This window comes from Cloeon dipterum, chromosome 4 (assembly GCF_949628265.1).
Source record: "Cloeon dipterum chromosome 4, ieCloDipt1.1, whole genome shotgun sequence".
Taxonomy (NCBI): domain Eukaryota; kingdom Metazoa; phylum Arthropoda; class Insecta; order Ephemeroptera; family Baetidae; genus Cloeon; species Cloeon dipterum.
This window is the reverse complement of record NC_088789.1, coordinates 28,167,357-28,370,642: the sequence shown is the minus strand read 5'-3', so window position 1 is coordinate 28,370,642 and position 203,286 is coordinate 28,167,357. Positions and strand designations below refer to the sequence as shown.

Genomic DNA, 203,286 nt, shown 5'->3' with positions numbered 1-203,286 from the left:
TACATAATTTCTAAGAAAAATCAACTTTTGGATTTATTCTCGAATTTGGATAAAATTTTGAGCAACCCGACCTTTCAGCGCTTTCAAAATAAACCTGTAAGGGCCGCAGGGAATCGAGCTAGAAAAATTTTGCTGTTTCAAGCTTTGGTTTATGTGATTATTCAATCTTGTGCAATTTCACTGACAATTTCGGCATTTAACGATAGCAAAAAAGCCGAAAGCGCTATGACGAAGGAAATGATCGAGGAAGCATTCGGAACATCAGCAGTGAAGGGTTACATGTTTTACTTTTCTGCAACGGCGAGCTGCCTAAATCCGTTTAAAGTCATGTCGCTGGACTCGTTGGTGTTCTTTTTCTATTTAATTATCAGCCAAGAAATATTGATCTTGAAAAATACCCTGGAATTCGTTATTTTGCCACGAAAGATGAAAATTATTCTGCCTGTAAAAAAGACGAATCCTGAGTTGAAACATTGGTTGGAACTACGTAAAAAAATCGTGGCGTAAGTTTTCTTGTAAAAAATGTATTTTTCATTAATTTTATTTTTCAGCCTTGCAGACCAAACAAACGACTTCTTTTCTCCAGTCATGGCACTCGTCATTTCGATGAGCACGATTTCAATCTGCTCACATACGTTCACAGCGGCAAATGTATCTGATTTTTTTAACTTTTATCTTTATACATATTTTATTTTTTGCAGTACGCGACCTCACTGACAATCGTTTCTGTTTTGTTCCTGTATATTTTCTGGGTTGGCACGCAAATATTTTGCTATTGCATGGTCGGACAAACACTGCGGAACTGTGTAAAATAATTTTCTCTAAACCTGGATTATTTTAAATTTAAAAAAATTCGCTTTTCTATTTATACAGAGTGATGCGCTGAACAAAGAGATTTACCGCCTACCTTGGATGGAAAACTTATTTCCAACCCACTGCTACGCGATGATTACCATTCTGCATATGATTTCCGTCGATTCCCAGCAATCGTTTGCTGTGAAAATTAGTTCCCTCTTAACTTTCAATTACGAATTTTTCGGATCCATTATTAGCTTTGTTTTAACTTATTTCTTTGTTTTGTACCAGTTTTCAGATTCAGAGTAGCTAAAATATTAATTAATATTTTAATTACCAAACCCACGCGTTCATGAAAAAATAGAATACAAAAATTCATTTGGTTTTCGGTTCTGATTAAAATTAGTAGCGGTGTTTTGCTGATGCCACCTCACAGCTTTTTCTTATTTTTTTATGTCGTGGCTCGTGACGCTCTTCATTTCAGCGCCTGATCTGCCTCAACGCGTGCCTGCAGACCCTAGGTGCGGCGCGCGGCCGTGAAACACAAGACAAGAACCCGTCATAAAAGCAGCGGCCGGCCGTCATGTGGTGGCGGAGGGCACTAATAATATATATTATTTTTGTTTAGCTGCGTTTCAAAAAGTTCGCAACATTTTGCAATATCTCGCTCCAGCGTTTTTGGCTCGAAATAGACATAGTTTTCAGTGTACCTCCAATAAAGCCTTTAAATTTTGTGATTGATCGTGCTTAATTGTGTCTGACATTCCAACTTAATTCATTATTTCTGTGTATTTTTTACATAATTAATTTTAGGCATGGTAGATTTTAAAATAATTCGTTTTTTCTATTTAATCAGAAAGCGCAGTTTGACAAACAATCTAATCCTGTATAATTAATCAAAAAAAGGACAAATTAATGCAGGCAAACAAATGAATACAAAACTGAAAATTAAATTAGGATAATCCCTTTCCAACTGTCTGGGGTTTTCTTGACGCAAAATTGCTTCAACGACTGTGTGAATTCGTGTTAAATTCAGTGCAAAACGTCACATCAATGCCTGTTGAGCTCATCTCAAAATTAATAGCAAAAGTTTTTGTATAAATATTTAGTGCACTGCATTTTTTATTCTGTAGATTTTGGAACCATTTTTTCCAACATTTAATCTTGCTTCAGTTTTTAACAATTTGTCAAATTCGCCTGCAAACAAATCATTAAGATTTTAAGAGGATCAACCAAAAAAATTCTCTATTTAGTACCAAAGTCTTTTCTTTTAATTTTATTTTACACACGAATTTACATTTATTTTTAGAATTAAGAGTACAGCTCCTGGGCGCGCTTGTAAATGTCTTCGATCATCTTGATGCTCTTGCCGTAACGCGTCTCGTTGTTAAATGCCGCCTGCACCCAGTCTCTCTTTACTTGGCGCCAGTGCTGTTTGTGCTCCTCGAGGAGGGATTCGTCGCAGTCCTCCTGAAGGCAAGTGTCAAGAAGCTGATCAATTGGGATTTGCAATCAATTCGATGTTCTAAAAAACGATAATTTACCTGCTTGACAATTGTGTCATTATTCGATTTGACCGGCAGCTTGTGGGGAACACGGTTGTGCGCCTCTGTCTTGGCTTCAGCGGGTGGCATTTTGCGGACAATGCTTCCCAACTCTTCACTGCCCAACTCGAGATAATCATACTCTTCATCGCTGTCTGGCGGAATTGGCCTGAAACAATTTTAAAATTAATATCTGGAAGCATTTTTTATTTATTTTTGTAAAACTTACTTGGGAACGTGTCTGGGCCTGTTGGCCATCCAGGCTCTGCAAACGGGGTAGAGGGCGGTTTTCTCGTTGAACTGCGCCAGGTCGACGCTGCGGTCGAACAGCTTCATCACGTACGAATGGTGCGGCCCTCCGGTTTCCAGCACCTCGCGCCGTCGCCGCTTCTTGCTCGGCACGGCCACAGATTCGCTCTTTATCTTGAAGCTAGGCGAATCGCGTCCATCACTGTAACATTTTATTATCAATTTTAATTAATTAGGAATTAAACGCTTACGCGTCGTCCCCGGCGTGAATGTCGGCGAGGGGACTGCTCCTGGCAGTCTCGTGGTCCGCTTCCTCGCGGTGAATCTTGCTAAGCAGGGTGGTGAGCCGAGAACGGGCCATCGACAGACTCGCCATCGATACCGGCTGAGCAGACGAAGCCACTTCCTCCACTGCTTCCTTCTCCGGCGTGAACAGCAAATGGTCTACGGCGGCCGCCACTTCGGCTTCGGCCTCGGCCTCCGTTTCTGTAAACAAATTGAAATTTCCTGATTGGTTTAAAAATTTTAAAGGACATGTCGTGTGTTCAAAAATTGTATTAATTGTGCAAAGCTATAAATTCTGAAAATCAGAGTGAAGTTGGAATTTTTAGAATCGCAGCCTTCTTGTTTGCAAACGAGGGCTCGACAAAGAGAACGGCCATTGTGTGACGTCACCACTGTCATGGCCACCGATCTTCAGTTGCACTCATTAGCAATCTAACATTCACATTCATTTTTGACAGTGCAAATAGATTCCTGAAGATTGAATTGGGTTAGCCAGTCGAATCACTCATCCGAAAATAGGTGGAAACGTAAAATCCGTTTTTTTTTGGCGGTTTTTGGTTTGAACCAAGTCAAAGAAACGCCAGCAACCAATCAGAGGAAGGAGCGGTTCTCTCTGATTGGTCAGTCCGATGTAAAAACCGGTCTCATAGCTTAATTGTGCTGACTGCCACTGTGGCGCTGCTGTCTCGATCCTTTCAGCCAATCAGAGACGCAGTAGCAATCGAAATTGAGGCAGCAAAAAGGCAATTTAAAAGAAAATATCTGCACAGTGGAGGAAATTTTGAGCACTCCGACCGAAATTTAAGATTTTTGTAGAAGAAAAATGGAATAAATTAATTTCTTGCGCAAGAAATTGGTAAAAATTGAGTGGTAAAAACCAGTGGTGAAAAAACTGGGTTGTCAGCAAATGCAACCTTGCTTAAATCCTCGTAAAATTAAATTATTTCATATTTTAAACAGGAAAACTCCCTTAAACCTTTTTTCATAGTGGATTGCAAACGTATAAACGCAAAAAATTATTGCAGTCAGTATTGGCTAATTAATTAGGACAGAAATGTGCATACGTGCATGCAATCCGCGGATCAAACCGTGAATTAACATTATTTGATCAGTTGCAACGAAGAGACTGAAAGCGGAGAAAAACTTTCATCGCTCTTGTGCCACTGGACTACTTTTCGAAACATTTTCTCGAGTGTGTAGTTGTAGTGTAGAATTTAAAATTTTATATAACGGTGTTCTCCGCCGAGCAAAATTTAAAACAAAAATAAAATTGCATCCGAGCATCGTGTTCTTCTTCGTTGAATGGTTAATTAACACGTAAAATTCGCAAATTCAGCGGCTGACAGTTTAATTAGAGTCACTTCCTATTGTCGGACGGCGTACGTAAGAAATGAAAAGTGGAAGGTTGGAAGAAGGAGTTGAGTGTGTCTCACCCCGGCCCAGCAGCCCCCCTCCCCTGAGCGATATATTTATATACAAGAGTCGGCGAGCAGTCGGCGGAAATAAGGAGCCGCACTCTTCCACCCGACGGCATGCGCTGCACTTGGATGCCGGCAAAAGGTCAGTAATTTTTTGTTTTGTTTTCGAATTATTTATAATATTTCCCGGCGACCGCGTCTGCCAAAGGATGAATTAAGCTTTCATTTATGACTGCATTTGATATGCCCGCGTTTAACCTTAAAACTGTTAATTAGCCGGCGAGCTATCAAGGAAATCCTATTATTTACGTCCGCTGTTTACGGTATAGATAAATACGCACATATCCATATTTGCTTCTAACAGCAGACGCGTAATATTTATCGGGTTCTCTTGCTTAAGCCGAGGACTAGAAGGTGTAAGAATAGAATTATAGGATGTTACACGCTTGAAGACATAATTTAATAATAGTAGCAAAATATTTACTTATTCTTACTTAATAAGAGAAGATTATTTGAGGAAAATCTTCTTTACCTTAACTTGAAAAATACTAAATATTAGGAAATAGCGGAAATAGCAAAAATTTTCCTAAATTGTACTTTATTTACTTTTTCTTTTTTTTTAATTGGCTCAACGATTTGGATGCTAATCAAATATTGTCTCCCTACTGTAAAATCACGATTTATTTCACAGTTTAGGGCATTTTTACTCAAAATTGGCGCCCCGTTGGATAGATCGCGATGAGAAGAATCGAAATGGAACGAAAAAATCATTTAATTTTTGAGAAATTTGGAAAAAATCGGACATTTTACTGCAAAATCCTGGAAAATGCTTGTGGCAAATGCCTGAACTGATCCCTTTGGATTCAGTTTAAGCCAAAATAGACCAAAGAAACATTGTACAATTTTTGAGAAAATTGGCTACAAAGTTACTGTCTCCTTATTCGAATTTTGTTTCACAACAAAGAGTTTCCCTAAAAGGTTTCATACGCCGTTGGACAGATCTCGACGAGAGGATTCGAAATCTGCCAAAATAATGTGCTCAAGCGCTGGAAATTAAAAAAAAAATGAACAAATTGTTTATCAATCAACTGCTATTGCATCCAGGGTTCGTAAAAATCCGCAATTTTTCTGTAAAAACCCACGACATTGCATACAAACATTTTTTGCGATTTTTTCCGAAACACGTGCATATTTATGGAAGGTCAAATATTCCCTTATAGATGACTAAAAATAAGGATTTTTAAAAAAATCAGTATAAAAGCCACTGGTTTCACCAAGAAACCAAAAATTTTAACTGTAATCTTCGCAATTTTCCAATACTTTTGACTTTTTTGGCACGATATTTGATTTTTTTTCGGGGTTAAATTCGGAAAAAATCGGCAATAAACCAGTGGCGCATTGTTGCGCGTTGCAAAATTGGTACATAAACCCTGATTGCATCCAACAATATTCAGAAAATAATTTTCAATTGTCGCCCTCTATCGATCCACTTTAAAGTGGAATGATACTGGGCAACGATTAAAAATTATTTGAATTGTTGGATGCCATAAGCAATTGATCGATAAACAATTTGCAATAATAAAAAGGACCTTCCTACAGTAAAAATTCAAATTTTGCCAATTTTCTCCAAAATGTACAGCGCTTGAACATATTTTCTTGGCATATTCCGATTCCTCTCGTCGAGATCTGTCCAATTGTGTATGCCACTTATTGGGGAAACTCTTGGTTTTGAAATAAAATCGGATTTCAAGCAAGGAGACAGCCATTTACCATTTGAAAAGCACGCTAACTTTGCAGCCAATTTTCTCAAAAAAATTACAGCGCTTCTTAGGTCAATTTAGGCTTCAACTGAATCCTAAGGGACGAGTTTATACATTGGCAACAAGCATTTTCCAGGCTTTTGCAGTATCATTCCTCTTTAAACTCAGGATGTTTTCAGAAATTAAAAAAAAATTACTCGATTCGTCTTGTCATTAATTTGCAATGATTTGATAAAAATTTCCTATTTTTCCTATTTCACAATTCGGAAAATGATATATTACAAGTAGTAATTTTCTTCTCATTTCGTTTTGTGTTTTAATAATTTTGCTAACAAATCGAAGATTTAACCACCGTCCGTTTTTAAATAAATTTAATTTGTCGATTTCCCTGATTGTTACAAGGTAGCAGGAAATGAGTGCATGCGTGAGCAATAAAAGCTGATCAAAGAGCTTCCTCCAGGAAAGAAACAATGCAAAGAAATGCGGCGATTAAAACGCTTTTCGGTACATCATCATCATCATCCTCCTCCGCATGCACGATGATTTGATACACTATTATTTTTGACAATAACATCACGATTTCGGCCACGAGCGAGCGAGCGCGAGTCATGATCTTCTTCAATGGCAAGGTTAAAAATTCACGTATAAATAAACTTGCTTTGCTAGCTGGCGAATGCAAATAAATTAAGTTTCGCCTTGCGAAACGTTTACTTTGCAACTAGTGCATTGAAAAAAAATAACAAATTGCATGCACGCTCGGCACTTCTTTCTGCTCTTCTGTCATCGTTACGTGTCCGTGTCTGCTTATATTATTTAAATTTTCGCAACACTTATTCAGATTCAGACATATTGCTTTAATCGATTTAGTCCATTTCGCAGGATTTTTATAAATAAACATTCAAGGATTTGACTCTATCACACAACTATATGTATTTTGACGGCAAATTTCTGAAATGTTTCCAGGTGGAAATAAATTTCTGAGAAAATCAGGCTTCCTTATTTATTTGTTACACAATTTAAGGAATTTTTCCTCCAAATACGCACACAAAACGTTGGATAAATTTCGCCGAGAGGAATCGAAATCAAGCCGAAAGTCATCGACAATCCGTTTAATTTTTTTGAGATTAAACTGCTAGCTACATAAAATTAAATTCAACATACCTCCATCAGGCAAAATCATTTCTGTAGGCTCTTCCTCGTCCTTAGATTTGGTCTTTACGCTCCTCCGTTTGGGAGGCATTTCGATTTATTAATTGAGCACCTGTGAAGAACAACCAACAAAACATAAAATCTTCATGAAATAAACGAACGAATTCGCCTTAAAGTTACTTTTTTACACGATTAACCAGTGCCAAATGACCCCAAGCAGTTTAATGGATGAAATTTCCAAGTTTCCAAACGTAAATTGAATCTCTGTGAGAAGATAATGAGAAAATCACCTGAGAACGCCGAAATTCAAACCAGCCCCTGCTCACTCATATGGCGCGAAAATGCGCCAGCTAAGAAGTTCTGCAGCCACACACAGGTGGCAGGTCGATAGCTTTTTAAGCCAATCAGAGGCCGTCTCGGAGTTTGTTGCCGGTTACGCCCACGGGCAGAGGGAGGCGAAGAGGGGCGTATGTGCGGAGTTTTTCGTGGGCGTAACAGGCAACAAACTCCGAGACGGCCTCTTATTGGCTTAAAAAGCTATCGACCTGCCACCTGTGTGTGGCTGCAGAACTTCTTAGCTGGCGCATTTTCGCGCCATATGAGTGAGCAGGGGCTGATTCAAACCGAGTTGTTTGTTTACAAATCCAACTGCTTGGCTCGCAGGCTTCAGCGCGCGCTGGGGTGTCGCGTTTGAATATATTTGGCGCGAAAGTGACGTGTAAACTTGTAAAGTTCGTACGCTCGCATGTATAATCGCGGCAAGGATAATTTAGGATTAAAATGAAACTTGATTAGTCAAACTGACTATTTTTCTCACTTTTCCTTGCAATTATTGTATTCCTGATTCCTTTGTTTACAGGAAAAGAATAAAATGAGCGTATTTTACACACAAAATCTGCAAATTTCTGGCCCGAACTCGGAGGATATCCTAGATGGATCAGCGAAAGGGGCGAAATTCTGGCAACAGCCCTCCTGTCAGCAGCAACGGAACACCTCTCCAGCCTCCAGTGAAGAGCAGTTGGTGAAGGAAACCAAGCCATCCTTGTGGCGAGGAGTAAGCAGATGATTTGTTTTAATTTATTAGCTTAACTTTTGGCCTGTATAACGCTCTACTTTATTAAGCGGAGTAAATTGCAATTGTCAGGTGATGGCTGCGGCTCTGGGAAGCTGGTCGTGTTTGGCGAGCGGTGCGAGTTTGGGCTTCATCACGCCGGCGCTGCCGCTGCTGAAAAGCCCGATGGAGGGTCTGGTCCTGACCGAAGACACACTCTCGTGGGTCGCTAGTCTGCTGATGCTGGGAGCCCTCTTCGGGGCAGCTCTCGCGGGGCCGTTGCTGTCCAAGGGCCGCAGGACCACCATCTGGCTCTCCTCGATTCCTCTCGCCCTTTCCTGGGCCATTCTCGCTACGGCAAACGCACCCTGGCCTATTTTACTGACCCACCTGGTGAGTACTTTTGTTTGGAAATTGTTTCGGTTTTATTAAAATAATTTTTGACAGCTCTTTGGCGTGTGTTTGGGAATTATCGGGGACTCGGTGCAGCTGTACGTCAGCGAGATCGCCCACCCTTCGCACAGAGGGGCTCTCGGCTGCGTGCCGGTCCTCATGTTCAACGTTGGCACCCTGGCCTGCTACGTTGCTAGTCTATTTCTCGATTCGTGGAGACACTTGGTATAAAATTTTTAATCAGCGCGAATTATTTTTAAATTTCATCAATATTTCTGCAGGCTTGGTTCGGAGTAGCCGTGACGCTTCCAGGCATCGTCCTGCCGTTCGCAGTGCCCGAGTCCCCGTGCTACCTGGCGTCCAAGAAAAAACTGCACGAGAGCCACGAAGCCCTGAAGCGGCTGAGAGGCGACAATTTCGACGTGCAGTCCGAGCTGTCTGAACTGCTCCACCTGCAGCCGACGGCCAGCAGCCTCAAGGGCAGGTTTCAAGCCCTGAAAGCGGCCGTGAAACCGATCCTCCTGGTGGGCATGGTGCGCACCAGCAGCCGTCTGTGCGGAATCCGGGCCATCGTGGCTTATTTGGAGCCAATCATGTCCGCGACGCACTCGACCGTCAGCGCCGAGGCAGCCACGGTGGTCGTCGGCACCGTGCAGTGGGTGGCAACCCTGGCCGCGTGCGGGCTGCTCGACTTTGTCGGACGGAGGCTGCTGCTCATCTCCTCGCAGGTAGATAATTAATTAAGGTTGATTTTTCGTCTGGAGCTTTTTGCGAAACCCTTCGGTACAATGTGGCAACACCGGGCGTAGCTCTACATTGACACCCCCTCCCACTGCAATGCATGATTTCTTATGGCGCGGCGTTGACACATCGTTCAAGGTGTGGCAACGCCGTTCTATAGAAGGGGGGGGGGATGTTGAGACTGATTGTGAGACTTGAGATCGATGGAAAACTGAACGACTAAAAGTTGCAACTTATTGGAAATTGGAGAAAACCTGATTCTCTCTGTGAAAAGCGACCACTTGAAAAGGGCGTAAACTCGCGGGAATTTAGAAAAGGGGGCGTGGTTCATCGTAGAATGCAGTGAGAGAATTCATAATAAATTCGCGGATATTTTTTAACAGGGCAAATTTACAGACAAGGCGTGGCATATGTGACAGAAAGCGCGGGAAAATTGAAAAATCCAGTATTGTTTTTTAGAAGATAAGGCAATTTTGAAATGGGGGTGTGGTTTACTGTAAAGCTTCATAAAGGAGGCGTGGCACCCGTTGCAAAGTGCAAGAAAATCGTTAAATTAGACATTTTTTACTGAAAACCCGCAGGATCGTTCAAATGGGGGCGTGGTCTCCTGTAAAAATCATAAGGCGTGGCATGTGATGCAATGCGCGGGAAAATCATAACATTTTACGCTTTCAATGAGATTTTTAAGCAACAATATGTTGTTTAATTGCTGGCCACTCTTAAAATTAAGTTTAAAAAAATTTAATAATGGCCATATCTCTCTCATCCCACAGGCTGTGATGGCGTTCGCCCTGCTGGGCATGGCCTTCGGGCCAGGCGGAGTGTGGCCGCTGCTGTTCCTCAGCCTGTTCATCGTGGCCAACTCGGTCGGACTGGGACCCGTGTCCGGGCTGCTCCTTGGGGAGCTAGTGGCCCAGCAACACCGGTCGGTGGCGACCTCGGCCACCGGCTCCTTCAGCTGGGTCGTCGCCTTCTTGGTCACCAAGACCTTTTTCGACCTGGAACACTTGCTGGGCGGCATGGAGGCCGTTCTCGCCCTCTACGCCGCGTTTTGCGCCCTCGGCTCTGTCACGTCAGGCCTCTGGATTCCGGAGACTAAAGGCGCCTCGCACATGCAGATCGAGCAGCTGTGCGAACAGCACGAAGAAAACCAGCCCCAGTTCCGGACTGTGTGATACAAATGTTGTGCAATTTGACTGAGAAAACAGACTTTTGTTATTAAGTGCCAATTCATATACTTTTTACTGCCATTAAATCTGATGTAAATTGATATACAGTAATTAATTTAAGCTTAAAATAAGTAAAATAAGTAAAATTAGGAAGAAAAGACCTGAGGTTTTTTTATAAATTTTGAAATTTTGTAATTTTGAACGTAAAAAACTAAAATTACGAATTAGAAGGAGAAGTAAAATTGCTATTTCTAACTATTCCAAATACTGATGTGAAAATTCCTGAGTTATTAAAAAAAAATCTAGTGAACCCTTTTACCATGCCAAGCGACAAAAATTTAAGATGGATGGAACTTGACATGGTTATCGAGCTGCTGTTTGCTTCGGAAGCTGGAAGGGCACAATTGGCACTTGTACGGCGTTTCTCCTGTGTGAATGCGCCTGTGGCTCTTCAACGAGCTCTGCTGCCGGAACTTCATGGGGCAGAAGTCGCAGAGGAAAGGCTTCAAGTCTTCGTGGATCCTCTTGTGCTGAGTTAGATTTTCGATGCGGGCGAACGCGTGCCCGCACACTTTGCAAACATGCTTCTTTTCTCCGGTGTGCATCATCATGTGCAATTTGAGGTGAGACACAACCGCAAATGCTTTTCCACAAACCTGAAAGATTAATTTAATGATCTTCAAGAAATAAAAATAAATTGAGAAATAAATTACCTGACAGAGGTGGGGTTTAAGTTTCTTGTGGATGTTGTCGACGTGAACCTGCATCATGGCTCTGGAACTCAATTTCTTGCCGCACTCTGGACAGTCAAACAGCTGCTTCTCTCTGGTCGACGGGTGCACCAGCTTCACGTGCTCCCTGCGCTCCTCTTTCGAGGCAAAGGCCTCCGGGCAGACGGAGCAGAGAATCTTGCCCTCGTGCTTTCGTTGTTTGTGTTTCATCAGGGAAAAGGTAGAGGAAAAACTCCGCTGACACTCGGAGCACCAAGTCTTGTAACTGGAAAAGAAAATCGCAAATTGTTAGGGCTGTGAATGAGAATTCAAAGGCCTACCTTTGGTCTTCACTCTGCTTTTTGATGTGAACCTTCTTGTAGTGAGTGCGCATGCTCAATTTGGTTGGGCATTTGGCTCCGCAGTCGTGGCAGAGAAACTCGTCTCCCGTGTGGAACCACCTGGTGTGACTCCTCAGGGCGCCGTTGGTCTTGAAATACCGAAATTCGCACTTGGTGCACTTGAAGGCGCACGCGTGCTCCCCTCGAGCGTTGACGAAATTCCTGTTGCACCACTTGCAGTGGTATGTGTGAGGTTTCTTCGAGTGATTTGTGTACGAGCCGTAGTTTTTGAACTTGATGTGGCACTGGGAACACGTGAAGTCGGCTCGCGCAGTTAGGGGGTTGTTGAATTCCTCGACGGTCACATTTTCTGGCGGGAGAGCTGGTTCTGCCGAGAAGTCTGGCAGTGAGCGCACGTCTATGACTTCAATTTTCATGAGATCATCGTCAGACTGTGGCTCGGGTTGTATAGGCTTCTTTTTGCGCCGACCGCAAGGGAGTTTTACACCTTTCCACGGCCACGTAAATCTGAAAAAATAGGAATTGTTACAAATAATAAGGTAAAATAATATCAAAACCCAAGAAGCCAAACTGGAATTATCAAAAACAAATTGCGAATTTTCAATTGATCTTTTTTATTCGATATCTCTGTCGACAGGATGGTATTTCAGGTGGTTTTTCAACAATCCATTGGAGATATATTTCTTTGGGCACAAGTGACAGTGATAGGGCGTTTCCCCTGTGTGAATCCTGCGATGGATCTTCAGAGATCCGGCTTGACGGAACTTTTGCGGACAGAAGTCGCACAAGAATGGCTTCACATTGTTGTGGATCCGCATGTGCTGCTTCAGGTTCTCGATTCGAGCGAACGCGTGTCCGCACACATTGCAAACATGCTTCTTCTCGCCGGTGTGCATCGTCATGTGGAATTGCAGAGACGATTTGCACGGGTACGACTTTCCACAAACCTGAAAAAATTATTATTAATGACTTGAAAAAGAAAATTTCCTGCAAAATTGAAAAGGGAGTATTTCTTCACCTGACAAAGGTGCGGTCGAAGTTTCCTGTGCACCATGTTGATGTGGATTTGGAGGTTGTGAATGTTGCTGATGATTTTCGGGCACTCGGGGCACTGCACCTCCTGCTTTTTCTGCGAGTGGTTCGCTTTGTAGTGGACCTTGCGCTCTTCTTTTGTGGCGAAACTGGTGTTGCAGCCGGTGCATTTAAAGACGCCCTGGTGCACCCGCTGGATGTGAAGCTTCAGGCTGTACATGGAGCGGTAGTCGTAGTTGCAAATACTGCAGTACGTGCCGATGAAACTGTAAAAATGGGTTTTAAAATCAAAGGGGCTGAAAATTAGCCATTTTGGGTGTTTCCTGAGCACCCCGTTGGCTTCAAAATGATGAGTTTGAAATATTCTGAAAGATCTTGACTTGGCCGTTGAAATTTGAATAATCACTGAGCCCGTCAGGCATTGTTAAAGTGGCCAATTATCGATATTGATCGCTTGAGGGTTACCCTGACGCCAGGGTTCGATTTTTTTATCTGTTGAAATGATTATCTGACCTCAGGAGTAACCCCCAGCATGCTCATAGGGTAAAATTCAACCGAGAATTTTGATTTTCTCGAAATTTACCTAGATAAAAAAATACCCCTTTTTCACCGCAGAATCTCAAAAACGGAAGGTTGCACCATCCTGAGAGTGTCTAGGCCTCTTACACGCACTAATTGTAAGAGCAACATTTCATCCTATATTTAAAAAAGTAATTAAAGGCCGTTTTTAGATACTCAAAACTCTAAAATTACCCAAATTAAAAAAATTCCAAAAATTGTGTGCAACTTCCAAGTTTTCTGCCGTCTAAATAGGCATCTTTTGGTTCAATTTTGTAAACTCCATGTCCAAGAGGCTGACTTTCCAAGATTTTCTCTTGGTTACTTTTCTATTTTATTATTTAAAGCACCGTAGTAAAATTAGTCATACCTGTGATCGATTCCGCTGGCGACAATGTGGCTGATGAGACTTCGTTTAGACAGAAATTTTTCTTTGCAAATATCGCACTCGAACTCAATCCCATTCTCGTGAATGTTCTCGATGTGCACTTGCAGTTTGGTGTGCGTCCTGAAATAAATTGGTCATTCAACCCTCCATGGGCATACAAAAAATAAATAATGCATTACTTCGCACTAAAATCACAATGGCGGCATTTGTAGAGGCACGAGTGTGCAATGCGGTCTCGAGCGGAGATAAAGTACCGTTTGCAGGTCTTGCAGAAGCTGTCGTGCGCTTTGGCAATGTGCTCGAGGTAGTTGGTCTCTTGGACGAACCCCTTGGCGCACTTGCTGCACTGGTATTTATATTTGGTAGAGGCGTCCGGGAGAGTCCCTTCGGGCTGGGGCGCCGGTCGGCACCCGTGGGCCAGTCGTTGTCTTTGCGTGGCGAAATAAATGTTGCAAACCTTGCAGTGGTGCGTGTGCGGCTCGGCGACGTGTCGCACGAAGTTGGCGTGAGACGAATACGTTTTCTTGCACTGCTCGCACGTCAGCACCTTCGACCGGGCCGTTCTCCGTCCTCTAGAGTTCTGAGAGTAATCTTCCTGGAAACTGGAGAAGCATTTGTGTATCCCTCGGTCTCGGCTGGACATGAACGGCACGTTGCACGCCACGCACAGGAATGTGTGCTCCATACTTTCGTGTTTCTGCAGCGTTAGCTCCTTGGAAAATTCCTTTTTGCAGATTTTGCACAGATATTTTGATTTGAGCCTCTTTCCTTCCAGGCTGGTAGCCGGGCTTTCATCTTTCATTACTTTCCTGTAGAAGGGGAAATATTTGTTTACTTTTAAGGAAAGATTGATTGATTATGGGGATTCCCAAAGAAGCCAAAACGTTTTAGATGAAAATAAGGTAATCACCCTTTGAGCAAAATCAAATTTTTGGTAAATTTATTTAAAATGTATTAACTAGGACTCTGAGTGAGAATTAAAGAATGCAGTTTTTCCGTACGTGAAATTAGGAAAAAATCAATTACGAGGCTGAACTTAAGTATCACGTCTCACGGGAATTTAAATTTTTAATTAGTTTTTGCCAAATCATGATGGAATTTGCAGACACCTTGACGAGACAACATCTTGTAATTTTTTAAATTCTCGTAAAATCATATTTATCAAGATTTTTTCTTCATGGGACAAGTTGTTGTCTGATAACTCAAATTCATTTTTTTTCCTTTTCTAGATGACACAAAGTTTGAAAGGGTCATTCAATTATTTATTACTAAATTGGGGTTGGAATTGATTATCCATCCCTCAGGGGGAAATGTTTTCAAGCTTAAGTTTACTTAATGATAAAATAAGCGTTTTTGGTGTAGATTCCCATGTTTTTCCCCACCAGAGCCTCAAATCTGAGAAACTTTACTGTCTATCTTGAGTCAGAAAATTTTGAAACTATCACACAGTCTGATCTGGGACTCTCCATAAGTCTTGTTTCTCAGAATATTTCTTAAAGCAACAATTTTCATCGCTCACAGGGAATTGTACCTAGGCGAGATTCCAATTAACGGACTTAGGGATTAGACGAAAGAGCGTGTTTGGCACTAAGCTCTCCAAGCTTGTGGTATCGCAGTTTGTGATTGAACATGGATCTCTCTTCGGTGTAACTTCGGCCGCACATGTCACAGCTGAAATAAAACCATCAAGAAAACAATTACGAAAAATATAGAAGAAGTATATTCACCTGTAGGACGGCACGAGTTCTTTGTGCTGCAGCATTTTGTGCCTGCGCAAATGGTCCGAGCGGAAGTAGGCAGCGCCGCAAAACTCGCACACTTGCGACTTGATCTTGAGGTGAGTCTCGATGTGCTTCTGCAAATCGTACTTGCAGGGGAAGCGTTTGGCGCAGATGGCGCACTCGAACGGCTTGATGTGCGTGTGTTTGCTGACCTGGTGCGAGTCGAGGGTGGCGCGCTTGAAGAAGCGCAAGCCGCACGCCAAACACTCGAAACGCCGGTTCTCCTCAAAGTGGCGCTTCCGGTGCGCCCGGCAACCCGTCTGCGTCGTGAACTGCATGTGACACAGGTCGCACTCGAACTTGTAGTCGGAAACGGTGTGCACCCGCAGATGGCTCTTCAGGAGAACCTGACAAACAACAACACAATGCCAGATTTTTTATTTATAATTCAGAAAAATGAAAATTTTGTATTTTTTTAAGCACTAGAACACTAAATTAAATTTAATTTTAAAAATAATATTGTATTGTAGATCGTAAAAATTAATTTTCATTTAAAACTAAATAACAGAATCATGAAATTAAGCAATTTTTGGACTATTATAATTTAAAATCGAAAAAATTGCTAAAGCAATCAGCTTCATGTCATGTTCTTTAATTATTTTAATTAATTAAAAAGGACTTCGCATCCTCGTTGATTTCATGACATGTACCACGCCTTCTTTTTAATTTCCTGCGAACTGCATCCCCATTTAAAATTTCCCTGGAATTACCAGTTGCGTAAGCTTAGTTTTCGAAATTCAAATCCACCAATAGATGGCGCCAGTGGTTTCTTTAGATTTTAATTAACTTCTGCTGTAATTTAAGACTCAATCTTGCTGCTGTGCATTCTGCATCTAGAATTATTTCTTTACACGTGCTGAAAACATAAATCAATCCAGCCATTCGCCGTAGAAACGTTGGAAAAATGTTTTTTTTCACGTTTCTATGGCGATTGGTCGAACCGATTTTGGTTTCCAGCACATCAAAGGAAATTATTTCAAGGGCTGAAAGCATAAGAGCAGAATTGAGTCTAAAATCACAGCGGAAGAACCTTTAAATCAAAAGAAACCGTTGGCGTCATCTATTGGCGGCAACGAACACCAAGGGCTTTCGCAAAAAAATGGCAAATTATGAGAAAAATCATCAAAATGTACGATTTTCCCGCTCTTTTTGACATGGGCCACGCATTCTTTTATCATTTCTCCTGGAAAAATACCCACAATTCCAAAATTCCTTCTAATTCTGAAAAAAATCGTTAAATTTTAAGATTTTCCCACTTTTTGCGACTGGTGTCACGCCTCATTACTTCATTTCCCCGGAAAACCACGCCCCAATTTCAAAATTCCCGCGAGTTTCGCCCACTCTCATTGTCAGTGGCCGCAGTTCACAGAAAAATCCGCTGGACCTGTTTTTCGATGTCAAATTGTGCGAAGAATTAATTCCAAAACCTTCAGTCATTTTTTCTACGATTAATTGGATTGTTTTAATTTAAGCACCTGGCAAAATATAAAAATTCAAAAATAAAGAAATCAATTTTTAGGTGAATCGATTGATTAAAAGGATTTTATCACCAGTTTAATTTTGGAGCACACCTAAACTGTTTGAAAGGTTTAAAAACGGATCTCACCTTGGAGTAGAACCCTTTTTCACAGGTGGTGCACTTGAAAGGCCTCTCGTTTCTATGCTTCCTTTCGTGGTCGACCAGGTACTGCTTTCGGGAAAAAGCCCGTCCGCAGTATTTGCACAGCAGACTCATTTCCTTGCGCTGCTGTCCGCCATGCACCCGCCTGGCGTGCGCGTTCATGGCGGTTCGGCTGGTGAACCGCTTCGGACACTTGGTGCAGACGACTGAAAAGCTGTGCAACTGCTCATTGGAGGCGTGAAGCTCTTGGACGTGCTTGTTTAGCGCTCGCTGCGAGTCACACACCTGAGGGCACTTGGGACAATTCAGCAGGTGGGCGTGCAGCTCTCGCTTATGTGCAACAATGTCAGGCACTTGCAGTCCGCACAAGCTGCACTCCCTGCAATCACGCCTCGCCGTCACAATTCCCTCACGTCTTTTAAAAACAGTTTTGGCTTCTTGGGTAATTCACACATATTTATATACTCATCAACTTAAGGGAACTTATTTCAAGAGGTCCTAATTTTTGGAATTTTTTAAAGTAAAAAAAGGTTCATACTCAGCAGTTATTTCTTCTTTTTCCAGGGCTGCTTTCTTGTTGTTAGTCTTCTTGCTGGCCCTGGTCGGCATAGATCTCCTTTCCTTCTTTTTCACAGGCTCTGCTATTTCCGAATCTTCGTCATCGTCGTCCCTGTAGTTGTCGTCGCAGTGAAAATCATCATCACTCTGTTGAGTGTCCTCTTCAGATTCCGAGTCGACAAAGTAGCGGCGCGTTTTCACGGATCTACGGCTTGATTGTCTCTTTAAATTCACCGTCTCAGTCGCTTCCTTCACTTCAGTCTGTTCCTCTACATCGGACGCCTGGTAATTTAAATGATTATTTAAATCATTGGTTAAAAAACCAAGCCTTACTTCATGTTTAATATCCTGCTTGAGAAGCACCATCAGGGCAGACTCGGTTTTTGCCGATTTTTCTCGGAACTCGCTGAGCAAGTCCAGTTTGTAAGCACACTCGCCGCACATTATTTTGGGCAAGGGATCCTCTTCAGCCACCTGATTGAATTTTAACGCATGAGGCTACGGGGAAAGAAGCAGTAATTTAGAATACGTACATTAACCGGCAAACAACTGCTGATCTTTTCAGCAAATTTCTTCAACTGGCCCTCGTCGTCGAAGATGTTGTGCCTCAAAATGCTCATGCTTAAAGTGTCGGTGCCGCAGAGCCGACACAAGTCCAAAATGTTGCCTGTCGCCATATTCTTATTTAATTCGTCTCCGTCTATATTTTGACCAAGAACGCGATCAAAACTTGGCCATTTCTGTCTTGGAGCTGCATCAAAAAAGGCGCAGGAATTATTAATTTTTGTCAACCGTGTTAAATCATAAACTGTTTACATACATTACGAAATTGTGTGGTTTCACAATTCAAACTTATCTAGTTGTTATGAAACACTTTCGGAAAAGCCTCCAGTTCCAGTACCAGCAAGAGAATACGCGACTAGAGATGGTTTTAGAGACAAAGTGTTGAAAATTAAATAGACAAATTCTTCGGCTAAAATTATTGGCTTGGATTTTGGAGCTATGGACCGTACAGTTGACAGGCTCCAGGCTCACTTTTAGAACAGTGTTGGAAACCTTTCAGAATGTGAAATAATATAGAGATAGATGAAAATTTAAAATTCATGCTGAAAACTTTAAAAAATGTGAAATAATATCTGACTAAATGTTTTATTTAAAATACTTATAAATAAATCAAAATGAAAAATGTGAAAATAATTTGAAATTATCCCACTCGCCTGCACAAATTCATTTTTATAGTACGATTTTGTTGGCAGCATTGTCTCAGCGCATTGGCCGCATTGTTTGGAGTCAATCAGCGTTTCATGTTGTTGTTGTTGTTCAGCGTCTGAAGACGGAATCATCACAAACGTCAACATGGGCAAGAAGAGTAAAGTACTAGAACCCGAAAATGGTGACGCCAGCATTGTCGAAGGCGAAGTTTCGTACACCGACAAGCTGAAATTCGTCAACAAAATCGCGAAGCCGATGGCGAGCAAAAAACTGACCAAGAAACTGCTGAAACTCGCAAAAAAAGGTGAGTTGTCGCTTGCCTGCGTCCACGTGCTCGCAGCGAAACAGTTGTTTTGAGATAAAATTAACTCGAATTTCATGTTATTAGCTTCAAAAGACAAGAAAGCCAACATGGTGTTTGGACTGAAAGCAGTTCAGAGAGGCCTCAGGAAAGACGAGAGAGGGTAAGATGTCGATAAAAATAATCAACTACATACATGTACTTACAATGGAACTCATATTAATTCCAGAATCGTGATTTTGGCTGGAGATGTGAATCCAATCGACATCATGTGCCACATTCCTGGAGTGTGCGAGCAAAAGGGTCTGCCCTATGTTTACGTTCCCTCTCGACAGGACCTTGGACAGAGCATTGGAACCCTGAGGTCAATTTTGCTGATGCTGATCAAGCCAAAACCAGACTACAAGTGAGTTCCGGCTTTCTCATTCGATTTCAGGGATTATATTTAATTTCATTTTAACTAGGGAACTGTATGACGAGTGCCAAGAAACGATAACGACCATGCCAGAGCCGATTTGGATAGAAGACGGACTCAAGATCAAACAGGAAATCAAAGAGGAGCCTGAATAAACACGGTACTGGCCTTGAAAATTATAGACATCTTATTTTTTAGAGATATCCCACGGAAAAATAATAAGAAAGCATTTTTATTAATAAAAAGACAATTTTATTGGTTCAATCAGCTACACGATAAAACTTAACAAATGACTGGTTACACATGTATAATAATTATAATTATCATAGATGTCGAATTACCGTAATACATTTCAATAAATTTTAATAATAGGAGCAGAGATCTTGTTTGTACACGTACGATGACTAAGTGGTGCCAGCTATGAGTGCGAGGGGAGGGGGTGGAAAAATAGCTCGTCGATCGATTATCACATCAGCATTCTTGGACCACTAGTCTGTGCACATTCGGTACACGTTGATGTTGACTTCGAGGAAATCAGTGCCCACCTTTGAGGCAGCAGCTTTGCACACGTCCTGAAACAATTACACACACGTCAATTTCCTCCGCATTAATTGTAACATTGGTTAATACAGAAATTAGATGAGAAAAGGAAGTTTTCATATCCATAGCGAGTCGGTTTTTTAATCGTTATCTTCCGGTTAATTTTTTAATGCCTGAGTAAATTGATAATTTGATCAGGATTTTAAATATCTAAGAAAAAACGATTTTCCCGCGTTAAGTTAAACGTGCCACGCCTTCTTTGTTAATTATCAGGGAACCACGCCCCTGTTTAAAAATCTGTGTTGGTTGAAAAACGTCTAATTTTACAATTTCCCCGCTCTTTGACATGTGCCACGCCTTCTAAATTAAATTTCCCGGAGGACCACGCCCCTATTTCAAAACTCCCGCGAGCTACGCCCTCTCCCAGTGGTCGCGTCGCAGTTTCAGATAATCTGGTGAAAGTGTTAATCGATATTCAAAAAATTCTTAGCCATTTTTGCAACAGTTAACTCGTGTTAATCGATTTTTTTTAGTGCTAGGAAACAATTTTGAATATTTCAAATCGGAAAACTCACGTATTGCAACGACGTGAGAGGCACCCTGAAGCGGTAATGTGCCGAAACGTAGCGCGAAATGTCCAGCACAAAGTGCTGCGACGACGGCGTGGGGCCTGGATTTTCGATTTGCAGCCCGGGACAGGCAGTTGGTTCGGTTGTTGATTCACACTCTTCGACAGGTTCCTGAAGGGACGGCGGGAGTCTGAAAATAAAAATTAAATTCTGTAATTTATATTTTGTAATTAGTGAATTTAACTCACGTGAAAGAGAGAGCGAGTTGTCCGTGAGTCAAGTGGGCGCTGATGGGCACCACGAGACTCGTGTTTGTCGCGATTCCTTGCAGGCATTTGTCCACCTCTGACGATTCGTGGTCGCAGTACGACGGACCTAGAGAGACGTTGAAATGCCGCCCGGACAGGTGTATGCCCAACACTCCTAATTCTGCGAAATTTTAATTTTTGCGTTTTAGAATTTATCTCAAATAGAAACTACGGATTTTTTTGCGAGAATCACAGTCAAAATTTTCATTTTTTCGGGTTTATAGGACATTTTGGTGAGTTTTGAGAATGCAAGAATTTATTTTTTGAGTCTAAGTAAGCGTTGAACTCCTCCTCAAGGTCACCAAGGCTCATTTTCGAAAATTTCCGGGTTGTTTTTGGGATTTTGAAACCCCGAAAAATCCGAAACACCCCTCTAAAGGGGTCTCAGGGTGCGTATGTGCAATTGTGTGAAAGTTTAAAGATGTTGTTTGGCTTCGTTTTCAAGAAAATCAATTTAGAATTTCGTAAATACAAATTTTTGGAATTTTTTCAAATGTTTTGAGCGCCCAATCTCGGGTTCTAAGGGTCAGAAATGCAAAAACTGCGCACTGTTCGACTTGGCTTGACTTCCCCGGGTGAGTTGAATAGTTTTTGGGGTGCTAAATCCTCACCCCTCAACCCCTATTGGTCATAACTTCATCCCCAAAGTCGAAAAGTGAATAATATTTTGAATCTCTGCGTTTTTTTTCTCTTTATCTGGAATTGGAAAATTTGACGCTCCTGTTTTGAACGTGTAATGCAGAATCCCTTTACAATCGTTCTACGACTCGTGATTTTATTTTTTAGTGATCTTCTGTTAAAAAAAAATATAATTTAATTCTGTGAAAGCAATTAGACGAGATATAAGCACCTGAAAAGCTGAGCCCGTTTGTGTCATGGCCGGTTTCCCTGCGCCGTCTCGGCACCTCATTGTTTATGCTCCGATGGCGCTGTGACAGAATTTTTCTGGTTAAACAAAAATATCAACTCTCAAAAATTAACAAACCTCTTTAACAGGAGGGGCACTGCTTGTGCCTTTAGCGTACTCATTATCGAGTTTATTACTTCCGGGCGTAACTTCTGCGTAGGGTCTCTCGTCGCCCAAATGCTCACTGTTGCTCGCGAGGCAGCAATAAACCTTAAATTTTATTCAGTTTTTAAATTCTCAAAAACGAGTTTTTTTTAAAAAAAATTAAATTACTGGACAAATTCCGTCAGTGCAATCGGGCGGTTCTCCGAGCGGCTGGCCGTGGTCCACCTCCATGTCCATCGTGGTCCGTGCAGTTGCTGTGGTTGTTTTCGACGGCGCTGTGAACCAGGCCGCTGTGCTGCTCGACGAGCTGGATGGCCGCGTCGGCCGTGTGGCTGGCCGCCGCGTTGCCGCAGCTATTTTGTGACTAAAGTACGGAGAGAGCCTTTCATATTAGTTTAGTTCCGATAAATCATTTAATTAGAGGGCAAATACCTGTAAGAGTGCCTCAAAAAGTCGGATTCGCTGCGCTTCTGGTACTCCAGGAAATACAGCGTGGCCATTGCAACGAGACTGCAATTTTATGAAAATTCATTTATTTATAATTGTAAAAAATAAAATTAAAAAATGGACATGGAAAAATTACTAGAGAGAACTCATCTAAATTCTGCTTGTAAAAAAGGAGATTTTTTTGTTCATTTTCTTATTTTTGTTAGCAACAAAGAAACATAATTTTTACCAATTTTTACATGCTAGAGGCCAATTTCACCATTATTCTATTAAAAAAACCGCTAAAATACGGAGGGAAACAATTTTTTCTTTTCAAATAATAAATTAAACTCTCTAGAACAGCAATAATTTCTTAAAAATCATGTTGAACTCACCAAAAGGCCATAATAAACACAAGCATCAGCAGGGCAACTTGGATGAGCCTGTTGGAGCACCAAAGTGATTCATCCGCCGGCCTTCTCCTCTTGTGTGTCACTGCAGAAAGTTTTCATTAAACCCAAATTAATTTTCTGACCTCAATCGAGATCTTCCAAAGCATGTTTTGTGTGTAAAAATCTACCGATCGTGCAATTTTGACCCGAAATATACCCTTTTCAACTTTAGTACCTTGAAAACCTTGAAAAAAGTTTAAGATGTGATTTTATAGATATTAAAATTAAAAAAAATTGCAAAATACAAAAAGGTTGCACAAAATTCCATTTTCTAGCTTAGTTAAAACTCGCGAGATATTTTTAATTGTTATCCAGATTTCCCGGAAAACAGCAACATAAAATTGCTGACGATATTAAATCTCCTCTGTTAAAAAATAAAAATACCTGATCCAGCGCTGCTCAGGGAGTCGACCCTCTTGGCCCTCATCTTCTCCAGCTGTCCAATCCTGGACTCGAGGTTGTCGGTGACTTTGCAGAGTTCCTTGACGGCACCTAGGTTCTCCATGAATATTCTGTCCTTGTTGACGACCAAAAAGTCTTCGATGCAGCGGCCGCTGGGCAACACGACAGGACCTGCCGAGCTCACGGCCTCCGGCAGGACCCTTTGCACCTGTTGAAATCTCCCAAAATGAGCCAAACAAATAATTTTTTTAACAAAAAACCGCCCCACCTCCTGTGCTATGACGCCGGTGTCCTCAGGTTGGCCCTGGACGCCTGCGTGTGCGCAGTAGTCCTTGGCGTAGCGGAACTGCACCAGGCGCAGCCGCTGCACGTTGCGCAGCTGCTGCCGCGTGTCCAGCTCGGAGACGACCTCCTTGGCGCGCAGGTCGCTCGGCTGAATCAGGTGGCCGGTGAGTTTCAGGTTGCCGTGCACCACCAGGGCCTCGTCCGGACGGTCTGTGTTTATTCCCACCCGGCCGGCGTGGAACACCGAGTCGGCCGTCTGCCCTTTCTGCCAGCCGAGCTCAACGTCGCTCTCGAATTGACCCGGATTTGAAGCCTGCAATGGATTTTTTTTTAATTAAATTAATTTAAATTAAAAATCGAGGAAGAAGTGTGAAAAGACAGAATGTCAAAATTCGATTGAATCAGGTCATGCAAATGGAAGGAATAAATTTATAAAAATTTAATTATTGATTTTCACGGGTTTTACAGCACAATTTTGGTAAACTCTTAACCCTCAGTATCTCATCTCCTCGTGGTGCAATTTCAAAAATAAAATGTGCTTTGGATTCCTCTTACCAAGCCCGATCTAACTAACACCAAATTGGAGGCCCTAGGTCAAGGTCAAAGGTCACTACTGCCAATTTTAGGTTTTAATTAATATTTTTCAAACGAGGGAAAAATTTTAGAAAATGGAAAAGTTGCTTAAAAGTTGTCCCATGACACGAGTAAACTGTGGTGAAAATTTCAGAGCGTTGTTATATTTATTTTTTGAGAAATTGCGCTCCAAAACTAGAAAAACACGATTTTTTCGATTTTTTTCCTACTTTTTCGTGTTTTTCCAATATTGGCAACTCCAAATCTCCGGTTCTTACAATCAGGATGGCCAAAACTACCCACCATTAGACTCGTCTCGACCTCCCCTGACCAGCTCAATGGTTTAGGGGGTGCATCCCCTCCACCCCTAAATATTACAACCCCTCAAAAAAGCTGGAATTTTTATCCCAAATATTTTTAATTTTGAAATGACGTGATTTTTAGCTATTTTTTTTATCAAATTGTTGAAATTGAAATTACCCTGACGATGATTCGCTCAGAAGCCTGTGCGACAATGGGATACTCGCAGTCGCCGGCGCAGTGTGCGTGCAGGCCGACCACCAGGTAAAAATAGCGCTGGTCCGGGTTGGGCTTGCCCTTTTTGCGCATGTTGTTGGAAGTGGTCTCGCTGAAGTGCAGACGGCCCACCGTGACCTTGGTCAGCTGCTCAGGGTGCAGGTCCACCCTGGAACGAACACTGCCGCTTTATTATTATGTATTTAAAACAAGTTGCGATTAATCGGGCTAATGGATAACGATACGATTTTTTTTTTAAATAAAAATAAAATAAAAATCCACTCACAGGACAGGATGGAATGGCTTTTTGCTGCGGTCGCTCTGGCTCTGCTCGACCTTGATGGTCTGCGTGGGCGACTCCACCTTGACCCCATAAAAGTGTAGGTGAAAACTGCTGATTTTTTTCAGACCCTCGGCCGTCTTTACAAAGTGCGCCTCCCCTTGCAATTGGACGTGGCACGTGATCTGCACAGAGAGAGAGGAAGGAATTGATCAAGCAATTTGCTTGCGTCGCCTGGCAACCGCGCGCATACCTGAAAATGATTTTTCTTCTGGCACACGAATGCGTCGTCAGCGTTGGAAAAGTTAAATCCCTTGTCCGCATCCACCCGGTAGTGAGGCACGGGCCTGAATTTTAATTCAATTTTAATTAAAAATAATTTAAAAATTAAAAAAACTCACAGCTCCTTTAATTCGTGGTCGCAAAGGGTGTGCCAGGAGGTCTGTTGAAAGGGTTGAAACCTGATGCACTGGTAAGCACCGTCCAGGTAGCTGGTGTCGCTGCTGGCCATGTCGAAGCTGTAGTCGTCCTGCGAGTCGAGGACGGTCGCCGTCACGCCAGTGTGGTTCGAGCTCGAGTCCGGCGACAGCTCCGGCGAGCACTTGACTATTTTTTGTTCAATTAGTAAAAATTAATGTCATTTCATGTCTGTATTTTTTACCTGGCTCCTGTTTGACCTGGACATTGTTGCCGCTGTCGGACAACTTGCGCTTTTTGGCCTGTTGCGACGGCTGCAGGGTGGTGTAGACGGGGCTGCCCTGCTGCTGGAGGGGCGCCTGCACCAGGGGGCTGGCCGCGGGCATCGGGGCGGCCGGCGGCGGAAATAAAGAGGCGGCCAGTTTGTACGAGTCGTGGATCAGCATGTCCGGCAGTGCCATCGTTTTGTTTTGCTCTTTACCAAACGAATTAATTTATTTTTTAATTCATTTTAATTTTGGGACTCACGAGGCGAGTGTCCTCCTGGTTCCTGAGGTGAATATGGCGGCTCTGAACCCGAGTCGGGGGGACTCTCTGGCAAATTGTGTCTGTTCGGGCCGAGCGAAAAATTTCTTTAATTAATTTTCTCGATTTGTTTTTCTCTTTCGTTCCAAATTAAAGGTACTCACGGGTGTGTGGCGAAGGGGGCTTCGAGGTGTGGTTTGTAAACTGGAGGTGGCGGGGGCGGAGGGGGCACCAACATGCGTGGCGCGACCACTTTCTCGTTGCTCGCCAGAGTGTCGGCGAAATAACTATGGTTTTTGTCAAAATGGATTGGAGGATTATTTATAATTTTTAATCTTACTTGTTTGAGGGATCATTTTCTCCATTGATGAAATCCTCCAACTGGCTGAAATCCAAGGCTTCGTTGTCTATGCCCCCAACAAAATCGGCTCGAGCTGAAACATTCAACGTCAACCAAGTTAAAATCAAAGGTGCATGTGCATCCGAAAATGTTAAATTGAAAGATATAGGAGAGACTGATAGAGTTAGCGGCTGAAAATCCTGTTAATTAAATTACGTGGGTGTTTTTTATATTGATCATCATTTTTATTTTTTAGGTGTCGAAATAATCAAGTTCGGGATGAAATTATAGGAAAATCCGCCTCTTAAAAAAACAGAGATTATCTCGAGTTCTAATGAAGTTCAAAAATAAAACTTTGTGCCAAAAAGATACCCATATGGAAGGCAAACAACTTCCGTATTAGCAAAAATGGTTAAAAAATCCCACAAATTTGAGTTTTTTTAAATTTTTATTAGGAAATTTTGAAATCTCAAAAACGGGCCTCTTTAGTTATTTTCTAAGCAGATGAAACCCTACCCTAGGATATGTTAAATGCTTAAAAATTTTCAGAAAGGTCCAAGAGCTCTCGGTTTCTGAGATCTAAAGGGTCGATGGTTGAAAATGGGTGTTTTTGAGTTCAGGTGAATGAGGAAAAATAAAAATGGCACGATCAGTTGACCTTGACCTGCTGAAACATGCTGGTAGTTCAACCCTGAGGTCTGACATGACCATTAAGCCAGGCAAAAAATCGAACCCTGGCGTCAGGGTAGCCCTCAAGCGATCGATATCACTCAATTCCTATTTGTTGACACTTTTACGACGCCTGACGGGCTCTGTATTGGTTCGGTTTGCAAGATTTGCCCACCGTTGGAACGGACAAATCGAGAGCTTTCAGAATATGTATGACTTGACCCTTTTGGAGCCGTCAGGTTGCTCAGGAACGATATTCAGAGCACTTCAGGATATTTCCTGAGTACCCTGATGACTTTCCGAGGGTCAAATTGCACATATTTTGAAAGCTCTCAACCTGGCCGTTCTAATGGTTGGCAAATCTTGCTAATCGAACGAATACAGTGCCCATCAGGTGTCGTTAAAGTGCCAACAAATGGGATTTTAATTATTTTACCGTTCGATAGCAACCTTGACGCCAGGGTTCGAATTCTTACCTCATCTAATGGTCTTTTTAGACCTCATGGGTGAAGTTCCAAGGGTAAAAATTAACCGATCGTCTTATTTTTCAGCTGAACTAAGAAATACCCCTTTTCAAGCTTTTGACCTAACGTAGAAAGTTAAGATTCCCGTTTTTAATTTCAATTTTAATCCAAAAATCACTAAAAAATCTTTTTAAGTGTCCACCATTTTGCAATAAATGAGAAAGAGTTCTAATTTATATCGTAGATAAACGCAACTGTCGCAAAAGGTGCAATATACGAGGTCGGAATGCGGCGTTTTCTATTCGAAATTTATTGAGCTTGTTATTTCAGTTGAAGCACACTTTTTATCGCAGTTTCCTCTTCATTCAACTTTTTCCTTATAAAAAGCAAATTGAAATTTATATAGCTTTGATTTGTTGTGTACAGTAGGAAAATATAATCTCAGTCCTCAATCCCCAAGAGAGAAATAAAAACACATTACAGAGTGCGCTTCATTAGAAAAAGGCGGTGAAAAATCAAATCACGCACGCAACGTTAACGCATGGGTTGCCCCTGGAGACGGGGCGACCGTTTTTCTTTCACCCCTGTCCCTTATTCCCTCGCGGCGGTGGCGAATAAACAAACATTGCGCCTTGCGGGGCTGCATAAGCGTCAGGGGCGCGCCATTGGTCACTCGGCCGGCCAATGGCGCGCGCTCGGCCGGCCTTTCGCATCGACCCAAGCCGGGCTGACCTCCATCTTTGCTGGTCACCCCTGACGAAAGCAATCGATTGACCTCTCTCTTTCTCTCGCTCTCGCTCGCTCGCTCGCCATGGAAAATTCTACACAATTTGCCGCACAGCCATTGCTTTTTGTGATCGTCACTCTATGCCGTTTCATGCAATAATATATTTGGTTGATGGCGCGTCTTTAAAGTTTGGTCAGATGTTTATTTAACCTTTATTGAGGTCAGGTCGAGCCTCACAACGTGCTAAAAGCTTTTTAATTATGTTTTGGCTTATTTAAAGGGGAGGGTTAAAATGGTGGGCCAAAGAGCAAAGACGTAAAAATTGAGTTGTTTTAATTTTTCTGTCTGAGATTTAAATTTAAAACGTTTATGGTATTGTTTTCGCTACCATACTATAAATGATGATTATTTCCAAAGGAATAGAGCTCCCGTTTTTTATAGTTCGCCAAATCAACGCCGAAGTTTTGATTTAACAAATTTTAAATCGCTGTAATTTCTTGAAAATTGGTCTGATTGCAAAAACTTGAAAAAGTTTGAATCTGTTAAACGAGACGAATCGAATGATCGATACGATTGTTATATTTTCTGACAGAAAAGTGCTCTGGGAAAATTTAATGCAGAAATGTATCAACTTAATTGTATTAAAGAGTTTTAAATTTTTTTCATAAGCTTTATTTTGACCAGTTCACATTTTTTTGCGTCCTGGTTCCTGGTATATTTTAATCAAGTTTTGAAACGGCATTTTCCGGGAAATTGGGCAAGGGAAAATATTCTTTCATCGTAATACAAAAAATTGCAAATTTCATCAGCTTTCCGAATTTGAGAAGAATTTTCCTCTGGCACTCATAGCCAAACGAGAAAACTTTTGTTTAAATGATTTTACTGGGGGCCTTTAAATTTAAATAAAAAATCTTAAACATAAATAAATAAAAAGCCAAAATATTTTAAGAAGATTGTTTGGTTTCGATTTGGCTTCCAAAGTTTCAATAATTTCCCGTGAGTTTTTTTCTTAATAGCTTGTGTGGTTGATGGTTGTTGGAGGTTATTCTGTATATTATAATAAATCTGTTTCCATCGCAATGCACTTTCCTAGTCCTGCATTTACTTTAAAGGCAATAAATCTAAACTGCACACAATCCACGATTAAAAGTTTTTCCGCGCGTTCCTCCGCGTGGGAAAAAGTAATCGCTTTATTTGGCATATACACATGCTCAAAATTGCTCTATTCAGGGATTAGTATGAAAAGTGTAACAAATGTATCATAATGATTCAATATACAATATATCCATCATAAGCGTGGCAAATTTTCAAATCGGAAGCTGGGCGCCGAGGTCAGAGTCGTGCCGAACACAATCAGGTTCAAAATTACGAAACGGCGGCGCGCGGCCAGTGAAATTGCGATTAGAGGGAGGAGATGCATTAGCATGGGAGAAAGCCCATCTCCTTATATTCTTTTTAATGCCTTTGTCACGCGCTATTTCGCCTTCGATTTCGGCGGCGACTTGCTTGCAGCCGCTGTCCTCAATGTCCTGATCCCGCTGCACATTGTCTCGGAGACAAAAGTCGGAGATGCGCCACACGGATCGCTCCACATCGGAATGAAGAGGCATTTCATTTCGGGTCTTAATACAAATCAAATCGAATGCCTGGGATTTAGAGAAATTAAATTTATTATGTAAAAAAGGTTGAAAAATAAACTAATTAAATAGGAATGAAGTGACAAAAATAATTTAATTCAATAAAATTGATTTTAAAATATTTCCAAAGTCCTAAACACTCCAAAATTTCAAGAAAATCCCTCTAAAAAAATAATACAGTCTGAATTATTCCATTTAATATTAAAATATTTCTGTTCCGGTCAAATTAATCCAATTAAAACATCCGTCAAGACCTTTGTTTTTTATTTTTGAGGAAAGTGAATGTTTAAAAATTGGATCAACAAAAAGCTCGATTATAAATAAAAGTGCGAAAGACGGAGAAAGAGAGTAAAGTGAGCGTTCTCCTGCACACAGAAGTGGTTTTGTGCTCTTTAAACTCGATCACTCGAGACAAAATGACTCCGATTTGCACAGCGAATAGAGGAAAAAGAAAGAGAAAAACAAGTGACACTGTTTTGGTTGATTTCACGCTGAAAAATCAATCTCGGGGGAAATGGGCCAGCGCCGCGCCGCGCGTTTTTAGCGACGCGCCGGTGAAAGAGAAACGGAGCATGGAGATTTCAACGACCGAACGAACACTCCACATCCAGCAATCCGCTTCGACCTGCACGTCTTTTCCTCGTCCACATAGCCGTATTGACCACATCAGGGACACTTATATTAACGTTTGAATTTTAAACATTTCGTGGAAAGGGGTGAAATTCTTAAAATTTTACTGTTGATTGATGAATGCGTGGCTGACAATGAGAAATCGGTTCGAGTTTAACAGTTATGCTGCGCTGAGCAAACACAAAAAGTGTCGTAGAAAATCGCGGCGGCCCACCAGCAAGCCAGCAGCAGCTTCCTTATTTTCAACGCGCTTCATCGAAAGATTGTTCGCCTAAATTTAGATCAATCGCCAACGCTTTCTTTCTAATTTTAGCTTTTTATGCGTTTTACAGACTCAAAAAAGAGATTGTACGGATTGATTGTGCTATTTAAATCACGTGCATTTGCAAAAATTAAATGCGTTTAGAATCAAAATAATTGTCTGATTGTTTTTAATTAAAATAAAATAGGGAAATAACTATCAAGATATGGATTAATTAATTTTTTTGAAGGTTTAACGGCAAATATTTAACTAATTAATAAATGAGCAGAGAAAAAACATTTAATAGAAGAATAAAATGCATCATCAAGAAGCATTTTATAATTTAAACTTAATAAAGTGAATAATTTCCCATTTGTTTGTACGACCAGAACGGGAAATTCAATCAATTTTACAAGGAGATCAATCGGAGCACTGGTTTTATAGCTATTTCGGCTAATCCCAAGCCTCACGGGCATACAGACTGTCCATGAAAACATATTTTCTAATTGTAAGGGGTGAGTAAATGGGTTATTCACACCCCCTATTAGCCTATTACCGATTGGCTCTGTTTTTTGTTTCTTTTTGCAGAAATTTTAATGAATATAAAATAAATATTCCTAATTTTTAATGTAAAAAATCTGCAAGAACAATTAAAAATCAAATATCTACGCGAATTGAATAAAAAAATTGGCTCCAGACCTGGACGGGGGCGTGTGTGGTGCTCGGGGGCGCGTCGCTGCTTCTCCTCGTCGGGGAGCTCGTCGAGGCTCCACACGTGGTACTCCATGCTCGCCTGCCGCAAGACTGACTGACTGCGAGCCTCCGGAGGCCGCGGGGGCGACGGCGCATGCCGCCCCCACCGCCGCCGCATCATTGGTGCCCCGCCCAGCCAACCATCTCTCGCGATGCTTCTTTCCTCATTTCATTTCTCCGCGGCAGTTTATTTTATTTATTGGCCTTTTTTGCGCTGCTTGTTGAGTACATTTCGCGACCGATGTTTCTGTCCCATTTGCATTTAAGTGCCTTGCTCATTACACTCTAATTGCGCCTCCATTTTCCACACAGGTGCACGCATTCGCACACGAAAGCAATTTTCCATTATGTCAAGCGCGCCGGAAAATATAACTTTTTTGTGCTGCTCGTGAAGTTGGGAAAATCTCATTTTTCATTCCTGTATACGGAATTAGAGACGAGAATCCGATATTCCGTGATGTGCCATTTTTTATTATTATTATTTCGCGCGCGCACTGAGCGCAAAAAGCGCTTTTTCAGCTTGGCCGCGTTTCTGGTCTATTGTTAAAAGGCGCCGCCGGACAAAGCAACCGATTATTCATCATTTAGCAGCGTCGGTTTGATTGACAGATTAATTAGATTCAGAAAATCACTTTATGAATCGAGGAAAATGGCGGCAGGGGTCAAATATATGCAAGCAGAGAGCTTCAAAACTTGAGATTTAATTTTTAAACAGAAATCTATAGCAAACAAACCTATTTAAAAGCAAAATTAAATTAGGTCCAGAGGAAAAATCAACTTTTATAATTATTCACCATTAAAGACCGTCTTTGACGAAGTTTCTGAGCACACCAATCGATTCTCGAGGGTCGAATTAGGTAGAGAGGATATTTTTTCCGACCAAAAAGTCCAGTGCGACTCGCGAACGTTTTTTCCCGCCAAAACAATATGAATGCGAGAACTGCGCATGCGTCAGAGCTGGCTGGATCTGACAAAGAAGTCATTGGTTCAGGAGGTCTCTCTGCATGTGCTCAAACCAGCTCTGACGCATGCGCAGTTCTGGAATACAGGTTCATATTGTTTTGGCGGGAAAAAAGTTCGCAAGTCGCGCTGGACTTTTTGGTCGGAAAAAACATCCACTTTACCTAATTCGACCCTCAGGAATCGATTGGTGTGTTCAGAAACTTCGTCAAAGACGGTTTTTAATTAAAAAAAATTAACAAATAAATATTTCTACATTTAAAAAAATTACAAATAAATATTAAATGTAATCTCAGATGAGATTAGAAGCAATTAGAGGCGAGGGACCTATAGCGAACTATTTAAATACCCCCTTTAGCAAATTTTCACCCCTTATATCGAAGAATTTCCTTGACAAAAATGATTAATTTATTAAAACCGCTATTCCTTTGCAGCAGAGCATTTAGCGGTCAAGCAATTTTCCTCGCAAAAAGGCCCCTCGCGACTCGCGAATAATAATAATAGTTGTCCAGGTGAACGCACGCGGCATTTTCGCCCCTATATAGCCGGCAATAAATTGGAAGGGCTGGTCATTCATTGAGCTTAAAATAAAACTGACGGCACACAACTGCTGATTATTCAAAAACGAGTGTGTTTACGACGCGTTTATGCGGCAAGGGTGGAAAAACAAAAGTGCTCGCTCCGTTGACTGCAATTTGGCCGGTAATGGAGAAGCGACCAAGGGATGGAGGGAGGGAGTGAGGGAGAACTCAAATTGGCAGGAGCACGCACCCTGCGCACCCCCGGCCGGCTCGGCGGTTCACGCAGTCACACCTGCCGACATGTGCCGCCGTTCCCAAGAAAAACTCGCCTGGACACGAGTTACTTTTCTCATTTCCGCGCCCATCGCCATCGCACACACGGAATAAGAAATAACACCACATGAAAATCGCTCCTTTTTCTTTGCTCCCCGCACTTGTGTGTTTGTTTAGAGAAAAGTTTTGATGCATAATTAGGGAACGTTAGTTATCCTGCCCGCTTAGTCGTGTTTGTGAAGGTGATTTTAAAATATAAAGAAAATTAAAAAGCATATCTTAATTTAAAAAATTAATTAATTTACAATTTTCTTACAATTTTCTCGCTAATGTTCAACTGTTTTTTAATACTGATGGTTTTTGCAGTTGAAAACATATGGTTTTAGCCGAGCTTAGCCAAAAAATTTAATTCCTATAATAATTTTGGTTTCTTAACATGATTTTTTAAACTTTGTAATGGCTTTAAAAATTTCACTCCTACAGCAATCCGTACTTTTGCTAGATCTTTGCTCCTCTTTGACCGGTGAAATCCCCCTGAAAATCCAATTTTTTGCTGTTTTTATGGGTGTCAATAGATCCAAATCCGGGAATTTTGGGTAATTCCTGACTTTGTACAAATTGGTTGTAGAAGGAAAATTCGAACACAAATCAACTCGTCTCGTCGAAATAAAAAAAAAACTTCGCTGTAGACCCCAAAGTTTGCGGTCACAAAAATCGAATTTTCGAAATTTAAATTTTTAATATCGATGTAGCCAGCTTTGTAGAGCGCAAAAAATTAGTTTTGCCTTAATTTTTTTATTAAAAAATAAAAACTACATGAAAAATTTCGTTCTTCTTCAAGTTTTCAAAAATGTTTGAACGCCCAAATCTCAGCTTCTACTCATCCGATTTTCAAAATCTGCACACCAATAGACTAGTCCTAACCTCCCCTAAACAACCAAAGTAGTCTAAGGGTACCAACCCTTCAACCCCCTTCATCATCCTCCCCAAAAGACTAAAACGTAAAATTTTATAATTTTTTATTGTCTGCACCACATTGAGCAATCACCGTGGAACAACTACTTGTATCATTTGGTTTTTTAAATTCGATCTAAAACTTTGAAAGCAAAGAAAATAAATTTTACAGCTTATTTTACGCTAGAAACAACCTATGATTCTTGGTGAGAAAATGTTCCAACTTTTATTATCCTCTTAAAAACTGACATTTATATAGTTCGTTCGTTGTTTTTTTTTCAGCTTATGCTAAATTTTGTGAAAAAGAGTTGCCGCAGCACCGCATTGTAGCGTGATCGGCAATTTGATGCGTATATTATAAAAGCATCCAGGGGATGGGGTAAAACAACGAAAGCAGGAACTGTTGCGGTCGTTATTGGCTTTCATGACAAGCGCACCCCGAAAAGAAAAAGCAAGAGGTTAAAATAAAGTTATTATGGGCTTGATAGACGTCCACCAAATATGTCCTCCCGCAAAAAGGAATGATAAATAACTACTGTCTTCATTTTCGTCAGCAAGAAATCTGACGTAAATGAAAGCTGCGGCTAATCGTGCGTTTCGCCACCCCTTTTTTCAATCTGCGCGACTCATCACGCGAGTGGCTCGTCATCCACCTGTCTCCGGGACAAACGAAAATAGAAAAGACAACCAGAGACAGCGATAATAACAGACGAAATTTTCTTTCTAGAAAGAGGTCAGAAAGGCGGAAATTAAAGTTTTTGCTCATCAAAAAAGCATTGTATTTTTTTTTAATTTGTGTCACATGTCACATCGAATTAACCAGATGAGGAAACAATTATATGAAATTATTTTAGAGGTTTAAGGATAAAATTGGCATTACGTCATTAAGAAGAAGATTCAAAAGATTACATTTTGGGCAAAATATTAAATTTTACTGGTTTTACGGGACAGTTTTGGGGAGCTTTTCGAGACCTCCGTATCTCACCTCGCCTTTGAAAAGTTATAAAAAAGGGCGTGCTTTGCATTCCTCTAATTTAGCCCAATTGAACTGACGTAAAATTTCATGTTCTGGGTCAAGGCCAAAGGATTTTGGTTTCTAATTAAAACATTGGAAATGGAAGGTACGATTTTGAAATTTTTTAAATTGTGCTTTTAAGTGATTTCATTACATGTAGAAACTTTTGTGAAAATTTCAGAGTGTTTTTACTTTTGGTTTTCGAGAAATTCCACTCGTAAAAACCAACTCGTAAAAACTAAATTTTTTTTTTCGAGTTTTTGGGATTTTTGCACCTCCAAATCTCGGTTTCTAACCATCAGAATTGCAAAAACTACCCACCATTAGACTCGTCTCAACCTCTTCTGAGCAGCTAAAGGGTTTAGGGGGTGAATACACCCATCCCTTTTCATCCCCATTGCTTCAATTTTGATAAAAAGCGATCACCGTCCTGGCGCCACTCACTGTTACATCTTTAAAGCTGTATGGCAACTTAGGGGTGGAGATCAAACACCCCTAAACACTTCAGCTACTCAGAGGAGGTCTAGACGAGTCCAACGGTGGGTAGTTTTTGCAATTGTGAAGCTTAGATCCCGAGATTTGGAGGTGCAAAGAACCCAAAAACACGAAAAAATGTAGGAATTTTTACAATATTTTTTAAACTTCAAATCTTTGGTTCTAAGCATCAGAATTGCAACAATTACCCACCGTTAGACTCATCTTGACCTCCCCTGACCAGCTAAAGGGTTTAGAGGGTGCTAACCCCCACCCCTTTCAACCCCCTGCTAAAATTTTTAGAAATAAAATCAAATGTTTCAAATGGTCGTAATTCCAGCAAACAAAAAAATCTATTTTTTAACTTTAAATTCAGTACATAATATATTTGTTGAATTTGATAATTAGGGCTTCTCATCCGGAGCTGCTTTATTTAAAAAACGTTTCAAATTAAACCGCTCTCCGCATGGATGGGATATTAAAATTAGTCGAATTTATTCATTGCCGGGTGGTATGGCGTAACAAATTGGCCGAGCGCGACCGTTGGCAGGTGCTGCTCCGCGGGGGCGGCCGGCCAGCCAGCGGCGAGGGTGCGTCGGGGGTTGGCCACGCGTGACGCCCAGCGGCGCTAATTGCCTGGATAATGCAACGATAATATCTACACGCGCAGTTGACAAAAGGTTAAACAGTCGTGCTTATCTTAAACGTGTTCAATTGACTGTGTGTGAGTGTGTTTGTTTATTTATTTAGTTCGCTCAATCTGCGTGTTCCGATTGTATCTCGCGATTCCTCTCAACAGGTCGCGCTAATTTATTGCCAACTGCGTGCCGTTCGCTCTTATTCCCTCTCGCCTCGCATCTCGTGAATGAAAGCTCTCTTTAAACGACACAATTCACGCAGAAAGTTTTACCTCGATTGATGCATTTCATTACCAGGTAGTGACATAAAATAAATACAAGACGCGCGTGTGTTTTCATTTTTGATGTTGCAAATGATTGCCACAGCAAACGAGAAAACATTTCCCTTTTGTAAAAGGATTATTTTGTGATAAAAATACAGATTTAAATTTTTAAAAAAGATCAAAGCTAAGTTTTAGACAAAATGTGTCCATACAGGAATTCTGGGCACATCAGGGCGTTTCCTGAGCACCCTGATCGGTTAAATTTCACATATTCTGAAAGATCTCGACTTGGTCGTTCCAGCGGTGTGCAGATCTTGCAAATCGAAGCAATACAAAGCCCACCAGGCGTCGTTAAAGTGGCTACAAAAAATGGGATTTGGGGGATTTCGATCGCTCTAGGGCTACCCTGACGCCAGGGTTTGATTTTTTACTGTCAAAATGGTATTTTCTGACCCCAGGGTTGACCCCAAGCAGGTTCCACCAGCAAAAATCGACCGATCGTGAATTTTCGAATTTTAACAAAATCCACCTGAACTCAAAAACATCCTTTTCTCAACCTTTCAACCCTCAATATCTCAAAAACTAAAAATTCATTGCTATTTTACACATCCTGTAGGCAAAATATTATCCAATAATTAGCAATAAATTAAAAAATCCCATTTTTAAAATATTCAAAACTCAAAAATTAAAATAAAAAATACTAAAATTTGAAAAAATAAGAAATATGGCTAAAATTTAAAATTTGTCACTTTTGGAACAAAGTTTAAAGATCTCGAAATATTTTAATTTTAGTAAACGCCGAGATTTCACCCCGATTGTTCTGAAAAAGTACATTAATTTAGACCCTTCTATAATTATACCACCCTAACAACATACCAAAAATCAGGTTGGCATTATAACAAAAAAAAAAAGAAAATGGCAGATTATAATAAAAAAAAATATCAAAAATTCCGTATACAGATTTTTTAAAAGACAAAAAAAATCATTTCTTATATTTTCTCATTCACTAATAAGAGAGATTTTTATTTTGTGCGTCTCTTTCTAATCCATATACAGATAAAAATTAAACGTTCGAAATCGACACCTGTGATGTGCAGATGAAGAATGGTGGAGCCGATTGGAAGCATCAATCTTGCGGCTGCCACCGGCCGGCGGCGAAACGGAAAAGATCGGTTCCCATGCCCCGGCCGGCAGAGCAAATTGAACCATCTCGCAATTTATCGTAAATAATGCGGAAGGTTGTGACACAACACACAACAAGCCGCAATAATAAGAGGACGAAATCATTAGTCAGTCCAACGCGGGTGATAAATTAATTTCGGCCGCGATCTGCACACACGAAGAGAAAGCTTTTGAATATTGAATTTTATCTTGCACGCGGTGCACTTTTAATTAATCAGGGAAATGTTCGTGAGGAAAAGAGGTGAATATAAATAAATGGACCGGCGGCGTGATCAGCGCGTCCACCGCGGCCAAATGCGTGACCCGCACCTTCTTTTATCCTCCTCGTCCATCTCACTGTACCTGTCTCCATTTTTATTTTCAATTGCTCGAACTCGGCTTCGATAATCTAGAGCGAACGACATGGCTAGGGATGTGCTAAAATAATTCTATCGAAATTGGAGAATGAATTTTTTATGTTCATCATTTTGTTTCTTTTTGCCAAGCCCCATCAGTGATATTAGTCTATTTTTTATTTTCCATATAAAACGTAAAATAATTCCAAGAATGTTCAGTTTAAAACGATAAAATTAAAAATAAACATGTCTCAAAGGATTATCTGTGTCCAGAGCAGTCCAGAGACCACTGGAAGAGGGCGTAACTCGCAGGAATTTTAAAATTGGGGCGTGATTCTCCGAAAATTTAAAAAGTAGGCGTGGCACAACAGTCACAAAGAGCGGGAACTCGTAAAATATGACATATGATGACGTCTCTTAGGATTATCTTTCTGTGTCCAGAGCTCCAGAGACCACTGGAAGAGGGCGTAACTCGCAGGAATTTCAAAATGGGGGCGTGATTCTCAGAAATTTTTAAAAAGTAGGCGTGGCACATGAGTTGCAAAGAGCGGGAACTCGTAAAATATGGCATTTCACTACGATTTTCAGGTAATATCCTGATTAAATGATCGATTTTATGGTTCATCAAACGTAAATTTTTTTAATGTGGCCTCTGAAAATAATAAACAATCCGTTTTGCACATCCCTTTTCATTGTTGCTGCTGGGCGTTGCATTTTTACGGCAAATATCAAGATCTGTAATAGAGCCGCCGCGTGTGTTGATGTTGAGCGGTATGTAAGTGAAGTGGGAAGGTCCTTTATTTCTGCTCTGCGAGCTGTGTCGTGTGTGCATCTGCGATATTCTAGTTTATGGCCGATGTTTTAGGGCTGAACGGTAGTTCATAATCGGCAATAATTCATTTGTGCATCGCACAATCGTGAGAGAGGAGAAATTTCCATATTTTATTAAAGCAACCGCAGTTGTTTTCCATCGAAACATATACATACCGCAGTTGAAAGGCACGCCGAGTTCGCTTCCTCTATATTTTTATTGCCATTTAACTGAATAAACTGCGCGCATTCATTTTTTCAAAACATTCTTCGGCTCCGAATATGCTATTTGCATTTCACTTATAGTTGGAGTTGTTGAAAAACACAAAATTAGTAAATTTAAAGAGGAATGATACTGCAAAAGCCTGGAAAATGCTTAAACTCATCCCTTAGGATTAAGTTAAAGCCTAAATTGACCTAAGAAGCGCTGTAATTTTTCGAGAAAATTGGCTGGAAAGTTACCGTGCTTTTCAAATGGTAAATGGCTGTCTCCTTGCTTGAAATCCGATTTTATTTCAAAACCAAGAGTTTCCCCAATAAGTGGCATACACTGTTGGACAGATCTCGACGAGAGGAATCGGAATATGCCGAGAAAATATGTTCAAGCACTGCAAATTTTGGAGAAAATTGGCAAAATTTGAATTTTTATTGTAGGAAGGTCCTTTTTTATTATTGCAAATTGTTTATCGATCAATTGTTTATGGCATCCAACAATTCAAATAATGTTCAATTGTTGCCCTGTATATCATTCCACTTTAACTGTTCCTCGCAGTCCTCTGACTTCATTATTGAATATTTATGGTAGAAGATAAACTGTTGCAATAAACTAAATGAACCACTTCTCCTAAAGCCACAAAATGTTCTTCATTGTTGGCCATTTTTTTTTTTGTCAACAAAACAACTTCAAACACGAGCGATCAATTTGCATTATTGCCTACATTTTGTGACGCAACTACGATGGACGTGCAACTGCAGAGCTTTGAAAAAGAGGTAAAACCGCACGGGAAAAAAATGTTAAATTTCGAATTAGCGATTTTCCGCAGAGAGTATATATGTGCATGGTGTGCTACTCGTTAAAACACACAAAGGAACAATTTTCCCACGGTGTGCGCACACTTTTCTCGCTGCGGCTCTGGCTTTTCACTTTCTCGCGAATGAGTCGTGGCGAACGTGTGCCTCACGTTTGCTTCGCCGGCCAATTACCACCAATGCAAACACACTCGATTAACTGTAACACCGCGCGCCGCCCTGCTTTTTCAAACTACTAAATTATGCCTTCTTGTTTTTTTTTTTTACTTGGAAATTGATAGGAGAAGATCAGAGAAGCAGCTCACGTAATCGATCTAACTCCATAGAGAAATAAAATATTGCGCGGCTTGGACATGTCGTGTCGAACTGAATAAAATCGCATCTGAATGCTGCTGCTGCGGAGAAATTCTTGCATGTATAAATACGTTTTAAATGGATGGAGCGCGCGCGGTACATGCATTTTGTGATTTATTTCTTATATCGCCGCAGCGCCATGGAGATGTTTTTTTGTTATCATTTCCATCTAGAATTGCTTTTTTGTGGAAATCTCGTTTGTCAGAGAGGTGCGCGTTCGATATTCCTGAAAGAAAGAATTTTGTCATGCAAACCTTTTTTATTTTCCCTCTCCACGAATCACTGTAACGAGAATTAACACTTGAAATATTTCAAATATGATTAGAAATCAGTTAATTCTCAAAAAACACGTCCACCAAATTCACTGTGAACAGCAACAAATGAATGGGGTGTGGCTTTCCCCCGAAAATTTATAAAAAGAGGTGTGGCAGTTACAAAAAGCGCGGGAAAATGGTTAAATTTGACGTTTTTGTTGAGTACTTATTGAGGGCGTAATTTGAAAGAGGGCGTAATTTCACGGTAAAATTTAAAAAGAAGGCGTGTTTCGTGTTGCAAAGCACGAGTAAATGATAAAATCTAACGATTTTTTCTGAGAACTCACGGGAATTTTGAAATGAGGCGTAGTTTTCTAGCAAAATTTCATAATAAAAGGCGTGGCACTTGTTGCGAAGCGCGGGAAAATCGTTTAACTGTACTTTTTAACGGAAATTTTCAGCAAATATCCTGATAAAGTTGTCGCTTTACTGGTTTTGCAGATAAAAAAATCGAAAATAATTGATTTTTAAAATGTGTCAAATTGCTGATTCGTGCAGATGTTGATGGTCACAGAAATGTAATCGATAATATTGGTTTTGCAGATCGCAATTCTGTAAAATGAACAAACTAAGAAGTAAAAAATTTTTTTAAATAATATAAAACACAAAAATCATATTCAAAAACATAAATTTGAACAAATCAAATGTTGATTTTTTTAATATTTGGTTTGAAAAATGATTTTCAACGAATTTTTTCCAGATATTTAGGCAATTCTGATCCAGATTTTGGTTACAAACAATTTATAGGGATTAAAATAATCAGTTCTGCCAAATTGCTTGCCAAAATGCACTTTTAGATTTATTTTAATTTTGATAATTTCTAACTCAAGGAGTTTTAGCATGAATTTCCGCCGGCCAATGCGTTCTCTTGGCATGGCAAAAAATTTTACGTCATAGAAACAAAAGGGGCGTGTCTTTTTCATCCCCAATGCACCCTTTCTATGCCCTCTCGTCAGTTTAAACGCCGCTAAAAGCCCATAAAAGTTGAAAAGTGGTTGTTATGGCGTCTTTAGCCGATTCTCTCAGTCGGATATAATTGAGTTTTTAAAATCCGAGATATAATGGGAGGCGAGGGTGGTGGGGGGCGAGGAAGCGGCCGCGTTTTGCCTGCGAATAAAACGATAATTTGCATGATGAGGCGATTTCATTACGGCGAAGACGACGACAACTATAGTTAATAATTCGGTCGCATGTCGTTTTATTTATGGCCCCGCTCGCCTGCCTGCCTGCCTTTTCTCTAGCTGCCCCCATAAATCCAGCAATTCGTAAATCGCGTGCCTTGGATTAGCAATTAAAAATTAAATGCTGAAATTTATTCGTGTGCGCTCATCTTTCTTGCCCCTTTCGCCGCGCGCGCCGCGTGCTCTGATTAGGCCAGCCAATCCTTTCTCCGTGACTTTTCGACAAATTAGAGCGTTTCGCTTCATTTTTTCCTTGTCCCCTTCAGCAGCGTTAAATAAAAAACAAAACAGTTGTCACCATTTGTTAAGGAGAGTGAAAATGGAAACCCCCGCTGCCTGCGATTTATGTTTGTTTATCCCATGTAAATTTCAGCTCATTAGGAAAATAGGCACGAGCAAAAAATTCGTTATCGCGCGCAGCCATCGATAAATTCTATACCTTTCCTCACGCAGATATTATATAATAGCGAAAATTCCAAATTTGCCATCAGGAAAAATTGTTTCTAGATTATATTTGAATTTTTGCAATATTTAATTCCTTTCGCAATGAAAATAATCGATAAAATTGGCACGAGATCAAGCAAACCTTAACTAAATGAACACCAGAAATCAATCATGAATCATCTTCAACAAAATATTCGCTTTTAAAGGGTGCAATTTAAAAAATAATGTGTGCTGTGAATTCCTCTCGACGAGCTCGATCGAATTGACACCAAATTTAATGTCGTAGGTCAAAGAAAAAACTGTTTTTTATTTAAAATATAAATCTTTAGCTCAAGGATTTTGGAATTTTAAAAATTTGAGCATACAATTTGTCCCAGTTGGAATTTGTGAACTTGTGAGAAAATTACAGAGTGGTTTTAGAATAACTTCAATTTAAAACGAGAAAAACCCCAAATTTTTTTTATTCCAAAGTTTGTAAATATTTAAAACTTGAAATCTCGGGTTCTAACCATCATAAATGCAAAAACTACCCTCCATTAGACTCATATCAACCTTCCCTGGCAAGCTGAAGGGTTAAAAGGGTGCTCAATTTCCATTTGAAATATTTAAAAGACCTACAAGTAAGCATGTTAAGAACATTTTTACTATAAAAATTTAAGCTAGGGGTTGAAAGGGGGGATGTTAAGCACCCCATAAACCCTTTAGCTGGTCAGGGGTGGTTGAGACGAGTCTAACGGTGGGTAGTTTTTGCAATTCTGATGGTTAGAACCAGAGATTTGGAGTTGCCAATATTTGAAAAACACAAAAAAGTTCAAAAAATCGATTTTCTTTTCACTTTTTAAATAATTATTTTTACATAAGGAAAGTTGACATCACTCTGAAATTTTCACACAAGTTCACACATATCATGATTAAAAAAAACCGTTAAATAATTGTACGCCTCATCTTCCTAGAGAAAGTTTTAATAAATGAATTTATAATTAACATCACAAAAGCGACGCGGTAATTCCTCAGCATCAGCAAATCGATATGATGAATATAAATACCTTTCTATTATTAAAATATATCGGAAGGCAATATTTCATCTGGCACTGTTACAATGGCTGAAAAGCTATTCGCGCGGCTTTCCGTAAAAGGCAGCGTTCGTCATTTGCACTATTTCAAGGCTTTCTTATTCACTAATGAGTGGAAATAAAATTAGTCGAACGTGGCGCAAAGAATTAATCAAAAGCGTGCGCTGAAAATGTCGCGTGTTAAAGTCTCTGTATGCGAGGGCGAAATAACTTTGAAAAGGGTGTGACTGGCGAGAATTTGTTTGCGGCAACTCGTCAATGACGCACATGCACCTTTTGTCCGCGACCCCCGACGTGTCAAAACAATGATTGATTCCACGAGCACGCAAATTAATTCATAAGCACCCTTTTAATTTCGCTAATTGCGTCAAACTTTGTGGATTTTGCTTCATGTCTGAGGTCTTGTTAATATTTTCCTGTTGCAGCTGAAAAAAAAATAAAATTTGGCTTCATTTTTCACTGAGGAAAAAATTACAGCGCTGGAAGTACACAAAAGAAAAGTGTGATATAACAAACATGAGCCTCTATTGTCGAGATCTCCTCTAGTGTCTTTTCATTGTTCGCGCGGCCTTTTTAAAAAAGCACATGTGTACTCGTTTACATTAGAATGACACACAATGCACAGAGTAATCAATCCCTCCAACCACCATCGACCTTTATAGTGATCCATTTTTAACAAACGCATATTTTAAATGAAAATTGGGCAGACCATTCATCAGTTTGTAACGTAAACAGATACATTTTTCAGGTTCCTTTGTTTTTAAATTAAGTTTAATTTTTAGCTATTGGAATTATATATTTTGAGGGACGTGTGTACTTTAATATTTTAAAAATATGCTCTCTACAAATTGGGAAATAGCTATTTAGTTGTCCCTAAATTATAAATTAAAATAGGGATTGAAATCAAGTGAAAAGACATTTAATTTTTTGAACAATTACGCAAATTCTGAAATTTAACTGTTCTTTTTGGTCATCCTCATTTGATTTTTGCACATTTCAGTTAAGATTAATTTTGTTTTTTAATTTAATGGTTCATGCATAATTTCCCTATAAAAATGCAATTTAACCCAACCTTGAAAATTAGAGATAAAATTTAGATAGCGTTTTTTTCTTTATTTCATAATTTTAATTTTAACGTTTTAGCACGTAGATGAGTGACAGCAACCGTTCTGGCATTGCGATAATGCGTGTAATGTGATAGCGGCCCAGATAAAATCGTGTAAGTGACCCGCACACAAATGAATAAAATTAAGATTGCCTGCTGTGTGTTGTTTATGCTATAAAACATTCCGTTCTTCAACGTTTTGATGAGTGTAAAATCCTTAAATTCATCTCATGTTAAAATTCCATGATTTAATTACCGATTAATCTTGTATAATTAAAGAAAAATGTCTTTTAAAAACGTTGGGTAGTAAAAATGAAGCCTTTTGTTATTGAATACCAAGTGCGCACGGATGTTTTGACCTTTGATAGGACATCTGCGCGTAAGGTGTGTTTTCCCGTGTCTCTCCCGATTTATTTAAAAAATTGGCATCAACCTTTCCGTGCATTTTCGAGTCCAATCGTTTAAAAACATCCCCTTGTCCGGCTCGCCACCCTCAAAGCGCGCAAGAAAGGTCACCACCAAGGGCCTCACTGCGGTCCACGCGAGTTTGTGGCCGCAGACAGCTTTGCGGGGGGTGATTTTCGCGCCCCTGAACGACCCCTCTACTCACCGATGACCTCCTGAAGAGTGGCGTCGGCACTCAGTTCCATTTCGGCATTTCGGGACTCGTGTTGGGCCGAATTCTCCGGACAGTGCACGGGCTTTTTGGAAGGGTCCGCCTCCAATTAGCGATTTTAACACTCGCCGGCAGAGGCAGCACCGTGGTGGCCCCTCCGAAGGTGCCGCAACACGTGACGTCCCGGCGCGCTAAAATGCGGCATGCAGCGAGAGCTTCTGTACAATTGATTTTCTTATTAAATGTGGATTAATTTCAAATTTTAAATAATAAAAAAGTTGAAACACGGACGAGCAGAGGAATTCAAAGGGCTGAGAAGAAAATCAGTAGGACACCATATAAATTATAGATAATACAAAATCGATTGGAAATGTGAAGGGATGCCAACCCAAGGGGGTGCAGGGGGTGGCTTCTCCCTTTGATCAAATATAAGATAACTTTATTTTTAGTGACTGTTTCGAAAAATCATGAAAATCATTCACGTGTGTGTACAATTAAAATTAAAATTATTTCTATGCTCAGGTTAAGAGTAAATTTTTAAGTTAAATTAATTTTTTTCTTTTTTTTCATCCCCAGGGGTGGCAAAAGATCATGTTTATTATGGAGAATTTTGCGGTACGCATTTATAGCTTGAGAAGAGCGCTGTAGGACCAATAGGAGCCGAGTTACGACTTTTTTAGTTAAAAAAAACGCGATTCTGGACATTTCGGAATTCCGTTTTTGGGGCCTTGGAAGGGCCCTATGGGCCCAGAGGGGCCTCGCTTGGTCTCAAACGATGCTTCTTGATGAGTTCTACTAGACCAGTTTTGGTTATTTAAAATCAGACTATTTTCCAAATTTTTAGCGATTTTTAAACAAAATATTGTTTGAAAAAAGTCAATTTTTTTGCCTCAATTTCCCCTATGACCTCTGGATATTTATTGAGTAACAATTAAGAATGGGCATTGCGTGGGTATCGACCTAGGGTGGGCGGCCAGGCTTCCAAATTTTTTCACTCTGTGCAAACTATTTTTAGAGATAATTTTCATTTTCCCCATTTTTTCGTTCGTTTTTTATATTTTCTTTTCATAGTGTGAAGTAGTAGACAGAGAAAGTGAGTGTTTGTGTGCATATTCATGTGCAGTGCATAGGCAATAAGGGCAAAATAGAGTCGCCATGACTACCGAAAAGCCAAACACTCTGAGGAAACAATCAATAAAAGTGGACGCGAATGTGGGATTACAAGTTTGCCAGAGAGACAACCCCATCTACTTTTCCCACTTATTTGTTGCGTACTCAAAGGTCAGTAACAATGTCTGTCCCCTTCGTTTTCCGGCTTTTTCACACTGTGCAAACTCTCCCTTTAAATGCAAGGTTGATTTTGTGTCGAAAAGTAAAAATCGGCAGTGAGAAGCCGCCTGTAATCTAATTTAACACGCAGCCGGGTCAAACTTACTACCACGTCATTTTATTTTCACAACGTAGTTTAGCTAGAGTTATCCGTCCTTAAACTGCAATTTAGGTTTTTTTATTATTTGTTACATGATTTTAGATTGAGACAAATATACAAATGATTCTTTTTTTGGTATTGGAATTTAAAAAATGTTATTTGCTGGACAAAAGGAGTTTTTTTTAATTATTTTTTATCAAAAAATTCTTTAAAATAATTTAGAAATTAGGAAATAATATTTTTACAATTTTTTTTACGTGTTTCTATGTGTAGAGATGCAGAAAAATTAATATGGATAATGGATTAGCAGGAAATGGTGCTGTCCGAAGAGGAGGCGAGCGCCAGGACGCGCGGCTTTCCACGGCTGAAGACCCAGGAGGAGGAGGAGCAGTTGGCGGCGCAGCGGCTGGCGGTGCCGTCGCCCCTGCCGCGCATCCTCAAGGAGTTCACGAAGGCGGCCATCAGGACGCAGCCGTACGACCTGCTGCGCTGGTCGGCCGCCTACTTCGCGGCGCTGGCCACCGGCCTCGAGCCGCCGGTCAAGGAGCGCCTCGAGTTTCCGCCGCTGGAGGCGCCCGGAGGCCTCACCCCCGGCTACCTGCGGGTGCTGCACCGCCAGCAGGGCGACGCGCCCTTCGTGCAGTACGAGCAGCTGTTGAAGCGCTGGAAGGGCCTGTGCCTGGGGGTCGAAGCCCTCGATACCATTTGGAGCCTCGTCGCCACTGAAGAGCAGCACGAGGTTCCGTGGCTGCACATCGTCTCGGCCGGCAGCGGACTCATTTCTCAGGTAAAATAATTCGTGCCGCGGAAAAGTCACACGCTTAGAAAAAAATTAAAGATGCATTTTTGATATACGAAATTAAAATAATAATAATAATTATTCAAATTTGAAAAAAATTGCAAATGCAAGAATCGTTAGCTGTCATTAGAACTTGAGATATTCTCACTGTCAGTTTAGTAAGCCCTGAGAGGCTGATTTTCACAGATTTCACCAGGTTTTCAGGAAATAAAAAATTCCTAGGTTAGGGGAAATGACTAAAAATTATAATCAGGTGGAAAAATTTCAACTGCAAACATCTTTTTCCAGTCTCCGCTGCAAACGATGGTGCTGGTGTGCGAAACCCTGACAACCGAGCCGGAAGGAGCCTCGGCGTGCGTTTCGATGACCACATTCGAGCCGCTCTACCTGCACGTGTCCCAGCTGGACCACCCTGGGCTGCCAGGGATTGGACCTGCAGTCGGCATTGACGTCACCGGGCCCCTCCTCGAGCACCTCAGGGCCGTGGCCGCCGAGCAGGGAGGAAACGTCACTCCGAGGAATCTGGCTCACTTCAACTGCCCGAAGCTGTACTAAAATTAGGAATTAGTCATCGATAGTTGCGGATGGGGTCCAATTCTATTTTAATCTAGGATTAATAAAGAGAAAGAAAAAGGCGATTGCGTATTTGTTTTTCTACACAGGGGTAGGCATTTTACTGTAAGGTTAATATACACATTCATTGGCGGCTTATCAGTTAGTTTGGCCTAAGTACAAAACAAAGGAGGTAGAAAAATAAAAAGAGACAACATGTGGGCTGCTGACAATGAGTGAGATCCAGGCACTGTTGGGCCTTGAGTAATTGACACTGTGTTGGTTGGTGTTTTCTACGCATCTTCCGGGGGCAAACTGCGCTCAAAAAGCGCCAACGCCCGGTGGATGAATTCGTATTGTTCGCCCGTTTGCACCATGCCGCCTCTGCAAATCACATTTTCCATCAAGAGACTAGAATGTAAAGACTGGGACTGGAGAGTAATTTTAAGACACTGGAAGAAGGGCGTGGTTTCCTGGAAATTTAGAAAAAATGAAGCTTATTGGCTCGTAAAAATTTAAATTTTCCCTGCGATTTTTTTTAATTTAATTAAAATGATTTAGATTCGCCAGCCAAAGGAATAATACTAAAACTGACCTATCTTGGCGCATGGCGCAAACAATGGCAAGGACGTCAACTGCATGCTCGACGCGCAGTTGCTGCATGCCGAGTGCGACGGCGATGAAGCAGCCGGTGCGGCCGATGCCGGCGCTGCAGTGGACCACCGCGGGTCCGCGGCCCCGCATCCGCGACTCCTCGGCCAGCTCCGCCATGGCCACCAGCGGCGCCGCGTCCTCGGGCGCCTTGTGGTCCGGCCAGTCGGTGAACCAAAAGTGCGGCAGACGCAGCCGCTGCGATCCGCGACGCACTTCCAGCTGGGTCACCATGAAGCCGCGGTGCTGCTCGCTTCCAAGCCATCGAACCTAAGGAAATAAAGAAATTAAAATTCACTAAAGGAGTCGTGTTTGAGGGAAATGAAAATGACTTCAAACTGCGGTTATTTGTTGAGAAGTGGCCTGATTTCAATAAACTTGACATTTTTGGAATCTGCTCAGCGAGACGAATCGAATGATGTGTTAATTGCATATTTTTGGAAAAATTCAGAATTTTCCGAAATTTTCCAACAGAAAATTGCGCTGGGAAATTCACGTACAGAAATTTAACGGCTTCTTGTAGCAGAGTTATCATTTTTTCAAGGCGGTTTTCATAAAATCACGCTTCATTTTTGTCATTTTAAAATTTTTCAACGGGTAGTTTTCCGGAAAATTGGGCAAAATTAAAAGCGTTTTTTGGTCAAATTTAAATAGATTTTATATTTTTGAAATCTACTCAGCGAGACGAATCGAATGATGTGCCATAGTTGCATATTTAAGTAAAAATTCTAGATTTTCCGAAATTTTCCAACAAAAAAAGCGCTCGGAAAATCTTGTCTAAAAATTTGACGGCTTTTACAATATGTTTTACATAAAATCAAGCTTTATTTTGGCCATTTTAAAATTTTCCATTAGAGTCGATTTTTCCAAAAGTAGTTTTCCAGGAAATTTGTCAAAGATAGAAATTCATTTTGGTCAAATTTCAATAAATTTTACATTTTTGGAATCTGCTCAGCAAGACGAATCGAATGATGTGCCAATTGCATATTTTTTGGAAAAAATTCAGGAATTTTCCGAAATTTTCCAACGGAAAATTGCGCTGGGAAATTCACGTATAGAAATTTAACGGCTTCTTGTAGCAGAGTTATCAATTAATCAAGGCGGTTTTCAGTTTTCATAAAATCACGCTTCATTTTGGTCATTTTAAAATTTTTCAACGAGTAGTTTTCCGGGAAATTAGGCAAAAATAAAAACGTTTCTTGGTCAAATTGAAATAAATTTAACATTTTTGAACTCTACTCAGCGAGACGAATCAAATGATGTTGCACATTTAAGGACAAATTCAGGATTTTCCGAAATTTTCCAACAGAAAATTGCGCTGGGGAAATCACGTTTAGAAATTTGACGACTTTTGGAAGATTTTTCATCTTTTACAAGATGTTTTACATCAATTCAAGCTTTATTTTGGCCATTTTAAAAAATTTTCATTAGAGTAGATTTTTCCAAAAGTAGTTTTCCGGGAAATTTGTCAAATATGAAAACGTTTCTGGTCGAATTTCAATAAATTTTACATTTTTGGAACCTGCTTAGCGAGACGAATCGATTGCCGTGCGATTTTTATACTTTTGCACAAGTTGATTTTTCCAAAATTTTCCCACAGAACGTTGCTCTAGGAAAATTGTGTGCAGAAATGAAATTATGGCTTGGTTTTTTTCTGAGACAGTGTTTACGTTTACATAATCAAGCTTTTTTGGATACTTGCTGGTTTCTAAAACAACTTTTCCAGGAAAATATTTATTCTCTGCCTTTTTTCCTGCCCAATTAGTGCGATTATGAAAATTAAAAAAGATTTCAATTCCTCAGAACTGTTATTTTTCCTCAGTAGATTTAAATCAATCCACCTGAATGTCGGCAACCTCCATCCTGGGATGTTGGTGGTCAGGCAAGTATTTTTCGCACTTGGTTCGGCCCTTTTCCCTGAGCTTTGTGATCATGACGAGGGCCGAGGCAGTCTCCTGCAACACCATTGTCCAGAAGTCGTGCAGCGTGTGCGGCAGCGGGCCCTGCGTGGCGACGAAGGCGCGCGCCTCGCCCGCGTTGCCGCGCACGTAGTTGGCGTTGATGTAGGCGGCGAGCGGGTCCGGCTCGTGCAGCAGCCGCACCCGCGAATGCTCGTTCGGCAGCACGCAGCGGTAGCGGTTCTTGGGCCCGCTGCCCGCCAGCCCCGGACGCTCGGGGATGTTGGACGGGATCTCCCAGAACTGCGCGTGCAGCGCGCGAACGTCGCTCAAACAGCCGCGCAGTCGGGCCCGCGTCAGTCGACACGAGGCTGACGCCAACAGAGCGCTGAAAACATTGGAAAAATATTAAAGAGGGTTCATACTGCAAAATCCTGGAAAATTTTTGTCGCCAATGCATGAACTTATCCCTTAGGATTAAATTAGAGCCAAAATTGGCCTAAGTAACACTGTAATTTTTTAATATATGCTTTTCAAATGGTGAGGACTGTCACCTTACTTGGAATCTGATTTTATTTCAAAACAAAGAGTGTTCCTAGTTCCTAAAAGGTTTCATACGCTGTTGGAAAGACCTCGACGAGAGGAATCGAAATCTGGCAAGAAAATGTGGTCAAACTCAGTAAATTTGAATTTTTACTGTGGCAAGGTTCATTTTTGATTATTGCAAGTTTTAGAGTAAATTGTTTGTCGATTAACAATAATTCCCTTTTACATCCAACAATTCGAATAATTTTCAAAGTTTTTAAAGAGGAATGATACTGGAAAAGCCTGGAAAATGCTTGTAGCCAATGCATAAACTCGTCCCTTAGGATTCAGTTAAAGCCTAAATTGACCTAAGGAGCGCTGTAATTTTTTGAAAAAATTGGCTGGAAAGTTACCGTGCTTTTCAAATGGTAATGGCTGTCTCCTTACTTCCGATTTAATTTCAAAACCAAGAGTTTCCCCAATAAGTGGCATACACCGTTGGACAGATCTCGACGAGAGGAATCGGAATATGCCAAGAAAATATGTTCGAGCACCGTAAATTTTGGAGAAAATTGGCAAAATTTGAATTTTTACTGTAGGAAGGTCCTTTTTTACTATTGCAAATTGTTGAACAAATTGTTTATCGGTCAATTGTTTAAGGCATCCAACAATTTAAATAATTTTCTATTGTTGCCCAGTATCATTCCACTTTAAAGAGACATATTTCTGTGAAGTTGGTCTTGTTTTTGAATCGAAGAATGTAAAATTTTCGAGCCGAAATGTCCAAAATTTCATGCACGCTTTCCCGGATTTAAGTTTAAAAAAAACATAAAATAACCATATCAAGTTGAACCAAAGTTAATTTGTAATGCCTTTTTAAGCCTAACAACTTTTGTGAAGAAATGATTTTTCCAGGTTAATTGTCAACGTCATTAATTTTCAGTTTCAAATAAAATTTCGAAAGGTATTTTTTTAGTGAAATGTAAAAAATGTTGCGCATTGTAATAATCATCTACCCTGAAGTTTTCGCCGCTCCGATATTTTTAGTTTTTGAGATATTTCAGGTCATATTTGAAATTTCAAAACCAAAATATCATCTGAACGCGAGATCTCGGCTTCTGATTGTCAGAAATTAAAAAAAACTGCATATTATTTAACTCGTCTTGATGCCCCCTGACGAGCCATAAATGTTCCAGTGTGGTAACCACCATCCCTTTTTTATCCATCCTCCACCCCTCGTTTTAAAGGAACAATTAATTCATTTTGTCGTCAGCTTTTTGTTTGAAATCAGCTTAAAAATGATTTTAAACACCCCTCCCTCCTCAACCCCTAACTAACTCATCCTATTTTTGGGTAATTATTTCTTTAAAAAATTTGAATCAAGTTAAAATAAAATTAACTGCGCAATTTTATCCAATTCAGGCCAAAAATAAAATACAAAAATTGCTTTTTGGCAAAAATTAACCTTGAAAAATTACCGATTTGGTTCCCATATAAATTGGATTTGTCTCATTTGCTCTTGTGGAAGGCAAAATAATCGAATTTGAATTTTTAAAAGTCTCGGAACGTACCCATGTCAGTTTGTCAATTCTTGCGGTTATCACATTAATGTCATTTTTTGCGTCTTGGTGAGTATCAGTTGCACTTTGCACTTGTTTTCTATTAATTAAGATAAAAATAAACGGATGATTTAATTTGTTTTGTTGATGATTTCAATCAATGAAAAGATAAAATATAAACAGACAAAAAATCTGATAATAAATAAAACTCAGGCTTATTTTGACAATTAATAAATTTAAAAAAGCAACCATGAATAATAATTCTGGATATTTAGCTAGATCACGCGGATGAGTCACACACTGGCGTTAAAAGCCCCTTATTTGCTTTTCCTAATGAAGACTTTCTTATCTGCATAACAGGAAATTCCTGGTAGAAATATGAAGCGCTACTACTTATCACCAAAGAAGCCGGATTTCGTTTAACAACAAGCCCCTCTCTATATTGCACAAACAACATCTTTCATAGAATCGCGTTAATTGATAATAATTTGGGAAATCTGATGAGCAAAGGTTCCATAATCGATGATTAGCTTAAATTAGGCAACTGTTTTCTCTTCTCGCGTCGAGGAAATTATAAAAATATATCTAATATTTTTAGCGAGGAGCTGAATATGACTTTATGATACTAATTAAAGAAGAATAATCGTAATAAATATTTCTCTTTGAATAAAACAGATACGATTTTTAATTTGGTGTGTCGTACCTTTGAGGAGGAGGCGCAGAGGACTGTGCAGGGTGGAGATCTATGGTGAGACTGGCGCTGGAGCCGCGCCGCTCCAACAGACCGCGCGCCCTGGAGGGCCGGGGGGCGGGCGCCAGGGGCGAGTCGGGGCACGACGAAGGCCGCTCCTTTGAGGGCAGCATGTGGGCTTCGGGCGGCCACGCCAACTGCCGCCCGGTCACCACGGCGCTGCCGGCCATGGCGGCCGCGGCCCCCACGACGACCTTCCCACACAAACAAATAATGAATCATCGGAAGCACGGAAAATTTTTAAATTAACAAATCTATTTCGAAATGTTTCCGATAGACAAACAATGGAAAATGAAGAATTGTTTCTAGGATTGGAAATCATTAAATAAATTACTAAATGTTTTCAAATAATCAATATTACTAAACAAATTTCTACATTTTAAAATTGCGTCAACATGCCTACGATTTTCTTGAAATAACTAAAAAAAAAATAATTTTATCGCTGTTATATTGACCATGTGGAGTTAATTAAAAGCAAAAAATGCGATGTAATTTTTACCGCTGAATGTTGTCGGGATGGGCTAGCCTTTGCAGTGAAAACCGAGCAGCAATGAATGGTAACAAGTGTCTTGATCCACGCAACTCACATGCCAACCTGGAAAAACAACCAAGCGCGTTGATCAGCATTATTTCCCCTGCCAGATTGTGGTCCCATTGATAAAAAAACATACATAATCCTGCAGGGCTTATCAATTTCTTTCTTATCAAAAAAGAATATAATGTCCTCAGCGCGGTGCAATCGTCCGCAAAGCATGAATGGCACGCAAATCGCCCATGTCAATGAAAAAGCATGAATTAAGAAAATTGCTCCGAGTTAACCATTGAAAAATCGGCTATTTTTTAATATTTCATAAAATTCTTTGATTCTTTGTGACCAATGACCACTGCAAGAGGGCGTAATTCTCGGTTAAATAAATTAAAAATGGGGGTGAAATTCATTGGAAATTCAAAAAAGAAGGCGTGGCACATGCCGCAAAAATATTAAATTTTAACGTTTCTACAGAGAATTTTTAAATAAGGGGGCGTGGTTTTAGGAAAATTAAGTAAAAAGGCGTTGCACGTTTTTTGCAAACCGCGGGAAAATCGAAAAATTTGACGTTTCAATCAGAACTGAGGAATTTCACTATAGGGGGCGTGGCTTATCAAGAGTAAGCGCGGGAAACCCGTAAAAATTGACCTCTTTCTAAGATTCAGGTAAAATTATAATTAAAATATTTAATTTAAAATTATTCACAATCGGTTCAAGCATAATTTCACAAAATCCCACTTATTTTTTTGAAGCTATTCAAAATTTAAAACTCGAATAACGCAGAGATCAAATTAAATATGATTGTGTGTTAATAAATATATATAATAGTAATGAATTGAATTTTGAGAAACCAAAAGTGCCAAACCCCTTCTCGTCTAAGAAATTCCTTTCTTCTCACAATCAGTGTGTCAGTCAAATCACCAGAATTAAAATAAAAGCACGGGAAATTTCAACCTGCAACACGAATATTTTCAAAGAAATGTTTGCAAATTTATGAGACGTTTTGGCTCAGCTGAAGGAGGAAAAAAACCCGCAGGAAATCCGCTCTATTTACGAATCGGGTCGAAAAGAGGGATTTCCAACAGGTGACGGCCGAAGGAGACGTCATTGTCAACAACAAAACACGCACATTTTCTCAAGAATTTCTCAGAACTGACCGTCATTGCTCTTCCACCTCGTCAATTTCGGAAAATACGTCTTTTGCCCAAAAGCAGGCGGATTCCTTTGTTTTGATTCGCTAAAAATCGGTTTCTTCCCTTTGGAATTTAAACCGGTTATTTTGTAATTGTTGCTGGTTTAAATTCAACAGAAGCGGTATTTTGGATGTGATTACACCGGTTTTCATTTCTGTCCCAATTAACCGTTTGTAACAATGACCGTAACTACCGATTGTTAGTATTTTTGTAAAGGGAAGAAACCGGTTTGTGCAATTCTGACGGTAAATATTTCAAAATTCTTTAAAATTGCGAATTTTTTCTTTTTATGATCAGCGTTCCTGTTTTTCTGTCTAAAATTTCAATTTAAATCGGATACATTTGAATCTGATAAAATTTTCTTGCGATTTAAATTAATTCATTGATCGCGAGTTCAGGAAATAATTATTCAGCACCGCAAATTTAAGCTAAAATGAGAGCCGAGAGAAAAAATCAAGTTCAAAGGGAGGAATAAGGAGCATTGCTCCCAGAAGAGCCCCCATTCTCCCACGAAAAGCCAAAAGAGCGGTGGTGGTGGGCGCGCGCAGCGCACTGGCCCAAAAGGGCAACCCCCTCATGCACGGCCCTCAGGTACCGGTGTTCGGCCAGGGGGACCCTGAGGGCCCGCGTCGGGGGCCCGCGAGGGCACTACTTACCTGCGGTGGCGGGGCCGAGGAAGCGAGCGGGGGCTCGAGTGCGACGACGGACTCGGAAGCTGCCGAGGGTGGCTGGGAACGAGTCCTGCGCACTTTCATTCATCTTTTCCACCCCCGCCCCCTCCATCCCCTCACCCCAAACAATCGAACGCGCGGTGGCGGCGGCAGCGGCGACGGTGCAGTCCATTGAGGGGCCCCCTGCTGCCCGAGGACGCCGGCGGCCCCCGGCCACCCCGTCAGCCAAACGCCTATATAACCTGCGAACACGGCCGAAAAGCGCACCCCCGCAAACCCGCGCCGCCTCCCCACCCCCTCCCACATCCCGCCCCCGCGCTGCATGGATTTTCTGGACTTTCTAACCTACATTTTATTCGGTTTGTTTTGCTCGCCGAGCCGCGCCAGCGATTGCAAAATAAAAAAGTGACAAGTCGCATTTTTTATGATCACTCCATTATTTTAAGTGGATTTTTCTTTTGCTCACAGAGGAATTTATTTGTAAAGCAAAATTGATGGAATGATATTTTTTAAATAAGTTGAAATTATTTTGAAACTTTTACATTCATTTCTTAAAGGTTTTCAAAACAAATTTGAATCTAATTAATTTCAAAAGCTGGAAAAATTAAACATTTACTTAAAATATTCAGCAAGAACAGGAAATGGACTGACGAAATGACTAACAATGTAACAATTAATTTATTTCCATTTTGTACAAATGTTATTTCATGTAACAAGAAGACTAATATTTTTTATTGTTGTTTATTCTCTCAGTTAGTCAATACATCCATGTTATGGCATAATTACAATCAATAAAATGTATTTATTTATTGTTTTGCTGTACACCTGTGGTGTCTAATAAATATTTCATTCATTCATTATTTTGTTTCTTTTTTCTCTCTATAGTTTCTCACGCTGCAATTGCCCTCACAGACTTTTTTAGCGCTGAGAGAATCACATTTAAAGTAAAAAATATCTTTTTGTGCTTGGAACCCTCACTTGCGAACAAGGAAGGAATAAATTATAGTACGTCGTGGTGGTTTTAAAATTTAAATAATCATTTCAAAGCAATAATTGCACTTTTTCATTTGATCCTCAGCCATAAATAGTGGAGCAGTAAAAAATCTTCCGGGGAAAGGCCAGCAGTGCTGATTTCCGCTCTCAAGAGTTGAGTTTGCTGACCTTAAAAATTTATTTCGGATCAAAATCACAGCCTATTGTGTCACGTAAAACACGAAATGTTGTTAAGGAACTCAAATATGCTCAATTATTAAAACATTTTTGGACGAATTTAATTTAACTCGAAAATTCCGCTCCCGGGGAACAGAAGGTACGGGTCTCAGCCCAGAACCAGGACCTTAAAACGTCAAAATGTATTATTTTCAACCAAAATTCGTTTGAAATTTGTACAAAAATTTAACAAATCTTTTTTAAACTCTTGATTTTCAAGGTGCTATATTTTTTTAAATTTCTCCTTTTTTTAAATAAGAGAATAAATATAACATCAAACTTTAATATGTTGTTGCCACGTGTATTAAAATCATATTTTGGATTTTCAAATTTTGTACTAGGGCATTTTTGTGACCTTGACCTTTGAATTACGAAGTTGGTCACCTAGGGAAAAATGTAGAACATTTTGACACCAATTTTTTGATCTACCTCATTCCAGGCAGGCTTATTATTCTGTGAAAATTGCCTTGTCTAAATATTTTGGCCCCTGAAAACTTTTTGAATTTTTTTCTGTAATATTTAGACTATTAGGGCAACCTCTCGAGAAAATTTCGTCAAAATCTGAGGATCAAATGCCAACAAAAATACTTCGATTAAAATTACACCCTTTAGAAAGAATTTTTTTGATATTTTTTGAAGAAAATTCGGAAATTTATCTCTCTATGATGCATGAAGCAAATTATTTTCTTTATTTCGTGATAAACGCAAGGGTGAGTTGGCTTAGCGACAAGGGAGGAACGCTTTAGGACCAGTTCCAGCGGGTTGGAAGGGAAAAGCGGGAGAGAGGGTGAGAGGGAGCAGATTCGATTCATGAATGTGCAGCGAGCGAGAGAGAGAGAGAGAGCTCGTCTGCGTTGCGTGCATATAATATTGCGCGCGCGATGAATCGAGCCGCGCTGTGCACAGGCCTGGCAGCCAGGGGGTGACTCATCCCGGGGTTTCATTGATTGTCGGCGACGCCAGTGCTGCCACCTGCATTTTCCGCCCGATTCGGCCGAAATCGATGCCTGCTGCAGGGCCTAAAGCGCCGAAATCGCGCCGAAAGGGGGGCATTCGACGCCTGGACCGATTTTCGGTTCGACTCGAGTTTCGGGGGATGCTCGAAAGGGGTGCCGAAGAATTCATTGAGGACCAGGCCGATTTCTGAATGGAGCAAGTTGATGATTGTCGACTGCAGGTGGCACCGGCGGCACCCGAGTGCGGCTCCGATCAGCTCCAGCCGGCGCCGCCAGGTGGATCTGAAGCGGCGCCGCATCGATCTTTGCGCCGATCGGTTGCAGAAGTGTCAGGCGCCTCGGCCGGTAAGTACAGAAAAGCCTCAAATTTATTTCAATCACCAATATTAATGAGATAAAATATTTTTTTAATCTACAACAAGCAAAAATATTTAGACTTTTTCTCAAAAAATAATTTTTTTCTACGAAACGGCAGCGAGAGCCGCGTCCAATATATCAGACCGGATATAAATCGGAGAATTGCAGCGGCTGCAGAAGAATATTATACAATTATCGATTTCTCTCGCAGTTGTGTTGGAATGCTGTAAACCTTTATTGCACATATCCTCGGCGTCGAGCGAGGAAATAATGAGGGAAGGCGGCGACGCTCGAGCTGTGTCTTCCGCAAAGTACAAAATATAATTTCTCGCAGTTTTCATCAAAGCCACCAAAAATGGGTTGGACGACCGCACTGCATTAATTTCATTCAAGTGCATCGGCTGTGCATACTTTAATTATTGTTTTCTTTTTAACGAGCAAGAAAGAGAAAGAACAAATTCTCTTCAGTTTATTCATTGAACTAAAAAAATACAGTCACGTATTGTGTTTCCTGATGAGAATTATTATTTTGTTTTAATTCATCATTTCCGCAAATTTGGAAAACGAAAATACGCAAAATTTTCCCGCTTCTTTTTAATTTTCTGAGAAAACACGCCCCCTATTCAAAATTCCCACGAGCCACGCCCTCTTCCTGTGGTCACTTTTCATAGAGACGGGTTTTTTGTATTAAAATATTGCAAAAGTTTCAATAAATCAATCATTTAATCAACGGATAACTCTTTGAAATCGTTTATTTATCGTTTTAAGGGTAAAATATATTTAAAAAGCGGATAATTCACTGATGTCACGCTTGAAAAATGAATTAAATGTTCATGAACGTTACCGATTTTTCTCGTCAAAATCGATTAATTTGTGCCAATTTAAATTAGATTAAAAACGGAATTAAAAACATGTAATCATGTAACCACGTTTAAACACTCAAAAATATCTTTCTCATATTAATGCCAGAATCTATTTTCGGTTCCGAACAAGAGAATTAATTTCATTTGCATCCGAGCTATTTTGGGGAGAAACCCTGCAAGTGCTGAGCCAGATAGAATCGTTTGTTTCTTTTGGTCTGCATTTATTTATTTTTTTGTTGTGTCGGCCAAAGCTGGGAGCCGAAGTAACATAATGATATATATAGGGAGGCCTGTCGCGGGCTTGTCTTAACAAGAAAATGACGCATTTCCTCTGGTGACAATTACACTACTGCCGAACGCGGCCGCTGGCTCTCTTTAGTGAAGCCACAAAAAATTTTCTCCAATCGATACGCTAACAACATCTGGAATCGAGCTGGCGATCGTCTTGCTGCTGATTTCGCAAAATGCTCTCTCGTGAAAAATCTCGCCGCCAACGAGAGCGGATCAGAGGCTGTGTGGGGCAAGGTGAGCGTCGCTCCATGCCATGTGTTCTTTTTTCACCATTGCTATCATTTCACAACCAAGTGTACCAAGCAAGTGGTCCCACCGTGAAAAGGACAAAGAGAATTTTAACTCACACAGCATTCACAGAGCCGCCCGGTTACCACAGAGTCTCTTTAACCCTCCGGCTTTCCGATTAATAGTGCAGGATGCAAAGTACTAAAAAATGCAGTCGACTTTTGGCAGAAGTAATTTTTTTATGGTTATTAATTCTTAAGAGTTTAAGAAATAACGAGTTTAAAAGCATATTCTGAATCGGTTTTTAAAATTGGAAAGGACGCACTGTCATTTTTTAGAGTACAAAAAATTAGTCAGGAAATGTCATAATCTGGAGTGGTATGTCTTCACAAAAAAGCTTTTTCATTAGCAAAAAAAACGGGTTTGGAAAAATGCTTGCACAACCAAATCTCAGCTTCTACGCATCGGATTTTCAAAAGCCGCAGACCAGTGGACTAGTATCAACCTTCTCTGGATTGCCGAAGTAGTCTAAGAGTGCCAACCCATCAACCCCTTTTTTAATATAGCAAAATACTTTAATAAAATTTTGTTCTGCTTGCAACTCGCTGTGCAACGGAGTTGAGTGTTTATCACCCTGAAAAAATCTGAAACCACTTCAGATAATCACGGAACGTGATTAATGAGAGGAACACTATTTGCAATTTTCGTAAATGTGACTCTTAGAAAACTCTAGATTTAGATAACACCTTTTGTGTTTTTTATTTATCACGTGTTTTTCATCAAATCTCGGCTTCTAAGCGTCAGATTTACAAAAACCTACACACCATTCAACTCGTCATGACCTCCCCTGGATTTCTGTAGCAGTGAAAGGGTGTCAACCTCTTTAAACCCTTTCCAATTCCATCGAAAAAGAAAATAATGTATTTTTATTTTCATGTTAAAAATTAAAAACAAACGATGCGACTTTGTACAGTTACAATAAAACATCTAGAGGACAAAGAAAAAATGTATATTTTCAGAATAGTAATTAAGTTTGAAATTTGAAATATTTTGTTCGAAAGTATGAATGATTTAAATTGGAATTTCATTTTGTCAGTTATTGCTACGTCTATATAGAGTTTATAAAACAAATCAGTCAAAGTCTATTACAAAAAACAATTCTTAATCAATTAAATGGTCCTATAAATCATCCAAAACTCGGATATGGTCGGCTTGCAAAATTTAAAATAAAATGTAAACGTTAAAGGTAATTAAGATCAGAAAAATTTAATTTTATGTGGCATGAATTGTGCGGCTGAAAATGCTTGAAATGGGATGTTTTCATCTATAAATTTTTAAATTATTGCCAAAATATCAATCATAATTTTAGACTAAATGCTCGCAGCTTGCCTTTTTTCAATTTAATTTTAATATAGTTTTTTTTTAAATGAGAGAAAAACTCTAATTGATGACTAAAATTATTAGTCAATCAATTGATAATGATGTCAAATTAGGATCAAGTGCTAAAATTAAATTTCTGAATTTGACAAATATCTTGAAAAATTAACGGAATTTTCATCTCTTGAATTTAGTTTCCTCTCGTCACGATCTATCCAATAGTGTGTGAATTTATTTATAGAAAAATAATTGCCTAAATTGTGAAAAAAGATCGTGATTATTCAATTAGGAAGCACGCCGTTTGATTAGCATAACAACTTTGTAGCCGATTTCCTCAGATCTTTAAATAGAGTTTAGTAGAAAATATATCTTTCCCAATATTATATTTTTTTCTAACTTAATCCACACAAAACCACTTTAATTTTGTCAAATAAAAAACCCATTTTAAACGTGTGACTTAACAACTTACTCTCGGGAAAGGTGCGTTTTAGGCAACGCCGAAATTTATAGAACAGCTGTGTGACCTTCTGTTCAAAAGGCAGCTTGACATTTATATACACTCTCGGTGCGGCCGCGTGTATTGTGCGAAACAAAAATTCGGGCGAGAGCACTCCTGGGAAATAAAAGAAATAAAAAATGACATCCCCCGGCCGGCACTTGCATGGGCGGGAGGTGTAAAGGTGTGTTAACCTTGTCTCGCGCTCGAATGGCCCCAGATGCGAACAGCTTTATTATATGTACGTGCGCGCCGCGCGTCTGGCCAGCGCATGGTCCGATATGTGTGATGATCCCAACCGCCGGCTCGATCAGATCTTTAGAAAGGTTGGCAGGCAAACACACACTCGGCGCGCGCGTTTCCGCGTAATCAAGTTTTGCGCCACTAATCGTGAAGGGAGAAAGAAATGCGCAGCTTGGACTTTCTTTTCGCGTGCCTTACGTATATTTACACTTTTCGCCGCCGCGCGTTTGTTCGCGCAACACCCAATATAAACATCATCTTTTACAAGGACGCACTCTCGTGGTATATTTTATATAATGCCTCTCGCGGATCATTAAAGAATTTTCGGGCCTCTTGAATTGGTGTCAGTGTGGCAGAGGATCATTCTAACTAGGGCTGCCAATTGCGGACCCTTAAATTGTTTGGATGATTTTTTTTAAATATATTTGTTAAAATACCAAAATTCCTACGTAATTTTGCTTTTTTCTCACCATAATATTGCTAAAAAATTATTCTGCCTCTTTCTTTAATCAAAAAACACCTTAACGGACTTAATTTCACGTTTTCCCGCGCTTTGCGACACGTGCCACGCCTCCTTTTCAGTTTTTGGTGAACCACGCCCCCATTTTTAATTTCGCTTGAGTTCTCAAACGTCCATTTTTACAATTTCCCACGCTTTCCAACACGTGCCACGCCTTCTTTTTAATTTACCGGGGAGCTATACACCCCTATTTGAAAACACCCGCGAGTTACGCCCTCCTCCAGTGGTCGCTAAAAACTCAAATCAATATTCCGACGGTTAAATTCATGGAAATTATTTTTTTATCAATCACGACGCAAAAATTTCACTCAAAATTGCGTGATCTAATGGCCCGCCGGTGTCTAAAAACCAGAGTCAATGTTGTAAAAAAGATTATTTGCTCATCCTCTCACTGTCAATGGTTTATTTCAAGTGAAACAAATATTACTCACTGCTTTGGTGACACAGCAGTCTAGTGACTAGTCCCGCAAGTCACCGATTGAACTTTACAACAGACAAAGAAGAGATTATGCCGACACCTGCGTTAATTCGATTTAAGCCCAATGCTTTTATTTTATATTTCCAAACCAAGTCAAGGCGACGAACGTGTCTCGCCATCTCAAACTGGCCAATCAAAAATTTGTTCGGAACATCTCATTTATTTATATTGAGGCTGCTGTGTTGAACAACCCGTGCTTTTATATTGCGTGCGTTTGTAAAAAAATGCGAAAATAGGCAATCTGGCGACACCTGCCTGCTTTGAGGAAATAGTGAAGTGCGACTTTCACCAATTGTGATTTCCCCGGACTGTGTTCTCAAGTGAGCCGAGATCCAGTTCTTACCTCACACACTTAAAGCGCGCGCGGCGCGATACTTGCATAACTGCTCGTGGCGCGCAGCTTAATACACGTATAAATAAATAAATAAATGCAATATCCTCACGCTAAAAATGTTTGTCAAGCGTTGCCGGTCGTACAATGCATTTGCGAAAACATCTGGCCACAAAGATGACCTTTAAATACGCGTTTTAGGGCTCGGCATCTCCCCTATTGGCCGTGATTTTTGTAATAAATGACAATTTTCCTGCGGCCGTACATATGCTAAAGAAATTCTGGGAACGGACAAGGATAAAAGTAGGGGCAGGAACCCCGCGAGTACACCGCGTGATCCTTTCATTCATTCACAATTTCGCACTCGTGGCGAGGTCACGCCACGCAGCTTATGCTCTCACGAAAGCAGTCGTGGGCCTGCCTAATAGATATTTCCACTCTCTTCACGCAAACGCACATATTTCTTCTCACAATCAGCGCGCGCGCCCGATTAGACAATCACCCTTTCAGGCCCTTTTACTTAACGCTGCTGTAATATGCATTTCACTTTTTGGTAATCGATCAGCGGCTTTATCCTCGTGTTTGGCCTTTTTCACCGCGTATATAATAATGCGCGTCGACTATGACCTTGACGTTTGCACCGGTAGTTTCGGGACATCAGGTGACGCTCAAGTGACCTACTCCGAGCCTCGTGTCTGTACCAGATATTTCATTCATTTTTTACATTAATTTCTACGAAAAAAAAAAATTAATTAAAAAAAGTTAGCTAATATGCAAACTAATAAATAATTTTTTTAAACAGTTTTACGAATCGAAAATGATTGCGACAAGTTCCAGGCCTTCTTTATTTAATTTTCAGGAGAAAAACTCCCCCATTTTAAATTTTACCATTTTCCCGCGCTTTTAAGCACCCTTAAATACACCTTTTTAAATTTTCTTACAGTGTTTTTTTTATTTTACCGTGGTTTTTCGACGTGCCACGCCTACTTTTTTCAATTTTCCTTGGAACCACGCCCCCTTTTCTTGACTCTCACGAATTATTCGTAATAAGATCGTCAAATTTTCGATTTTCCTGCGATTTTTAGCTTGAGTAACGCCTTCTTTTTACTTTTTTCTGGGTGTCACGCCCCTTATTCCAAAATTCCCGCGAGTTACGCCCTTTTTCAGAGGTTGCTGTTTACAGAAATTCCGGTAAATACAAAATTTTCAAAAAATATAGCCGTTATTTATTTAAACCGAGTATGTACTTCAAAATTTGGATAATTTTATGACATAAAAATATAAACCAAAACTGAAAGTTTTCCAGGAACAAGTAAGTGATGAGCAACGCAAAGTGTGTGTTTAAACATCAACGCCGCAATTGCCACAACTGCAAGTTGCGAAAAGAGTTTCCTGTTTCGTTTTACTAATGACTGAACTCATGGCAGCGCGCAATTTCAATTCTTCATTAAAGTCCGTGCTCGTTCGGTGAAATGTTGGCCGCCGGATTTATAAATTAACAGTCGCCGCCGGCGTAAAACGTTCACCAAAGAGTGTGTTTTAGTTTGTAAATACCTCACCAATTGACTCACACACCCGTCCTAAATACGCAAAACGCACGTCCTGCAATCGTTTCGATTGATGTCAATCAAAGACAGATTTAAAAAAATGAAAATAACAGCTGTTCTAAATAATTTTCCCATTGCGGACCTTTGAAAAACAAATTAGCGCGGTATATTTGCGTTTAAAATTTAGTCATATCTGGACACCAATTGTAAGGCAAGTGCCGAAATTAGCGTACGCAAGAAGGGGCCTTGAATCGGCCGGCCGCTTACTAGAGTGCGGCCTCCGGGGGCGGCCGGGCCGCCTCCACGCGGTCCACGTCAGCTTGGCTGAGAGCTAGCGGCGCGCGCGAGGAGCAATTAAGGAGCGAGTCAGTTGCCTCTCCTCCCTCCCACCTGCCACTGATGTAGGTTATTCTGTACGGTATTCTTGTGAGACTCTGGGTCAATAGTGAGTGAGGCGAGCCAGGTTACCCATCCGTCCAGCCAGCCTGCCAGCCGTCAACACAGCCGCACACCCGCTCCAGCCAGCCCTGGGACCCTTTCGCAGGACTAACGCCAAAAGTGAGCTCTATATAAACCATTCCGACACGTTTTTCTTTTAAAATTAATTCACCCGATTCTTCGGGGACCTGAATTGAATTTTTTTTACCATTGGCTTTTCAGAAATAAGCCTTTTATAGAGTCAAAGTGTACTGTCGGAAATTCCTGGGATTTTGATTGATCAGCTCGACTGACTGAATGAACGAACGAATGAGGAAGTTAGTGCAAAGTGTGACAATTTCTCTTCCACGGTGTGCAATACACGTGACTCAATCGCACCTCGTTTCTCCGTAAAACTCAGTTTATATATTTAGTATTAAAATATCCACGCACACAATGCTCGTTTATACTTGTTGCATCTCGCACTTTTTGAAAAGTATTTCGCACCGTTATTCCCTCTCGCATTTCCGCGGCCGTAATAGAGCAAACGGATGTCTGACGCATTTTGCAAACATCTCGTCAATCAGCGGCAAAAGGTGTGCCTTTTTATATTTTATTTATCTTGAACAGTGTATTTATAAGTTTAAAAATATCTAAAAAAAACGCAAGAGTGCTCGTATAACTTTAACTTTTGCTGAAGTTGTCTTAAAACAAAATTTTCTTCATAAATATCGTTTTTTATGGGAATAATCGGTATAAAAAATTAGTTTTTAACTTTCAACATTTTATAATTTTGCCAAAAATGCAATTACTGGAAATTCCACGCTTTTCTCTTCCACTTTAAGCGATTTCCACTAGAAAAGCGAAGTAAAAAATGATTAAATTTTGATATAAACTCATCTGTGAGCGGGCGAAACTCGCGGGGATTTTGAAATGGGGGCGTGGTCGTTTCTAAAAAAGGCGTGACACGTTTCACAAAACGCGGGAAAATCAAAAACTCTGAAATTTTCACACAGAATTTCGGAAAAAATCGCGATTTTTACTGTTTTTGCAGACGCGATCTGCTCCGTTTGACAGAGACGAGTCGACGAGTGGCGCGAAAAGCAGTGCATTAACCCGAGCACAATCCTATCATCGTGCTCGTCACGCTCCAATGTTTTGTATTAGCGCCGGGGCACAATGGAATTTATATTTTCACAGAGAGAGCCGTTCGCGCACGTTGATTCGCTCGAGTGTAATGCTAAAGCGGCCTGGATGACGGAATAAAGGAGCCATTTTTTTTTCAACACCATTCGTAAAATTGAAAGTCCCGGTGATTCATAATTGTATTATTTGCTTGTGTCCTCATTTCAATACACCGCGATTAAGTAATTCAGGCATGCAACCTGATTTGGCCAAAAGTGTAATGCCCGGTTTTTTTTTCATGGCTATGCAGTTTAATTTTCGTGGGTTTACTTGCGCCACTTTGGCAAATGTGCGTCAAGGAGAGTGGCTATTTAATTCAACTGCCAGACATCTCGTGTACCCTTGACATTGCAACAAAGCCTGTAAATCAGCCAGACAATAACATACAAGCATTCAGTACAGTCGAGTCGAATGGTACAGGACAACAATTGAAATTAATTTGATTTGCGTTGATCAATTTAAGAATTTTGTCAATGTCCTTCTCGTTGCAATAATTTTTTATTTATGAAAATAAATCGTGAGGAGGCAATGCTCGCCACTTGGTAACATGCAAGCGCTTTTTTTAGCTTTTTACCACTTTCCAGAAACATCTACAAGGTTAAATAAAGAATTTTGCAGTTCAAATCCACTTTAAGAACGAGAACGAAACCGCACGCCTTTAGCAACCTGCTTTTTTGCCACTCGTCTTAATAAGTTGTTTGGTCATTTTTCATTCTGACGTGCGCAGCAAATTTCCCATTACGCAATCGCCGGCAGGGTTTTATGCAGAGCATGATAAATTATACATACATATTCTTTGTTGCCGATTTTAATTAAAAGCCTCGCTCAGCTTAGCAAGGTTAGCGAACTATTGTAAGCGTCGAATGATACTGCAAATTACACAGCATCTGGGGTGAAGATTTTATATTGTCCCAATGTCTCGCGCTTTGGAGGCCTCATACCAATTCTATCTTTTACTGCGCCAGCCTTGCGAAATGGGTACAGAGAACGTCTGACATTGAAATATTTTGAATGGCTCCCCGTTTTTAATTATATTTAAAAAAATGCTTGTCTTAATTCAACTTGGTGGAATGATTTTATGCAAACCGATAATTACGAAAAGTGGCCACTGGAAGAGGGCGTAACTCGCGGGAATTTTGAAATGGGGGCGTGATTTAACGGAAAATTCAAAAAATAGGCGTGGAGGCACGTCCCAAAAACCACGAAAAAAATTGTTAAATTGAAAACATTTACAAATTTTGAAAAGAAGGCGTGGCGCGTGTCGAAAAGCGCGGGAAAACCATGAAATCTCTGCCATTAATCTTAGTGCTCGCGGGAAATTTAAATTGAGGCGTGTTTCTCCTAAAAATTAAATTAAGAAGGCGTGGCAAAGTGCGGGGAAATCGTAAAATTGTACATTTAACATGAGATTTTCAGCTAAATAATGCTCGATAAAATTTTCAATTTACTGGTTTCCATTTCCAGAATACGTCAAAATTATTCAAGGGGTTTTCCGACTTTTATTTAAAGCGTCAGAGGAGTATGTGCTAATAAGCTTCAAAACCGCATTTGTCCTGTTTTTGTTTTAGAGGTCAGTGTCAATAATACGAAGAAAAAAAGGTAGAAAAAATACGTCAGAGGAGTCCGTAAATATTTGCCGGGTCAATTTGAAGCGAAGCCAAGTTTCAGTAGGCGCTATGCGTGACGCAAATTCGGTAATGGGGAGACAAAGAAAGAAAGAAATTCGGGGAGAGAGTGTTTGACGCACAGTTGTACTAATAATGAGAAGAAAGAAGCATTGGCCAAATTTCTCGTCAGCGCCGCGGCCGCCGCGCATTATGCATGGGAAAATTTCTAGAGCAGCAGCAGCTGTAACACAAAAACAAGGAAGCGATTGAGAAAATGAAACGCTGCAGCAGCGTTCGTTCTATGCATTTTGCCCGCCAGCTTTCTATAGGAAAAAAACTCACCGCGGCATAATTAATATTGCGTATGCTAAAATTCGTTGATTTCGGTGTTGCGCACCCAAGTGTGTTGCGCAACACACGCACACACCAGCTGCTTTTACATAAAAATTCAATGCGCGATCCGAGAGCGTCTGGAGGCCCTGTATCCAATTTAACCAGCACAAGGGTTTAGGGGGAAGATGTTTCCAAGGTCGGCAGAGGTCGTTCTTCTCTCCGATCCTTCGGCAGGTGGAATAATCTCCTTCTCATGAGGAGCAAAAACCACTTTTTAAATCAACGTCCGACAGCAACACGGACGCACCTTTTTATGATCAAGGCAATTATTTCAGCCCGCATTGCTTTGTTTTATTAAGGGTTATTTTATTTTCGGTTTAATTCTAAAGCATGACGTAATTTCTTTCGGTGACTTAGCATAATTGTCGTTGCAAAATTGAAAGTGATAAAGTCAGGCCCATAAATGCCACGCAAGTTTTTGTGTCAGGCTCGAAGAACAGCCACGACTACGAGAGACAATTTTTCAGACACTAATATAGAGGTGGATTATGATGCGTGCGCTCGAAAAAGAGTTCAGGAGTCAAATTCACGTGAGAGAGTCGATTTACATTTTTCTACGGTTGCTTTGTGTGTGGTCAAGAGGTCTTTGGCGAAGTGAAAGCTATTTGCTAGTTGAGCTATCGGTTCACATTTTGTTGCGAAAGTAATCGGTGGAAATGGCAAGCATTTAGCAGCTACGGTTAAAAACTAATCACGCACTGAAGAACATTTTGGAGGTGTTGAAATTGGTTATAAAAGTAGATTTCATTAGCGAAATATGTAGTTAAATAGAAAGTAGAAATGTTGAATTTACAGGGGAAAAGGGGTTGAAGGGTTGGCACCCTTAAACTGCTTTGGCTGTCTAGGGGAACTTGAGACTAGTCTAACAGTGTGTGGTTTTTGAAAATCCGATCGTTAGAAGCTGAGATTTGGGCGTGCAAACATTTTTTGAAACCCCGAAAAAGCCCCAATTTTTATTAAAAAAAAAATAGGGCCAAATAACGTCGTCACTCCACATTTTAAATAATCTTTTTTTATTCTTACGCTCTACAGGAAGGCGGTATCAAAATTTAAAAAATAATAATATTCGTTTTAAAATTTAAATTCAATTTCGAAAGCTCGATTTTAGTGACCTTGACCTTTGACCTACTACTTTTGAGGTCAGCAGGAGAGTTGATTCTCTTAACGATCAGACATGTCCAACGGTGTTAAGATTTTTGCTCTAAATCGACCGATTTTGATAAAACTAAAGATTCCGAAATTTGAAATAAAAAAGCGCCAGAAAATGTTGGAAATTTAAGTTTTTCGGTCAAATAGGGCCTAGTTTCAGTAAAAAATCCGGAGCCATATATGTATCTTTCTCATTTATAGGCTCAAATTAATTTTAAAAATAATTTGTGCTACTCTCCCAGTAGGACGAAAATTAAATTATAAAAATGTGACGCATTAAAAATGCAAAAAAAATTCGCAGAGACGAAGAAAATTTAATTTAAAATTATATAACCAGCGAAATTTCTGTGTAAGCAAGGTGGGGGAAAAGAATTATACCATTTTGGAGAGGAAGGTGTTAATTTTTCAATTTGGGGAGTGTGCCTTATTATTTCTTATTGAACATAGAAAAACATTAGCATAACTCCTAAACGAGGTAGGTGGTGGTGATCTCACCAGTTTTTTCCCAACCAAATTTATGTGTAAACAATATCGTGTATTAAAAAACCTGCTTGAATTTGTTTGGCAGGCGGGAGCTGAGCGTTGCGTTCCGCAGCAGCACCAGCAGCAGCAGCAGCAGCAGCGTAAAAGCCGGCTGACGAGGAGAACGCTGCCCAGAGAGGCAGAAGCGATGGCGACCTCCGGAGGCAGCAACAGCCACATCGCCAGCTTCTACAAAGATCGCAGCGTGCTCATCACCGGGGCCACCGGCTTCATGGGCAAGGTGCTGTCCGAGAAGCTGCTGCGCTCGTGTCCCGACATCAAGAACCTGTACCTGCTGATGCGGCCCAAGAGGGGCCAGGATGTGCGCACCAGACTCGTCGAACTGCTCAATGCTCAGGTAATTATAGTGGCAATAATTCCGTTTAATTGCGGGGAAAGCGCAAACTGCAGTGTATATATGTAAATAATTTTACCGTGTGTCTTTCGGCGTGAGGAATGTATACAGACGAGCACGAGTTTTACGAGCACTTTCTGCAATTATTCTATCTTTCACGTCCTTATTTTTTTATTATTTATTGTGTGTAAATACAAATCTCGTTCCTGAGTGCCCTGACAGCTTCCAAAGGGTTATATTGCACATGTTTTGAAAGCCCTGGTACAATTTGAACCAATACAGATCCCGTCAGGCGTCGTTAAATCGGCTACGTATATATGGGAATTTAATAAGATCGATCCCTCCAGGGTAAAATGGTCTCAGGGATTACCCCTAGCTTGTTCCGAGGGTACAAAATATATACCGATCATGTGGTTTTGATTTTCTTAAAATTCAGCTGAACTTAAATTATTTTTTTAATTTACCTTCCGACCCCAGAAATTAATTTTTTTTTACCCTGAAAATTTCTTTTATGGCAGCATTTTATTCCACACTTAAAAAATCCCCTGCAAATTTTGCGATCTTCAAATTTTAAAATTAAACTAAAAAATTACACTAAAACTTAAATAAAAAATCGCTGCTACAAACGTTTTTAGCTTTCTTTTGGCTCAAAGTTTGATATATTCTAGCTTCGTGAAAACTTATAGAGATAATCGCAATTTTTAAGTTCCAAGAATTCCCAGATTTCACCGTGATTTTCCGGAAAATGGCCCCACATTTTACCGTTAAACTTGGTTATTTTGGCCCAACTATACCACCGCTTAACAACAAGCATCAAAATGTTTTGATTGAGGAATGTTTTTAGAGGATTTAAAAAATTGCGAAAATTAAGTTTTTCATTAAATATTTTTCAATTTCGTTAAATGCAGGTTTATAGCCAGTTATATTTAAATAAAATATAAACGACTCTCTTTTATTCAAGTATTTTTCAGGGCTAAGATTTAAATGGTCTATTTTTCTGACAAACCAAATTTGATTTATTTTAATAAAAAAATTAATAAATAAATTGACATAAAATATCTATTTTGAAATTTCAGATTTTCGACGGCTTGCGACGGGAGCGTCCAGAGGCGTTGTCCAAGTTGATCGTGGTTGCCGGCGACATCACGCAGCCCGAGTTGGGCATCTCCGCAGCGGACCAGCAGCTGCTGACGGAAAACGTGTCCGTGGTTTTCCACTCGGCGGCCACGGTCAAGTTCGACGAGGCGCTGAGACTGTCCGTCGCCATGAACATCCTGGGCACGAAGCGGCTGGTCGAGCTGTGCCACAAGATGTCCAAACTGGAGGCATTGGTGCACGTCAGCACCGCCTACTGCAACTGCGACCGCGACGAGGTCAAGGAGGAGGTGTACCCGCCGCCCGCCGAGCCGGACAAGATCATCCAGTGCGTCGAGTGGCTGGACGAGGACGTCATCAACTCCATCACGCCCAAGTGAGTATAGATACAAGAAGTGTCTTCTTTGAAGTTTCGTTTGTACGTTCGACAATTGCGGCACTCTTCACTCCATATATCGCGAAGGCAATCCTCTCCACATGCGTGCCTGAGTGCACTTTTATTACTTTTTTAATCAATTTTCTAGAATGAAACGTTAAAAAGAAATAAGGAAGAAAAAAAGGTTACCGTTTTTCAAAGGCGCATTTTTGGTAATTTTTTCGGCTTTGATTGCCAGAAAATCATATAACGTTTGTTAAAAATTGTTACTAATTTGCAACAATATAAAATTCACAAGCGATTTTTGGGTATTTCCGTACAAACCTAAAAATCCCACTTCTTCTGTAGAAAGAAATAATTTGTTTGAAATTTTTTAAAAAATCGTAGTAATTCGAAAAATGGTCCAATTTTGAAAAACGGAACACGGGTGGGTGTGCCCTACTGAGAAGCATCGACTGGTGCTAGAATCACCGCCGTCCGGCCCACGGGGCCCCGGCTAGGCCCCAAAAACCAAAACTTTGAAATGTCACAAACAAAGTTTTTGGACATTTAAAAATTAATAACTCGGCTCCTATGGAACGTAGAGCGCAAAACTAATGTTCATTAGACTTGCCGTAAAATTCTGCATCAAATAAACTAAAAGGCGGCCTCCCGTCCGCCCCCGCCACCTCCAAGGCCCCCGAAATCTGCTTAAAAAGACACATTTTATTCTAATTATTTTTAAATTCACCTATGGAAGGTAATTTTGACTGATTCACACTTCATTTCGCATCAAAAGGCATCGATTGCTCGGGCTTTGGGCCAAAATTCACGTTTTTTGCGATTTTTTTACCAGGGAAGAATTTTGGTCGCGGGGGTCCATTTGAAAATTGCGTCTATACGCTAATAACGCTGCCAGCGGCTTCTCTTAACTCGAAAATACTCGCCATGGCACGCGTATTAGCATGGAAAGGAAGGAATTTGTTTAAACTAAATCGCGTCGCACTCGGGAGGCCTTCTAAAAATATAAAATTTAAAAAAATAAGAAAAACAATTGGATTTTTCTGGACATAATTGAATAAATCGATAAAATCAAGGCTACCCTGACGCCAGGGTACAATTATTTATCCATCCTGATGGTCTCATATGACCTCAGGGGTGCACCCCAGTATATTTTTCGAGTTTCGTGGGAAAAATCAACTGATCGTGCAGTTTTTTTCTTCATTCTGCTGATTGTAAATTTAAAAAAAAATACCCTTTTTGTAATTCAAACAATTAAAGTTTCACCATCATGAAAGCTAAAATAAATCCCGTTTTTGCTAAAATTAAAATATTAATTGAATTTAATTTGCTTGTTTCAGGCTGATCGGCAGTCGTCCCAACACGTACACCTTCACAAAAGCGCTGGCCGAACACATCCTGGTGCAACACAGCGGCAGCCTGCCGGTGGCCATCGTGCGGCCGTCGATCGTGACCGCCGCCTGGAAGGAGCCCATCCCCGGCTGGGTGGACAACTTGAACGGACCGACAGGAATGATCGCCGGCGCCGGCAAGGGCATCCTGCGAACCATCCTCTGCTACCGCGACCTCGTCGCCGACCTTGTTCCTGTCGACATCTGCATCAACCTCATGATTTCGGTCGCCTGGCACACGGCCGTCAACAGGCCGAAAGACATGCTCGTCTACAACTGCACCTCAGGTATGATTTTTTTATTTTTAATTTACGAAATGTTCACGGCTTAATTGGAACTTGGAAGACAAAATTAGCGTTGACTCTAAAATCAGTATTTAATTAAAAATTTTGACAGTTGTTTTTACTGGTTTTACGGGACAATTTTTGGGAATTTTTTGAGACCTAATTAGTGTCTTATCTCCTGCGTGTGGTGCAATTTAAAAAATATAAGGCATTCTTTGGATTCCTCTCGTCAGTGCTCATTTTGGTCTCTTAATTAAAAATTTCGACACAAGCACCTAGGGGTTTGGAATTTTTAAAATGTGCTTTAATGTTGTCCTATGACATGAGTGAACCTTTGATGAAGCTTCAGAATACTCTTTTTTGTTTTTGAGAAATTCCGCTTCGATTTTTCGACTTATTCGCTGTTTTGCAAATTTTGAAAATTCCAAATCTCGAGTTCTAACCATCAGAATTCCAAAAACTGCCCACCGTTAGACTCGTCTTGACCTCTCCTAGCCAGCCAAAGTGGTTTTGGGGTGCTTATCCTCTACCCCCAAATTTTACAACCCCCTGAAAACACTTAAATTTTGATTTTTTGCATTTAATTTTGCACAACACATGCTGCTTTAATTTGGATATGATAGTAAATTAAAAAAACAATTATTACAGGCTCCCTCAACCCGATCAAGTGGCACCAGGTGGAAAGAATGGGCTACGACTTCCTGCACAAACACCCTTTTAGCGACGTCATTTGGTATCCAAGTGGATCTTTCAAGTCTAACAGGATGGTCAACAACTTGAGCGTTTTGGCGTTCCACATGGCACCTGCACTCGTCCTCGACACAATCGCCAGGCTCTCTGGCAAGAAACCTATGTACGCAAACCGACCAACACCCCTTAAGAAAAAATTTAACAAAAATTTTTCTTTTCGGCAGAATGATGAGAGTGCAGCAGAAGCTTTCGCGAGCTGTTTCGTGCCTTGAGTTCTTCACGACGCATGAGTGGCGTTTCACGAGCCACAACGTGACGCAGCTAGCCGGCAAACTCAGCCCCGTGGACCAGCAGCTCTTCGACTTCGACATCAGAGGGGTCGATTGGGCGATTTACATGGAGCAGTACGTCTTAGGCACCCGGCGCTTCATCCTCAAAGAGGACAACAGCACCTTCCCTGCTGCGCACAGACATCTCAGAAAGTAAGTAGATTAATAATTATTTTTCCTTTTAATCAGGGTTCGAAAAAATCCAAATTTTCCCGGAAAAAACACTGCATTGCAAAAAAACTGTTTTTTGTGGGGTTTTTCTGCAATTTTATTGAAGATAAAAAATTCTCACGATGAATGACCAAAAATAGAGATTTTTACAAAGAGTTTAAAGACAAATAATTTTAACACTGATCGTAATTTTCCAAAATCTCCGACATTTTTGGCGCGAAATGTGATCTTTCAGGGGTTAAAATGCGGAAAACGCAAAACTGGGGAATTTTCCAGCTGTTTTTTGCAAAAATAAACTGGTGCATTGCGAAATTGGCGAATCCTTCTTTAAATAGCAATAATAAAACGCGATCTTTACTTGCAAAATCAATTTTTATCACATTTTTTGCTAAATTAATGAGAAACTCAATTCTGTGCTTTTTTCCTCGTATATTCAACTCTCTATTTCAAAAATAAAATAACCTAACTGTATTCTTGTGTTTTTCAGAATGTGGTGGTTGCACCAATTGACGCAATTGCTGTCTTTGGCTGTGGTGTGGCGCGTGGTGATGCTGCGCTCGTCTTCCGCGAGACGCATCTGGTACGCGTTGATGAACGCCTTGCTGCAGATCGTCCGCGCGACGCCTCTCGCCCGTCTCATGCCGTGAAAAAGTGTCGAGAAAATTTAAAAACAAGACAATTAAAGCCGTCGGTGGTGAAACACGGACTCGGGAGTGTACGAGCGAGGTCAAATTCTTATTTATTCTTAGCAAAAGCAGCGGCAACTCTTTTGGAAAAGAGTTGCGAGCTTATCAGAAATATTCACACTTAGAACTTTTATTACTCGCGCGCCAGGCGATATGTTGGAAACTTGGAAAGCACAAACTCGAGCCATAGATGGGAGTCCCCCCTCAAATGTCTTCTACAGTGTTCATATTACAGAGCGAAAATAATGTCAATTTGTACCCTCAGACGACTGTTCCCCGACTTGCCAATTCTATTAACTTCCAAGAAAGTGCAGAGAATTGTTAGAAGAGGTTTGTGCGATACCTTTTTGTATATTACTCAATAAAATATAGCCCATTATGATTAACAAATAACCCAGAGTAACAGTTTTATTTTCATTAATAGTTAGAGATCATAAAATATATATATACATGTATAAGTTACAGAGCTTCGTAAGATTCTTCGTTCGGACTGGGGCCGGCAGTGCCGTTTAAAAATTCCTCGAGTTCGTCGCGCTCCTTTCGCTGCTTCTTCTTCTTCTCTTTGCTTTTCTTCTTCTCGCCTTTCTCCTTCTAAAATTGATGCGTCATTCAAAGCACACGTCAATAGAATAATAAAAATTGTACCTTCTCTTTACTCTTCTTGGGTTTTTCCACCTTCTCCGCCTTGAGAGAAACAGGGGAATTGGCTTCAGGCGTGTCGTCGGCCTCCTCCCGCCCCTCCGGACTGCTCCTCCGCGCCTTTCCCGGAATCAACCAGTCTTCTCTGATGTCTATCTTGCCAGGCGGCATTTGAAATTCATCATTTTCCTCGCAATCTTTCACTTCCGGCAAACGCAGGTCCTCGGAACTACTCTCTGGACGTGTGCCGAAATCCTCTTCTTCGTCAATGTCGTCCTGGAAGCCGGCAACTAGCGGGTTTCCACCAACTACTTCAGCCTCACTACGGAATAAAAATTATTTTCATTTCATTAATTAAATTTTTAATTTGCTACACGATTTAGTGTATTTATAAAGTGGCAAAAGGGGCGGCGGCGTTGGAAAAATCGCGAAAAGTGGCTTCTGGACCGATCCTGCTACCCTGAAAAAGGTCGTCAGGGTATGACAGCTGGTAGGGCTCGTCGAGACCTTTCATTCAAGACCTTGTGACTTAAAATTCATCAACGCGTCTAATTTTAAAAAATAAAACAATAATTATCACCTGTGCATTTCGTATGGCTAAAGCGATAAAACCGAAAATCATTCGATTCGACTTGCTAATCATTGAAATCCAAACATTTAAAAAAAAATTTCTCAAATCACCTGTCAGATTCTTCAACGCCTCCTTTTAAGTTAGCAGGCGCCGCGGCAGAAGTGGCGTCCAGGTCGTCCAGGAAGCTGTTGTCCAAAACAGCTCCGTCCGGAACAAATTCCTCAACGCTGGAAACGGTCCCGATTGCCGCAGTCGCAGCTGTCTCGATCTTTGAAACTGCAGCCACGCTGCTGGCTTTTTTGACCGGCGGGACCACTGCTTCCGGAATGGGCTGCGTGTTCAGCGGCTGAGGAGCCGCGCCGACCACTCCTGCAGCCTCCGCTTGCAGTCTCCTCTGGGCATTCAGCTTTTCACTGAACCTTAAAAAACAAATAAATGGAAGGCCTGGGTTTGTTTCACATGCTTTAATTTTTGCCTTTCATGAAAGAATTAATCTTTGGAAAATCGCAAGATGTGGATGGAAATACATAAAAAGAAAAAAAAAACACTTCAACAATTAAGCTCCTAATTTTTTAGGTTTAAAATTCTGCATCAATTTTTATGGATGATTAAATGACAAGAAACCTGTCAAATTTCCTCTGAACCGTCTAAAAATATCCTCATTTTCATAAACAAAATTTCGAGCAAATAATTACCTGTCATAGCTGTTGTCGAGGTTTGTTTCCTGGTAAAGGTCGAGCTCGTGCAGCGTGAGTTGAGTTTCACGCTCGTTCGTGTTCAACTGCTGGAGCAAACTCTCTTTCTGCAGTTGTAAAAAGGGAATGTTGAGGAATTTGTGGAGGTATCGCAGCCCGAATCCGTTGCGCATGGAAGCCTCGGCGCACCGGACAGGAGCCACGCGCTCCTGCATCTCGGCGAAACCGGCGACCACCTCCACGGCCACGGTCCGGTGATGCTGCATGTCGCATCTGAAGAGAAATAAATTACAAAATGACCCGGGATTTTTATTTTTAATTCACCTGTTTGATAGAATAAGTACAGGAATGTGTCCAGGCACTCTTGGAAGCTCACGCTGGACGTAATCAAAGGTCCAGGCTTTGGTCATGTCGAGCACGAATAAAACGCCGTTGGTCCCTTTGTAAACGTCGACGAACTCAGCGTCAAGGGCGACTCCTTCAGGGGCTGCGCTTTCATCACAACTGAGCTTCAGGCCTTCCGGAGGAGGACGCTTCCGTCCACGGTCGACAACGTCCCACACCTCGACCTGGAGATTTTATTTATTTCTTTAGAAATGTTATTCTCAGATGTTTAAAAATAAATTTTTTGCTTCTTATCATTTTAAAATACCTTTACGACGTCGTCTGTCGCTTTATAACTCCACTGGATGTCAGCGACAGCTATCTCTTCGCTGGCTTCATAATCCTCTTTAAAAGCTTTTCCTTGCAGTCTCAACCAGAGACAGGTTTTGCCAACGCCCCGATCCCCACGTATTACGATTTTCACTGTGAAATAAATTTAAAATACATACATTGCAATCAAAGAAGGGGATAAAATTATTACTGTTATATTGAACTCCTTTGGAGAACTTTTTCTGCAAGGAAGATGCCATGGGGGTGACTCCATTATTCCCTGCTGCGGCCTCCACCTTGGGGCCACTGCCCGTGGTCAACCTCTTCAGAGCCGAAAACATGACGTGTTCTGAGGATAATTTTTAGTGCACCCCTACGCACCAGCTCTCCCTAAACACGGACATAAAGGGGAAATTGATGCTAAAATTCATAACAAACACAAATTTTCATAAATCAATCGTGAATGAATTAAGAATTATAAATAGGAAGAGAATGAGGTGTTTTTGTTACCCTTTACAAATAATCCTTTCGCCTGTATTCGTTGGTGTGATCACGAGACGGGATCATCATCTGGCGTTCTGCTGAAGTGGAAAGTCGTGGAGAACACAGCAGCGCCTTTGTTCTGTTGGCTAACTAATAATGGGATCATCGTACTTTCTATGAATGGGGTTTGCGTTAAGCCAATGGCCCGAATCGCGAATCTCATAATGAATGGAATTTTTGTATGAACATACTTTCAAACCAAAAATACAAAACTTAAAATAAATTAAATAAATCATTTGGAAGCCTAAATTAATTCTTAATATAACTTTTGGCAAAATTCTCCACATTTTTCAGCCTTTATTGGGAAAGGAGGCGTGCGCGCTTAAAGTACCGCAATTTTCGACAGTGTTGCCAACTGAATTTTGTAGTAAAACAGAAGCTGCGTGTTGACAAAAATCGCAGTGAAGCTAAAATCGCTAAAATATTAGGTTGAAAGTTGTCATAAGATTCGTTTCCGCTTTTTGCGGTGTCAACTGACATGAATATAAAGTTCTTCAGTTCACTCCGCATCCTTTCTGCATCTGCACAGCAATAAGCGCCAGACTGGAAGAGGAAAAAATATTATCTGAATATTGTATGTGAGTTTTTTACTTGCACAATCTTATCAATGGACAAACAAGCTATAATATTTTTTGTAATAATTTAATTTTCAGACTGAATCAATGGAGAGCCCGGCGCCAACAGCCGCAATCCTCGTCATCGGCGACGAAATCCTCAAAGGCCATACCCAGGACACAAACTCTTCATTTGCAGCGAAAATCTTCTACAGTCTCGGTATAAAGGTTGGCAGGATCATTGCCATCAGCGATAACAAGGAGGAAATTGCGGAGGAGCTGCGGAATTTGACGTCGAAGAACACATTCGTTGTGACCTCAGGTGGGGTCGGTCCGACTCACGATGACATCACATACGAAGCAGTGGCCGCTGCGTTCGACCTGCCTTTGGTCTTCAACACGGAATTGGCCAAAATCGTCGAGTCTTTCTACGGAGTGAATGACACTAATATCGAAAAGAACCCTGCCATGAAAATGGCGCATATTCCAGAAGAGCATGAATTGTTTTATTCCAAGAAAATGAAGAAGAGTCCTGAGTGGGCCACCATTTTTCCCATGGTCAAAGTGAGGAACGTCTATGTCCTGCCTGGCTTGCCGAAATGTTTTGAAGCTTGTCTGACCGTAATTTGATTACCTTGTTTCTTGATAGAAATATTTTATTTTTTAATTCAGGGTTTGCAACACTGCTTCCCGTCTGCCCTCGGCTCGCACTTCATGGACTTTTTATTCCTATCAGTCGAAGAGAGTTTAATCGCTCAGATTTTGGAAGACACCATCAAGAAATTTAAAGTATTAAATTAATATTAATTATAAAAAAAATTGTAATAATATTTTGCAGGTTGTAATCGGGTGCTATCCAATTTTGTACAATGAACGCTATCAAACCAAACTGACCGTGGAGGCTGGCACCCTGGCCAAACTGCGCGAGGCGCTGGAACACCTGGAAGCGGCCGTGCCTGCCAATTCTCTAGTCGAACTGGACCCAACTTCATTGGCGTTGCAAAAACTGCAGTATTTGAATAGCCATGACGGAGCGAAAACCGCCTTTGACGTTTTCAAGACGTGCCATACGAAATACCCTGATGCCGAAATCGTCGTCAGCTTCAACGGAGGCAAGGACTGCACTCTCCTCCTCCACTTATACCATCTATATTTGAAGTAAGATAATTACTGTCTTTTTAAATTGGTGTAATTAATTAATCAATTTGTAAAAAGGTCTGTCGGCAAGGCAGGAGCTAAAGTGAAGGCTCTTTACATCAAGAACCACGAAACCTTCAGCGAGGTCGAAGAGTTTGTTGCAAAGGCTGTGGTTCATTATAATTTGGAACTTATTGAATACCATGATCATATCAAGGCAGGCGTGGGAAAACTCATGTCGGACCATCCCAACGTAAGTCTATAAATATATATTTTCTGTAGGGGTCTCAGCCGCGAGATTCAAGGCGGCGGCTGGCCATTTTCCCCCACTGGCAAAGTTTGATAATGCTTGAGGGCCTGAGAAGGACCGGAAAATATTTTATCTCCTGCACAATTTATTTTTTTACCCTTTTCGCTTGTTGTGACCCAAAATTTTCCGGCTAGCTAAGACCTCTAATTTACTAATTATACAATTTTCATCCATACAAATTAATTTATTTGGTCAGGTTGGTGTCGTGCTGATGGGAAACCGACGAACTGATCCGTACTCGGCCAAGCTGAACACTTTCACCATGACCGACAAGGGCTGGCCGCAAGTTATGAGGGTTTTCCCGATTCTCGACTGGAGCTACGCCGACGTTTGGCAGGCTATCATGTTGCTTGGGGTGGACTACTGTTCGCTCTACGACCAGGGATATTCCTCCCTGGGAGACCCGCACAACACCGTTCCTAATCCCGCCCTCAGCTATCAGGACGATTCTGGAAATGTCAAATTCAGGCCGGCACATTCGCTTTTGAACGGCACCGAAGAACGAGCTGGCCGAACCAACTAGGCTCGCTTTACGTTGAATAATTATTTAAATTGCACTAATTTTAAATAACACAAGTTATCAGATATTTAAGAATATTGTTACTGAGGGACCTTAAGATTTTTTCGCTTTAATTCACCATGCAGTTTGCGAAAGCTTCTTTGTGCTCAAAGCCGCCTATAGATGGATTTTAATGCGTGCACTTCTACTGCGATTTAAAACTCAATCCCGCCTCTATATTCTTCCCCTTATTTTTCTTTTAAAACTGTTGATGTGTTTAAAACAAAAATCAGTCGGGCCAATCGCCGTAAAATCGTCTGCAATATAATTTTGTTAATTTGTTTTTCTCGTTTCTGCTGCGATTGGTTGAACCGATTTGTATTTTCAGCACGTCTAAAGAAGTCATTTTAGGTGAAGATAATACACAGTGTCTGAAATAACAGCGGGAAAGCATTAAAATATAAATTACCCGCACTTGCCATTCACTGTCGGCTTCGCAACTTGTGAATACTGCATTAAATTTCGTTTTACTATATTGAAGGTATTTAAATAAAAATTAATATAATAGCGATAGTGACCCACAGACCTAGTCTAAATAAATAGCTAAAATACACCTAAACGCAAATTATTTTCGTCACATGCAAATCTACAGGAAATGAATACTAGGAAAAATTGCAGCAATAAATTGCACATGTTGTGAATTAGGAAAAAATGATTATTTTATATAAAATTTCCTTATAATCTATAAATTCGAAATTCATTTCAAGTGTTTGCGGCTTGGCCGCGTCATGAAACGTTACCAGCAATCTCCGCTGCCGCAGTTAAATAACATTTCATGACAAGGCATGTTTCACTGCGATGGTGGTGTAATGGTGAGCATAGTTGCCTTCCAAGCAGTTGATCCGGGTTCGATTCCCGGCCATCGCACTTTTTGCCCTTTCCTAATACACGATAAAGTTAAATTATTGCCAAAATGTGTCTCATACGCACGTAGAAACAATATGAGCGATATTGTACAGTTATGTTTTCTTTTACGGTTAGTTTTGAATTAGAAAATACAGGTTTCACCTTTTTTACCTCCTTAAAAAATGAGTTGAACTTGGAAATAAAATCAATATCTCTCTGATTTCGATCATGTTTGATGAAAATTTAAAGGTGCAGGCTTAGGATATTCTCATTTTTAAGGCTGAGATTTATTTGAGCATAACTTTGATACTAAAAATTTAAAATAATGGACTTAATTTTGATGTCTCTTCATTGTTTGGAGTTAATACCAATTTTCCCTCTTTATAAGCAGAAAAATTGCGATCTTCCGCTTTTATACTATTTTTTGTTACAGCCTATGAATATCAAATCCGAAAAGCTATTATTGAAGTAAAACTGTTTTGACTGAAACAAACGGAAAATGGGTTTTAGCTGAAAATTTTTCAAATGGAATCTATTAAAATTAAGCCAATTTTAGAGCGTTGAGAATTTAATACAAATAATTTTTCACAGCCTTCTAGAAGTTGCTGTGCTAATTTACTATTTTAAAAGATTGATTTATTGTTAAAAAAAATACGCTGTTTTATTGAATACGAAAAATTGGTACTTTATTACAAATTTTCTGGTATATTATACAAGTATATAAATATCTGGAACAAGAGAAAAATTATAAAACAGTAATCATAGATCATTCCATATTCTTTTAATTGCACAACTTCCCAATCAAAACGGAATTAAGCTGGCTTTCAGTAACAAGATTTGTGCTAATAATCCTTTAGTGTATAAATTAATTCGAAATTATAAGTCTATTTCATAAATCAAATGTATACAATTTTTAATTTTAGCAAGACTAGCGTAAAGCACAGGCAGAAAATAATATTTTTAAGTAAATCATCGAAGGGCGACGGAGAACACAAAAAATACTGTGCAGTTCTGGTTATTACTCCGGCGGCTTCTTGTGGGTTCCCCAGCCATGGAAGCATTTGGTGAAGCGTCTCGACTCCTTGTTCTTCAAAGTGAGGAACAGTTTCCTTGGAATTTCTGGCTGCTTCACTCGCATGTGTTGAATGTAGACCTTGAAGGCAAAATGGAAAGATTATTTCAAATTTTAAATTTTTGTTGGTGCTCACTTGCGCAGATTTGTAGGCAAGCTTGATCTCCACTTCACTACACTTGGCTCCGAGCCACAAAAACACTTGATCTCCATTGTCCAAAATCATTATGTCGTCATCAGCAAGATCGTCCTGGTGAGTGTAAAGAATTAATTAAAAAGTTAGATGTTTGTTCGTAATTTATAGAACAAACCTGGCAAAAATCTGAGCACTTTTCGGACACGCTGAAGTATCCTCTTTCGTTAGAACACCGGAACAGTCTTGTGTATTTGAGGAATTCGGCATTGTTTTCGTAAGGTTTCTTGCCGCCAAGTCCTACCCAGAAAAAGTTGTCAGGCTCCTCACCTTCGTTTAGAATTTGCAAGCTGTACTTCTCCTGCGAAATTAATTTTATTCGGCAATTTAATAATTGTTACATTAATGAAATAGAAACTTACAATGTCATACATTCCGCGAGCAATTTCTTCAACAAGCCTCGCCTCTTCTGGATCGGATTTGGAGCCGATCCATACGTAAATGATTCCGTTTGAGTCTTCTTGGTCGAATGGCACTTTCAGAATGTAGCTAGAAATTAATTAATTAAATATTAACGAGATTTTCCTTCTGAAAATTTAATACGCATTTTTAAAAATTGGTATTTTTATATTTTAATTTTTCAGGACATTTAAAAACTTCTCCTTTAAGGAAAAAACCGAATTTGCTTTGAGGAGAATGTCCAGCAATATTTTTTTTTATCAGTTTGGCTGATCAAAAGGAATACAAAACACAAATAATTACCAAAAGACAGAGTTGAGAGAGGTGGCGTCTGGTTTGATCTGGATGCACCTGGTGCAGAGAATGCTTCCGTTGGAGCGCAGCTGGAAAAATTCGACCGGCGCCGACTGCTGCTGCGGTTGCTGCTGCTGCAGACTGTCGTCCAGAGAAACGTCCCCTTCGGTCAGCTGGGGCTTCACCTTCCTCCTCTTGCCAGTGTGGATGACAAACTTCCTGCGGAAGTGCGACAAGAACTTGGGATTCTCCTGCTGCTGATGAGTTCGAACCACTTCCAGTTTCTCACCAAAGAGAGCCTTGAATTTTTTCTGCAAGCTGAATATTTTTATAAGGATTAGAAAATGTTTTTCTATGTGTCTGTTTTACTTAAGCGCTGGAAAATTAATTCGCTTTCTTAAAAGAAGAATTTAATTTACTAACCTGAAGGTGAACGTGAGCCATCCCATGTTTCCAGCGTCTCTCCCCTGCCAGAAGTAAACAATGCACTGAAAGTCGTCTTCAAGAGGCTCGTCAGGGTTTTCCTCCTCTCCCTCAGGCACGTCCAAAGGCACCCAATACCTGCACAAGAACACGTAGCAGTCTTGACTGTAGAAATGGCCTGGAACGAGATAAAAACAAAGTCAGAAAATTATTTCAAACCTAAATTAAGATACAAACCTAGCTCTTCGTCCGGGAGTCGAACGAACTTCCTGCCCTCCAGGACGAAAGGCTCCATGGCCTCCAGGTCCTCGTTCCACTCCTCCATCAGCTGTTGGGCCTCTTCCAGGTTCATCGGCGTCTGTCGGGGCAGGAAGAGTGCCGTCAGGTCTGACTTTGTTTCTTGCTTCCTCGCCCATTTGACCAAATCCGCGCCTGTGCGCTGCACCGACTCAGCAGTGCGCGTGAAATCCACCGCGATCACTTCGTCCCAGCCAGTGAATTTCAGTTTAAACATCTGGAAATATTGAATTTAAAAATAAATGCTTGAGTTGAGTGTCGATTAACTCACCTGAGACTCAGTGCCTTCTTGCACGCGGGAAATCATGGCATGCTCAGGGCGATCGATCATGGTGAACAGCTCCGAGGAAAGTTTTACTGCTGCAGCTCTCACCAGGCGTGTCGATTTCTTTCCAAACCTGGACACATTGGTTAAAAGATGAATTTAAATTATTTTGGCATCATTTTTAATTTAAAAACCGTATAAAACGATATACGAGTTATTTTATAAATTAAATTTCTAATAATTTTGACTTTCAGGGTCAGGTATTAAAGGTTATAACTATCCCTAGTTCTTCAGAAACAAAATTTGTGGTGGAAGGGGAAAATATCACGTAGAAAAATAATTACCAAACGAAGACGTCGAGGAAACAGTCCAAAATGTACACATTCTTGCTGTTGAGCAGCGTGTTAACAAGCTTCTGGTGAGGAATTTCGACTTGCGGCAGTTCCAGGTAGCCCATGCCCAGACACACTTGGTACAGACGCGGCAGGGGCACGAAGAAATCGTCTGGTACGTGTTCCTGGTTGTGAGAAAATAATTGGGTGAATTTGAAGATTTAAAATTTTTAAACGTACCTCAGGCGGGTCTTCAGGAGCGAATCCGACTTCGTCGCCGAGGACCCTCCAAAACTCGCTGCTCTCGTCGCCAGGGCTTTCGTTGATGATCTCAGCCTTGTTCTTCCTCTCGTTTTTGTTGATCTTTTCAGCCAGCAGTCTATAAATGTAAAATTTATTTATTCTGTTTGGGATTTATTGTTTGATTCAACCTTGATTTTGACTTGAGCGTGTTTTTCGACTTCCTCCCCTGCCACAAGTAAATTTTTGTGCTGCAGTCGATCATGAAGACGAATCGCGGATCCAGCGCCTCCACCTCCAGAGTGACAGGCTCCAAGTGAATCGAAGAACCCGCTGGATGCACGCGGTACATACGGTTGACGAATACCTTTAACACAGGATCATGATTATGGCTGTGAATTTTCGACAGTCCACTTATTTTTACACATTTAAGAGTTTTGTTTATTTTTACAAAACATTAAGCCAAAATATGAAAGAAACTCCCTAATATGATTTAAACAAATTTGCAAAAGAGTTATAAATATGGCCTAAAAATCTCCCAACTCATAGCCTTTATTATGAACTCATTCTAGAAATAAAAATTCTTACATTTTCCTCGACAGTGTAAAATCCACTGGTTGTGCGGCCGCCCTCAATGTACGCAATATCACAGGTGAAGAGATACATGAATTCGTCAGACTCGTCTGCTTGCTCCTCTCGGATTGTGCGGCATTGTGCGCCCAAAAAGTTCCTCAAATTCACCGCGTGAATTGCAGCACACGCTCTTTTGTCCAGCTAGAATAAATTATTTAGTTATGAACGTGCAATTTAATGAGGAAAAATTTACCGTCGCTTTTGAGCCGATCCAAAAGTAAATATTCCAGTCCAAAGCGCCCTGCGGATTGAGGAAGGTTTGCAGCACGATGTAGCAGTCACCCTCGTAGAATTTGCCGTGCGCCACCTCCTCGATTTGGTTTGGAAGAAAATTTTCGATTTCCCAAACTGTCAAGCCAGGGTAGTGTCCTGTGTCCTCGTCAAAAAACTCTGAGTAGTCCAGCGGAGGCTTTTCCAAGGCTTCGTCCCACCGCTTTGGCCTGAAATTTAGTTTTATTTGCAATTCTGGACGCTCAAACAGTTGATTAAGTAACCCTAATAATTCTTGGAGCCGTAAAAAGATGGTGCCAGGGTTTATATACAAATTTCAGGGATTTTTTGTGCATTCAACTCACTTGAGGGACTCGGCTTTTGTTTCCTCGGGTGATTTCTGCCTGTTCTTCTCTTTGGCAATGTCTTTCATTCCTTTCAAAATCTTGGCTTGGTCCTGATCAGCTTCCTCTTGCTGGTCTCTGCGTCCTCTCCTCAACCTCATTTTCCTTGCTATTGGATCCTTGACCGGAGCTAATTACCAGATTAATTTAAATAAATTTAATTTCAAGGCTATGTGAAATTTACTGGCACTTCCGTTGGACGCAGGGGACGGCGGGGCGGCGCCTGCCAACCTGAGCTGATGCTGCAGGCTGAAGTCGATGTTGTAAAACTCAATTCCGGCTCCGCGCTGCCCGACGGGGTTCATTTCTCCCGGCTTGGGTGGCATGATCAGGTCCGGATTGTTCCTCAGGTCCAGCTCCTCCAGCTCGGTCAGGTGCACCGCTTCTGGCAGGGTGACGAGCCGGTTGTTGGCCAAAATCAGCTTCTTCAGCGATCCGCAGCGGAACAGGCCCTCTGGGATCATCTCCAGCTTGTTGTTGGCGGCGGCGAACACCTCCAAGGCGCCGAGTTTGCCCATCCCTGAAGGAATTCCGTCAAAGTCTAGTTGGTTGTCGTTCACGTACAGCCGACGAAGGCAGTTGAGCTTGCACAGTGCCGCCGGCAGGGCTGTCAGCTTGTTGCGACACAGGTTCAGGTTCTCCAGCTTTTGCCACAACTCTGTAAAATGGAAAATCATGAATTCTGCGGCCAGGGAGTAGAGAAGTGGGCGGAGCAAACGACGAACAAGCAAAATGAAACATAATATTCTACAGATTAGAGCGGCATTTAGAAAAAATAAAACAAGACTTGCCAATAGACTGCTGAATTTCGGTCAGTTCGTTGTCGGCCAGGTTGAGTCTTTTCAGATTTGGCAGCGTGAACAGGGCGTCAGGCACTCTGGGCAAACTGTTTTGTGCGAGGTCGAGCTCGACCAGGCTGGTCAGCGAGTCCAGACTGGCCGGAATGTTGTTGAGCGTCCTCTGAGTGGCTCGCATGTGCAGAACGGCCAACGACTGCAACGAAGGCAGCTGCCTCAGCTGGAAATGGCCCAGAGGGTTGTGGCTCAGGATCAGGGTCTGCAAATTGGCGAGCCTCCTGGTCTGCGGCGGCAGGGTTTCCAGTTGGTTATGACTCAGGTCAAGGAAGAGCAGGTCGGTGAGGTGCATGAAGAGAGCGCTCGGCACGGCTGGTATGCTGTACATATCAGGAATGAAGATTGGAATTCATATATAGGCTTTTTTAATTAACCTGTTGTGGCTCAGGTTGAGGACCAAAAGAGACTTGGCACTCTCCATTCCACTAGGCACTTCTTTCAAATTGTTGTGACTCAGATCCAATGTGGTCAGTTCCTCGAGTTTAAAGAGCTCGGCAGGCACCCCAGAAGACTTCACTTTGTTCCTCCTCAAATTAAGGCTTCGTAGGCTGGACAAATCCGTCAACTCGCCATAAAGGCGGTCCAAATTGTTTCCCTTCATGGAGAGATTTTCCTTAAGGAAAAAAATATTATAAAATTTAGTTCGAGGGATTAGGAGAATTTGTATAATTATATTTACCAATTTGACAAGTTTGCCCATTTCTTCCGGCACAGAGGCTAAGTTGGTTTTGTCCAATTTGAGCCATTGGACACCAGTCATCAGTTTCACGGAGGTCGGAAATCTTCCATCCTATTTTGGCAATCACAAGAATTTTATTTTTTCAAAATATATGAATATTTTTTTTTGTTAGTTCTGGTGCAAGAAGTCAATTTTAAATAAATTTCAATTTCAATTCGTTCACATTACATTTTGGCACACACATTTCAATCATTTAAATTTTGTGCAGCGAAGCATAACGGCAAAACAACCTAAATCTTGACAAGTTAAAGAGACTAAAAGAGGCGTTGTTTCAGCCCAGGTGAATTTTGTATTCGGATTTTCCGTCTCGCCACGAATGTTTCAAGCTTCAAATTTTGCACGGTTATAAATTAGACCTTTAAAAATCGAAATTTTGCCTTCAATAAGCCAAAATTTACTTACGCTGAAGTCATTATTCGTAAAATCTACTCCTCGCACGAATGGCAACACTCCCGTGTTCGCCATTTTTCTCCCCGACTGACAAGTTTTGCGGCGGGAAGATTGAAGAAGGTAAACAAAGGCAGACCGAGAACCCGAAGCCAAGGGCCAAGGACTGCTCGGATTTCTTCAGTTTGCAGGAGCTGAAATTGGACCAAATTGTCGTAAATGACAATCCTTTGTATCTATTTTAATGAGGATTGATACTGCAAAATCCTGGAAAATCCTTGTTGCCAATGCTTAGGATTGAGTAGAAGCAAAAATTGACCTCTCTATGTAAGTAGAACTGTGCATTTTTAGAAAAGTTAGCATTGTTGAGGACTGTCTTCTTATTTGAAATCCTTTGTATTTTATTTCGCAACTAAGAGTTTCCCCAAAAAGTGTCATGCACTGTAATTGAAAAGATCTGGACGAGAGGAATCGAAATCTGCCAAAAAATGTGGTCAAGCGCTGTAAATTTTGGAGAAAAATTAAATTTTAACTGTAGCAAGGTCTTTTTGGACTAATGCAAAATGTTTTACAAATTGATCAACTGCTTATTACATCCAAAATTTCAAATAATTTTCATTATTTGTCGCCATGAATTGATCCACTTTAAAGGATTGCATTCTAATATAAATTAAATTCAAGGCAATAATTAAGGCTTTGAAAGACGTAGGAAAATAACACCTCTACCATCAATTTTTTTTTCAGATTAATTTAAACACTTAAAGATGTCAAGTCCACCAAACCCGAAGAAAGCGAAGGTTGTGAAAGTAATGAAGATGCCGAAAAAGCAGAAAATTGACCCTGGAGAAAAGTGCATCGTCAACAGCTGCAATTCCATGGGCAGCAATGAAGCTACTACAAAAATCAAACTTCCAGATGTCAATTCAATGTTTGTGCTTTTTGCTGCTTTAAATAATTGTGTTATTCTGATATCCAAATTAATTTCCAGGCGCAAGGAATGGCTCAAAATATGCGGTCGTGCAGATTTGATCAATTCAGCCGAATACCTGAAGTACTTCATTTGTGCTGAACACTTTAAAGCCGCAGATTTCACTGGGGCTACCCACGTGAAAGTGAGGCCCTCAGCCAAACCATCAGTTTTCAAAACTGTAAGAAGTGCTGCTAAATTAATTTGAACATAACTCATCGAGCGAATTTTTCTGTAATTTTCCAGCCTCCGTCATCAGTGAAGCCAATAAACCCGAACATTGCTTCTGTGAAAACTTATGGAAAGCAGCCAATTCTTCCCAAGGTAAAATTTTCATGAGAAAGACTGTGATTTTTTTTTAATTTAAACGATCAAATTTTTTCAAGCTGTCAATAATTATTAAAGATTCCAAATTCCCTTATCATGAGTTTGAGCAGTAAAAATTTAATTAAATTCCAGCCACCGGGACATGTGGCCGTTCCGAAACCTGCGGCCTCACCCCTGACAAAAACCTCAGCCCCGAACACTGGCCAACAATTTTTCCTGCTGACACCTTCTGAGCCAAACGCAGCCGGAGTGACATCCCTGATCCTCACTGCTGCCCAGCTGAAGCAGCAGCAGATCGTAGTGAATCCGTCGGCAAGCCCAACTTCCCCGAACGCCAGGATTTTGCCTCTTTTGAACCAGCCTGCGCCTGGACCTTCGAACTTGGACAAGGGGACTTTGGAGAGTCCGCCACCTGCGATTGATATTCCGCAGCCCAAGCCCAAGGCAAAGTCGCCACCAAGCAAGCCGAGCAAGATGATCATCTCTGTTCCAAAATCCCTGTACAAGGAGTACAAAGAAGGCCGTGTCACTCTCGAGCAGCTCACCAAATTATCCAAAAAGGTTTATTTTTGCATCATTATTTAATTCAATTTATTTAAATTAAATATTAATTTCAGCCTGTGAACAAAGACGACCTGGCGAAGATTCAACAGGTAATAATAATTGACTTTGTTTATAGATTTAAATTTAATTTTCTTCTCGTATTTCAGATTCAGAGTAAGGGGAAGATCATCAATCCGCCGAAAAGAGTGATCAGATCTACAGACTTGGTGTTGGACGAGGTTTCAAGCACCCTGGCCTCTGCGCCCGAGCCTGTTGCCATTACGAAAGCTCCACCTTTGTCCGAACCGCCACGACCTCCCAGACCCCTTCACCAGGTCGAAATGGACCTGAACACGCCCCAAATCAGCGCTCAGGTCCATCAGGTGGCTCCGAGACTGCCAATCAAAGCCAGAGGAGCTGCGTACAATTTGCAGAAGTGGGATCTCTTCATTCCAAAAACTTTCAGGTATTTTTGGGCACCTAAGGGTCAAATTGTACATAAATATTCTGAAAGCTCTCGACTTGGCTGTTCCAACGGTGAAGATTTTTCAAATCGAACAAATTCAGAGCCAATGGGCGTCAGAAAAGTTAGAATTGAATGATTTTAACTGCTCGATAGCTACCCTGACGCCAGGGTTTGATTCCTGGTCTTTGTAGATCTCAAAGTATGTTTAATTTAACGGATTGATTTACTCAAAATCACCTGAACTCAAATATACCTTTATTTAACCTTTGAACCTCTTTTGCCATGAAGCGTTGGCGCCGGCCAAACCATTAAAAATTATTCCCCAGGTCGCGGGACCTGAGGAAGGTCGGTGAGAGGCAAGGATGATTAAACGCCGCAAAAAATGTGCTCAAAATTAGTGAAAAAGCATTAAAAACTGGCCTGGAAGCGGATGTCAGGTCGGGGTACCCTGAAAAAGGTCGTCAGGGTATCCCAAGTAAAAATCCAGTCAAAGACCTATCCAATGAGGGGTCGTGGGCGACGATTGGAGGATCAGCAGAATTTTTATAAAAACAAACGCGTTGCACAAAGAGAAAAAAACAAAAAAACATTAATTTTAATTTTCCTATGTTCCTAAATTTTCCTAAATTCTAAAAAATGTTTTATTTAATAATTCAAAATATTTTAGCCGTCTGAATAGGCATCTTGTGGCTTGAAGTTTGATTTTTTTAGCTGCATTAGAACTTAGATATTCTCCTAATTGTAAGAGGCTGGGGGCTTTTGATTTCTTCAATGTTCAATTAAAAAAAATTGGCAACCAAATTAATCTGCATTATTCCCAAGGGATTGGCCTGTTCCTGCTTCAGTTTTGTACGCAGCCGCGATGCAGTTGAAGCAAAACTACATTGAAAGCTTCAGCGGAAAGGAGCGGTTGGAAATCGAAACCATTCTGCACATGGTGGGCCACTACACATCCCTCGGCACCAACAGCAGGTGTCACGTGAGAGAACGAGTCCACTTCTATCTGAAGAAAATGCAGCAGGAGCTGTTGCACGGCAATGAACTCGAGGCAAAGAGGAAGAGGAAACGTGCCGTGCAACCTGCCGAGTCGACCACTAAAGCCATAGAAAACGAGCAAAATGAGAAGCCGACGGAGCAGGAGGAGACAGAGGATCAGGAAGGAGAGCCGGAAGCGGAGGAAATGGAGCAGGATGCTTCACAGGAATTGCCAGACCTGAGTGACACGCTGTAGTTAAAGTGGTCACAGCCTATGTTAAGTTGTAAATTTTTTGTAAGATTGAGTGCAAATCTAATAAATTCTTGGTGAATATTTTTGTTTATTTTCAATGAATAGACAGGCCAATTTACAGTTTCATAAGTTTTATTGCGAAGATGTTTTAAATTATTATGAGGTTAACTGGAGAGTGATGCTAAGGTTGGTTTTGTGAATCGAGAAATTTGGATGGAATGTAACTTACAATTTTATGCACGGATTATTTTAAAATTTCTTCCATATAAAATTAATTAATAGAACATTAATATATTGCTTCAATGTAAAAACAAATTTTTAACACAGGAAAGGGTAAATGCGGAAATATTCAAGAGGCAGATTAAATTAATTTGCACGTGCGCCCAGCTTGCTCAGGACATGCACCCCCTTCTCTTGGTACTCCTCCCTCGTCATCCAGAAGGTGTCTCTGTCTTTCATCACTTCGGCTAAAACGGCTCCCCCGATAAACACCATGTCCTTTCTCCTTGGCGGGTCCTCAATTCGGATTTTGAATTTCTGCAATATAAAAATTAATAAATCAATTCCTAAAAATTCGGATCAAAGCAATCTTACCGAAAGTTTATCAATGTCATTCTTGAGGACTCGTTCAAGGTAGAGCTGTTTGATCTCGCGCTCAAGCCGACTTGGAAGACCAGGGTACATGGTCGAGCCTCCAGACAGGACGATGTGCTTGTACAGTTCCGAACGCATGTCGATGTCCGCGGCTTGAATGGTGTTGAACACCAATTCGGCAATACCTAAAAATCGATTTTTTTAGTCAAGCTTAAAATTAATCACAATTTAACACGCACCCTGTCCTTCAACATTGATCAGATGGGGCTGGAACAACGCCTCAGGCGCCTCAAACCGCTCTCCACCGACCTTGATCACCCTGCCGTCAGGAAGCTGAAGAAAGGAAGGAAAATTGAGTTAATTTTAATTTAAAATAAATGAAAAATTGACCCTAACCGACCAATTTTTTTATAAATTTTACCAGAAGTGCCCCAAAATCCCATTTTTTTAATTTTACCGGTTAACAAAATAACCAAAATTAAGTTAATTTATTTGAGAATCATCTCAGAATTTTTTTTTTCATTTTAACAACTATGATTTTTAGAGCTAAACTCTGCAAGTGTGTTAAAGGATTTTGCGGGGAAATTCACTACAATTCCTCTTTAAAAAGGGTGCAACTCACGGTGTATGGCTCAACGAGGACAGTTGTCTCGAGACTTAGTTTCTGCTCGGTTTCGATGTTGTAGCCGATGTAACACAATTTCTCCTTCATCATGCGCACAGTCTCAAAGTCGGCAGTGTGGTTGAAGGCATAGCCCCGCAGCAGGAGCAGCTGAGATCACAAAAAAATTGAACATCCGAATTTCGGTGGTTTAAATTATACTACTTACTTTGATCAGGTATCTGGTGATGTCTCTGCCAGCGATGTCGAGCCGACGGGTCAAGTGGGGAAGCGCAAACTCTTCGTAGACTGGGCAAATGTGGGTAACACCGTCGCCCGAATCGACTACGACGCCACTCAGCAAGCCTTGAGCATAAAGGGTGAGCACGGCCTGGATGGCGATGTAGGCGCCAGCAAAGCCGTACTTTTCAAACATCACCTACGACAAAACAATTTATTTTCAATTAATAAATCCAAAATTTATTTTTAAAATTAAATAATACCTCAATCATCTTTTCCCTATTTTTCGTCGGGTTCATCGGCGGTTCAGTCAGGAGAATTTTGCATTCCTTGGGGTCGATGTCCATTTTGTTGGGTCCAAACGTATAATCCCAAACGTGACACATATCTGGCCAGTTCCTGGCGGGCCAAAGAACAAAATTACACACTGTTTAAAATTTATTGCGCAACTGGATTACTTCACGATTCCGTTCTCCATGGGGTAGTTAACTTCCAGCATTGAGCGCAGCTTGCTTGCTTCATCGCCTACCATTAAATCCTAAAATAAAAACCTCATGTTACGAATTTGAAACGGGACCTGGAGGAGTCGCTACAACCGAAAACTGGCCTACAGGACGTACACAGAAGGGAACACACACGAAATTTATTTTTTAATGGGAGAATTATTTAATTTTGGCTAGATAATACTTAAAAATACTTAAAATAATGTAACCATGCTAGCATTCGGAAACCATGCAGAGATTTCACTTCCAGTTACTTACTGGCACATTTGCTACTTCCTGCGCAGCGGAAAAGCAGAAAGCAAAATTTTAAAGCTTTAAGACAAAATTGACACAGATTAGCATTGTGGGTTTTTTTGTCGTTAAGCGAGTTTGTTTTTGTGTTTGTTAACAAAAAGGCTAAACTATACGCAGAAATTAGTTGTGTTGTTAGTTAAAACCTTGCCACAGACACGCATTATTAATTTATCTTACAGTTTGGCAATAGAGAATATAAGGAAACTGCTCTTACACTGACACAAGCGCCCTGCAGATTAAATAACAGTCAATGAATATTCAATAAAATGTACAGCCTCTAACACAATAAAAATCGTGATCGTGTCAAAGAAAAAGGCGCATGGCCAGAAAATTCAGAACTTGTTTAATTATAGAAATTTTGTTGACACACTGCTTCCTCTTTTTTATCAGTTTCAGGGAGTGGTCTGCGGATGTGTATTCAAACTCACCTTCACTTCTATATCGCCAATTTTGTTCGCAGCCCTGATTATAGGTCGTCCGACCATAGAGGGGAAAATATGGGCCGGAAAATTCGAGCCAGCGTAGCCACATTTCACGAACTGAAAGCAAACAGCGATTGCAGAATAAGATCATCGTGACAGGAAATTGGCCCAGAAAGCCACAACAATCTGGGTCTTTTGAGAAATTGGAGAAATTCCGTGTCAAAATTTATGGAACCTCGACTCACCCCCGTCCCGTTGTCGCAAACTATGACCTTCCTGCCCTGGCTGTCCATCTCGGTCCCCTGTAATCAGGGATTTGTCGAAAAACAAAGCCGACGCCCCAGGATAGCGAACACACCCCCAGCTGACTAAAAGCCGACACGATCGATCGCTGCGCCACCTACACAAAACAGGCCTGTCTGGTCCCCTATGGAGCTGTTGTGCGCATGCGTCATGGCAGCACTGTTGCCAGCTGACTGAATTAGCGGGAATTCGCTCTGTTTTGCCAATATTTTTGTTTTGTCTTCGAGTTTTTGTACTTTTCCACGCTTTGTCATGGTTGAGGGAGAGAAATCCAAACAGGGCAACTTGCCATGGTAATAATTAAAGATATATAAGGGTTTATTTATTATAATTCTTGAATTTGCAGGGTGGAAAAATACCGGCCGAGCACCTTGGACAGCCTCATTTCCCACGAAGACATTATTAAGACAAGTGAGTTTTAATTTTTCCTATCTGATTCTTATTTATTTGCATTGTCTCTAATTTAATTTGCAGTAAACAGATTCATCACCGAAGACCAGCTACCTCACCTGCTGTTTTACGGACCGCCGGGCACGGGTAAGACGAGCACAATCCTGGCCTGCGCTCGGCAACTCTATTCACCGGCGATGTTCACCTCGATGGTGCTGGAGCTCAACGCTTCCGACGACAGAGGCATTGGAATCGTGCGAGGCCAAATTTTGAGCTTCGCCAGCACGAAAACCATTTTCAACAAGGGCCACAAACTGATCATCCTTGACGAGGCAGATGCGATGACCAATGATGCTCAGAATGCTCTCCGCAGAGGTAAAAATTTTCTTTTTAATTTTATTTAAAAATCACAAGTATGTATGTATTGAATTGCAGTCATCGAGAAGTTCACTGACAACGTCAGATTCTGCATCATCTGCAACTACCTGAACCAAATCATTCCTGCAGTGCAGTCGAGGTGCACCAGATTCCGATTTGGGCCCCTCACAACGGAGCAGATGCTGCCACGGCTGGAGCATGTTATCGAGCAGGAAAAGTAATAATGCGTCGTCACGCATTATTCCACTTTTTTAAACCCAAACGTTTGTAGGGTTCCAGTCACGGAAAATGGCAAAAAGGCCTTGTTAACCCTCTCCAACGGGGACATGAGAAAGGTCCTAAATATTTTGCAAAGTACCTCCATGGCTTACCCGGAAGTAAACGAAGACTCGGTTTACTCCTGCGTGGGCCAACCGTTGCGCTCTGACATTGCAAACATCGTCAAGTGGCTCCTCAACGAGCAATTCAGGGTTGCTTATTACAGTAAGTAATTTCAGATGATTTGAAACCTTTTTTTAATCATTTAACTGTCCCAATCAGATATTCAAGAGTTGAAAATCAACAAGGGGTTGGCACTGAATGACATTCTGACTGAAATTCACCTTTATGTGCACAGAAGTATGTGATTTATCAAGGAATCAGAGCTCAAGTCTCATTAATTCATTTATTATTTTCCAGTTGAGCTGCCGCCGAAGATCAGGATGGAAATTCTGGTCAAGCTGGCGAATATCGAGGAGCGTCTGGCTCTCGGCACCGAGGAGAGTGTGCAAGTGAGCTCTTTGGTCGCTGCGTTCCAAGTGGCCAGAAAAATCGGCATGGAGTCGTGAAAGGTAGGAATAAAATGAAACTTCTTATTATTAAAAACTAGATAGATAGATTTATTGCGTGTCAAACTTAAATTACAAGATGAATATTTGAATTTGACGCCACCCCTCCCGAGATTCCCTCCGAAACTTCTTTGGCTGTTGATTTCTCCATTTAAGGCAAGATGAAACAACTTGCTGCTAGTCTCGTTTTTTCAATAAATAACAATCGCTTTGTGTCGTCTTGGTGAAAAGGAGTTGGTTAGGAATTGAAAGAACAAACTCAGCCGAAAATGTTGCTAACTAGACTGTTGAATCCGCTGCTTAAACTCGAGAAAATGCCAGAGTTGGGGTCCGCTGGTTGCTTGAATTGTTGCTGATGGTGCGCGAACTGTTGCGGGGGGAAGGGGGGTCCTCGCTGCGGAGCCTGCGGAGGTCTGAATCCGTCGGGCTATCGGAAAAATTCGGATTAAAAATCGCTCCAGTTTCCAAGAGTGGACACACACTGATTTATTTACAAGACAAAAAAATGAGAAAAGTAAAGAAGAGACTACAATGATTACCTTTCCTTCAGTCTTGTGGAAATGTGAGAGACTCTAGATTGCTACTGTTTTTGTTATTACTGAGTTGTGTGAGGGTGGAGGAGGTGAGGTTGAGAAGTGGTCCTTGTGTGCCAACTTGTGTTTTGATTCCATCAGATTCCAACTGTACGTGTGTTCGATGCCATTAGTTTAATTCCGATTTACACGAACATAATTTACAAATATGTGGACCCAGGATTAAAGTAGCACTTGTATTGAATTATAGACAGTGCGCCAATCGTTTCCTGAGGGTCAGAATAAGTTAAACAGCCGAATCACCCAGTCGACAGTTCGACACGACGTGCCGAAAATCAGCGGGAAAGTAGAAACTGTTACTTTGGCGGGTTTTGGTTTGAACCTAGCAAAGAGAACGCCATCGACCAATCAGAGAAGGGATGATTAGCGCTTGTCTGAAATCGAGACAGCAGCGCCACAGTGATAGCAAGTGCTTAATTGCGCTGACTGTCACTTTGGCGCTGCTGTCTCGATTATAGGCAAGCGCCAATCAGAGAGCACCCTGATTGGTCGACGGCATTCTTGTTGCTAAGTTCAGACCAAAAAACCGCCAATGTAACGGTTTTCTACCTATTTTCGGCACTTTTTATCGACCCTCAGGAATTCCAGTGTTACTTTAAGTTGAAGCGTTTTTATAAAAGGGTTAACTGTTCATGCTGAGACATGCATCATGCGACTCAAACCCTGGATTAATTGTCTAGCACGTTGTTTCAATTTTATTATTAGGATTATAATTTATCTATAGCGGCGGGACTAAAAGACATTGTTTGTTTGTTTTTTACAAAATAATTCTTATCAGTACATGTTCAACAGTAATATTTGGTGTAGTGTTACAGTTCTCAAAGGCACTTAATTTCATTTAACTCCAAAAAATGTTTAATCGCTAGAATTTATCTGAAATTGGTTTTTAACAATTATGTTTTTATATGTTTAATTTATGCCACTATATTAGTACCTCTTTTTCGTCATCTAATGCTCTATGTTGTGGCCAGAAGGGCGTTCCCGCGTAAGGAGGAACCTGTATTTTTATTACATTATATTTTATCTCGTTTTTTAAGCAACAGAGAGATCAATAGGCGTTCAGAGAGTTATGTACATTATTTTGTAACAACATTCACTCGAATTCAGAACACGACTTATGGATTGTACACCTCAAACAAGAAAGTGCAGCTGTGAAGAAAAGATTTTGGTACAGACCCGGCAGTTTTGCACTTGAATGACTAGTATTGTGCTTTTTTGTTTGACTTTGTGCCTTTATATACTTAAATCAAATGAAATTGTGAAATCACTCCACACCGTGACTCTGGGAAAATGTAGTGACAGCGCCATTGCACCTCTAATGTGGCTCAGGATATTTTATTCGTAATTCAAAGCCAGGGAAAAAATATCCTCGAAAGAAAAAAAAACAGTCACCAGTTGTGTTAGCCCTTAGTGTTCAAAGCCGCCAACAGATGACGCCACCGTGTTCTTTAGTAATAAATTTAATTTTAAGGAATTTCCGCTGTGATTTCACAGTCCATCCTGCCACTGTGGGAGTTCTTCACGTAAAATGTTTTCTTTTGACGTGCTGAAAACCAAAATCAGTTAAGCCAATCGCCGTAGAGTCGGGAAAAACTATTTTTTGAAATTCAAAATCTTTTCCAACGTTTCTACAGCGAATGGCTGGACTGATTTTGGGTTTCAGCATGTCAAAAGAAAGCATTTTAATTGGAGAATGCACAGTGGCAAGAGTGAGTCTGAAATCACAGCGGAAGTTAATTAAAATTAAATTTATTGTGAAAGTATACGGTGGCGCCATCTGTTAGCGGCTTCGAACACTATGCGATTCTTCTTTAGAACAAGCTGTTGTGTTTTTCCTGGTCACCCTGATTGGACCTGAGAAAAGGTGCAATTGTGCTGTGCCAACATCTTCCTCGGGCCCTTGCCACAATAGTTTAAAATAAATTAGGAAAATATTTGAATGAGATTCAGCTTAAAATGAACCCAGAAAGATCACATGCACTGTCAAAAGTCTGCAAACAGCGGCGGAGAGAGAATGCGAGGGATAATAAAAAATATCCCTCATCATGACTAGTCATATAGAAACACAAGAATATCGTCCGGCACGGCAAGAAAAAAGTCGTTATTGCACTCGGAAGAAGCAGGCAAGCAAGCAGCCGGTGGCGAGCGCCACGGCGAGCCGCGGGGGCCTGCCGGCGGCCGACGAGGGGATGTCGGGCTGCCTGGGCGAGAAAGTGACGGGCGCGAACGAGCCCGGATTGAAGAAAGTGTAGGGCTCGACGTTGTTGCTCTGCGAAGAGGAAGTCGTGACTGCTTTGAACTGATCATTGGCTCGCGTGTTAGTGCCACCACCAATGTCACCGGGGGGGTTAGTGTTGTCCCCGATGTCGCCCCGGTTGCCCACCACGTTTGTCAGCGGAGGACCCCGCGTGACCAGAACACCCATGCCTGTCCCAGCACCGCTGCCGCCCAGCCAGGGCGGCGTCTCGAACGGATGCGGCTTGCGCCTCTGCTGAGGCCGATGACCTACCTTGCCCGCGCCAGCCACCAGGGTCACGTTCAGCAGCGTCGGGTGCTGCTCCACCACGGCGAACTCCACCTCGCGAGGGTAGTAGCCTTCCGCGAACACCTAAAATGGGAAAATCGTCGAAAAACGTTCGCAAAAACATGAATTTAACTGCAAAAAACCCACGCAAAAATTTTGCGGGTTATTTGCGCATTTTTTTAATCAAAAATTCTCATGATGGAGGACCAAAAATCTTTTTACAAAATTTGTTTCACTAAGAGACCTAAAATTTAAACATTCTTCGTAATTTTCCAAAATTTTCTGGGCAAAATTAAACATTTTCGGGATTAAATTTGGAAAATGCGCAAAAAAATTGAAAAATTGGCGAATCCTGGTCAGAATTGCGCTGGGATTTCATTTTTAAGAGTGCCAATCGTTTCCTGACAATCGAATTAGGGTTAGCAGCCAAATCTATCTGGTCGCGGCGTGCCGAAATTAAAAACCGTTACTTTGGTGCTTTTTCGTTCAAACCCTTAGTCTCGAGAACGCCGGCGACCAATGAGAGAAGGGAGTGGTTCTCTGGTTGGCCAAAGATCGAGACAGCAGCGCCACGGTTACAACCAGCATTTTTGAGCTCTCGTCTCAATCCTTAGCCAGTGCCAAAATCGGCCAAATTAACGGTGTCAACACGTCCACCGATTTCCGGCACGCCTTGCCAACCTAATGGTCCGATTGTGACTCCCAGAAATCGATTTGCACGGTCAAAAATCGAAAACAATTAGCTAATTTAAAAAAAACGATTACGCAAATTGTGTCCTTTTGGTTCTAATAAATTAATGTCAATACGCACCGAGAGAATGTACTGGCCAGGCAGCAGCACTCGCCAGAACTCTCCGTATTTGGTTGTGTGGAATCCGACCTCGCGGCTCTTGACCTTGAGCGACGCCTTTTCAATAGGGTTGCCGTTCTCGTCCTGCACGAAGCCTTGCACTCCGCGGTGCGCTTCGGCCAGATATTTCACAAGGGGCTGAAACAAAATCGTCCTTTTTAACAAAAACCATCATTTCTCGTATGAATAATTTATACCAGTCGGTTTTGTTCCCAGAATTTGGGCAGCTGTGACCTGGCAGGATACTTGCAGCACGACATCTCGATCGTGACCTCCATACATCCGTTCCAAACGTAATTGAAGTCCTGCATTCCGCCTGTTTTGTATTAATTTTTTTTGTCGATGTTAAGATTAAATTTTGTATAAATGTACCGCAGAATTTGATTTTACCTGTGAGTGGGTACCAGGAAGCTCCGTTGGTGATACCCTGGTTGAAGGACGGGGTGCCGGCCTTGCAGGGCTCTCCTCGGTGCATTTCCTCGTGGTTCGAGGAGTAAGTGAGGGCCAAGTGTTTGAACACATCGTCGTCGGGAGTGACGGAGGGTGGCGAGTTGTAGCTGTTGAAGCCTGGAAGAATTTTTTTAAAAATTAGTCTTCTGAAGTGTATCAGGGGACAGATACCTGAACACGAAGCTGAGGTTTTGCAAAGTCCTTTGAAAGCAGTTTAGGAAAAAGATTGGCTCTTTATTTATTTTTGTCCCTATCTCTCGATTTGGCATTAATTATTTAAATTAAATTCTTACTTGTGGTAGGGGTGTTGTCGAAGGGGTAGCTGGCAACGAGGGCGCCGCCGTGCAGACTGCCCGACAGGGTGAACTGGATTTTGGACACCCACTCCTTGACGGCGTCCGTCTCGGGCTGGGGGTTCTTGTTGTTCTGCTTGAAGTAGTCGGGGAAGTTGCGGTTCAAATCGAAGCCTAGAGCGTTGTACCGGCCTTGTCCTCCGTCGCAGGTGCCTTCGCGGGCCACCTCGAAGCCGTCGGGGTTCATCGAGGGCAGGATGTGGATCCTTGTGTTGTCCAAAAGCCACCTAATGTACTGGTCAGTCTCGTAGCTGGTCACCAAGTACTGAAAAAAATAATTAATTTGAACCAGTTCGAATAAGAGTGCCTCAATTAATTAATTTAAAATATTTTCAAACATATTATAGAGCAGGAAATTTCGCTTTCACTCTTTGTCGGGAGAAATGGATCCCCCGCCGAGTGGTCAGTAAAACAAGAGCAACGGGGTTTTTTGTTTGTGTGGAGAGCGGCTAGCCGTAGCCACCCTACTCCGTCATTGTCAGCAGCACCCTGCCGCTTCTCATCTCGCTCTCTAGCTGTGTGTGGCGCGCGCAAAATCAATAGGGGCAGCATGCCATTGGGGAGCGACTCACGTGGATCAAGTGCAGCATCATTTCGCGGCCGACGGCCTCGTTGCCGTGCATGTTGGCCACGTACTTGACGTCCGGCTTGCCAATCATGTGCTCGTACGGGGAGGCGGACACCACCATGACCCACAAGTCGCGACCTGAAAGCACAACGTCACACAGATTGTTATCAGTGTTTGTTCTCATCAAAGTCACATTACAATCGAGGCATAATATCGTTATTTATAAGCCAGACAAGGCAACAAAGCCAGATAAAATTTGATATTTTTAGGGACAAGATCATTTTCTGCGCCTAAAAACCTTTAAACTGTTTGCAGATTTGCCTGAAAATTAGGGGACAGATAATAATCCCGCATGTCTTGAGGCCCCTATATCCCCTCAGGTTTGCGGGAGCGTTTTTGAAAAATCCAACCAAATATCGCTGAACTTACTTTCGATTTTTCATCATTCAAAAGGTCTCGAATTTGGAATCGTGATTTTTTTGGCTAAATTTGTTCGTTGGAATAAGAGAAAATTGCATTTTTACACACGTGTTGGCCCATTTTGGGCCTGCTGATTAAATTGACACTTATCTCGTGGTGGACAATACGCGAAAAATGCTTGGAAAGTAACCGTAAACGTATAGCGGCAGTTCTCGCACCTCTTACTCGACGACAGTCCGGCGCGCGTGCAACTATTGGCTATCGACCGTGAAAAAAATTGCGGTAATTAGGCTAGTTTGCGAGTTCCAAGCGAAAAAATGCGCCGCGCCGTGGAATTTACTGCACGCACGCACTTAAAAAAAACACTGATTCGTTTTTAGGACATTTTTGTAATACACGTCTTGCCATTTAATTTTTTTTAATATGCCTCGTCTCTGCCTCCTGTCACCAGGAAATCGGTGGGTGTATAAAAATAAGTAATAAATATGGCCACTACTTGAGTGCAGAAACAAGTTTGCCGGTGCGGTGCGGGGTCAAAGCACCTGGCGCCGCTCGTCTGGCGATAATCTTCTCGTTTTCGTCAGGAGTTAATTAGCCGCGAGTGTTGAAACGACGGTGTTTTTTTTATTATTATTTTTCCTTTCCTTCTCTTCTCTCGGCTGCAGGGGGAATATATGGGCAAGCAAGAAAGCAAGCAAGAGTCTCCTTGTTTCGCAGCAGCAGCACCGTAGAACGAAATCCAAGGTAAAAGGCTATCCGGTTATTCTCGATTATAACGGGACAGATTAGCAGCCGGTCTGCCGTTAGGAATCTCTCACACGCACCCTGCACACCGCCGCCAATGTCAATGATCCCCCTTTGATTGTTCTTAATGAGAGCCTTATTTGCGCAAACCTTGACTCAGCTGCGGCGCGATCGGCGAATATTCAGCAGAGCGATTCACCGACACCGTATTTGTAATTGTGTTTACAGCTGTTTTGTTGCTACCTAAGGAGATTGAATAATATTCAAGACTCGATCGTTGCAACGGATTCTCAGACCTCTGCGGTGCATATATTTATTTATTTCTTATTGATTAAAACGCTGAGCAGAGAGGTTCGGGCTATAATTTCATTTTTTCAAATCTAAAAAGCTTAAAATTTTCTGTTATTGTTGTCAACGTTTTGCTCATCAGTCTCGTCGCAAACCGCAAAAAGAGGAAGTTTATGGACAATTTCGGAGCCAGCCAGAAACTTTTCCATCTCGATGTTATTTATGGTCGCTTTTTCGGTGTGAGGCAGTTTGCCAAGTGGAACAGAGAGTTTTGCATTTTCCGGCGGCTCGAGGGAAATACGCCAAAACAAAAACAAGAAAAGTTTCGGGCCAATTGGGTAAAAGGCCCACGCGACACGCCGCAAAAAGCCTCTTAAGTGATTTGACGGCGAATTTGGTGTCTATTATATTATGGTAGTGGCGCGCGCGACCGTTTTACAATTAATCTTCATGTGTTTGCCATTAGGCGAGAGCGATATTGGAATTATATTTGGCGGTTGATCGCATTCGGTGCCGCCGCCGGCCAAAGTGATTAATGCTTTTGACAGATTTGGCCAGTATGTGTATTAATGGGTCCACGCCTCGCCGCTGAGAGCGAAATTGGCGAAAAAGTTCCGACTTGGAAAACCTCCAAGAGGGAAAAGTTCATTGCGCGGAAAAATCGGTCGTGCGTCACTTTTCAGCCCGGCTTTGCACTTCAGCGCGGACCAAAATAAAAATAAATTTTGCAAAACAGCGTCGGGTTTTTATCGTTTGTTTCAAAACATGCGACATGCAGATGTAGTTTGTTATTTTTAAAATAGAAAATAGGGTCTGGAGATTTTGCAAATGGCGGGAAATGGACAAAAAGTGTCAAATTTGGAAATAAAACTGTTTTAAACGATTTGGAAATATTAAAAACATTTTTATTTACTAAATTTTGCGGTTTTTGACCCTTAAAAACGAGATGAGAACCATTTTTCTTTAATTTTTCCTAGTCAAAATTTTAAATCCGGAATTTTCTTGCTGTTAAAATGTCGAGAAACTCTGGACGGACAGAAAATAACTGCATAAACCCAAGTCACGTAGAGAGCAAGGGTGGAAAACAGCTCAGCGTTTGCCTCTCGCACGATCAGGGGAAGAAATTTAGTGCTGTGAAAACTTTGCTGTCATTAAGCGGGCGTGGATTTTTCTGTACTTGCGCAACGTGACCTAAATAATTGAGCAGCTAGCCTGCTTTTCATAGCAGGACGAGAAGGCACTCTAGCTGCTGCGGCTCGTCGTCCCGAAAAGAGATTGAGAAGTTACATTTTCCGCCGTTTCTATCCATTCGCGGTCATCGACATTTAAATATTCATGCATTGCGCCAGCCACACTCTGCACACACGCATCTGGCAAACGACCAAAACATTCATTTGCGCGTCGAGAAAGAGCATTGCGTGCGTGGTTAACCTTGAGGAAGGTCGTATTTCACTCACCCTGGACAGATTTTCCTATCGAGTAGAGGGCAGTGAGGCTGGGGAAACGTGAGCTGGTCAGCCGCAGGAACTGGGTCAGTTCGTTGTAGTCGTGGTACTTGAACTCGACTCCGTAGTCGGAATTTGCGCTCGAAACGCTGGGCGTAGGCTCCGAAGGCGAGCTGAACGAATCCAAAGGAACGTTGAACACGGAACCCTGAGATTGCTGAAACACAAGAGTCCAAATTAAGAAATTCCTGTACAAGACAAGATTAAAAATTAATTTAATTCTTAAAAAAACAGGCAGATAAAAATTTAATGACTACACATTTCAAATTTTTCTAGCCCATCTTGCAAATTTGATTTTCTTTTTTCGGTAGTTTTTAAAATTTGCTGAAATTTCTTTCAGTTGGAAGAATTTCTTATGTAAAATCAATTTTTGGGCTTGAAAACCGTCTTTGACGAAGTTTTTGATCACACCAATCGATTCCTGAGGCTCGAATTAGGTGAAATGGACGTTTTTTCCGACCAAAAAGTCCAGCGCGTTGTGCGAACTTTTTTCCCGCCAAAACAATATGAATGCGAGAACTGCGCATGCGTCAGAGCTGACTGGATCTGACCAAGAAGTCATTCGTACAGACGGTCTCTCTGCAAGTGCTCAAACTAGCTCTGACGCATGCGCAGTTCTCGTATATGTTTTGGCGGGAAAAAAGTTCGCACGTCGCGCTGCACTTTTAGGTCGGAAAAAACATCCGCTTCACCTAATTCCACCCTCAGGAATCGATTGGTGTGCTCAGAAACTTTGTCAAAGACGGTTTTTAAGAATTTCCGTAAAAATAATTGAATTTTTCTAACGAATCACCATCCAAATTGCAAATTCGATTTGGACACTGACCATTATACGGACCTGAGCGGCGCCAGGGTAAAACCGGTCAGGTGACTCGAAGCCTAAAGGTCTGCTGTTGAAGTCGGTGTGTTGCTGGCCCATCACTTCCTCGACAGCCAAGATGTACAGGTAGATGAGACCCACGACCAGGGAGGTTGTGCACCACGACCCCGTCTTCATCCTGCCGCTTTTACAGCTGCAACACGAAACAAAATAATCGATTAATAAATAAATGCGATCGCACACGGGCACAAAAGTAAATTTATCTTCGTCGTCGCGCTGAGGGTTACCAGACGCAAAACGATCAGTCAGGGAAAACGGATTAGCTACTGATCTGCAGGTGTGCAATGGCAATGACGCACGAAAGAGTGTGTAATTCAAGCAGCGTGGTCGTAAATCAGCCAGGACACACCACTTGCAATAAACAACCCTGTGTAAATCACCCCCGAGTGGCCGGCACAAAAAAATAGCGGTTTCAACGCGAAAAGGTCGTCTGATATAGAAATTTACGGATGTTCCTGAATTTTTTTAGTTCCAAAATATTCCTATATTATTTTTACCGGTCTTTTTTTCTTTTTCTTTGGGAATATCTCTGTTTCGACGGGCTGTCATGTGTGGTGTGCGATAATTCGCTCTCGACACGCGGAACAATGTAGGTCATTGTGACGCAGCCTCATTGTGATCGCTCAAACAGGAATAAACACATTTCCATTGCACGCCTGAAAAAGCAGTCTGAGCGGAGCAACACTTTTCAGTGTTAGCATGTCATCGCGGAACTAGTTTGCCGCCGCCGCCACCGCCTCTTTTTGCAGATCAATGCCACCACACTCCACCGAGCGAGCGAGTTCACCCCCTTTTATTATTATTTGTTGGCCGATTTGTCACCGTGTCACTTTTTGCATCGATCCGATGTGAGACAAATAACATGCACTTATTCACTTCTACAGCTAAAAGCGCTCACATTTTTATAAAGAAATTAAAGGATGTGAAAAGGTTTTTGAACCGTGTCTGTCATGCCAGCACAGGATGCTTGCGAGTTCCGCTCCAAAGCAGGACAAACAAAAGCAAATAAAATCAGGTTGTTGTTTCCTTTTAATTTGGTCCATCGAGCTATGAGTGCTAGAGCAAAAATCTGGCCTTTTGGAATTTGAAATTTTTAGCTGGAAAAATTAAAAAAAAGCCGTTTTAAATAATTTAAAAATTTAACATGCTTGATCATTTTATGAAAACTCTATTTTTTAATAAAAACAAGCCGTTATATTTTCCCAGATAAGTTTGCAAATGTTTCATATCGATTAAAAAAATTTGAATTGACATCTGACCAATTTTTATGATTTTTTAAGAACTATAAAGGCAACTTAAAATTTATAAAATTAATTTACAGAGGATCCCCTTGCTAATTAAATCAAAGTTAATGTCACCAAATTTTTTTCAATTGTTCCTTGATTTTTTTGCGCTCGGAGAGGGCTTTGAGCTCTCATTGTCAGTCTCAGTACATCTTCAAGCGTAAAAACGAGACAATTTTGTTTCAAACTATCCCAACGTTAGCTACAAAACGAACACATCTCGTTGGAATAGAAAATAAACTTTGTGACCAGCGGCGGCCGTAATTGGAGATTGGAGCAATCCAATTTTGCTTGTTAATCTATATGCAGCAAGCGTTTTCCAGGCCTGCGAAAAATTCCGGATCGCCCGCGTAGCTGGCTTTTGATCTAATCAAAACATTTTGGCTCTCTGCCTGGCGCTAGGAGGCACACGCATTTATTAAACGCTTTAAGCCCCGGCCGAGCTTCCCGTCGTAATAAAATTCCGCAAAACCCACAAAAGCGCCTACTCTCACAAATAAACCGCCGCGTATGTGTGCATGCGTCGGCCGATTAAACAGCCCCCATGCTTATCTCGTCGTGAATAATTATGTTTAATTGAGATTTAAAACGGAATTGGAGCGAAATTAGAATTTCAAACACCCGCACAGGAAAATGTATAAATTGAATGAAATACACAGGCGTTGCTTGGAACTATATTTTTCCTTGTCTCTTTTTCAGCAATTTTTTTCTATTCTGGATCATTCTGGTTAGCTAATAACTGACGTTTTAGCTTCCAACTTCCAACGAGAGTCAATTTTATCCAGAATGATCCGCTTTTTCACCTGAAAGGGGGGAAATTCATGGAGTGTGTATGAAAACCTGATATTTGTTATTCATTAAACAAGAATTTTTATATATTTAATCATTAATTTTACATATTTTTACAGCAAAGTTTCTGTTTTGAGACTAAAAGCTTCCAGTTTAGGACCGGAGCTATAAAATAAATTGTCTGAAAATTGCAGATAATTTCCTGCTGCAAATTTGAACGACTTTTGCTTGTTTAAAATAAACCAGTTTTTTTCTGCGTCTTTAATTAGCTAAAAAAATATGTTGAGGAGAAAAATTGGGTTCTAAACGTTCAGAATTTATATTATACAGCTAATTTCCTTCGGTAAAACAGCAACATGTTTCTTTTCCACTTCAAACGACGTATAACCGATTTTTTTTCGAGTTAAATCGTTGGAAAAATGTCAATTTTTAATGAAAAACACTTCCAACGGATTCTTTGTGAATCGAAGAGGCTGTTGCTTGCGGGAATTTTCAAATGGGAGCGCAGTTTCCCGGAAGAGTAACAAAATAAAGTGGGAAAATCGTAATATACGACCTTTTCCAGGATTTTCAGCCAAAATCATGATTAATTCATCAATTTACTGGTTTTGCAAATTTAAATTAATTTTAAAAATTCGTGAAATCTGATTTTCACATTCCCTAGAACGTACTACGTGGAATTAATTTCCTCGGGTGTGCTTCTAGTCGCGATTTAACAAACAAGAATCATAAGCATAAACAAATGCAAGCGAAACACGTGCAGACTACGCGATTATATTATTCAATTAGAAGCAGAAATGCGGAAAACATGTTAATCAGGGCAGTCCGTGCTTTTGCCAGCTTGCGCGTTTGCTGGTTTTAATGACAAAACATACGTTGTAGTTAGTAGAAGCCGTCTGCTGTGTTTATTGTTTAGCTGGCAGGGCACTCAAATGAAATCTTTTCTCGCCAGCAGCAGCCAGCACACGAGCAAACAAAGCAAACAAAAGTGCTAAATAATAGCAGTATACGTGCATTCGCTCCGTGTGTATATAACTCCATCCAATCCACTTTTGTTTCATTTGAGGAAAGGGTTGAGCGCGCGCGGCATTGATTTCTGCCAAATGCACGAGTGAGCAGGCAGGCATTATTTCGTACACAACACGTATTTACTTCGATGCAAATAATATACGTAGGCATTAATTAGCTACGTAAACAGCAGCAACCTTGAGCTGCTGCGTGGGTTATTAATTCTGACTTGCAAATATGCATTACATGTTTAATTTGTTTGCTTGAAAATTCAAATTGAGAGAGTAATGCCCCTGGCATTGGAAAAATTACAAAAGAAAAAAATACCTATTGATCCGAAATAAATTATTTTGTTCTTTATACAGAGTTTCAAATAAGACTAGATATATTGAGTTTAAGGGTACGAGTTTGACTTTGTAACTCAGTTGCCTCAAAAAACCTTTCAAATTTGGAAAGCTGATAGAATTTGGAATTTTTTGCTTAAAATGAAGCTTGATTTTATGAAAGTTAACTTAAAAAGAATTAAACTCTCTAGAACAAGACGTCAGATTTATATGTATTTGATTTTCCCAGAGCACCGTTCTGTCAGAAATTTTAAAAAAAATCGCGAAAAAAATGACAAGATAAATTTAAAGAAATTATGGCATTTTGAAATTAGTGAAAATTGTGGTTTTTTGCTTTAATTAAGCTGTTCCATTGGTAAATTGTCATCATTTATCATCGAATTGCAAAGAAAAATAAATTCCCCTACACTTATTACTTCTTGAAAATTGTTTTTTAAATTTTATTTGAGCCATTTTGTGAGAAACTAACATGTTTAGATATTTAGCCTGAAACTGTTGCACAAATAAGAAAAACAAATTACACTTTGAATTTAGACGAGAGAAGACACTGATTTTTTTTGTAATTCTCAAAACAATAGAGAGCATTTTTCAATATAAAGATAGGCCTGGTAAAATGAATTTGCTGCCAAGTTCAAAATCAGCGCGATGCATTGTTTTTAATCTGGAGAGCGTGACATTTCTCTACATACATACTTTGGATGGGAAAATTGCATGTCCTATGATGACAAGTCTGCACGCGATTTTTAATCTTTTTTTTTCGCGTGCGCCACGCGAGGCATCGCATGCCGCACAATCGGATTTGATTGTCTTTAATTAAGAGCATTCATTCATGCTCATTCTCTATTTAAATTCCATCCCATCTCTGCGTTTTTATTATATGCTTTTCGCAACGGCCATTTGTTGGCTCCAATCCAGTGCGTTTTATTTCGTTTCCTTCACAAATGAGCACCACATGCCACGGAAAATTAATTTTTTTCGGTATCAGTTTCTATTCCAATCCTAAAATATTTATTTTTGAAAAGTAACTGAAAATTCTTAAAAATTAGGAGTAGGGAAGCTAAAAAGTTTGCATTGTCTCCCTACTGTAAAACAACGATTTATTTCCCAACTAGGGAACTTTTCCTCCAAATTCGCACAACTGTGGATAGATCGCGATGAGAAGAATCGAAATCACGCGAAAAAATAATTAATTTAATTGTTGTTTGCTAAATTTCGCAAACAATTAACTACTCGTTATAGTCTACAATGCAAAATGTTACTAAATGTTTGCCTTAATTAATGTTTAATTTACTTGAGCTGTGAAACAATCTTTAATTAATCTTGCGTACGTATATCCTTCAGAACAATCTCGTGTACATATGCCTTTCACTTAAGAAAATGGTCTTTTTATCCCCAATAAATAAGTATCCTTGCTTTCTCTATCTCTCTTTGAAACTACTGATTCTACCCGACCCACTGTTTGTCTAAATAAATTCAGCATTCACGCCAAGATAAAAAGAAAAAAAAATCCACGGTCAAATACAAATCTGTTGATTTGCCAAGGTCGGCGCGGCGCTGCGCTGCGCCTCAAGAGCAAATCGTGGGAAGAATCTCAATTCGATATATACACAATTTTAATCTATAGGGTTATTTAAATAAACTACTATATTACTAGAGTGGGATTTTAAGTGATAGAGTTTGGTCGCTTACCACGGGGCGGGCACTCGACTGGTCTGCATGGCTGATGGAGAGGCAATGGTGCTCGGCGGGCGCTCCGACAGCCTTTTACCCAGCGTCCGCCACTCACCAGCGCCATGCCATCAAATTTTAAATCATCATAACTAACTCCCAAGCCAAGCCGAGTCAGCGCAGCATACTCGTTTTTCTTATTATTTGCTCTACTCGTAAACTAGTAGCATTCTCCTAGCTTGACTCTCAGGTCTGCATAAATAAAAAAATAAAAAAATAATTCCGCCATTAATGAGAAAACGCAATTAAAATTTATTCGCTGATTGCAAGAATTTATTGCTTTATCTTGCCATGAAAAAAGGGAATTACGTGTTACACTGAGTAGAGGAGTGGAAATTCCATCTATGGGTCATTTTATCTGGGCTAGAAAACTGTCCATTTGAGGGGCTGCTCAAATAGGTTCGGATCGCGTTACTCAATGACCCTCCAGCGATGAGATAAAACGATCCACAGGAAAATCAGGAACGTCGTTGGAAAGTTGTTGAAGATAATTAATGTGACGCAAAGAAAGACTGCAGAGATAAATTATTTAAAATTTGTCGTCACAAACGCGTAAGGTGTTGTTTGCACTTTTGCGTATTTTTTTATCGCCAATTCCCAGCATTTTTTTATCGCATATTCGCCTACTTTTCACTTTTGGTCGATGGAATATTCTCGCTCTTCGTCTACGTCAGCGCCTACTATATTCCCGAGTCCTTTTTTAATAACTGCGACTAGCTCGGATCGGTGTTTCCTCTTCCATACAGGGTATTTACAGTTATAGACACACATCATCTCCTCCCGCCCATATTAATTGTGTCAATAAACCAATAGAGCACGACAACCTGCACACTGCTTACAGTGGGTTGAAATTAATTCCAATATTTTTTTTATAAATCGTGATTTTCCAATAAGGACGAGAAAATATTCGTGATTAGCATGTCGTTTTTTTATTTACATTTAAAATAAAATATATTCAAGAGCCCACTTGCCAGGTGTGAAATCCCAGTTCTCAGAAACAAGGAAAAAGGCAAGTAATAAAATCTGTGCGTCAAGCAGATGGACATTATGCAAATGCATCGCTATTCTGCATGTAAAACAATGTGCATGCATCTTTCTTTACCTTTTCTCTGGTGCACAGGAACTGCCGCTCTATATATTCAGAAGCGAGTCACACTCGGTTGTCAAAAATACACACGGAATAAAATAAGCGACTTGTTCTCGAACCAAAGTACGTGCACTTACTAACAGTCAGCGCCTGCCGCAGCGAGGATAAGAAATTTTCTAACTGTACCTTGCGCTCGCTCAGGTGAGTTCACTCGATCGCTCCTCTCCCTACCCACCGAAACATCCGCACACGCAATGGAACACCCAAGTTTCAGTTTAAAGAATCTTCGAGTAAGATTTAAATTTCTGTGTAAAAAGAAATTAAGGGTATGAAGTTAAAAAGAAGGGAATTTTATACTGGTCAAGGGAGGTCGAGACGAGTCTAACGGTGGGCAGTTTAATAGAACTCGAGGTTTAAAAATGCAAAAATAATGTTTTTTTTTTAGTTTTGGGGTGGAATTTCTCTTAAATAAAAAATAGCACCGGTCAGAAATTTTCACACAAGTTCAAACACGTCATAGAACAACTTTAAAACACAATTTCAAACTACCAACGTCATGAACTCATTTACAAAATTTAAAATTAAACCTAAAATTAACAGTTTTGACCATTGACCCTGACCGAGGACAAAAAAATGGTTCCAGTTCGATCGGGCTTAGCGAGAGGAATTCAAAAAACACTTTATTTTTTAAATTAGACCACAGAGAGATGAAATATTGAGGTCTCAAAGTGTTCCTAAAATTCCTGTAAAAATTGCTATTTTAGTTTTAATTTTTTTAAACCGGAAAAAATTATTTCTAGGGTAAAAATTCTTAATTTATCCTGTTAAAGGCCATAAAACTATTGTTTTTATTAATTATTTTACTTTTTCGCTTATATTTTAACAGTCCTTCACACGATTTTCTCTCAACTAGACTTTATTTCACCTCGTCATGTCCCTGGCGCTATAATTTTCCGTCTCGGCGAGAGTGTGGACGCCGATAACTTTTGTTTTTTCTGTAAAAAAAGCTCGGCTGCTGCGTGGATGTTCTCGCATGTGCACGTAATGTCAAATGATATGCCGAGAGAGCAATGTGCACCAGTGAGTCTCACTTTGGTCGGGCTTGACGTCATTCGAAAATCAATAAACCCCCGAGTTCTTATTTTCGAGCGCCATATATACACTCCAAATCTAAAACATCTCACTCGGCATGCAGCTTCCTTCCGCCACGCTGGTCAGGACGCATGCACGTTAAATTAATGTGAACCACAATCAAATGGTTTAACTAGAATTTACAAGACGAATTTTTTGGACATTTGCAGGGCGAAACTGAACAATAACAGCTGAATTCCCCATTTTGCAAAAATTTCACGAAAATCGTCAATGTTTCCCGCTTGATTTTAACTCCTATCCAACAGTCTGTGAAATTTGAGGAAAATTCCTTAAATTGTAAAATAAATCGTGCTCAGAAATAAAAACCATTTAAATAAATATATTTTACCCGTTGGAATTTATTAGTTTTTGACGGCGCGGTTAGAAACGATTATTCGACGCTTTGTTTTGCCCTCGTTTCAATTATAAGCATTATTATTATCTGCCGGCTTTTCGTTTGTTCTGCTGCTCTGTATTACGAATGATTTCGCCCCGAGCGAGAGCGCGACCCATTTGTGAGCCAATTCAATTCATTGCGTCGTGTCATGCCTCACTAATCAGTCAGAAGAGCAAAAAGCGGTTCAAACGAAACGAAAAGGGCATCATATGAGGTGAAATTGCATGCATTTCGGGCCCAAAAGCAAAGTGTGCGTGCACGGAACACGCTCTGAAAAGCACGCGATGTATATATATGAACTGATTTTCCATTGCATGCTTCCATTGTTCCCCCGCAATTTGTGCAGTGACTCATTCAAATCTGAAAACCGCAAATTTTCTCGATTTTTTTTTCGCGTTTTTTTCCTTTAGTGAAAGTGACAGATGAGAGCTGTAAAAAATCAAAACTTAATATACTGCAAAAATTAAAAATAACCTCTAAAACAAAGGAAAAAGCATTACATAATTCGTCCTGGTCCCGGCAAAATTGCGCAACGTTCAACAAACACCCAAATTTTCATTGTCGAATTGATTGTTGACCTTTTCTTGCAACAAGGAAATTCGCGTTTGGTTGTTGAAAGTTACGCAATTTTGCCGGGACCAGGACGAATTGAAAAATCATGATTTTTTTTCACAATTTAGAGTTCCTCAACTAACAAAAACCGCCGGGACGGGTTTTTCATCCCGTCATCCCAGAAAAAATAATCCCGTCACTGCTGTCCCATTTTGTCTCTCGGGTTCGTCCCTGTCCCTGTTAGCTCTTAACCTTGTCCCTGTTTAGTTCCCCTCGACCCCTTAATTCAGATTCGTAATTTTTAAATTTTCCACTTAACTTTTAAAACTACCCAATTTTGTCAGCAAATAACAATTGCATGCAAATTGTAAACCTCGCAAGAGTGCTCATTTTTAAAAATAGGTCGGCGGAAACAGTGACTTTTTACTATAATAAAAAAAATCAGTAAAATTTCGCATCACTCAACAAGCACCCAAATTTTATGTGTCGAATCGATTGTTGCCCCTTTCTTGCAACAAGGAAACTCGCGTTCGGTTGTTGAAAGCTGCGCAATTTTTCCGCGACCAGGACGTATTGCTTCCAGGGTTCGCAAAACCCGCGTTTTTCCAGAAAACCCCACTACATCGCAAAAAACTGTTTTTCTGCCATTTTTGGCATTTTTCCGAAACACATAATGCATTTTTATGGAAGATAAAAAGTTATTCTGTCCCGGGTGCCCTCTCTAGGTATAACCATTAAATTTTTCGATAAAAAGGAATAATTCTGCAACTCTTACTTGGTTCTATATAATTTGTTTATTTAAATTCAAATTAAATGTCAACACGAACACGTGTGAGAAAGGTCGGGGCTGTTGTTAATTTGGTTTGATTGCAGCAACAGCTGCAATTTTGTCCTTGAAATGACACGCTGGCTTGTGTGCGTGTTCATTCAGACTCAATTATCGTCACCCTCTGGAAACACCTTTTCCTTCACCGATGCTGGCAGTTACAAATCAAAAGCGCCAGCAATAATATCCTTTCGTGACAGACGATAAAAAAGGAGGAGGAAAAATTTAGACAGGGGGTTAATGCTATTTAACAGCTGACAATTTCTAAATATTGACTTTTAACAATTTATAAAATATATACACTCTCCAAATCCTGTGTGAGATTAATTTATTTCCTCCTCAATTAATGAAGCAATTTTTTGTTTGGGTACGTCGAGGAGGATTTCAAGGTGATGCAGAGGTCTTTCACACCCGTCATCATCTCTATTGTTGTACGCCGTCTTTTGATGTACCCTTTCTGCAAGCTGGTGTGCTCACAAATTGTGAGATCTGACGTCGTTTGAGATTCGGAGAGGAAGCTGTTATATACAGCCAAAGGTGTCAAGCGCCTCCTTCAATACGGAATGTTTGCTAACTGCAGCAGAGAGTGCACCAGAAAAGATATAAATTTATTCACTCGAGCGAAATACATAGACTGCAGTCGCTCGATTCGCCTCTGATTTAGAAATTGCGGGGATTTTCTCGCTGTTTTTTTAATTTTTTAAAAACTTCATAATTTGGACTTAAATTGATGGGATTTTGATTGAAAAAAAGCGAAAATTTGCAGTTCAACGAGCTAACTAATATTCTAAATTTTGATTTTGAAGAATTAAATTCTTACGAATGTGCAAAACAGCAAAAAATGAATTATTTAATAGAGCGTTAATGAGATGTTCAGACCACGAAGCATTTTGACGCATCTTGTCAGCAAAATTATTTCCGTAAATCGACAATCTAGTGAGGATATTTTTTAAAATGTTCAAAATTTCGGTAAAAGGTAAAATTTTACAATTTTACTGCGTTTTGCAAGCCTTCTTTTTAATTTTCTAAGAATTCACGCAAAATTCCCACGAGTTACGCCCTCGTCCAGTGTTCTCAATGCACAGATAAACTGGGAAATGTGTTCTTTTTGCATCAAAATAGCAAAATTTTATTATTTAATTGGTTTAACTCGTGAAAATCTGCTATTTTAATTTTTTTAAACAATAAACAAGCGATTTTTGATGACAGTCAGATAATATACTGATCATTTTCTTCAAAGCTAAATGATTTATCAGATTAATTCTAAACTTAAAAGAAAAACACGAGCTTATTTAAATAATCAACTTCTTAAGTAATTAAATTCTATTGATTGATATTTTGTTTATATCAACCAGCTACACCTCAAAAGACACAAAAATAAAGTGAAACTGAAATAAGATAAATAAATTAAATATAAATAATTTAGATACATACTCTTTGAAATTGGCTGGACTTTCAATTTTTTTATTTCTTTCAATGCGTTTTTTTCTTAAAAAACGGCTTCTTGCGCTCCTTGCATTAGTCTGTTTTCTGTAGCACTATTTTAAAATATAACAAAGAGTATATTTTTGTTATGTGATAGCTGCGATTATAGCAGCTGACAATGAGCGAGCACCAGCTGCCGATTCATCTGATTTGGCTCGACTTTGAACATTCAGAAAAATAAATAAACAAAAGCAGGACTTAAATTAGTCCAGTTTTCACCAATTTCGTATAATATTATTTTCAAAGTTACACCATAGTCAAGCCAAATAATAAAATAAAGAGTTAAATTCATTAAAAATTAGCCTAAATAATAAATAATAAATTAAGGAATTAAAACTAGCTCGTTGAATTTCATCGAAAAACAATTTTAGAAATTCAGCGCATGATCCGCGGCTACGAAAGTGCATTGGGGCAGGTGCACAATGGATTGTCAACAGGCCGGAGCGAATATGGAGCTGCTACGGGAACGAGCAACAAGTTCGGAGGTCACAAACACATATTCACATCACAATCGAATATATTTATATGTGGCCGACTGTGAGTATCCCAGCCACTCTGCAAAATTCGAGCTGCTATATGCACTTTGCGCCACTCACCGGCAGGGATGATTGATGGGGGGCTGCATCCCCGTGCGAGATCTATCGGTTTTGCAAGGGCGCGGGCGAGCAGAGCGAGAGCGAGAGCAGCCGCGCGGCTGGAGCCAAAGCGAAGCCACTGAGACACGGAGAACCGCCGAGATGCGAACGCGAGCCAGCAGCAAAAATCCAACCCCGGAAAGCGCGGACGCATGCGCCTGCCTCCGCACTATTTTGTTTTGCCTCACGACCTTCGGGGGTGGATTTTGTCAGCTAGCTGCGCCTAGCTGGCTGCTGCAATTAGGCGACGTGCGCCACTTGCGAATTTCATCTCGCCTGCCAGCCGCCGAGGGGATTGCGCGCTCGCCAAAAAGAGGAAACACGAACACGCTCGGCGGCGTTATCGGAATTTCAACTTTGGTTGAAACGTGGAATATTTTTTCCTTTTAAAAGTGTGTCAATATTTTTTAAAAAGAAAATAAATGCGATTTCACCAGTTGTATTTAAGCCCTTATAGTGTTTGAAGATGGCGCCACCGCTAACTTTCGTAATAAATTTAATTTTAAGGAATTTCCGCTGTGATTTCACAGTCCATCCTGCCACTGTGGGGGTTCTTCACTTAAAATGTTTTCTTTTGACGTGCTGAAAACCAAAATCGGTTACGCCAATCGCCGTAGAATCAGGAAAGACTATTTTTTGAAATGCAAAATCTTTTCCAACGTTTCTACGGCGAATGGCTGGACTGATTTTGGTTTTCAGCACGTCAAAAGAAATAATATTAAGTGAAGAATGCACAGTGGCAGGATTGAGTAAGAAACCACAGCGCAATGTGCCTTAAAATTAAGTTTATTACGAAAGTATACGGTGGCGCCATCTTTTGGAGGCTTCGAACACTACGGACGTATGCAACTGGTGAATTTGGATGAACACCCTAAAATTCAAGTACAGGTATGTTCTAAAAAAAGCTAATCAAATTTGCTTTTTAATGAAAACATCGCACTTTTTTCTTTATGTCCTTAAAAAATCTTTATAACTCTTTTTCTTCTAATATTTCTTAAGCTTTTCAAAGTGGTCGCGTTAGGCGTTGCTCCACCGCTTATCTCGAATAAAAAATGGCACTGTAAAATTTTCACGGAACTTTCCTCGTGTTATGTGTGGTTCTTGGATTAAAAATTGAATTAAACATTATAAATTAAATAAATTTTCGACATGGTTTTCAATTTCAAAGTTGTAGAGCGAAACTAATTTTGGTTGACACCGCATCTCTCTATATCATATGCCTAGAACCGGGGGTTATTGCTGATTTTTGGTTTTTGTCGAAAATAATTTATGGGTGGATCGATCAGAAATATATTTTAAATTATTAAAAATTTTCCTTCGTCACATCACCCATCACCATCTTGAATTTTACATATTTCCAGCGATAATTTGCACCATGGCTGGTCTTGAATTTTTTTTAAATTTTAAATCATCCTAAAAATGGTTTTACACATCCTCCCTCATCAACCCCTAACTCTCCCCTTAAAAAATTACCTTTCGCGTCAATACGACAGCTGATGAAAACGTCTTTTATTTTTTTGAAAAAAAGTAACAGAGCCATATGCCAAGATTTTTATTTATTTCAAATCAATTTCAATTTTTATTTTAATTTTACTATCACGCAGTTTACTGAAAAATCATCTTTTTGTCCTTATTTCTCTCATCATTTGTCAGCCAAGAACAATTAAATGACAGTAACACGGTTCATTAACTTCCAACCGCGTGGTGTCGTCACTCGCCATCAAGCAGAGCGGGAAGTAATTCAGTCAACCGACAGAAACCTCTCAATTACTTTTACCAGACGTGAGAGTGGCCAAACAAATAAATTTTTAGCTTTTTGCGGGTACGTGGGAGCGGGCAAATAAAATAAATTGCCCACCGCGCGCGCACTTTGCGCGAAAGGTTAGCTCAAGTGCACGCCATATACAGCCAGGCGCTCGCGTTGCAAAATTCATGCCGTGAACTCTGACCTTCCGGCGCGCGTGTGTATACAACATGCTCCGTGGCCGCGAGATTACGAATTTATGATCGCCCCATTGTTGAAATATGCATTTTCCACCCGCCGTCAGCTCAAAATCCGACGTGCGGCAGCACCGGATTTAATATTTTATTCGGCTCTGCTTGATTGAAAATGCGCCGCTGGTGGAGAAATTATCAAAGCGGCGGGCGAGAAGAAGGAAGGCAAGAAGCGAGAGTTTTGCCGCTTCCTCTAAAAGGCTTGAGTGCCCACTAAGGGTTGCTTTATTGATCCCTTACGTTAGAGGCTCCAAGAGAGAGAGAGAGAGAGAGGTAGCAGACAAGGGAATTCGGCGCAAAACCGCCCAGCTCCGCTATGCCACGACTTCCTTGCCAAATTATTTTTGCAGGGAAAATTTCTACAAAAGCTTAAAAACGGAAAAATTGAAATATAGCACGTTCTTGAATGTAATAATTATTTTTTTCTGACGAAATTTCATTTTTTCAAGAAAAAATGCTAGGATTTTGAGACTTTCACGATGGGAATTTGTGGGAATCGTTGAATTCAACGGAAGTTGAGTTCGAAGTAAAAATTAAAAATTTATAAATCGGTTACAAATTAAGGTTTTGCTTAAATTAGATGAAACTTGATTCATTTAAACAAAAACCAATTTGGAGATTTAGAGAAATATTCAATTTTTCTTTACAATTTTTTTCCTTGGATTTATTGACGCTCTAATTTATTTGATTAGGGCGAATGCCAGCATTTTTATTTTAACCTCAAAAAAGGAAATAGTTAGCGTTACAGAAGGAACAGATGTTACCATTTTTTCTTTGAAAAACTTGCTTGTCAAATCAAGATTTTAGCCTTTTTATTTTTAACGGTTGACCGTAAAACATGAAAATATACTTACAATTTTAGTTATTTTCTAAAATATATAGACGAAAAATTCTTGCAGGAAGTTTTATTTCCAAAAATCAATTTTTCCCAATGCCCGAATTGGAGATGCAAGACCTGGAAGTCAAGCTCTTGAACAGAAAAGCTATATTAATTCACCAGTTGCATAAACCCTAAGTGTTCAAAGCCGCCAACAGATGGCGCCACCGTAGACTTTCGATTTTAAGGCACTTCCGCATGCGATTTCAGACTCAATCTAGCTACTTGTGCATTCTTCAATTAATTTGCTAATTTTTGACGTGCTGAAAACAAAAATCGGTTAAGCCAATCGCCGTAGAATCGTGAAAAACTATTTTTTGAAATAAAAAAATCTTTTCCAACGTTTCTACGGCGAATGGCTGAACCGATTTTGGTTTTCAGTACGTCAAAAAAAGCAAATTAATTAAAAAAAGCGAAATAGCTAGATTGAGTTTGAAATCGCATCGGAAATGCCTTAAAACCGCTTAAAACAAAATTTTTAAGATAGTCTGTGGTTGCGCCATCTGTTGGCGGCTTCAATAACTAAGGGTTTATGCAACTGGTCAATTGCAATATTTTCCTTAAATTGAAAAATTAGAATATTTAGAGAGTTAAAAATGTCGTCAAAGTGTCAAATTAAATTTCAAATGTAAACGCTCTTAGCTTCGATTTTTGAGAATTTTTTCTTCCAATTAGCAAAGTGTGTTGTTCTTAATAGCCAAGGAATTAATTTAATTATTAAGATAACGTTTGCGATCTTTTATTTATTTGTGTTTGCTTGCGGATTAAATTTCTATCCTTTTTATTTTTCCCATCTTTTTTATTGCAATATCAGAGTATGATGAGAAAGTCGATGCACGCCTTACTAATCCCCTCTACCGGCTGGAAAGGAAACCATGACGAAGTGGCAGGTGCCTACAACTTGTTGCTATTGGCTCACAGCGGTTCGAACGAAACGTCAAGACTACAACCTTGCATTTGCCGCCTGCCGCGGGTCGTCAATCTCCACCACCGCGCCAGCCGCCCGAAACATCATACATTCGCACAGCACACAACACCGCACACTCGAGATTCCTGATTCCTCGGCCGAATTCCCTGCGAATTTTTGGAGCAATTCTGACTGTTTGACAATCGCCGGTTACAAAGCCGACTTCTTCCAAGCTTGCTGAAGCAACTTAATGTGCAGGTACTTGATTTTTTGTGCGTTTTGCAGACATTTCAGCGTCTAGATAATTGACATGCTCAACACGTACGGTTTCCTAGAGAATTTGGGCAGGCGAAAATGTCCTTCCAATGTACATAATTCCCGGAATTCTTGTGATTTATTATGTCACTTGCAAGCTGTATTGTGTCATTTCAACCACGTGTTAATTTAGGGATGAAATCGGCATTTTTATGTATTTACCGTATTTACAAACAAACAATATTATGATGCTGGAGATGGAGATAAATGATCTCGCGAAGCCATCTTGAAAGCCTATTGTGAGTGAGGTGAGAGATGAGATCTTGTTTGACCGCACTTCGAGTGGATGTTGGGGGATGGGGGTGGATTTCAATGGCTATTGTACGGATTTCTATTAAAAGCCGTTAAAGAAACTATGTACTAATTTACAAACCGATGCACTATGTTACCTAAATAAAATTGCAAACGTGAAAATTACGGATACTAAATAATAGGATGAATAGGGATTTAGTTTGACAGTTTTTTTATGTATGTATGACGTGCCCAAAACGCCCCATTACAAATATGCTTAGTCACGGCCATCATCAAATTTAGGGGAGGATTATGTAATTGATAGTATGATCCGTATGATCAAAGAGCGAGGATGAATTGAGTTGTTTTCGGCGCTAAACTTATGAAACGTTCTTCTGAATGAACAAGAAGTTAATTTAACTCAAAATTTCCGCTAGGGTTAGCCTCAGCCCCCAACCATAAAAATGTTTAATTTTCAATCAAATTAATATGCACAAAAATTACCTTATTAATAAAATTCTAGCAATAAATATATTTTAACTTATAAAATTTATGTTCAGATTTCTAGGCAAAAGTCTTACTTTTAAAAAACTGAGCCCCATTTCAGTAAAAAATAAATATAATTATCCAAGCCAAATCTATTACTTTATGTTTTTTGACTAATTATCCGTTAATTCTCAGAAATCGCCACGATGAGCTTCTTGAACACACCATTAGACGGTGACGTCCCCTTAGCAGAACTCCATCCATCAATAGAGCCTGGAGCAGAAATAAACGCGAGGTAATATTTTTACTCTCTTGAATTTATTTGGACCCTAATGCGTATTAATTAATGAACTGCAGTGACTACCAAATAGCGTCCTCTCAAGAATCGGAAAATGAGGTGGAGAAGGAGAGCCCCTCGGACGACGTGAAGCCGCCCCCCTTCAACCAGGCCACGGGGGAAATGCCCAGCACTGAGGAGTTTTCCGGCCAGTATGAGTTCAGTCTGTTGATGGGCGTCGGGTCAGTCACCGACTCCAAGAATGTCAAAAAGTCTTGGGAAGTGAGTACTGATGATATTTATATTTAATTGATTTAAAATTAATTTTTGGTTTACGTTAGTACTCCCTTAAGATGAACAAACTATATGTGAAAGTTGGAAGCGCTGTGCCTGTGTCATTTAAAATTAACAACCAGCTAGACTGGAGTGATCTCAAGGTGCGTGCACTGCTGGTCTATGATAACCCAGACGATGCTCGCACGCCAGTCGAAAGGTGCTCCTCGCACAAAGACCCGACACACAAGAGCAATAAAGGTTAGCTTGATGTATAAAGAAGTGTCCTAGACCCTAATCAATTGGTGGTTCAAATTTTTTACTGATTGGAAAATTTCTGGCCATCAAATTAGGATACAAATTCTGGAATATATTTTAATTGAGGTTTAGTTTATTCAATATTTTTGTTGCACCCAGGGCTGGTCATGGAAATTTTCCTCCAATTGACCAGTTGCATAAACCCTTAGTTATTAAAGCCGCCAACAGATGGCGCAATCACAGACTTTCTTCAAAATTTTGTTTTAAGCGGTTTTAAGGCATTTCCGCTGCGATTTCAAACTCAATCTAGCTATTTTGCTTTTTTTTAGCGTGCTGAAAATCAAAATCGGTTCAGCCATTCGCCGTAGAAACGTTGGAAAAGATTTTTTTATTTCAAAAAATAGTTTTTCACGATTCTACGGCGATTGGCTGAACCGATTTTGGTTTTCAGCACGTCAAAAATTAGCAAATTAATTGAAGAATGCACAGTAGCTAGATTGAGTCTGAAATCGCAGCGGAAGTGCCTTAAAATCGAAAGTCTACGGTGGCGCCATCTGTTGGCGGCTTCGAACACTTAGGGTTTATGCAACTGGTGAATTTCTTAAAATCTTCATTTTGAAAAATCTCCGTATCAGATAATAAAAAAATGAACCGCAGATTGCCCGAACGTGAACCACGTTCTGTGCTGCCAACACCGGAATGCTTGTTACGAGCGGGACCAGTACAGCGGGCGGTACAGCGTTGTCGTAGCGTTGGGAGAGCCTCAGGCCGGGGCCACTTACGCCACAATTCTCTACATGCTCAACTGCAAGAGCAGCTGCGAGGGCGGAATTTCCAGGCGTAACACCTCCATCATTTTCACCTTGGAAAAGAAGTAAGAAGTCTAAAAAACTCATCCTGAAATCTTGAATCCTAATTTCCCTGATAGCAATAAGGTGTGCGGACGTCACGTGGTGCACGTGCGAATCTGCAGTTGTCCCAAGAGGGACATGAACCAGGAGCAAGACTTCGTGAGCTGCTCTTCGTCCAGCATTGTGAGCAGAAGCAAGAAACGCAAGCTGGACCACTACGGGCCGATCAGGATCAAGAGCGAGGGATGTCCCTTGCCTCCCATGCTCCCTCCTCTCCCGGTCGTCTCTCTCAACGGCGACCTCCCTCCGCAGCCAAGATACGAACCTCTCAACTACATGGAAGTGAGTCGTCATTTTAAATTTTCACTGTTGAATGGATGATTGGAAATTGACGCTGCTTTTTTAACACTTCTCTCTACCCTAGAAATCAATTAAAAATTAAAAATAGCTGTTTTTGACTGAGCTAACATTTATTAAATATTTTTGGCTTCTGATATTTCTTTCATGCCGTGGAAGAATGGCCCATTTCTTTCCAACGCATTATTTGTAAGTAATGGCCCAGGGTGGAATGATTTATTAACTAGTCAAAGAAACAAAAATGCGTTGAGGGTTGGTTTAGAGGGAAGGTTGAAGGAACATAAAGTGTAATTTTACTTGTGCTAAACCTAACAACTTCTCAGTAAACAGAAGCAATAATTTCTTTAATAGGGGTGGATTTAAGGGGTGAAATTTTAAATATGTGGAAGGTATTTGTTTCAAAATATTTAAATTATTCAAGATTTAGAATTAGCTAACTGTAAAGAATGTTTTTAATGGGTGACGTTTGGTGATTGAAATTAATTTTTAATTCTTTACTTTTGTCAATTTTCCAGGGCCCTCTTGAAAAATTTCTAGATACAGCTGTATTATTTTCTAATTTACTCTTTTGAAGTAAAAATTATAAGAATAAAATTGTTAAATGAACTTTTAGTCTGTTCTAAAGCTGAAGATTATTTTAATTAATTTAAAGAGAAAAAAAATTCCCGTGTATGTATTTGCTTGGCTTCTTGCTTCCTGGTGTGGTATGAGAGTCATTACAAATTTTTCCTTCAGCACCGAGTGCACTTATTTCAGGTCCGAAGTCCGGTTCACTACAAGATTCTGCTGACCAAGGCCTACAATCTCTTCAACTACAGGGTGTCTCATCAGGCTGCCATTTACGAGGGTCTGCTCAAGAACTTGGAACAGCAGCAGCAGTGATTCTTCTCTTCTCCACTCAAGTACCTCCATGATCGTGCTCAACACCCTTCCAAGTAGGGGGACCAAGGTGCACTGCTTAATTTAGTATTTTTACTTTTTTACAACTTACAAAGTAAGAACGCCATTCTTGAGGAAAGTATTGTGGACTATCAGGAAAAGATTTTGATTAGGTGGAATACTTGGACGTTGAAACTGATTATTATTAATTTCAATTTAGTAACTTCTCCTGGTGCCATGAATGTAAATGAAATGACATAAAAAAAATGACGGAACAGACGCGCTTTTGATAAATCCTAAATTTGTACACTGCCAATATTTTGTTTAAATGATAAAAATAAGAATTATTTGTATGTATGTACAGCTCGTTCCTCTCAGTAAGGCTAGTCTGTAAAACACCCATGATGATGTATACCAATAAAGAATCAGGAGAGATAATATTTATGTTTTTAATTAATTCAATTCGCTCCTTGACGTTCAAGCAGCTGGTTCAAATATATTTACAACTATGGGTTTCACTGAAAACATGTTGAAAGCTAATGGCTGTCGTGCTCATAACCTCCAGGAAGGGCATTCATGTGGGGGTTGTGGAACAGACTCTTCTGGCCCTCGCCCCAGGGGAAACGCTGCAATAACAACAACCAACGATAAGCCCTGAAAAGGGTTTGACATTCAACAGCCACAAACCTTGTCTCTCTTCCTCAGATGGTCGTAGGGTTTGAACTCGGGAGGGTCGTGGGGGTGCTCCCTGATGCGCAGGATTGCGTTGGCCATGCACAGGCCTACTCCGGGAATGGCAACCAGGAAGGACAGGTTCCTCCACAGCTTGTAGCCGCCTGCAGAAAGCAAAGATATGTACGTCGAATCAAGGGCATACGGAGCATTTATGTTTCAGTCATTTAAACGACTGTTCCAGACCCTCGGCAGGGTGAAACAAGGCGGAAAATACGAAGGAGTCTTTAAAATTACCTTGATGGCCTCCGGCGGTGGCGGCATGGCTCTGCACGCCCGACCTGAGGACCGAATTGGTCGCGATATTCCTCACCAACGTACCGGCCACCATTTTCGATTTGGCGATCTGCAGGGAAGGGGGCGGGGCGCAGGAAGCAGGTGCTGCCATCTGCCCCGCGTGACGTCACGCTAGGTGGGAAAATAACAGAGAAATGAATTCGTGAAAGTTTTCCCGAGTTTGGCTGCGATTTTCTCAGCAGTGTGCGCCCGGTCGCAGTGAAATTCGCGACTGGCCATTTTTCAAAGAAATGGGCAACGTCCAGCAGACGGACAGGCGCAGCGTCACCGCCGGCTGCTCAGGGCTGAGCAATTTTAACCAGCGGGAGCGCCGATCGTCCAGTGAGGTAGGGCGAATCACTCAAATTGAGTCGGTTGCGCAATTCTCGTGAACACGTTTTGTTGTCTCTCCCCTCGTAGTTCATGTTTATTGGTTTTGTCAGCGTATTTTTTCGATTCGCTCGGTCTGCTGCTTTCCTGGGTGTCGAAATCGGGCGGAGAACAATGTTTGTTTTTGTTTATGCGGTGACGGCACCTGTCAGTTCTAATCTTTTGCGGCGCTTGGTGGCCGCAAGCTTGAAAGTTCTGCCACCACTTGCTGATGGCAGGTCGGGTGCTGTTTTAAGCTAATCACTGGCCTCAAACAGGAAATCTCCCCCACCACATTGAATGACAACGTAATGCGCCAGCGGCCTCTGATTGGCTGAAAAAACCGCTCGACCTGCCTCGTACTAGAGGCGAAAGAAACTGTCGGTTGCGTAACAACTGTGAACTGGCGCTTGGTGAGAAAAAATCTCGCCAGCTGATCGCAACACGGTCGTCGGATTAATCGGATTTAGGGATTTGCATCAATGTGGAGGCCAAATGAGTGCCGAGCAAGAAGATGAGCGTAAAATCAAGTTCCACGCGATGGACAGCAGCGTGGACGACTTCATGATCAGACGGCCGCCGCTGCGCAGGTGGCTGACGGACGATTTTCGTCCTCGCAGGAGGCGCGACGAGCCGAGCAGCAGGCCAATGCGTCCGGTCACCCTGGGCACCTTTCTGCGCGTCGAGCTTACGCGGGACTACCTGCTGGAGCAGGATGAGGACCGCTTCACCGCCAAGAGAGAGAAAATATACTCATTTTTCAAGATTCCCCGCGAAGTGGAGAAATTCATGGCTTACGGCTTTTTTCAATGTGCGGACAGCTTCATGTTTGTCTTCACCTTTCTGCCCTTGCGCTTTGCCATGGCCCTTTGGGCCATCCTCGTGAGGCCTTTTCAGCACTGCTTCGGACAGCTGGGACTGCTCAAGCCTGCAGAAGTTTGCGACGCTTTAAAGGTGAACTTTGACATTTTTTCCAAACCTAAAAAAATTAAATTGTACTATTGCGTCGGCAGTTATGCTCTTCTACGGCATAATTTGTTTACTTTGTATTGAATTACGCAATTATTATTAGCTATGTAACCGACGTAATCGGAGATGAAGTCGGATTACATGATATTATTTTATTTAAAATCCTGATTTAATTTTAAAATAATTTCCAGGGAATTATTCTGCTGGTTTGCTGCCTGGCAATGAGTTACATCGACACATCAATGATGTACCACCTGATCAAGTCGCAGTCGATCATCAAACTGTACATCTTCTACAACATGCTAGAAGTGGGAGACAGACTGTTCAGTGCCTTTGGACAGGACACCATTGACGCCCTGCTGTGGACAGCGACAGAGCCAAGAGGCAGGAAACGAGAGCACTTTGGCTTGGTGCCTCACCTCCTCTTCGCCGTCATTTATGTCTTTTTGCACAGCCTGCTCGTACTGTTCCAGGTGGGTAGATATAAATTTAAAATACTTTTTTTGTTGTAAGTTAATTTTAAATTAATTACAGGCGACCACATTAAATGTGGCGATCAACTCGAGCAACAAGGCACTTCTCACGATTATGATGTCGAACAATTTTGTCGAACTCAAGGGCAGCGTTTTCAAAAAGTTCGACAAGAACAACCTTTTCCAGGTTTGTTTACAATAATTTTGATTTATTCAATTAGCAGTTAAGAATATTGTAGATGAAACCAGCATTTCAGTAGGGAAAAAATTGTTTAAAAAGATCTTGCGCCTCCCAAGAGAGTTTGATAATGGTCTGAAAGCAGGATGCAATCTGGTAGCTTACAAAATTGAAATTATTTCAATTTAAATTTAAGCTAGAACATCAAACTTGGTGCCAAAAGAGTTTAAAAAGGGTAATTTTGAGTGTAGGAAAATTTAAATTTCACGATCGATTGATTTTACCTTAAGAAAGTGCTTGAGGGTTAACCCTGAGGTTTGAATAGAACATGAGAACTTGCAGAAATCGAACCCTGGCTTCAGGGTATCCCTTGATCAATCAAAATAATTAATTCGCATGAGTAGCCAGACGGGCAAAGACGAGAGCTCTCAGAATGTTGTGAAATTTCACCCTTTTGAAGCCATCAGGAAGCTCAGATAACACTGATGAGATGATCAACTCTCGTGGAAACAGGGTTGCATTTGCTTACCACCCGTTTTTTCACCGCTGGTTTTACACGTCATTTTTCTACCAATTTCTTGCGCAAGAAATGAATTTTTTCTATTTTTCCCATGTGAAAATATAAAATTTGCTGTCAGAGTCGTAAAATTTCCTCTACTGTGCAGATTTTTTCTTTTAAATTGCTTTTGTTGCCTCAATTTCTCTAAATATTTCTCTGACAATTTTTCAAGTGGAGATCATGAGCTAATAATTAAAAATTTATTGCACAAATTGGCTGTAAGAAACTGGTAAAAAATGGAAAAATGGTTTTAACCACTGCACTGCATTTAAAAAAATGCAGGTATTTTTCAACCCTGCGTGGAAACACCTGCCTATAATTATTTGAAAAATAATAACTTAAATGGCCCCCTGAATAGACGCCACACACCGTTAGCTAAAGCAAGTTAAATTTTCAGGTTGCTTGCAGCGATGTGAGGGAGCGGTTCCACTTATTCGTGCTGCTGTTCATCGTAGTTCTGCAGACAATGAAGGAGTACTCTTGGCGAGAGGAGCGCTTCTGGGTTTTACTTCCAGACTGCATGGTGGTCCTGATTGCGGAGGTTTTCGTCGACTGGGTCAAACACGCGTTCATCACGCGATTTAATGAGTTGCCCGTGGACGTGTACCGCGACTACACGACCAGTTTGGCGTACGACACGGCGCAGACGAGGCAGAGGCACGCCATGTCGGACCACTCGGACCTGGTGGCTCGGCGCATGGGTTTCATCCCGCTGCCCCTGGGCGTCGTCATGGTCAGGGTGTTGATGCAGGCGGTGCACGTCAACTCGCCCGCGGCAGTCATCCTGCTCATTCTGGCCTACATTTGTCTCGCCTCTTTCCGGATTCTCAACAGCCTCATTATTCTGGGCAAAGCCTGCGATTTGATGACCACCTTCGAGAGCCAGCAGACGTCGCCCGAGAAGCCATTAACGCCGTGCGCGTCTCCGATTCTGGACCACTCGGGCCCCGCCATTCTCACAAACAGCAACGTGACCCTCGCCAGTCTGGGCAATTTGAACGAGTCGCTGCTGCTGGAGGCGCGCCCGCTCAGCGAGGACGAGTCTCAGGAAACGCCGCCAGAGTCTGAGAACGAGGACGAAGAGGACTTGGTCGCCGGCGGCGGCTCTTTCTTTCACCAAAGGACCCGTTCGGAGCCATCGATCTCACTTTCCGACCGAGAGCAGATTTCGGCTGACCCAGGACTGGATTAAGTTTGCTAGTCTCAACTGTTCAGCACTTTAATTATTCCTAAATTTTGTTGTGATTGAAGCCGGATCAAGCTCTATGAGTGAGCAGCACTGAGTTGTATTCTTGTAGCTTGTAATTTTTTACTTTGCCAAATAGATTAAAAGATTAAAATAAAGGTATGATATTTTTGCAATGCACAAAACACGGCGCGTTATTTATCAACCCAATACGCCAAAGGGGAGAGACATTAATTCATCTTTATTATGTTAATTTACTCTTTGCGTCCTTTCAGTACAACCTCTCTGGACTGTCCACGGCTGGAAGCGGATGTTTTAGATCTTGGAGCACAGGCAGCAGCAGCAACCAATCAACTTACAGCGTTTCCAGGCCTTGGTCCCGAGTTTCTAGACACAGGTTATTAATTTTAGAAGCAGAGGAAATAGGAGTATTTTATCTGACGTGGATTGACAATTGTTTAATTTTATTTTAATTTTGTGAGCCCTTCTTGACACAAACCACCTATAGTGCTGGAAATATTCGACTTAATGGAATAAAATGAATTTCAATTCAATTTCCGAAAAAATCAAACTAAAAGGAATTTAATTCTTACAATTAGTGTCTAATGGCCCAAATGCCATTAATCAAAATTTTAGTTGAAAAGTAAGGAATGCCAGCTTATTTATTTAAATTCTAACCTTAAATAAGCAAAAGGTACGCAACTGAATTCTTATCCAGGATTTAAATCAAATCAAGTTCAAGGGTTCGCTGCGGCCATCCGATTCGTAAATCTAATTGACACTAAATTCAAATTTCCGGGTGAAACAAAGAAAATGAGACTAGCGACAATTCAAGAAAATGAAAAAAATACTGCTGCCAGTTTATTACAAAAGACTAAATATTGTATGGTGATGTGTCATCTTTTGTCTTGGCAAGTATAAAAAAAAAGGAAGAGGTTAGTAGGGGTTTAACAATCGTGGTGTGAAATTTTGCGCTATCAAAAACATTATTTCGTACTCATCACTGTAAGAAAGGTCGAGTTCCAATCACAAAACAATTGTAGTCGAAGTTCTCCTGTTGCTCACAAGGTATAGTGGTCGCTGTGGCTGCACGGCGAGGACCGGGTAGATGGTCTTGGGTGGACTCAGGGTGTCGAGGGTCCAAACCCGCCGCCCGTACGACGCCCGGGAAGGCTTCGCAGGCCGTCGATTCAAACAGTACAGAACGGCCCCGCAGGGCACCTGAGGTTACAAGAAATTTGTCAGAAAGCGGCCAAAAATAAATCAAGTGCCCAGAAGTCACTTGGGAAAATAGGAAGCCCAAAGATTAAAACTGTAACTTACGTAGTAGTACAGCTTAACAGTTAAATCGGATCCGACTCAGAATAGAAGTCGCAAGTTGGCTGAATGCACACCATCTACACGATGTGTGCTTCGCCAGTCAAGGGGTTTGGGCTTCTCACAAATTTACTTGCAGGCGAATACATATGCACTCGCCCCCACTTAGTGCCTGCTCAGGGTATAGGTTCGTCTATTTTAAATATAGGCGAAGGTGCACTCTTACAGCGAAAATTCACAATACATTGGTTCGCGCGAAACTTATACAATTCAAATTTTGATAGCGCTTGTGTGTAGGGGACATAGTGGAAGGAATAGAGTAATAAAAAAATTAAAATAAATTATTCTCTTTTCGAATAATTACGTGTCTGATTTAATCTTAAGCCAATGAACTAAACAACGTTATAAGTGGAACTTTTAATGATCTAGTAATAGGCTCAGAAAATTTAAAAACACGATATCCAACCGTTAATGAGTTAATAGTTCGCACATTTGGAACAGGAACCAGGATTTTCGGTTCAAAGGTCGTACAGGGTTCAAACCGGAATTCATTTGAATATAACTCATACCTTAATTGCGTCGGAAGAACAGAGACAGAGTGTGTGAATAAAATTTAGTGTGTGCTTGTGCATAAATTTATCGGCCAGCAACTCGAAAAAAATCGGAATTTAGAAAGGCCGTAAAGGGTGACCTTAATCTTTGACCTATTTTTGTTGCAAATGAAAAAAATTTAATTCAAAAATTGTTCAGAATCATAAATTAGGATAGAATGCGAATTTTTCAAGTTGATATCTCAACTGGAACAAAAGTTACGGTCAATCTTTTCAGTTTGCATTTTGCACACTAATTTTTCTGGATTTTTGAAATATTAAAATACAGGGAAACCGCGCACTTTTTATGACCTTGACTACCATTTCCTCTCACTTGCATCTTTCAGAAAAAAACTTCAGTGATATTCCTCCCCATTTTCACTTTTATTTCATCTTAAAAAAATGGCGAAAATACCTTAAAAAGGAATAAAATTTCCGTTAAAGCATGAATAAACATGCCTTTATAAATCAATTTAAAAATAGTGTTGTTTGTCACTCACAGCCCTAGGCAGAATTTCACACGTTTTTTCTTGTACAAAAGATTTTTAATTCTGCGGTGTTTAACTGCGAGTTAGCTTAACTAAATGTTATAGAAATTTGTTATCACGCAGAAAATTTAATTTATCTAGAAATAAAAGGAAATTTCATGAGCTCCCAGAATATGGAAAGCTCTTAAATTTGTTCTTCTAGTTTTATAAAAATAACCGAGCCCATCTCAAAATTGATATAAAACATATTGGGCAAAATCAATATTTATTAATAAGATTAATTTTCAAACTTTTCTAAAAGATATAAATTTCGGGAAGTTAAAACAGGAAATTTAATCAACGATCAACGTAAATAGAGTTTTTACTCGAAAATGAAGCTAATTTTACAAAATGTACCATTTAGAGTATATATTTTTTTTAATTTTACTTCTAGCCATGCACTCCCTACCTGAAAACACATTTTGTTATTTTATGCTAATTTGAATTAATGCAGGTGGAGAGAATCAACTTTGAATGACAGATTCGAAGCGGCTAAAACAGCGTGGCCAGTGCCTTTGATCGAGGCTGCCTTCTTGCCAGAGTTTAAAATTGGAGTCAGCATGAATGAGCAGAGTTTTGAGGTATTTAAATCAAAATAAAATATCTACTATAATAAATAAAGCTTGTTTGAAATTTAGTTGCTCGGAAGCTTAGCCAGTGGATCTTACGGAAAGGTTTATCAAGTCCGCAAAAGAGACACGGACGAAGAGTTCGCCCTGAAGGTGCTTTCTAAATCTCAGGTAATTAGCATCCAGTTTTTCAGTTGCCTGGATTAATTTTTTGTTGTTGCAGCTTATTTCCGAAAGCGGAGTGAATCAAGTGAAAAACGAAGTCGGAATCCAGTCCATGTGCGGACATCACCCTTTTATATTAAACTGCCCTTATTACTGGCAAAGCAGGAAGAAATTATTCATTGGTAATCAATATCAGTGCGCGCGGTGACAATCAATTAACTGTGTTCTCCGCAGTGAGTGAATTCATGCCTGGAGGAGAGTTGCTTGCTCTCTGGCAAAAATATGGAGCGCTTCCTCAGCCGCTCGTCAAGATTTATATCGCTGAGCTTGCACTCGCCATAGGTAGGTGACTTTATTATTTGAATAAAAAAGCCGGACGTGAATAATTTTCAAATTAAATTGCAGACTTTTTACACAACGCTGGTGTTATTTTCCGTGATCTCAAACTGGAGAACGTCATGCTGGACGGTGCTGGCCACCTGAAAGTAATTGACTTCGGTATGGCCAAGTGGCTTAAATACGGAGAGAGGACCAGAACGCTTTGTGGAACAGTTCGTTACATGGGTAGGCAGTTTAATTTTATTGTTATTTGTTTGTTTTTTAAATCAGGATGTTTTTAGCCCCGGAAGTAGTCAGCATGGAGCCATACGGGCACGCGGTGGACTGGTGGTCTCTGGGGATTATTGCCTACTGCCTCATCACCGGAGAGGTGAGTAACAATTTTGATTTATTTCGATAGAAAATCTATAGGTGATGGGAAAAATCAAAAAATTTATATTCGAAAAGCCTGCTGGATAAATTTCAGCAGTTAATCAAATAAATAAAAAATTAAACAAATTAAATCTATTATAAATTATCTGAGTATCATTTCCTCGGAATTTTAGGAAATTTTAAAAGAGGACTGTCGAAAAGCGTGAAATAATCGTTTAATTTATCATTTCACTGAGAACTTGAACGAATTTTGAAATGGCATGGTTCCCCGGCAAATTAAAAAATAAAACCGTGGCTCTTGCTAAAAAAAAACGCGGGAAAATCGTTAAATTTGACGTTTTTCTGAGATTTTGAGCTAAAATCCAGATTAAAATACCAATATTCTGGTTTTGCACAAGTAACTAATTTTCTAAATGCTTCAAAATGTTTAAAAAATTGTTTTTTGCTCCGGACATCATTAGCAAAAAATAGAATATACATTTTTTATGATTTGAAATTCAAGATTCGATAGAGGCTAACGTCCGGTCATTGGTCAGCGCCGTGTAGCTCATGAGAAATATTCGAAAAATGTCTGCATCTCCTAGAAAATGCCCACTATGTATTTAATGTTAGTGCATCCTCGTCGAATGTGTTATCTCGGTGCATAATATATTAAAAAGAACAGGTTTGTTGCACGCATCTGAGTATAAATCACGTCGTCGTACAGCCAGAGAGCGAGCGAGTGAGCGCAGGCTCTCTCACCATACCTAATTTATTTTCAACTCGGCCTAATGATGCGCCGCGCTCGAACTTGATCTTGCTGACGAAGCATTGAACCAGGAAAGGCCTTTTAAGTGCACGCACCGGGCAAGTCGACAGCTCTCTCTCTCTCTCTCTTTCTCAAAATGCAATGATGGGCGATTAAAATTCTACCCGTATGTAGTCGCAGACGTCACACAGAGCCACTTATTATATATTGTCTGCGCGTCTCCACCAGCGTCTGCCCGCCCGAAGAAACGTCTCCGCGATCGTTGACGCGAATTTCTCGCCGATGGAGACGACCAACACACTAAGAAACGATATTTATTTATTTATGCCAGCAGAGAGCCTGACTGAATTATATTTGCCATGGCGGCGGCGGGCGAGCGGGCGGGAAGTGAGCATCTGGTGGTGCGAATTTTAGAGGCCGCGTCGCCGCGCGCGCTGACTTGGGCATTATTGAATTGAGCACGCAGACGACCTTGTAGCTTCATTCGCCCGGCTGTAACAATATAACCACTAGCTGCTCGGCCAGAATGATTGCAACAATAATAATGCTCACAATGGAAACAAAATAAATAACGTGTGTAATAACTCTTTTACGGAAATATTCAATTTGGCTCTCGATATACGCGGCCGCGCGGTTTCAAGGAGTTTGGATTAATTTTTGGAACGCGTCATCGCAACGACGGTTAACTTTCCGCATTCTCGGAGGCGAAATATTTGTGAGTGTGTATGCGACCTTGGCACATGGCTCCTTTTCAGATATATCGCCTGGGAAAGGATGCGAAACGCCTACTTTTATATCTCTTATTCTCATGAATATTGTGATACATGGGATTCCGCAAGCACCAAGATAAACACCGACAGTTTTCTTACAAAATTTTTATTTTCTCATTCATAAATACAATCTTAAATTAAAACATTTTTTAAAATCACTGCTCACGTTTTAAAACCTGTGAAGAAGCTGGCGTCGAGGGGCTGTTCGCTGTTTCTACTATGCTTGGAATTAAAAAAAGTAATTTTTTAAAGCCTGAGAATGACAAGAAATAGATTTCCCAGTGTGAGAATGTTGCGGAAATAAATTAAGGGAGGCGAAAATCTATTTGTCAGACGGCTTTGCGCGTGTGATTCTCAAATTCGTGTGTCTACGACGATTCGGCCTTCTCGTTGCTGACGGTGGTGGGCTCCGGATCAGACTCAGTCCTGCTCTCGACCGCCTCCTCGGCGACCACCTCTGCGACCACCTCGGCCGACTTGACGGTATCAGTCACTGCCTCCACCGACTCAGTCTGGTCCTCTTCGGTGTCACGCCTCCTGCGGCTGACGGCGTCCTTGGCGGGCACGAACTCTGGCTCCACGGTGGTGGCGGCGGCCTCCTCGCTCCTCACCTCCTCCTCGACGGTCTTGGCGTCGACCTGCACGGGCTCGGGGGCCTCGTCGGACAAGGCGGCAGGCTCGGTGGTCGCGGGAGCGTCCTCGGAGGGCTCTTCCTTGGCCTCGACGACGTTCTCGGTCACGGCGGCGACGTCTTCGGCTTCATCGCTGACGGTCCTCAGCAGTTTCTCCTCCTGCTTGACCTCGTTGGCGAACTCCTTCTCGGCCTCGTCGGCGGAGGGCTCGGTGACGGGCGCGTCGGTGGACTCGACGGCCTCAGCCTTGGCCTCCTCGGACGCGACGGGCGCCACGGACTCCGGGACGGCGGCGGCGCTGTCCTTGGCCACGCTCGAGTAGTCGCTGACGATCAGTGGCACGGGCTCTTTGACAGTGTCGCCCTCTACGGGCATAGCAACGGCAGCGCCTAGAATCGCAAACAGGCACACCACAAGGAACTTCATTTTGCCTGAAACAAAGGAGGAAAGAAACAATCAACAACTGACTCGTACAAAATTTATTCGAGTTTCGTCACTCTCCCGAAAGGCAAAGACGCAAAACGAGATCACAATCTCTCGTTAGGCGAGCAACTCTGCGTGAAAGAGGAAGATATCTCGTGTGCCGTAATTATACGGCCCGCGCCTAGCTGAATTCGAAGGCCTTTAGCACAATAGGCGTGTTTGTTTGCTGCGTCGGTCGGACAGTCTAATTGCGAGGAGCCGCCGCCGCCGCTGCCGCCGCCGCCGCCGCCGAGCGAAGTAATAAAAGTGTACAGGTATTGTGACCCAATGGCCGTGACATTGCTCTCGCATGCTTGAATAATTATACGATTAAGGCAGGCTTTGGGTTGAGTGAACCGGGCAGCACGCTAATAACAGCCGCGAAAACCAGTTTAAGCGCGTGGACTTTCCCAGGCAATTGGAAAGACGAACTGAAATGCAGCGGCGCCAAGCCAACTGACGCAACCGGCGTTGGAATCCCCGAGCGGAGAGCTCGACGCCCGATCACCTCGCTCCACAAGAAATTATTATTGACGCGACAAATATATATATAAATGAATTTACACAATTTTAGCGTCGAGTATATGTGCGGCATTAGGGTCGCGGTCGCATGACGCAGAGCGTGGGTAGGAAAAATCAATCAACCAGCCAGCCAGCCAGCCAGCCGACCGCCGGTTCGAATGTGTGTGTGTGTGTTGTACTCACCTCTTTTGCAATTAACCCTTCTGAGCACTGATTACACTGCACTGAGTCTGCCTACTGCCTCGACCGCGGTGAAAGATGAATCTGAGCTTCTTGGGCCCCCGCGTCTCCTTTTAAAGCCAACGCCACAGAAGGCGGGACTTGGCCTATGGTAGGGATTTCTACAAACAAGTGCAGTCATTCAGCAAGGCGTTATCTCGAGAGAGCACCATTGCGATGCCTACTTCTATCTACACATATTTTATTCTAAAAATTGTTTATTATAATCTGCTTCAACTAAGAAATTGCAAATACGAGTATTTCCTTAATCAGGACACTTGTGGAAATTTTTTTCTTCCCTTTTTGATCATTGTAGAAATAGATTTTTGTTTATTATTAGGGTAAATTCAGCACCTGTGGTTAAATGTTATAAATTTATTGTTCTTAATAATTAAAAAATCGCGAGATTTCCAGTCTTGACGGGAATCATTAAATTTGGCACTGTTTTTTTTGTCTTTCTCACAATCAGAAGTATTTGATTTTCATTTTTTCAAGTCCTGTCCATTAAAAAATCCCTTGCAGAGTGAATTGGAATTTATCCTTCATTTTATCACAAACTAAGATGCAAAAATAAACGAAAAAAGAGGAGTTAAATCCATTTTTTAACTTTCTCTTCCACTTAATTTCCATTTTTGTCTTCCAGGCTCTTTAAAACTTAATTTATAAATTTAATACACTCCTAATTTTAAAGAACAACCACTTTCTGAGAATTTAATTCCAAAATTAAATTGTCCTATTTAAATTGTTCTAGACTGATGTTTTAGGCACTACGACGTTGCGTTATGCGTGCACCATTTCGCACGTGCACCGTCGCATTTTCTCTTCTCTGGGAATTTCCAGTGGTGCAGTTGGCCCTGAACTACCACATTTTATTTATTTATTTTTTATTGCACAATATAGAACCACCCTCGCATCACCGGTCAAATTTTAATTCAGAATATTAGCAAGCGTGCGTCTATAGCGTCTTGTCTCTAATACTAAATCCTATTAATGTGTCGAGTTAATTTGGTTGTTTGCCCAAACCCAAACAAGCAGAAACCAGGCGTCCTTCGGCAACAAACCGCCGCTCTATAAATCAAACTCGAAAATAGTCTCGAAAAAAGCCGGGAATTTCAACAACGCATGAGGCTTCAGGTCGTTTTGCTCAACAAGACCCAAATTGCAGTGTGCGCGGACAGGCAGGCTGCTCGGGTCGTGTGCTGATTTTTCCCCATTAAATCCACGCCGCAAACCACATTCCAGATCGGCCCGAGAGGTGCATGTCGAAAGAAAGACGATCTGATCTGATGCGCGCGGCATTTGCATATTATTATCTCGTGCGCGCGCGTGTAATTTTGAATGGAAATGTGAATCGAAATCGGTGAGTGTGTGTGTGTGAGAGCAGCTCGCGGCGCCTCAACGGTACGGAAGCCTGCCTAGCAGAGGGCAAGGTCGATCTGTGTAGCCGCAGGTGGTCCATTTTTATTGTTAGCAACTCGCAGCAGGTATAAACCACGTGATTGATCAGTTTGATCATCGCTCTGCCGCACCTGCTAATTAATAAGCGAGCGCCCATTCTGCGGGGAAATGACCAGGAATCGCTCGTTTCGTTTTCGTTTGGCCATTTACTTTCGTCCGCAGTTTGTTTTAAAATATTTCTAATTTGTTATTTAGGAAAAATAAATTCTAAAAAGATAGTTCAAAAGGTTATTACTCCTTCTAGAGATTAAAAACTTAAATTTTTTATTCCCTGTCGTGTTATTATAATCGACTTTTTGCTGGTGTGGCTCAAAATAATCTGTTATTAATCGATTTTTAATAAATTCGGTTTCTGAACACTTAACATTTAATTTATTTTGCCGAATGCCATGAGATAAATGATTGATTTCCTTGAATTAACCTTTGGAAAATCAGCTGAATTTTTTGGATTTTTGTTTTTACTAAAAAAAGCGTCCAGCTTATTTTATTTGAACTGCGACCGCTGGAATGGGACGTAGGTAGCTCGCAGGAATTTCGAAATAGGGGCGTAGCTCCCCAGAAAACTTAAAAGTGGGCGAAGCGATTGTCTCATAGCGTGGGAAAATCTTAAAATTAAACGTTTTCTTTTAAATGAGGGTGAAGCTCATCGGAAAATAAAATAGAGGCACGAAAAATCGATATATTTGACCTCTTCACTGAAATTTTCAGTAAAAATCCGGATTAAATTATAGATATACTGGTTTTGCATAAATAATTGATTTACTAAATGCGTCATTTTTTAATATTTTTTAATATTTCCATCCAAACTTAAACTGCAAAATTCCAGTTTTCGTCGAGTCATGACTTAAAACTTTAGGTCCGGTTATGAGCTGCCGTTAATAGGCAATTTTTGAAGGAAAGTTTGCTAAATCATTAAATAGATCGTTTACGGCCGTGTGACCACTTGGCTCTTCTCATTTTCGCATCTTTTTCCTGGCCAACAATTTATGCCGGAGCGTGTAAATATAAAATAAATAAACGCACTGCTGGACGCCGAAAAGTGGGTTCCTCCTAATCGCTTTTCCTCGTTCGCGATTTTTTTCAAAGAAGGCTCGAGTACCGAGAAGCTGTTTGTCTGTCGATCGGCAGGCAGAGGAAAGAATTTATTCGTCTCTCTCTCTCTCTCTCTCACTCACTATTTTGTTGCGTATATATACACTTATTTTTATATTGGGCCTGCACACTAAAGTAATTACAAGAAAGCAGCGAGGAGGTGTAGAGTGGAAAAGAGAAGAAGTGCGCAGGAAATAGCTGAGATACTGAATATTACGATAATTACAGCATCTCTCAGGTCTTGTTGCCCGTCAGCCAGAATGGTTAATGCCCCTGTTTACAATGCCAGAGTGGCGCCATGCCAACCATCTTCTCATTGAGTACACGTCTCGTTGAAATTATTTAATACACTCACGCGAGCACGCCATTTAATCCAAATATTCCAATTAAAATGACCGACGTCGCCGGCCTAACCGGATTTTGATATTGCAACTCTCTTCTCTTGCTTTGCTTTCTCGCGGCGCAGTCTTATTTCCAGCTGCTCCCTCAGGGCTGCTCGGCGAGAGGCAAATTAGCTGGCACCTCGGATGAAACAAATTGATGTCGACCCAAAATATTTTTTTCCTTTATTAATCAATTGAAGCACGTAGTGATGCCTGGAGCAAATAATTTTGAAATGGTAATTTTCGCGAATGGAAAGGGCGCATTGATCATCAATTAAAAGTTTCTGGTATATTTTTTTTTAATTGGTTAGTCCGTTGAGACGTGAAAAAATGTTGTTTTGCAATTTTTGATATCGAAAAACACGTTCACCGGATTATCTGTCAACCATTGACCACTAAAAGGCTGAGTTTTTTTTCCGGAAAAACCTACTGCATTGCAAAAAACTATTTTTTGCGGGTTTTTCTGCAATTTTCCGAAACACGGAAGACCAAAACATTCTCTTGATGAATGACCAAAAATAAGGGTTTACCAAATTACGGAAAATTTTAATTGTAATCATCGTAATTTTCCAAAATTGTTGACTTTTTTGGTGTGAAATGTGATTTTGTTTCTTGGAAAAATGCGGAAATACCAGTGGTGCATTTTTGTGCATTGCGAAATCGGCGAACCTTGCTACAAGGGTGCGTAGCTCGCGGTAATTTTTAAATTGGGCGTGGTTTTCTGAGAATTTAAATTAAAAGAAGGCGTAGCACGAGCCAAAAGGCGTGGGAAAACGTAAATTTTTGACGTTTTCCGTCTGATAATTTGTGGAGAATTTGAAATTAGGGCGTGGTTACCCAGAAATTTTAAATAAGAAGGTGGGGCACGTTCCGTAAAGCGCGGTAAATTCTTTAAGTTCAATTTTATTACAAACAACTCGCAGGAATTTTGAAATGGGGGCGTGGCTCTCCGGAAAAGTAAAAATAGAAGGCGTGGTACCAATCGCAGTGCGGGAAAATCAAATAATTTAACGTTTCTACTGAGATTTTCAGCTTAAATCCAGATTAAATTATGAATTTACTGGCTTTGCGGAAAAATATTTATTTTAAAAATGTGTCAAACTGCTAATTTAATGGCCTGAACATCATAACGAGCACAAAAATAATTTATATAACTGTTTTTTATTTAAAAAAAGCCTTTCAACAAAAAGAAAAAAAATGGTGTGACTTGGCTGTTGAAGCGATGGTGTCTAATTAAACGCGGGGGGTTTGATTGGCACGTGAAAAGGCGACGCGGGCCTTGAAAAGTGTGTGTGTGTGCTGTGCGCCTCCCCGCGACCTCTCGCAACGGGTGCTCGGCGCTCGTCGCACGAAATCCTTGAAGATGTGCTCTGAAAAACGAGCCGGGCAGATGCGATGCTGCTGCTGCGGCATGTCCCATAAATTGCGCTCGTAAATTGTCAACTGTGACCCCTGCGGCTCCAAACAAGGTCACTGACTGCTGGTGCACAGCCCGCGGCGGCCAAGATGCACTTGGCACGCAGCTGCATTGTTGGGTTGGCCCGACGGACGGAGGGACGGACGGACGGCCGGGGCGTCGCACGACAAAGCCAAGCGAACAGCACGAATCGCCGATTAATTATGCGACCCATGTGAAAATAAATCCCTGCGCATGCCACCATTTTATTTTACACACGTGCTTTATCTGCACGGTAATTAGTGTCTGCCGCAGTGTGCATGTGCATGTACCACACTCGACTTTGTGAGTTGACGTGCGCCGCCGCGTTGCCCAACTTTTTCAAGCGGATTTCTACATGCCACTTCTTGTCCTTTTCTTAAGTGTCTGCCTGGAAAGGATGTAATTACCCCTGATTTTTTTCTCTCTCTCCAAACGATAAAGGAAATTTCCACTCGATTAAGTGTCCAACAGAAGTAATGGATGTCTGATTTTTTTTATTTTAATGAAAGCAAGATGAGAAATATAGTTCAAATTTTAGTCCCTGAATAATTTTTGCTTAGAATACTCGATTTTTAGGGGAGGAATCAATAAAAAATTCGTTTTTAAATGTTAAAAATTTGATTTATTGTTCCAAAAGTGCCTTCATTGCAATTCTTTTTTTCATAAAACGAAGTAACCGTTTAAAATAGATTTATTAATTTAAAAATTTCATTATAAAAGGCATCCAGTGGTCACGGGAAGAGGGCGTAACAGGCGGGAATTCTAAAATAGGGGCGTGGTTCCCAGGAAAAGCGTGGAAAATCATAAAATTTGAGTGTTTAACACATTTCCAGTGAAAAAAAATGGCGCAAGGTGAACTTGCAATGAGACTAAAGTGACTAAGCGCTGCTTACGCAGAGAACTGGCGCGTTTAGAGCCATTTATGTAAAAGAATCGTCTGGCAAGCAAAGGGTGCCTTTGCGTAACTCATGCTAAATGACTGCAACAAAGTGTTATTTATGCTTTGAGGTTGTTTCGTAATGGAGCGTTGTGAACACACTGAAGAAACGTAAATTATGCAATGGAAATTTATAAAAAACCGATGTTATTTATTTATGATAAATTTTCGGCCCGTAAAAAAATAAAATGCGGATCGTTTTACGTGAAACAGGATCGAGCGAGTGCCGTGTCCTGAATTTTGCAGTATGCTGCTATTATGGCAATTATCAAAATTGCTAGATTGGTCGAAATGTCGTGTACCAGCTAGACAACCGCATCATCATTTAATCACCGCGGAATTTCGCACAGGTTATTCATCTCTCCCGAGGCTAGAATTAGTCAGTCGTTGGAAAAGCAACGAAAGTGATTTATTTTTATATACGCAAATATGAAGAATTTATTCTTTTTCTTTAAATTCAAAGTTCAAAACTCATTATCAGGAATAAAAATGACTTCAAGCTTGATTTTATCCAAACTGCGTTTTAGAAAAATCAATTAATGAAAAGAAAAGGAATGATGACGGTAGTGGCAGTAGTTGCAAAACTTTTTGCAAGATGCTCTTCTTCCCCGTGGAAAATGGCAAGCAACCTTGACACGATTGTCTCTATGCAACGAAGTCTGTGGGGCAAATTATATAACACTGACCATCGATAACAAAGGGTCTTTCTCTCTCTCTCTGTCAATAGGAAAATTGGTCTGCTTGATTGAGTGAGTGGGCAGGCATTCATTTGCACGCGGTCCGCATCACGTGCCCGAACCCAAACCCAAACACATTCTTTCTCTCTTAATTTCCCAATGCCTCTCTATCAGCAAATATTTCTTAAATTCTTCCCCGTGGGGTCGCTGAAACCATTATGTACTTGAGAACAAAAGTGATCTCGCCTTCGAGAATCTTCCACACTTGGATTTTGTTCGTTCGCCTTACGGTTCATTATATTTATTTAAATATTTCCTGCCTTCCGCTAATCTCTGCCGTTTATCATTATTAATCATCGCACTTGAGAGCAGGGAATAATTTCTATTCATTATCCGCGCACGTTTATAGAATTATGCTTAATAAGCGAAGGATTATGTCAAGTGCGGCTTTACGTCGGGGAATAAATGCGTATAATTATTATTTGATTTTATCTGCATTTTGCGCGTGCATCTCTTCGCGACAAGCGCGTAACAATGACACTGACGATAATTAATTGGTCTATCAATCCTATTTGGCGCGGAATATCGCTTCACGTGTTACCATGTACTACTAATTGCGTTTCACCGCCGATTGTCAACATGAAAACGGTGCTTTTTACCTTCTGTCACCAATTACTTCCATATTCAAACAGCGTTTATTACTCTCAGGCTTTCCTTGAGTGCTTTTTACGATTGGAGATGATCAGGATGAATGATTTAAAAATGTATTCGATTCCTCTCGTCGCGAATTTTGAGGAAATGTTCCCTAGATTGTAAAATAAATCAGGATTTTACAATTGGGAGACACTGCATGCAAACTTTGCAGCCGATTTTCTCAGAAATTTAGGTGACAAATGTTATAGGAAAATGTTGGCTCTTCGTTATTCCCATTTTTAGAGAATATTGAATGTAAAAGTAGAGTTTTTTCTGATTTTCGAGTCCACATAGCAATTAATTAGGCTTTTTTAGTTTACATCAATATTCGACCTAGCGATTCGACTGCCTAAACTATTTCGACTCACACGAATCGATTGACGCTGTCATAAATAAAAAAAAAAACTAATATTCACGGCCCCTCAACTTAAAGGTAAAATTTGGCAGCCTCCGTTCGTGTCTTTAAATTGTTGATATTTTTCTTTACTGCTATTTTTAAAGACAAGAAAGAGAAAATTATTTTCTGCTGTATAGTTGCCAGAGTAAATTAATATTTTTACCTATCGTTGTTATAAAATAAATCGATCCGACAACATCTCGCTTCAAATAACAATATTCCATCTTTGTTTATAGAGGACAAATTAAATTAGCAATTCTCTCCGTCAACGAGGCAGCGAACAAGAAACTCGGTACAAATCGTGTTGTAAAAAACGATTGAGCTGGCTGGCTGGTAAGTTGGCTCGAGTTGAGTCGTGTTGCTGGGAAAGGATGACATGAGCATTGTGATAGCCCAGTGACCAGGTGTCTGTGCCAGGTCCAAGGCCACGCCAGCCACCCCGCGGCCGATGCCGTTAGTCAGTCCGTCATTCTATCCGTTTTCCTATTTCTCTCGGCCGCGCGCGTCTTGCCCGACTTCGCTGCTTCTATAGCTAACGACTTAATTACACCGACGCCGCATGCATTATTCAGATCGATCGCTGTCACACGATTTCAGTACACGTTATTTGTTGCAAAATACTCACATCCGACAAGTATGTGTGTGTGTATATATAAAAATAAATGCGATAATTGGAGTTTCCTCTTGCGCAACGCTCCGAGATAATTAGCAAATTGTCAATCGTTCAAGTTCAAAGCAATAAAATTTCGCAAGCAGCGGTCATATTAGCTGCTGCCTTCCGGAAGAGTAAGAACTGTGGCTGGCTCATCGATGACTTGTATTTTTTAAGGTAGCCATTTCGGTACAAGTCATAATTATTGACCATTTTCCAGCTAAAATCTGTAATTTTCGATTTTGGTGTTAGATGAAGATTTTTAATTACTGAAATTTCAGTTTGTACGTGCCAATCGATTCCTGATGATCAACAAGTCGACAGAACCGTTACATTTTGGTGGTTTTTAGTTTGAACCAATCAGAGATGGACACTGCAGCGCCACAGCGACAGTCAGCGTTAACAAATGAAGTGGCAAGGCTGTGGATGTTGGCTGACCTGCCTTTTTGCTTGCACTGGCTGTCGCTGTGGCGCTGCTGTCTCGGTCTGGCCAATCAGAGAGCCTTTCCCTTGTCTCTGATTGGTCTTGAGTCACTTTTTCAAATACAAATCCACCAAAATAACGGTTTTTTTATTTCCGGCTTGCCATGTTGAATTTCCGGCCGAATGATTCGGCTGCTAGACTGAAATTGACATTCAGGAATCGATTTTGGCACTGTCTAATATGAAATTCCAGTGCTACCACCTAAAATTTTGACTATTGAAGATTTTTCGGGCATTTTTATAAATTACAAAACTAAATTACCAAATTGGAACAGGTGGAAACGTTGAAACAACTTCCAAGTAAGTAAAAATCCTTAAAAATATTTTGAGAAGCCTTTTGACTTTATCTTTCAGAGCTTACGTCACAAAACATTTTGGATATTTCATTTTGAGTACTTTTTAAAACACGTAGAAAGGGCTGGACCTCTTTATATCGTTTCTGGAAGTTGTATGTTTCCAAATTAATGCACCAGGAACTCTAAAATCGGAACAAATCGACTATTTCTCAATTTCGCAGTCCTGTCGATGACGTACTCGATGCTCACTTCCAGCGAATTCGGTTACATTTGTAATATTTTCATCCTGCTGATGCTGACACGAGTCGAAAAGGAGGAAAGTAGCGAGCAGGTCCGAGAGTCTGTGCTGTGTGTGTGTGTGCACTTCAAGGCCGCTTGCTTTGCCAATGGCGAGGCTCCAAAATCAATTTCGCGTGTTTCTCTGGTGAATCACGCGTGCGAAAAAGAGTGGCGGTCGCCGACCCCGGTTCAAAACAAAGCTGCATGATGTGCTGGAAAACGATCGAGCGCAATTATTACCGCTCGTAATTTAGCAGGTAACGAGTGCTCCGCGCGACTTATCTTATCCGCAACACGCCGATCATCAAGTGGCGATAAAATTAATGGGAATTTATCTGCTCTCTCGTGCTACTTTGGCTCCAAACTGGAGACACGAAAGAGATAAAATTAATGCTTAGGCCGCGTTTGCGAAAGATGCTCCTCAGGTGAGCTGTGCCTGTGCGCCAATAATTGAAATCTCCATTATTTATTTCTTCAGTCCGGCAGCCCACCGCAAAAAAGCGTTTGTTTATGCAGTTGGCTCGTGTTTTACTTTCAGTCGCGAGTGAAATTCATTCTTTAGGGGAATCCCGAGGAAATAAATGTTCGCATCGTTTCCTGCTGGACAAAAATCACTGTTAATTCGTAGAAAAAAATTTGAGCATTTGCCAATTTTGTTCAGCGAAACGTCTCAAAAAATAAACCGATTCGTCTTGTAGAAATAATCAAATATTTTTGTCACGATGCGAGCGAAATGCTAGTTCCAAATTAGAAGCGGTATAGGAGAGTGGGCTTCACTCTCTTCTCACGTGTCAGGATAAAGGAAATTGATATGAACCTGTCTGGCTGACGCCGCGGAGACGGGAGCAAGGAATTTGGGTTAGAGCTTTTGCGCGAGAGCGCACGAGGCGGCGCTCGCTTGCTCTCAGGTTGGCCAGCAAGCAAGCAAGGAAGATGCAGGGTAGAGATTGATGAAAATAAGACTCGGTGGAGCCGATGACCTCCATATAAAGTACTGCGTAGTTTGCAAATGAGACGGTCGCATATTATCTCGCTACATTATTACTACCAGCCCCATCCCTGACAGCGTTTTTATTCGCTTAATGCCCGGCCGGCCTGCCGAGAGTCTGGACGTGTAGCTGCCATTGTAAAACACTGCGCCTGCTGCCTTTTACCTTTACAAATAGACTTCCTTATCACATTTGCTGCGAATTGAATAAAACACAGGTCGTACATCAAAGAAAGCAGCGATGCAGAGGCGCGGTTTTCGCTTGCACGCAATCTCGCTGAGCATAAAAACAATTTATTGCTACACACACACACTCAAGACGTGGCGTGCGAGATGTTTATTCGCGTCCACTGCCTTTGTTGCAGAAACTTCAACTCTCGCACTTAATCAAAAGTAAAATAAATCGCAATTTAAACCAAAAGGTAAATTTTTAGTGAAAATTACCACACAGCAAGAAATAGTTCCCTCTCGTTTCAACATCTTAATTAAGAATTTTGGATGTCGAGTAGAGAGGGAAAACAACAAGCTAAACATTTTCGCAACGAAGGGGATTTGAAAGACGAACATAATTTCATGAAAAGATTGTCTTTGCTGCACGGAAAGGTCATTCAAAAGAATGGAATGAGGCTGAAGGCTGGAATATAGAAGCTGCAGAGTGGATAAATATATTTATACCATAAATTCATGTTGCTGTGGATGTAAATATTTTGCCATTAATTCATTTCTTTAAAGTAGCAATTAAATATCAATAATTTAAAGTGGAATATGATACAGGGCAACAAATGAAAATTATTTTAATTGTTGGATGCCATAAGCAATTGATCAATAAATATTTGCAATAATAAAAAGGACATTCCTACCATGAAAATTCAAATTTTGCTAATTTTCTCCAAAATTTTGAGTGCTTGAACAAATGTTCTTGGCATATTCCGATTCCTCTCGTCGAGATCTGTCCAACGGTGTATGCCACTTATTGGGGAAACTCTTGGTTTTGAAATAAAATCGGATTTCAAGTAAGGAGACAGCCATTACCATTTGAAAAGCACGGTAACTTTGCAGCCAATTTTCTCAAAAAATTACAGTGCTTCTTAGCTCAATTTAGGCTTTAACTTAATCCTAAGGGATGAGTTTATGCATTGGCAACAAGCATTTTCCAGGCTTTTGCAGTATCATTCCTCTATAACAGTTCCAATCGGTTCCTGAGCGTCGAATCAGGTTAAGTAACCGATTCAGTCGGTCGACAATTCGACAGGACGTGCCGAAAACCGAAAAGCTGGTTTTTGTCCAATCAGAGAAAATAGCAAAAGATCGAGACAGCAGCGCCACGGTCTTGTCACTTCTCTCGTTTGTGCTGACTGGCGCTGCTGTCTCGATTTTAGGCCCAATCAGAGAAGCACCTTTTCAGACAAAACAGAGTAACGGCAGTTTTTTTTACGTTTCGGTAAACCTTAATTCGACCCTGAGGAATCAATTGGCATAGTGTTTTTCTTTTGATCGTGTTGCCGATTAAATCTCGCATGCAAAGCAACCAAGCAACAATCATCGGAAAACTACGAATCCGTGCCCTCGGTAATGGGATTTGATTGATTGTCAGCGCGACAGGTAGCAGAATTTCCACCAGGGGCGATGTGCATGCGCTGAGCAGAGATGGCAATTATACGTCTTCTGCGGCGCCGATGGATCTTACTCGCGAGTGCAATAAAACACGCATAAGTAAACACACACACACGAGTCTAGGAGTGTTGTTGCCGTAATTGCCGCGCACGCAAACGACTAACGGGGGTGTTGCTGGCCAAATCGCCTCCTCTCCGCAGGGTCACTGACTACTATGTATTTCGAATTTGCATTTAATCATCGGCGGGGCAGACGTGCAAAAACGATTGCTAGAAAAAGAGAGCTGTAATTACCGCCGAGGGAATCAGATACGCTGCAGATTCAATTCTTTCCGCGTAATTGCAGGCTGCTTTTCGGCACTTGGGATGCCAATAAACCCAAATGACCGGCCTTTCGCCATAATTTGAGCCCGTGATCACAGGCAATTTTGGTGTCCCTTGAACTCTTGCATCTCTATCGGATATTTTCCTTCCCTTCCTCACCGTTCCGAAAACGTTGGTTGATTCGTGATTTAATTTCAGTTCTGTAAGGGCATTGCCTAAAACCTCTGAATATTTTAAATTACACACGCGCCAAAATTTCCAAAAGTTTAATTTACTTGGCTTAGGCTTAAAGCTTGCGATTGTTTTAGAGGCTAATAATTTTTGCCTGGATCATAGAAGATCAAAAGTCAAGGTCACAAAAATAAGTTCGTTTAAAAAAAAACCTCGCATACTTACAATTTCAAGACTCAAAAATAATGTGGCCCATATACACGTGACAACAACATAATATCAGAAATTGGTGTCACGTTTTTTCTCTTTTTTTCAAGTAAATCAAGGTCAAAGTTAAACGATTTTTTTGCACCCGGAAAATTGAGAATTTTTATAAATAAGGGCAATTTTTGTGCAGATTTCGAGCGGTTTTGAACCAAATTTGATTGGAAATAATTAATTTTGACTTTTTGAGGTCAAAAACTGGGGCTGCGACCAACCCCCTACCCCTGGAAGCTGGAATATTTTAATTAAATTCACTTTTAGTCGGAACTGAGCATTCTTGGTGTCGTTTCTTAAGTTTTTCACCACGTCTGTTTCTGAATATTAACCAAATTAAAAATATAGACTACGAAAAAAATTAATTTGAAGCCCCCATTTAAAAGAATGTCAAATTTAATTTAAAAATCTACAGACAGTCAGTAGATTTATAATCTAAATTTAAGATCCCCAAGAGAAAATTAATAAATAAAATTAAAAATCTTCCAATGATGGTTTAATACGAATTTAGGAGTGTCTAAAAAGTCTTAAAAGAATCCAAATCGTGTTAAATAAATTAACAAATTAAATAAAAGCGTTAAAAGTGACGCAATTTGTTCACAACTCGGCACGTGTTGTGCGTCATTTCGGTCAACGACAATTAATGATTGCACTATGGTGTTGCAATAGGACAAAAGCAGCTGTTGGAGCAACCACCTGATCGTGAACTTGACAAATGATATAAAATGAGAGCTCCTTATTAGGCGCGCCTGTGCCAGGCTGCGATCGGGCGGGATGCTCGCCGCCGCCGCCGCAGCCGCCGCTTCTTGGCTTTGCTTTGCTTTGCTCCGGCGAAGAAAAGAAACGAGCAAAGAAAGGAACTTGCGCGCCGGAGGCTCGATGGACAGATCGGCGCCGCGCTGACCTCACTCGGCACTGCACAATTGAGATCACAGCCGGCGGCGCTGATCGCCACGAAATCCATTGTTTCGTTCAGGCGCCGCCACCGAGCACAAAAAAATTAACTGAAATAAAATAAAATGAAAAACCGCCGCAACGGCAATTAAATGAGTGGAATATAAATATTTATATTGGATATAAAAGCCTGTTTTTACTGCTCCAGTTAATTTACAAAATTAAAATGGGAAAAATTTAATTTGAAAAAATAACTTTTATTTTTAGAATGCCAGAAATGGCCAATCAATTAATTCACCTGATTGAATTTTGCCTTTTAACCAAATTTTCTTTAATTTTGAGAATTTTCCAGTCAACAAATAGCCTCCTTAAGAGTTTTCTAGGTAGTATCCAGGTTAGAAAAGCAAAAATTTGTATCTACGACCATTTACACTATACTAGTTTGAAACTTTCCTTGATAAATGTTTATATTTGGTGTCAGCTAGACATGCGAGCTTAGATTCTCTGCGCCTTATAGCCGTTCTCTTTCCACTCCATTTCACACACTTGTGTTTGTTGCGAAGATGCGCGAGCGTTTATTTATTTATTTATTTATTTTGCTCCGGCGGCAGCGGCGAGACCTGCCCGCTCTCACGTTTATTGCATGCGTTTATGGACGACTCCGGTGCAGCATGGAAGAGGCCGTTTTGGGTGTTTTACGGCGATATACTTGACGAATTCGCTTTGCTAGTTTTTTTTTCATGTCGTTAACGAGGAAACAAAAATCCAAACGGTATTAACGTGGCAATAACGACTTCCACACTTCGTTTACTTAGTTAATAGCCGGCTGAATTATTATTTTTTATAGATTTTGAAGCCGTATCAAGCACGGGATTGAGATACGATGGAAATGGGTCCAGAATTGAGTTTGTCGGGAGGAAAAACCTAAGAAAGGATACCAAAAGCGCTAATTTCTGGCAAAGTTGATTTAATTCGGAAATTCCACCCCCTCGGCGAGCAGGGGGTGGATTTCCTACCCCGTACATGACTTTCATAAGTGGAGATTAATATTTTTCAGTCGAATTTGGTTCAAATCTGCATGAGAATTGGCTTATTTAAAAACAATATCGATTTTTAAAATGCGAAAAAACCCATTTGGTTTTTTTTCTAAAGAGAAACAATTAAAATGCACCAAATTTTGATATGTTGTTGCCACGTGTCCGGACCACGTCTTGGCTATTTTAGATTTTCAAAATTATATTTACAAGGGTATGCCAATATTTTTTTTAAATATTACCGGAATTTTCGAACACACGAAAAGTTGGTCACCAAAAAGGTTACTTTTTTGCGTTAAATGTAGATGATTTTAAATAACAATTTTTATCTTCCTCAATCCAGGCAAGAGTTAAATCTAAAAAAAATCACATTTTCTAGGGCAAATTGCGTCCAACAGGGTGTCCACAATCTTTTATTTCAAACCATTATAAAATACTTATAAAAAAAATTCTCATTAATTATTTCCACGTTTTTTTATAATTTTTATTCAGCAAATTCTCTATAGCGGTTAAAATTGGAATTAATGGCATTATTTGAACAGAATTATTCATTATAGCCTCAATAATTAATGTATGCAACGAGAGCATTGCAGTTTGTTATTTTAAATTGTCACATTACAGCGTGTAAACAAAAAGCAGAAATATAATATACATACACGCCGTATGTATCATTTGTCACCGAGTTGAATGCAATTAAACTGAACGTTTCCAACGTGTATATCTAATTACATTTCATTTAACTAATTGCTCAAACGCATGCGAGGCTGTTGCACGCGTGAGGTCAAACGAGAGATTTAAAATAAAACATGCGACATCCTGGAACGCGCCGCCGTTTCAAGTTTTTCGACATTTTCCCGCCCCGCTGAAATGGAAGACAAAAACGATAGAAACAAACAGGTTCAGCCATGAATGGGTTGGGTTGCACTCTAGTGGAATGCAACTTTCTTGCCACAGACTAGCATAACTTCATTTAAAGGTCAAGGAACGTAAAATCGGAATACATCGCTTCAAATTCGTTCCATTAAAACTTCTCGGTTAATTATAATTTATGGGCCGGTCGTACTATCAGATTTACCTCCCAGGAGTTGCTCATTAGCAGACTTGGGATTTTAATTAAGAAGATATCAGGTTGAAGAAGTAACTTTTTACGTTTGTGCAGAAAAGATTTTATTCTGAATTAAAAATAATGATGGAAATTTTTTATATTTTTCAGTCAATGCAGAAAATGTTGCAAATTATACTAGTAATCTACCCTGAAATTTTCGCAACTCTGGTATATTCAGTTTTTGAGATATTTCAGGTCAAATTTCAGAACCTGGCTCAGGGTCGAAAATCAAAATTTCAACAGAACGCAAGATCTCGGCTTCTACTGGTCAGAAATTAAAAAACTGCACACCGTTCAACTCGTCTTGATGCCCCCTGACGATCCAAAAAGGTTCCAGGGTGGTAACCCTACCCCTTTTCATCCCTCTTCCACCCCTAACCGTAAGAGAATTAATTTAAATTTCCATTTGGCCTTGAATGTTTGAATTCACCTTAAAAATTGTTCTACCAACCCCTCCCTCATCAACCCCTAACTCATCCCTTCAAAAAATCGCAATTTAGAGATTTTCGTGACTCGATCATGGCAAAATTTCACGGGCCACTTGTTCTTATTTTTTCTCTCTGCGTTGGGCAAAAACAGGCCAAGCAAGCAAGCAAGGAGCTCCATCCATAATTTTAATTATCGCCGTCTCGACCGTTATGATAATTTTATTCTTCCTCGAAAGCGCGACGTCTCAATTTGGTAGTAAAATGCAACGAGAAAAAGAGAAAGAAGAAAAAAGGGAGGCGCGCGCGCGCGCGTTTCGATTACCAATAAAGCCGTCGATAAATCACTGTTTTTATGCGATTTTTACCTGTCGTTAATGGTTTGTTATTTTTTCCATTCAAAATAACAGAACTGGTCTCGCTCGCTCATAACGGGCTGGCTCTGCAAGAGCAGCTGGACGACCAGAAGAGAAAGAGAGCCAGCCGAGAGCGCAACTCCTTTTATTTCAATCATAGACAGAGAGACGCGACCGACAACTTGCTCGCTGAGTGAGTGAGCCACTTCCACGTTCTTTTCTAATGCTCACCCGTACAACCTCAATGCATCTAAATGTAAAAATTGCTCTGCACTTGGCTCAACTTGCGAAGTTTCTTCTCCGCTCAAGCATGAACAAACCAAAAGAGGCAGAAAATAATAAATTAAAATAAAAATTTCATTGGAAAAAAAGCAGGGCTGCATTTGCTTACCACCCGGATTTTTTCACCACTCAATTTTTACCAATTTCTTGCGCAAAAAATGAATTTTTCCCATTTTTCCTTAGTGAAAATCTAAAATTTGCGGTCTGAGTGGTCAAAATTTCCTCCACTGTGCAGATTTTTTATTTCAAATTGGCATTTGCTGCCTTAATTTCTCCAAAAATTTCTCTCTGACTATTTTTCAAGTCTAGGTCATGAGCAAATAATTAGAAAATTATTGAAAACTGAAGAGCAAACATGGCCTGCAAGAAACTTATAAAAATTTAAAAACTGCTTTTTAAAAAAAGCAGGTTTTTGCAACCCTGGAAAAAAGTTAAATATGCACGCAGGAAACTCGTTAATTAGAAATCTCCGAAATTAGTTTTTTTTGCTCCATACCCTTTTTCTGTAAATAAGGCACTGCTTAAAAGAATTTTAAAAAAGAATTGTGTATTAAAAAAATTTACAATGTCTTAACATAAAAATGCAGACAATGGAACTTAAAGATTGCTTTGATTTTATTGTATTCATGAATTTTAGTTCGAAGTTGGGTGTTTCCACGAGAGATTTGATAATTTTTTACAATTTTTTGGTTGGGTTTGAGGCTGTTTTTTCGGAAAATCAGGGAAAATTATCTCTAATTGCGAATATCTTGAGTTCTAATCAAGCTAGAACATCAAACTTTGTTCCAAAAGGGTGCCTAATTAGACAGCTAACCACTTATGTATTAATTGCAAATTCTATTCAAAGTTAAGTAATTTTTAAATATAGTTTTAAAATTAAAATATCTCAAAAATGGCATATTTCATATTTTTTCTTATAATTGGGATTAAATATCGCACTATGTGTGTGGCAGACCTGTGAATTTTCAGGATATATGTTAATTTTCGGAAAAATAAGGTTCAAAAAGGGTGTTTTTGAGATCAGGTGAATTTTGAGAAATTGCACAATTGGCTGATTTTGACTCATGGAACATTTCTGAGGTCAGGAAAGACCATTAGAACAATTAAGAAATCGAACCCTGGCGTCAGGGTGGCCCTCAAGTGATCGGTAGCCACTTTAATGACGCCTGACGGGCTCTGTATTGGTTCGATTTGCATGATTTACACACCGTTGGAACGATCGAGTTAAGAGATTTCAGTAAATAATGTTCAATTTTAACCCTCAGAAAAGGACCAGATATGCTCATAATTTTATTCCGAAGCATTCCTAGTTTTTTATGAATATAAAAAATAATAAAATCAATTTTTACTGTTTCGAATCTCTGAAAGGAAAGAAAAATTACACCTAGCTGCTATCCGTTTTAATGTATTCGTAGCTGACAGGGAGCCGTCTTAAGCTACACGCTGATGGATTTATTTCAATGCGAATATACAGTCGTTCGAGCTCTACTTTAATCTGCGACCATAATAGCGTTCTCATTTCTTTCTGCGAGCGGTAATGTGTCTTAACAGGTAGCTGGATCGTCTTTATTGTCAGATTAATTCCCGTGTGCGCTCGCTCATTCATTCTGCATGGCTAATTTTTATTGCCTGCGAGCCAACAATGGCTAATTATGCTAATTCCTGCCTGCACCGCGCGTATAGTTGCGTGCCGCAGATTAACTTGTCGCAAAGTGCATGCAACTGGCTTCAAGGCTTTTTCCTGGAAAATAACTGACCGCCACTTTTGCACCTTATTTTCCAATTAGCCTATACGTCCAATCTCGAAGAGAAAAAAAAGAAAGGAGGATGCGGCGGAGATTAATCCAGGCGCCACCGCCGACTCGTTTTCGTGATGCCGCCGAGCTGTGTGTGTGTGCCACTTATTAATAAAATTAATGCGACCTTTCAGACACACGCTTATCATAGACAAGTTCCCAGGCTCGCGCGGAAGTTACCTTCGCCAATCTTTGTTTTGTTTTGTGTTTTTCACCAATTACTACTCCCTGCTTTTCAGGAAGTTTAAGCTCCAGTGGCAATGAGAGATGAGAGCTGGGAATAACTTAAAAAATAAAATAATTAATTCGAAAAAACTTTATGGATGATAAAAACCTTTGTTTGATATATAATAAATTTTGTAGGATGTATTTTTCCTTTCAAATTAACTTGTAAAAAAATTGTGACTGTTTTTGCAAATACCATGAAAATTAAATACACTGCGCGCTTTTATCATTTTAGCAAATTTATTTATAATCGCTCGTTTTCACAGCAGTTTAACTGGAAAAATAACAATATGGTTGTTTTTAAATGAGGTGCTAAGTTTAATTAATTATTTAAAAAAAAAATCTAAAATAGTCTCCTTATAAGCAGCATGATTATTCAGTTTTAGGTTTCTACAGAGTTGGAGCAAAATATTTTTCCCTAAATTTCTATCTATATTGGGGCATTTCCAGGAGAAATTTGATACTATCAGGGTTGCAAAAAACCCCGCATTTTTTTAAAAGCAGTGCAGTGGTAAAAAGCGTTTTTTTTTCAATTTTAACCAGTTTTTCGCAGGCAATGCTTGCACCTCAGTTTCCAATAATTTTCTAATTATTATAGCTCAGTTTTTTGGAGAAATTGTGGCAGAAAATTGCAATTTAAGTAAAGTAGAGGAAATTTTGACCACTATCTGACCGCAAATTTTAATTTTCACAGGGGAAAATGGAAATTAATTTATTGCATATCTTGCGCAAGAAATTGGTTAAAAATTTGGTGGTAAAAACCGTTAAAAACCAGTGGTAAAAAATCGGGGTGGTAAAAGCCAATGAAATCCTGGATAATATAATTGTCTGCAATTTTTTATTTATTTTTTTGTGTTGTTAGGGTCATATGGGGGAGTCATTCTGACCAAGCTACGCGGAATAAATCCAAGTAGCTTTCCCTGAAAATCAGTGAAATTTTTAGAGGTGACAAAATCGAGAATATTTTGAGTTCTAATCTAAAAGCTTAAATTTGATGTCAAAAGATGCCTGAATCAATGGCCGCCAACTTTTATCTTCGCTCAAATTTATTTTGAATCTTCCGAAATCGAAAAATTTGGACTATTTTCCTAGGAAGGGAAAAAATTGTCCCATAATATTCCTAGAAAACTGTAGGACGGAAAAACTATAAGTTTTTTTTAGATAAAAAGCGTCTAAGTTTAAAAAATCGGCATTTTATGTGAAGTCAGGCAAGACCATTAAAACAGATTAGAATTCTAACCCTGGCGTCAGGACAGTTCCAACATACTAAAATACGCAATAAAAAAATATAACAATAATATATTTACCTGGAGACTCCGTATAAGACTATCGAAATTAATTAATCAAAACCCCCCATCTAAATTTTAAAAAAACCTTAACCCTTTTGAAAATTTGCTCTCTTTAATTGTCGGATCAGTCTGCGGCGGCGGCGGCGGCGGCGTTTGAACAGGCGTAACTGTTTTCAGAGGCTATTTTCAGCTGTAGCAGCACTTTGGGAAAGGCGTTTTGTTTCAGACCGTATTGTGCCGACGCTCATTGTTATCAGACCTGTCTGCCAGCAGACCACAAAAGGAAGAGCAGACTGCAATTTCGAGGAGCAAAGCAAGTCCGAATTACGCTGCACTCACGCGGATACGGATCGAAACAATTTTCTTTCTTTCTCTCTCTCTCTCTCGCATCGCAAACGGCAAATCGCAAACTAAACCGCGTCGTGGCCTTCTCTGTTCTGAGCTCCAGCCTAAAGTTTTTTCTTTCTCAATGAGCGCTAACAATAGAATAATTCATCAACGCGCTCCTACATTGTTCTGCGGATGATTTAAATTAAAGTTATGCATTGCCATTTCCTTAATTGTCACTCTGATTAAATTAAACCGAAGGCGAGCACTGCCCACGGAAGGCTTTCGACAAATGATTATCAAATGAAGCAATCAGAAATGGACTGAAAAAAATAATTCTAATTCCTTGCCTGTAGAACTTCGGAGGCCAAAAAATTAAGAAAATTTTGCATTATTGGATTTTGATTTAATTTAGCAACAGTTTCTCAATAGAGATGTTTCCTTCAACTGGGTTTTGGTGGAAATTATACTAGATTTTTTGATGTCTGTGAAACCGAAATGTTCGGCGTTGAAACAGCCCAAATCGGCTGCCGAATAGGGGGGCGTAACCGAGAGGGAATACAACATGGCGGTGCGGACACGGCAGGCAAGAGTGCACTGCTCGCCTCTCATAGGCAGGGTTCGCAAAAAACCCGCATTTTTCCAGAAAACCCCTCTGCATTGCAAAAAACTGTTGCGGGTTTTTCTGCAATTTTGCGCATTTTTTCCGAAACACATGCATTCTTATGGAAAATAACGAATTCTTATAATGGATGCAAATTTCAAAATCACCAAAATCAGTAATTGAGCCACTGGTTCCACCAAGGGACTAAAAATTTTAATTTCTCAACGTAATTTTCCGAAATTTCAGACTCTTTTGGAGCGAAAATTAACTATTTTCGAGTAAAATGCGGAAAAAAGGGGAAAAACCAAAACTGGTGGGTTTTTCCAGTCGGTTTTTTGCGCAAAAAAACAGTGGTGCATTTTTTCGCATTGCAAAATGGGCGAACCCTGCTCATAGGGGGCGTGGTGCGCCGCCATATTGTATTCCCTCTCGGTTACGCCCCCGTATTTGGGTTGTTTCAAGGCCGAGAATTTCAGTTTCACGCAGCAGCCAAAAAATATAGTATTTTTAATACCAAAATCCTCGGTGCCAGAAGTCGAAGGAAACATCCCTATAAAATCAGGACCAAGAACAGTTAAATTTAAAACTTTTCCAAATTTATCGAATTTTTTCCATGAGTTTGAGCGAAATATTTGGGAAATATTGGGAAATAAATCGTAGATTTTACAGTAGGCTTGATTAGCCTGCCGATTTTTCATAAAATTTTAAATAAATATTCGTTTTTTCCTCATTTTTAGATAGTATTTCAAGTAAAGGTAAAAAACATCTTCGCAAATTTTCTCTTAAAAGCTTTATTCTAAAAAACCCAACCCTTTTTTTGTTTATCGTGTTCATGCGGATTAAAGACGCGGCCGTAGAACACCAACCACCGCAAGTGTGAGTCATTGATACTTTTGTGTGCGGTGCCGGTGACTCTCGCGGCTAGATTTTATCCCTTCCGCCCTGTCGATCTTCTTCTCTACCTGACTACTGGCGCAGGGTCACTCACCTTTGGCGTCTTGTTGCAGTTCCCGGCGCGCAGCCTCCGGCAGCAGGAGGCCCCCGCCGCCCCCGACCGCTGCGAGCCGGCCGGCAGGGACCTGCTGGGCCGCCTCCTCCAAATCGAGCCGCAGAAACGCCTCCGTTCCTTGCTCACCCTGCAGGGCATCGCCTTCTACAAGGACTTCAGCTTTGCCGACGTTCGCGCCAGAAAGGTACACGATATAAAATTTTTTTCTTTGAAATGTTTTTTTTTTATGAAATTGTGTTAAATATTTAGTTAAGACTGTTCTACTTTTTTAAATGTATATTTGCTCAAAATGATGAAAATTAGAATTTTCGGCACTATCACAGTAAAAAATTGGAATTTTTCGAATGATTTCAGAAAGTTTAAAATATCTACTGCGATTCTGCAGTGAAATAAAATGATTTTATTTTTATTTTCTCTCACCTTCGTGTTTAATATTCCGAGAAATCACGTCCACATTTTAAAATTGGCGTGGGTTACACCCTCTTCCAGTTGTCGCTGTTCAAATAAGGATTCTTCCGAAATCAAATATTGCAAATTTTGTACTAGCTTGTGGAAATCTATTATTAATTTATCGATTTTTTAATTTTAAGACAAACGTTTTTTAGTGTACAAAGAAATAATAGGTTGACTGAATTAAATTTTAGAAAAATGAAAAAAACTTAAATTTTTACTTTTTTGGGTTTTCAAAAAATGTTTACACGCCCAAACCTCAGGTTCTAAAGGTCAGATTTTCAAAAACCGCACACCGTTAGACTGGCCTAAATCTCCCCTAGACAGCCAAAGTAATTTAAGGGTGCCAACCCTTCAACCCCCTTTTTACACCCTAAAAAACGTAAAATTTAACAATTTTCTGTTGATTGCACCTCATTACGCAAAGGAATTTAATGTTTATCAGCCTGGAACCTCTTCAGATCATCACGAGTCAAGCGGAATGTAATTTTTGTAAATGCGACTCTTGGAACCCGAGTTTTAACTGTCACACTCCTCTTGATCCAAAAGAAAACTCGTTTTTTCACTAAATCACTAGCTTCATTTACTAAAACTTCACACTGTTCGATTTTTCATGACCTCCTCTAGATAACTGAAGGATTCTAAGGGTGTCAACCCCTTAAAGGTCACCCCGTTGAGGAGAAAACAAGCAAAATTATAAAATATTTCATTTTTAGGGTGCCAAAAGGGGCTTGAAGGGTATTTTGACACTTCGGCTATCTAGGAAAGGTCGAGATTAGTCTAGTGGTGTGTGGTTTTTGAAAATCTAACTTTTAGAAGCTTGCAAACATTTTTCAAACTCTCCCAAAAATAGCAAAATATAAAAAATTATTGTGTAAAAAAATTTTTATATTGTTAATTGGTTTTGAATAAATGATTTTCTGAAAAAAAGGAATTTTTTAACAATTTTCATCAGGAAAATTCAGAAACATATTATTTTGTATTTCTCAAACAAATTCGCACGTTTAAAAGCATCTTTCTGAGAGAGTGAGCGTTCCTTTAATTGTCTGCTCGAACTGGCCGCGGTGTCGGCGTGAGATAAATTTTGAGGTGATGCAAGTGGCCCGCATAATTCATTAATTTAAATTGCCAAACCGCCGTTGTTAGCATTGCACGCTGGCTGAAAATGCGACGTCCACTTTGAAATGCAGACGCGCATTTTGCAATTTGCCGGAACGGACCTTGAGTCTTTGGTTTTTAGCACCGATTTAAATTCATCGTGGCGCGATTGCGGCTTTGTGCTCAGCGGCTCGAGAGTTATTGCGCGCTCGTTAGAAACACACAAACTCATATGTTAGTTCTTTCCCTGTTGGAGCTGCACGCAATTAACGCTAATTGGGCCTCGCGAGTGGACAGCACATCCAAGACCAGATTCCTAAAATAAATTCACAATAAACATTTCCCCGGCTATCCGCCTCGGCAGAGTGGATTCCCGCCATTCCGAGTTCACAATCATGTAATTTAATTTATTTTTCAGGTAAATCTGAATTTCTCTGGCGGTAAATTTAATTTTATCCGGCAATTTAATCAATTTAAATCACAAACTGGCTCCCCATCGTTTGATTCCGTCTTATTTAATTATTTTAAAATAAATTTTTCTATTTCCCGCAGTCGTCGCCGAAGCAAATGCTGCACGAGCTGGACATATCGCTGGCCAAGTCCATCAAGGAGGGGCTCTACGACCTCATTCACCATCCGGAAATGTTCCATCTTGACGGATTCGACTGAAGATTTATTATTAATATTATTTACTCTGTGTCAAATAGTTGATTTAGACATTCGCTGCTGTGATCGTTCCGTTTTGTCTCTATTAGAACGCGTCCGTCCGTTGCCGGGTAACTTAATCAATGTGCATTTACGTCGTTAGAGCCAAAGATTAGCACAAAAGTAAATAATGTTATATTGTGAGTGCAATCCACTTAAAAGATATTTATTGACAATAGACGCTAATACTCTCGATTGTTTGTTCCTATTTTTAGCTGCTTTTTCGATCTGCGTGATGCCTAAAAATAGGTGTAAAAATAAAGTCAATAATAAATATGTATATAATATACGGACCTCACTTGATATGGTGTTTTATTTTTTTATTCGTAGTTTAGTAGCAAGTTTTAGGCAATTTAAGAGCACGCAAGCCGTGCAGGTTGCATAATTTAGCTAACAAGAAATGAAAAAACAAAACTTAGAAGATTTGACAAAAAAAACTTCAAAATTGTATTTAAAATAGAGTTTTTAGCGCCCTGAAGGCTTTCGAATGGTCAAATTATGAAAACTCTTCACTTGGCCGTTCTAATGGTGTACAAATCTTACAGTTTGAACCAATACAGAGCCCGTCAGGCGTCGTTTAAGTGGCCACAAATCGGAATTAAACGATATGGATCGCTCGAGGGCTACCCTGACGCCAGGGTTTAGTTTCTGACCTCTTCTGATGGTCTTGTTTGACCTCAGGAGTGACCCCAATGATATTCCGAGGGAACAAAATCAACTGATTGAGCAATTTTGATTCACTATTTTTTTTAACTTTCGAATCTTTGCATCTCAAAAACAAAAGTTTGAACATACCGAAAAAATTCTAATTTTTTAGAAAAAATAAATTATAGTTGCGGGCCATTTAATCAAGTATCTTTATCAGGGTTCCGAAAAACCCGGGTTTTTAAAATTTTGCCCGACCCACCTGGGTTTTATTTGGGGGTAATATGGGTTTCTTTTGGGTTTTTTTGGGGTTTTCAGGGTTTTTTCAAATTTGCTATTCACTGCATTTTTTCAAGAAACGAAGAAATTTAATCCTCATGGCCCGGGACTTGCCAATTTTTCAATGTGCAAAAATGCAGCACTTCCTTTTCATCGTTAAAAAAACAGCCAAAAAACATTTTTTTTTATTTTCCATCATTTTTTTATTTTTGATACTAAAAATATTGGAGCCTTGGGTAAAATAGTGGGTTTTATTGGGTTTTTAGCCTGGTTAAACCCGATAAAACCCGGGTGGGGAAAATTCAGAACCCTGATCTTTTTTTACTACAATTTAATTAAATTCGAGATAATCTCAACTTTGTAAGCTCCGCGTGGCTGCTTTTTCCCAGATTTCACCTTGAATTATTTGACAAATTAGAATGAAAAATAGCTACTGTTAAAATGAAATTTGCGAAGAACAAATTTTTATTTAATAAAGTTCGCAGGGAAAAAATCCTATCTTCGAGATGCTACTGATTAACGCCTGCAAGTTACGTAAGTTTGCAACCCGCTTGGCATTTGACACACGCATGGTTGCATAATTATATTATTTCAGGGTTCATGCAGTTTTGTTAAACATATTTGCCGTGCAAAAAACCACCCATTTCACCCCGTTTACTTCACCCCTTGATAAATTTTCCCGCCAAAATCATTCAAAAACGTCAACATTGTCTTATTGGCTGGAGGAAAAAGGGGAGTGATTCGATCTTTGGCGTTCAAATTGAGTCGCAATGCCTTGTTCACCGCCGAAACTGAAAAATTTATGTGTCACATTTCTGAGCGCCAGCCATGATTTGAAAGACGCAAATGGCAAGCTGGTCATACCCGACTTTCTGGTCCTCCGTGAGTAATTTCCCTCTGACAATCGCAGAACCTGCCTCATTAATGGTGTTAATCAGCTCTTTCTGTCCGAGAACTGTTCTTCGACTTGTACAAAGAGGACCGGTGTTTGATCTCGTACAACCTGGCCATGAGACTGGTGGGGCGGGACACCCGCCACCTGAACATGAAAGGAGTCGAGCCGTTCAACGCGGAAGACTTTGCGCTCGACTTGCGCCACAAAGGGGTGCACCAGCTGCGCACTTTGGTGCTGCCTCCGTGGAGGGAATGGGTGCAGGCGGGACACACAATTCAGCCCTGTCAGTTGGTGCCGAACGAGAGCCTCGTCACTCTGTTCATGAGACAACTTCACTGTGGAACTCACGACATGGCAACGTTTGCTTTCAAATTTCCAAACCTCAGGTGCACAACTGATTATTTTCTATTTTTATTTAAAAACGTTTCGGATTCGGAATAATTTTATAGGGAAGGTCGGCAAGTTGATAAAATTTGATATTTTTGCTCTAGCCAATTTGTTTAAAAATTTACTTAAATTTTAAACAGCCTAAATAAATAGCCCAATTTTTTTAAAATACTTTGCAGTGATAAAAAGCGGTTATTTTAAATTTTAACCAGTTTCTTGCAGACAATGTTTGCACCTCACAGTCCGTTTTCAATAATTTTCAAATTATTTGCTCATGACCTCGACTTGGAAAATTGTCAGAGAATTATTTGGAGCAATTGAGGCAATTTAAAAAGAATAAATCTGCAGTAGAGGAAAAATATTGACCACTCTGACCGCAAATTCAAGATTTTCCCAGGGGAAAATGGGAAAATTCACTTCTTCCATTTCTTGCGCAAGAAATTGGTAAAATAAAAACTAGTGGGGAAAAAATCCGGGTGGTTAGCAAAATTTATAGAAATCCGACCTCAGAATAAAATGAATTTCAGGGAGGTGACAGTCGCAGTTACAGGCGATTGCAGCTTCGAGTGTCTCTCAAAATTGGAGCAGCTGAAGGAATTCCACTTCTACTACGGCCCCGACTCGCACGCAGACGAGAGTGATCAAAAGATTGCGGACAAACTGCTCTACAGACTGCTGCGTTCCGTTCCGAATTTGACCAGAGCGGGAAAAGTGAGCAACGCACTTCCTGGCATTCGGGTCGTGGTGGACGATATGTCAGGGGGGCTGCAGCTGTGCAGGGTTGCACCCTTAAATTTGACTCATGTTACCCTGGACACTGCGACTATAGCAAATTTGGAGCTGAAACTGATGCTTCCGAGACTGAGCCACCTGGAGATGGTGGTCAGCGCGACGAGCCACGTTCAAAACTATTTGAATTTTCCGTGTTTGAGGTTTTTGCAAATTTGGCCTGTGATCGACTCCGTTCCCATGGACAAATTTCACGATGCTTTGGTGTCTAGGTATGAGTCGCAGGCGGAAATTATTATTGGTGATGATGATCGAGTCCAACTTTGTTCTTGGGACATTTAAATTTATATAAATTAAATATGAATGTATCAAAATAAGTTAACTTTAATGAAAGTGTGGAAAAGTGAAATACATTTACTGAGATTTACATATATTTACAGACTGATGATGAAAGTGAATATTTTTTTACATTCTCGGTTAAAAAGAAAACAATTTTTTTCTACTATAAAATGGAGATCAGCGTCAGAAAAAAGGTATAAGCAACGATTACTGAAGTCCGTTGATGGCCAGGTTGGTTTTGTAGCATTCGATGCTGCACAGGGGAACTCCAGTTTTTGAGCACGAATACCGTTTCCTGTTCTGGCACCCTTCAACGCGACACTTCGCGGCAGGTGGTGGCAGTGGTCTGCACAGAGAATTATCATATTATTACATATTTCCGCAGCAAAACAAATCTCATTAAAACATGATATTTTACGATTTTCTCGCACTTTATGGCCCGTACCACGCCTTTAATATTAATTCACTGGGAACCACACCCCAAATGAGAAAACTCCCTCGATATTTCCCGACGTTTCTTTCGCAGTAATTGTATAAAGATCATTTTGAGTGGTGGATTTTCCACTTACGGCAATTGAAAAAATAATTAAACTCACTTTGGCTTTGATTCTTGAATTGGGCATTGCATTCCGAGTGGAAAGCTGATGGTGGTTTCGTTTTCGTTGTTGACCATCAGCAGCAGCGGCTCTTGCGAGAAGTTGCTGCTCTTTTTGGTGACTGGCCTGTTCGCCTTGGACGCCTGTTTCTTCAACAGCCTGTCCATCGTCATTTTCTGCAATTTAAATAATTAATTATTACAAGACTTTGTTTAAGATATTCAATCACGTACCTTATCTTTCTCCCTCTTCTCCTCGGCCTGCTGCTTCCGGCGCTGCAGCTTCAGGGCCCGCTTCTGCATCATTTCCTCGGTGATAACCTTTTCCTTGTAGCCCGAAGGGAGGGCCATCAACGGCAGCTCTTCGCCGGGGAAGTCGCTTTTCTTTTCGAACATGGCCCTCTGTCTCGCTGTCATCAATTTTGGATCCTTTATTTTCTTCAATTCGTCATCCACCTTAAATAAAATCAATTTGAAAAATGGCAAGCAATTTGAATTTCACTTAACATGGCAGATAATGCTCTAAGGAAAATAAACAAGTCTTTTATTATTGTCTAAATCAATTATTTTGATTTTTCAATCAATTAATTTCAAATTTCACTGAGATTGTCAACTCCACTCTCCAAATTTGTTGTTTAGCAAATAAAATCAATTTAAAAACAGTGATCCATGTTTATATGTTGGGCCGAACATTACAGCAGTTTCAGATAAAAATCAACAGTCGGTTTCCCGCATCCCTTACTGTGCCGACAATAAATGAAACACTAATTTGAAGTCGTAGTGTTATGTAGCTCCAAAGAGACTATGTAATTAACCAAAGCAGCCTCATATCAATGCAGGAAAAAGTTGTACGCCGTTGGTGTTCTATGTACATTCTATACTATTAATTTGAAGAAATGGACTAACCTCTTCAAGTTTTCCTGACTCGATGGCATCGAGCCATCGTTCTTCGTCCGAGGAGCTGTCTTTGCCCTTGCCCTTCTTTTTCTTACTTCCAGGCGCCAGCATTTTGGCCGACCCTGGACTGGGAACATTCTGGCTGCCAATTACGCTTGTGGCAAGACTCGGAGACGACTTTTCGCTGCTCTTGCTGGGCGACTTGTTTTTCGCCAAACTGCAGATTTAATTATACAGTGTCATTTCTCTTGTGATTAAAAAATAAACACACACTGGCGAATAAATTGCCGATTAAACATATATTTTCTTTTAGAAATAAATACCTGCTCTCAGCTGCTTCGGCAAGCTTGATTTTCAGTTTCAGCGACGGCTTGGGCGTTCTCTCCGAGGTCCTTGATGGTTCAAACTGGTCCAGCTCGGCTTCCCTCAGCTTAGGAGATGACTTGTGCGCCTTTTCAAAAGACCGTTCCATCTGGGCGCTTGACTCTGCTTCTTTCATTTTCAAAGAGGGCTTTGGAGTTCGTTCAGAGATTCGCACCGGCTCCAGAACGGCCGGAAGCTCTGCCTTCTTTACCGCCGCTTTTTTCACGGGCGCAACCTTCTTAGGCTTTTGGATCTGTACGTCCAGGTCGCTGTCCGATTCTTCTACGGGCCGTGAGTCTCTTTTGTGCTTCTTGTGCTTTGACTTTTTCGACCGCTTCCTCGGAAGAGGCGCTTCCTGAGACTCTTCTTCAATTTCTATGTCCATCCCGACAACATCGACTTCTAAAAAACAGAAAATTGAGATTTTTATTGATTTGTATTTTTAATTCACTCACCAATATGCTCCAGGTCAATCATTGCAGGGTCCAGTCTTCTATTTAGTTAGTAAAAATGATATAGCTGAGACAAAAAAAAAATGCACTTTTAATGTAAATAAAGTAATGAGATCGGTTTTGGCGTTGATCAGTTCTAAAAATCCACACACTCGTCCATTATGTACAACAAGGAAAACCTAAAAACTGTCGGCTCGAGCTACGAATGGAAAGTGTTGCTGCGGTATTGGTTTTCCTGGAACCAGCTGGATTTCTTGGCCAAGTAGTTGATGAAGAGATTGAGGTGCCTTTGCACGGCTTTGAGGTGGCCCGCGCTCGGGAATTTGGTGAGGTAGAGGAATTCTGGCAGCTTGACCATCAGCCTGGCCAGGTGGACGGCGCCGTAGATTTGCGAGTTGGGAGTGGAGTCTTCGCCGTCTTCGTCCACCTCCACGTCCGGGACTAGTTTCCACTCCTGGATCTTGGCCAGCATTTCTTTCCGCCGCCGCACGAATGGAGGAAGGTCGGCAAGCAAGTCCGCCTGGAAAGGAATTTTTGGTTTTAATTCTCAAATTTTTGGTAGACACGTGAAAAAAAGCCATCACAACAGGTGAGTAATCAAAACCTGGCATCAGGGTCAGGGTTCACCAATTTTTCAATGCGCTACTGGTGTTTTTCAAACAAAAAACAGCTGGAAAAACCACCAATTTTAGGTCTTTCCACACTTTTCCAAAATTAAGCCCTAAAATGGTCACTCTTTTTTAATTTGGGCAAAACAATGGTGCATTTTAGCGCATTGCAACATTGGCGAACCCTGACCAAGCATGTCCTGACTGCAGAAATTATCTCGTACCTCAGCTTCGCTCGACTCGCGCTTTGCATCTTCATCAGTCGGTTTGTTGTCAGTTTCGTCGTTGCCGAGGAAGTCATTCCAGCGCTTAGTGAAGCTTTGATCATTCGAGCTGAGAATCTCCAGCAGGTCGTCCTCAGTCTCAGACTTGTCCTCTTCGAGCATGGTGATTTTGTCCAGGAGGCTGGGGCCGTACTCCTCGATCGACTCGACTGGCTCCTGTTTCACGTAGAGCAAACTGGACTTGCTCGCGTTTATCACGTACTGATGCTGCTGCTTCTCTGACGGGTACAGCAGGTGATCGCCAAGAGTGAAGTCGATGTAGTACCGGATGCTGTGCAGCACCTCAAGGCAAATTCTCATGTTTCTGAGGATTTCCTCAAAGTCTTTGTCCTCCTCGAGGTCGGCGCTCGACTCACTGCTAAGCCGCCGCTGCCTCTGCCGTCTTAGTCGTAAGGATTTAGATACGTTGCGCGTTTCTTTGCCTCCACCCAGTTCACGCAGAGTCCGGTGCTCAACTTCCTCAGACTCGTCCTCGCACTGCAAGATTTCCGAAGCGTATTCTCTATAGTAGGTTTCGAGTATGAAGTTGACACACGGGCTGGCTGGAAGATTTACTAGCTTATCACAGGTCACCACCTGAAAAAATATCAATTAAAATTTTGTCAGTCCAATATTAAATCGTTTAAGTACCTGAAGGTGATCAATTTCAAGGTACTTCTTCAGCTCCGGAGGCAGGTCGAGTGGGACCTTCCGGTTTTTATTGATGTTATCGTCCACCTCCCATTCCTCCTCGTCGTCCTCAACCTCGTCAATGAAGGTGCATGTGGTGGGTGAGTCGTTTTCCTCTTCTTCGTCCTCGTCTTCGTCCTCATCTTCGTCGTCGGTCAAAACAACCCTTTCCTCCTCGTCCGGCTCAACGACGTCCTCCTCGTAGTGCATCGGCTCCTCGTAGAGCACGGTGCTGGCTTCGTCCAGCAGATCGCCGCCGTCCACGAGCATCTCGAGCGTGATGCCGTCGATGTAGTCAATGCTCTGCACCGCGTCCATGCTCGCCAAACCAGCCTAAGACGCGACTCTATCCTCACCGAACGCGAACGCCGACATTGATCTCATGGCATCATCATCTTTTCGGCCTGAATTGCTAACAAATCGCCCGGATCTGCACTTTTAGGCTCCCAGCTTTTGGTTTCCAGACAAAAACAAATTAACATTCTGGTAGGGCTGCAAACCTGACAAAGTTCGGCAACCTTACAGCGAGAAGAATTTTAATTTAATTAATACAGAGATTTTACAAACGACTAAGTGTGTGGATTTTGACTGATTGAGTGGAGAAATTATTTAAAAATTACCTGAAATCGCTTCCCCTGCGAAAAATTCACAAGGAGAGAAAAAAGAGCGAAATTCCGGGAAAGAACAGTGCCTGCTGACCACCTCTTTTTGTTTACTGACCGAGGCGCCACCATCACTTTGGTGGGGGATTTCATAACTTGGGAGAAAAATTTACCGCGAATCACGAATGAAACACATGTTTTGATGTGGCTGTCACTTTAATTTCTGACTGTTTTTTTTAATATTACGAATTTTACAATGACTGACGCTGTTAAGTTTTTAGACAAGAATACTGCTAGGTTGATCACAAGCAACCAGGTCATCCAGGGACCGTACAATGTCGTAAAGGAATTGGTGGAAAACGCTCTTGATGCTGGTGCCACAGCTATTGACATCAGATTGGTAATACATAATTTTTTTATGAGATAAAATATTTGTATTTCTCAATTTTAATTTGTATTAAAAGGAAAACTACGGTCTCGACAAGGTTACAGTCAAGGACAATGCCAAGGGAATTAGCCTGTCAGATGTGTCGGTTATGTGCAAACCTGGATATTCTTCAAAAATCAAGGAATTCTCTGATTTAGGTACAGATAAAATCCGTAGATATGTATATTTAATCACAATTTAAGCCGGATTTGGGGTGTGGGGGAGAGCCATTAATTCTGTGTAAGAATTTTGATATGAATAATTTTTAAATTTTTAGAATCTCTTCGAACTTATGGATTTCGAGGCGAAGCACTTGCCAGTATCTGTTGTATTTCTGATGTTTCTATCACGACAAAAACTGAAGAAGATCCAGTAGCAACCACATACAAATTCAACTCTGATGGAGAAATCGTGGACAAGTCTCCCTCTCACCTAAATCAAGGTGATTTTCATATTTGAACAATTTTAATTAATTAAATTCAAAAATTTCAGGTACACTGATTTGTGTCCAGAATATTTACCACCACCAACCAGCTCGAAGGCGCATTTTGCTCAGCGCCAAAGCGACGGCAAACACGCAGGGATTTTCCAAAACAGGCACGATTTCTAAAATCAAATCCTATCTTGGAGCCCTGGGTGTTGCCTGGCCATTTGTGCGCATTTTCTTTGTGCACGGAGGCTCTTTGGTTTGGAAAAAGCAGAGCGTGCCCATTGCGGCGGGCGAGCCGATCAAAACGGCGCTTGGAGAGATTCTCGGACACAACTTGGTCTCTAATTACAAAGTCGTCAAATCTGAGCTTGATGAGTGGGTAAATGTGACGATAATTTGAACATTCCTGGTTTTAATTCAAAATTTTAGGGATCCATTACTGCAGTGCTACCCACGAAGGTTGGAGTGGTGAATGAAACGTGTCAAAGCACCAAATCAGCCTTGATTTTGATCATGAACAAAAGGGTTGTGCGCCACAAGAAAATCGAAGACGTAATTCGATTTATTTTCCAATATTTTAAATATATAACGTGAGCTTCTGTAGGTTTTAATGGAGAAATTCAGGCTTCGGTTCCCTTCTATTGGGAAAAATAGGTACCCTGCGTGTGTGCTGGATTTGAAAGTGAACCAGGAAGATTTGGACGTCAATCTTGAGCCTGACAAATCAAAATTCATGCTGCGCTCTGCCAAAGAGGTGATTTTAACATTCAGGTTTTCCCTGAGCATGAATATAAACAAAATTTCAATCTGCAGGACCAACTTTTGGAAGCAATTCAAACCATGATGGATGAATTCTACGACGAAGAAGGAGTTCCTAATAAAGTGGACGAAGTAGTTGAGCCTCCAGCCAACAAACGGCTGAAAATTTCTGATCAAGAGACTGTAAGCGATTCTCAAGAAGAGCCTGATGCCAAGTCTTCCCCAGCTGCGTCTTTTAAACTGGAATTTTTTGTACCTGAAACGCCTGAAGCCCCTGACAATGAGACTCCAGTGGAGCCCTCTCCATTTACACTGTCAGAACCATCTTCTGAGGATGAATTGGAAGACACTTTAAAGGACAACTCACTTCTTTCTACCCCAAAATTGCCTGAGGATGTTGAAGATTTTGTTTTCTCTTTGGAAGATGAAGCAGCGCTTCTTGAATTGGAGAAACTTTTGAATCAATCGAATTCACCAGGTAAAAATTTAATAAAATTTAGCTAAACTAATTTACTACAGTGTATTAATCAAATATATAATAAAATCCACTAATTTTAAAAATCTTATAGTCACAGAGGAGCTGGAAAAAGCTGAAGCGCCCATGGAAGTAAATCAAGCAGACTGGAGTCGCGGCCATGTTCCTGGCAGTTCAGGGAATTTCATTGAGGTATTTTCTCTTTTATAATAATTTAAATCCAGAAATTGCAAACGATTTTATAGGGTTGTCAACTATTAGTGCAACCGAAAGTTCAACAGCCAAAAGCCCCCAAAGCAAAAGTTCAATATGACAGGCGACTGTCGCTCTCGGCGAGTCCTTGCACTCAAATGGGACAAAATAACTTGCGGGCTTTCAACATGTTCTGCAAGGAAACTAGACCTAAATGTACTATTGTTTCTTTAATTAATATAACTTTTGAATTAATTTAATGAAAAACAGTGCTCAAGGACAGACCAAATATGGGGCTGTGCGAGGTGGCTCCTCTCTTGGCCAGATTGTGGAAAGATCTGCCCGACGAAGAGAAAGAAAAGTTCGGCCAAATGGCTCAGGAGTACAAGCTGAGCAAATTGGACAATTCCTCTGTCTCAAATGCTTATAGGTATGTCAGTTTTTCCAGGAACGACTAAATAAACCTTTTCAATTTAATTTTCAGCCCAGTGCCAGTTGCAAAGAAGCAAATAAAAAAGAAGGAACCAGAAAAGTCTGCTGAAGCGAGTTTGTGTTTGAGCATGCTGAAAACTCTTGCTGATAAGAAGACGCCTGCTGTTAGTGCTGTTGCAGCTCCACAAATTGAAATTATAACCAAAGTTCAGGAGGAGAATCCCCAAAAATCACCAATGAAAAAGAAAAAATTGACTAGAGTGGTTGAGGTGCCTATAACTTTAGATGCCATCATGAAAAAGAAATTCGCGAGGTATTTTAGATTAAATTGAGCCATTCAAGTTTATGAATTAATTCTTTTTTCTAGGCTTGAGTCAAATGTGCCAGATACTCAAATTCTCGGCAAGTGGAATGGAAATTGGCTTGTTCGACAAGGCTCAGAGATTTCCACTTATAACCCTTGGCTGATCAAGGAAATTTTAGAAACCATTTTGAACCCACAGGAAATGAACGTGAGATATTAAATTTAAAATAATTTAATGGTCTTTTACTCTTAATTAATTTTCAGGCCGTTGAGAACAAGAACGACTTCAAGAGACTTTTGGAAAACTTTACTACGCATTGCAGTTTGGAGGAAAAATGCCCTCACGGAAAGCCGTGCAGAGCCACAGTTTACTCAGGCCCGCTTTTGTCGCAAACCATGAAAACCCAGTCGCAATAAAATTTAACTTGTTTCTAGAATTGAAAGGAAATATTATATTTTCAACCAATTTGCACAAATAAACGGTTGCAGCTTGTTTTCAATTGATCCTCACATCAATTGGTTGACCTGGGCTATGATTCACTATCTGAAATGTCTAAGTTTTCAAGGTCCTCGTCCAGGTCGTCTAGATCATCGTCCAAAAATAGGTTCTCGTCGATGGCTGCTGCCGTGGCGCCAGGATTGTCTGCTCGAAACGAAAGATTTAAGAAAAATTATCTACACATCAAGCCAAACCCCAACCTTCTGCAGTGCCATTGGAAACTGTCTTGGCCTGGGCCGCCATGTCAGCTAGCCTGTTCTCAGGAGCCACCGATCCAGTGCCATCAACTTCGCTCGCTTCAAGGGCAATGTCGTCGAGAACAATTTCCTTGTATTCAATTCCGTCGTCATCCTCGTCGTCCTTGGACAGCTGTCGGTAGTCGACTGCCTCGCCACCTTCCTCAAAGTCATCGTCACCTTCCTTAGCCAGTTCAGGATTGAACACGAACATCTCACGACCAGAAATCTGAAATTCGTCAACAATTTTATTTAGAAACTCATCTATAGACTTTCAAAGCGGTAATTATCTAACAAGGTTTGCCCAGAGAACAGAAAGAACGACGAAATGTACGATTTTCCCGCGCCTTATGACAAGTGCCACGCCCTACATTTTAATTTCCTGAGAAGCCGCATCTCCAATGTGGAATTCCCTCAAGTTTAAGGCTGAAAACGTCAAAATTATATTTTTCCCCGCGTCTTGTGACAAGTGCCACGCCCACCATTTTTCAATTTTCTGGACAGCCACGCCCCCAAAACAAAATTTACGAGAATTCTCCGTAATGACGTGGAATTTTACAAATTTCCCGCGCTTTACGACACATGACACGCCTTCTTTATTAATTTTCTGGGTACCACGCCCCCATTTCGAAATTTCCCGCGAGTTACTCCCTATTACCAAGACTGCTGCTCTATTTTTCGTTATAGAAACTTGCAAAATCGATTATTGATGAGCTTTAAACCCTAAAAAATAAACCAGTACAAACCCCGACTTGTCTTCCAGCCTTGAACTCTTGCCTCTTCTTGTCCTCCTCCATCTTGGCATTTTTCGCTTTCTCCGTAAGCTTTCTCTTTTTCCAAGACAGGAAGCTTTCAAGCGTGACCTGGCAGTAGGTAAAATTTGTTAAAAAATATTTACGGCGTGACCTTACGGTAAATTACTCTAGTCAGATTGACACCTAAGGCAGCCCGCTCCTTCTCAATCAAATCCTCGAGGGAAATCTTGTCAGCCTTTTCTTCCTTCTTCTTGTCCTTTTTGAGCTGGAAGCCAGGAGGCAGGGCGTGTCGATAGATGCACTTTGTACCATTTGGACATTCCCAGAACCAGCCGTACTTGCTGACCTCCACGGCTTCCAAGAAATATCTGCAGATCTATATCGTAAATTGTAATAAGTAAATTATTGTGATTTGATTCTATCAGGCAGGCTCACAATGTCAGTTTGGTTGGGCCTGGCCAAGTCAGCCTCTCCGTGCTTCTTTTCCGCGACCTCATTCAGCTTTTCCTCGTCCCAATCGTCCATGTTCTCATCTGTTTGGTTTACAAATTAGTAATCAGGATTTTCTAAATCACAAAAAATGTCTGCAAACCATCTCTCATATCGACATAAAGACTTCTCTTCTCAGCCTTTCGCTCGATGGTCAAGTCGTGAGAAAACTTGCACCTGTCTCCCTTTCCGCAGGTTCCTTGCTTGAAAAACGCGCACAAGATGGACTTTGGGTCGGCTCCCTTTTCGATTTTTTGCGTGGCAACGGGTTTGAAGAGCAAGCCGAGGGTGTCCTCCTTTTTCTTCTTTTCCAGCTCGGCCTTCTTTGCATCGTCAAGCTTTCTGTTGCTAGGATTCCCTCCAAATTTAACCTTTTTCAAAAAGTGTGTAATAAAAATCAGGTTATCATTGCATTTGAGGGGAATAATACCTGCTTTTCAACTTGCTGGATGAATTTCTGTTGCTTGGCGCCTTTTTTGTTCTTCAAACCGAATGTTTTGTCCTGCGAAAAATCATATAAATTTATGAGAAAACGTTAAAGATCTAAGCAATGTCTAATTATGTTATTTGACAGGCATAAAATGTACCTCTATGACTTTCTCCTTCTTCTTGGCATCTGCCTTTTTGCTAGGCGCAGCCGGTGCTGGTTTTTTCGGTGGCATTGTGCAAACGAAACCTGGGAGAGGACAAAATTAATAATTATTATTCAAAGGCTCAAAGTGCAGAAAAATAAAGAAATTGATGCAAGCCGACTAAAAAGTTCAACGCGTGAAATGAGCGAAAAAAATCTAAAAAATACAAAAATGCCCCATCTTTCACCGTCTTTAAATGGGCATAGATATAAAATATTTGGTTAAAATCATGTTAAGTGCAGTGTTGAAACGATTAAAAGGTTAAAAAACAGAAGGAACCTACAAAATTGTTACCTCAGAAATGTCAGCTGCGAGAAACAACACAAGAAACAGACACACACACGTTCTCGTTCTCGATGCTGATTGTGCCTGGTACCCGCCCACCCGGTTAAAACTGCATCAGCAATAACCGGTTATCAACGTTGCAATCTTTAATATAAAAAATGGGGAAATTACTTCCAATGTTTAAAAACCGCTTTGAAATTAAATAAAATTATTAAGAATATCAATGAGAGATAAAAAGGCATTGCTTTTCAGGTACTTCACGCGCTTTTTAAATTAACCGGTTATGCAATGATTTGATGATTTCTAAATTGAAAACCGTCATGACTTTTAAAAAAACAACAAGCATGACCCTTTGATCACTCTTTAATCGTTCTACATCGGAAATCTTGACAATTAATTTACTTAAACATGAATCCAAGCAGCATGTCTGTTGCAGAACTGTTTGCTGCTTACAAAACTTGGATTAGCAGCAATCCACAACTCACGTCCGATTTGGAAACTACCGTAAAATGGGTATCATATTTTCTAGCAGGTGCATAATATTGTTATTTTTTATGGTATTTTGTCACACTGAAACGAGATAAACAAGCAATGATAACAATTTGTTACCTCCTATTATGTTCAAATAAGTCAGCTATAAAATGTACATATTTTTCTCGTTTATAGTAAACATTATTTTAGTTTTATAATATTTTATAACTTCATGCAAATATATTTTTATTTAATTCCAGGACGGGTGCAAAATTCCAGCGTCTTATCGGAGCTCGTCTACTTGCTGTCAAATCTTCTAGTCTTGTTCAACGACAGGATAATTCGATCCGCAAGGCTAACAACAGTCGAACAAGGCAAAAGAATTAAAACTTTCATCACTGTGCTTGAGTACTCTGAAGTCTTCCTCGAAATCGCTGCTCGGAAACTGTGGGGGAACAGAGGCAGATGGGCAATCGTCGTCATTGTCCAATTTTTCAAGTGAGATTAATTTTATCACTGACAATTAATTTGATATTAAACATTTACTCGTCAGGTGTGTGTCTCGGCTTGTGGTTTTGCTGAAGTACAAGGAAAAGATCACGAAATGTCCTCCAATTGCTCCGCTGCAGAGGAGCAAGATTGCCAATGGTGCTCAGGTGGAAACCCCCGCCGCCGAGCGCTACTCACATTCCTTCACCCTGAGCTCGGGAAGGGTCATTCGCACCATCTCGGCCGCTCCTCCCCTCCACTGCCGAACGTGGACGGCCCCTCAGCCGCCCGCGTTGTCCGAGGCCGAGGAGGAAACTCTGGCCATCCAGCACACCAGTGCAGAAGTATTTTGATTAAATAGTTTTCTTTGTAGGTCCTAAATTTGGTGTTTAGGTCATTTACATTACCAAACCCATGATTCATCTGGCCAGCTGCTTGGTCTTCGGTGAAACCAGCTGGAAGCCGTGGATGTTTTCCCTGCTGATGGACATCACCAGGTACTGAGTTTGGATTTTGAATAATTTAAATTAATTAATATTTTGTCGCAGCTTGCAGATGTACAGGAAGAGCGAGGTGCACGTGACCAAGAAGCAGCGCCTCGAGCTGTCCAGGCGTGCTCTCTGTCTGCTCTTCTACATTCTCCGATCTCCTTTCTATGAAAAGTACAGCAAATCCCGGCTGCACATCCTGCTTGAAGGGCTGTCGAACAAAATTCCCCTTGCCCACCACATTTGTAGACCCTTACAAAGGTACATTCCAGAGTGGCAGGCTATTTACTTCTACATGTGGTCTTCCTGAGGCCAAACTATGTGAGTAAACCAGTTGTTACATGATTTCTAGTTTTCATTGGACCAAATTGTCAAGGGAAGGTATTTGCATTTTTTTTAATGTGTTTTAAATATTTCCATTATTCTTGTTGATTAAAGTGAGCAAACTTTTATACTTTGAATGAGAACTGATTTTTAATTGATCTGGATTTTCCACAAACACAAACAACGAAATTTGATTCAGTTTCGATTTATTTTGTCAGCGCGTGCTAACAAATCAGTTGGATATTCTCTACACAACAACAAAAGAGCAAAAATGTGATTGATAATAATGAACTATGTACAAGCATTCATTACAATAATCAGGGGCAAGCAAACATGAGAATAAATACAACTATCGCTCCTTAATAGCCGCCCTGGCGTCTCGATGGGGGGTAGGGAGCGTCGTTTCCGTTTCCGGCGGCGCTGTTGCCGTTGAAGCCGTTAGGAGGGTCCTGGTACTCGATTTCGGGCCTGTAGCCGTTCTGGTCGGCCTCGTACTTGACGATCTGGGTGCGGCCGTCGGGCAGCTGCACGCGGTACTCTCCCCAGGTGGTTTCTCCGTCGCGACCCTCCTTGGCGCCAAAGTCGGAGCCGCTGACGGCGTCTGTCACGTCGTACTTGAACTCGTAGTTGGCAGGCTCCTGCGAAAATTACAAAAGGGTTACTAGGGGGTTGGGATATTTTTTCAACTAGGTATTACAGCAAGGGGATCTTCCGTGGTCACACCCTGGTTGATGGGGGCGCCGTACTGGCTCGAGGGGGCGCCGTACTGGCTGCTGGGGGCGCGAGCCGACGAGAAGGACGACTGCTTGTTGCCTCCGAACGAGCTGGAGGAGGGGGCGTTGAACCTGGAGTTGGGGGAGCTGCTGGGGGCGCCGTAGGTCGAGGAGGGGGTGGCGGCGTTGAAGCTAGAGCTAGGGGCGCCGTACTGAGAGGAGGGGGCTGAGGCGCGGGAGCCAGAGCTAGGGGCGCCGTAGGTCGAGGAAGGGGTGGCGGCGTTGAAGCCTGAGCTAGGGGCGCCGTACTGAGAGGAGGGGGCGGAGCTGGGGGCGCCGTAGGTCGAGGAGGGGGTGGCGGCGCGGAAGCTCGAGCTGGGGGCGCCGTACTGAGAGGAGGGGGCAGAGGCGCGGAAGCCGGAGTTAGGGGTGCGGGCTCCGAAGTTGGCGAACGGGGCGGGGGCGCCGTACTCGGTCGAAGGGGTGATGGCCTGGGTGAAGTCGTTGGCCGGGCCAGAGTTGAAGCTGGCGCTGGGGGCGTTGTACGACGAGGCGGGGGCCACGTAGTTGGAGGAGCCCTTGGCGGACGAGCTCAGCTGGTTGTTGGCCGAAGGAGCGCCGTACTTGTTGGAAGGAACGTTCCTGTTCTGCTCATTGATCGAAGGAACGCGCAGGTCGGGGATGGGGTACTGGTTCTCGAAGCCGGCGGGGGCTCCGTAGGTGGCCGAAGGGCTGCTTCCGAACGAGTTGGACTGCTTGTTGTTGCCGGAGGGGGCTCCGTAGGTGGAGGAAGGAGCGGAGGAGAAGGAGGAGGGGCGGGAGTTGAAGGTGGACTGCTTGTTGGAGCGGCCGAGCTCAACGGAAGGGGCTCCGTAGGAGGTTGAAGGGCTGGAGCCGAAAGATGACTGCTTGTTGCTGCCGGAGCGGCCGAAGTCAGCCGAAGGGGCGCCGTAGGAGGAGGAGGGTGCTCCGTAGGTGGCGGAAGGGGCGGATCCGAACGAGCTGGACTGCTGAGCACCGCCGAAAGAGGCCTGCTTGTTGTTCCCGGCGCGGCCGAAGTCGGCCGAGGGGGCACCGTACGAGGAGGAGGGGCGAGAATTGAAGGTCGACTGCTGGCCGAAATCACCGGACGGGGCTCCGTAGGTGTTCGAAGGGCTGGACTGCTTGTTGTTGCCGGAGCGGCCGAGGTCGACCGAAGGGGCTCCGTAGGTGGACGCAGGGGTGCTAAAGGCGTTGGGGGCACCGTACTGCGCGGAAGGAGTCCTGGCAGGGGCGTTGTACTGGTTGCTGGGGGCGGAGGCGCGGAAGCCGGAGTTTTGGGCGGGGGCTCCGTACTGGCTGGAAGGGCGGGAGGCCCCGGAGGAGGAGAAGGAGGGGGCGCCGTACTGGCTAGAGGGGGCGCTGTACTGCTGGTTTGATTGCGCGCGGCTGCTGAAAGCGTTGTTGCTGGAGGCGGCAGGGGCTCCGTACTGGGCAGAGGGGGCGGAAGCCCTGCTGCTGCTGCTGCTGTACTGGTTGGCCTTGGAGTCAGAATAGCTTCCGCCGTTGGAGCCGCCGGACTTCGAGTTGCCGAAGAGACGAAGGTGCACCCTGGACGCGGGAGGGGCAAAATTGTTGCTGCCGCCTCCGTTGCGCGAGTTTTGCGAGTTAGGGGCGCCGTACGAGTCTGACGGGGCGCCGTACTGGCTCGAAGGGGCGTCGTACTGGGTGCTGTACTGGTTGGAGGGGGCTCCGTACTGGTTCGAGGGTGCACCGTAGCTGGCGGACGGGGCGTTGCGGCTTGGTGGCAGGTAGTTCTGGTTGGGCGCCGGCGGCTCGGCCAGGACGACCACCGCGGCGGCGGCGAGGATAACGAACAGCTGCGAAAAGGTTTTTCGTGAGTGCTTTTGCAACAAGATAGAGCAGGATGAATGACGGCGTTGCGTAAAAGTAGCGCATCTTGATGAATGCATACTCGCGCGAATAAGTGATGAGGAAAACCTTGAACTTTCTCTCAAATCATCTACTTATGTAACGCGTGGAGGCAAAACGTTTATTTGCGGCAATTTGTAATTTAGTGCTGTGCCGAAACTATTTAATTTTTTACAAGAAAAGAATTAAATTATTTATAAAATAAATTGCTTTATCTTCGCTCCTCCAAATCCAAATGCAGAGATCTGGATTATTTTGCTTACTTGTTGTAATCGAGTTCAATTTTGGATTTTATTTATGCAAATTGACAAAATTACTTGCTTCCTGAAGAACAAATAATAATAAAATTTTTGGACACTTACTTGACTGATAACAAATAAACAATATTAAACCAAATGAGGGGAAAATTAAATTAAAAAAATAAATAAAACCTGAGATTTTGAGATTTTGTGAGTGCACGTACCTTCATGTTGCGCTCGATCTGTGCGGGTTGTTGTGTGAGATGTGCTGCAATCAGCAGTGCACGCACTATATATACCTTGTACTCATCCCCTTCCAAGCGAGCCGAGCGATCACACTTAAAAAATCATCGCGATGCTCCTCTTTCAATTAACTGGACGGGGGGTGGGGGCCGGCGTTTTGCATCAGACAAGACAGACATATTCGGCTAGGCTGATTCCTAGGTGCATCTCATTCCATTCGATTTTTTCGCCGAGCCGTTGCCTCACTCGCTGAGATCTCTCCCGCTGTCCGGCACCTCTTCACACATGTGCACACAAAAAGCGCCGCGCGGGGCACTCTCCATTAGCGGCACTCTCGCTTTCAGCACAGATGATGCTCCAGTTTTGCCTGCATGGCCTGAGCGATTCACGCGCTATTAACGACGGCCTTGCGTCTTTGCATTGTTAAACGCGATGAGAGCGATCAATCCGCCCTCAATGCGGTTCGGCTAGAATGCATAATATTTATTTTGACTGCAAATCAAAGCCGCCCTAACTAGTCTAGTTTCCCAATTGGCCCACCGCACACTTTGCTTTGTGGTGAAAACTTTGCACAGCTCATTACATTTTTCGCGCTCTCGCAGCATGTGTCAATTGTGAAATTGACTTCTGTGCTGTTTACTCTGTCCAAACTTAGAAATTTCTTCTAATAGGTTCAAAAAATAGGCCATCAAATCAGCACAAATCAAGAGGTTTGAACATCGATTATCCCTGCAAAACCTTAAAGTTGATCATTTAATCAGAAATCTGCCTAGAAATCTCAGGAAAGTTGTAGAACTGGACGATTTTCCCGCGCTTTTTGACGTGCCACGCCTTCTTTTCAATTTCACTGGGAACCACCTCTTCTCATTTCAAAATTCTTGCTTTTTCTCCGTAAATAATGTTAAAATTTAAAATTTTCCCGGGCTTTTCAACGAGTTTCACGCCTTTTTAAATTATCCGAGGGACCACGCCCCCATTTCCAAATTCCCGCGAATTACGCCCTTTTCCACAACCTGTTCTTTTATTTTAATTTAAAAAACTGCAAAATGTTATTTTAAAAAAAAACAGTCATTTTTCCACGTTCGAGTGTCAGGTTTTAAAATGCTGAAATTCTGTCTGATTTCACTCTGACCCTCGGTAGCCGTTAACGGCAAAAAAAAAATCAGCGGCGATGATATGTTTGTTGAGGGGCCAGTTGCAATCTCCACGCGTCATATAATTTTCCACGCACAAATTACCGAGCAGTAAATTTACGGCGCGGTGCTCGCTCGTGCAGCCAGCAATCGATTTTGAAAATTGATTTCACCCATCAGCTGGTTTTTAACTCGCAGCCCGTAAAAGCCATGTTTTATTGCCGCCAAAGAACAATTCCCATTTTATGCTAATGGATTAAATATTATCTTCCGAGAAGTGCAGGTCTGCGAATCGAAAAGCGAAGGATTAAGTAAACGTGTCGCCCCCGCAGAGCGAATAAATGAAATCAGCGCCACGAATACGCCGAATAAAACAACTGCAAGGTAAGAAACGTAATTGAATGCACGTCAGGGTGAATTAACAATCCACTCTTTGTCACGTGGTAATTAACTGGAGAGGCATTAAAATTAACACGCGGCTCGGCGATTTTAACGCCTGCACCGCAGTAAATAAAAAAATTCCTGTTTACTACGGCGCGCATCAAAATAATAATAATTCTCCTCTCGAGAAAGAGAGAAAGTGAAGTGTACGTACTCCGTATACACATATTGTAATTACCCGCGGTGCATTATTTTTTTTACAGATTTATTTGCATTTGATTCATTACGTTACATATATTTAATTTCACCGTCTGAGCTGTCGGTCCATCCTCGCGCGCGCGGCCTTCTCTCGCGTGTTGCAATTAACAAGCAATTAAAACTAAATCAGTTCTATTCGCGCACATGATTTATGTATTTTTGCTCCTCCTCACTCCAACAGACTGATAATTGCCCGGCGTTTCGTTACGCAACAGGGTACAGCTTCGTAAATTGAACTCCAGCGGGAAATCGACAAATGTAGGTTACTCTAAGAATATTTTACTAATTGCCCGGCAGACGCTTATCGTGAGAAATTAGAGACATTGCAGAAATGTATTGGTTAAACGCCTCGAGTGCAGATGAACCTGTAGCAAAATCTCACAATAACTTGAGAAAGTAAGAAATAGTTTTTATCATTTACCTTCATGGACTTCAATTTAATAAATAAAATAAGAACTTAATTGATTTCTTTAAATTTATCTCCGAAAAAATGAAAATGCCGTTAAATTTCTGCACGCGAATTTCCCAGAATCGCTGTGCAGATTCCAAAAATGTAAGTTTTATTAAAATCCGACCACTGTTCATTAAATTTTGGCTGTTTAAACTTAACTTTTGAATTACGGAGGCGAGGATCCAACAAAAAATAAATAACAGGAACTATATTCCTTCGACAAATAGTCATGTTTTTTCGGTAAAATTTTTTTTTTTCGAAAAATTGCCATCATTTTCGAATTAAAACGCATAATTTATTTGACTGATTCGGCCAGCAACTAATTTAACGGTCCGTGATTTACAAAGAGCGATGCACAATGATTTCAGAATCACGTGTACAACTCTGTAGCTCGATCGAAACGCGCAATTACTTTAAATTCAGAGAATATTATTGTGCGCTGAGAGCACTGAATGTTTTCATTTGCACGGTGCCGTGCGGACAATGGAAAATGGTAACTAATGGTGCATAAAATGCATTCCGCCTGCTCTCGCATGCATCGGGATAGGCCAATTGCATTTGGAGAATATTCAACAATGAATACACAACGTGACTCGCATCGCAGTAGCAATTAAAGCCCATTAAATTCCATTGAAACGAGTTTTTTCCGATGTGCAACTCTATAAATAGAAATTAAATCTTTCCTGGCATCGGCTCGAAATGCTGAACGTGGGAAAGAATCTTCCGTCTGATTTTGATATAAAGAAGAGGCGGAAAGAAAGAATTATCCTTGACGTGCCCAATTATGAAGAGGATGAGAAAACCCCGTGACGTCAATGGGGGTGGAAACGAACCGCCTTATTAACTCGCGAAAATCATCTTTATCATTTTTGTTTCGCTCTTCTGCTGTCCGCGCTTTGACGCGGGTCACGATTATCGCGACTATTGTTCTCCACGTTTTATCTGTGCTTATATGCGCGCAGGTGGAAAATGACGACTTAGGAAGTTGAACAGTTGAACAGCCCGATGGTGCATTACGCAATGGGCAAGGGAAAGGGGAGAAACATAATCCAGTATTGTGTTTGCCTCTGAACGCCCTTTTTAAGGTGTTGCTTTTGTTATACTTTTGACCTCTCGTTGCAAAAGGTTCGGAATTCTCTTCACGTTTCCAAGAATTTAATACATTTCTTAAAAATTAAAAAGAGAAACGATCGTGAGCTATTTTATTATAAAATTTCAGACACTTTCAATTGTGAAAAATGGTAATGGGTTGAGTAATTTGGATGAGTTTCGATACTTTGGAAATATTTTTTTGGGCGGTGAGTGACGGTGCGACGTTTTTTCCATTACAATTTCATCAGGGGATGAAAAGGGGTGAGGGTGAGCGCCCCCTAAACACTTTGGCTTGTTAGGGGAGATCAAGACGAGTTTAACGGTGGGTAATTTTTGCAATTATGATGGTTAGAAATCGAGATTTGGAGTTGTCAAAATGTTTGTAAAACGCGAAAAATTCCAAAAATTTGTATTATTTTAGTTTATAATTTTTTTCTAGAAAATGGAAAGGAATACCACTCTAAAATTTTCACACAAGTTCCCACATGCCATGGGACAACTTTTAAGGCCATTTTAAAAATTCAAAAACCCTGGGCTCATTTTCAAAAATTTAATTAGAAACAAATATTAACATTAGTGACCTTTGATCTTAATTTAGGACATCAAATTTAGTGTCAATTCGATCGGGCTCATTGAGAGGAATCAAAAAATCTTCTTACTTTTGAAATTGTCCCACGTGGTGATGAAATACTGAGGTCCTAAAATCTCCCGTAAAACCCGTAAAAACGAATATTTTGCCGAGCAATTTTATACGACGCAGTTTGCAAGTAAAAACTAATTTAGTTTAGCTCAAATACATATAAAAAACAATTTATTGCCACTTAAAAATTGAGCCAGATATTTTAAAATAAATTCCTTGGTGGTTTAAAATAAAAAAATCCATCCGCCTCCGCGTCCGAAATAGCATTCTCGTGTCTAAGCACGTTCGTTTATTTGGTTCCCATAGCATGAGTCACAATTAGAAGGCGCAACAATCTTTGAGATCCAGGTGTTTTATGCCCACGGAGACCTCCTAGATTCGTTTGGAGGATGAAACAAACACACACATACACATCCGCCTACAAAATCGTGATCTTCTCTGGCAGTCCAATAGATCTGCAATAAATCAAGGCAATCACGGTGGCCAGCTGGTTATTAAAAACGACCGCAGCGAGCCACTTGCACTTCTCCTCTCCTTTCGGAATGCAATCCGTCATAATTAATGCATGCTCGCCGACGAGAGAGAGAGAGAGAGAGAGAGAGAGAGAGAGAGAGAGAGAGAGAGAGAGAGAGAGAGAGAGAGAGAGAGAGAGAGAGAGAGAAGGGCTAATTGATTTGTTAAGAGCGCGCCTGCTCATCCAGATAAGTCGTCGTCGTAATAATAATTGTTTGCATGGCCAGCCTTGGAGTGCGCGCGCGCGTTGCAAAAATAATTTTTCGGTTAGTGAAAAAGATGACACGCGAGGCCGAGCAGAGCAACAAATTATAACACTTTGGACACACACACACAGTGTGTGCAGACAAGTGACCTCTTTAAATCGTGCGATGCTCACAAAAGCTAGCTCACTGTCAAAATGATCCATCGATAAGGAAAATAACAAATAACGCACCATGTGTGCGCTGCGAAAAGGACGCGTTCGCTATTACAAAGGAGAGTGAAATGTGTGATTTATTCATACGGCTTTTGCACATTTTCTCAAGAGGGTCAATGCAAATTTTTGCCTTGGAAACGAATCAAGTGGAGCAACAATTCAGATTGCCCAACCATAAAAATTAGATTTAATTTATTGTTCTGCCAGGGGCATGAAGATCTTGATGATTTTTTTGCCATATATTTGACCTAAAACGTCTTTAAAAAAAATTAAATCGTATTTAATTTGCGGGTTTCATGGACACTCCAAATCCAAATCAGTTTAAATTTATTGTAGAACAAATATTCGGACACTGTTTAACTCGTCTCGTTAAGAGGAACAACTTTCCTGCTGACCTCGAAGTGATAAGTCGCTAAATTAAATTTTTCCAGTGGGGACCAGATTCGTGCGACGCGCAGACATGGCGTCCGATGGAGTATGGCGCGAAAAAACGGTTACGTGAAAAGAACCAATTTTTCGTTAATATTGTGACATAATTTGCATTACTTGTATACTAACTGTGACTTCTGGATCGTAAAAACAAACTCTTGACACTCGTACGGCAATCCAAAGAGAGCTTTTTGTTTTCCAAATTCAGACGCCATCATGGATCTGCGCAGAAGGAATAAACTTTTTCGCAAATCTGGCCCCCGCTGAAATTTTCGAAATAAAATTAATTTTTTTAATTTTAATATAGCTATCTAGTAGAGCGCAAAAAATTATGTAGGATAAACAAAAATCTGGAATGGTGTTTGCCCTTAATTTTTTATTAAAAAATAAAAACTCCAAAATTGGTGCTTTATTCAGCTTTAAACGTCCAAATCTCAGCTTCTAATTATCAGATTATCAAAAACCACACACCGCTGTACTTGTCCTAACCTCCCATAGATAGCCAAAGTAGTTTTAGAGTGTTAACCCTTCAACCCCTTTTATCCACCCTAAAAAACGTAAATTTTTTCAAATTTTTGTAGTTTACACTTTACTACGCAATGGAATTTAGTGATTATCACCCAGAAACAACTTCAGTTCTTCACGGGAAGTGAAGACAAGTGGAACAGTATGCAGTTTGAGAATATGTAACTCTTTAATCCCGAGATTAAATCGTCAAACTAATTTTATTCATGTTCTCGGTTAAAAAAATACACGTTTACTAACCATCAATGGATGAAAAATACTGCTTCACTTTAAGGAATAAGATTGCAATCAGGTGGCTCTCGCATCCCAATTTCAAGAACACAACCTACACATGTCACTTTAAGATCATGAGTTACGCGCGGCGCCCTTGAAAAGTGCAAGATTTATCAAGTGTGTTCTAACTAATAATTTTTGCAGATCGCTCATCATTTTGCGCTCGCCGTCTATCCTCGAACAACAATTTAAAATAATTTCGCATGATGTGTCAGGAAAAGCCGAAACAACCTCCTCTTTCGACCATAATTCAGCAGGCCTCAATGAGATTGCTGCCGGTGTGTAATTACTCAATCGACGATTTCTGCTCTGCTCCCACGGCTCGTTACAATTTTCTCGATCCGTCAGGCAAGGAGATTCAATCGGCGAACATCTCTCGTGCATAACAAAATGTGCAATATGTGTGCTCCTTAAATGTCATATATTTACGTGAAAAAGGTCTGACAAATTATAAATCTCTCGGTTTTGTGTGTAGGTGCTAGCTTGCGAAAATCGTGACCACTTTACCAAATAAATAAATTAATTCATTTTCTCAATTGATTGTCACAAATCCTTGAGATTTTAGAAGCCGGATAGAAATAAAATCGAACGTTAAAATCTCGAATTGTGCGGAGACTTTCTTCGGCAAGCGGATTAAATTCACAAATTTCTTACAAATCCTGGAGAAAATATTATATTCCTATAATTACCGGTAAAAATTATCTTTTATTTACCAGGAAATTATTTTGAAATGAAGAAATTTCTTTGTAAAAAATTGAAACTCTTTTGCTGGAAAATTTTGTAAAAATCCCAAACATTCACAAAAGAGTGAAAATGGCTTAATCATTATATTATTTTAAAAAAATGCAAAGTTTATAGAAATCCGAACAGTTTGGCAGCTTTAGATTTTTCTTTAATTCATTTGAACTCTTAAATGACGATGACGTGGTAGCGAAAAGGTGCAATGGGTTAAGTAATTTACAGATTTGATTCATTATGGCAAGACTCCTTTTTCGGCGAGCAGATAAATTAATTATTTTATCTCCGACACGATTAGCTGCAATTAACAGATGGAAGAAAAGATCAAGACTGTGGGAGACCCATTCATAACGTCCTACTAGCTGCTCGGATTGTTTCATTTATTTTTTTCTTTGCACGAGATGGGCCAGTGAAAGTGAGAAATGACGTGTCTGTCTAGCCGTGTGTGCCCCGTGCGCCAGGACAAATGGATTGATTGGTCCGTCGATGGTGAGAGATGCGACTCTTTGTCGTGCCTGCATTGTTCCAAGAGATCAAACGCCAGTGGCGGATCTGGAAAAGCTATAAGCAGGTGCATGTTAATTAGATTTTTTTGTTTCGCTCCTGGTGTGTGTGCGTGTGAAGACAGGTTCTCACGACCTTGCTACCAACCTGAAAGGTTGAGCAAATTCTCTTAAATGTGTGAACTGATCTAGATTAAATCAGAACGCGGATTTCTTAATTATTTTGCGCGTTGAAAATTTGTCTGTAATTGATTGTTTTTATTTTTGTTATTAGAAGACTCGTAATTGCCATTTTATTAAAATAAATTGCTAAATAATCAAGTGATTGAAATTAAACGTGCCATGCAGCCACCTGCTTTGACGGAGGGGTAAACGGAGCTAGCTACCCCTCAGCTGCAGCACAGTTACCCTTCCTAGAGTGTCTAAGAGCCAAGAAGATCGTTTAATAACCTTATTAACGGTGTTTGTTCAATTGTGTACTTTCGTTTTGGTGTCCTTCAGCCAGGGTTAGCAAAAACCCACATTTTTTTCGTAAAAAAACTTGCATTTTTTGCAATTTGGCGCATTTTCCGAGACACGTGCATTTTTAAAAAGGATTAAAAATTCCCAAATCGATGACCAAAAATAGGAATTTTGCAAAATCAGTATAAAAGCAACTGGTTTCACACAAAAAACTGAAAATTTTCCCACTTCATCGTAATTTCCAAATTTCATGACTGTTTTGGACCTCATTTCGGGATTTAATTTGAAAAAAAGCGGAAAATCCTAAACTGGTGGTTTTGCTAGTTGATTTTTTGCGCTAAAACACAGTGGCGCAGTTTTGCACATTTCAAAACTGGCGAACCCTGCCTTCAGCCCTTGTGTTCGACAAGAAACGACCTAAAGGGTGCTGTGCCTGATCACTGTGTGCATCGCGGATCGCGGACTGGATCAAAAAAAGCTTGCAAAAATTTATTTCACTCAATTTTACAGTGTGCGCGTATGTAAACAAACCTTGTTCTCATTATTTCTGACATAAATTTGGTCCTTCGGACAATTATTGCGGTTAACTATTCCTATTTGTATATAAATAATGACGAATTCCTAGATTTGCAAGTTCTCTGAGTGAGCAGTTTCATCTTTCCTCCGCATGTAACTTCAATGAAATAAGAAATAGAATTGCAATCTGTAATTTATTAGTTGTAAATTATCAAATAATTAAAAAAATATAAATACCTCAAATAAATAGTTAGATTAATTAAATAAAGTAGGATTGAAGAGAAAAAATGTACTAAATTTTTTAATCAAACTACTGTTAAAACTATTTAATACAAATTTAAGAAATAATGTTAAAGTTTAAAAATTAGTAAACATAAAAATAAAAAATATTAAAATAAAATAGCACATTTTACCTGCCATTTATTTCAATAATTTGAAGAACAAACGTTTTGTTTTGTAGTGTATTTGTTTTATTTTTTTTAATTATTATTTTTTAACTTATTTTAACGAATTTTTTAAACTCTTGTCCCGTTGGCATTACATTTGAGTAATTATAGTTCTTTAACCATTGAGTACTCAATCAAAATTTGATCGCAAGAAAGGTAGAAGTTGAGTCGGAATTCCAAACTCATGGTAATGCCGGCGAAAATCTGACGGCGCCAAAAATGAATCTCAATGCCTATTTTTTATTTCTTATTTAGTCCTGTTTCATAAAAATTTCTGCATTTTCTGATTTGCTAGATTAAAAAGAGGATGATCTAGGCAACAATTTTTTTTAATTCGTCTGTTTCAAGAAATTAAATAATTTTTTAATTTTATTATGCAATTTTGGCGTTAAAAAGTAAAGTTGCATAAATTCTAGCAGAATGTGACCCCTTTTTACTGACTTTGAATGCAGATTTGCACATAAAGTAGTTATTCCGCCACTGGGCACACTCGCCAACGAGATAAATAATTGTTTTTACATCTGATGCCGTCGTGCGTGCATCATTGATCCAGATCGAGTTACACACATTTCTATAGCAAAGGACGATGTGCATTATTTCTGCACATAAATACATAGCAAGATAATCGCGTGCATTGAAGTCATAACTGCGCAGCAATTATTGTATTCGAGCGCTGCATTTTGTACAGCATGCGCTCCATCGAAAGTGTAACACGCGTCTTGCGCAACTTTTCATCAACGCGATCAACGCCAAGAGATGCGCTTTTGCGTTCGAATTACCATCGCATTTAAATAATTGCAAATAGATCCGAAAATCGGCACAAATTCTTTCTAAATGAGATATTTTTAAATTTGACCTAAAAAATGTTCAGATGAATGGATTTAATTAAATTGTTCGTCATAAAAAGTTAGAATTCGAACGGTATCGAATATCTTTCGTGTATGGGATTGATATAATAAATATGTTTTATGGACGCATTGCTCATTACATATTAGATAGCAAGCTAATTTTAAATTTCACACACGCGGTCCGAAAAAGTGTTGCTAAACGAGCTTGCAGGCATTTGGAAAGAATGCGCACCCACATGCCAAGAGGCCGCGCATAGCGTTTGTAAATCGGAGCATTCGATCTTAATGGACCATAATTCGCGTAAGGAGAGCGTCGTCGGTCGGTCGTGAGTTGCAATTTTGCTACTAACAATGGGACAAATAAGAAGCTTCTCTTGCAGAAACATGACATGACACGAGCCGTAAAAAGGCTGAATAGTTGCGTCCTCCCTAATTACACTCCATTGACGGAATTTTTTAAGCTCATTTTTACCTCCTTTACATATTTCTGTAATAGGATCTCTGGAGTTTAATTTTTAACAGTGATAATCGTTTCTTGAGGCTAAAATAAAGCTAAATATTAGCTGAATGACTTGGTGAAAATTAAATACGACGTCGGAAACGTAAAAATCATTTTTTGGCGGTAAAAAGTGCGACAAGAACGTAAGCAACCAATCGGAGAAGGAAGAAGTGCTCTGATTGGCTCTTTTTCGAAGCGATGGCAGCGCCACAGTGACGTCCAAAGCAAATAAGTGACAAGGCTGGCTTCTAATTGGTCACTGGCACTTTTCCAGACGAAAAATCTCCTGAATTTAAATACGGGTTTACGTTTTGTGTCGCATTTTCGACTGAATGATTTGTCTGCAAAACCGAATTCGACTCTCAGAAATAAAAAATGAAATTCCTTAGTGCTCTTACGTCCTAAATTTTTCAATTAAGCAGCTTGCACTCTAACCAAACATGGTATCATGAGAGTGTGTTTTGAAATCTAAATTCAATTTTTAACTTTGAATTGGAAGAATCGTGATGAGTCGAGCAGCTCGGCACTCTGACCGCGCGTCAATGCAGGCCAATTTCGTGCATCACGCGCCTGCGATCATTTTCTAATGTAAAAGGTTGAGCAATCTTTTTGTGTAGTGTTTCCAGCCTCTTCCAAAGGATGGCGTATTTTTGCATTTTACAAAAAAAACTCATTCTTTGACCTGAAAGTAGTGTAACCTTTTATGCGTGGAAATAAATTTAGTTTAAATTAATGTGTTGAATAAACTCTTCTTGCTGTAGAAATTATAAAAATCCAAGGTAATTTGAACGTTTTTAGGCTTAATTAATGCACGAATTAATAAAAGAGTATAGGATTGTTATTTGAGAGTATATATTTATTTATTTATTGACTGTTAGTGCATGGATAAAATGCTATAGTCAATGTTAGAAATTTACAAATCATTCATAGATATTATAAATACAACGTCAAGGTAACGATCGATTCACTCCACCTTCCAAAACACAAATTTTCATCAGTTGGAGACACAGCAAACAATTGCTTTACAAATAATAAAATTTACAGCCAAACAAAGTTTGAAAACAAGTCTAATTATACACAAAATTTCATCTCCGTTGGTAACTCTGCGATGACTAATTTACAATCATGCACGATTCGCATTTAGTAGGGGCCGTTGCCGAATCCGGGTGCCCTGGAGGAGGCGCCTCCGAATCCACCCGGGCCGCCGGCAGCGGGGTAGCCGCCCTGACCGCCGGCAGAGGGGTAACCGCCCTGGCCGCCCTGACCGCCGTTGTTGGCCTCGCCCTGGTACTCGATGGTGGGCCTGTATCCGTTCTGGTCGGCCTCGTACTTGACGATCTGGGTGCGGCCGTCAGGGAGCAGCACGCGGTACTCGCCCTGAACGTAGTCGCCGTCGCGGCTCTCCCTGTGGCCGAAGTCGCTGCCGCTGGCAGGGTCGTTCACGTCGTACTTGAATTCGTACTTGGCGGGCTCCTGCGTTAAAAAAATTAATTTTTTAAATTAAAAAAACGGTTGAATTTCTTACGCCGTTGGATCCGTCATCGCTGTTCCTGGAGCCGAATCCGCCAGGTCCTCCGGAGGAGTATCCACCACCAGCAGGTCCGGAGGGGTAGCCACCCTGAGATCCGCCGCCGAATCCGCCGTTGGATCCAGAGAAGCCTCCAGGCGAGGAGAAGCCGCCGTTGGAAGGGCCTCCTCTGCTGTAGCCTCCGGAAGACTGGCCACCCTGGTTGGGGGGCAGGTAGTTGTTGCCTACGGGGGGCTCGGCGCACGCGGCGGCCAGCAGGGCGAGAACGATGAAAGCCTGGGGGAGCAAATGAATTGGTTTTTAGGGTGTAAATCTTGAAAAATAAATATCTTGGATTATTGCAGCTGTATTTTTGTTTAATAAATGATTTTAATGAAAAATGCTTGAAAAGACCAGAAGTTAAATTTTGAAAATAAAGCTATTAAAATTTTCTACTCAATCGCATGATTGGTTTGGAATGAAATGGAGTCTCATGTGGCACAGAATGCGGATAAAATTGCCATTGGAAGTGTGAGAGCTTGCCATCAATTACTTTTGATACAATTAAGTGGAAGCGTGACTTGAGCAATCGACCGAGAGAAGATGCAATATGGATCGAGAGCGACGATACTTTACCTTCATGTTGGATGAGATCTCGGTGGTGTGCAAGTGATGCTCTTCGGACGCCACCGACCGCTTTTATACTGCACTTCGGCGTGATTTCCTCCCACTTGCCGCAAAATGAGCAAGGGTTGATGCGCTGCTGCTGCTGTATGCATGCATGTATTTGTTTTTTATTGTGTTGAGAGGGGCACAACTTTTTAATCTTTCACTTTGAACCGCCGAGAGAGGGGCCGCCGACATACCGTTCACATGCTTCCAATTAGAGGAAGATTTAGATTATTTTTTTTTCAAACTCGAACCGCATTGACAATGTAAGGTCGTGTAAGCATCGTGTGCAGCCTTGGCCGGAGAATTCGCGATTTTGTTGTGAAAAGCAGATTGATCGGACGTGTGATACATTATGTTCTTACACGGCTGACAACAAATAATGGAGGAGCTCGGAAATTACGCAAAGTTGGCAGGATTTCAAAAAAAGGAGATATTTAATTTTAGTAGTTCCCAGAAACTGTAGTTTAATCATTTGAAAGGACGCAATAAATATTAAAAGTTGGATTTTTTTCGGAAAAATATAGCCAGGAACTTTAATTTCTTGGATGGAAAATTTATAACAATGCACCATTTAACAAGCAAATTTTTAATTGAATGTTTTTCTTTCAACCGCAGATGATAGTTTAAATAAAATAATTTTTCCTTCGCTCCAAGGTGAATTTCCCACGATCTATTTCACGCTGCGGAGAACCACAGACGTTTTGATTGGCCAACAATAGCGTATACCACCGCCAGCCAGTCAGATTTTCCGTGGTCTCCGCCGTGTACAAAATAAACTCGCTGACCACTGATAATGGGGAATAAAACTTATGTTTTAAAACTATCATCATGTTCAATTTAAATAAGAATGAAATAGAAGGAAATTTTCTTATTTTTCAAACTGAGTTTTTTCCCCCGAAGTTCATTGTTGCCTGTAATGGCTCAATCGACCACGTAGAGATGCACCAAGCAAATCGTTGCGGTAGCGGCTAATGACTGTAACTACACTTGGTAGCGAGCGGCGAATGACTGGTAATTCAAATACCTCGGCGTTTTTTACCTTTATTTACATCGATACCGATTTTACAGGAGAGACTTAAAACGAGTTTATTAAATTTGCGTTATGAGTTGGTAGAATCGATATCGATATTTAAAATCTTCATTATCGTGAAGCTATTTTCATACCGTCACACCATAAGAAATCTTCGTCTCACTAATTTATTTTATAGCCAAAACTTGACCCTGAAGGTGGTATTAAACATTTGAGTTTGATTACCAAGTGATTATGCTGCCTTAAGACATTGATTTGTGCAAATAATTAAAGATACAGTTATGCAATTTGATATTTATTATGGTTATTATCGTAATTATGTGATAATTTGACAAATATTAGCAAAAATACATACCATACACGCATACATAAAATTTGATTTTTGCCAACATTGTCATCGCTAAATCTCGGGTTCAAAGTGTCAGAAATGCAAAAACGGCACACCGTTCGACTCGTCTAGAGCTTAGAATACGAGATTTAGGGATGACTATGTCGGCAAAGATCAAGTTTAACGTTATATTATGAGCGCGTGCATGCATTTTTGCTAACATTGCCACCGCCAAATCTTGGGTTCTAATTATAAAAAAATGTAAAAACTGCACACCGTTCGACTCATCTCAATTTCCTATAGATAGCCAATGCAATTTAGGGTAGTATTTTTTTAATTTAAGAGACTTGTTTTGTAGAGAAAAAGTGTCTGAAAGTGCTAAGCAACGCGATTTTTATCTTATCTGTAGTGCACAGGGTGGAAGGGGGATGAGGGTTGATCACCTTCCAAACCCTTCGGCTATCTAGGGAAGGTTTAGACGAGTTGAACGGTGTGCTGTTCTTGTAATTCTGATGTCTTAAACCCGAGATTTGGCGATGACAATGTCGGCGATTATTGAGTTTTGATTTCTGCGATTGCTGCATGTATTGTCATCGCATACACTAGATGGCATAAAAATCACGCTTCTAACCATCATAATGGTGTAAAATTTTGTCCTGGTGTAGATCATTGTAAAAAAAAACAAAAGACGCACGAAACCGTGTTTGGTAACGAAGTGCAGTTAAAGGTAAAAAACGCCGAGGTATTTGAATTACCAGTCATTCGCCGCTCGCTACCAAGTGTAGTTACAGTCATTAGCCGCTACCACAACGAAATTGCATTCAAGCTGAACAACGGCAAACAATGCATGATCGAGTAAAAAGTCTTCTCTCGCTATGCGCCGATTATAAATATTCATCGCTTATGAGGTCAAAGGTGGCACCTTCCTTCGCACACATTTATGAATAAGTAACGACTTCCTCTCAGCAGCAGCAGCAGTTCTCGTAATCGAGAGTGAATCAGCAGTGAATTTGATCTGGAATGCATGACTGAATCATTTTCGGGAAGAAATTCGGTCCCCGCGGCTGACGAGAGAGCGCTTGCTTACAAAATCGACACATCACCTTTGACGAAGCGGGCGAGTCGAATCTCTCGGCGTTTTCCCTTCTAATAGAGTGCTTTTCGCCTCATTTTTCGCGCGTTCGGTGGGCCGAAAATGATCTGAGGTGCGTGCGTGTCTCAGGCGTCAGGCTGCGAATCCAATTAGTCGTTAATTAGTTATTAATTCTCCCCCACTCGCGCAGCCGAAATCGCTATGCGCCACCTTTGATTTCCTATTAAGCTGACGAACGCGATGAGGTAATCTTGTGCTCTGCACAGGCAGATGAAATTTCACATACACATACACGGCTTTTGCAATAACACGCGGCTGCCTACTCGATGTATATACATCTTCAATTAATGGAGAAGAAGTGCGGCGTATTGGCGATCCAGGCGTGAATTCGGTGAAATGATGCTTTGCAACGCGCCGCTTGATTGTGAGTGATGGGCATCCAGGAAATCTCTCGCCGCCGGACCATTTTCTAATTAATGCAGCGCCCACGAGCTTATTAAAAGCGAAGTTTTAGTTGCGTATTGACCGCTTAAAACTGAGAAGTGAATTAATAATTTAGCCGTAATTTTGGGCACTTCAATTAGATTTAAAAATAAAATTATGATTAAATTTTTAGCAGGGGAATTGAGGGGTGGAAGGTAAACATCCCCTTAACCCTTTAGCTGGTCAGGGGAGGTTGAGACGAGTCTAACGGTGGGTAGTTTTTGCAATTCTTATGGTTAGAACCCGATATTTGGAATTTAAAATATTTGAAAGAGACGGGAAAGCCGGAAAATTTGTGTTTTTTTAGAGTTTTGAAAAGGTATCACTCGAAAACTAATAAGAAAACTCTCTGAAATTGACAGAATTGTCATGGGAAAACTTTTAAAGTGGAATGATACTGGGCAACAATTGAAAATTATTTAAACTGTTGGATGCCTTAAACAATTAACCGATAAACAATTTGTTCAACAATTTGCAATAATAAAAAAATGACCTTCCTACAATAAAAATTCAAATATTGCCAATTTTCTCCAAAATTTACAGTGCTTGAACATATTTTCTTGGCAAATTCCGATTCCTCTCGTCGAGATCTGTCCAACGGTGTATGCCACTTATTGGGGAAACTCTTGGTTTTGAAATAAAATCGGATTTCAAGTAAGGAGACAGCCATTACCATTTGAAAAGCACGGTAACTTTCCAGCCAAGTTTCTCAAAAAATTACAGCGCTCCTTAGGTCAATTTAGGCTTTAACTGAATCCTAAGGGACGAGTCTATGCATTGGCAAGAAGCATTTTCCAGGCTTTTCCAGTATCATTCCTCTTTAAACTCATTTTCAAATTAAAAAATTCCAGAGCTTATTTCCAAAGTTTTAATTATAAACCAAAATTAACAGTAATGACCTTTACCCTTACCTAGGACGTAAATTTTGTATCAGTTCAATCGGGCTCGACGAGAGAAATTCAAAGCACATCTTATTTTTTAAATTGCACCACAGTGAGGTGAGATACTGAGGTTTCAAAAAGTGTCCCTTAAAACCCGTGAAATCAAATATCTATCCTTTTATAACATAATTTATGTAGTAAAGACTGATTACTGCTTAACCTCATGCCAATTTCGTCCTTCGACCCATGCGATTTCGGCAAAAGGGAATTTTTTAATTTGACTTAACGGCCTAAAATGATAAAATAAAATTTACTGCCTTATAATTTAAAAGACATAAATAACTGCTTCGTTTCTAACTAAATTGCCCTTTGCCGTAGAGTAATTTAGTTTTGAAAGTCCAGATGACCTTACAAACGAGATGACAAGATCAATGCGATCTCGTTTACATAAATCCGTAATAAATGCTTCTTCAAACATGCTCGGCTAATCAGGCATTGAAATAAAGGAAAGGATTGTTCTACATCGCACAAATAGACTGAAAAGTTGCGTATTATCTTCATAGTTGAACAAAGCAACTTGCAATACATAAATTATTTCCGAGGTGTAATTTTTTCATTAGGCCACTGGTAATAATTACGCTCGATGCAGACGAGCTCACATTGACCTGGTTAATATCAGAGAAGATCAAAGTTTAATAAGCCGAATTAAAGGCACGGTATGTAGAGGAAAAATTGGCCGCGATCATCACGCGATGAATTTTTTTCTTGAGGAGATGAGCCATGAAATCATCCTTGCAGACAAGCAATTTGTCTTTCGTGCAAAAATGCTTCCAGACGATACTCATACGCATCGATTTCCTAGCTGACTGGCAGATTTTACGGATTTTACAGCAGATAGCGTGCCGGTGCGATTCTTATTTATTGAACGCGCGCACAGTGATAAAATTGTGTAACATTCAACATTCGATTACATTTTGGGTTAAAATAAACCAAATCTTTTTTAAATTGAATTAAAATTGATTAGAGTTAAATTTCATCAGCTTAAATTTCATTTCATTAATTTGATGCTTTGAATAGTTCAAACATGGAGCAGCATTTTGCAACCCTTGCGCTTGTTCAAATAAATTTTATTTCGTATTTGAAGTTAAATGATGCGCCTGTCAACGAATAAGATGACTATCGCACACAATATATAACGTGTTGCTGAAGTCGAGTTGAACAGAATACACAATGAGATTTATCATTACTCGTCCATTCATCACTTTTATACAATTGCAAAATAAATTTGGACCGCGAAGAGCGATCGCTGCATGGGTGTTACAGTTGTTTTTCTTTTGTTGTGTCACAGGTTTAACATTGAACTCGCAAATCTGGCGATTAAACAAGACAGTGCAGTGCAGTCAGGCTGAAAAATGCATTCAATTTGAGATCACCTTGCCACGCGAGATTTAATTAAATACGAGTGAGCTTTCGAAACGAATTGATTTGTTAATTGTTGTATACTTGTAATTTAATTGCTGCGTTCGTGAAAATTCAGGGACTTTTTTTACCTTCACGGTTATCAGCGCTCCGCGTGCAGCCAAGCGTGATCTGTTTGCCAAACAATTTGGTGGCCCTTGTTCAGGTTACATAATTGAAAATTAATTAATTAAGCTGTAGTAATATGCGTCTCTTACATTTTGAATCCGTGCTGGTCTTAAAATCAGAAATTAAACAGGTTTTTCACCAATTCTTAGCTTGCGTTAAGTCTTAAATGTGAATGATAGTGCAAAAGCCTGGAAAATGCTTGTTGCCAACGCATAAACTCGTCCCTTAGGATTCAGTTAAAGCCTAAATTGACCTGAGAAGAACTGCAATTTTTTGAGAAAATTGGCTGGAAAGTTAGCGTGCTTTTCAAATGGTACTGGCTGTCTCCTTACTTGAAATCCGATTTAATTTCAAAACCAAGAGTTTCCCCAATAAGTGGCAGACTCCGTTGGACAGATCTCGACGAGAGGAATCGGAATACGCCAAGAAAATACGTTCAAACGCTGTAAATTTTGGAGAAAATTGGCACAATTTGAATTTTTACTGTAGGAAGGTCCTTTTTTATTATTGCAAATTGTTTATCGATCAATTGCGTATGGCATCCAACAATTCAAATAATTTTCAATTGTTGCCCGCAGTATCATTCCACTTTAACTATCCTAACTGTTTCTCTTCGTCATTGTAACCGCAACAATAAGAAGAAACCAACAGCCGAAGAGAGAGAAACCGCGATGAGGTGAAATGAAGAGGTGCGCCGAAAGGAAGAATTTGCTGCATGCAAGCAAGCAAGGTGATATATCTGTCGTCATGCACCGGTGTTACGCGAGATGAAGCGAGTACGAGGATGAGGATCTCTTCTCTGGTGATCTGATTTGAATCATGCGCCGGCTCTCCTTTCACCTGGCCACGCTCATCTGCCACCCACCGTGAGAAGCGCGCGCGGTAAGTGTGCATAATGTGCAAGGTCGCTTTCGCACGTGACGTCACACCGACCATCTCGTCCACCGACCGACCGCCGGCCGGTCCAGTGATATAAATCGAGCGAAATATTATTTTGCTGACCTGATTGCAAGTGTTTGATGCGCGGAGGCCGACGAGTTTGTCATAGTGAAATTATATGCTGCTTTCAAAAACACAAACGTTATAATTTTTCAATTTCACGCTCTTTACGCGGGCGAAAACAAATGGACCACCGTTTTTTTTTGGTCGGCAGGCAATTGAATCACTTTCTCTGCATGACCTCAACATCAAAGAGGAGCACTTTCGGCGGTTGGTCTTTTTATTTTAGGGTTGTGGATATATTACTAAAAATGTTTTCGGTAATTTAAAATTATCGATTTTGTATCTTTGGCTTATTGGATTATTTTCTGCTAAAATGGTCCATATTTTATTTATTTTGCCAAGCGCCTGAAGTGAAAGTCTGGTGTTCATAGGGATTAATTTCAGTTTAATTAACAAAACGCTTTAAGCCTTAAATCACTGTTTTTTTTAATACTTTTGTCACACACTGCTTACCTTCATAAAAAATGGAAGAAATATATCCCCTCACTTATGTTTTTCCAACAGTTAGGAGTGGACTGACATCCGAGGTAAATAAATTTGATAAAAATGTCAGTGCAATAAATTTTGAGACCCTGCGTTGGCATTGTCTCTAATAAATTCTGCAACTGTCAGAAAAAACGCCTATTTGTGCTCCCTCGGAAGGTAAAATTAAAAAGATATAATTGTCAAAACCTGACAACTACTTGTCTTCTGAAAAGATATAGTGAGCTGTGCACTTTAAAATATCTGAATGCATATCATTTAAAAATTAATCATTGTCATACATAAGTGTATAAAGGCAGGCGAAAAATGAGCAAACGAGGTGATTCTGAGGCCGCATTCTGTCCGCCAACATGCTTTCCTCTTTGTTCTTCTACTTGACGTTATTTTCAGGTAAGTGATCGCTTGATTCTTTTACATTGGTTTGACAAGAGAATTTTTTCCTCAGCCGTTGTTGGTCAGTGCCCCATTGCTAACATTACTGATCCCTTGGCTTTTCCATACGTGGTAAGCATTTTAGGCTGTTTTAATTTAAAATAAGTCGCAGTGTTAATTTTTTCTGCTCAATGGTTTTCATCGTATTAATATAATTTTTGCATTTTCTAAAAAAGTTTAGGGTGCAAGTACAGTCCGACCTGGGATACCCAATAACTTTTCCCGGTTTCGCGGTGAACCAGAATTACATCCTCACCTCTGACATGGCTTTCCGTAAAAAGTATGAATCAGTTTTTATTCTCAAAATGATTTTAATTCGAAGTCTTTGACGAAATTTTCGTTTTCACCAATCGAATAAGGTTAGGTTACCAAGTTTTCCGACATAAAATAGATACAATAATGTGTTTCATTACCCAAGCAGTATACAAACCTTTGTGTTTCGCTCTGATTGGTTGAGCCGTGGCGCATGCGTCAAATCTAGGGTAGATGGCTGGACAGTCAGCCGTCGCATAGACGGTCTGTGATGGCTCTACTTAGATTTGACGCATGCCCGGGATCGACCAATCAGAGCGAAGCACACAGGTACGTACTTCTATTAGGCGCCAAAAACACTTTGGAATTACATTACGCACGTCACGCTGAACTTCCGGTCGGAAAATTCGGACGCCTAACCTAATTTTAACCTTAGAAATCGATTGGTGTACACGACAATTTCGTCAAAGAATTAAATTTAATTAGCTTTTTTTGAATTGTCATTTTGACTTTATTAATTTTTAGTGCCGCCTTGATCAAAATTACCGATCAGTTTGGCGTGGTCTATCGGACACCGAAGAGTACTATAATCGCATCAGGACGCTTTGCCATCTTGAGAACATGCAGACCACTCCCCGGACCATATATTTCGATGTCGCAGTTCAGTTTCAATCGCCTCTCAGACAACTTGACCAACGCAGAATTTATCTTGTTCAATGAAAACGACGTATTTTTTTTAAATAATGTTTTTCTCCTTTTGTTGAATGACCATTAAATGCAGGACGTGCTGAAAAAAGTGAAACCCTTGACTGTGTTCAACGAGGGACACTGCGTGACCATCACCAACGACCTCTTTGAAAGTGTTTGCGTGGACATCAACGTGACTCCTGGCTTTTGCTCGGTCTGACACGCGCGTTGACAGCTTTAAATATCAACAATTTTGCTTTTTGCAGTATATTTCCGATGCCTTTGGAGATGGATCAACGCCGACTTTCTTCAGAGCTCCAGCGGTGGTGATCAATGGCCAGGTGAACGCGATTTACTCCTCTTCGTCCGAAATCGGCTGCAACGGCTGTAGCGTCAACGACCAAGTCGGCTTCTACTCCAGCTTCTTAAGCTGTATTGAATATTTACTCACAGAAATCCCAGGTGGAGTGGGCAATCCTTAGTGTTTGTTTGTCTCTGGATGAATAAAATTCAACTTTGAACATCAAATTCCTTGTATTGTTTTTCAATCTTCTCAGGTGATTATTCTATCTATATAAAAATACGAAATTAAATGAAATTTTCATTTGGTAATCCAATAATATTAGTTATTTGGTGCAAAATAGATGGCTTTTGAGCTAGTTTTTGAATTTGAAAGACATTTTAGAATTATTAAATGACGCAGCAGTCTCTTTATTAATTAATAAATTTCTTTTCCGTCAAAATAATTTATTAATTTTTTTCTCACTTTTGATGGCTTGAATCAGGCTTGAGGAGATGAATTCAGTTATTAAAACATTTGTTATTTTTAGATAAAACCACGGGGTATTAAATATTCATTCCAAAATGCCCTCCTGAAAGTAAAATCCTCAAAAATAAAATTGACCACAGTTCATCGTACTGGTTACCTTTAAGTGAATTTTTCTCTCAATGCAGACTTTTCCGCCAATCAATGCTATTAAAATAACTTTTAATTGAATTGAGTTTTCTGTTATTTGACCTTGAATTTTGTAACAGATTTGTTGCTATTATTCCACTCACTTAATTTATCAGAAAATTTGGAGCATATAAGATTCTTCTTGTGCTTTCTACAATTAATAAATTAAAAAAACGGTTCTCTCCGTTTGATGAAATAAAATAATGGACCATTTTTCGGCCGGCCGGCCGGCAATTGAATCACTTTCTCTCCGTCTGACAACATCTCGCAGCAACGAACCCATTTCGGACGGGACGTATCTTCAACTTCACATTCCATTGACGTGTCTGTCAAAACCTCGAGCCGCGCGCATATACAATGAGACCATAATGCAGCCGGCTGTATATACTTATTTATTGCGCACACTCGATACGCTTCTCGCAGTCGTCAATTAGTCTAATTTAACAGGCGGCGGGCAAAATGGAACGCGATCTGCGCGCGGTATATGCTAATGATACACAGCATGGTGTTGGCGGGAAAATTGTTGCGTACTCATCGTAATGCAAATTTAATGGCGATCGATATTTGATGAGATCGACAGCAACGAAAGAAATTAATAAAAATGAGATCATCGCAAAACTTCCTGGTTGAAATGGCAAATGGAGCGGAGAATTTTACTGTAAATGTCGTTTAAATTTCTTAAAGAATCACAATGTAGGGATTTTTTTGCACATCATCGAAAATTAATAAAAAAAATTGCGGAAAAACTATTTTATTCATCAAACAGTTTACGAAAATTCTTGGTCCGACACTGTAGAGATGATGATTACTCAAACAACAATTTGATCGACTCTGCTGTGCAAAAAACGTGTATAATGGTCTGCCTATAAATAGCAGTTCAGGTTTAGCAAGCCCGGCGCGTATAATTACGCGGCACAGATTATGCTAATTAAATCGTCTACTTGTTTCTGTTCTCAAGACTTGGAAGACAAGAGAGCAATCCCCCGGCCATTGCAGTAGCACATAATGGAATTCACTTCATTATGTCAACGCCGAACAATCAGGTGATAATTTAATTATATGCGCCGCGCACATGAACGGGACAATAGTTGCGCGCGGAGTGCAGATGGAAATATTCAATCACTCTCTGGAGAAACTCGATGCGCTCGTTTTTATGCCGCTGCAGTGCTCGTGACCAGTAGTTTGTTTAATGCAGATGCACCTCGCTGCAATGTTCGAACTACTACTGATCTTGCTCTTTATGGAGAGCAAAAGTTTGCTGTAAAGCACGCGTGCTGTTCATCTCCTTTTCACCCGCGTGAAGCAGAAGAACTAACTCGTGCTCTGACAGTACATATATGCCACTGAAAGCTGGTCAAAACTAAATCCCTGCGCTGCAAGCATTGTTTTTGCGAAAGGAGAGAGAGGAAATATCCCTGAGCTTTCAATCTTGATTGTAATTGGGAGTTTCCAGGAGATTTTGATGTTGTTTTATAAGCCTAGAAATTTTTAGGATGGAGAAATCCATCGGGGGACGCGCAAACATGGCGTCTGGTAGAATACGGCGGGAAAATCATGAAAATAGCTTCAGCAGAATGAATTTTTGTGTTGTTATTTCTTTACTAACAGCTGATTAGCCCGGTAATTGGCGAATCAACCTTTAGATGGCACATCAGGCTAACGGAAATGTAACAAAATACTCGGGATTGAAATTATCAGGTCGGCACGCCCCTTTTTCGACGCTTCTGATTGGCTGCTGGACTGTCTCCTGATTGACCTCCGTGTTATTTCGACGCCATATTGACTTCTGACCGGCGGGAACCAACACAGATCGCAACCTGGCACCCGGTGGAGAAACCAACATTTTCCAGATATTTTAAAAATTGGAATTTCTGTTTTAAGTGAATAGGAAAAAAAATAAAAATCACACGGTTTGATTGTATTGAAAAGCAACAGGTTAAAATACTAACCCTGGCGTCAGGGTGTTCCAGCATACATAAAAATATACATTTAAATAATTACAGCCTTGAAATCCCATAATAATTGATTAAATTTCGTAAATTTCTACTACTCGCTCCTCCATTTAAAGCGAAGATTCGGATCAAGATGCAATTAATCTTCTGTCCGCAAGTTTCAAGCAGTGTGTGTGTCCCTGAGTTTTATTGGCAGGCGCGCGATTTGTGGTCGTATTTATTTCTTCTTTTCTCCACATAATCGAACAGTCCCAGTTTGTATAAATGGGTGACCTCTCTGCTACCTTTCGATATTGCATCACGCGGATCTAGTTTTCCAGTTTTCAACTAAAATAGGCTGCTTGAAAGCGTGTTTTTGTGTCGTTTATCTGGGCGTGCTGTGCGGCGGCAGAGGCTTTTCATTTCCCGCCGTGAAAGATGATGCGCCGCGATAAAATAAGCAGCAGCCTAGGCGCTTTGTTCACGTCTGCGTGTCAAAGGTCGGCACCGCCGAGCTTTGCTTGCTTTTGAACGAAAGGAGAGTGCGGAGGCGTTGCCTGAAATTAATTATGTGCGCTTGTCTAATTAGAGCCGTTAAGAGAGTGAACACACGCTGCTTCCTCGTCATAACTATGGGGAGAAATGTAGGAAATTACGCGATTTATCGATTAAAGAATGTAATGAAACTGGAGCAGCTATTAGAAATATCTCATAATAATTAATTGCTGGTTTGTGATGAATCATGAATTCATCATTTCATTATTTTAAAAGTCGTTTGTTATATTTTTCTGTGAAACGAGGTTGAAATTTTTGAGAAAATCATGATTTATTACGCATGAGGGAAAATTTAGCTCTCAAATTCGCACAGCGTTGGACAGAGCAATCAAAATCAAGCAAAAAACACTGACAAACCGTTAAATTTTTAGATAAATTTGGCAAATCCTGGAATTTAACCATTATACTTAGCTCGATCTGCACTTTTTATAATCTATTTTCAGGCTGATCTCCAGTTTTTGCAAAAATAAGCTGTCTCAACTTTTTTCCTCGACTTAGGGCGTACGTGCGATCCACACAAAAGGATGAATTGTGTCTCTGCTCACAAAGCTTTGGCGTGGTCGCTTCCAGGAAGAAGCAAGAAAATGAGCTATTCTGGTACGAAATCAGCGAATCAAAGGACGGCACAGGGGTCATAGCTATGACAACGGAAT

General features: G+C 40.7%; 29 protein-coding genes and 1 non-coding gene across 56 annotated transcripts; 15 read left to right on the top strand and 15 right to left on the bottom strand.

Moving 5' to 3' along the window:
- Positions 1-2,043: 2,043 nt before the first annotated feature.
- On the bottom strand, positions 2,044-7,844 carry mip40 (Myb-interacting protein 40). 3 transcript variants are annotated; one of them, XM_065488352.1, is made up of 7 exons: positions 7,826-7,844; positions 7,491-7,513; positions 7,213-7,312; positions 2,840-3,074; positions 2,569-2,769; positions 2,340-2,508; positions 2,044-2,286 (listed from the first exon to the last, which is right to left on the bottom strand). In XM_065488352.1, exons 3-7 carry the CDS (start codon positions 7,289-7,291, stop codon positions 2,107-2,109), a joined length of 864 nt encoding a protein of 287 aa, XP_065344424.1. In that variant the 5' UTR covers positions 7,292-7,312; positions 7,491-7,513; positions 7,826-7,844; the 3' UTR covers positions 2,044-2,106. The 3 variants fall into 3 exon arrangements, with proteins under 3 accessions (XP_065344424.1, XP_065344422.1, XP_065344423.1); XM_065488350.1 differs by having other exon boundaries at positions 2,569-2,790; positions 7,826-7,843; XM_065488351.1 differs by having other exon boundaries at positions 2,044-2,265; positions 2,569-2,790; positions 7,826-7,843.
- Positions 7,845-8,053: 209 nt separating this feature from the next.
- On the top strand, positions 8,054-10,660 carry LOC135944768 (facilitated trehalose transporter Tret1-like). The gene is made up of 5 exons (XM_065491953.1): positions 8,054-8,254; positions 8,345-8,644; positions 8,699-8,869; positions 8,926-9,372; positions 10,159-10,660. Exons 1-5 carry the CDS (start codon positions 8,072-8,074, stop codon positions 10,558-10,560), a joined length of 1,503 nt encoding a protein of 500 aa, XP_065348025.1. The 5' UTR covers positions 8,054-8,071; the 3' UTR covers positions 10,561-10,660.
- A 97-nt stretch (positions 10,661-10,757) lies between these two features.
- On the bottom strand, positions 10,758-18,586 carry LOC135944767 (zinc finger protein ZFP2-like). Of its 2 annotated transcripts, XM_065491951.1 has the most exons (8): positions 18,385-18,586; positions 18,098-18,315; positions 17,898-18,038; positions 17,545-17,846; positions 13,784-14,413; positions 13,587-13,724; positions 12,645-12,924; positions 12,154-12,573 (listed from the first exon to the last, which is right to left on the bottom strand). In XM_065491951.1, the coding sequence occupies exons 2-8, from the start codon at positions 18,239-18,241 to the stop codon at positions 12,241-12,243; spliced, it is 1,968 nt and encodes a 655-aa protein (XP_065348023.1). In that variant the 5' UTR covers positions 18,242-18,315; positions 18,385-18,586; the 3' UTR covers positions 12,154-12,240. The 2 variants fall into 2 exon arrangements, with proteins under 2 accessions (XP_065348024.1, XP_065348023.1); XM_065491952.1 differs by lacking the exons at positions 12,154-12,573; positions 12,645-12,924; positions 13,587-13,724; positions 13,784-14,413 and adding exons at positions 10,758-11,210; positions 11,268-11,550; positions 11,606-12,133 and having other exon boundaries at positions 18,385-18,583.
- A 268-nt stretch (positions 18,587-18,854) lies between these two features.
- NHP2 (NHP2 ribonucleoprotein) lies at positions 18,855-19,673 on the top strand. The gene is made up of 4 exons (XM_065491958.1): positions 18,855-19,080; positions 19,165-19,240; positions 19,307-19,483; positions 19,542-19,673. The coding sequence occupies exons 1-4, from the start codon at positions 18,921-18,923 to the stop codon at positions 19,645-19,647; spliced, it is 519 nt and encodes a 172-aa protein (XP_065348030.1). The 5' UTR covers positions 18,855-18,920; the 3' UTR covers positions 19,648-19,673.
- Positions 19,674-19,721: 48 nt separating this feature from the next.
- On the bottom strand, positions 19,722-44,922 carry LOC135944766 (myelin regulatory factor). 4 transcript variants are annotated; one of them, XM_065491950.1, is made up of 19 exons: positions 44,794-44,922; positions 26,138-26,231; positions 25,962-26,084; positions 25,801-25,904; positions 25,517-25,747; positions 25,257-25,461; positions 25,109-25,202; positions 24,862-25,040; positions 24,540-24,756; positions 23,470-23,799; positions 23,184-23,409; positions 22,743-22,842; positions 22,354-22,431; positions 22,090-22,285; positions 21,895-22,026; positions 21,760-21,838; positions 20,850-21,030; positions 20,608-20,791; positions 19,722-20,064 (listed from the first exon to the last, which is right to left on the bottom strand). In XM_065491950.1, exons 1-19 carry the CDS (start codon positions 44,831-44,833, stop codon positions 19,981-19,983), a joined length of 2,877 nt encoding a protein of 958 aa, XP_065348022.1. In that variant the 5' UTR covers positions 44,834-44,922; the 3' UTR covers positions 19,722-19,980. The 4 variants fall into 4 exon arrangements, with proteins under 4 accessions (XP_065348022.1, XP_065348018.1, XP_065348019.1 ...); XM_065491946.1 differs by lacking the exon at positions 44,794-44,922 and adding an exon at positions 31,205-31,317; XM_065491947.1 differs by lacking the exon at positions 44,794-44,922 and adding an exon at positions 31,205-31,317 and having other exon boundaries at positions 24,540-24,744.
- Positions 44,923-46,009: 1,087 nt separating this feature from the next.
- On the top strand, positions 46,010-47,604 carry LOC135944770 (ropporin-1-like protein). The gene is given in 4 exon segments (XM_065491957.1): positions 46,010-46,030; positions 46,033-46,080; positions 46,539-47,015; positions 47,316-47,604. Coding segments are annotated over 4 exon segments (813 nt in total). The 3' UTR covers positions 47,583-47,604.
- Positions 47,605-47,673: 69 nt separating this feature from the next.
- On the bottom strand, positions 47,674-55,462 carry LOC135944769 (receptor-type tyrosine-protein phosphatase R-like). 3 transcript variants are annotated; one of them, XM_065491955.1, is made up of 6 exons: positions 55,342-55,462; positions 53,463-53,558; positions 52,916-53,157; positions 50,072-50,516; positions 48,175-48,500; positions 47,674-47,963 (listed from the first exon to the last, which is right to left on the bottom strand). In XM_065491955.1, exons 3-6 carry the CDS (start codon positions 53,131-53,133, stop codon positions 47,873-47,875), a joined length of 1,080 nt encoding a protein of 359 aa, XP_065348027.1. In that variant the 5' UTR covers positions 53,134-53,157; positions 53,463-53,558; positions 55,342-55,462; the 3' UTR covers positions 47,674-47,872. The 3 variants fall into 3 exon arrangements, with proteins under 3 accessions (XP_065348027.1, XP_065348026.1, XP_065348028.1); XM_065491954.1 differs by lacking the exon at positions 55,342-55,462 and adding an exon at positions 54,650-54,772; XM_065491956.1 differs by lacking the exon at positions 55,342-55,462 and adding an exon at positions 54,622-54,643.
- Positions 55,463-57,710: 2,248 nt separating this feature from the next.
- Positions 57,711-75,295, top strand: LOC135941985 (putative fatty acyl-CoA reductase CG5065). Of its 3 annotated transcripts, none has more exons than XM_065487832.1 (7): positions 57,711-57,866; positions 69,572-69,883; positions 70,957-71,351; positions 72,692-73,029; positions 73,675-73,879; positions 73,941-74,198; positions 74,704-75,295. In XM_065487832.1, the coding sequence occupies exons 1-7, from the start codon at positions 57,726-57,728 to the stop codon at positions 74,861-74,863; spliced, it is 1,809 nt and encodes a 602-aa protein (XP_065343904.1). In that variant the 5' UTR covers positions 57,711-57,725; the 3' UTR covers positions 74,864-75,295. The 3 variants fall into 3 exon arrangements, with proteins under 3 accessions (XP_065343904.1, XP_065343906.1, XP_065343905.1); XM_065487834.1 differs by lacking the exon at positions 57,711-57,866 and adding an exon at positions 59,160-59,266; XM_065487833.1 differs by lacking the exon at positions 57,711-57,866 and adding an exon at positions 64,650-64,810.
- Positions 75,279-78,126, bottom strand: LOC135941986 (rab-like protein 6). The gene is made up of 8 exons (XM_065487836.1): positions 77,972-78,126; positions 77,673-77,851; positions 77,460-77,614; positions 77,132-77,376; positions 76,808-77,080; positions 76,223-76,531; positions 75,548-75,863; positions 75,279-75,493 (listed from the first exon to the last, which is right to left on the bottom strand). Exons 2-8 carry the CDS (start codon positions 77,800-77,802, stop codon positions 75,362-75,364), a joined length of 1,560 nt encoding a protein of 519 aa, XP_065343908.1. The 5' UTR covers positions 77,803-77,851; positions 77,972-78,126; the 3' UTR covers positions 75,279-75,361.
- A 243-nt stretch (positions 78,127-78,369) lies between these two features.
- Positions 78,370-81,117, top strand: LOC135941987 (FAD synthase-like). 2 transcript variants are annotated; one of them, XM_065487838.1, is made up of 6 exons: positions 78,370-78,578; positions 78,658-79,179; positions 79,231-79,347; positions 79,397-79,716; positions 79,774-79,948; positions 80,202-81,117. In XM_065487838.1, exons 2-6 carry the CDS (start codon positions 78,667-78,669, stop codon positions 80,526-80,528), a joined length of 1,452 nt encoding a protein of 483 aa, XP_065343910.1. In that variant the 5' UTR covers positions 78,370-78,578; positions 78,658-78,666; the 3' UTR covers positions 80,529-81,117. The 2 variants fall into 2 exon arrangements, with proteins under 2 accessions (XP_065343910.1, XP_065343909.1); XM_065487837.1 differs by having other exon boundaries at positions 78,370-78,582.
- A 242-nt stretch (positions 81,118-81,359) lies between these two features.
- On the top strand, positions 81,360-81,431 carry TRNAG-UCC (transfer RNA glycine (anticodon UCC)). Its single transcript has one exon. It is a non-coding gene; the product is annotated as a tRNA-Gly (tRNA).
- A 638-nt stretch (positions 81,432-82,069) lies between these two features.
- fliI (FLII actin remodeling protein) lies at positions 82,070-88,321 on the bottom strand. Its single transcript, XM_065491084.1, has 19 exons — positions 88,168-88,321; positions 87,706-87,816; positions 87,401-87,639; positions 86,964-87,346; positions 86,357-86,830; positions 86,134-86,302; positions 85,752-85,998; positions 85,514-85,699; positions 85,117-85,292; positions 84,926-85,064; positions 84,698-84,870; positions 84,360-84,486; positions 84,029-84,305; positions 83,792-83,969; positions 83,378-83,686; positions 83,038-83,164; positions 82,794-82,976; positions 82,619-82,732; positions 82,070-82,563 (listed from the first exon to the last, which is right to left on the bottom strand). The coding sequence occupies exons 1-19, from the start codon at positions 88,228-88,230 to the stop codon at positions 82,429-82,431; spliced, it is 3,810 nt and encodes a 1,269-aa protein (XP_065347156.1). The 5' UTR covers positions 88,231-88,321; the 3' UTR covers positions 82,070-82,428.
- Positions 88,284-91,766, top strand: LOC135944257 (uncharacterized). Its single transcript, XM_065491085.1, has 8 exons — positions 88,284-88,479; positions 88,897-89,080; positions 89,141-89,300; positions 89,366-89,443; positions 89,579-90,007; positions 90,064-90,099; positions 90,157-90,455; positions 91,278-91,766. Exons 2-8 carry the CDS (start codon positions 88,917-88,919, stop codon positions 91,684-91,686), a joined length of 1,575 nt encoding a protein of 524 aa, XP_065347157.1. The 5' UTR covers positions 88,284-88,479; positions 88,897-88,916; the 3' UTR covers positions 91,687-91,766.
- Positions 91,767-91,797: 31 nt separating this feature from the next.
- Arp2 (Actin-related protein 2) lies at positions 91,798-94,743 on the bottom strand. 3 transcript variants are annotated; one of them, XM_065491088.1, is made up of 10 exons: positions 94,583-94,743; positions 94,344-94,454; positions 94,130-94,144; positions 93,577-93,656; positions 93,382-93,517; positions 93,108-93,317; positions 92,900-93,049; positions 92,517-92,610; positions 92,278-92,462; positions 91,798-92,220 (listed from the first exon to the last, which is right to left on the bottom strand). In XM_065491088.1, the coding sequence occupies exons 1-10, from the start codon at positions 94,628-94,630 to the stop codon at positions 92,050-92,052; spliced, it is 1,200 nt and encodes a 399-aa protein (XP_065347160.1). In that variant the 5' UTR covers positions 94,631-94,743; the 3' UTR covers positions 91,798-92,049. The 3 variants fall into 3 exon arrangements, with proteins under 3 accessions (XP_065347160.1, XP_065347158.1, XP_065347161.1); XM_065491086.1 differs by lacking the exon at positions 94,130-94,144 and adding an exon at positions 93,880-93,897; XM_065491089.1 differs by lacking the exon at positions 94,130-94,144.
- Positions 94,744-94,785: 42 nt separating this feature from the next.
- RfC3 (replication factor C subunit RfC3) lies at positions 94,786-100,571 on the top strand. The gene is made up of 8 exons (XM_065491083.1): positions 94,786-94,933; positions 94,987-95,051; positions 95,115-95,405; positions 95,466-95,625; positions 95,680-95,891; positions 95,949-96,026; positions 96,087-96,238; positions 100,419-100,571. The coding sequence occupies exons 1-7, from the start codon at positions 94,893-94,895 to the stop codon at positions 96,233-96,235; spliced, it is 996 nt and encodes a 331-aa protein (XP_065347155.1). The 5' UTR covers positions 94,786-94,892; the 3' UTR covers positions 96,236-96,238; positions 100,419-100,571.
- Positions 96,257-116,755, bottom strand: LOC135944254 (carboxypeptidase D-like). 8 transcript variants are annotated; one of them, XM_065491080.1, is made up of 12 exons: positions 110,524-110,650; positions 105,357-105,543; positions 104,483-104,687; positions 101,578-101,711; positions 100,946-101,270; positions 100,824-100,853; positions 100,593-100,769; positions 100,400-100,518; positions 100,164-100,340; positions 99,338-99,436; positions 96,775-96,916; positions 96,594-96,662 (listed from the first exon to the last, which is right to left on the bottom strand). In XM_065491080.1, exons 1-11 carry the CDS (start codon positions 110,550-110,552, stop codon positions 96,782-96,784), a joined length of 1,617 nt encoding a protein of 538 aa, XP_065347152.1. In that variant the 5' UTR covers positions 110,553-110,650; the 3' UTR covers positions 96,594-96,662; positions 96,775-96,781. The 8 variants fall into 8 exon arrangements, with proteins under 8 accessions (XP_065347147.1, XP_065347154.1, XP_065347146.1 ...); XM_065491075.1 differs by lacking the exons at positions 96,775-96,916; positions 110,524-110,650 and adding an exon at positions 116,637-116,755 and having other exon boundaries at positions 96,257-96,662; XM_065491082.1 differs by lacking the exons at positions 96,775-96,916; positions 110,524-110,650 and adding an exon at positions 111,665-111,814 and having other exon boundaries at positions 96,257-96,662.
- A 3,795-nt stretch (positions 116,756-120,550) lies between these two features.
- On the top strand, positions 120,551-124,819 carry LOC135944799 (cellular tumor antigen p53-like). 2 transcript variants are annotated; one of them, XM_065491999.1, is made up of 7 exons: positions 120,551-120,712; positions 121,682-121,781; positions 121,844-122,045; positions 122,105-122,297; positions 122,952-123,168; positions 123,223-123,487; positions 124,259-124,819. In XM_065491999.1, the coding sequence occupies exons 2-7, from the start codon at positions 121,693-121,695 to the stop codon at positions 124,382-124,384; spliced, it is 1,092 nt and encodes a 363-aa protein (XP_065348071.1). In that variant the 5' UTR covers positions 120,551-120,712; positions 121,682-121,692; the 3' UTR covers positions 124,385-124,819. The 2 variants fall into 2 exon arrangements, with proteins under 2 accessions (XP_065348071.1, XP_065348070.1); XM_065491998.1 differs by having other exon boundaries at positions 124,238-124,819.
- Positions 124,817-125,516, bottom strand: LOC135944801 (cytochrome c oxidase subunit 6A, mitochondrial-like). The gene is made up of 3 exons (XM_065492001.1): positions 125,351-125,516; positions 125,069-125,217; positions 124,817-125,007 (listed from the first exon to the last, which is right to left on the bottom strand). Exons 1-3 carry the CDS (start codon positions 125,499-125,501, stop codon positions 124,918-124,920), a joined length of 390 nt encoding a protein of 129 aa, XP_065348073.1. The 5' UTR covers positions 125,502-125,516; the 3' UTR covers positions 124,817-124,917.
- S6KL (S6 Kinase Like) lies at positions 125,501-160,391 on the top strand. The gene is made up of 10 exons (XM_065491997.1): positions 125,501-125,736; positions 129,399-129,520; positions 132,012-132,138; positions 132,196-132,297; positions 132,350-132,473; positions 132,526-132,633; positions 132,697-132,855; positions 132,912-133,000; positions 157,839-158,024; positions 159,941-160,391. The coding sequence occupies exons 1-10, from the start codon at positions 125,641-125,643 to the stop codon at positions 160,055-160,057; spliced, it is 1,230 nt and encodes a 409-aa protein (XP_065348069.1). The 5' UTR covers positions 125,501-125,640; the 3' UTR covers positions 160,058-160,391.
- LOC135944796 (protein TAPT1 homolog) lies at positions 126,201-129,308 on the top strand. The gene is made up of 4 exons (XM_065491996.1): positions 126,201-126,712; positions 126,919-127,200; positions 127,262-127,387; positions 128,335-129,308. Exons 1-4 carry the CDS (start codon positions 126,254-126,256, stop codon positions 129,127-129,129), a joined length of 1,662 nt encoding a protein of 553 aa, XP_065348068.1. The 5' UTR covers positions 126,201-126,253; the 3' UTR covers positions 129,130-129,308.
- Positions 134,611-136,453, bottom strand: LOC135944800 (MARCKS-related protein 1-A-like). Its single transcript, XM_065492000.1, has 2 exons — positions 136,320-136,453; positions 134,611-135,583 (listed from the first exon to the last, which is right to left on the bottom strand). The coding sequence occupies exon 2, from the start codon at positions 135,576-135,578 to the stop codon at positions 134,889-134,891; it is 690 nt and encodes a 229-aa protein (XP_065348072.1). The 5' UTR covers positions 135,579-135,583; positions 136,320-136,453; the 3' UTR covers positions 134,611-134,888.
- Positions 160,392-161,765: 1,374 nt separating the features above from the next.
- Positions 161,766-164,351, top strand: LOC135941976 (uncharacterized). Its single transcript, XM_065487818.1, has 3 exons — positions 161,766-161,899; positions 161,956-162,298; positions 162,827-164,351. Exons 1-3 carry the CDS (start codon positions 161,788-161,790, stop codon positions 163,368-163,370), a joined length of 999 nt encoding a protein of 332 aa, XP_065343890.1. The 5' UTR covers positions 161,766-161,787; the 3' UTR covers positions 163,371-164,351.
- Positions 163,395-167,939, bottom strand: LOC135941974 (INO80 complex subunit B). Of its 4 annotated transcripts, none has more exons than XM_065487815.1 (7): positions 167,856-167,939; positions 165,678-165,741; positions 165,183-165,624; positions 164,869-165,076; positions 164,197-164,418; positions 163,964-164,139; positions 163,395-163,713 (listed from the first exon to the last, which is right to left on the bottom strand). In XM_065487815.1, exons 2-7 carry the CDS (start codon positions 165,697-165,699, stop codon positions 163,575-163,577), a joined length of 1,209 nt encoding a protein of 402 aa, XP_065343887.1. In that variant the 5' UTR covers positions 165,700-165,741; positions 167,856-167,939; the 3' UTR covers positions 163,395-163,574. The 4 variants fall into 4 exon arrangements, with proteins under 4 accessions (XP_065343887.1, XP_065343889.1, XP_065343886.1 ...); XM_065487817.1 differs by having other exon boundaries at positions 165,183-165,621; positions 167,856-167,871; XM_065487814.1 differs by lacking the exon at positions 167,856-167,939 and having other exon boundaries at positions 165,678-165,822.
- Positions 165,874-167,818, bottom strand: LOC135941972 (male-specific lethal 3 homolog). The gene is made up of 3 exons (XM_065487810.1): positions 167,197-167,818; positions 166,507-167,142; positions 165,874-166,194 (listed from the first exon to the last, which is right to left on the bottom strand). The coding sequence occupies exons 1-3, from the start codon at positions 167,551-167,553 to the stop codon at positions 165,874-165,876; spliced, it is 1,314 nt and encodes a 437-aa protein (XP_065343882.1). The 5' UTR covers positions 167,554-167,818.
- A 76-nt stretch (positions 167,940-168,015) lies between the features above and the next one.
- LOC135941971 (PMS1 protein homolog 1-like) lies at positions 168,016-171,304 on the top strand. The gene is made up of 13 exons (XM_065487808.1): positions 168,016-168,237; positions 168,302-168,422; positions 168,542-168,706; positions 168,757-169,073; positions 169,124-169,246; positions 169,299-169,448; positions 169,508-169,931; positions 170,023-170,120; positions 170,174-170,336; positions 170,391-170,550; positions 170,605-170,865; positions 170,920-171,064; positions 171,121-171,304. Exons 1-13 carry the CDS (start codon positions 168,094-168,096, stop codon positions 171,271-171,273), a joined length of 2,424 nt encoding a protein of 807 aa, XP_065343880.1. The 5' UTR covers positions 168,016-168,093; the 3' UTR covers positions 171,274-171,304.
- On the bottom strand, positions 171,282-194,238 carry LOC135941973 (zinc finger CCCH domain-containing protein 15 homolog). Of its 3 annotated transcripts, none has more exons than XM_065487813.1 (9): positions 194,228-194,238; positions 173,423-173,513; positions 173,266-173,337; positions 172,939-173,206; positions 172,782-172,879; positions 172,513-172,722; positions 172,338-172,454; positions 171,556-171,820; positions 171,282-171,499 (listed from the first exon to the last, which is right to left on the bottom strand). In XM_065487813.1, the coding sequence occupies exons 2-9, from the start codon at positions 173,495-173,497 to the stop codon at positions 171,387-171,389; spliced, it is 1,218 nt and encodes a 405-aa protein (XP_065343885.1). In that variant the 5' UTR covers positions 173,498-173,513; positions 194,228-194,238; the 3' UTR covers positions 171,282-171,386. The 3 variants fall into 3 exon arrangements, with proteins under 3 accessions (XP_065343885.1, XP_065343883.1, XP_065343884.1); XM_065487811.1 differs by lacking the exon at positions 194,228-194,238 and adding an exon at positions 173,762-173,812 and having other exon boundaries at positions 173,423-173,511; XM_065487812.1 differs by lacking the exon at positions 194,228-194,238 and adding an exon at positions 173,751-173,789 and having other exon boundaries at positions 173,423-173,511.
- On the top strand, positions 174,082-175,661 carry Pex16 (peroxin 16). Its single transcript, XM_065489302.1, has 5 exons — positions 174,082-174,284; positions 174,484-174,721; positions 174,777-175,056; positions 175,106-175,209; positions 175,261-175,661. Exons 1-5 carry the CDS (start codon positions 174,161-174,163, stop codon positions 175,508-175,510), a joined length of 996 nt encoding a protein of 331 aa, XP_065345374.1. The 5' UTR covers positions 174,082-174,160; the 3' UTR covers positions 175,511-175,661.
- LOC135942943 (pro-resilin-like) lies at positions 175,714-178,711 on the bottom strand. Its single transcript, XM_065489301.1, has 3 exons — positions 178,612-178,711; positions 176,222-178,096; positions 175,714-176,162 (listed from the first exon to the last, which is right to left on the bottom strand). Exons 1-3 carry the CDS (start codon positions 178,615-178,617, stop codon positions 175,884-175,886), a joined length of 2,160 nt encoding a protein of 719 aa, XP_065345373.1. The 5' UTR covers positions 178,618-178,711; the 3' UTR covers positions 175,714-175,883.
- Positions 189,591-191,021, bottom strand: LOC135943927 (pro-resilin-like). The gene is made up of 3 exons (XM_065490596.1): positions 190,899-191,021; positions 190,281-190,559; positions 189,591-190,228 (listed from the first exon to the last, which is right to left on the bottom strand). The coding sequence occupies exons 1-3, from the start codon at positions 190,902-190,904 to the stop codon at positions 189,896-189,898; spliced, it is 618 nt and encodes a 205-aa protein (XP_065346668.1). The 5' UTR covers positions 190,905-191,021; the 3' UTR covers positions 189,591-189,895.
- Positions 194,239-197,357: 3,119 nt separating the features above from the next.
- LOC135944142 (uncharacterized) lies at positions 197,358-199,720 on the top strand. Its single transcript, XM_065490911.1, has 6 exons — positions 197,358-198,211; positions 198,267-198,325; positions 198,430-198,533; positions 199,031-199,232; positions 199,287-199,406; positions 199,459-199,720. Exons 1-6 carry the CDS (start codon positions 198,172-198,174, stop codon positions 199,672-199,674), a joined length of 741 nt encoding a protein of 246 aa, XP_065346983.1. The 5' UTR covers positions 197,358-198,171; the 3' UTR covers positions 199,675-199,720.
- The last annotated feature ends 3,566 nt before the right edge of the window (positions 199,721-203,286 follow it).

Bases quoted from the DNA above. Each gene is read 5' to 3' on its own strand.
- mip40 (XM_065488350.1), bottom strand. From the start codon at position 7,291: ATGCCTCCCAAACGGAGGAGCGTAAAGACCAAATCTAAGGACGAGGAA. The intron at 3,075-7,212 runs GTATGTTGAATT...ATTTGTTTACAG, and splicing joins AATGATTTTGCCTGATGGAG to AAACGGAGGCCGAGGCCGAA. The intron at 2,287-2,339 runs GTAAATTATCGT...CCAATTGATCAG, and splicing joins ATGACACAATTGTCAAGCAG to CTTCTTGACACTTGCCTTCA.
- LOC135944768 (XM_065491953.1), top strand. From the start codon at position 8,072: ATGAGCGTATTTTACACACAAAATCTGCAAATTTCTGGCCCGAACTCG. The intron at 8,255-8,344 runs GTAAGCAGATGA...TGCAATTGTCAG, and splicing joins AGCCATCCTTGTGGCGAGGA to GTGATGGCTGCGGCTCTGGG. The intron at 9,373-10,158 runs GTAGATAATTAA...CTCATCCCACAG, and splicing joins TGCTGCTCATCTCCTCGCAG to GCTGTGATGGCGTTCGCCCT.
- LOC135944767 (XM_065491951.1), bottom strand. From the start codon at position 18,241: ATGGCGACAGGCAACATTTTGGACTTGTGTCGGCTCTGCGGCACCGAC. The intron at 17,847-17,897 runs GTAAGGCTTGGT...TTAAATTACCAG, and splicing joins AGCAGGATATTAAACATGAA to GCGTCCGATGTAGAGGAACA. The intron at 14,414-17,544 runs GTATGAACCTTT...CCCCTTCTACAG, and splicing joins AAAGAAGAAATAACTGCTGA to GAAAGTAATGAAAGATGAAA.
- NHP2 (XM_065491958.1), top strand. From the start codon at position 18,921: ATGGGCAAGAAGAGTAAAGTACTAGAACCCGAAAATGGTGACGCCAGC. The intron at 19,081-19,164 runs GTGAGTTGTCGC...TCATGTTATTAG, and splicing joins GCTGAAACTCGCAAAAAAAG to CTTCAAAAGACAAGAAAGCC. The intron at 19,241-19,306 runs GTAAGATGTCGA...TATTAATTCCAG, and splicing joins CTCAGGAAAGACGAGAGAGG to AATCGTGATTTTGGCTGGAG.
- LOC135944766 (XM_065491946.1), bottom strand. From the start codon at position 31,292: ATGGAGTACCACGTGTGGAGCCTCGACGAGCTCCCCGACGAGGAGAAG. The intron at 22,286-22,353 runs GTATTTGCCCTC...TCCGTACTTTAG, and splicing joins TTTTTGAGGCACTCTTACAG to TCACAAAATAGCTGCGGCAA. The intron at 21,031-21,759 runs GTGCTTATATCT...AAAATTTCGCAG, and splicing joins AAACGGGCTCAGCTTTTCAG to AATTAGGAGTGTTGGGCATA.
- LOC135944769 (XM_065491955.1), bottom strand. From the start codon at position 53,133: ATGGCCGGCAGCGCCGTGGTGACCGGGCGGCAGTTGGCGTGGCCGCCC. The intron at 50,517-52,915 runs GTACGACACACC...CAATGTTTTCAG, and splicing joins TCTGCGCCTCCTCCTCAAAG to CGCTCTGTTGGCGTCAGCCT. The intron at 48,501-50,071 runs GTGGATTGATTT...TTATTTCCTTAG, and splicing joins TGGAGGTTGCCGACATTCAG to GTTCGATGGCTTGGAAGCGA.
- LOC135941985 (XM_065487832.1), top strand. From the start codon at position 57,726: ATGATTGTCGACTGCAGGTGGCACCGGCGGCACCCGAGTGCGGCTCCG. The intron at 69,884-70,956 runs GTAATTATAGTG...TTGAAATTTCAG, and splicing joins TCGAACTGCTCAATGCTCAG to ATTTTCGACGGCTTGCGACG. The intron at 73,880-73,940 runs GTACGCAAACCG...TCTTTTCGGCAG, and splicing joins CTCTCTGGCAAGAAACCTAT to AATGATGAGAGTGCAGCAGA.
- LOC135941986 (XM_065487836.1), bottom strand. From the start codon at position 77,802: ATGTTTTCGGCTCTGAAGAGGTTGACCACGGGCAGTGGCCCCAAGGTG. The intron at 77,377-77,459 runs GTATTTTAAAAT...TAAAATCTCCAG, and splicing joins CGACAGACGACGTCGTAAAG to GTCGAGGTGTGGGACGTTGT. The intron at 77,081-77,131 runs GTGAATTAAAAA...ATTTCTCTTCAG, and splicing joins GTACTTATTCTATCAAACAG to ATGCGACATGCAGCATCACC.
- LOC135941987 (XM_065487838.1), top strand. From the start codon at position 78,667: ATGGAGAGCCCGGCGCCAACAGCCGCAATCCTCGTCATCGGCGACGAA. The intron at 79,180-79,230 runs GTAATTTGATTA...TTTTTAATTCAG, and splicing joins GTTTTGAAGCTTGTCTGACC to GGTTTGCAACACTGCTTCCC. The intron at 79,949-80,201 runs GTAAGTCTATAA...TTATTTGGTCAG, and splicing joins TCATGTCGGACCATCCCAAC to GTTGGTGTCGTGCTGATGGG.
- fliI (XM_065491084.1), bottom strand. From the start codon at position 88,230: ATGGCGAACACGGGAGTGTTGCCATTCGTGCGAGGAGTAGATTTTACG. The intron at 83,165-83,377 runs GTAATTATTTGT...ATTAATTTCTAG, and splicing joins TCTCTCAACTCTGTCTTTTG to CTACATTCTGAAAGTGCCAT. The intron at 82,564-82,618 runs GTGAGCACCAAC...TTTGCCTTCAAG, and splicing joins TTGCCTACAAATCTGCGCAA to GTCTACATTCAACACATGCG.
- LOC135944257 (XM_065491085.1), top strand. From the start codon at position 88,917: ATGTCAAGTCCACCAAACCCGAAGAAAGCGAAGGTTGTGAAAGTAATG. The intron at 90,008-90,063 runs GTTTATTTTTGC...TATTAATTTCAG, and splicing joins TCACCAAATTATCCAAAAAG to CCTGTGAACAAAGACGACCT. The intron at 90,100-90,156 runs GTAATAATAATT...CTCGTATTTCAG, and splicing joins ACCTGGCGAAGATTCAACAG to ATTCAGAGTAAGGGGAAGAT.
- Arp2 (XM_065491086.1), bottom strand. From the start codon at position 94,630: ATGGACAGCCAGGGCAGGAAGGTCATAGTTTGCGACAACGGGACGGGG. The intron at 94,455-94,582 runs GTGAGTCGAGGT...GTTTGCTTTCAG, and splicing joins TTTGCGACAACGGGACGGGG to TTCGTGAAATGTGGCTACGC. The intron at 92,463-92,516 runs GTGCGTGTTAAA...ATCGATTTTTAG, and splicing joins GATCAATGTTGAAGGACAGG to GTATTGCCGAATTGGTGTTC.
- RfC3 (XM_065491083.1), top strand. From the start codon at position 94,893: ATGGTTGAGGGAGAGAAATCCAAACAGGGCAACTTGCCATG. The intron at 95,052-95,114 runs GTGAGTTTTAAT...TTTAATTTGCAG, and splicing joins CGAAGACATTATTAAGACAA to TAAACAGATTCATCACCGAA. The intron at 96,027-96,086 runs GTATGTGATTTA...ATTATTTTCCAG, and splicing joins TCACCTTTATGTGCACAGAA to TTGAGCTGCCGCCGAAGATC.
- LOC135944254 (XM_065491075.1), bottom strand. From the start codon at position 116,665: ATGCAGCCCCCCATCAATCATCCCTGCCG. The intron at 105,544-116,636 runs GTGAGTGGCGCA...TTCGTGTTGCAG, and splicing joins CCCATCAATCATCCCTGCCG to CTGTAAAAGCGGCAGGATGA. The intron at 100,341-100,399 runs GTATAAATTATT...ATTTTGTTTCAG, and splicing joins TCTGGGAACAAAACCGACTG to CCCCTTGTGAAATATCTGGC.
- LOC135944799 (XM_065491998.1), top strand. From the start codon at position 121,693: ATGAGCTTCTTGAACACACCATTAGACGGTGACGTCCCCTTAGCAGAA. The intron at 122,046-122,104 runs GTGAGTACTGAT...GGTTTACGTTAG, and splicing joins ATGTCAAAAAGTCTTGGGAA to TACTCCCTTAAGATGAACAA. The intron at 123,488-124,237 runs GTGAGTCGTCAT...TTTTTCCTTCAG, and splicing joins AACCTCTCAACTACATGGAA to CACCGAGTGCACTTATTTCA.
- LOC135944801 (XM_065492001.1), bottom strand. From the start codon at position 125,501: ATGGCAGCACCTGCTTCCTGCGCCCCGCCCCCTTCCCTGCAGATCGCC. The intron at 125,218-125,350 runs GTAATTTTAAAG...TGCTTTCTGCAG, and splicing joins CACCGCCGGAGGCCATCAAG to GCGGCTACAAGCTGTGGAGG. The intron at 125,008-125,068 runs GTTTGTGGCTGT...TTGTTATTGCAG, and splicing joins ATCTGAGGAAGAGAGACAAG to CGTTTCCCCTGGGGCGAGGG.
- S6KL (XM_065491997.1), top strand. From the start codon at position 125,641: ATGGGCAACGTCCAGCAGACGGACAGGCGCAGCGTCACCGCCGGCTGC. The intron at 129,521-132,011 runs GTTATTAATTTT...GAATTAATGCAG, and splicing joins TCCCGAGTTTCTAGACACAG to GTGGAGAGAATCAACTTTGA. The intron at 132,634-132,696 runs GTAGGTGACTTT...ATTAAATTGCAG, and splicing joins TGAGCTTGCACTCGCCATAG to ACTTTTTACACAACGCTGGT.
- LOC135944796 (XM_065491996.1), top strand. From the start codon at position 126,254: ATGAGTGCCGAGCAAGAAGATGAGCGTAAAATCAAGTTCCACGCGATG. The intron at 127,201-127,261 runs GTGGGTAGATAT...AATTAATTACAG, and splicing joins GCCTGCTCGTACTGTTCCAG to GCGACCACATTAAATGTGGC. The intron at 127,388-128,334 runs GTTTGTTTACAA...TTAAATTTTCAG, and splicing joins ACAAGAACAACCTTTTCCAG to GTTGCTTGCAGCGATGTGAG.
- LOC135944800 (XM_065492000.1), bottom strand. From the start codon at position 135,578: ATGAAGTTCCTTGTGGTGTGCCTGTTTGCGATTCTAGGCGCTGCCGTT.
- LOC135941976 (XM_065487818.1), top strand. From the start codon at position 161,788: ATGCCTTGTTCACCGCCGAAACTGAAAAATTTATGTGTCACATTTCTG. The intron at 161,900-161,955 runs GTGAGTAATTTC...GGTGTTAATCAG, and splicing joins ACCCGACTTTCTGGTCCTCC to CTCTTTCTGTCCGAGAACTG. The intron at 162,299-162,826 runs GTGCACAACTGA...AATGAATTTCAG, and splicing joins TTCAAATTTCCAAACCTCAG to GGAGGTGACAGTCGCAGTTA.
- LOC135941974 (XM_065487815.1), bottom strand. From the start codon at position 165,699: ATGATTGACCTGGAGCATATTG. The intron at 165,077-165,182 runs GTATTTATTTCT...TTAAATCTGCAG, and splicing joins GCCGAAGCAGCTGAGAGCAG to TTTGGCGAAAAACAAGTCGC. The intron at 164,419-164,868 runs GTTAGTCCATTT...ATTTTATTTAAG, and splicing joins AGTCAGGAAAACTTGAAGAG to GTGGATGACGAATTGAAGAA.
- LOC135941972 (XM_065487810.1), bottom strand. From the start codon at position 167,553: ATGGACGCGGTGCAGAGCATTGACTACATCGACGGCATCACGCTCGAG. The intron at 167,143-167,196 runs GTACTTAAACGA...ATATTTTTTCAG, and splicing joins TTGAAATTGATCACCTTCAG to GTGGTGACCTGTGATAAGCT. The intron at 166,195-166,506 runs GTACGAGATAAT...ATTCCTTTCCAG, and splicing joins GCGAGTCGAGCGAAGCTGAG to GCGGACTTGCTTGCCGACCT.
- LOC135941971 (XM_065487808.1), top strand. From the start codon at position 168,094: ATGACTGACGCTGTTAAGTTTTTAGACAAGAATACTGCTAGGTTGATC. The intron at 168,238-168,301 runs GTAATACATAAT...TTGTATTAAAAG, and splicing joins CAGCTATTGACATCAGATTG to GAAAACTACGGTCTCGACAA. The intron at 170,866-170,919 runs GTATTTTAGATT...TCTTTTTTCTAG, and splicing joins ATGAAAAAGAAATTCGCGAG to GCTTGAGTCAAATGTGCCAG.
- LOC135941973 (XM_065487813.1), bottom strand. From the start codon at position 173,497: ATGCCACCGAAAAAACCAGCACCGGCTGCGCCTAGCAAAAAGGCAGAT. The intron at 173,338-173,422 runs GTACATTTTATG...GATTTTTCGCAG, and splicing joins AGAAGGAGAAAGTCATAGAG to GACAAAACATTCGGTTTGAA. The intron at 173,207-173,265 runs GTATTATTCCCC...TTTTTGAAAAAG, and splicing joins TCCAGCAAGTTGAAAAGCAG to GTTAAATTTGGAGGGAATCC.
- Pex16 (XM_065489302.1), top strand. From the start codon at position 174,161: ATGAATCCAAGCAGCATGTCTGTTGCAGAACTGTTTGCTGCTTACAAA. The intron at 174,285-174,483 runs GTGCATAATATT...ATTTAATTCCAG, and splicing joins GGTATCATATTTTCTAGCAG to GACGGGTGCAAAATTCCAGC. The intron at 175,057-175,105 runs GTATTTTGATTA...TTTGGTGTTTAG, and splicing joins TCCAGCACACCAGTGCAGAA to GTCATTTACATTACCAAACC.
- LOC135942943 (XM_065489301.1), bottom strand. The intron at 176,163-176,221 runs GTAATACCTAGT...TAATTTTCGCAG, and splicing joins CCACGGAAGATCCCCTTGCT to GAGCCTGCCAACTACGAGTT.
- LOC135943927 (XM_065490596.1), bottom strand. The intron at 190,229-190,280 runs GTAAGAAATTCA...TTTTTAACGCAG, and splicing joins GCGATGACGGATCCAACGGC to GAGCCCGCCAAGTACGAATT.
- LOC135944142 (XM_065490911.1), top strand. From the start codon at position 198,172: ATGCTTTCCTCTTTGTTCTTCTACTTGACGTTATTTTCAG. The intron at 198,212-198,266 runs GTAAGTGATCGC...TTTTTTCCTCAG, and splicing joins CTACTTGACGTTATTTTCAG to CCGTTGTTGGTCAGTGCCCC. The intron at 199,407-199,458 runs GTCTGACACGCG...TGCTTTTTGCAG, and splicing joins TGACTCCTGGCTTTTGCTCG to TATATTTCCGATGCCTTTGG.